Here is a 288,358-nt window from a genome sequence, read left to right as displayed (position 1 = left end):
CAAATTCAACTGAAGATACTATCTCATAACCAAACGTAGCCATTTTACTTTTTGGCATTCCACTAATCCTCCTGATAAAAATCTAAGTTTAAAATGTGAAGAAACATTATTTTAAAGAAAAAGTAATGAAACAGTATGAAATTAATGTCAGTACTAGTGGACATGAGCACTTTAAAATTTGACCTCTGGCATTAATGGTCCCACTGGAACGTGGACTTTCAGTGTATGGTGATGACATCGTACTATGAGAACTTATGACTTTCCACCCAAAGACCTGGTTTGCCCCAAATGAGAATAGAAAACTGGTAATGTCGCGGAGCTCACACCATTGGGAAAAGCACTGAGCCAACGACATATGAGATGTAGAAAATAAATATTCCAGCTTCCTTTTACTTCAAATAGGATAACTCTGTCTTTCAGACTTCCTTTATAGGATTAGGCTTAGCTACACAAAGTAGCTACCTGCCTGATAATGTGTACTTCACTGGATTTCTTCCAATCTTGACTTTTCTACTCTCTTACTTTTACCTCTACTTTGTATTAAAAAAAATTAACATCCCTAATTACTAGGAAAATTCAAATCAGAGCAAACTCACAATGAATTGTTACTCCATACTTAGTAGGGTGATTATAATTAAAAAGATAGCAAATAACCAATGTTGACAAGTATGTAGGGAAACTGTAATCTTCTTATCTTGCATCTGGAAATGCAAAGTGCTCAGATCCATTGGAAAACAGCTGGCAATTCCTTACAAAGTTAAGAGTTACATATAAATCAGAATCCATTTCAAGGAATATGCTCAATAAAATGAAAACATATGTCTGTCTATATATAAACTTCTACATGAATCATAATAGTAGATTACTTATTATAGATGAAAAGTGCAAATACCCCAAATGATCATAAACTGATGAATAGATAAAAACTGTGGCATACAAAGGAATATAGTTCAGCAATAGAGTGAATGACTGACACAGACATTATGGTAAGTGAAAAAAATCCAACCACAAAAGATACATAGATTTTGATTCTGTTACAGTAAGTGTTCAGAATGAGAAAACCCACAGAGATAGAAAACAAATTAATAGTTGCTTAAGGACGAAGAAAGTGGGACAAAGGGTAGAGTTACTGCTAATGAGTATGAGTTTCAGTGGAAGATAATCAAAATATTGAAAATGGATTCTAGTGATTCTTGCCAACTCTGAATATACTATAAGCATTGAATCATATGCATTGGAGGGTAAATTATGTGGTATATGAATAATATCTTAATAAAGTTGATATGTAGTTTAAAGATTGTTTTACAAAAATGAAAAAACACACTTATGCAATGTTACTTAATTACATTAAAAATGAAACAAAAGATAACCATGAAACTTATGATTAAATATCAATAGTCAAATTTTTAGAACTAAAAGACTGAGCCAAGTGTGGTGACATACACTTGTAATTCCAAAGATGCGGGAGGCTGAGACAGAAAGATTCCAAGTTCAAGGTCAGTGTCAGCAACTTAGCAATGTTCTAAGAAACTTACAAGACCCTGTGTGAAGATTACAAAAGTGGGGGGGATGGGGATGTGGCTCAATGATTAAATACTCCTGGGTTCAATACCCTATGACCACACACACACACACCCACAAATTAAAAAGAAAAAAAAAAAAAAACAGAAGAACTAGGAAGACCAATAATCGCAGAAAATCTTATTGAAATCAGAATCAAGTAGAATAATTGTTTTCAGAATTTGGAATGAGGGGAATGGGGAGTTGTTTTTTGTGTTTTTTTTTCAGTTTTATTAAAATGGAATAATGTACAAAAAACTGGACATATTTAATGTATACAATTTGAAGAGTTTGGAGAGATGAGTAAACCTGGGTAAATCATGGTTATAATCAAATTTATATTTGGGAGGAATGTAAAAAAAGTTCTGGAGATTATATGTTAATATTGTGCCACAATTCAGATGTACTTAATCCATAAAACTATAAACTTAAAATTTGCTACAATGGTAAATTACATGTCTTGTATATTATACAGTAAATATATAGGGAAGAAAAAGAAGATGGAGGAAGTGAAGGGAGAGAAGAAGGAGGAGAGAGGGGGAAAGAGAAAGAGAAGAAAGAGGAGAAGAAGGGGAAGACAGAAAAGAAACTGGAGAAGGAGAAGAAGAGGAAGTGAAGGGGAAAGGGAAAGGAAAAGAAGGAGGAGGAGGAAGAAGAGAGTAATTATAAAATGAAAAGAAAATGGATGTCAATGGAAATTCTTAATCACTGGTAACCAAGGTGCAAATCAAATTAGAAAAAATATGAGAATCAGATTGAAGACCTGAGATGCCATGTGGGCACTTTTCTCTTCTATTTCTACTGTCCATCTCAGTTTCTCTCTTTTTGACTCATTGGTTTTTTGAGCACCAGAGTAAATGCTTTCTTGCCTGAACTTCCACTGCCTCACATACTCTCCTAGATTTAAAAAAAAGTAAGCTGTATAATTAGTGAAATCAAAGGGAAATTGTGAACGTGGAATTGGGGAACCATGGTTCAACTTGTTTTGTGGACTTTGATGCTCCAAAGCAAGTGTCCTCTGCCCTTTCTCTTTCAGTCCTTAGTTATTAAGCAAAGGTTAGAAGGAGTCATTCATTCTACCCACAATGCAAATTCTCAACCTGCAGGTCTCCTTTTTACTGACCTGAATTATGGGGTAATACAGTTGAAAGACATTGTCTTTGCTTCCTGTATTTCTAAGTTGTATCCAGAACTAAAAATAAAAAGAATGACTTTAAAATTGTGTAAATAGAAAAAGTAGCATTGAGCTTTCCCTTTCTAGAGTCAGGGAGGCTGAGAAGATGGTCATAAACTTCTGATTAGTTTGTCAAGAAAAACATAAAATAATGCACAATTCTATTTGGTATGTGAAGAATGAGGAGAAAGAGAGCAATCTGGTGAAAAATTTAGTTGTTTTCTTTCTGCGTATTCTCATCTTTCACACATTTCTTATGGTGGAAGAAATCAAAATATTACTACTTCATATAAGTTCCCTTGTACTCAACACTTTTAGAATTAAAATAAGAAAAACTTCTAAAGAAAACCTATCCATTAAATTATTAAATTTTGTCAAAAGCATAATGTATTAAAACTAATGGCATTCCTCCCTAAAATTTAATAATTGGTCAATATGTGAATAATGAGACTGCCTGTGGCTTGTAGAAAAAAATTCATTTAATATTTTTTACCATATTTATCTTTGTGTAGAGATTGAAGGAAATATTACTGAGCCCAGTAATATCTTTAATAAGATCGTAGCCCATGGAGTAAAGTTAAATCCCATCAACATAGTTCTTTCTCAAGAATGGTTGAGATTCTCTTCAATTTCTGATTTCTCATATCAAGCTCCAGGCTAAAAACAGGAATGATTCTCTATAAATGTGTATTAAACTGAATTTAGCAGAGGGGAACAAGGAAAAAAATAAGGAGCTTCAAACTGATTGTACTAGACACTTTGATAGTACTTTACAAAAGTAGTTATCTCACACAAATTATTGACTTGTATAAATATTTTAAATAAAACGACTAAGACTGTAGATGCTGATGCAAGAAGAACCACCATCTCACAGATTTCAGTAATGTGTCGAGCAAAGTTGCATAGTCCTGACTTGACAAACAGCTTCCTCTCAAGTTCAGGAGTTTTGTCCCATGTTTGCCCTTAATAATTTGCCAGCACTCATAAATACTTTAGGTACCATTAGAGGGCAGATAAATAAAATTTGAAGATGATGACATTTAAAATATTTCATGCACTTTGTTAAGGATTATTTGTAAATTTGCATAGTCCTCAATTATAAGAGCATGACTTTGCTTATACTGAATGCAAATTAGTGAATGTAATCAAAGAATAGATGGTAAAGAATGAGTATTCACTGAATCCCCACAACATTTAAACTCTGGATGAATAGAAAGTCAAACAGATATGAAGGTTTAAGTTTAAAATATATATATATATATATATATATATATATATATATATATATATATATATAAAATTTTATCAAAGTTTTATCAGGTTCTTTGTTAATTACAAATATATTCAACTAAAATATATATCATTATTTGTGGAATATTTGCTTCAGTTAAAGTGTCAGGTTTTTTTTCTGCATTAATGTTTTGTACAAAGAGCATTATATGTATATTCTTGTGTCTCTATAGTTAATTTATGCAATCAACAAATATTTATGAGGCAACTAATATATGCTGAGCATTGGTTTAAGGTTAACCCCTGGAGATAAAGCTGTAAACTTCCCTTGACAGCTACATTCTAGTAAACTACTTTTTAATAAGAAAATATTGACCAAAAATGTAAATCAGTACAATAAGCTCGATTATAAATAAAAACTATGAGGACAAATAAAGAGGACACGTTCAATAAAAAGAAAAAAATAACCCAAAGCTATGTGGAAAAGGGTTATTGGTAATTTAGAAAAATGTTGATTTAAAAAATGTCTTTTCTAAGAAGGAGTCAACCATGCAAATATCATCTAGAAAAGCATTCTATTTCAGAGAGAAAACAAAAGGCAAAGACGTGAGTGAAAGCTCTCTTGACCTTATTTGAAATACAGAAAGATCGGAGTTTCTAATCAATATTCCTAGAATTTATTAGAAGAAGGGATGCAAATTGGGGATGAAATCTGCAAAGTGGGCAGCAGTTGATGAGATCAGCCTCTAGGTTAAAAGGAAGAGAGTGGACCTTATAGATATGAACTGCAACCAGAAGCCATTGAAGTAGGGTAACTATACAGCTTACTCAAACCAGGAAATTTTTGAGAGTTAAAGAGTTTCTATCAATAATTATTCTGGAACAATGGGAAAAAGCTTGGACTCTTAGAAGAAACTGGAACATGAATTTCCTGTATTAGATTAATTTATTTATTTATTCATTTATTTTTATGGTACTTGGGATTGAACTAAGCAGTGCTTTACTACTGAGCTAAAGCCCCAGCCTTTAATTTTTTTTTTTTTTTGAAAACAGGATTTACATTGCTGATGCTGGCCTCCAATTTGTAATCCTCCTGTCTCTGTCTCCTGAGTATCTGGGATTACAGGTGTGTGCAACATGTCCAGCTATATCAAAGATTTCTAAGCAGGTATGATTTATGCTTATAAAATATTAAATGAACTTATTTGCAGAAGTTAGACTACAAGAAGACAATACTTTAAGGAGGAAGACCAAGTAAAAGTTGTTACTTGTGACCCATCGACAGATAATTTTGTTGTGCTCAGTTGAGTAGTAGAAAACATTGTGAAATGTGTGCAAGTGCAGGTTTAGAGAGAAAAAGAAATATTGTTGGGCTGCGCATGATGGCACACATCTGTAATCCCAGAAACTTGAAAGGCTGAGGCAGGAGGACCACAATTTTGAGGCCAGTCTCAGCAACTTTGTGAGGTCCTAAGCAACTTAGCAAGACTGTCTCAAAATAAAACAAGAAAAAGAAATTTTGTTTGACTGAATATGTGGTATAAATGAAAGAAAAGAATATAGAATGAGAAGCCGTGGTTGTGGTTCAGTGGTAGAGCACTTGCCTAACATGCGTGAGTCACTGGGTTCGATCCCCGGAACCACATAAAAAATAAACAAATAAAATAAAGGTATTATGTACACCTGCAACTAAAAAAATATATTAAAAATATACAATAAGTCTTAGCACACTTACCTGAGTAAATATGGGGGATAATGACACCATTTACTTATGTTGATGCAAATTAACCCAGTAAAGTAGAATAAGAATAGTCAGCAAAAGAAGAGATAAGAATTATGATAGAAAAAATTCATTTTGAGAATAGTATTGAATCTTAATAAATTAGAAATTGAATCTTAGCTCCTTGTTAGCTACATGGTCAATTGAGTCAAATATCCAAACGAAAGTGTTTAATAGAATTCAACCAGAGAGAAATGTTTAAAAAGAGCCTATATGCAATTTTATTAAACAAATTTAATGTTTATTTTTATAACTAACCGGAAGACCTATGTATCAACAGAAAGCAAACCTGAAACAAATAAATATACAAGTATAAAATAAATTATAAAATAGTTATAAAATAAATATAATATTTATGGATATTTTTGTATTTCAAGATCCAGGAATCACCTCATGACTTTAATTTCCAGTAACACAAAATTAAATAAAATTAAATATATCTTTTACACAGAACTGTGTTAATTTCTTCCTATACTTGGTCATGTATAGTTTCTCATTCTACTCTAAAGAGATTAGTTAAAATTTGAAAATCATATGTTCTTGCACTAAAACGCAATGAGATTGATATATAAGAAAATCAAGCAAATTTTTTGTTCTTTTCCATAGGAAATACATACCATTAATGTGAAAGGACTAATATGTGATATGGTTAGGCAAGAATTCAATGGTTGATGGCAATGATGTAACAGTGGTTAAAGAATGTTAATGCTAATAGTAAGGAATTTTATGCTACTTTCATATATTTTCACTCGAGATATTAGGCTTTTTTTGTAGAAAAAAAAAAACCTAACACATAAACACACTAGATTCCTAAACTCTGGCATTTTATGTAGGAACAAAGTGAATTATAGAGAATGGTTATACCCATAATGAGAAATAAATATAATTAATGTTATATGGCTTATATAAGAAACAACAAAGAATGTACAATAAAAAAACTATCCATCATTTCTTCTTCCTTAAGAAGGTAGGTAATATTTAACTGTTGTGCTACTCCTCTTTTCAGGACTGGTAAAAAATTGAAGGTAAATCCTAGCATGTATATATGTTCATGGTCACCAAGAAATGCTCTTGATCTTCAAAAGCTCAGCCATTGGAACAATCTATGGTCACTTGGTGATGGTGTTCTCTCTGATGATATTCCCTAAGGACGATCTGCATTTTTCTTTGTTTTGCATATGTACAATCTATGTATGTGATTAATCAATAATGCATGACACAAAGATGAACATATTGCTGAATAATGAATAGGTTTGAGTTAAACAGAGAAAATATCAGGTGTCACTTCATATGGTCTCAATGAAGACCAGTAATTTTCTGTTATGAATATTTATATTCTGTTTGGGATCAAAGTTGTTAGGGTAATTACTTTAGAAACTATCATTAGTACATTTACCAAGGAACTGTCACCTTTTGGGACATGAATAATATAATAAAGTGAGTGGTGGGCATAGATTCAGACTCACACAATTATAATGGTGATCTACTATTTATTAAAAATTAGATTGACCAGATGAAATTATAAAGGTAATCAGCTATTTATTAAAAATGGACCAAATGATTACTCTCTCTGAGTCTTAATTTTCTCATCTATAAAATGGAACTAAAAATGTGTAAATTTTAGGCTTGCTATGAAGGTGAACAATAAAAATCACTTGAAATGACTTGTTCAACATATTTTTAGAATTTAATGTTAGTTACATTTCTCAAAAGAAAGCATGGTAATTGCCAAAGTATATTTTAAATGCTCAACATCATTAAATTATTAGGGAAATGCAAATTAAACCACGAATAAATGAGACCTTACCACTTCTACATGAGGCTATGATCAATAAGATTAAAGATAGCCAACAGCTGGCAAGGATGTGAAGATGAGGTAATGCTTGCACATGTTTGGTGCTAACATAACTTTAGTAGAGACATTACAGTAAACAGTATGGAGGTTCCTCAAAAAATTAAAACAGAACAATCATATGACCCAGCAGTCCCATTCCTGATTATTCATCCAAAGAAATGAAATCTGTATGTTAAAGAAACATCTGCATTCCCATGCTCATTGCAACACTGCTCACAATAGCCAAGAAATGGAAACAAACTAAATATTCGTCAAGTAAAGAGACAAAGAAAATGTAGTATATATACACAGTGTAATACTATTAAGCCATAAAAATGAAGTGCTGCCAGTTGAGACAATGCGGAGGGGACTGCAGATCATTATGTTCAGTGAAAAGACCAGACACAAAAAGACAAGTGCCAAATGATCTTTATGCTGGCTTGTGGAATCCAAAAGAATTTGATCTTAAAGAAATTGAGATTAGAAGGGTGGTTACCAGAGCCAGCTTACAGCAGGAAGAAAGGATGGGAAAGTTTGATCAATTAATTCTCAGTTACAATTAGAGAGTACCAAGAATTTCTGGTGTGCTGTTACATAGAAAGGTGACTCTAGATAGCAAGAAGGTACTGAATATTTCACAAAGCTGAAAGAAAGACTTTTAAAAATGTTTACCACAAAGAAATATAAACGAGAAGATGAATGTGCTTAACCTGATTGAACATTATGTAATGTATACATGTATGGAAACTTTGCAGTGTCACATTGATGTGTACAATTTTTATATTTTTTAACTAATGAAAAGTAAATAAGTCTCCAGTTATTTCAAAAACTAAGGAAAACAAATAAAAGTAAATTTAATTTAAATAAAAATTTAAAAAAATATATATGTACTTCAGAATCTTATTGGCCCAGTTCTGGAGAATTTAAAATCAGATATTTCTTTTTTTATTATTTTTAAAAACAAAGCAAGAAAGAGATTAAATAGGTCTTTTAGAGCATCTAAGACCTAAAATAGTCCTATCCCTATAGAGTACCTCTGTATCATATATATCACTATATCAGCTCATGGCCAGACTTTAAAAAATTATCATCCTGATTTTTCTATGCAAAAGTATCAAATGATTTATTTTTTCTTTTATCTGTCCATTTATCCTTGTCACTTTAACAAAATCATCCTTTTATTTTGGCATGAGGTAAACAAGTATTAATCAATAAACTACATAGGAAATTGAAGTCTCCAAGGCATATTTCAGAAATAACAAATACTTTTTACTCATTTGTAACCAACTGCAGTAGGACAATCCAGCAGGTGAAAGGCCATTATCTAAAAGTAGTACAGGAATGATGCTAAGTGTAAATCTTTTATATTTTATCAGAAAATATTTCATATTAATGTTATATAATATTCAATATCAGAAAATGGGCAACTTGAAAAAGTTAACATCTCTAAAGTTTTTCAGGAATAGCACTCAGCTTGCTTAATTCTTGTTGTAATTCTCAAAATCAAAATGAGCCACAACTTCAAAATAACTACAGAAAAGAAATCTTCACTAACTCCAGATTAAGGTAGTGTTTACAAGTATGGTCAATACTTACTAGAAATGCTGTTAAATGTATATGGAAGTCATAGTCTCTTCCCTTAAGCTACAGTCCCACACATTATGAGCTAGGTATCACTGAGGAAGCTACAGAATGACAAAAAATGATAAATCAGTGATCCTAACTATTTTTGACCAATATTGTTGGAAACCAAGAATATTTGAATTTTGATATGGTACACCAAGGATCCAACATAAGTCAATGGTATTCCTGCCAAAAATTCTTAAGAGTAATCAATCAGAAACATCAGACAAATTCGAATAAGGGAGATGCTACAAAATTATTGTCTTGTGATTTTCAAAATGTCCAAGCCAATAAATACAAACGAAGATGGAGAAATTTTACTGGACTAAATGAGATTGAAGGTACATGGATACTAAATGCAATATATAAAACCATGTTGAATTCTGGACCAAGAAAATCTATCTATAAAGGATATTTGGGGGACTACTATTGAAATGTAAATAGGAACTGTCAATGAAATATATAAGATGTAACATGATGTAAGAAGGTGTATTTGTTCTGCAGAATTTAATTACTTTTAAAAATGTTTTTATGAACAAAGAAATAAGTCTCTGACTACTCTGTAAGGGTTCAAAAAAGTCTTATTTTACATAAATATATGTAGTTTTATGTTACATAATTAAGATTAACACTGTACTACAGCTAGGTTTTTATCTAAAAGACTTTTCTATGGCAAAATATATATTATTATTAAAGTCCTTTTAATAGTTCAATGTATTTAATAGACATTAAAGGAAATTTAGGTAACTCTGATTTTTCAATATTAGAAGCAATGTTATTAGATTCTCTTATGTCTATATATTTATAAGCCTGTCCCAGTATTTTTGTAGGAGTAGTTCCCAAAAGTAAAATTGTTAGATCAAAAGATATGAACAATTTAAATAAAAAGTTTCCAACTTGTGATGGTTTAACTTAGAATTTTTCATCTTTCAGATATTGTGAAAGAAAAAGACATTCAGTAGAAGCTTCACCTTGACGTTTAATTTTGATCTTTTCCTGACTAGTCACATGTGGTAAGATATACTCTCAGGATGTCCAGAAGAGGACGCTCACAGCAGGTTTGGTCAACTGAGTCACAAGAGCAAAGGACTTGAATTCCACAGTATACTGTATTGCTAAACTATGAATGCTCTGTGTGTTAGGGGTATTAAATGCATTTTCAATTTACCAAAATTTCACCTTATTATGAGTTCATCAGGATGTAATCCTATTATAAGTTGAGTAACATTGATACTGGTAGATGTCACCAAATAACCCTCTAATATAGTTTTGAATGATTGTGTTCCCTCTCAAATTCTCATAGAAATATAAATCCCCAACACTACAGCTTTCAGAGGATGATTAAGTCATAATGGTGTATACCTCATGACTGGAATTAAGGACTTTATAATAGGACAACAGAAAACAATGTTCATCCCTTTTGCCTTTCAATCCCTTTTACTACGTGAGGACACAAGGTTCCACCCTTTCAGAGGACATAGTAACAGGCAGAGAGCAGACTGAACCAGACATCAAATGCTGGTGCTTTGATTGGAGGTTTTTTCAGTCTCTACAACTTTAAGAAATAAGTTTCTGTTCATTACAAATTATCCAGTGTCAAATACATTGTCATATAGCACCAAATGAATTTAGTCATCCTCTCAAAATCTGAGTCAATTTTCTGTCACATTCAACAGCGCATGAGTAGACCATATTCACAATTTACTCTTCATCATTTAATATTCAACTTTAATTTCATTTTACTCATGCATACCATTGTTGTTTTGATTCAGATTTTGTGAATTACTTACTAATGAGGTTTAACATAGGGTATGTGTTCATCACTTGGACTTTTTTTCTATAAACAGTCTCTATTTGTGTGTGTGTGTGTGTGTGTGTGTGTGTGTGAATAATTTTCCCATTTTTTCCTTTAACCATTTTCTTAATAAGCTATAAAACCTTCCTATGCATTAAGGTTATGACTCCTTTGTTGCATCTAAAAATGTTTTCCTGCCTCATGCTTATCTTTTATGTCTACAGATGGTCTCCATCTTAGAATGGTTTGACTTACAATATTTTGACTTTACACTGGTGCAAAATGATTCACTAAAAAATCTATTTTTTATTTTTAATTTTAATTTTCTCCCAAACTAGCAATGTGCCATAAAATAGTCTCATGATAATGTGCAGAAACCGCAAGCAACAGCTCCTAATCATAAACTGATGGTCCTGTTACCATAGCATCGCCATCACCTAGCAATTAATTTTAGTATAATGCTTCAAACATTCCTCACGTCCAGTGCACTTTCAGCGATGAACATTAACAACAAGTACCCATCATTGTGCTTTTCACTTTCAGTAGAGTATTCAATAAAGTACATGAAGTATTCAGTATTTTGTAAAATGGATTTTGTAGTAGACAATTGTGCCAAACTGTAGGATAATGTAAGTAATTGGAGTACAATTAAGATAAGCTAGGCTTAGTAGGTTAGGTGGATTTAATGCCTTTATAGCTTACAAAGTGTTGAGATGTAAACCCCATTGTAAATTGATGAACATCTGTGTTTATAAATTTTATTAAGAGTTTTAGTTTCAAGTAGTAAAATCCTTGAAGCTTTTCTTTTTGTATTCAGGATTTTACATCTTGCTTCTGAATATTTCTGTATTCAGATAAAATTCTTCTATATTCTCTCTCATTGCTTTTTAAAAGCATTTGGATCTTAATATACTAGTACTTTTAAATGTAATATGAGATGGCCTTTGAAATTAAATTTTGTTACCAAATAAGTGTCCATCCTTATTCCATTTAAAGCTTCCTTTTATTTTCTAAGCTAATTTGAAATGTATTCTTATGTGTTAAATTCTACATAAACATAACCCTATTTCTGTTTTACCCACTCAATATCATCAGCACATTTTGGAACAATACCTTAGCACTACCAGGTATGAAGGTATATGTCAGGATTGCACTCACAAGCACCTTGCAGATGTGGTGTAATGGGTAAGCAGAGTCTAGAACCATTCCTGTATGTAGTACTTTCTGCTCACTGGCATAACAGTCGAAATTTCTGTACCTAAAATTTCTTATCTATAAAATTTTGCATGAATACAAGATTATTATTCTAAAAACTGTTAGTATTATAGGTATATTATTAGGATTGGTATTAGGAAATGAGTTAGAAAATTTAAAATGTGTAGATTAGTATTTATCACAAATAGTCATTAAATGTTGCATATTATTTTTAGACTCATTCTATTTTTTAAATGGTCCTTTTTTGCAGTATTTCCTCTTTAGCAATTTTGCAATAGTTTGCACATTTTTATAAAATGAGCATTTGTTCTCTTTTAGAACAATGGATGCTAGGTTAATTTTATGTATTAGATTAGTTTTGTGTAGATTAGAAATGTTTGGTAATTGAACCCTGTCTTCCTATGAAAGTTTGATTCTATTGTCTCAATTTCTTAAGGTAAAATTTGATATGATCATAACTGCCCATTCTGATACCCAATCAACAGCTCCCAAGACTCTTTGATCAGTTTGAAAATATTTACTGTGGAATAATTTTTGTCTTGTCAGACCATCTCTCCTTATATGTACTTTTTTTTAAGTGGTAGTGACTAATGTACTTTTATATTTTATTGTCTGAGAAGAAGTTGTCATTCATAAGTTGTCCTTCATAAGGAAAACACCCTTAGGTAATATTTCAAAATGTGTTGTTTCGGGAAACAAAAGAAAAATGGCCACTAAATCCCCTTGTATCTGAAGGCTGCATTTAACTAAAGAGGCATGATAAATTAATGTGCACCATTTGAAAGAAAAGCATTTTTGTTTAACTAAATTCAGTAAGATTTGTTTATATGAATATATATTGTAACATGGTTAGATGAAATAATATTACAATTATTTCCATATCACCATTGTAGATCTAATAACCGTATTAGTCTTTTGTACAGAATACACTACTGGATTTTGTGATTCAATAGTGCTATTATTTATTATCTTCTTTATTTAATATGAATAGCCTCTGTGTTTGTATATTTATGTCATCATTTCTATTAATCTGAAAACGCAATTCACTAGTTATTTCCATAAACACAGTCTGCTGAACAAAAGGAATTATAATAACAGGCTATATTTGTTCTATTTTTATATTTTGTTAACCAAGTGACAGCATGAACTTGCATCTAAAATAAAAGTTATTGTACACTGCAGGCCTAAACCTAGGCTGGTTCTGGAGTGTGAGCAAATAGCGCAGGCATGGGATAGCAGTGAATGACTCTCTAGATTCCAATGAATTAGGCAGCTTTCCAGTGTATCTGAGAGAAGCACAGTCCAATGTTATCACTGCAATGTACCCATCTGCAGATTTTAGTAGCTCCAAACAAGCACATTGCAGAGATGGTGGCTGGTTAGTCAGATATTGAATGGTGCTCACTTCTTTGGTTGTATGATAATTGATACCTCAGATGGAACTATTATTTTAGGAGAGATACCAATAGTAAGTGTCCTGATACATCGTGTCATCAAAATATACAATGGCACAGAACAAAAGCGGGGGGGCAACTTTCAAGAAGGAGCTATTATGTTGGGGCATTAAAGGAACTTTGAGATATTTGGGAAAGAAAGACAAATTTAAATTATTTATTGTTTATAGTCTCAAATATGCCTTTTAATTATTGAGAATAAGTATGTGTGTATATGAGTATTGTGTGAGTCATATATATATATGTATGTATATTATCATATATATGTATGTATATTTATACATATATATATATATATATGACTCACACAATACTCATTATACTATGTAAAAATTAAATTTAATTGCTGTTAGTTTAAGAACAAACTATTATTTTGAAACTTAAACCTAGAGTCCTTAGAATTTCCTAAATTCTTTAAATATTTTCTCTGTTCTAGCCTAAAAAAATCTTCAACTTGTTTATATTCTTATGTGATACACAGATTAAAATTAGTCTTAGAAGTGAACAAACTTGCTCAAGATCACAACTAAAAATTTGGGAGCAGAATTCAAAATCTGCCTGCCAAATTTCAAAATCTCTAGTCAAACCATGACATCACACATGTCTTATTGTAAATGCAATCATTTTCTGCACAATCCAACCCTCCTTAATTTGTTTGTTTTGAAATTTTATTCAAATACATGTAGAAAAATCACAATGTAAATCTTCAAAAAATATTACTATCTTGACTGAAAGAAGTAGCCAAGATAGAAAATATTCAATTTCACTATGTTCTGATTCTCACATTTCTCTTCCTTATTCTCCAGAGACAACCACTATTATGGGCTTGGTATGTATTCAGCCAGACAAAATGTTTTTAATTCTGTGCATGTATTATCCCACAGCTTTTAACTTTAGTAAATTTTGTGTTCATCTGCATAAACTGCATCATGCTCTGTAAGTGATCCTAACCTTTCTTTTTACACATTCACTTGTAATTTAGTTGATTCATTTTACAATTGAATAATATAAATTCACATTTTATTTAGTCAGTATTTTGTTTATGAATATTTATGCATCACATTTTCAATGTCTTAAATAAATCTGAATCTTGTACACATGTAAAGTTTCTCTAGGTTTTCTAAGAAATATACTTAAAAATATATTCTGAATGATGCCCAATTAATTTTTTAAAATATAATTCATTTTTCTATAAAATGTCTTTATCTTTCATATCACATAATATTCCATAGCACTGTGTAAATGTCTATTTTTGCATACTACCAAATTATTTTAAAAAGTTAATTGTTTATAAAATCGTATATACATGTAAATCCATATATATGTGTGTATGTATGTGCATATATATATATGTGTGTATATTTTTTTTTTCAAATTTTGAAAAGCCATACATGATCTCACCACCAAGATTAAAAGAAGGAACACTTGGACACTATTTGCCCATCACAAGTTGTGTATTCCTACCAAATCATATCATTACCGTCCTCAAAATCAATTTGGTATTCATAATTCTTTTTTCATATAGATTTTTTGCTATCTAAATATGCATGCCAAGTTTTGAAAACCTCAATAGCAAGCACAAACCTAGAAGTGTAAAAAAAAATGGTCATTTGTAGCATTAAAGGACTGATTTCAGAAAAATATCTACTGATGGTGTCACCATGTTTCTGAGACTGTACAAGAGCCAGCTCTGGGCAAGTCAGTGGATGAAGCCTTGAGAGTTCCATAAGAGATAGGACTCATGTCACTCAGGACAGCCAGCTAGGTTGACGTGAGAAACAAATACTGTGTGCTGTCCCACAGAAACATAGAGCTAGTGGGCATCTTTGATTTTCCTGCCTCTAAGCTCAGCATAGTCCAACTTCAGTTCCCCAAAATTACTCAGAGCATAAAAATCATAGGATTATTTTCATTACCATTACTTTTATCTTAGTGTTCTATTTGTTTACTGTATTAACCAATATGTATGATTATTATCTTTTGTTCTTTTTTTCATCTCCCACCACTATTTTCTAACATGCAGTAAAGGAAAATAATTCTTTTCTTTCCCATTTTATTTTTAATATATGAAGTACTCCTTGATATAAAACATATTAGGGAATTTAACAAGATTTCCTACCTAAACTTTCTAGAACACATCATCTAAGTCTTCAAGGATTTGTAGGAATAAGCCAGTGTTAAATGTTTCGGGGAAGGTCATTTTTGTCAATCAGAGAGGTATGTGAGAAGCCAGAAATTATTTAATACAACTGGAATTAATGTTATTAATACATACACAGAATAAAAGGAAACTGGAGAGATACAATGTTGAAGAGGAAAGCTGAGTAAACCCTTGAATTATTGCCTTTTTGCAGAGTGTTGAGCACTACTGAAGTATTTTATGCAAGGGGAGTTCAAGAATGCATTTAAAAAAAATTAGAAGGGTAAGAGAAAACTAAGCAGAATAAATTTGAATCAGACAAAGCTACAGTTATAACTGTTGATATAGTACCTACTCTCTAGAAAACAAGGATTTTATTTATTTATTTATTTATTTATTTATTTATTTATTCATTCATTCATTCATTCATTCACTTATTGTGGTAGTGAGAGAGAGAACCCAGGGGCACTTAACCACTGAACCACATCCCCCACCCCTTTTAGTTTGAGACAGGGTCTCACTAAGTTGCTTAGAGCCTCACTAAATTGCTAAGCCTGGCTTTGAACTGGCAATCGTCCTGCCTCAGCCTCCTGAGCTTCTGGGATTATAGACGTGTGCCACCATGCTGGGCAAGGATTTAAATTTTATACAGAGTTCATATACAGAAGAAAAAAGGAAAAGATTTCCACAAGCAGAATCAATACTATTTGCTAGCTTATTCAATGTTACAGGTGAGGAGAAAGATAAACAAACATCTTATTCAAATTTCAGTTTTGGGCTGATAAGTGCAAAATGGTGCCATATACTAAAAACAAGAATTAAAGGGAACATCTGGGGATGTGGAAGGGCGAGAAAATAAGCAGTAATGCCATCTTTTATCTTTGGTTTGGGCTTTTGGAAAAACATAAGGCACTAGTTATAGAATTGTTTCTACTTTGTGTCACTTTTTAAAAAATATTTTAAAAATACTTTTAAAAAGTATTTTCTGGACCCCTCAGGTGATGGTTCCTAAATATTTGTTAGATATATATTTCTCTTTCTGATTTGCTCTTAACTTTCCATTGCATAAGTATACAGACACTCAGAGATTTAAAGAGAGGAATGTTAGAGGGGAAAAAAAGAGTCCAGGCCTAAGAGTGTGAACTATAACTAATTTTTATTTAGATATGAGCTATCCAAATTATGCAGACAAGTAATATCATTTAAGCTATTGTTGCAAAAAAGAAAAACATGTTTTTATTATTATAGAAAGAATAGCTTTATTAGAAACCTATTATTTCAAATTAGCTGAATACAAAACTGATAAATCCTTACAACATAGATCTTAATTTGTTAAGAACATCAAAATGATAAAGTTTTATCATTTATTTTTTTATTCAGGCACAATATGGTTTACCATGATACTTTAATGCACACTGAAAAACATTATAAGTATTTAAAGATGTACTTAACAGTAAAGTGGTGGGAGCATGGGAGGAATGGAGGAACTTTAGATAGGTCAAAGGGGATGGAGGCAAAGAGAGGGGTCATAGGGATAGGAAAAATGGTGGAATGAGATGGACATCATTACCCTAAGTATATGTATGAAGACACGAATGGTGTGACTCTACTTTGTGTACAACTAGAGACATGAAAAATTGTACTCTATATGTGTACTATGAATTGAAATGCATTCTGCTGTCATGTATAACAAATTAGAATTTAAAAAAACAACAGTAAAGTGTTTTTAAATGGTTAAATTTGAGGCTACTTACACTCTACAGAAAAGAACTTGATAAATGAATAAATTATTTCCTGTATTCAAAGGGGTACTTTCTAATTTATAAATAATTAAATTCAATAGAAAATGTTAATGTTTTTTCTTTTGAAATTTTCAAATTTGATATCCCAAATTCCAGCAGGTCTTCATTGTGTTCATTAACCAAAAAAACAAAATAATTGTCTGTTTAAGAAATGTGAAGTATAAATGTTCACATAAAACACTGACACTAGAGTTAAAACTTTAAGAGCTTGGATGCCTTATTAATAAAAAGACAAAGTATAAAATTTAAAAATAAATTAATAACATAACTTTTTCTTTCAGTTTCTCAAAATACAGGACAGGACATTAAGTAAAGGCAGCCAGACAAAAAATTAAAGATAAAAACTGGCTGCTGATAAATCCTTATTCATTTTCTGTCATGAAGCCTACTGATCCAAAACTAATCTCACCAGCTAGACTCACTCTGTCTAATCTTTTACTTCTCATCTTTAACATCAGCAAGTTTAGCAATATGAAATTCACATTTTAGTTTAAAGTGAGATATATCATTTCAAGGATTAAAATTTTGTTCAAAATGCCCTTACTGGCCCCTGTTTCATTATGTCAAATGATACCAGAATTTCCTCCCCTCAAATATATTAGCATTAGCATAATCTAGTTATGTTTATCATAAATATGTGCTTGCAAATAAAGAATAAAAGAAAGGAAATATTTAAACCTGAAAATTTTAAAAATTTAAGAAAAACTAAATGGTACAGAATGCCTTAGAGCAATAGCTAGTTCCTGGTCTAGATCAAAAAGAAATTAGATGCAAAGCTGTGGCATCTTGTTCTGGGAGAAATCAAGTTTCCTTCAAAATTAATGAATACACATCAAAGCAACAAACAGGTATAAGGAGCCCTCATTTACTAAATTGAGACAAAATGAGTAGCAGAATAATAATAAAAAAACTGTAAAGTCAGAAAATACTTACAGATCAACATTTCATAGAGGATTTACTTACTGCTAAATTGATAACTGAAGTAAAATAAATGAACATTCATCCCATTAGAAACCATATTTCAAATTAAGTAAATAGCTTCAAGCAGTAGGAAAATGCTCTTCATTATTGAATAATAACAACTAATTTTCAAGGAAATGATGGAGTGAAATACCATTATTTTAAATTGATTTCCTCTAAGTAATACAGCATTAAAATGACTATATGAAATTTAAAGAGCTAAAATGAAAACAATTCCAGATCTAAAGCCAAAACAAAATTTAAAACCCTCTCAAAATATTAAATAAATTGAGTAATAAAAAAATGTAGTGCTGGTAGAACAAGAACAACCAATACACTTAATGCAATGGAAATGCATAGAAAACTACACCATGATATAAACAAATGAATATTTTTCAACTTTTAAACATAATTAAATTTCAAAGAGTAAAGTGGCAATAAATATTAGAGAATCATAATCATACACTTCTAATTTATATTGACAATTCAATTAAAATAACTGTTATAAAAACTATGTGAAATCACAAATATATGGAAACTGTTATAACAGGTATTTAAAAAGAAAGAAAATGGCAAATGTGTAACTGGATACTCAGTAGGAAAAGAGAGAGAAAATGAAGTGGTAGCAATGTTTAAAGATACAATGACCAACAAATTTTCAAAACTTATGCAAAAATTTAACCCATAAGTACAAAAGCTCTAAAAATCTAGCAATATAAATACCAATCAAATCAAAATTAGGGACACCACTGTCAAGCTACTAAAAATTAAAAAGAAAACTCGTATTAACAGGAAAAAAAGAAGATAGACTGTATTTAAAGTAGATTTAACAAAACTGAGATACTTCTTAAAGAAATAAGAGAAGCTTAAAAATGACACTATCACATCATTGAAAGAAAATAATGATCAACTTTGATTATATATCCAGCTGGAATAGCATTGAAAAATAAAAGTAAAATAAAAATGTTTTCTGAAAAAATCAGAAAATATATTCAGAGAAAATGTGGTATATTTGCAAAATGGAACAATAGCCAAAAAGAAGAGTGGGATTATGACATTTGCTGGTAAATGGATGGAACTGGAGAATATCATGCTAAGTAAAATGAGCCAGTACCCCAAAACCAAAGACGGAATGTTCTCTCTGATATGTGGATGCTAACACACAACAAAGGAGCAAAAGGAAAGGAAGAATAGGAGTTCATTGTATTGGACAAAGGGGAATGTAGGGAAGAGAAGGAGGATGGGAATAGAAAAGACAGTAGAATGAGTTGAACATAACTTTCCTTTGCTCATATATGAATACACAACCAATGTAACTCCACATTATGTACAACCACAAGGATAGGATCCTAATTGGAATGGGTCATACTCCATGTATGTATAGTACATCAAAATACACTTTACTGTCATATTTATCTAAAAACAAAAAATGAAAATTTGAAAAACAAACAAACAAACAAAATATATTGCAAGTATTCTACACTAAAATAAATAAGTAAGTGGAATAATTTAAGTTTGAAAAACATGTTTTCAAATGAAAAGAAAGCTGCAGGAAAGCCGGCCAAGCAATGAAGAAGATAAGAATTAGGTAAATATAAATGGGTATTAATTATAAAAGGCACACTAGGAAAATGTAGTATTCTCTGCTCCAGCATATAAGGGGATTAGGACTTACCATTCCATCCAAAGGGTAAGGTCAAAACTGAGCAAACGGAAATACCAACAACTCCTCTTAGATACATCAAGAAATCGGGTCACTGGGCAAATACTGTCCTAAAATTGGAAAGATGAGCTGTTACAGTACTGAGAAAAAAACAAACCTGAATCATAACCCTCAAGGAAAGCAGTGTTGTGATAGAAAAAATATAAGACATAATTTGCAAATTGCTAGAAACAAAGCATGGGATAATCTTTGTCAAAAATTCTAGGGAAATCCAGTTTTGTGAGTTTATACACAAGGAACTTTACCATATTCCCACTCCGAAATTCAAAGAATAATTCCTATATACTTCCTGCAGGAGTCTGATGAGAAAAAAAACATTTTGAAGTATACCAGAGTACTCTGTTCTTTCTAATAAGTTTACTTTAAGAGAAGTAATTTACCAAAGAGAAAAAAAAAAAAAAACAAGAGAAGTGCTGGTGAAGTTAGTTTATGAACATAGACTCACCAAAAAATTGCAACTTACTCATAAGCATGTGCAATGCCTCTTCTCCCTGATGAGTGAACACTACATCATCAAAGCCTATTTGCCATAGTTCTTTAAAGTAGTGCATCATGTTCACCTCACAACAAAAAACTGCAAAACATACTTAAAGGCAAAACAAACTGAATCAGTTTGAAGAGACTGAACAAGCATCAGAACCAAAGTCAGATATAACAGGAATCTTATAATTATCATAATATAAACTTAGAAACCTATGAGTTTTTATGGAAAAATTGACAAGAGGAATAGATGAAAATTTTTACCTGAGAGATAGAAATCATGAAAAAGAATAATAAATAAATTCTAAAGGTCATAAATATTATAATTCATAAAAAAATGTTTGATGAGCCATTACCTGGACATGGCTGAGGAAAAAAAAACTCTCTGAGTTTGGGGAATCAAATATCCAAAACTAAAAAGCAAAGAGAAAATTAAAAAACAGAAAAAAAACCCAGAATGTACAAAAACTGTGATAACTGCAGAAATGTAACATACACCAGAGGAATATTTGAACAGAAGAAAAAAAAAGAATATGGAAGCAATATTTGAAGCAATAATGCCAGATTGTCTCCAAAAATTAATGTCAAAAAATGAATGATAGATACATGCAGGAAGGTTACAGTATAGCCCAAACTATAAATTCCAAAACAACACACAAAGACAGAAGCATACCTTATTCAAATTGAAGAAATTTTTTTAAAAAATCTATAAAAATATATAATATTAATAAATCATATACATGTATATGTATAAATTTGCCATACAGAAAAGAAGTGCTTTATTTATGGAAAAGATACTAATTGTATATTCTCAGAAACAAAAAATCAAGAAAAGAGTGGAGAAAAATAATGTTGAGACAAAAAAATCCACCATCCTAGAATTCAACACTGAGAAATTATCTGTAAAATTAAAAGGGAAATATAAACTTTCTCAGACTTGATTGAGGGACTTTGTTGTCAGTACACTTGCCTTGCAAAAAAGGTTCAAAAAAGTTTCTCAGCCAGGTCTGGTGGAATCTACCTGTAATCTGAGCTGCTGGGGAGGCTGAGGCAGCAGGATTACAAGTTCAGGGTCAGCTTTGGCATTTCAGGAAGAAACTGTCTAAAAATAAAATAAATGGGATAGACATATAGTTCAGTTGGTATAGTTCCCCTGAGTTTAATCCCCAGTACTAAAGGGGAAAAAAAGAACAAAAGAAGAAGAAAAATTTTCAGAGATATGGAAAATTATATAGGTCAGATACTCTGATACAAAAAGTTAAGAGCAACAGAGAAGCAGTGAGTGAAGGTAAAAAATATAAACTTATTTTCTTATTTTTGTTTGGTGTAAAAGAAAGCAGTTTGTTATGGTTTGGATGTGAGGTGTTCCCCAAATGTTTATGTGTGAAACAATGCAAGAACATTCAGAGATTAAATCATTGGGTTGTGAAAGCATTAACCCATTTAGTGAATTAATCCTCTGAAAAGGCTTAACTTAGTGGTAACTGAAGGTGGATAGGGTGTGACTGAAGAGGTGTGTCATTGGGAGCATGCTTTGGGGGTATAGATTTGGTGAACTGAGCTTACTCTCTCTGTGCTTCCTGATCATCATGTGAGACACTTTCCTTCATCACAGTCTTGTACATGATGTTAGACCTCATCTGAAGCCCTGAGATATGGAGCCAGCTGTCTTTTAACTGAGACCTCTGAATCCTTGAGTCACAAATAAACTTTTCCTCCCCTACAAGTGTTCTTGTCAAGACTTTTAGTCACTGTAGTGAAAAAGCTGACTAAAACACAGTTGCTTGAAAAAAACAATAGAAACAATATATTCAGTAGTGTATGCTATATATTTATTTTATAAAAAAATATATATAAATTAAAAAATAACAGCAATGGTACAAAAGGAGAAGAGAAATAAATTGAAATTTTTTTAAAAAAACTATTTATTTGTTTATTCTAATTAGATATATATGACAGCAGAATGCATTTTGATTCACTCTACACAATTGCAGCACAACTTTTCATTTCTCTAGTTATACACGATGTAATGTCACACCATATTTGCAGTCACACATGTACCTAGGGTAATGATGTTCATCTCATTCTACCATCTTTTCTGCCCCCATGCCTCCTCTCTGCCTCCCTCCCCTTTGCCCAATCACAATTCCTCCATTTTTCCAATGCCCTCTTCCCATTATGGATCATCATCCATTTATCAGAGAGAACATTTAGCCTTTGTTTTTGTTTTTTGAGATTGATTTATTTTGCTTAGCATGATGCCGCAGTCTGGCTGGGCAGAAATCACGAGCCACTGAAGCAGGAACAAACTTTATTTCTGAACTCCACCAGCACACTCCACACACACTCCTGGGAACTCCTCCCGAACCCCAAGCAGCTGGTCCAGGAACCAGCAGCTGGAAATATCCTACGGAAATCCCTCCTCCTGCACTTCCCCAACCAATGGGAACTCTCCCGGGAATCCCCAGGAATCCCCAGGAGAACTCCAAAGTAGCGTGAGAACTGCAAAGTAGAGGCCTAGGCGGATAGTAATGCCTTGTCTGTCAATCAATACTATTGGCAAAATGCCAGGGGCCATTCCAACTCAGCTGTGGCTCTCAGCAGCATGATATTCTCCAACTCCATCCATTTACCTGCAAATGCCATAATTTTATTCTCCTTTAAGGTTGAGTAATATTTCATTATGTATATATAGCACAGTTTCTTTATCCATTCATCTACTGAAAGACATCTAGGTTGCTTCCACAGTTTAGCTATTGTGAATTGAGCTGCTATAAATATTGATGTGGTTGCATTAATATAGTATGCTAATTTTAAGTTCTTTGGGCATAGACAGAGGAGTGGAATAGCTGGGTCAAATAGTGGTTCCACTCCAAGTTTTCTAAGAAATATCCATACTGCTTTTCAGAGTGGTTGCACAAATCTGCAGTACCACCAGCAATAAATGATTGTGTCTTTCCCCCCACATCCTTGCCAACACTTACTGTTGTTTGTATTCTTGATAACTGTCATTCTGAATGGCATGATGTGAAATCTTAGAGTAGTTGTGATTTGCATTTTTCTAATTCTAGAGATGTTAAATATTTTTTCATATATGGAATTAGAATATTTTGGTAATATGTAATATTTGCACAATCTGTGAAGTGGTCTAGTGTTATTTAAAAGTGGACTTAAATTCATTATAAATACACATTGCAAACTCTAGGACAATCACTGAGAAAAGGAAAAACTGATGCATAATTGATATGCTGTGTTAGTCACAGTCTTGTCATTATAACAAAATAATCAACTTATAAAGATGGAAGATTTATTTTAGTTTATAATTTTGAAGGTTCCTATCCTTGGCCAATTAGTCCCATTGCTTTGGGCCTATGGCTAGGCAGCAAATCAAGGAAGGAGTATGAAGCAGAGCAAAACTTTTCACTTTGTGGCCAGGAAGCAAAACAAAAACCAAAACAAAAAGAGATAGAAATAGGCCAGATTCCCATAATCCACATCATAGAAAATATCAGCAATGACCTAAACACTTCCCAAAGACCCATCTTTCAAAGACTCTACCATCTCTTAAAATCACCATCTGAAGAATCAAGATTTAAAACATATACCTTTGGGAAAAAACCAAAATGTAACTAAAATAAGATATAATTCATGTTTTATGTCAAAATTGATTCTAGTGTCATATATAACTAAACAAAACAAAAGAACAATGCTGAAATGAATATGGAAGAAAATCTAAATTATAACATCTGATAAGAAAAGAGAGATTACAGAATCATATAAAATATTCAATAAAAACCATAAAGGACAGAAAATGTGAAGAAGACAAAAATATGAACCAAGAAGAAAAATGCAATAATGTTAACAATTATCATGTTAAACTCAATTGTCCAAATACATCAGTTAATATACAGAGATTATCAGAGCAAATTTAAAAACAATTATAAACCATCTACAAGGAAATGAATTAAAATATAAAGTCACATATACATTAAAAGTAAAGTGACTGAGAAAAAGTGATTATGCTATCACTTATCAAAATAATGTGGAATTAACTATATTAATCTCAAGATGAAAAGACTTTAGAGCAGGGAAATTGTCAGACACAAAGTAAAGCATTGCATAATGACAATGGAGGAAATACTCTAGGAAGATGTAACAATCCTCATTGTATATTTATCCAACAATAGAATGTTCATATATAAACAAATATGAACACTGTTATATAGTTTACATTTATCAGAAATGAACAGATCTAGCATGAAAAAAATTAGAGAGCACAATGTTAAACACAACAGCAGCATCAGTTAGCTGCCTATAAATGGCATCCATAGCCTTCTTCATCCAACAAAGCAAATTACCTATTTTTTCAAGCTTATGTGGAATACTTATCAAGATACAACAAAATTAATTAAACCTAAAAATATATGAAGATTAAACAGACTAACAAAAGACACATATCAAAGAAGAACTCTCAAGAGTACTATCATAATATTTTTCACTAAATGAAATGAAAATGTACTTATCTAATTTCATGAGGTATAGCAAAACCTGTATTCACAAGTGCATTTTGTAGCACTGGCTAAATATGTGATAAAGTAGAAAAATGTAAAATCACTAATATAAGATTATACTGGATAAAATTATAAAAAGAAGATCAAATTAAATTCAAACTAAAACAAAAGAAAATAAAACTTGAATAAGAATTAATGAAAAGACGGGGCTGGGGCTGGGGCTGGGGCTGGGGCTCAGTGGCAGAGTGCTTTCCTAGCATGCTTGAGGCACTGAGTTCGATCCTCAGTGCCACACAAATGTAAAATAAAGATATTGTGTCTACTAAAAACTAAAACATAAGTATTAAAAAAAGAATTAATGAAAAGAAAATATAAGATCAATAGAGTAGGGGCTGTGGCTGTGGCTTAGCTGTAGCACACTTGCCTGGCATGTGTGAGGCACTGGGTTCGATTCTCAGCACCACATATAAATAAATAAATAAATAAATAAATAAATAAATAAAAATATCTAGCAAAGATTTCAAAAGATATATATATATATATCTCGATAGAATAAAATCAAGAAAACCAATACCTAGCTTTTTAAAACAACATTAAATTTGCTAGGCCTATAACAAGTGAACTAATAAAAAAGGAGAGAAGACATAAATTGGTAATAACAGAAATGAATAAGTGAACATTAGTACCAATCTCATGGGCATAGAAGGATAGCAAAAGGATATTTTGAACAACTCTATTTCCACCAAAAAGATAACCTTGATGAACTAATACAATTTACTGAAAGATATGATCTGATGAAACTTGAATGAAAAAAAAATACACAATGTGAATGAGCTTATATCTAACAAATAAATGGAATCAACAATTAATAACATCCTCAAACAGAAAGGAACATGCCCAGGTGAATTTACTGGTGATTTTTGCCAAATATTTAAAGAAGAAATTATGCCAATTTTCTACAGCCCCTTCCAGAATACAATATCAGAGGAAGCATTTACTATTTCATTCCCTGTCAGCATTACCCTAATTCCAAAACAAAATAAAGAAATTAAACAATGAAATACCATCATACACTTATAGAATGGCTAAGATTTTTTTTAAAAAGTCATGCTAAAAGAGACTCACTTTACCTTTAAAGACATGCATAGCTGAAAGTAAAAGACTGAAAAAATATCCCATTCAGAATGGTCACCAAGGTAACCATGTGAAGCTATTCTTACTTCAGACACAGTAGTCTTTAAATTAAACACTAGCATGAAACAAAGATCATTATATATTGATAAAAGTATTAATTCATCAAAAGGATCTATCAATTATATATATATATGCTATATGTATGTATATATAGATACACACATACATATGCATACATACATACATACATATTCACCTTACATTGGAAGATGCGACTATGTGAAGAAAATACTAAAATCACTGATGGGAGAAAAAAAACAACTATATGATAATAGTATAGCACACATCAATATCACACTTTCATAAATGAATAGATCATCCCAACACAAATAAGAGGAAAGAGTGAGCTTGAAGAATATTATAGAACAAACAAACTTAACAAAATATGTAGAATATTCCATCAAAGTACCAAAAAACAAACATTATTTTCAAGTATATATGAAACATTCTCCAGGATAGATTATACCTTAGGTCACAAAACAAGTTTTAAAAATTTAAGGAGATCAAAATTATATCAAGTATCTTTTCAAACTACAATACCATGAAACCAGAATCAATAACAGGAGGAAAATTATAAAACTTATAAATATGTGGCAAACAAAGAAAACACTCCTAAATAATCAATGTGTCATAGAAGAAATCAAAATGAACTTTTAAAAATTCCTGAACAATTGAAAATGGAAAGATAACATAACCAAAACTTACAGGATACAGAAAAAAATCAGTTCTACTAGTGAACTATGATAAATATCTACATTATTTTTTACGTTTTTTAATTAATTTTATTTTTTAAATACATGACAGTGGAATACATTACAATTCTTATTACCTATATACAGCACAATTTTTATATATTTATTTGTATATAAAGTATGTTCACACCAATTTATGTCTTCATATATGTAGTTTGAATAATGATGTCCAGCACATTCCACCATCATTGCTAACCCCCTGCCCCATCCCTTCCCCTCCCACCCCTCTGCCCTATCTAGAGTTTATCTTCTATTCCTCCCATGCTCCCCCTCCCTACCCCTCTATGAGTCAGAATCCTTATATCAGAGAAAAAAATCAGCATTTGTTTTATGGATGGATTGGCTAACTTAGCATTATCTTCTCCAACACCATCCATTTACCTGTAAATGCCATGATTTTATTCTCTTTTATTGCTGAGTAATATTCCATTGTGTATATGTGCCACATTTTCTTTATGCATTCATCTACTGAAGGGCATCTAGGTTGGGTCCACAGTTTAGCTATTGTGAATTGTGCTTCTATAAACATTAATGTGGCTGTAGTAGGTTGGTTTTAAGTCCTTTGGGTATAGACTGAGGAGAAGAATAGCTGAGTGAATGGTTGTTCCATTCCAGTTTTCCAAGGAATCTCTATACTGCTTTCCATATTGGCTACACCAATTTGCAGTCCCACCAGCAATGTATGAGTGTGCCTTTCCCCCCACATTCTCGCCAACACATTTTGTTGTTTGTATGTATAATAGATGCCATTGTGACTGGAGTGAGATGATATCTTAGAGTAGTTTTGATTTGTATTTCTCTAATTGCTAGAGATGATGAACATTTTTTTCATATATTTGTTGATTGATTGTATATTCTCTTCTGAGAAGTGTCTGTTCATGTCCTTGGCCCATTTATTGATTGGTTTTTTTTTTTTTTTCATTCTTAGCTTTTTGAGTTCTTTATATACCCTAGAGATTAGTGCTGTATGTGATGTGTGAGGGGTAAAAATTTGCTCCCAAGATGTAGGTTCTCTAAATTCATCTGTAAAAATAAGAGACTCAGAATAGTTAAAGCAATCCTTAGCAAGAAGAGTGAAGCAGGTCACATCAATATACCAGACCTTAAACTATACTTCAGAGCAATTGTAACAAAACCAGCATGGTATTGGCACCAAAACAGACTGGAAGACCAATAGTACAGAACACAGGACACAGAGACTAGCCCACAAAATTACAATTATCTTATATTAGACAAAAGTGCCAAAAACATGAATTGGAGAAAAGATAGCCTCTTCAACATATGGTGCTGGAAAAACTGGAAATCCATATGCAACAAAATGAAATTAAACCCCTATCTCTCATCATGCACAAAACTCAAAGTGGATCAAGGACCTAGGAATTAAACCAGAGACTCTGAGTCTAATAGAAGAAAAAGTAGGCCCTAATCTTCATCATGTGGGATTAGGCTCCATCTTCCTTAATAAGACTCCTATAGTGCAAAAATTAAAAACAAGAATCAATAAATGGGATGGACTCAAACTAAAAAGTTTCTTCTCAGCAAAAGAAAAATATCTAGAATATTTAAGAAGAGAAATCTTAGAAAAACAGTCTGTCTTGCACCTGGTCTAAACAAGTTAATAATGAATAAATGATTGAATCAGTTAACAAAACTCTCACAAACAAATAAAAGTCAAAGGTCAGGTCACTTTACTGGTGTATTCTACCAAATATATAAAAGAGAATTACTGCAATTCTTTCCAAAATGAATGGAGGTCAAAATACTTCTGAAATAATTTTGCAGGGCAACATTATTTTCCTATGAGAACTAGATGAAGAGACTATAGAAAAATCAAATACAGGCAAATATCCCTGATGAACATTGATACAAACACCTTTGACAATACTAGCCAACCAATTTCAATAGTAAATTCAAAAGAATTGTATGTGTGACCATGATAAATTGAGAGCTATCATTGGAGGATAGTTGAAAATATGCTTATCTGTAAATGCATTCCACCATATTAGCAAAATGAAAGATAAAAATCATATAATCTAAATAGATATAGAAAATGAATTTAACAAAACGTAATATATTTCCATGATTCAAAACTCTCAACAAATAAGGCATAGAAGGAATATACTTCAACATACCAAGCTTCACACACACACACACACACACACACACACACGGCCCATAGTTAATATTTTTTTAACAGTGAAAAGTTGAAAGATTTTCTGTATATATATATATATATATATATATATATATATATATATATATATATACACACACACACACACACACACACATACACACAACCTTTACACTACCAAACATTGTAGAACAAAAAATAGTAAAGTTCTATAGAATTAATATATAGTAAAGTTCCATAGAGTTTGTATCCACTAATCATTAACTATATGAAAAAGAAATCAAGAAAATAACCCCATTTACGATAGCATTAAAATATTAAATATCTGTAAAAATGGGGGTAAAAATCTCTGTACTTCAACAACTATGAAATACCAAAGAAATAAAATGAGAAAGACACAAATAAATGCAGAGATATCTCATGTTTATGGACTAGAATAATTAATACAGTTCATATGCCCAAACTCAAAAGTGATCCACACTGCAATGCACTCCTTATCAAAATTGCAATGGTATTTTCACACAAAATTAAAATATTATAAAATCTGTATAAAATCACAAGAGACCCAAAATACCCAAAGCAATCCTGAGCCTAACAAACATGGTTAGAAGCATTACATTACCTGGCTTCAAAATACACTCCCAAGCTGTAGTAATCAAATAGTATTATACTAGCACAGAAACAGACATATTGACCAATGGAACATAATTCAGAGTCCAGAAATAATTACATACATTACAGTCAATTGACCTTCAACAAAAGTGACAGTAATACACAATATAGAAAAGACCAGGTCTTCAAAATAAAAGGTTTTGGAAAACTGAATATTCACTCATAAAAGAATGGAATTGGACTCCTTCTCACACCATATACCTAAATTAACACAAAATGCATAGGAAGTTTAATATAAGACACAAAACCATAAAACTACTAAGATAATATAGGGGGCAAGCTTCCTGTTATGTGTCTGTGCAAAGATTCTGAAAGCCTAGGCACAAAAAGGAAAAAAAGAAATTTAATTGTGTCAAACCAAAAAAATCCTGTATAGCAAATGGAATAAGAGTGAAAACACAGCCTGGAAATGAGAGAAAATATTTGCCAAGCACACATCTGATAATGTGTTCATACTCAAAATATTTTCAGAGCTCATACAACTCAACAGAAAGAAAATTAATAATCCAGGTCAAAAGTGGGCAATGAACCTGAGTAGACTCTTCTCTGAAGAAAAGAGTCAAATGATCAATAAGAATGGGGGAAAAAACTCACCATCATTAATCAAAGGGAAATTCAAGTTAAAACTATAATAAATTGGGCTGGGGTTGTGGCTCAGCAGCAGAGCGCTGGCCCGGCATGTGTGAGGCTCTGGGTTCAATCCTCAGCATCACACAAATATAAATAAATAAAGGTATTGTGTTCAACTACAACTGAAAAATAAATATTATAAAAAACTATAAGAGATCACCTCATGCCTATTAGAATGACCACTATCAGAAAGAAAAGAGTTGGCAAAGAGGTGAAGAAAGGGGAGCACTTGTACATACTGCTGGCAGGAATGAAAATTAGTACAGTCATTATGGAAAAGAGCATAATTCAGAATATTACAAATTGAAAACTACCATATTATATAGCAATCCCATGCCTAGGTATCCAAAAGAAATGAAATCACAGAGTTGTCTGCATTTCTATGTTCATTGGTGAATTATTCAGAATAGCCAAGATATTCATATATCAAGGATAAATGGATTTTAAATATGCTATCCATCTACCTGGATACTACCTACTTACCAATCTATATTCCTATATGCCATTCATTTCTATGGAACCAAAAAGGACTCCAAATACCCAAAATAATCTTGAGCAAAAAGATAACCATCCCTATCAATGGAATATAATCCGTGTTAAAAAAGAAGGAATTTCTGTCATTTGTGACAAAGTGAATGAACCTGAAGGACACTATGCTAAGTGAAATAAGTCATGATCTCACTTATATATAATATCATGAAGATGAATATGATTTTTTGGGGGGTGTACCAGGGATTGAACTCACAGGCACTCGATCACTGAGCAACACTCCCAGCCCTATTGTATGTGTGTGTGTGTGTGTGTGTGTGTGTGTGTGTGTGTGTGTTAAATTTAGAGACAGGGTCTCACTGAGTTGCTTAGTGCATCCCTTTTGTTCAGGCTGACCTTGAACTCACAATCCTCCTACTTCAGCCTCCTGAGCCATTGGGATTTCAGGCATGTGCCAAAGCACTGGGCTCCCAAGGTGAACATATTGATGTAGAGATTAGAAAGGTGGGTTACCAATGGCTGGGAGAGTGGAGGAAATGGGAACATGTTTGTTAGAAGGTAAAAGTATTTAGTCATTCAATATTAATAATTTCTGGAGAACTAATGCATAGTATAATGACAACAGCTAATCATACTCTATTGCGTAATTGAAATTTGCCAAGAGTAGATCTTAAATATTCTTTACATATTCACACAAACTATGGGATGAATAAATAATTAGGTGATTGTGGTATCATTGCAAAATGTACACATACATCAAAACATCACCTTGTACTTCATAAATAAAATTTTATGTCAATTGTCATTAAATAAAGTTGGGGGGGAAATGAGTTAATTCAAGGTGAAAAATGTGATTGTGAATTAGTAATTTTTCAATAAATCTGGTTATAAAGAGAACCAACAGATGTGGGTAGGAATTGGAGGGAGATAAGGTTACACATTAGGTTTAGAATAAAGCACAGACACAGACCTCATTTATATTTTTTTGTGAATAGTTTTTCTAGAGAAGGGAATTAATGATAAAGAAAAATGAAAAAAAAAATCTACAAAGAAGACATTGTCAAACTGAGAAGAACAGGGAACCAAAGATCAAGGGAAGGTTTGCTCTTTAATGGAAGTAAGGAAAGTTTGCTCTATTGTGATAGAAGGAAAGGAGAAAGAAGATAAAGGTCCTGATGCCGGAAGAAGTGTAGTTTGGAGGGAAAGAACCAGAAAGTTACTGCTGGTTGCTTCATATCTCATTGTTAAATTCCTTAGAGTTGAGAAAGGGTTGATGTGTGGCTTTCAGAAATGATAAGAGGTTATGAATTTTATATTTCAGAAAACATTCATTGCCAGGATTGTGAAACAATATTCAAGGCCAAATAGAAAACCAGTTAGTCTGGATTTGTAATTTGTCAAATAATCCTCCAACAGTATCAACAGAAGATGTAAAATTTGGCAAGATTGAATGTTATCAATACTTTCTATCAAGACAGTAGAATGAACCAGACATAACTTTCCTATGCTCGGCCAGTGTAACTCCACATTATGTACTACCACAGAATGGGATAAAAATTGGAATGGGTTTCACTTAAAGTATGTATAATATGTCAAAATACACCCTACTGTCATGTATATCTAAAAACAACAAATTAAAAACATACTTTCTATATGTACCAATTTGCTATGAGAATTTTTAAAAAATCAAATATATCTATAGTTCTTTTATTTTTAGACTTGGCATGCTTTATTGTGTTATGGTTGCTATATGGTTGTTATATGTTAGAACAGTCTAAGGCTAGAGGCAAAGGCATTTAAGAAAATAGTACTACAGTATAAATGAATATAATCATGGCATGAATAAACTGAATATTATTTTTTGCACATATGGATATATATATGCAATATATATGTATACACACATGTTTGTGTGTGTGTGTGTGTGTGTGTGTGTGTCACATTAGACTTAAAATAGAGCACATTGAGTCCAAGAAAAGACCTATTGGAAGTCCTGTATAAATTATGGGTTTGTTTGAGCCAACATAAGGCAGGGAAGCTGCTTTTCTGGGAACTCCTGGGTGAAATTTCCCAGTTTGAGAAAGCCTAGATCATTCTGACACCGTGCCTGACCATGCCTGAGCTCCACAGCCTTAGGATGAAACCCACAGATGTGGGAAACCTATCAAGCACCATAAAAACTATTTACAGCAAGACCCCTGCCACACTAAAACCTTATCTCTGCCACACTGAAAACTTTGATGCACTTCCTCTTAAATAAAAGATTGGGGCCTTTTTCAGTTGTTCAATTCCAGTTCCTATCAGGGCTGGAAGACCCCTCAGGTGTTCCCCTTTTAAATCTAATCTCTGGTTTTATCTTTATTTCTTACTAATTATTTCAGACTTTTTATTTCCCAGGTGGGTTATACCTCCTAGAAGCAATCTGCTCTACTGGTTAGGTTTAGAATAAAGCAAAGATACTACTGGGGAGCTGGTTACCCCAGCAAAGATCAGAGGGCTTTTTTTTATTCCGTGAAGTTTTGGCCGATGACATTTTAGTGAAATCAACACATATTTTTCAGTCTGGATCTCAAGCTTATGGGTTTTCAAAAACTAAACTCAGAGAAAAATCAAGTAAGAATACAATTCCCAGTGAGAAGTCTCATGCAAATAAGCTTAAAAACTTTAATAACTTTATCTTTTATTTTTCAAATAAAGAGAATAAAATTATATTCTTATATTTATCAGAATAGCTGTAGTAACAGGTACTTAATACATTGTAGTTTTATTGTTACATATAGAATCATAGTATTAACTTTTTAATTTCTACTAAGAATAAAACTATCCAGTTGTGCCAACACTAGGTTTTGCATAATCAAGGGAAATTGCACATGCACACAACACACACACACACAGGGAAAGACAGAGTTCTTCAATAGCATGATAACAAGTGCATGATAAAATGTACAAGGACTGGTGGGGCAGTAAATACAGGATATTTTGGCAAAATATTCATATGTGTAGAGCAATGAAAAGATTTTTTAAAGTGTAGATAAAATAGGAAGTTGTTAAAGAATGCTTTAAAGTTTAACTTAAAAAAAGATGGTTTTATAAATCAAATTATGAATTCACACCCCCCAAAATTGATAAGTTGAAGTAGGGTGGGATGCTAGGATGATATTCCTGGTATTCTTTTCAGAAGAAGGCACTGTGAAAATAGGAACTGAGGGAGAACACAGTATGATGACAGCAACAAGTATAAGAATTATGTACTGCAAGCCAAGGAGTACCAAACATTGTCAGTAAAACATCAGGAGCCTAGAAGGGGCAGTCCAGAACTGTGTGACAAAATATTTCTGCCTTTTAAGCCACCTGACTTGTGACACTTTGTTATAGCCGCCTTGGGAAACTAATACTGATGGGGAGCCTAAGGGATGATTAAATGTAACTGGTCACCAAGAAGGGAGCCAATGAAGACAGGAAAGAAAACTACTATTGATGATGTATGATTCTGCAAGAGAAGGCAGGACATGCCAACAGATCATGAACCTACATGAATAGTATTTTTCTTGAATTAAAGTGAGAGCAAGAAAATAAAGGTGAGGCAGTTCCTGTCTATGATCCATTTTCTCTAAAACTCATGAGATGAAATCATGACCTAATTGATCTGGTGATGATCTGGACCCTGATTTAATAGGAGATTTGTGAAAATGAATAAAGTTTGAAATAACCACTGCAGAGCATAAGAGCTGGCTGAGGATCTACAAGATTACCTGTCTGCAGATTCAACTAGAGCACTAATAAATAAATGCATTTGTGGTTTGGGTCAGCATATAAGCAATTTATACCTGTATTCATATTTTCTTTGTCTGTCTTTCTTTCAAAGTATGGTTTAATAATAAATGTTTTAATTATTATTATAATTTGAAACACACACACACACACACACACATATATATATATATATATATATATATATATATATATATATATATATATAGTTACATTGCAATGTTCCCTTATCTGAGAAAATCATTCATTTCAATGTTTCTATAAATGTTGCTGGCATCTTAGATTTGTGTATCATCCAGTAAGAAACGTGATTGCTGAATTAAAGCCTTCAGAATCTAAATAACCAGTTAAATCTGAAATCCCTTCAGATCTATAAATTCACCTAGCCCTTAAGTTTATTTCAATATATCTCATTTATGAAGTAAAATGATTTACAAATGTGGTTGGAGTTATATAACAAATGGGTATCTTGATAATATGGATCAAATAACACTATAGTGGTATAGTTGTTTATTAGCTGTTTAAGAGTTTCTTAACATTGATAAAGTCATCAAAAACACAAATATATAATAATAAGCCAGTATGGAATTTTGAGAAGCCCTTATTTGTTTCTCCAGATACAAGTTTAAGATCGCATTTAGTTTTCATTATTCTGGTTCACACAAACAAATAAATATCTAATCAGCTACATGTCTGGAAAATATAAAGAATGAGTCTATAATCATAAGAAGATAAAACAAAGTTCAGCATAATAGATGATATGAACATTTAAAATGCAAGTGGTAACTAACTGCTAGGAGCAAGCAATATATTCATGAGCAATAAATCATTCCAGACTAAACCTACATTATTTTTGATAATGTAAAACTAGTCTTTTGGTTTTACAAACACACACACACACACACACACACACACTCAGTCGATTAGTTATTACAACGATGAACTGAAGTGGTACTATGTTGACACTAAATGCATAGAGCGCTGCCACACGAATGACAAAACCCTCATTTTGAGTTCTCTTCCAAAGCTAGGCCTTTAACCATGTTAATACCTGCCAATTCCCCCTTCAAATTTGTTTCTCTCCTGAGTAGCTATATTGGATAACATGAGACTCAAAGGCAGAGAGGCTCTTAAACTATTCAAGCACATTTGGCATTCAACTGTAATGGTCATTAGCTATGTGACCTTGAACAAAACATTTATTTTCAATTCCCTACATTTTTCTTACTTATCAAATGGAAAAAATATTGTTCTTTTAGGATTTTCATGAAGATTAATGAGCTAATGCATTAAAAATACTTGGAACAGAGACTGACACACATTAAGAACTAAATAACAATTAAATATAAGAATAAACATGATTATATTTCCTATCTTGACTACTAGTATCATCATCTATTTGACTTCACAAACTAGAAATCTGGACATCAGCTTCAAATCCCATATGTGTCACAAATAATTTCTGTACAAATACCCTGGTATGTCTTTAATGTTTATGCTTTATATATTCAGTCTCCCACCTGGAATGAGTCTCTTAAGTCTCTAATCCCATCTGCCCACATAACTTCCATTTCTTTTATTCTGATATCTAAATCTAATCATTACTTCTTTTGTTAAAGGCTTAAAAATTTCTGAGATAAAGTCCAAATTTCTCAGCATGACACACTGTGCTCAGTATTAAAGGTCACTGTTATCTGAACAGGCTGTTTTTTTTTTTTTATTCCACCTCGCTGTTCTTCACTATTTCACTCATTTCCCCACCTGAAGTGCCTTTCCCTCCTCTTCTTAGGATACCCTTCCCTGCCTATGTTATATCCATAACCCCTCTCATTTTGACCTTCTTTAATAACAGTAAGAGCAACAATATCAATAGCCAACGTGAACATATAACCATGTATCACATAGTTGTAGAAGGAGGCATTATTAACTCATTTGCTCCTGAAAACATCCACAAAAGAAAGAGCATGCAGCATTTGTCTTTCTTTTCTTTTTATGGAGGGGGTGGGATTTAACCCCAGGACACATAACCACTGAGCCACATCCCCAGCCTTGTTTTCTTTACTTTTCTTTAATGTTTTGAGACAGGGTCTCCCTGAACTGCTTAGGACTTTGCCAAATTGATGAGGCTGGCTTTGAACTTGTGATCCACCTGCCTCAGCCTCCTGAGTTGCTTGGATTACAGGCATACACCATGGTGCCCATATGGCATTTGTCTTTCTATGTCTGATGTAATTCATTTAACTCCTGTTTAGTTCATGGTTATCTTTAAAGACTTTTATTGTCATAAACTATACATAGAACTTAATTTTAAAATTCTGTTTGATTCAGTCCACCCTGAGAATAAAATTAGTGTGAAGAAGAATTTCCTTTAGCCTTGAAAAAGGACAGTTGAAAATTTGGATTCAAAATACATTAATCTTTCTGAAATATTTAACACACATACTCACACTGACCCCCAACATACACATGAAATTTCTATTAATGGTGATTGAAAGCTCTTTAGACCAGGATGGCACCTCTAACCATTCTGTACCACCTAATTTGATTCAAAACTTCAAGTTTAAATTAGAATTTGATTCTGTATAATACAAAACTCTCAAAACAAAGGGAGACTTCTATTATTATATCACATTCAATAGCAAACATTAATATAAAAGTGGAGATTTTCAGAAAGTTTTGTAGAAGTTATATATGTGGGAGTCAAATGTAATTTTTTTAGACACCTGCTATTATTCTGATAAATGTCTCTTTGTTATATCATTACTTCCTTCAGAGTAAATGAACTTAAAATACATTATCTAGTTTTGCACTTTACTTATAAGTATATGAAATTCAAATTAAAGGAAAGAAATCATGCTTACTTACTAATCAGCTTATATGACAGCATATAAATGTATTCTGTTTTAAAGCACTATTTATTTGACCCATAATAAAATGCTTGGTAATAGTCTAAATGAAATGGAATTTTAGCTTTTAAAGAGCTTTATGCCAGAATATTATTAAGGCTCTCAGTTAACATTTTTAAGAATGTATAATAGAAAAGTAACACAAGTGTGGGTAAATCAGATATTCCCATAAGATCATATGTGAAGTCATAACTTTTTTAGACTGAATAAATAAATTACATAACTTCTTACAGTGGACTGATAATTATAGAATAATATACTTTTCATTTATTATTAAATAAGCATACAAAAAATGATTATATGATCAAGTTTTTAATGTGCTTATGTGTATAGGTATGGGGTGAATACAAAGAAATGTAGACAGTCATTTCATCCTGAGCAGTAGCATCCATAATGATTTCATATTTTTCTACTACTGAATTTATTTTAGAACTAATTTTATTAAAATAAAACTATTTTCACATAAATTAGTCTCATCACATGTTAGTTTATTCCACAATACCAGAATTACTTTCTATCTAATATGTACCATAAAAATAACTCCCTAAGCAAAGAAGATCAACAAATTATTTAGAGCCAACAATATTGTCCTATTGTAAAATATCTACTTAAAATAAGTTTTAAGCCTACAAGTGTCATCAATTATCTGTTTTTGCTTATAGAGGCCCTGAATGAGGAATATACTATTTAGTGTTATTTTGGTAAATATCATCATAAAAAGCAAAGAAATTAAAATTTGATAAGTATTATATAGAGATAAATATTATTATTGCAGATATAATCCCCCCTCTGAAAAGCATATGAAAATAACTAAAAAAAACTCTCAGAATTATAATAGAGTTTAGTAGATCATTGTATTTAATAGACAGCTGTATTGTATTTTTATACAATAACAATAGCTTTTTTGACTATTGTTAAAATATACAGTAACAATAGTTGTTTTAACTAACCCATAAGAAACAAATAATTGAGACAGAAGTCATTGGCAAATATCCAGAGATTTACTTCAGTATGCCATAACTAAATAGCAAGTATCACCAAAAGTAGAATAATCTCTGAGGCAGAGATAACCCACTGTCCACCAAACATACAACATACAGGCAAATAAACATATGTCAGCCGCCTCTTCTTGAAGACACATTGAGAGCAAGTTCCAGTCTCTTGTATCTAGAGGTGGATACCTGGTTGTCTCAATGAATGGACTATAAAGAATAAATGATGCATTCACCTCTTAAGTTTGACCCATACAAACATGCCATAAAACAGCCTTCTTGATCTCCAGGACTCACTGGGGCTGTTGATAACTGCTGCAGTCCAGCTGCAGCAAAATAACCAGGGGTGATGAGCAACTTGTGTACATTGATACAGCAGGAGTGGGTATTTATACATTCCACACAGCTTACCTTAATTAACATAAACTAGATACAGCAGTCAACCACACTTAATGGCTCGCTGGCATTACTTCACAAACCACTCCCTCTGGCAAAATGCCAGGTGCCATCTTGACTTGTTTACAGACCTTAACAGATAACGCCTCTGGTGACCTTGAAGTCCACATGCTGACAATTAACAAAAATGATTATCAGTCTGCTCTGGATGTCACCACAATTCCCAGCATGGACTATTAGATGGAAAGGCAATATTTGTTTTTTTTTTTTTTTTTTTTTTTTTTTTTTAAGGCACTGGAATTTTGGTGTCTGTCAGCCCTCTTCAATACAAATACAGACTCCACCTTTCCAATCATGAACCTTCTCCTTCAATCTTCAGTCTTTCAAATCAGGATTACATATGATAATATTCAGTGCCTTTCACTTAAAGAGTAAAGGGCTCTCTTCAGAACCTGGAAGGCTTTTCAGTGCTGGATATGGTACCTGACCTCACACATGCTAGGCAAGTGAAGTACCACTGAGCTTCATCCCCTGCCCTGGAGACTGTATTCCCTCCCAGTTTCAAGGCTAATAAGTTGTATTGTATTTCTTCCTTTTATGTGGATATTCCTCATTTAATGAAAGAAGACCAAATACCTGATCTTACATTGACATATTTTACTAATATTTTGCTTTGGGATAATTTCTTTTTTCCTTATTAATATTAATTTTTAATAGCAAATTACTTAATGTTGTTTTTAACCAAATATTATTAAAAATGTATCAAAGTTAAAAATACATATTTATCTCACATTCATTTAAAATTTTGAATTCCAAGAGATTCAGTTTCAGGCAGAGACAAAAGTTTGTCATTCCTAAACTAGAATAATTTCAGTAAATTCATGTGCACAGGTCTATCATGGTCACAAAAACAGGACACAGAGGATACATCCTGAGGTTCTCTCCCTTTCTACTTTTCACTCTCAGTTCTTTAACATATTCCATAATTAGGAACTAAAAAGCTGTGCCAAACTTAAAAACTTCCTATACATTGCACTGAAATAAAGTTTCTTCTCAACTAACAACATCCCTACTTTTTATTTTCAAAGCCAGGTATAGATGCCAGGTCCATCTCTGTTGTTGCCTGCTCTGTGAATATTCCATAATTGCTGAAATGTGTTCTCATGATCACCATTCAAATATTTTTAACATTTGTATATATGGGGTTTTCAAGACCACAGTTTTTGTCAAAGGAAGCTTAATCTCTGTACTTGTCCTTAAATAAAGTTCAGTGAGGTCAAGGACTCTGTCTCATCTCTCTTTACAGTCTCTAAACCTCTTATCACAGTAGAGTACATGTATAGTATATTTGCTCTATTTCACTGAATTAAATTGAGTAATATCCAACTTTAGTCAATATTTCTTCTTTTTACTTGCTTCTGAAACTATGTTTCCATGACAGTCCTAGATGATAGGAAACCTTTCTTTCAAAAATCAGATGTGCATGCTAGTGACAAGGAATATTAGACTCTTGAATGGATTCAATGGAAAGAAAGTTGTTTCATTGTTTTTGAAATCACTAATAAGAATACCTTCAGGGGAAAAAATTGAAAAGATGATTTGGTCACAAAAATCAGAAGTTTTTAGATTTAGCTCTATATTAACTACAAGGATTGATAGAGAACCTAATTGATATTTCACATATTATGTTGCCAGGAATTATATTCCAAGTCTTAAACATTTGACTGAAACTGTGTTTTGAAATAAACTACCTTCTTTGTATCAGACTTAACAGAGTAAAACAACAGTCACTCTCACCCAATTCACTATCAATCCTGGAAGTGGATTCTCTGTGCAGAAGTTCTCTCAGTTTAGTTGATACACTGAGCTATATACAATGATGGATGTTTTAAAATTTTATGATCCATTTTGAATAGAAGGTTATATAGGGTTGTCAGGAATAAAGAGTTATGTATACACCACAGTATTTATCTTATTGTAGAAAGCATAAACTTAGGGAGGAATTTATAACTTTTCTTGCTCTATTTTTTTCTCACTGAATCACTATATTGTACATTTCAAGAGCAATTATATACTGAAAAGGCAAAGCAACATTAAAAAAGCAGTGAAAATCTAAAAAAAAGGTATTCCATGTCCTGGTTTTGTTCACAATTTAAAAAGGGTAAGAGGGATGGGTTGTGGCTCAGCAGTAGAGTGCTCACCTATCACATGCAAGGCCCTGGGTTCAATGCTCAGCACCACATAAAAATAAATAAAATAAAGATGATAGTATGTCCAACTAAGAATAGTTATTTTAAAAAAGTAAAGATAAAAAGGGTAAGAAAATTGGTTTATTTTTTTATTATTATTTAACACTAACTTTCACTTCAACAGGGGACTTTCAAAATTGCTCAAAGATTTTGTTTTTAAAAATTTCAATTTTTGCTTCTAGGGAGACTGAGGTAGAGGAATCCTGAGTTGAAAGCCAGCCTCAGCAAAAGCAAGGCACTAAGCAACTCAGTGAGACCCTGTCTCTAAATAAAATACAAAATTGGGCTGGGAATGTGGCTCAGTGGTTGAGTTCCCCTGAGTTCAATCCTGGTACCCACCCCCCCACACACACACAAAAATTTCAATTGTTATATACACACAAAGGTTCTGATACATGCTACAACATGAATAAAACTTAAAAATGCTATTATATGAAACAACCAGACATAAAGTACATTTTGTGATTCCATTTACACAAAATACCTAAAAGAGGCTAGTACACAAAAATTCATTTTAAATTAAAGGTTACAAAGCTTGGCAAAGAAATGGACAGGGAATTATTGCATAATGGTTCAAGAAGAAATTTTGAAAATCGTGATTTTTTGGTAACATTGATTAATTCAACTGAACTATATGCTCAAAACTGAATAAAATTACAAATATTGGTTTTTTTTAGCACAATAAAGTAACTGAAGAAATTAAAATTAACAAGTAATGACATGCAAAAAAACAAGACAGCACTAATGCTATTGAAATTTGTCTCTGAGTACCCTGGTATTTTTAATTTAGATTAATTTTAAAAAATTTAGTTATACGTGAACACAATATTTTTATTTTGCTTATTTATTTTTTATGTGGTGCTGAGGATCAAACCCATTGTCTCACATCTGCAAGGCAAGTGCTCTGCCACTGAGCCACAATGCCAGTCCTAGATTAAAATTTTTATTCCTGTTAATGAATATAATAATACAATAATAATACTTCAAGTAACTTATAACTAATGTTGACTAGTGATTTTGAAAACATCATTGGGTTCTCAGGAATAAAGAGTTATGTATATACCACAATATTTGTCTTATTGTAGCCTTTTCCTAAATAAATAACTATGGATAATAATCTATACTATAATTCTAAACATTATTTCTCAAAGAACATGGTCAGATTTTTTAATCTGGTAGAAGAAATTAAGGATTCATTTATGGGGGTAAAATATGAAGTCAAGATATTCAAATTCATGAATGAGCTTATTAACTGTTAAAATATATTTACATAAAATTAACAAATACAGGACACTAATATACAAAATAAAATACACAAAAAGAAAAATGATATAATACTAAATAAGGCAATCAATGACATTTATTTTTCTTAAATTAGTTTTAGTGATAAATGTTTAATAAATCTATATCAATATTAAATTCCAAGAGAAATTTTTAAATTATGGAATACAATTGTCATGACCAAAAAGTAATGGAGGTAGTCACGCAGAAATAAAGAGTAATGAACAAGTGTCAGTTCTCTGGTGATTCTTCCTCTGGAACATAATAAAGTTATTATTTTATAAGTAAAGAGTTATAAAATATAGATTATTTATAACTAAACAGTGGAAGTTTAATTCTTCAGTTGTCTGAGATTTCCTCAGGTTCAGAGCCCTTGATCAAGAAGTTTTTTTTTTTTGGCATATGGAATAGGCAAAGTGCTTCTTCATAGAGTTTTAGAGACTTTTGAAGAAAACACAACATGCATGTACAAAGGCTATTCTTTTTCTCTTTTGCAGACCACTTTGCAGCCATATATTTGGATTCCATGATCTTTTAGATAGGCTTAAGCTATCAAGTAAATAATAAATCATTTGTTGTGCCCCTCCATTGGTTTTCTCTCTTCACTTAATGTAATCATAATTTCAATGTTATCTATAATAGATTCTGAGAACAAGAGTTGAACCATTGGTACTGTCAATTGGCCCAGTATCACTGAACCTTTTTTGCAGGGGTGGGTACTAGGAATTGAATCCAGGGACTGAACTACATCCCTAGATTTTTTGTTTGTTTTATACTTTGAGACAGGGTCTCATTAAGTTGTTGAGAGTCTTGCTGACTTGCTGAGGATGGTCATCAACTTGCAATACTACTGCTTCAGCCTCTAAATTGCTGGGATTATAGGTGTGTGCCACCATGCCCGGGAGAGTTACTGGATCTTTACCCACCCTTCCTTCCTTCCTTCCTTCCTTCCTTCCTTCCTTCCTTCCTTCCTTCCTTCCTTCCTTCCTCTCTCCCTTCCTTCCATCCTTCCTTCCTTCCTTCCTCTCCCCCTTCCTTCCTTCCTCCTTCCTTCCTTCCTTCCTTCCTTCCTTCCTTCCTCCCCCTCCCTCCCTTCTTTCCTTTCTTCCTTCCTTATTTTCTTCTTTCTTCATTCCTTTTGTCACTACAACAATCTTTGATTTTCTTTTTCCACTAGAGACAATCTGCAAAATCATTTCAAACTTCTGCCGTTTTTCATAAAGGACAAGTTATTTTACTTCATATAACTGGTTAGGTTTCTGAAACTTTAGAAATGGAGTAAGTGTTTCACTTTGGAGTACAAATTCTGTGTTGATTTCTATTAGTTAAGTGATGTGACTGAACATGTGTCTTGTTTTAACAACTTTTCCATCTATTTCAGCATAAGCCTGACTTCCTGGAGGGAGAATTATTATTTGTGCACATGTTTTTCTACCAATACCCACTAGGTCTTGCAGAATTACGCACTTTTATAACTCCATTTCTTTGATTGAATTTTGTTTTTAAATTTCGGCATTCCTCATTCTTACTTGAGGCAGTTAGCATTCCTTTAAAGAGTTAAGGTAAAAAAAAAAGAGAAGAGTTTGAAGATAAAGTAATACGAAAGTTGAAAAATCATTAATCTTAGAAAGTGAGGGAAATGTTTAAAACTTCACAAAAACAATTTTAAATTTACATAAAAGAATACAAAGGATAGTACAGAAAGTTCCAACAAAACTTACTTCTGGGGTCCCTCACTACTAGCATCTTAGTATGTCACATTTGTCACAATTAATGATCAATATTAATGCATTACTATTAACTAAAGTCCACAGTATATTCAGATATCCTTAATTTTTACTTAATATGTGTTTGCTGTTCCAAGGCAGCATATGGAATAACATTTCACATTTAGTTTAAATTTCTTCTTAGGCCCTTCTAGCTACAACAATTTATTGGACATTTCTTGTTTCCTAGGATAGACTTTTTTGAAAAGTACTGGTCAGGCATTTTGTAAGACTATAGTTTCTCTCTCTCTCTCTCTCTCTCTCTCTCTCTCTCTCTCTCTCTCTCTCTCTCTCTCTCTTCCCTCATGCTTACACTTGAGTTATGAGTTTGGGAGTAAGGTCACAGAGGTGAGATGTCATTTTCATCACTTCACAGCAAAGGAACAAACAATAAGCCTGTTTTATCACTTTGGGTGCTGATCCTGATCACCTGACGGAGGTAGTGATTGTCAGGTGTCTCCTCTCTGAAGTTACTCTTTTATTCCCCATTTTCACACTGTGAAATTTCACACTGTTTCAATATCAGAACCCACATATAAGAAATGGTAAGTTAAGCCCCTCTGATAAAAGGTGGCATACCTATAGCAGTATTTGGAACTCTATGACACGGGAGACTTGTCACTTTTTGCCATTTATTAATTAATCCAATAATTTCTTTATATTAATAGATACTCAAGAATATTTATACTCAATTTTGTTGTTCAAATTATTCTGAATTTGGCCATTGGTAGGTTTTTCAGTTGACTCCTGTATCCTTTGACAGTTCCCATCAGTGTGGTGATGAAGTTTTGTTTTGTTTTGTTTTAATTTTCTCTTTAACTCTTTCTTACTTTCTGGAATTTCATAATGCTATAGGCTCTTCTTGCATATTTCCAGGCCCTACCATAGAAGCAGTCATTTCTGTTTTCTGTCATTGGAGAATGGTAGTATAAACTATGGTCTGAATCTTGGGTCTGCTAATCATTAAGGGAGTGTCATTTCTTTTAATCTCCTAAGTAGCAGCAAAAAAAAAAAAAAAAATGTGCATCCACTAACATGGTGATACATGTCAATAGTAGATACTCATTATTTTCAGAATCCATGTTTGTAAATTTTTCTACCTACTAAAATCAGTAATCACTGCCCTTTTGCAATAGTTTATGCATATGCACAGGATAGCAAAAAAATAAAAATAAAAATAAATGAATCACTACCCCATCACAACTGAGTCTCAACACTTTCTTGCCACATTTCAGCTTTCATGTTGTAAACAAGTGTCCTGCTGTACATGTTCATAGTTTTATGCTTAATATTGTTGATCTCAGTGTTTAAATGATATCACAAGTGTATCACTGAAATGTTTTCCAGTTCTTAAGAGCAAGAAGACTGTGATGTGACTTATAAATAAGTATTTTATAAATAAAATACTTGAGCAAGAGAAGTTTTGAGCAAGGGTTGCATATAGTGCTTTTGACTCGGAGTTTAATGATACAAATTGAACAATATATATTAAATAATTTGCATTAAAGCAGAAACACACATAAAACAGGTTATGTACTAATTACTAGACCAAAATGTTATGAGCAGTGAGTTGGAAGCACCTAATTTTGTATTTCTCCTAGGAGTGTTTATGATGACTTCATAGAATATAGCTACCATGAGTAAAAATAATCAACTCTATAAAGTTTTTATATGTAAACAGCTGTCTATATTAAATTAGAGTTTTAACAGAATGCCTCCAAATCTAAACTATTACCACATAGATCACTCTAGCCTCCTCCCTTTATTTTTATAGAAACCCCCACCACCAAAATGAGAAATCACCATACTCTATTTATTTTAATTTTTAAATTTATGTACACCTGATTAGCTATTTTAAAATTGTTAATTCATATCCTCATGGGAAATTGCTTTATCAACCAGAGTTCAGTGTCTATACATAGTTCCTTTTACTTCTGCCTTGCAGGCTCCACTCACTTCCAAAGTTGCATAGGTCAGCAACTTTCCCTTTCAGTGAGCTTGTTTCATACAATTTTAATACAGTTAGACTTTCTTGTCACAGTCTGCATTCCTTCCTGGGAACCCTGAACTTCTAAATTATTTTAAATTAGCATATATTAATGTTTAAACTTTGTGCTATGAAATTATACACATATTGACAAATGCATAATATTATAAATTTACCATAACAGTATTACAACAGTTATATTATCCTAAAATTCCATATTTCAGTTATTCAGTTCTTCCCCACAAACCTCAGGCAACCATATTTTTAACTTTCTAAAATTTTATATTTTCAGACTACTATATAATTAAAACCATACACCTCAGACTGGCTTCTTATGTATAGCAATATGCATTTAAGTTTCCTCTATGTCTTTTTATGGATTGAAAACCCATATCTTTTTATCACCGAGCAAAATGCTTTCTGTGGGCATACTACTGCTTGTCCATTCATCATTAAAAGACACCTTGGTGGCTTAGTGTTGGCATTTGTGAATAAAGCTGCCATTAAACATTTATGCACACATTTTTGTGTATATATAATTTTATATGAGTTGGGTAAATACCTAACAGTACAACAGCTTGAGTGTAAGGTGAGACTGTGTTCACTTTTAAATTTATCTTTCTGCCTATCCAACAAAGTATGCCATTATGGGATATCTGTCTCAGGTAAATTTTTCTTAATGGGAATTAGGTCTTTACTGGCTTTTATCATCAATGTCCAAGGATAGAAAACTTAGAAAACAATTCATGTTGGAAACATCAAGTAAAATATAACTGATAAAGAGATGTTGACTCTATTTTTTTCCCGCCAAAAGATTTCTACCACCATAAACATACAAAAAAATATGTCTTTACAATGCAACTAGGAAATCATTACAATTAAAAAGTGCTTGGTAGAGGGAAAAGCATATGGAAATAATGGAGAATGAAATCTAACAAATTATGTTCAAAGACAAATATATCACAATGAATCCCAGTTGTATAATTATAATGTGCAAATTAAAATGATGATGATGATGATGATGATGATGATGATGATGATGATGATAATAATAATAATAAAAGAGAAATGAGTAGAGAAAAGCAAGAGCAAGGAATGGAAATGTACTGGAGAATGAAATTGATTAAATTATGTTATATGCATGTACAGATACAGCATATTGAATTTCACTATTATGTATAATTTTCAAACTCTAATAAAAATATTTGTTTAAAAATTTATGAGAGTGTCTTCCCTTGGACACCTGTGTATATTTATAAATCTATAAGCCCACTACATATGTGGGCAAGTATCCCCTTGCTTGAAGTAAAGGAAAGCATATGTTACAAAAAAAATTGCTCTGAAAGCTCTTTGCCAAAGACAGTACAGTTTAGACAAAATTAATGAACTATAATAAGCGATCCATGCATACTCGTCAAGTTTCTTGGCAATTACAGGTTGTTTTTCAGTTCGAACTGCAGACCTAATAGTCTCAAATAATAATTTCTTTTTTGATAAAGGAATTGACATGCAGTGGTGGGAAATTGACATGCAGTGGTGCGGAAAAAAAAAACACATGTGCAGGCCATCTGCACTACATAAAATATGTTTAAATTAATATACCTGGAAAGGTAAAATGATCACAAAGAGAATTATAGAATGGAAAATACAAAAGATTTCTGAAATCTGAAGAAGAAAATGGTAAATGTAGCAGGGAAGTATTAAAAGAGGTAAATGAAGTACAAAAAGGAAAATTGTTAGTTAAAAAGAAATGCTGGGCTTGGGATGTGGCTCAAGCAGTAGCGCACTCACCTGGCATGCGTGGGGCCCGGATATGATCCTCAGCACCACATACAAACAAAGATGTTGTGTCCGCCGAAAACTAGACAATAAATATTAAAAAATTTCTCTCTCTATCTCTCTCTCTCTATCTCTCTCTCTCTCTAACTCTCTCTTAAAAAAAAAAGAAATGCTGGTTCAGAAAAAAAAATCATAGTGAAATTGATAAACATCAAAGTATCTAGAGGAGAAACAAATGAATTCAACTACAATAAGAATGAAAAATCAGTTTGTGAAATAGAAAATACTTTTACAAAATACCAGGTATGGGGCTGGGGTTGTAGCTCAGTGGTAGAGCACTTGCTTAGCATGTATGAGACATTGGGTTTGAATCTCAGCACCACATATAAATAAATAAAGGTCCATTGACAACTAAAAATATATATATTAAAAAATACCAGGTCTGAAATATAGCACTTATGTAAATTCACTGGGAAAATATATGCATTTCTTGTTGAAATTAAGCTAGCTAAGACCTTAATGTAAGTAAAGAACTTAATCTAAAGAATACTGGAATAGCAAATCTTTTTTTAATTTAATATTTTTAGTTGTACATGACTGCAGACTATATTTTGGCATGTTTACAAAAACATGAAGTGTATCTTATTCTAATTTGGATCCCAGTCTTGTGATGTACATGATGTGAAGATTTACTGAGGTGTATTCATGTAGGTACATAGTAAAGTTATGATAGATGTAAGGATTCTGACTGTGGATATGTTCAAGGCAGTATTTCTCTAGTGAGCAAACTCCTGGAGGGCAACAGGCACCCTGTTTTTCATTTTGGAATATTCTGCAGTTTCTCCCTAGAACTAATAAGATGATTAATACACGCTCAATGCCTAGCTGCTGTGGTGATGCTTTCATGAGGAGGCTCTGTGCTAGAGTCTTATCAGCCTCAAGCTTAATCTCAGACACTCAGCTTCTGGGAATAAAGGAACTCTCTTAGACAACACTAATGTGTCACTGTGCCTAAACCTGCCCACATAACAGTAAATTTATACGATGAGCAATATGTACTAATGATGTCAATGATCTAATGTAACCTATGAATATAAATAAAGCTGGCAGCTCAGAAGAGCAGCCCCTTTTTACTTTGCCCCATGCACCTTGCTTGCTTCTGTCTCTGTTTTTCTTTACAGTTAATTAATTCCCTGTTTTTCCTATTCCTGTCCCCTCTCCCTTCCCCTTTGTCTAATCTACTGAACTTCTTTTGTCCTCCCTACCCCATTCTTGTGTATTAGATTCCATATATCAGAAAGAACATTTGACCTTTATTGTTTTGAAATTGGCTTATTTCACTTAGTATAATAGTCTCCAGATCCATCCATTTACCGGGTCATAAAGTTATTCTTTTTTATGGCTGAGTAATGTACTATTGTGTATATATGCTACATTTTCTTTATCCATTTATCCATTGAAGGGCACCTAGGTTGGATCCATAGCTTAGTTATTGTAAACTGAGCTGCTATAAATATTGATGTGGCTGCATCACTATAATATGCTGATTTTAAGACCTTATATACCAAGGAGTAGGATAACTTGGTCAAATGGTGGTTCCATTCCATGTTTGCTAAGGAATCTCCATAATGTTTTTCAGAGTGATTAACACAATTTGAAGTTCCTCCAGCAATGTGTGAGTGTACTAATCTTTCTAATAATGATATAAGAAAATGGCACTAATAATTAGTAATAATAAGGATTTAAAACTAACAAAATTCTAGTCTTTGGAGAATAGTAATTAAGAATATAGGTACACATGTTCTAATACATATGCATATTTTAAAAATTAAATAAATATGTACTATCTAAGGTAAGTTTAAAAAACTGTTTGTATTTCATTTACTATATTCTTATTTCTCTGAGAAGCACTTCCCATAAAGAAAAAAAAGACAAAACCTGAAAAAAAGATGACACAATCCCTATAGTAAATTTTTTAAAAGCACTAAAAAAATTAAATGAAACATCATGCTAAAAAGAATGCATTAAAAAAAGGAAGGACAGTAGAATGAAATAGACATTATTATTGCTGTGTGTATATAAGTGACTGCATGACCAATGTGATTCTGCAACCTTTACACTCAGAATAATGAGAAATTATATCCGATCTGATTCAAATATATGATATGTCAAGGTCATTGTACTGTCATGTGTAACTAATTAAAACAAATTTTTTTTAAAAAATGGTGGCGAAACGATCTTACAAGATTGTATATTTAAACATTCCTCATATTATGTAATATTTTAAACAAAAGACTCAAGCAATTTAAATGCCCACTATAGCTAATATGTCTGATGATATTGTATGACTAATGGAATTCTGTACAGAAATTGAAAGAATAATGCAGACGTGTTTACTAATCTGAACAGATGCAGGAAAAAGTAAGTTGTAGCACATGATACCCAGTGCAATCTCATTTATGAAAAAAAACAAAGGGTATTATTTCATGTTTTCCAAATTATAAAAACTGACTGACTCAGAAGACTGAAATTCAATTATTTGTGTTATACCAAAACCACAAAAGGATGCTTCTTCGCAGAGGAAGAGGTTATGTGGATATATTGGAACATTGTTTCCTGTGCTTAGAATCAGAATGAAATGAGAAGAACCAAAAGTAGCAAATGCTAAATGCTCTCAGCCTATGAGAGTCTGAAGCACTGAAAATCCCTATACCTTCTATTGTGAAGACAAATATTTTTTGCACAGGAACAAAAAAATCACAGCAGAAAATGTCTTGGGGTAGACTGGCAATGAGCTTCTTGGGGTCAGACTGCAAAGGTAGCAGTCACCCAGCCCTCCCCATCTTTTCAGCAAATAGTGTTCCATGTTTGGGAATGATACAACTCTCTGAAGAGCTGACATGGAATCTGAGAACTTTACCCCTCTCCAAACATTCATAAGGACACTTTCACAATAGTCATAAGATGGTAAAGTAGGAGGGTGAATGGGCCCATTCCCTAGAGCACAACATCTTGATGTATATTCAACCCTGCTTGGTTCTCCAGAAGAAGAAAAGAGTTTGGTAGGAAACTGTATGTTTCTTCTTATTGTCTCTTAGATTATAAATTTCCCCAATATTTAGTTTTGTTTTGTCTTCTTTGCCTACGCAAGGTATCATTTTGACCTACCTCTCTATAGGACTGTTCAGCAACCAAATTCAAGCTGATGTTATTTTCAAAACACTTATGGTTCATTTAACCACCATAGCTTTATCGGATATACATAATATTTAAATTAGTCATAAATTCACTCAGCACATTTATTTTCTTAGTAATATCTCAGAGAGACCAAATTCTCATCATTAATACTTTCATTAATCATATATTTCCGAACCCAACTTTTGAAAGTAACAGTTTCAAATTTTATTTATTCTAATTGCATGCAATTTGAAAGGCCACAGTTTTCTAACATTAGCACTAAGTTCTTAAGGTTACATCAAAAGTGGACATTCACATCTCATATAGGATATGGAAAACTCAACAATAAACTACCATTGGAAATCTATAAGACTCACTAGTGTAAGAAAAAAATAGATATATGCACAAATTACAAAGAATTAGTATTTATATGGTAGAAGAATATAATAGAATAATTTATCTAAAGTTTGAAACAAAAGTTTATCATTTATCATTCTCACTCATGTAGAAGCATTAGGTGGAGGCTCCATGAGGTAATGTGGGGAGGCAGAGTCCAGCTACGCTGCTCCTTTCCTGTGTTCCAGGTTAGTGTTTTTGTCTACATAATTGCATTTATGTCACACCATAACTTCTGTTTTGTCATCTGAGCCAACAGTGGAAAATAGAGTGGATGGCATCTTATTCTAGTCAAGCTGCCATAACAAATTACTGTAGACTGGTTGCCTTAGACAGCAAGCACTGCGTCCCTCCACCACCAGTCCTGAAGACGGAAAACCTGTGGTTGGAGTACCAGTTTGGATTCTCATGACCTTTGTTTTACTGTATTCTCATTTAAGAGTGGTGGAGAGGAGAAAGAATGCATGAGAACACTAACATTCTGGTGTCTCTTCCTATAGCAACATTAAACCCATAATAAGGGCTATACTTTCATGACATCATCTAAAACCATTTATATCCCAAGGGCTCTTTCTCCAGATTGCATCACTCTGGGCTCAGGGGTTCAACATACAAAATTTAGGTGCACACAATTCAGTTTATAGTATTCTAACACAGGACTCCAAAATTTATATCCTTCTCACATGCAAAGTATATTCATTCCATCTTCATAGTCCCAAAAGTGTTAATTCATTCTAAAAAATTAACAAATGTCTAAAGTCAAAAATCTTATCCAAATCTCATTGAAATCATATATGGGTGAGAATCTGATTGTGATTCATACTAAGGAAAAATTCTTATTTAATTGTGAATATGTGAATACAAACAAGTAGTACTTCTAAGACACATTGATGGGATAGGAATACAATAGACATTTCCATTTCAAAAGGAAGAAATAAGCAGAAAATAAACACGTGTAGTCCTAAGCAAATCTAAAATTTAGCAAAGGAAATTCTGTGAGGTCTTAAAGTATAAGAATAACCCTCTTTGGTTTGATGCTTTGCTTTTCATTTCTGGTTCTAGTACCTACTGGGTTGTGCTTCCAGGGTTCTACCTGGTGGAAGTTACACTTTAAAGGTTCTTGGAAAGCCTTGGATCCCTGGCTGCAGAGAGTAGTCCTGCCCCATAGGCCTCAGTCAGAATATTGGCCTCTTGAAATGGAAATGGTGATCTCTACATTGCCTTCAGGATCCTTCTTTTTTAATTATTATTTTTCTTTGTATATGACAGTGAAATGCATTACAATTCTTATTACACATAGAAAGCACAATTTTTCATGTCTCTGGTTGTATACAAAATATATTCGTACCAATTTGAATAATAATGTCCATCACATTCCACCATCATTAATTACCCCATGCCCCCTCCCTTCCCCTCCCACCCCTTCTGCCCTATCTAGAGTTCATCTATTCCTCCCATGCTCTCTCTCCCTACTCCACTATGAATAAGCCTCCTTATATCAGAGAAAACATTTGGCATTTGGTTTTTGGGGATTGGCTAACTTCACATAGCATTATCTTTTCTAACCCCATCCATTTACCTGCAAATGCCATGATTTTATTCTCTTTTATTGCTGAGTAATATTCCATAGTGTATATATGCCACATTCATCTACTGAAGGCATCTAGGTTGGTTCCACAGTTTAGCTATTGTGAATTGTGCTGCTATAAGCATTGATGTGGCTGTATCCCTGTATTATGCAGTTTTTATGTCCTTTGGGTATAGACCAAGGAGAGGGGAAAAGCTGGGTCAAATTGTGGTTCCATTACCAATTTTCCAAGAAATCTCCATACTGCTTCTTTCCTTTTTTTTTGGGGGGGGGGGATATTTAAAGGTTTCAAAGGCAAAATAACTACATGGTTCCATTCTTAGAATCTAAGGAGTTCAAAACCCCCCATTCATTTCATTCCATCCCTATCTACTTCATTAAAGTGAATAGTGTTTCTGCTCATATAATCCCATGAGCTCTTTATTGAGTAATAGCCCAGCAACATTTTGATGTTCTTTTCTCAATATGCTTCCTCATTTTTTGCAGTATGAACAGGCTGACATTTTTTTTTCAAGTATTTATGTTCTGGTTTCTTTAAGCTTAACAATTTCTCCTTTAATCATCTCTTCTTTAATACTTTATTGGAAGCAGTCAGGAGAAACTAAGCCGCTCCTTTAATATTTATTTTTTGGAATCTCCTTACCTAAATATCTAATTTTGTTGATCACAAGTTCTCTTTTACAAAACACTAGAATACAGTTTAAACATGTCTTTGCTAATTTATAATAATAAACTATCCTCCCAGTTTCCAATAAAATATTGCTTACTGAGATCTCACCAGAATTACTCATGTGTCTATATTTATAGTAAGCACCTAAAAACTAGTGCAGCATCTCCCTATTACCCATTTCAAAAACTTCTTTTCTACTTGTGGACATTTGTTCCAGGAGCATCCCATTCCCAGAATTGAAATCAGCATTAGTTTGGATTGGCTAGAAAAATACAATCCTGTAAGAAACACATGTTCATAAATGTGCACATACATATACATGTATCTATAAAGATATCATTATAAGGTATGGGTTCATACAATTACGAAGTCTTAGGCTGAGAAGTCCAAAGACCTGTAGTCAGGAACCTGTAGATCTAGGAGAGTTGATGGCGCAGTCCCATATGTACTAAAAGACCTGAGAATCAGGAAAGCCAAATAAGTTCCAGTCCAATGGCAGAAGACTAATGCTCCAGATCAAGCAGCCAAGCAGGAATTGTCTTCTTCTCTCAAGAAAGCCTTCACTTGATTGGAGGGTAAACAGGGTATGGTAGAGCAGAGCTGCTCAATTTATGGTAATCTAAAAGCAGAGAGAAATAGAAGGAGGCCAGGGACAAAAGCAATACACAAATCTTTAGGGGACAGTTTATATCCAAAGCATAGCAATTTCTCTCAGACCTATTCCTAAATATAGTGAACTACTCTGACTCATTGACACTAATGTTGCATTCATTCACCCAAATCCCAATAAGAATGAAAAATTAACTGATGCTTCACTTTTCATTCTTTGTACAGTACTGTTACAAACTTTTTCCATTTTACTCCAACATCCACAAACACTTCTTCTCCACAATCTAGATAAGTGTGATAAACACTGCCTAAACTTTCTTCTGATAGTCTTCACCTGGTAGTATTTATGTTAGAGAATGATCCCTTCTCTTCAGTATTGGCTAGACTGAGTGACTTGCCTCTAACATGAAGAATACAGGATGTCCATTCAGAGATTAGGTTACAAAAACACTGTAATTTTCATCTCATCGCTATGTCTCTTGCTCTCTATTAGATCATTCACTCTGGAGAAAGTAAGCTGTTGTGTGAAGAACAAGATTATGGAAAAATTAATGAGGCAAAAACTAATGTATCCAGTCAACATCAAGCAAGGATCTTACTTAATTTTTTTAAAAATTAATGTCTTATGGATGTACATGATGGTGAGATCCACTCTGATATATTTATATAGGTACATACAAATAATAGGTCAGATTCATTCCACTGTCTTTATCTCTGCCATCCATTTATAACTTATATAAACTTAAGAATGATTTAATATAACTGAACCTTAGTTTTTTCCAGGTCTAAAATGGTGGTTACTTGTGTCCATTATTTAGGTTTCGGTCCAAATGTTATTTCAGGCTGTCCATTTTAATCCTAGTTGATTTAGGACAGAAAATGCCAATTAGATTCTGATGTCAAAATTAGGTTCCCTATTGCATTCCTCCTATTATGATTTAAATATGAGGTGTCTCATGTGTGAGACAATGCAAGAATGTTCAGAGGTAAAATGATTACATTATGAAGTCAAAACTGAATTAGTAGATTAACCCACTGATATGGATTAACCAGGTGGTAACTATAAGAACATAGGGTATGGTGGGAGGAAGTAGATAACTGATATCATGCTTTGAGATTTATATACTGTCTCTGGTGACTGAAGCTCTCTCTGCTTTCTTGTTGCCATGTCCTGAGATGCTTTTCTCTTCTATGCTTTTCCACCATAATGTCTTGCCTCACCTCCAGCCCAGAGCTATGGAGTTGGGCAACTACAGATTGAGCCTCTGGAAGTATGAGACAAAATAATTTTTTCCTTCTCTACATTGTTCTTGTCAGGTCTATTGGTCTCAGTGATGAAAAGCTGACTAAAACATCTCCCATCAAGACAAAGAGGTTGAACAATTTTAATACTCTATCTACAGGAAAAGAGAGAAACAGCATGCATCATGTACAAGCAGGTAGCCTCCACACAGACTGAATCCTTTCTATGCTGAGTTAGGACACTGATTTCAGTTCTCAGAAATACTATTTTTTCTTTTCATGGAGAGGAGTGAATGAAAGGACAGGATAAATGTAAGAGCAGCAACTTTCATTCTCTCCTGGAGAAAGTAGCTGCTCAGCTATAAAGAAAATAGTCAAATGAAGGATAAGTGTGGCTCTCTGGTGCCAATTTCATGCATGTTAGTAAAGACTAAAGAGCTAGGAGTAAAATCTCCTGAGAATACTGGAAATATTAAAGAAGATGAGTTAATGATTTCTTTCTACTGTGTTGTGTTGTTATAGTAGTTTGAATCCAACAAATCTGAAGTGAAGTGGGCCAAGCATTTGTACTAATGAACACCAGGTCTGTTACATCCTAACATGAGAATTCCAACTGTAGAAATTTTCTCAAACCATTTTACAATCCCTCTACCACATCCCAGTCATCAGTTTCATCTAGTTTTAAAGTTCATTGTCCAATTTATCAATTTATGATCTTACATAGACATAATTTAGTGTCCTGATTTACATCCTATCAATATAAGCTACTCAAAAACTCTCTACAGATTTAAGTTAAACTGATTTTTCATTTAATATAAGAAACATAAAACAAATATTCATACTTTAGAAATTCCTTTGGAGGTAATCTAATTTAATTTTATTGTGCATTCCTTAATATATACCTACTTTATTTTTGTAGTGGTAATATGAAAATATTTCTGACTCGGGATACATATTTATTGAAAATTACCTCTTTGTGAATTTACCATTTTACCTTGTCAGAAACATGAACTACATTTCTGGTTATCAATCTGAAGTTATAACTAACATGAGGGTATCATCATCTCCACAATGATCTCCACATCTCTAAACCTCACTCCTCACCTCTACAAATATGATCCTTATGAATGATAACATTTATGTTTTATGCAGCACTTTTGTCATTGTTATAAAAAGTAGGTTTTTCAAGAGAAGAAATATTTATAATTTTAAGCACCAGTTTTGTAGCTTTGAAATGGTCTTTAAACTTAAGTGGTTATTTTGTTGCAAAGAATTGTTAGATTAATTTATTGAATACATATTCACTTCTCATTCATTCTAAAAATATTCCAAGACTTTTTCCTTAAGTATTTATTAGGCATGGAGACATGAAACATATGCCAAACCACTTTTTTCCTCTGGAGTTTTAATAATCTTATATGGGAAGCCACTTAGTTTAATATGAAAAAGGTAGCAATTCATAGTGAAATCCAGCTGTGAACACAGCAATATATGAATACAGGTGGAAAGGTACTAGTTCTACTTTGGGGAATGGGTAATATTTACAGAGATGCCATTTCAATTGCTGCTACTTCACTGTCTCCTTCAGGCTCTGTAGGTATATTTGAACATATGTGTACAGGCATCATTAGTTAGAAAAAGTACAGCGCTGAATGTTTATAAATTAAGTACTACTTTCAAAAATAAAAAGTGTACTATTAGAATATATACCTCCCATTCTCTACAATATCAGACAAGATTTAGAGTTAGATTTTCTTACAGCGTTGTAAGACATGCACAAATCAAGTAAACAGAATGAGTACAAACTAGTACAGTAGATCATTTATGGTCTAATCTTAATATTTATAGCTAAATATGCACAAAATATTTTTAAAAGTAGAAATGTTTTATGACATTTGGTAAGAAACTAGAAAGTGTTTGATTATTAGAAACATATTTCTAAATCAATTTGATTACAAGACATAATTATATTGATAGAATCAGGCAAAGCAATTTGCACTATGTATTGTCTCATTTTTCAAATAATGCACAACACACTAACTATGGGAAATGCCATTTATGAGAGTCATTCACCACCTAAATCCAGTTATCATTCTGGGAAATGCTAGGATTAAACATTTTATTTGCCCTTGGCATTGGTGTGACTACGGGATTTGCAATATAAGAATAGACCTCAGATTGGGAGGGAGGGGACAGGTATACAATATGCAGAGTTAGGACCACTTAAAATCTTCTCCAGAAAAGCAATGAAAGCACAAAGATTGGGAAAATCAAGCTGCACACCTTTTTCAAGCAATCTTAGAAGCATTTACTCAAGCAGGGGACAGAAGTGGCTAAATCTTAGTAAGAGGAGTTCTAGAACATTTCATCTTAATGCTGTTATGATTCTCTTCTCTCTAGCTTTGCAATAGCCTTGAAACCAACAGCTTGTTACCATGACAGCTATGGAAAATATTAGATTAACAGTCACTAGAGAAGGGTACTGGGTACAAGCTCCACCAAAAAAAACCTCATGCCAAGAGAATTTTCATGAGTTGTTCAATCTGGTGGGTCCTCAAAAAGCTGTGATCCGAGACTTTTCTTTATTTCATCTGACTCAGGGCTGGAGGCAAAACAGTGGGGGGAAAAACTCTCCAGGGAATATTTATTGAAAATAATCAGTCATAACTGTTCAACATCATGTATTCCTGAGATGGTAATACAACTTAAGGGAAGCACAAGGCTGAACAAAAACTTAAAAAAGAAAGGCAAAAAGGAATAACTAGGGAATGAGATATTCATATGAGTAACTGAAAGGCTTTGATACAATCTGGAGGATCTAGAAGAATCTAAAACAAAAGTTGATATCCATTACATAATTCTGTAAAGCTTAATACAAATAGATCAAAACAAAATCTACACAATTTATAAATACATATAGAAATAAAAATACAGCCATAAGCAAAGGCTAGTTTTTCCCAACTCTTCTGGTGACCAACACATTGCTGAACACATGGCATTGGTGGCTAGAGCCACTGAAACTCAGAGCTGGAAACACAAATCCTCTCCTCTCTTTCCTCCCTACTTCTTCCTTCAAGACTAAGGGAGAAACAGTATCACACTAAGCAACAAGAGATGGCATGACCACAAGGACAGTACCTCTTTCCCTGAAAATTATTGCTAATTCATGGATAAATAAATTCACATGGTTATTTTCTAGCAGAAGATAATAATACAACCATTAGGAAAGAGAGTGCAATAAAAAAAAGTTCTTAACAAAAGAAAAATTTATCCTTTTGAAAATAACAATCTCATGATTTAAAAAAGACCTTAAATAGTCCAGTACAACATCTACAAAGAGATAAACTATCAATAATAACTGTGAAAAAAGAATGGTAGGTTATGTAACAAACAAACAAAAAAACCAGGATACTATCATTCAAGAAGTCAATTTTTCAAAAGAATCAGGCATATTGAAAGAACTAAATTGCCGCAGTCCGGCTGCAGCAAAATAACCGGGGGGGGGGGTGATGAGCAACTTGTGTACATTGATACAGCAGGAGTGGGAGCCGTTTATTGTAGGACAGGAGGGGTAAATATACATTCCACACAGCTTATCTTAATTAACATAAACTAGATACAGCAGTCAACCAATAAGGAATCTCCACACTTAATGGCTCCCTGGCATTACTTCACAAACCATTCCCTCTGGCGAAATGCCAGGCGCCATCTTGATTTGTTTACAGACCCTAACACTAAATTGAGATCTTCTAAGTAGAAAATATCACTACTAAAACAAACAGAATCATTTTATTGATGGGATAAATAGAAATCCAAATATATTTTCAAAGAAAACTAGTAAGCTAAAAAATTGAGAAAATATTTTCAAATGACATCAAGGATAAAAAGAGATTAAGAAGCTTTAAAAGGTAGATTAAAATCTTTCAACATTTATTGTGTTGGGAGTCGTACTACCACATAAGTTTGATTCACAGCATTTTAGGCTACTGGCTAAGACAGTGCAAAATAAGGCTATTGGCTAAGCCTTTTTACATGAAAAGGTTACAGAGAAGATGCAATAAGAAAAATATATTTATATATTCGGTAGAATCTAGAGACATCAGGTGCAATCTTCTAAGTCCTTCTATGTTTGAGCACAGGATGTGTTTTCTCTCAGTGCACCACAGGGAGATGTGTGAAACATCTCTGCTGAAGGAAACCTTCTAAAGACGTCAAGGACTGTGGTTGTTATGGGCTAATCCCACATAGGGATATCTTACTAAGCAGCCAACTATATTAACTGGTATTTAGGAGCTGAATAAAGAAACCAGGTGCACATTATCAATCCTGGTGTTTTTGTAAAGCAACTTGGGAAGACCAGAATAGCACAGTCCATTTCTTTACATGTGCTAAGAATATCTTCAGTCATTAATAAAACTTACGAGGGTCAAGTTCAAAGAGGTTGTAGGTCAATTACAGAGCCAGCCTACATAGAGGTATGCAAGGATTAAGCAACCACGTATAATATCTTAATTCCTTTCTTATATCTATTCAATGGGCATATTAACAGGAAACATTATTTTTTAAAAAATTATCCGTAATAACTTTCTAGAACCAAAGAAATAACTAGTTTTAGATGGAAAAAAGCTAAAAAATATAAAACATTATAAAATATTAAACATTACACTTTTGCAAGGGAAAACTAGAAATGAATTTCTAAAAGCAAACAATGAGAAAAGAAATTGTTTAAAGATTAGATTAGCATTAGAAATCCGGCAATATTGGAACAAGAAATCATTATAACAATATCCTTAACATTCTGAGAAATATAGCTGTGAACCTAGAATTACCAGTTAAAATAACTTTTTTTCTTTAATTTCACAGATGAATTAAGGTCCTTTTAGAACAGAAGACTAGTTTTATTTAATAAAATCTACCTTATCATTTAGAAAGAAGAACCAGCAGACTTCTTCAGCAAAGACCTTGAAAACAATAGTATAATGAAGTATTGAACAATGAAATGAATAAAATTTTTTGGAATTTGATAGTAATGATTAAAAATTTGTAGTCATTCTTTAAAACTAGACTCCAGTCCAAAACAACACTGGTGGAAATGTGGTAGGTTAAAAACAAAGGGTAGGGCAATATGGGACATCAAACCATTTAAATAAAGTTATGTTTTTGTGTTTTTAAGAAATAGGATATTATGAAAAATCAGCTTTGAAGTTTGATGTAATGATATCAATCAAAATAGTTAATGTCAAATATTGAAGGATAATTTACCAGAAAAAAATTGAGTATGGATGAATCTTTGTCAATCTAATGAAAATAGAACAAAAATTAAGTAACCCAGCAAGGAAAAAGAAAAGGGACAAGCACAGCAAATAACAATAAAATATGATGGGACAATGACAGTGTATTTTATGAGAATAAAATTAAACTTATTGCTAAAAGAAATTTTCATGGTGCTTCATGAAGCATATTTTTATTTATTTACTTATTTTATGGTACCAGGCACTTAACCACTGAGCCACATCCCCACCTCCTTTTTAGTTTTTTAGCCAAAAATGTACAACAAAGCTAGTAAAAATATTCATATTACAAAAAAACATATTTAAGGAAAAAAAGAAAATATTTAGAAAGCCCAATTAATTCCATGTAGCTAAAAGGAAAAAAAAATCATGAAAAAGATGTAAAATGCTTTTTTCTACCTCTAGCTTTGAAATATATAAAGAAAACCTGACAGACCTTTTTGATCAAAAGTATGGGATGATGATGCACTTATTTCTATTTTTTTTAGAATGCAAAAAATGTCAGAAACTGCCAAACTCTTTTGCACAAGAGTAAAATGATCTAAAAATTAAAGCTAGCTCAGAAAATCTCACTTAAAAATAGAAGCAAATACTGTAAACCAAATATTAGCAAATTAGATTCATTATTATTTACTATTTAAAGAATGATGAACAATGGGGAGTATCCCAGAAATAGTTTCATTTATATTATAAAGATCAAGCCACATAATCTCAAAACAGTATATGATATATGATCAAATCTAGCATATATATATATATATATATATATATATATATATATATATATATATATATCATTAATCTAGAGAAACAAAGGAAAATTCCTTTATCTTAATTAAAGACCTCCTTGTAAATTCTACTGCAATTATCTAAAGGAATGAAAATAATCACATTCACATTAATAGTAAGTCAAGTATGAAAATTATTATTGCTACTGAAGACTTAGTAAAAAGCCAAGGCCAAATCAATTAAATAAAGGGGAAAAAAGTCCATGTTAAGATTAAAGGATTAAAATTAAAAAGTAATCATTAATATAATGTGAATTTGTCTAAAGAATTTATGAAAATTAGCTGCTGAACTACCTGTAAACTGTAAGATCAAAATTTTACAATAATTATGAAGTGATAAATAGTTCAGCAATACATAAGCAGTTATCTATTAAGAAATCTATAGAAGAAATCACTTTCACATTTCATAAGAATAAACCCAATCAAATCTACAAACAATGTGCAATTTCTAAATGAAGAAAATTTCAAATTTTAATAAGAAATATATAAAATATTAAAATAAATGGTTCACAGATCATAAAATTAACAGTGAAAATATACCAATATTCCCTCAAGAAATCCATATATTTTTAATGTAATCATAAAAGACTACTTAAGGAAATTAATTCTAATATTTATATAGAATCAAAGTGTGCAAGAATATTTGGCACAATTGGGAAATAACTAAAGGGGGAATTTGTACTTACATATATTAATTTGCATTTTATCTATCTATGTATCTATCTATTTATTTTCCAATAACTTTTAAAAATTTATTTATTTATTTTTATTTATATATGATAGTGGAATGCATTACAATTCCTATTACACATGTAGATGACAATTTTTCATATCTCTGGTTGTGTACACAGTATATTCACACCAATTCATGTCTTCATACCTGTACTTTGGATAATAATGATTATCACACTCCACCATCATTAATAAACTCATCCCTACTCCATTCCCCTCCAAACCCTGTGCCCTATCTAGAGTTCATCAATTCTTCCCATGCTCCCACTCCCTATCCCACAATGAATCAGCCTCCTTATATTAGAAACAGCCTCCTTATATCAAAGAAAACATTTGACATTTGTTTTTTTGGGATTGGCTAACTTCGTTTAGCATTATCTTCTCTAACTCCATCCATTTACCTGCAAATGCCATGATTTTATTCTCTTTTATTGATGAGTATTCCATTGTGTATATATGTCATATTTTTTTTATCCATTCATCTATTGAAGGGCATCTGGATTGGTTCCACATTTTAGCTATTGTGAATTGTGCTGCTATAAACATTGATGTGGCTGTGTCCCTGCAGAATGCTGTTTTTAAGTCCTTTATGTATAGACAAAGGGGAGGGATAGCTGGGTCAAATGGTGGTTCCATTCACAATTTTCCAAGGAAATCCATATTCACTAAAATGAAATTAAACCCCTATCTCTCACCATGCACAAAACTCAACTCAAAATGGATCAAGGACTTAGGAATACAACCAGAGACCCTAAGTCTAATAGAAGAAAAAGTAGGCCCTAATCTCCATCATGTGGTATTAGGCCCCAACTTCCTTAATAGGACTCCTGTGGCACAAGAATTAAAAACAAGAATCAATATATGGAATGAACTCAAACTAAAATGTTTCTTCTCAACAAAAGAAACAATCTGAGATGAATAGTGAGCCTACATCTTGGGAGCAAATCTTTACCCCTCACACATCAGATAGAGCACTAATCAATAGAATATATAAAGAACTCAAAAAGCTAAACACCAAAAATGCAAATCAAAACCACTCTAAGATTTCATCTCACTACAGTCAGAATGGCAGCTATTATGCATACAAATAATGATAAGTATTGGCAATGATGTGAGGAAAAAGGTACACTCATACACTGCTGGTGGGACTGCAAATTGGTGCAGCCAATAAGGAAAGCAGTATGGAGATGGAGATTTCTTGGAAAATTGAGGATGGAACCACCATTTGACCCAGCTATCCCTCTCCTTCATCTATACCCAAAGGACTTAAAAACAGTATACTACAGGGACACAGCCACATCAATGTTTAATTTGTATTTTAAATCTGAAATAATTAAAGCAATATAATCTCTGATGAATATAAATATGAAAAAATAGAGAGTTCTAGGGAGAACAGATGCAAAATCGAAAATTTGGTGTTTCTGAAATGAAGTATTTGAAAGCTAAAAGAATTGGTAAAGACCATTCAATGAAAAAAAAGGCTTTTTACAAAACAATAAAAATAAATAACTTGAACATGTGTCTGTAATTTTTTTTTTCAATATGGACAAACTGTAAAGTTTGTGTGGAGCTGTGGATATAGCTTAGTGGTACAGTGCTTGCTTGGTATGTATGAGGCTGAGGGTTTTATCTCCAACACTGAAAATTCTTTTAAAAAATTATGTGGTAAGGTAAAAGGCCCAGAATATTCAACACAGTATTGAAGGAGAAGAACAAAATAGAAAACTGACACTATCTAACTTTGGTATTTAATATAAAGCTACAGTAATCAGGATTGATATTGATTACCAGAGTAATACAGTGCAGAATTGGTAGAATAGACAGACAAATACAACAGAATCAAAATCTCATAAATACATATACATAAAATAGTTGGGATAGATAGAAAAATGGTCCCAAAACTCCAACCAAATTCACTCACTCACCTGTGGAAACCACAAATCATCTTCCTGTAATCAGTCAGGGCTTTAGCCCTTTAAGCTCTAACCATGGAGTTCCCTTTTCTCCTGTCAGAGTCTTCCTTACAGCCTAGGCACACACAGAATGCCCAGTGCTAACCACTATCTGACCTACTGGCACAGCAATGATGAGTCCCTCTGTCCTCTTTCTATGGGACCAGTGAAAATAGACCTAATATGTACAAGTATAGACCTGGGTGGTGATGGCAATCATCAGATCAGACATTTAGAAATCCTGGACCACATGCATCTTCTACCAAGAATTCATTCATCAGGAGTCTACCCTGGGACCCTCAGAAAATCATTCAGGAACCTTGCCCTGTGTGCTCTAGCAAAAGCCCCAATAATGTCTCATTCTGTGTTTATTTGGAACTCAGCAAAAGAACACTTAATTGATTGGAAAAGCCACTGGGGACTCAGAAGGGACCTTTAGAGAATCTCAAAGAAGAGGATCAGAGAAGAAGTGATTGGTGTGGATCTGCCTCATGACTCAAAGCAGCTGTCCAAACCTTCAGTGTTACCAAGACTGGTACTTTCAGCTCTGGCTGTCCCCAGCTGTATGGCTCTCCCCATACAGGTGATACTTTGTTCCCATAGCCCCTCTCTCTTCTCTATCATCAGTTTTTCTTTCTCTTATTTCTTTTGAGTATTGATTTGCATCTCAACTGTAGTGATCTTCAAGAAAGGCAAATTTAGTCTAGGACAACTCTGGGGTTGAGCACTCTAGTATTGTAGACTGCAGTTCAGGTTGTACCTCCTTGTAGTCTCCGCAATTGTTATTGACAATTCTAAAACTGGTGCATCTCTGTATTGTGTTTTTAATTCTCCCTGCTATTTCTTCTCTCTGTGTCCTTGTCTGTGGGGATTTAAGACTGTCAAATTATGTCATTTAGTGAATCATAATCCCCATCTCTAGACACCACAAATATTGTCCCTATGTGAACCTTGTTTGCACTTCCTTAGAGCCAGCTTTTGGGGACCCCAGGGTTCCTATTAGTTTTAGTCTGCTTTTTGACTGCTGTGACTAAAGGATCTGACCAGCACAACTATAGAGGAGGAAGAATTTATTTGAGGGCTCATAATTCAGACATCTCAATCCAGAGACAGCTAGCTCCATTTCGCAGGGCTCAAGGTGAGACAGGAACAACATGGTAGAGAGTGTGGAGAGGGAAGTGACTTACATGGTGACCAGGAAGCAAAGAGAGACTCCACACACCAGACACAAATATATACCCAAAGCCACATACCAATCCCTACCTCCTCCAACCATATACTACCACTTCAGTTACCACACAGTTAATCACTCTCAAGAGATTAAATCACTGATTTGGTTTAGACTGTTACAACCCAATAATTTCTCCAATGTATCTCCTTGCACTATTTCATACATGAGCTTTGGGGGAACACCTCAAAACCAATCATAACACCTATCTTTCTTCTTTTTACTTGGCTTATAAAATACCTTTCCTTCTCTTTCAATTGTGAGGAAGCACAGTCCTGAATTTGGTAGAACTCATACTTGATACAAGATTGAAATTCTTGAGGTTCTTAAACATTTAAGGACACCAACAACAGCCTGACAGGGAATTTGTTTTCCCATTCTTTCTCCACCTTTACCTGTTTATCTCATTGCCACCATCTTGGTAAAAAATTAAGAGGTGGTGATAGGAACCCACAAGTTGCAAAACAACTCAGACTAAGAGCCCCTAACAAAGACCAGGCAGCCTGATGGCTCACTTCTGAGGATATTGGATACCCTCCTGAAAACTGCTTTGCTATTAGTCTGGCTTGGATTGTAAATTGGTAGCATATGTTAATTTTTTATTGTTCTAGTGTCTTGTCTTTGTATTTACTCAATCATTTGGTCATAACTGTGGCGTCTACTGTTACTATCTGGCACCTTGGCTCAGAGACAAAAGAATTTTTTCTTATCCTATTTAGTCCCTTGATGTTATGGTTTGGATATAGAGTGTTTCCCCCAAAGACTTATGCATTAAAAACGATGTTCAGAGGTGAGACTTTTGGGAAGGAATTGGATCATGAGCTTTCTGGTCTAATCAATGGAATAATCCATTGATGTATTCATAATTTTATGGTATTATTGTAAGGCAGTGAATGCTGTGGGAGGTAGGGCTTAGTTGCAGGAAGCAAATTCTAGATTCATGCCCTGAGTGAGTTTACTTTTTAAAAATTGTTTCTTTTTATTTATACATGACAGTAGAATCCGTTTTATCCATAATTATAAAAGCATGGAATATATTTTGTTGGTCCCTAGTATATCTCCTTTCCTGCCCCTCCCCACATGCCCTCTTCCTTTCTCTATACTCTACTGGTCTTCCTGTAATAGGCCCATTGTTAATTTTAAAATTAATTTCTTGATGAATGGGTTTACTTTGTCCATGGACCCTTCCAGTTTCTCTCTGCTTCCCAGATGACATGAGATAAGCAGCCCTATACCACACTCTAACGCCATATTGCTCTGCCTAATTACAGGCCACAGCAGTGGAGCCAACTGAGCACAGACTGAAACTTCTGAAACCATGAGCCAAAGTTTATCTTTCCTCCTCTACATTGATTTTCTTGGGCATTTTGTCACAGCAATGGGAAACTGACTAATACTTTCATCTTGATGGGAAACTGACTAACACACTTTCTTCTTGCTGTCTGCTTTTTCTTTGCCCCTCCCATTAAGGTTCTTCCTTTCCTGAGGGCAATGATCTGAAGAGACCATACTACCCCATATCAACTGGCTCTGATGATTACTGGAGTACTTTGGTAAGCTTAATTTATACACACACATACCCTTTCTTCCTCTCTTCCTTGAATACTCAAACACTGGTATCCTATCATCCTTGGCAAGGGTCTTCCAAGAACTTTTCCCCCTGCTGTTTTTTCCACACACTCTAGGTAGCCAGTTATCAAATTCTAGGTTTATAACCACCACCACCACCCCTTTTTTTGAAAGGTGTCCCTGAATATTAAAGGATTGTTGAGTAAAGGTATATGGCAGATATTTGGGCTGAAGAGATTATTTTTCAAGTCATTTGTCTGGAAACATTGTTGATCTACCAGGCCACACTTGACCTTCAGGGCTCCCACACTCTTGGAGACATCTAGTCTTCCTCTGATCAATCTGAAAGTACACTCTGGTTGAGTGTAATTGTCTTATGTATTCTTTTGTCTGTTTTTTTTTTTTTTTTTGGTTTTCTGTTTATAATGGAGGTTTAAGGATTGACTTGATCCTGGCAGACATTTCTTGAGCACCACCTATTTATTCAGCCACCAGACAAGCCTCTCACAAAATGGGTGCTAGAGACAGCATTGGACAAACTTACTATGTACATTTCTACCCAAATTCCTAAGAATAGTTGTGACTAGGTTGTATATGGCTGCTTATTTTGGGCAGGAATTTCTCCTGCACCTTTTAATTGAGCTTATAATATCTTATGACTCCCCACTCCCAACCCGGTGAATTCACTTTTGAATCCTGAGTGCCAGGTTGACATTCTTGTTTAAGTGGCATGCCTAAATTAAAACATTTCTTATGAGCCCTATTAAGATAATTCTTGAACTCCAATTGCAAGATTAGCATGTTCTACTACTTATGCTAGCTCTTCTGATGTCTGTTTATATTAGGAGAATTAGTTATTAAAGGTTGATTGGAGCTTTATTATCTCATCCAGTTCTAATTAAAATGCAGACCACTAAGAATTTCCTCCTTAACCATTTGAAATCAAGGAGGATAAAAATGGAGGCTTTTAAAAGTTCAAGCTGCTGGGAGACTTACATGAGACTTGCAAATAAGAATCTTAAAGATTTGTCATATAAACAGATAACCGTAACTTGTGTTTCATTTTCTCATAGATATAATTTGGATTTAAGTGCCTGTATAAATATACATGTATTTATTTCTATCTCATACCTGTCTCATACTCACACATACTAAAATTTTACCAAAAAGTTATATAACCTTGCTTTGTGTGTATATTTTTTTAGAGAGAGAATTTTTTAATATTTATTTTTCAGTTTTCGGTGGATACAACATCTTTATTATTATGTGGTGCTGAGGATCGAACCCAGCGCCCCATGCATGCCAGGGGAGCACATTACCACTTGAGCCACATCCCCAGCCCGTTTAGGTATATTTCTGCATGCTACCATTTGGGTACATGCTATATGATGTGTCTACATGGTAAAATCTTCCAAGGTATCAGATTCAAATTGAAAGAAGATGAGTGTTCATATAAATTAAAACATAAATTTTATTCATATGACAAGTAAATATTTGACAAATGAGTTTATTTAAATTTTTGGTAAGGTAAGATAAAAATGTCTTTGAAGTGATTAACATATGTTTTACCTAGGTTGCTAGCCAAAATCAGGAATATGTTTATCTCTGTAAGATGTTTAAAATTGTTTCAATGTTTCAAATACAGCAATTTTTTTCTAGAAATTATTGTTAAAAATAAGTAAATTAGGTAGATAAAATGGGATAAATGCTTATAAATGCATATGATGGAGGTAAAACATCTGAGACATTTATAGGTTAAAGTACTGAAATGTCAATTGTAGAATTTAAATTCAACTGGTCTTAACTTCTTAAAGGCTATAAAAGACGATTTATAGTTGCATCTATTAAATATGCTTTTATAAATTGCTGATATACACGGAAAAACAGTTGAAGACTGTGTTCTTTTTGGGTCATTACGTTAAAATAAGGTTACTAAGAATTAATATTATAATTTACCTATGTAAGTCAGCAAAGTTGTTTTCAAAGTATTAATCATCTCTTAGTAACATTTACAGATATAGCTTAAAGTACAAAGATTCTGCGTTTTATACAGATAATTTGATGTGCTTTCCACTGTCTTTATTAGGTTTCTCATTATTTAGGAAAACTGAGTCTTAGTATCTATTTGTTTTAAAGTGTACCTTGAATGACCCAATTCATAACTCTGGTTAAATGAATAACTATTATTTTATAGTGAGATATGATGTATGTCATTGATACGAATATTCTATGCATTATATAAAATTTGTGAAAGTCTGATGGTCCTGGTATAATGCTGTAAGTCACAATTGTTATCCAAAAATGCTATATACAATAGAAATAACTAAATTGTTTTGTAAGTGGCTAAATTCTTGAAATTCTAAACATGACTCTTCTAAGTCTTTTTTCTTTCACAGTTTTGAGTCTTTTCTAAAGCACTTTATATTCAGATTTATGAATAAAATTTGAACAGTTACTTTTGAATATGGCTTTCTGATAAAACTAGATATTTTATAGACAAACTTGTTTTTCTCTGATTATCTTTGATAAAAATTGCTATTACAGTAAAAGGATTATGATCTTGGTTAAAAACTATTATACAACCTGGATTTGTTTTACTCTTGTTGGTTTTGCTTTTACTTTCTTTCTTTTTTCCTTTCTTCTCTTCTTTTTTTTTTTCATTATAATTGTTGCCTCTCAAAATTTTCCAGAAGTGCTACTCCTAACAAAGTAATCTGGTTCTGTGTTTTGAGACACCAAATATAACCTTCAGGAAAGATAAGATTAAATTTACCAATGGACTTCAATGCCCCTGTTATCTGGAGAAAAATACAAAAAGCTGGAATTAAAATTAACTACTCCCACTTGGAAACTGGTGGAGTGGCCTCCCACTTGTTCAGCAACGAAGACTTGGAGGGCAAAACCAAAGAAGATGATAATGTTAAGAGAATAGCCAATATTTTTGTCCTCACCTTCCAAGATCAGCCAGAACCCAGGGGATAATGGGATTCCTCTACGAAAGCCCTGAAACTCTGATAAGTCACCCAACCTCCCAATCAGGGGGATTGCAAAGACACCAGATACTAGGATCCAACCAGTGCACATTTGCACAAAGACAAAGGTCATTAGAAAAGGACATGCCCTTATGCTATTAAAGGAAGACATAAGGTCAGAGGGATGTTGACCCATCCCAGAAGCTAACACATATGGTAAAGAAAAAGAAGGAGAAAATTGGCTCAGTACAAGACCCCTGAAGATCTGCTCAATGACAACTACCGTGTGTAGGTCAACCAGTGTGCATACTTTTCAAAAGAAAAGGTACTGGGAGAGGAACTGCCCTGATTATCCCAGTGAGGGCCAAACAAGTAGAATATATTATAGTCCCAAGCCCAGATATAGTCACCTGAGGAACTACAAAAAACAAACAAACAACAACAACAAAAACAGGAATGATCTACCAAACTTAAAAGAATGCCAGTTTGGATCCACTTCTCCCAAATCCAACTTTTATCTACTTCAGATCCATAAATATCATGAGAAATAGCCTCATCATACACCTGTGAGCTGTCTGAGGATTACAAGTACCTATTCAGGTATGTCAGCCTACACACATATAAGTAATATGTAGATCACTTTTAGCTTGGTAATCTTGATTTTTGTCACCTCTTGTTTTTTTTCTTTTTCTTTTTTTGTTATTGTTGTTGTTTGTGCAGAAGCATATTTTCTGTCATTGCTAGGTGTAAAATTTTTCACTTCTGGCTAAACTAACCAAAGGCCGATGGGAAGACAACACTATAATCAATGTAAGTCAAATGATAGCTTTTTATTGTGGTGATCAAATATAGTAGACAAGGAAAAGTGAGAAAAGGAAAACTTTATTTTGACTCAAAATTTCAGAGGTTCAGTCCATGGTTGGCCAACTCCATACCTCTGGGTTTGAAGTAAGGCAAAACATCATGGTACAAAGGCATGGTGGGGAAAAAGTGGCTCAATTCATGATAGCCAAGAGGCAGAAATAGCACTTGAGTGCAAAGATTCAGGGTTAATATAATCCCCAAGGATTCAACCCCAGTGATCTACTTCCTCTAGGCCTTGTTCTCTCCTCTTATAATTATCACCCATAATGCATTCAAATAATTTTTTTAAAATTTTAATTTCTTATATATGACAACAGAATGATTACAATTCACATTACACATATAGAGAACAATTTTTCATATCTCTGGTTGTACACAAAGTAGAGTCACATCCTGTGTTGTCTTCATACATGTGCTTAGGGTAATGATGACCATCACATTCCACCATCTTTCCTCTCCCTATGTGCCCTCCCTTCTACTCCCTCCCTTTTTCCCCTTTGCCCTAGAGTTCATTTAATCCTCCCACCCTACCCACTGCAGCATATTATGGATCAGCAGCCTTAAATCAGGGAAAACAGTCAGCATTTGTTTTTGGGGGGAATGGCTAATTTCACTTAGAATTATATTCTGCAGCTCCATCCATTTACCTCCAAATGCATGATTTTATTTTTTTAATGCTGAAAAATATTCCATTGTTTATATATACCACATTTTCTTTATCCATTCATCTACTGAAGGGAATCTAGGTTGGTTCTACAGTTAAACTATTGTGAATTATGCTGCTATAAACATTGATGTGGTTGTGTCTCTGTATTATTCTGTTTTTAAGTCCTTTGGATACAGACTGAGGAGTGGGATAGCTCCATCGAATGGTGGTTCTATTCCCAGTTTTCCAAGGATTTTCCATACTAATGCATTCAAATTATTAGTCCCTCAAATGGATTATTCTGCTGTTACGTTATAGCGCTTGTAATCTGATTGTTTCATCTCTAAACACTCCTGCATTTTCTCACACATGATCTTTAAGGAGACACCTCATATCTAAACCACAACAAATACTAATTGCTAGATCAGTTTTAAATAACCTAGAAAAAAGGCAGGATTCACACTTTTGTAATATCTGGAACAAATACCTCTGGTGCTCCGGTAATGAGTCCCTGGGAAACACCAAAGAGATTACTTAAAGTCAAATGGTGTCCCAGATTTGAACTGACAAACTCATGTCTATTGTTAAACTCAGCATGGCATCAACATGCATATTATACAATAGGTTTTTGTAGCATAAGAAATATGTGAATTGTGTCAGCAATGTTCACAGGTTAGTAGCTTTTAAAACTGGGTTGTTCCATTTGCTCAAATTCCAAATGAATTTCTACCAGCTACTTTGGACACCATTATCAAATATATACCTTAATGGACTCATATTTGTCAGGAAACCATGGGCACAAGGAGCCAAACTCAGAATTATATAGCTGCATGCATCACCTGGAGACATTTATCTATTAAATATTACCAAAAGCCCATTTCCTAGGACAAGGCCATCCACTTAGCAATTTATACTTCATTGTGGGAATTCATGGACCATTAGTAAGGTCATAGTATCTTCCCCCTGTACCATTGGTAGATAAAGTCCTAAAGACCAGAAACAATTCTACTATTCTTTCCATTTGCAGATACCAGGGCATAATCTGGTTATTCAGGCTCTCTGGAAAGTATACTGGCTGAAAACTCTACCACCTCCCTCCTAAATAAGGTAGTAACATCTGATTGTATTGATAAACTCTAGTTCAATTGTGATTGCAACCAAATATATCTTGCTTCCTCAGAGGTCTCTAAATTTCTCTAACCTTCACTTCCTCACACTGTAACAAGAGAGCCATAGACCTTATCTAAGCAGGCACACAGGCCACAATAAGTATGACTGCATCATGGAGAAGGTTTGTCTACCATAAAGCCACCCTGCACAATCTAACCAATTTAACCACAAAAATTGAAATTGTCATATTAAGTACCCTTGAGGTTTTCATGGGACTTAACTTTTCCCTTAACTCCTTAGCAAATGTGGTCCTTGAAAACTGTCTAGCACTAGGTTATCTCCTAGTAGAACATAATGGTGGATTAATACAATACCTACTGCACTTCAATTAACTACACAGGAAAAGTAGAAATAAACCTCAAGTCTATATGTGACCACAGAGAATAGCTACACACCTTTAGACAAGGCAACCCTATGGCGACTTTCATCTGAGATGTGGTTAAGTCTGCCCTAACCTTCCTAACTCAATTCCTTCTTTTTTCAGATCCACTGTTGTTATAATATTATAGTGAATCTTTGGCCCTCATATTTTTAATCACTTGATGAAGCTTGCAGCTTCCAGGTTACAACAGTTTCATGTCAATATGATGGTTCTTCAAGGATTCTAAACAATATCTTCAAGAGAGGAATCAGGCCTATATAAAGCCTTACAGCATTCAGCAAGAGATTTTATGCCTTAGGGCGCCATAGAATTTACATGTCCAAGATAGAAATGTACCACTTAAAGTTAAGATGAGATTTTTGACCCTTTTTCTTAAGAATTAGGAGAAAAAATTCTAAGGGGGAATAGGGTAGTCTTGAAAAAAGGCTCAAAGAACTCCTCCCAGATCCACCTATTCACCTGCTGAGACCACAAATCACCCCCTACTGCCTGCAACCAACCGGAGGCCAGAGCTTTTATACACCAACCACTAAATTTCTTCTTTCTCTTTTCAGGGAGTTTCTTGCAAACCCTCATACACAACATGCCCGAAACTTATCATGATAAGGCCTACCTGGATTGATGGTAGTGAGCCCATCTGCAATCTTTTAGTTACCAAAGGGAAAACAAGCCCTATATGCATAAAGCACATCACTATGTCAAGTGCCAACCTCAGTGCCAACAACAACAATCTCAAATCAGATGTGTGCAGAAATCCTGGATAATGCACAATTTTCATCAACAGCATTTGCATGAGAACTAAAAGAGCTTCACACATTGGCCCTTCAGAGAGCCAGTCCAGTCACCCTGTCCCTTATGCTGTCTCCCACGATCTTGATAGCAGCCCCAATAAAGCCTTGCTAAGTTGGTATTGTTTGCTTGTTAGTGATTTCTATTTCAAATTGAGCAAAAGAACCAGGGGTGATTGGCAACGTAGTCTACTGATCTTTGACAAAGAGGTAAAATCAACGAAATGGAGCAATGATGGTCTTTTCAACAAATTGTATTGAAAAAATTGCACATTCACAGGTGGAAAAAAAATAATGACTCTGGACACAGACCTATATCCTTCACAAAAGTAACTCAAAATAGATAATAGACCTAAAGTTAAAATGGGAAACTATAAATATTCTAGAAGATACAAAGGAGAAAATCTAAATGATTTGGAGTATCATAATTTTCTTTAATATAATAATGAAGTCATAACCCATGAAAGAAATAATTGGTAGAATAGACTTCATTAAAAGTTAGAACTTCTGTTAAAAACAATATTAAAAGAATGACAAGATACAGACTGTGAGAAAATATTCACAAAGGTTGTATCTTTTAAAATGCTGTTATCCGTAGAATAGACTTCATTAAAAGTTAGAACTTCTGTAAAAACAATATTAAAAGAATGACAAGATACAGACAGTGAGAAAATATTCACAAAGGTTGTATCTTTTAAAATGCTGTTATCCAAAATATATAAAGAACACTTAAGACTCAACAATAAATAAATGAACAATTTAATTAAAAGATGGAAAATATCCCAGACACCTCACCTAAGAAGATAAGAAGATAAGCATATGAAACATGCTAAACATAATATATCATCAGGAAATTCAAATTAAAAGAACAATGAACTATCACTACCAAACTGTTAGAATGATCAAAATCCCAGACACAGATCACAGATCTTGGCATGAACAGAGCTCAGTGAGAACTCTCATTCAATGCTGGTGGGACTATGAAATGGTACAGCCACTTTAGAAGACGGTTTGGCAGTTTCTTACAAAAATAAACATATTCTTACCATATGATCCAGAAATCACATTTTTGATATTTACCCAAGGAATTTGAAAACTTATGTCCTGAAAACAAATTGCACATGGATGTTTATAACAGCTTTATTCATATTGCCAAAACTTGGAAACACCCATGATGTCTTTTAATAGGTGAATAGATAATTAAACTGTCATACTATAGAGATAATAGAATTTAGTGCCAAATTACAAAAACAAAGAGAGAAGTTTTTAAGCCATGAAAAGGCTTGGATGAAACTTAAATGCATGTGTTTAAGTGAAAAAAGCCAGTGTGAAAAGGCTAAAAACTGTATGATTCCAAAGGCTGCATACGGAATGATTCCTGGAAAAGGCAAAAGTATAGAAACAGTAAAAAGATCAGGGATTGCCAGGGTGTAGCAGGGGGAGAGAGATGAATAGATGATGCACAGATGAGTTTTAGAACAGTAAAGCTATTCTGTGTGATACTACAGTGATGGATACATGCCATTATACATTTATCAAAGCCCATAGAATGTACAACTTCAACAGTCAATCCTAATGTAAACTGTAACATGGGGTGATAATGATGTGTCATTGTAGGTTCATCGATGATAACAAATGTACCACTGTGGTGGGAGATGTTGACAGTGGATGGAGAAGATTGTGCATATGTGGGGGAAGGTACCATGTAGGAATGCTACCTTCTGCTCAGTTTTGCTACAAACCTAAAACTGATCTAAAAACTAAGGTCTATTTTAAAAAGAAAATGCATTCATATTTGACTATTATCATATGAAATTATTTTAATTGGATAGTTGGTCTTAAGTATACTCCGAATTTGTAAATTGATTTCAATCTTTTGCAGGATATTAATAGTAATACAAAGGAACAGAGAACAAAAAATTGAAATCCAATAATGAAATCTCTTAGAAGAAGAAGGGACAAAAGATGAGAACACAACATTGATAAATCAACACAGGAGTTTATTATTCAAGAAAATGAAAGCAAGTTTTATGTGCTATCATAAGCACAGTAACTTTTTAATATCTTATGAATGTTGATAAAAAAAAAAAACAACAGATAATATTAAAGAAGGCTCACTCCATGCCCAGCATTCTTGCTAAAGGTTTGGTATGCAATAACTATTTTAATCTTTCTAAAAAAAATTCCATAGGTGGGTGCTGATATTTTATTTCCATTTTATAGATAAGAGAAGGGATGAAGTATGTTAATATATTTTTTGAGATATTAACATCCTTACTTTCTTGATAAAAAAAAAAACATGTACTTGGTGATGATGAAATGAGCTGTTGGATTCATTTGTTAATATTTTAACTAAATTTTTGTACTAAATTGTTACAAAATTCTAGTTAAAATATAAAGCATACATATTTAATCCTTCATGTATATATTTAATATATATATTAAATATATATAAGTCATATATACTTAATCATTCATATATTTATTTTCTGTTTATGTAGACAATCATGGATTAAAAGTATTAAGACTCCAATTATAATGGGTGCCATTCTCCTTTAATATTTATAATTTATGATTTAGTAATGTTAGTGTTATGTCATTTGGTACAAAGATGTTTATAATTGTTTCATCCATAATAGGAACGTGACTTTTACTTTTATTATCATGACATATTTTTCTTCTTGTTTGTCAGCATCTTTTTGACTTTATGCAAACTTATGATTAAGGTTATGAATACAACTTGCTCTTTGTTTTCAATTGCCTGGTATGTTTTCCCATTTTTTTTTTTAAATTTTTCAATCATGCTGAATTCTCTTGCTGTAAAATCAAAACATAGAAAACTATTTTGTTTTGTAATCCAATCTCAATATATTTTGACAGGAAATGGGAAAACCATTTTCATTTATTGGTTTATTAGAAATGTTGATTTGTGGTTCTGACACATTGTTTTATGTTATTTCGTCTTAGAACTTTGCACAATTTCTTCACTCTGTGTTTGATTTTCTTTTTCTCTATGTGCATATTTTAAACATTTATGAAGTTTTTTTTTTAATTTTGTTATTGGTACTTTCAAAAATATTCCTTAATAAATTAACTGCATTTCTCTATTTTTACAGACTCTGTAGTTTAGTTCATTAAAATATGCAATGGTAAAAATTTGTTTCTTATTCTTCCCTATCTTCTCCTTCAATATATCATATAATCTTGATTATAGTCTACCTTTGGACGATTAATTGTTGGAATACTTATTTGTTGCTTTATGTGAATTTCCTTGATTCCCAACATTTAATTGCCTTTATACCCCATCTTCTTTTGTCATTCTCATACCGATTTTTTAGATGTTTTATTTTTATATTGTCCAGATCTGTGAGATTTATATTCCATTTTTATTACTTTTATTCTCAGATTCTCAAAACTTAGATTAATAAATGAGTGCATTCAATTTATTAACACAATTGATCAGTTTTTAATCCATGTCTCTTCCATTTGTCTCTTAGAAAGCTTAATACTTATTTCTTTCATTTCATTTCCAGTGATTTCCTGTTGTTGGGTTCATAGAATAATATTCCCTGAGTTCTTTCATGTAGAAAACTGTTCATATCCATTGTGCTTAAAGGACTATTTAGCAAAAAGAAAAAAAAAACTCTCACTCTGTTTTCTTTGATATCTTGTAGGCTTTGCTCCACTGATAGTGGATGATTCTATTCCACTACTGAATGTTGCAATAAGGAATCTTGAGAACAATATCAACATTTTCCTTTATGTTACTGACAGGTTTGCCTACATGCTCAAAAGTTTCTTTTTTATATCTAAATCCTGTACTAGAATAACCTTGGTCTTGTTGATTCTGTGGGGGTTTTCTCTGGTAATCATTTAATCAGTATTTCCTTTCAAAGGGAAATTTCACATCTCTTATTTTAAGAATGTTTCTTTCTTAATGATATATTTAAGTATTTATTTTTTTTTCCATCATTTGTTTTTTCCTCTCTAGGGTCTCTGTGTATCCACTGGGTTACTTTTGCACATCTTCTCCATCTTTTATATTCTCTCTAAGCCATTTTTTTCTTTATTTCTATTTTGTTTTGCTAGCCTTTCTCATTTCTGCCCTTTCTTTCCCTGATTATCCCCGGTTTATGTTGTAATTCTTCCATTTTCATTTTTAGTTTGTGATGATCCTAATTTTTCTTTCACTTTTCTCCTGAGATTTGCCAACTATGTGTCATTGGTTCCTCTTGTCTCATCATCTCACACTTGTGCCTTGTGGTGTTCATTCACAGAGGCAATTCATTTCTTGTGCCTTTATGAAAATTTATATAAAATTAGCATATCAAGACAAAATTTTCAACTTCCCTATGAAAACACTGTTATAGCATAATTTTTTCAACAACTGGTTGGTTTTTCAGCTCCTCTGGAGGTCTTATCCTATATTATTTTTATATTTATATTGTATCCATTCTTTTTTTTTAATTACTCAAAATTAACTCAGTTCAATTTTTCTCCTCTAGGTTCCTGGAAAAAGGAGAGGGGAAAAAAATAGCCTTTTATGGTTTTCAAAGTTTTCCCCTTTGCTGCTGCTACAGGAATAGGTTGCTTAGAGCAAATATTGCTTCTATGTCTCATTTTTTGTGTATTCCTCCATTACTTTTTACAAACCATATCCAGGTGGGCTTTTGTCATCCGACTTACTTAGTCCAGTTTCCACAGCAGTTGCTGCAAAGAAGGTTTCACAAGTGAGAATGAATAGCACATAGCACAATACCTTCAGGAGTAGTACTTTTCTTAGTTTTGTGAGATTAACCACAACTGAGTCCCCTCTACATTTCCCATGCTTTTTCTTTTGGCAGCTGCAGCCCAATTCTAGTTCCCGAATCGATTTTTGTAACCCAAGAAAATAAATTTTGCACTTCCAAGCAAACTCACTTTTTGAAAGTACATTTTTCTTGGTACATTCTAAGATTAGATCACAGGGCCCACTCTCTTTGCTTTTCATACTTTCTCTTCTGAGACTTAATGTTATAATGCATAATTCAGTGTTACACTAATAGATATGAAAAAGGGGAAAAGAGTACAAAAAGGTAGAGAACACTGTAGTATATGTGACAGAAAAGTTTTCATCCAACCTTAGAATCTAAATAGAAATCCAAATCCTCCAGCAGGAGACCTCAAATGTCATTTCATCTTTTATCATTCTCTTCTTGTCTCCAGTGGGCCAAGCGGTTGGAGAGGTAAAGTGATATTCAGAAATTTATAAATTTGTTTTGCTGTGCTTTAAATATCACCCTTTGTCATTGCTTGGACTTAAAGTAATTTAGTTTGCATTCTTCGCTTTACCATTTCACAACCATAAAATGAGACTACATGTATATTGCTGTTTTGATTTCATAATTAAATATGGGAAGAAAAACATTTAAAATTCTCAAAGGCAAATTACCTCACTAAGAGAGAGATACGGAATATCCTAATCAGGCGTAAGAAAATTAAGGTTTATTAATTCTTGATTCAAAACCCTGCCTAGGCAATTAATGGCATTGGTAAAAATTACTACTCACCTAAATAAAGACTTAGAGTGCTGAATGAACTGTAGGTCTCCACCAATCATCTTCTTTCTGTGGTCTTTGAAATAGCAGTTGGTGAATTTACATGGTGCACCTCTGGACATCTGGAGACAGTAGCATATGCCTTTTAAAGGTGAGGTGCATTAGAGGAGTTTAACCATCTGTTGTTCTCATAATGAGGAGGTACTTGTCTCATTAGGATCATTAGATAGATGTGAAACCAAATATTTTCATTAGCAGATATACTCAACAAGAAAGATTCTAATAAGTTGGGAATACCAGACCATCAAATATTACTTTACCACTGAGTTATAACTTTTTTAAAAAAATTCCATCTTGTAGAGGTATACAGGAAGATCTAGAGGGTTTTCATTAACATTAGGGTATGGCTTAGTACATTAAAAACGTTTTTCCTCACTGCATATACAATTGAGAGTGCACTTAATATGAATACATTTGTTATATAAGACATACTTATGTAAAACAAAATACTCAGATTATTTATTCTAGAGACTAAGATCCTTTAGGCTTTTATAACATTGTCTCTTTAGTAAATGGATGCCTTTTTCGTTTTTTTTTTTTTTAAAGCAACCCCCACACAAGAGAAACCAAACTTAGAAATTCTTTCCTTCTTGGTTCTGACAGGGAATAATAACAAACTTTATGTGTTGAAGAGAGTTTTACTAGACTTCTTTTCCCAGTCATATCTTTTACACACAATAATGTACTTGCTCTCTGTTGACCCCCAACTACCACAGAATATTATGAAACAAAATTATGGTTCATGGAAATCAGTCAATAATACTCTGATTGTTTTTTATATTTACTGACTGTTTGAATTCATTCCCTCAATCATGAAAGCGTATAGGGCACTGAATATAGTATCTATTTGCATTCGAATCTTTGTAGTTTTTGAACATACACGATTGAGTTACAGTCCAAAGGAGTAAACAAAAATCCACAATAGGAAAGCCAGGCCAATCCAAGGAAAATTCTGGGGGCGGAATTGAAGGCTCTGCATTGAAGAGCTGGGGAAATATTTCTATTAAATGAGCTAAATCAATGGGTTTTGTTTGTTTTTGTTGTATATATATTATATATATTCATTCGGTAAAGGGAGGAAGAGAATCAAGACAAGAGGTAATGGACTGTATCTCTGCCCTTCACATTTACAACCTTTCTAGATCGCTAAATACACGGTTCAAGGAAATGAGGTCCAAAGATCCTCCCCACCCCCCACCCCACCCCGGGCTAGCTGGTCAACCCAGGCAACAAACAAATACCGTCACCCCTGCCTGGGCAGCAGCTCCACTGGGCTGGCGAAGGTTGCCTGCATCGAGCTCCCTGCTGGCGCCTTCTGGTCGGACAGCCTGTGCCAAAGAGCGCCCAGGAAAACAAATAGCTATGGGGAACTACACAGATGTCATGGTTGCACATGCACGATCACGATCTGACCGCAAAGGGGAGAGAGAGAGGGTGACAGCCTGAGTTCTTGGTCTGGGAGCCGCTGAAATGGAGCGGGTGGTAGTGGGTGCGCGCACAGGTGCCACAGGCCGGTGGCGCGGAGAGCTATCGCGTTAGCCTGCTGAGCTCAACACCCTCACTAGTGCGTTGAAGCCCTAGCTGCGGACGAGCCTGGGCAACCCCCAGATTGAGCTATAAGAGGAAGAGCCCAAGGAAAGAGCGCAAAGGGGGATGCAGGGTATGTGGGGGCGCGAGAAGAGACCCATCTCCTCATCCTCTGTTTCCCCACCCTGAGCTCATCTGGTGGGAACCTTTGCTGGGCTCTTGTGCGTCTCCTTGTCCCCCCCCAACTCTGAGTGATCATCTCCCCCTTTCCCCTCTCTCAACCCCCTCCCTCTGTCTCTTCCCTCCCTCCCTCCCTACCGCGTGCCTCCTCCCCTCCCCCTCGCCTCCCTCCTCTTCAGCGGCAGTAGCAGTAGCCGCTTTAGCGGAGACGGAGATGGGCAGAGAGCGCGCGAGGCGCAGCAGCTCCAGATCCTCGGCTCTCCCCGCCCTCAGTTCCCTGCGCCCCCGCTGTCTCTGCCTTGGCGTCCCCCGACTCCAGTTCCGCTCCTAGGACAGCGCCGCCACCGCCGCCCGGCCCTGCCTGCAGCCTGCGCCGCGCAACCCTCGCGTGCGCCCGGGATGGCGCTTTCCCCCCAGGACTGGTGAGTAACCAGGAGAGCTCAGGGTGTCAGACGTCAAGGCTTGGGGTAGACAGAACGTCTTTAGATTTGAGAGGCAACCCAAACCACCCCCACCCCCCCTAGCCTCCAGGCAGAGGGTCTCAGAGGGGTCTGCTCCGTGGTCCCTGAGGGGATGTTTGGTTTCAACTCCACCTGCCGGCAACAAGAACCTTTTCTCTTCCAGGGACAGCTGCTTGCAGCTCCTAGTCTCACCTCACCTTCCAGCTTCCACACTAAACGCTAAGGTGGATGGCCCCGACCCTAGCGTCACTCCAAACAGGGTCATCGCTGCTCTCACTGTTACCATGTCTTCTCCTTTCGAATTCCCCCTTCTGCCAGCGCCCAAACGCCCCCATGTGCCACCCCTCACTCTTTCTGGTGCTGAGAAATCCTCTTCAAAGTCCGCCCCGACCCACCTTCTTTCAGTCGGTGCAGAACCTCACTGTCCCGCCGTATTCCTTCTAAGAGTAAACGGTCCTCTCAGTAAATTCTGACCTCATTCCCTCCACGCGTTGCTGTCTCTCCAGCTTTTCTGACAGTGTCCTCAGGAAATTGACACTGACACACTGCGATCCTGGCTTTTGTACAGTTACTGTGTTTCTCAGCACCTGGGCTGTTTAGGGAATGATCAAGCATGATAAAGGAAAGACAAGAATAACAAACCTTTGGGGACTAAACTTTTTGTTATTGTTGTTTTATAGCGCACAACTATTCACATGGCATAGATTCGTTCCACTCATTTACAGCTGGATATAAGGAGCAATCTTATTTTAACTATTCCTCCAGAAGGGGTCTTTTCATACTGGGAACAGAGCACCTGACTGGGTGGTGAATGGCCTTCAGCAACAATACTATTAAAAGCTCAGCAACTCTAGAGGATAAGAAGCTTTTTTCTTGAAGGGGAAGTGGGTGGCATCAAACTTACCCTTTAAAATCTTCTTTGAAATAGCAATAAGCCAAAGCCCCTATTTTTCTTTAGGTTTAGTGGCTAAGAGGGGGATATAGCAGGATTAGAAAACATTGTACCAAGGGGCTCCTGCAGTATCTGTGTGCTTTGTGTGTGTGTTGTGTAGCATCTTATCCAGACAATATTTCCATGGAAGTTTTCTTAGGGAAGTAGCCCTTTCTTATGAGAATATGTTTACTGTTTTAGTATTTCTAGTTGGGAGAAAATAGGCAGTTGTTTAATGAATGAATATGACCAAAGGGATTGAGGGAATGAGTGAGCAAGAAAGGAGATAATTTCAATTCTAAAATTTGTATTCCAGATTCCTCATGCATTTAAATCTTGAAAACAAACTACTTCATAAGCCACCTTTCTCAGTTATGAAATGTATTAATTTCCACATTACATTTTACTCTTTGAACCTTTGGACATAGGTCTTCCCTTCCAAGAATACAGATAAGAGTATTCAGAAATAAACATTAGAAACTTTGAATGGTGCCCTGTTTAAGTTTGTGATATGTGAGTGTAATTTCTTGGCATTACTATACACAATTTCAGTGGAATAAGAATTAAATTGTCATTCTGGCTCTTGTAGTTGGTGGAGAGAGAAGACATATGCTTTTTAACCTTAAAGGAACAAGTCCCTGCCTATACCAGAAATAAGAAGGGAAAGTTGAGCAATTACCTTGAGAATTTGTTTAGTGAGGAATGCCTTAAAATCTCATCTTCTCCAATGTCAGAATTTTATTTTTGTTTTGTTTGAACTCCAACTCTATTGGAGGTTTTATTTCTCTTTTCTTGTATAGTTATAGACAGAGTGCAGTGATGAGTGGGGGTTTTAAGTATGGACAGCTGCATTGGAAGTCAGGAGGGGCTACATACAATGGCTTTATTATCAGTTTTTTAAGTTTGGAAATTTTGGTAGACTTCATTTCATGTTTGAATAAAAGGAACATTCAAAACTATATATTCAACTTGCAAAAATACTGCAAATTCTCATATGCAGCCATGCTATGTGGATAGTAGGTTAAATTAGGAGCTGAAACCAAAGATCATTTAGTTTATTCTCTAAATACATTAACCCTTCAGGTAACAGTGGAGTGATTACTATGCACATTATGTCCAACAGTAATGAGTCCATATTGCAAAAGGAATGTCCCAACAAAACAAAAGGGAAAGCAAGTAGTAATACTGACAGATCTGTTATTACTCTTAATTGTGATAATGATAATTTTAAGGCAGTGTATTCTAACATAATTCTAATTAATGTCAAAATGTTAAAGTAGTCTTAGTATTATATGTGAAATTAACAAACCATAAATTATAGCAGGAATTTCTGTTAAGAGTACTTGTTGAGGGCTTTAGCTCAGTGGCAGAACACTTACCTAGCATGTGTAAGGCACTGGGTTTGATCCTTAGCACCACATAAAAATAAACAAATAAAGGCATTCTGTCCATTTATAATTAAAAAAAAATCTTTGTTGAGTTGGAATTCAAGATCTTTCTTAATTTAATGTCATTCTCACTAATACTGCTATGCAAAACACAAAAGGAGATTAGTATACCAGTACCAATGGCATATCTTTGAGCATCATTAAGCTATATTTTTAATGCTCATAATTATTTGCCCCCTAGCGTAGATCTAAATTAAATGTTTGCTTTGGTAAAAATAAATTAAAAATTGTGCAAATGAAATAATTTACTCCATCAACAAGTTGCTATTAGTTGAATATTCTGTGTGCAGTAATTTTTCTTGGATGTGTGGTGAAGAGAGAGAGAAAAGGCTGAAATACAGAAAGTAGCAGGAAAGCAAACAGGGGAAGAATAAAACTTATGAATACTTGCTTAAATTTTTTAATCAATGAAGGTAACTAAATGTGAGTTCTGTTATTTTGATACTTGAAATAACAGCTGTTTTCAACTTGAATTTTAAGAAATGCCTCATTAATTACAATAAAAATGTGACTTTTTTCTTATGAAGTCATTCATTGATTTTATTCAGTACAATTTACTGAGGATCACAGGTATGGTATTTCCTATAATCTAATTTTCTAATAAAATAAATAAAATTCTGGAAAAATTTAAAACAACTTTGAAAGAATGACAGCACACATGCTCACACCTATTTTTATGGTATAGATAAACAGCTAAGTAATTTAGTGTTTTATGAGGGCAAGCTGATTTAGTCAAAGGATAACTGTATAAAATATTTTCATAGATTAATGTATATTGTTCATATCACTTTATTGATGTTGGTGGCTGTATTATATAATCTTATGGATATTTGCATTTTTATTTAAAAAGTCACAAGAGCCTCTTATTAACAATTTTTTTTTAAAAAATTGAAAGAGTTTTTATTATGAAATATAAATTTTATGAAATCAAAATAGCCCCCAAATTTCAATGGTAAGTATCAAATCATTACATAAAAGTCATATTTCTATCTTCATTCTGCAAAGGAATATTTAGCAAAATGCATTCTCAAAGAACAAGTATGCAAAATGAACATTTCAAAACTAATCCAATGAATTCAACCAAAGTTTTACAACAGTGCTATCAAAGTTATATGCTCATAAATCAATTTTGATAAAACATTTAAAGTCTGTGATTTCATATATGATTGCATGAAATAACTTATTCATTTAGCTACAACTGGAATGCTTGACATTCTTAATAGAAGCATCTCAGAATTTAGATACTGATTATTGAATATTGAGAACATTCCATATTCATCATTTTACTAAAGACTTGCCCAACATTCTTAAATATTTAATAGAAAAAATTAGAATCTAGGTCTCCTGACTTCGTCCTGTATCTGCCTTTCATTAAATAAAAATCATCCCTCCCCTTATTTTATTTTAGGAAAGTAATAAGGGAGAAATCAGTTTTAGTATTAGTGAAAAAGGATAATGAAATAAAATAAAAAGTCTGGCTTTTTCAGGGACCATCTCAATGGTCTTATAATTATGATGTGGAAGCTAACCAGTCTTCTGTTCACTGTTTCTCACCTTCAGGTTGAAGCTTGGAAAAATTGTACTATAAATGGCCTTCCTAAAATTTTTTAATATATTTGCCTAAATTTCATCATAAAATGTTTGCTTGTACAGTACAATTTTTTATAGTAATGGTATGCTATGGATGCTTCCATTTTTACTTTTATTTATACTTGAAAAATGTTCCCCAAAACTGATGTTGGTGTTCATAAGCAAATAGTGGAAATGAATATACAATTTTGTATAATGTCATCTCTATGCTTTATGTCATCACAGAGAAAATTTGTACATCCATGTGTTTTATTTATTTATTTATTTATTTTTATTTTTGTCTCTATAAACTGAAAATAGTTCAGGTAGTCAGCAAAGCTAAATTTCACAAAGTTCCAAGTCCAGAAAAGAAAACTCTGGTATATTAAAATTTTTCTTCACTGATGGTCATTGGGATAGTTAACAGTGAATGATTTAATCCATGAAGAAACATCATAATTACTGGGTAAAACTTTCAAATGTATTCTTGGTGATGGCGGCTTTTCAGTGTCACTAAGTTTAGGAAGAATAACATAGTGATTTTTGTAGATAACTCATTACATCATCTGGACCAACACTGCATTATCTTACTGTGGCTAGATTGATGGGAGTTAGGAGAATCTGTGATCTTTGACTGCTTGGAATTTGGCTCAAAATATGAGGAGGAGGGAACCTATGTTAAGTTTTCCTTGTTGAAAGAATTGGCCTTTTTCATCTCTTAAAATATGAACTTATATGAAAGGAGAACTACATCTCTAAGGCTTCTTCCCCTGTCTGCCTTCCTGCTACTTTCTCCATTTCAGCCTTTCTCTCTCTCTTCACCACACATCCAAGAAAAATTGCTGCACATACAATATTCAACTAATAGCAACTTGTTGATGGAGTAAAGGCTGCAGCTGGATGGACAGATGACAAAGTATATTTCCATCTTCACTTAAAAGATACTGATGGGGAGGGGTGGTTAGCCAATACAAAGCTCCAAGTAGAATTTCCAAGTGAGATATATATTCTTACCAATACCTAATACCCAATACCCAAATATTTCAATAAAGTGTTGAGAGTCATTATTTTAAGTGGAGAATGAATAGGCCAAATTTTTTCGTTGACTGCTAGAAGAATCTTCTCATGGGCTGGGGGATATAGCTCAAGTGGTAACACGCTCGCCTGGCATACGCAGGGCACTGGGTTCGATCCTCAGCACCAAATAAAAATAAAAAAGATGTTGTGTCCACTGAAAAATAAATATTAAAAAGTTTCTCTCTCTCTCTCTCTCTCTCTCTCTCTCTCTCTCTCTCTCTCTCTCTCAAAAAGAATCTTCTCATATATTATCCAGAAACTTTTACAGAGCCCTGATTTTCTCAATCAGCCACTTCATTCGGTAGAACTATGGCCATAATCCAGTCAAAGACATTTCAAGGAATATTTTTTATTGGTCATCAATAGACCAACATATATATAGTTAAAGCTTTAAAATTTTTAAAAGTTAGACCATGGAGGCTCTCATGCTAACCTAGTATTACTCATGCTAACCTAGTGTTACTGATGGCAAATGGAAGGTAATCTTCTTGATGGGGCGGCAACTTGTAATAATTGGGAGAGTTACTATAAATGTATTTTGGTGGCCATGTCATGTTAACATGACTTGGTCTTTATTTATCCTCAGGAGCCAGTAGAATTGAGTGCGGGGGGAGCCTTGGCATAGTGAAAGACAGAATTCCAGGAGTTTAATCTCTGTGATGAATTCAGTTATATAAACTGAATTCTGGACTCTGGGAAAAACAGCTGGATTCAGTTGGTGATAATCCATTGCAAGCTTATAGTGCTCACTAGCCTTTTCACTGGCAATACAGGGCTGTTGTCTAAGATCCTGTATCTCTTACAACACATGTTCCCTTCAAGCCTGTGGTTCTTTTTATCTCCCCCTGGGTTTTAAAGTGGTTTCTGTTGGACCATATGTGAAAAAAGAGGGAAGAAGCCTAGAAAGTGATTTACACATCCTATTAACACTTTTCCCAACTGTGACGATCTCATGCACTTAATTGATGATGAAGCATACGTGTATAACACCTTAATTTCTACTATAAAATCATATCAATGGTATGTTTAATTGGCCCCAAAGACTTCATCCACAAGATGATCATAGCTTGCCTTTTCTACTAAAAACCTTGCTTAATCCCCAGTACCTGAATCTGAAGGTCTTTTTATTTCTATACATCCAGGTTAGAAGGTGACTTGGGCATCTCAATCCAATATATAGTAAAAGTTCAATTAGCTCATCTCCCTGAAATCCTTCCATGTACTTGGATAGGTGCACCTACATTTTGATACAATGAAGGATGAGTATAACTTGATCTCTATTAATGTTTCTCTTTAAATCATTTGAGGTCATGGTAGAGGGAGAGAGAGGAATTAACATTAGGGAAGGAGACAATCTTCATAGGTACTTTCAGTTTCAAGTGATATGACAGTCGTTCATGCTGTAACCAAATTGACTTCAACTACTTTTGAGTCACTCAATACCCTACATCAAAACAAAACTCTTATGTCTGACACGATTTCATCTTCAGGTATTCCTTGACTAAAAAACCACAGATGTTTAGCTGTTCTTGCTAAAGTATAGATTTGCTACCTCTGGCTGATATAGTATTGGTTCACTTGGTGGTGACTTTCATTAAGAAAATGAAATGAATTGTAGTAGATGGGGTAGAGAGAGAAGATGGGAGGGGAGGGGAGGGGGGATAATAGAGAATAGGAAAGGTAGCAGAATACAACAGTCACGAATATGGAATCATGTAAAAATGTGGATGTGTAACCGATGTGATTCTGCAATCTGTAATTGGGATAAAAATGGGAGTTCATAATCCACTTGAATCTAATGTATGAAATATGATGTGTCAAGAGCTTTGTAATGTTTTGAACAACCAATTAAAAAAACCCAAACTATAAAACACACACAAAAAAAGAAAAAAAAGAAATCTGCCTTAATTTGAGGCATTAGCTACTTCATTGTCTAAATAATATCTCTTAAATCCTCATTGGTTTCAGTGTCAGGGAAAAGGAAGGTTTTCTGCAAAGTGCTGCTGGCCTGAAAAATTTTATCCGGATTTCTTCAGTTTCTTTCTCATTTTTTCAGTAAGTCAACTTTATCTGAATTCTAAATTCAACTCAGGGTAATAAGAGCCCAAATGCTAATCAATGCCTTATCCATAATGTCCCACAGAAGTTTTTCTCACAAAAACATCCCCAAGAGGATTAAAGCTTATAGTAGTAAGGTCCCACTCTAAAATGTCTCTTAAAAAATTAATTTTCACTTCCAAATGCATCTAAGTTTGCCATGATAAATGAAGGAAACATTTAGCCATAACATGCATCACCTACCATTTTTCTTCAATAAGCAATTTTTGCCATGACTCCCTTTTCCCCATGTGAACCAGTCCATGTCTTGTGATATTTGTGGTTAATTCCCTTTTCACCCTGGACATACTTGAACATCTCTCTAACCAGTGTCTGAAAGGAGATGGATCCTTCTACTTACATAACACAAACTTGTTTCTACAGTGCTGGAGGTGTGAGCCTGGTATCCAGTCTGGCAAGGACATCCTCCCATTTAGAGGATAATTAGCAACATTAAGGACAGCATTCTGGCATCTGTATTTCAGTTATTTCCAATTAAATGTCATAGAATAAACTCCTTAACTTCTTATCATTAACAGGCAAAAATTGAAAAGCCATTTGTGGACCAGTTTATATTGCTATTTATAGTCATAGAATTTGGCTAACATGTTTCCTACTGATTTCTATAGACTTCCCTCAAATTCCATGATAGGACCTTCAAAGCCCTCATCATTCCTCTTTCAGAGAGTGATATTTCTGCCAGTATTTCATTCTCATCACCAACATTATCAAAATCTTTAAAACTTCTAGGATGTGTCCCTGCTTTCTAGATAACATGAGAATCAGCCATAGATTTATGGACTCTGGTAGAAGACTTTAGACTCTAGGTCAGAGAGGAAGGACAACTGATTGACAACAATAGCAGAAACAAATTATCAACACTTTCATACTGGTTCCCTGAGCTCCAGTTTCCAGAAGACAACATGAAGCAGACTGAAGGATACTTCCTCTTCCCTGTAAGAAAAGCACCCTCACTTAAAGAATACAAATAGTTTGCAATGGGCAATAAGCATGTATTCTTTGTTCCAGAAGGAGATGCTATTTCTACCTTCCAAGTCTCTTTGCTTTACATATATATATATATATATATATATATATATATATATATATATATATATATATATATATTTAAAATACTTCAAAACAAAAGCAGTCAGTGATTCTTTCATAAGATGTACAGAAATGTGAAAAACCTGGTGAGAGATTGTCTCCCAAAAATGACAAAATAATACAGTACATGCTTGGTTAGCAATCTTCTTATCTATGGTATGCTGAATGTTCATCCTTGCCACTTTATAATGAAGGAATGCGTGGAACATATGATAACTGAGACTGATAAATTTCACACTAAGATAGAAACCAAGAAGGGAGCTTTTAGAGCAAATATATTGTTTTTTAAGTGCATTCTTAAAATTTAGCTACTATTGGCTATATAAGTTATGGCATAGAGCAGATTAATTATTGAGAATTTTTTGTCAACACTTAAAAATTTGAGCCTAAATCACAGAATAAAATAAATGTCCATTTTATATAATTATAATAGATTTAAAATTGATAAGCAAGAATATGGTATCCCCTGAGTCCTTAATATTTCTTTAGTACTTTGAAAGGTGCCCCAAGTTTTTCAAATAATCAAAGAGAAAGTGTTCAATGTTATTTTACTTTGCTTAATTTTAGATTGTTTCTTCAAGAATAATCATAGCTGTCATCTTCTCTAATAAGCATTTCCTATACCTAGGCTGAAACACATGGCCTTTCTCTGTATTGGCATGATGCCCAGGCTTATCTGTACCAAATTATCATCTTAAAACATGACATTGGCCTTATATGTTTATATATGTTTTGTACACTGGATTCCTCTGAAACTAAACCTCACTGCTTATTCATCTTAGTGTCTTAGTGCCTAGTTTTCCAACTGATGCATGATGAGTATTCGCTAAATATTTGTATGAATAAACTGAAAATGGCAGTGTTCATTAACATTGAAGTTACCTTCAGATATTTTAGAAAATTATGTCTCATGAGAAATAACTGACTGAAATATGTGCAGAACATTTGAACTGGAATAATCTACTGGAGTTCTAATGACCATTAGCTTGATTATTATAGTCTCTTAAATATCCAAATTTTGATGTTCATTCCTAGGTTAGGAAAATACAGAAAATTTAAGGTTAAAATTTTACGTAGCTTATGTACAATCAGAAATTGAGGGGAGAATCACAAAATTAAATGTAAGATTTGTTTAATCACTAAAAGAAAGGTTAGAAATTAGTGATTTATATTATCTGGAACTGACTTCTATTCTAAGCCTAAGTCTAAATTAGAAATTCCATAGCATCTTACTTTTTCTGATGCACAAGTCCTTCTCTCTTGGTTTCTTTTTCATAGTGCCCCCCGCATTATGTTCAAATGCCTGCTATTCATACCTACCTTTGCAGTTTCTGTTACCACCCACTTCAATCATTATTGTTGTTGTCACTGTTGATGCCAACCCTGAAGTCTGGAGCATTACTGTCCCATTTTTAACCAACGTATGCAATTCTCCTGACTCTCATTGTTTACTCATGTTCCAAAACATAAATCTCTAAGAGCGACTCCCTTTCCTGCTATGCAGGGTGCGTGAAGGATCAGATAGAATGATGGGCTCTCTGGTTTTTGTCCTTTTTTTTGATGTCTAATCATAGGCTGCTTGTAGCCTCATTTCAGTTGAAGGCTATGTTTTTTCTGGTTTCGTTCAAAAGACATTTTGGAAAGCTAAGAATTCTAGATTTTTGGATTTTGATTTTAAAGGAATTTTTTATTATTTTCCCTTTAATAGGTCTTTGGTAACTGTTTTTCCCTACATTATATTCTTACTTTAATAAAAACACTTATAAATAGATACTTCCAAATTTACACAATATGTGTTATTTAGCAGAATAAAAAAGGTGGAGTTAATCAGATAGAAAACACGTATGTTTTCAAGGAAAGCATTGAGGGTCAGGAAATGACTGCTTTATTTGGGGAATGACAATGGCAATATATGAAAACAGCTGTAAAGGCAAATATACTAGACAATAAGAAAAGCTAGAGGGAATAGAAGGTTGAGCAACAGGTTATAGAATCATAAAGCCAAAAATTTACCTATGTTATAATAAGACTCCATTAAAATACTGCACAAAATAGAAAAAATCATAGATCTGTGACCAGGTTCAACTGGACTCAAATTCTCATATAATTATCACTAGTTGAAAGAGTAAAGTTAAATTTATTAGTACCTTTAAGACTGCTATTCCCATTATGTAAAATCTTGATTTTTGCAAATGTTTAATTATAGAATATGCAGAACTTCCTTTCTTAAAATACTGAGTATGACTATAAATTCTCATTCAGGTTTTCACTATGCTTAATCATTTGAAAAGACAGGATCATTTCAGTTTATAATAAATGAAATGAGATAATTAGTGAGTTATAATTAGATAATCCAATTAGATAATTAGGAACTCTTAGGTCACTAACAAAATTTGGACTTTTGGGACTATTATATAGCAATGCAGGAAGTAGCATATAATGAGCAATCAAGATATAATTAGAATCATATTTTTACAACAAAATTAAGTAGACATTCAAAATATAAGTTTCTTACTGTAATTATTATTATCAGTGTAGTATAAAGTTTTTCCACCAGCATTAAACTTATGAACTAAGGGAGATCTTTCATTTAAGATGTACAAAACTAAAAAGAATGTAAACCCAGACCTAACAATATGAAAAAGCCTGATGAACAACAAAAACTTAACTTTTCTTGAACCTGCTGGAAAGCTGAGTTCACTGGGCTTATAAATGTCTGTAATTCTAGGATGAAGTAGGTCCTTCCATGGAGAAATGGGTCATAGAGTTTGTGTCATGTGTGGTTAAAGACAAAAGCAGACTCAGAGATGACCTAGAAGTTGAAATTATCAGATAGATTAGTAAAACTATAATTAAAATTTGTTAAAATGCCTAATAGAAATTCAACAGAAAAATGGAGAATTTCAGCAGAAAAAATGAACCTGTGAGAAAGAGCCAAATGAAGATGCAAGAAAGAAAATGTTACCACAGCTCACAAATTCCTTCAATGTCCTGTTAGTATACTCAACATCTTTGAGAAAGGAATCAGTTAACTTGGAGATATCCATCATCAGATCATCATATCATCAGATATAAAACTTAACACACACACTTACACTCACACCATATATCATCAGATATGAACCTTAACATACACACTTATACACTCACACCACACACACACACACACACATTGTGTACACACATACACAAGAGACAAAGAGTAATGTAAAACCAAATCCCAAAAAAAACCAGAACAGAACATCTAAGAGTTCTGGAACAATATCAAATTTACTATTATAGATGGAATTAAAGTTCTAAAAGAGGAACTTCTCTTTGTTCCTACAAAACAGAAGAAATATTTAAAGAGATGGAGGAAACTTTCTGTACATAAATAGGCAATGGGCTAGAATTTTTTCTGAGAATTTTCAAAACTAATGAACTCCAAGTCATCACAGGTCCAGGGAGTAAAGAGACCTCCAAAAAGATAACTAATGATAACAAAGAAACAACACACACACACACACACACACACACACACACACACTCATACTCATACACCCTGCAATGCAGCATATTAAAACTATAAAATCAAAAATAAGAGAAAGTCTTCAGTGCAGTACTGTGTGTTTTGAAAAATTATCCATGGGATAGAAATAATGTAATAGGCAGAAAATTTGATCCTCATGAATACAAGAACTCCAAGAAAAATTAAGTTAAAAAATTAAATTAAAAAAATGCTATTCTAGGCTTGGGGTTATAATGCAGTGATTGAGTATTTTCCTACCACATGTAATCCCCAGTACTAAAATAAACAAACAGAAATATTTTAAATGTTAATGCCCCAAATAATATTTTTTTTTGTATAAAATAAAATCTTACACATTTAAAGGGCTTGTTACATCAAAGTAAAATGTATGTCAATAACATCTGAAATTTGGGAGAGAACTATTGGAAATTTATTTTAAATTTCTTACACATGACAGAAAGTGACATAGTATTACTTGTGTTTAAACTGTGATAAATCATTTACATGTACTAGAAGTTTTAAATCAACTAAAAATGTGTTAAAAGAGATGTAAGCAATATACCAGTGAGAAAATGGTACCATAAAGAAAAGCCTAGTTCAAAACTAAGTAAAAGAAGAGATGGAAACACAGAAAACAGCTAACAAGATGGTAAATTTAAATCTGGTCACTTCAACAATTACAATAACTATAAGCAGACTAAATAGCTAAATTCAAACCAAAAGTTGCTGGAATGAATAAAAAATACCAAGAGCAGCTGTCTGCTATTTACAGAAAAGAAACAATTTGGAGATACAGATAACCTGAAAGTAAAAGGATAAAAATATCATATTACTATTTTAACTCTACTAAAAATTGATCAGGAATGATTTTGTTAATATAAATTAAGTAAACATTAGAACAAAAAATATTACTAACAACAAAGAGTAATACAGCATGATCACTGTATAAATGATACATATAAGTGGATAAATTTACCAACAAGATGGTACTCCTAAATGTATGTGCAGCTAATAACAGAGTTTCAGAATTTAAAAAAGAAAATTTGATTAAAATGAGAGCAAAGTTACCTGATCAAATTAAAAAGCAAATGCACAATTATGTAAGATTTCAGAATTATTCCTGTAATTAATAAAACAAGTAGAAATGAATACATATAGAGAAGGCCTCAACAATACCATTAATTAGTTTGACATAATTGATAATTATAGAATACCTCACCAAATAATTGCAGAATATGGGAGACAATACTCATAAAATATATACATGATAAAGGATTGCTATGCAGAAGAAAGAACCATCACAGTTACCAAAAAACAGATAACTCAATAAAACAAGCTGCAAATTTTGAAAAATCACTTCTACAATGGAGATATATTTCGCAAGGGCAAAAAAAAAGTATAAAAAATGGTCAACAATAAGTCATTAGGAAAATCAATGCAAATTAAAATCAAAGTGATATATTATTATACACATATCAGAATTGAAAATAAACCCTAAACAAATGAAAACATTTGTTCTTACCAAGTAACAATAAATATGTGAAGCATTTGAATCACTCTTACATGACAATAGAGAATGCAAAATGATACTGCTGTTTTTCATTTTGAAAAACAGATTTGTTGTTTCTTATAAAATTAAAAATGTTAGTACACGGATCCATCAATACCATTTCTAGGTGTTTTCTCAAGTAAAATGAATCTATGTGTCTACAAGGTATCCTATAATGAATGCCTATAGTCATACTTGTCAAGAATGGGAATCAACCTAATGTTAATCACCTGCTAAATAAATAACAAACTGATGTATTTATGCAATGGCATACTACTTAGATATGAAAAGGAATGAACTACTTGCCTGTCACAAATCTCACTCAAAGGGCTACACATTATACAATTAAATTGGTATGACATTTTGAAAAAGAACTTATGGACAGAAAAAGAGATCAGTGGCTTTCAGGGGTGCAGGGTGAGAAGTGAAGATTAACTTCAAAATAGCAAGAAGGAAATTTCAGGGGTGATGGAACTGTGCTGTAACTGCATGCATGATGGCCGTTAACAGATTTTTGTCAAAATTCATAGAGAAAGGCACCAAAATAGTATTGATTTTCTGTTCATAAATCATGCCTCAATAAACATGATATTTTTAATATATACCAGTGAATGAATGAGAAGTCCCATTAGGTAGGTCTACATATATTAGCCACTTTCTAATACCGCCTAGACAAGACATGATTATTTCCCTATTTTTAATTCCTTGTAATTCAAACATTGAGTACATATGCTTAAATACATTAATTTAAATAACATTTTTTTCATCATTCTAGAGTACTGATATGTTATTTCATTAAATATTTATTTATAACAACTTTGAAGAATTACAGCAATGGACTCTTTAGAATGATTAGGAGATAAGAAAACTATAATTTACAGGAATTAAACAGCTTACTGGAACTACTAAATATGACAGCCAGACTACCAATCATATACAGAAGCAACATAGCTTCATGCAGAGTTAAGGTGTCTGCCACCCAAGATTATGACCCATTGCAGCAAATTAGCATAGTAAGACATTGCCTGTGATTGTCTGCCCCATCACCTGCACACTGATTATTTAACAGATGGTGGTATATCTATAGATGGTATCATAGAATATTTATACCCTGATTGACTAATGGGATTTTTTACCTTGCTCTACCCCATCTAGTATTCACCAAAGACTTAATTAAGTGATTATACTTTTTGAAGAATTCACTATTTGTCTAAGGTAATTGATGCAAAATTTAAAAACTTCTATTTGAAGCATTTTTCTTTTTCTTTCTAGTAGTTTATTTCTTATTTTATAAAACCTGTTATTTTACAAAACTTGTGATAGGTAGATTTTTTTTAAAAAAAGAGTACTTTGCCATAATTAGTTTGAGAACAACAGATCCTTCAGGTATTCAAAATAACTAAATAAAATAAGAGAAATGCCACATATATGTAACCAAACTCAGCCTATGGCTTCCTAGTTTTCAATTCTTTTTTAAGATATTCTAAATTTGAGATCTGTGCACCAGAACTGCATTGTTCTCACCTTTTCCAGAATTGACTTCACTGAATTATGCTTTACATTAAATTTCAGTCTACACTGAGCCATCTGGAGCATATTGTTGCATTTGAAATGAGAATATAATGAAAAAAGCCAGTTCAGTACACAACATGGTGTCCTTTTATTATAATCTGTAAGGGAAATGTTCTTCATACTTTGTTTTCCAGACAAGTCATACTTATTTTAACTACTGATCATACTGAATGAACAACTCATTTTTTAACAGCTTCTAGGAAGCTCAAGTTAAATTTCTGACCTTAATAACTATAGAACAACTAGGGCAGGAATGTAATTTATAAATGATATGATATAATTTATAAATATTCTTGCTTATTTGTATATTTCCAGACCTATTTGGTCAGTAATTCTTTCCTCATAATGCACTGAACAACTTTATCAAAGTAATGGGCACTAAAAGGAAAGATAGCGAGCAGTAAGGAAGGGAGAATAAAAGGAAAAAAATGTACATATTGGATATTGCCCCTTAAATGTATGAATAAATCTGGAGCATATTATTTCTCTCAAATCTACTCTTTTGGACACAGGGTTGAAAAGACCCATAGAAAAAATATAATTTTGGAAATTTTAATGTTAAAAATAAATGTAGTAAGGAAAAATTTAATATAATTTTCTATACATAAGAGTAGGCAGTAAAATCTACCCATGTTTTCTGCATCCAGAACTGCCTGTTTTTAACCAGGTTATGAAAACTTGAGGTCATTTCATTATTATAAGTGTCCATTTAGTCCCACAGTGTTTCAGGCACCAGATGTAAGCCAGGGCCTATCTGTAGGCAGGCTGTGTAACCAGAGAGATAACAGCAACCTACCGAGATAATATGCTTTTATTCTTAATGGCAACCTGAGGAGTAGATGAACAGTACATATTATTAAAGCAATTGTAGAAAAACTTCAGGCCAGATTTGCATCCTGTTCAACTCGGCATGACAATTTTTTGATTCCCAGAAAGAAGTTTCAATGCTGCTAGCCAGGAAAAAAAAAAACTATTAAGAACAATTACATGTGGTTTTCAGCTCTCTAAATGAGAGTTGAAATTCTGTATAATTAATTACACCTTATTCAGGAAAAAAGAAGAACCACTCTGCTAGTAGAAGTATGAAAAATATTAGGAGCTCATATGTTAGCAGTAGTTTCATAACCACTGCTCAGCTTTGTTATAAGATTTTGAATATATCATGTTGCATTTCACTGGAGAAAAATTGATTTAGTACCTTTTAGCTTATGTGACCTTATGTCTAAAACTCACTGAGAACTTTTAGGTCATCATTTGTAGGTACTGAACAGTTAGTGAACTTCTACCAAATAGGAGAATTTTCCTGGCTGGTGAAACAGAACCACCTCTAAAATGGGGCATAGCAATCATATAATAAAATTGTCTATAAAGGGACATCTCGTTCCATTGAACTAGCAGCATCCAGAACACATACAAGTGACAATTACATAGCCTGGAAATTGTCTCAATCCCTAAGAACTATCTAAGGTCAATTTCCCTTCATCTGAAAATTATTCTCCTGAAGCACACAAAAACTTTAGTGACATAGAGCAAGCATATGAATAACACATATTAGAACATTTATTTTTATAACCAAACAACTAAACAGAAAACCTATCTAATTTCTTATCTTTGTCTTTTGATATGCCAAAATATAAACTCACATGTACATACTCAAATACACAAAAATATTCATACTTATGTACATACAAATACAAACTGCCAAACATAAAAGAACAGATATGCTCACATGAAAATAAAGAAGTGCACCTATGTAGTTACATGCAAATAAAACTCTGTGAAGGTACATGCAAACACATAAAATACATATAAGCATCTACTTAAATAATCTAAGTTGATAGAAAAAATAATCCCTAAACAGATAAGTATTAATAATACTTAATTATTAATAATATTAATAATGATTGATATTAACCATAATAATATTATTATTAGTTTGACTAATCCCTAGGCAGGCTAGTCTTACTCTGTTGCACTTTTTTGGTATGAAATTCTTATTTCTAAGTTCTTGATCCTGTGGATTCTTTCTGTCTTTTTGTGTATTCCTCTATCATGCCAGCCCTCTGTATAAACTAGGCACAGAAGCGGAGGCCGTCTCTTACAACTTAGAACTAAATCATCATTATAATAGTAGTGAAGTATATCATCAAAATGAATGTTATTAAAAGATAATTGCATATGACATTATGGATAGGCACTATTAATCCCTACTACTAATTTAGTTCCTGTTTTACCTAGTAAATAATATCCAATATAAAATCAAATCTGCTGAGCAAAATGGAAGAAAAAAATAAATAATAAATCAATATCTAAATGAGCTATAAATTACAATTTGTGTAAGGAACGTCCAAGGTCAATTTCCCTTCAGCATCCCTTTTATCATGTTCTTAGTATATTTTCTTGAATTACTGTCTTTGTTCAATAAACATCTATCAATCTAATATGTGAACAGTTCAGTGTCAGATAAATGATCTAGATTAGCAAATGAGTCAACTGGTGTGAATTGATTTGAGATGCAACAGAACAGAATCGTTCTTTATTAGACACATTAATATATGGGTAATTTAGTTCTGTGTTTACAAAACTACCACCTATATCTTTATATCCCAAATCATTCCTCTCTGGACCCCAACTTTGCCCTTGCAATAATCCCAGTGTGCTTGCTTAATAACTGCAAAGAAAGCAAAACTCTTAATTGAATGTAAAAAAAAGAAAATAATTGCCATGATTTCTCTTGCTTTATCGGCTTTTAAACTTACAAGAAAGATCTGTTTTGCAGCCACTGCCTATTACTCACAAAACAGAAGAATGAAATAGATGGATTGGGAACTAGAAGGTACCAGTGGCTTGGCTAAAAGGCGATAAGCAAATGACTTAACTAAGAGGATACAGGCAAATGAGGAACACTTTTCTAAAAGCTATAATCAGAGATGGATGAATGGCCATCAACTCAATTAACTTACATGAGGTCATAGAGTTACAAAAGATAAGAATTATTTATTGGAAAATGGTGTAGCTATCTTGTCTAATAAATTATCCAGAATACCCTAATGCACAATACATTTAAGAAGGGGAAAGAAGAAAAGGAAGAAGAAAGGGAAGGAAGGGGAGAGATCCTATTTACTTACTTTTATTATTGAGTTTCTATTATTGCCATCACAAGAAGTATATAAAGACTTTAAAAACATGAAGTCTTCTCCTGCTTCTTTTCTTGAATCAGTAAATGTCACTTGGTGTTTATGCATGAAGATTCATGCTCTGTTCATCTCCTCTCCACCTCCTTTGCCACTCATAACCTTATTTTCCCTTTTGCCTTATTTGGTTTCCTCTTATTCTTTAATCCATATATATCTCATGCTTCCAATACATTTAGTTTCTTCCATTTTAAGAGATTACTTTGGAAATATAGGAACTCACAGTTTTATAGACTAATGTGACATTTACTCAGGGAAACTTCAAAAGTTTCCTTAATTTTAGCAGAAATTATATGAAAGTTCAGGTCTAACATATGTGAATGAATACTTACAGTTTTAAATTTCTTTTATATGATTTGGTCCAGAACATTTACACTTCAGAATAGAGACTTTATCTATGTACTAAATAGCTAATATAAAAAAAAATATTTTCATCAAGATGTCATTTTTTTATTTTAATTTTATCTTTTTACACAAATGGACCACAAATTTTCATTTATCTGGTTGTACATGGTGTAAAGTTACACCATTTGTGCAATCATACCCATGCATAGGAGTAATAAAGTCCATATCCTTTTAAAATAATATTTTCCTTAATCTGTAAATGTACTGAGCAAGTTTGCATGCTGCAAGAGAAATAAATTATGTAGACTATACGTATTTCTGAAATTTAGTGCAATAATTAGATAAAACCTGGAACAATGTGAATCTGATACATTGACTTTATCCTTGGGTTGTTGGATCATTATTGTGCTACATGATTAAATGTGACATGATTCACATGAATTTCTGTCAATAGAATTTCTTAGTTAAACTAACTTTTGGGATTTTTTTCCTTCCCATTTTGTCAGTGTGGCCATTAATGGTGAAAGCTTCCCCTACTACTGTGTGTGTTTAATCATGCTTGTGTTAACTCAAACACAATATAAAGAAATGCGTCTTCCTTCCAGAACCTTAACTATTCTATCATTATTTCATCCATAAAACCTGAGTCCAAACTTAACCACCCTTTGGTGTGATTTGTCTATAACATGAGAAACTGTGAAGGGTATAAAGAGAAAAGCAAAGCACCTTTAATCCATCCTGAGAAATTATCGATATTCCTTTCTGTATTTTTTATGAAATGTGTTTAAACCCACTAAATGTAGTCAAACAAATCTTGGTGGTTGTACTTCTCAAACTTTGATATCAATGTAAATAACCTGAAGATATTGTTAAAATGCGGATTTTATTAAGTCTGGGGTGGGACACAGATTGCTGGCAAACTGCCACATGGATTCTTGCTCTATGAAATACATTTTGAGTAACAAGGCTCTATAAAACTACAAAAGTAGAAGCCATCTAGTTCAGTAGTTCTTAACTAGGAGCCTGTAAATCTCCAGGCATTTATACAGAGGTTTTAAGATTCCATGAATCCCAAGAAGTAAAATGAAAAATTTTGTGAGCAGTTATTTTGTGGTGAGTAAAGATCATAGTTATCAAATTATATAAATGGCTTATGACCTAATTAAATGGATACTGATTCAAAATATTGCATTTTGAGATGAGTAAACTGAGATCCAGGGTGGCTGAGTTATCAGCTAGGTTCACAATGTTAATTACAAAGCTAGTACTTGTATCTAGATCCCTGGTGTCCAATCTGTGAGTTTGAAAATGTACTACATTGCCTTTCAAGTTTTGATTAGAGAGAAAGAAGTTTGAAAGTACAGTATATGAATGAAATAATGAAGGAACAAATAAACAAGTGAATGTAAATGAGTCCTTTGAAGGAAAAGCTAACGAATATTTAGCCTAGACTGAATCAGAAACTGATGGTGTCAGTGATCTTAAATGTCTTTGATGTGAAAGAAGCTGGGGAAAGACTGCCAACACTGGAAAGAGGAAAGTAGAGACAATGAAGGCAGAATTTAAAGATGATCCTGGGACTGACAGACCATTTGACTAGCATGCCTAAGACTCTGGGTTTAATTCACAACATGGCAAAAAAAAAAAAAAAAAAAATTAGAAAGGGTGAACTCTTCAAATTATCTTTATTTATTTGGATAAAATTGTGCAAACACTCAATCATTAGTAATTAGCATGAAAAAGTATTCAAGATTAAAAAAGAAAAAAAATTATCTTCTCTCCTGAGAAATGTATTCACAAGCAATACCATGTTTTCATTTGTCACTTATGCCTCATTGTGAAAACAAAATGGCAGCAGCACAGGTTCTTACTCCAGTGATGGGTGGGGTGAATAAGACAGCAGCTCATAATACTAATGAAACATAGTCATAAATACTGACCAAAACTTTAAGATAGGCTATGTTGCTAAAAGTATTAAACATTTCCAGGTAAAGTAGTGATTAGAGCCTCCTGGAGATGTCTCAAACAAACACCTAAGATGTCCATACTCACTACAGATATGTCCTGCCTTGAACATATTACAATGGTTCAGAGCATTATCCAGAGGAGAAGGGATCCTAAGCAAGATGCTGAAGTTGTCAGTAGACACCCTCAGGTAAAAGACATGCATAATTTGTAATCATAAGGTGTTTTCTAAAAGGTGTGATTTACATTTAGTTTCCAATTATGGAATCAAATCAAAAGAGAAGTAAAGATTTTCAGAAAGGAGATACATAAAGTTTTAAATATTCATCACAGAGGATTCCTATCATACCTGGGTCAGGTGAATTCACTGAACTCTTGGAATCTAAGGCATAAATAATATGAGAAAACTTAGGACATTTCAGGCTTTTGCTAGCAGAATATCTGGCTAATAAGGCAAACCCCAAATCACTTTTTTATTCTTCTTCTTTGCCTAAAATGTTGGAGACTATATGGAAAATATTAGGTAACTCCTTTTTAAAATATGTCCTATAATAATTAAAAGATATTTAAAAGAATTCAGAAGAGGTTTGGTATCAATTTTCATTCAGGATGGTAGCTGGTAATAAAAGATGTCCAATATGTTTTTCATTCACTTCTAAAATCTATTTAAAATGCAGTTCTGACTAGGTCCTACCAATTCTTCAGCATCCATCAGTGTGTTTTAATGGACCTTAGGATAGTGTTTGAATGCTTGAAATGACTTTGAATACTTTTATCTGTTTCTTGTTTAGATTCCAGATCTCATTCCACTGTTCCTGGATCATACTGTGAGCTTTAGTAATACTGACCTGAAAGACCTTTGCACCATCTGAATGAAAATGTTTCTCTTTGTTGACTCATGCTTTCCATCTACGGGAACACCCTTTTAGACTAGTTAAATAACCAAGAACTCAGATATTACCTTTTCCAAGAAACCTTCCCCAAACCAGCAACCTAAAAAAAAAAATTAATCCTCACATCCACCTTTCATTATCTCTATCTTAGCACTTAATGTATTATTCTAAAATTATATCAATGTGGGTGTCTTTCTCTACATTGTATAGTTTCTATGACAAAAACAAAGTTTTTAATCTTTAAACGTATCCATGTCAGTAAGGGCACATAGTAGGTCCTCTTGAAATGTTTGCTTAGTAAACTGAACACTATATTATACATGCCATTATGGAAAATAAGGCATAAGAGTCTACCAAGTGCCAGTTTTATTGCAGGCATGAGACGTGAGAGGAACTTTGAAGTCCTCAGACTATGTTTATGGAGAGGGCATACTCCCCCTTCAATAACAATCACATCCATGCTTATTCTCTACTACCCATTAGCTGCCCATCAATTCATAAAAATGCCTCTAAGTCACTGTATCACTGAGCCTATCACTCTGTTGTAACTTTATACCATGTGTCTACTCCCTCATTTTCCTTTGTTCCATTTCTTGAACTCCACACGTTTTTCCCCACCTCAGTCATGCACATGTCCCTGCCTGGATTACTGTCCATTTATCCAGGTCTCAACTCAAGCATCTCCTCCTCTTACCAAAGGTTGCCTCAATCACTTTATCAAAATTAGCCAAACCACTTCTCCATTAGTTTCTATTATATGATCCTGTTATTTTTAAAAAACTACTTAACACCATCTGAAAATTCCTCCTGCTCCTCTTGTTTTTCCCTGCTGGAAGGGCAGCTCTTTGAGGATAGAGACCTTATCTGTTTTGCTTTTTACTATGTCTCTGTCATCTAAAACAATCCAAGCACGGAGTAAGTGATGCATAAGTATGTGTACACTTAATGGATATGATAAATGTTTTCTTCATGTAGTGGATGTTTAAAAATAAAATAGTATTTATTAGATATTTATTAGAGCTCTTTGGTTAAAAATATGTGAGAAGACCACACCTGTCAGTCAATTCAAGCCATTTTTTGGGTAAGGGTTACATTCCCCCTCTGGCTTGCTTGCCTTACTGCTTTCTCTCCTTCTTATTGCATGTTAAGTAACAATAACAAACATCATAGTAAGTAGTTACCTGATCTGAAGGTAAATACATTTCTGATCTGTCCTGAATGTTGCATGCTACCTCATTATGCAGGGATTAGACATGATTTGTCCTTCCTGTCCAGTGCCTAACAAGAGTATCCGTGTATAGTTGTTTAAATGATCCATCTGCTTAAGGATCATTGAGAAGAACAAACCACATATTATTTGAGTAATTGAAATATTTGAGATACTGAAACATTCTATTTGAGATACTGAAATATATCAAGAAGGACTATGATAAACTCATTTATTTATCCACCACACAATAATGCAGTCTGTGGTCCAAAAAGGAAACACATAATAGAAGCATATTAGCTACTATTTTACCAGAAAAAATTCACAGAAGTGCAAAATCATGAAATGTTCCTGAAACTACTAGTGTTAAATCTCCTTGGAGAATAAAATTGGAAATAGAGAAGGAAAGTAAGTGGTAAGATGTAAGGGTCAGACCACAAAACATCTGAAGTGATTTTAAGCAACTGAGTTTAAATTTTATTTTGTAGATGATGCTTCCTGTTTTGCAGGATCCTAGGAGACTTATTAGAGAAATCAAACCTGGATACTATAGTATAAATGAAAGAGATGAAGAGGATTAAAATAATAGTGTGAATGAAGGGAGTCTATCTAGAATATGCCTACATTTCAGGTGATGTAATGGAACTTGAGTGATAAAATGTGAGAATTGAAGGACAAGAAATAATCTAGGTTGATCTCTAGAAATTTGGATTGACATTCTTCAAGATACTATAAGGGGAGCAAGTTTATTGAGGTTAATATTCCAGAAGTTTTTTTTTTTTTTTTTATACTTGAATTTTATTTCTTTTATTTGTTTTGTACTGTATAAATGATTTAATGAGAGGGTGGGAGAGGAACAGCAAGAGATCCATCAAAATTCTCAGGTTTGGAACCAGTGTTTCTTTGTCTGTGACTGCCTGCACTTCTTCCCCACAATTAATTACTCAATGTCCTAGCTTCTTTCCTACTTTGCTAGTATGCCTCTCTTGACCTTTTCTCTCTTACTCAAATTACTAAACATAGTATTTAAATATTATCTACATGTCAGTTTCTTCCCCATCTAGTAAACAAGACGAACAAGGGTTCATAAGCACTGTGAAACAGCCTGCAGAATGCCTGACACACAATAAATATTTTATATAATGAAATCTTGTTTAAGTTTTCTAATACCAAGAAAATTACAGTGGAGGATACTGTATTGCTATATTACTCTTAATTCTTCCCTATTGTGCTTGCCAAAGTATATTATTTGTAATCTATATGTAAATTACATAAACCTCATATAAATAATTCAAAATTAATATAATCATTTACTATTCTCTGTATGTAAATAGACATCTAACTATATTAAAGTAAATTATTTTCCATGTGGATTTCCTTCCAAAGTCTTGTTTCTGTATAGCAAAATAATGGCAACTGCAAATACTGGTAGTGTAGCTTGGGAGAAATGTACTAAGCCAATCAATCCTGCCATTTAACTGACCAACCTTGAGATAGTCTTGAGAGGAGCCTCATTTAACTATTTGGACATTACTTTTCTATTCATAAAAGTATATTTTTAAGGGCATTTGTAGTTCCAAAATTCTGATCTATGTTTTTTGGAACTGTATAAGAATATTAAGCAATCTGATGAATATTATCTCCCCATAGCTGAAATTTTTTTAGAAATAATATTGTTAAAAAAACAGTATTTTCTTTGATATTAGCTTTATACAGAAATAAGAACTGATAATTATTTTCTAGATAATTCAGAAAAAGATAAGTTTACAGTAAATATCTAGAAGATTAAAGCAGAATTTATTTACCTACAATAGATATTTACATTGTTATCTGTGCATATTGAAGAAATGACTATACTGCTATATTTCATTTTTTGATACTCTAGTCAAAAATGAAAGTAGTTGGCATTTAGAAGACATATCACTAAAACTTTTGAAAATTTTATTTAGAATGTTACTATTTATTGTCATGATAGACTTGCATTATTTGTCTTTTTATTATTATATTGTTTAAACAACTAGTTTTTTAAAAATTCTAAAATAAAATTCTAATTCTTCTGGCGATATTACAGTCATTTTCACAATGACTGTCTCTAATTTCACACTGAGTCATTCTTTAGGTTTTAATTGCCATGACACATATCAAACAGGATATGGGAACAGTTTAAAAACAAAAATAAAAACTAAATACAAAAGTAACCCTCAGCTCTATTTTGTGTGGGATTATAAAGTGAATATGAGAATTATGAAAAATTGCACTAGTTAAAAAAACATTTTAGTGTTTAACAGAGCCATAAGGAGTCTAGTATGTAATATATGCACACATATATTATTTCATAAATGTGTATAATATATATGTATACATATACACAAAGATACTTTTTAAATTTTTTTTGTTTGTTCTTTTTAATTATACATTACAGTAGAATGTATTTTGGCTTATCATACATACATGGAGAACAACTTCCCACTTTTGTTGTTGTATGTGATGTGGAGTTACAGTGGTCATGTATTCATACATGCACATAGGAAAGTTATGTCCAATTCATATTATTGTCCTTCATATTACCATCCCTCCTTCCCTTCATTCCCCTTTGTTTAATCTAGTGAACTTTGTTTCTTCCCTTACTCCCTTCTCCTCTTTATTGTGCGTTAACCTCTGCATATCACAGAAAACTTTTGGCCTTTGGTTTTTTTGGATTGGCTTATTTCACATAGCATGATAGTCTCTAGTTCCATCTATTTACTGGCAAATGCCATAATTTCATTCTTCTTTATGGATGAGTATTATTCCAATGTGTATCACGTTTTCTTTCTTTATTCATCTGTTGAAGAGCACCTAGGTTGGTTCCATAACTTAGCTATTGTGAATTGAACTGCTATAAACATTGATGTGGCTGCATCAGTATAGTATGCTGATTTGGGGATAACTGAGCCAAATGGTGGTTCCATACAAGATTCCTGAGGAATTTCCATAATACTTTCCAGAGTGATTGCACCAGTTTGCATTTCCCCCAGGAATGTATGAGTGTACCTTTTCCCCATATTCTCACCAACATTTATTGTTATTTGTATTCTTGATAATTGCTATTGTGATTGGAGTGAGATGAAATCTCAGTGTAGTTTTAATTTTCATTTTCCTAATTGCTAGTGATGTTGAACATTTTTTCATATATTTGTTGAACAATTATATTTCTCCTTCTGTGAAGTGTCTGTTCAGTTCTTTAGCCCATTTATTGTTTGGGTTATTTGTTTGGTGTTAAGTTTGTTTAAGCTCTTTATATATCTTGGAGATTAATGCTGTATCTGAGGTATAGGTGGCAAAGATTTTCTCCCATTCTATAGGCTTTCTTTTCACATTCTTGATTGTTTCCTTTGCTGTGAAGAAGCTTTCTAGACACAAGAATAAAACTACTATAATAAATGTTTCGTGGCAAATATGTAGTCAGACAATTTTGTTTGTGTTTCATTTTATGTAATTAATCCTCTATTTCTCTTCAACATTTTCATCAAGAAGTACCTACTTTTCAATGGTGGTGCTTTTCAAGAACTTTGCTGAGACTAGAAACCAACTTATATCCTTAGTAATTTCCAGACTATCTGTGCATGATGCCCAAACTCCCACAGCCTAGCGTTAGATAGTTAAGTATGTTAGAACTGGATGCAAGTTGTGCCCACAGGAACCAGGGCCTCCCACAGCCTCTGGTATGTGGCTGAACAGAAGTCAGGTAAAATATATTTATGCCTATATGGGCACCATCACAACTAGCAATTTTAAACAAGGAGGCCAAAAGCAAACATTAAATGTAACTATGGGAATTCCCAGACAGATGTTAGAAAACAATGCCTGAAAATGATTGTTTTCTATTTTAACTTTTTTTTCTTGCTAAATAGGTGCTAAATTTTTAATAATGTTTCTATAAAATTGTGTACACTTCCATTTTATTTTATTGTTTAAAATTTAAGACCAAAAATTTGAAAGAACTTCTATATGCCCAGTGTCTAGATTCTACAACTAGCCTTATATTATGGTTGCTTTGTGCTTGAAAATCAATGCCTAGATTCTACAACTAGCCTTATATTATGGTTGCTTTGTGCTTGAAAATCTATTCATCCCATTATCTGTCATTCTGTCTCTTTTGTACACAGCAAAAATTGCAGATATAAAAACACTTCACCATTACCCTTTGGCATACACATCATAAACTATCATAATATATTTTGGATTTTTTTCTTTTGATTTATTTAATGTTCATAAGAAAGATGGAAATTATAGAAATGAATCACATATTAGGTATAATGAGGTCTAAAACCTGACTTTTTTGGTGTTTAGATATATTAGCCTATTGGGTTTAAGCCTATTGATGTTTGTGTAAATTAACCCACTGGATTCTCACAATACCTCTATGAGATAGCTGCTATTTTTTTTTTTTTTTTTTTTTTTTGGAGGAGGGGTGTACCTGGAATTGAAGTCAGGAGCACTCAATCACTGAGACTCATCTCCTGCACTAATTTAATCTTATTTAGACCCAGGTTCTCACTGTGTTGCTTAGTACCTCTCTGTTGCTGAGGCTGACTTTGAACTCAGAATCTTCCTCTCTCAGCCTCCCTGGCTGCTGGGATTACAGGTGTGCCTCTCTGCCTGGTGAGATACCTACTATTTTTATGCCCATTTCACAGATAAGGAAATGAAAGCCTAGAGCTGATAATTGTTAAGGTTTCTAAATTTGATCAGTTTATAGGATTATCCTTTAATCTAAGGTTATAATTGTTGTATACTTGTTTCATGGCAAATGCAGATGCTATTGTTGAAAATGTTTAGTTACCCTAGGTAATGGCTGTTTGTTTTTAATTGTTTTATTGCTGTTATTCAGAAAATATCAATATTGTTTCATTTTAATATTTTATGTTCAGAAAATTCTCCAAACTAAGAACCCTTGTTTTAGATGAGAAATGAATTATTTTCAAAAGTACCTAACTTTAGAATTTAAAAATATTGATAAGATTGTAATTATTATTTTTCCAGGAACATAATCCCTATGAATGATTTCTCTTGTTTGAATCTCATATTCTCTTAACTGTCAGAAAAAAATGTTAACACAGTGTATTTTTTAAACCTTGCAAAACTTCAGTCAGTCTCTTATATATCTGTTTTGGTACCTCGCTTTCTTACATTCAAGGGATATTATTTCAGGAAGCTTAATAGAAGCTAAAAATATATATATTTAAATGGCAAAAAAATAGGCATCCTCAAGATAATATTTATTAAAACACTTTTGTTGTCAGTAAATTTGAACAAGGGTTGTCATGTCATGCGGATTCAGATTTCAACCACCTTGAAATAAACCTTGTTGCTTTGACTCTATTTAATTTTATCAACTTTAATAAAATATCAATTTTATTACCTTAAGCCAGAGGTGCACCTTTCAAAAGTAATGTTTCATTTTTTTCAATAATAATAATTATATTTCCATCTGTCTGTGAGTTAGGGAATCTGGTGGAGATGGAAGAACAAAAATACTGTAAGCATTATAACTTACATAATATTTGTACATGTCCTACATTCAAGAAAATAATGCATATGTGTGCAAATGAAAGCCCTGCAGCTTGGTGATTTTCCAATTATCCACAATATGCCTCCAAAATGAAAGAATGATGCCTTGAACAAAGGCAGTATGATCTAAATAATTGTGTTTAAACTTGATTTGATTCTTCTTGGAATTCTTCAAATTTAATCATTTAACTTCTATTGGTTCATAGAGTCAGACCTTCTTTAGGAGGCTTATTTAGGTTTATAATTGCCTAGTCTGGGTGGAAATATTCCAAAAGTCCATGAATATTGAAAAGCTCAATCATGTCTGGTAAATTGAAGTAAAAATCAAACATACAAATGTACAAACAAATTTTGGTTTTCAGCTGTGCTGCTCAATCAAACACGTGACATATTTTCTTATATTGCTTGATATTTGTGTTGACACAGAAGCTCTCAACTAGCAAACAAATATTAATTGAAAATATTGGGCTAGGCAGTGGAATCTTGATCAGTAGTGTGCTCTAGTTCTCTATGTTTCTTAAACATAGCTAAAAATCACAGTTTTTGAAATACAATCTCTGCTTAGTTTTTATGAAATGCATTTTATTTTGAAATACTTCCCACATTTTTTAATTATCATATTCAACGACCCACGTGAATTTTAAGCAGTCTTTTAATATTTAGGTATGAAATACTAATTTTTAATAATCACAATCTTATAAATGAATTTACTCTTTTCTTTTAACATTAATTATTGCTGTGTGCAGTCTTGTATGTTCAAACTATCATATGAATTTTTCAGAATGCTTGCTTAATATGCTAGTTGACTAATCTCATTTGATAAACTAAGTCATAATACACAGTTAACCTAAGTTTGGTGGCAGTGAATCAGATAGAGATGGACCATGTCCTTCAGAAGGGAAGATGTCAGGATTCAGGGGACATTGTTAGGGAAGATGGGTCCTTTAGTAGGCAAGTCATGCTGAAATAAAATGATGGTTGCAAATGTTAGACAAGGTGCTAAGGAACTATCAACAGTCAAACTATAAAAAAAGAGGAATGAATATGGTTATCAAGAGTAGAAATAAAAAGACAAGAGCAAGTTGAAGCATGAGGGTCTGAGAGGATCTCAGAGTGTCAGGCAGAATATAGCTGGACTTTAAGATCCTGTTCCAGCTATCTTTATTGTTGAGTTGTTCTATATACCAACTATATCTAGTTTCTGACATTATCATCTAATGTATTCACTTTGTTGATTCCTAGTTATTATTCTACTACCCTATTTATTTATGCCAATATTTTAAACTAGACACAGTGCTAAGTACCCAATTACCCTAAATGTCATATGGACTGAGAAGTAAGCAGTTACCATTCAAAACAGCAAATGCTATTGGAATTTGGCTGATAAGGCACAAAGAAGAGAAGATTCAGTGGATTCAGGGAAACTTCATGTGGTCATGGTTGGTTGGTGGAAGGTAAAGGGTGCTCAGTCATAGGAAAAGTGGACACTGAAACCTAGCCTGAGACCCACTCACCAAACTCGCAGCCTGATCACTCTGGGAAGCCATCTGCCTGCCAAGCAGCTTAGGCATCTTTTCATAGTTTGTCCATTCCTAGGTGTTCTTTTTGCCTAAAGCAGCTTAAAACATAAGGGTATCTCCAGGAACAGGACTGCAACTTGAAACTCAGAGAAAACACCCCAGGAATAAAATACACCATTGTTGAGTGTCTAATTTTTAGTTTTCTAAATTCTTAAATTTAGAAATTCTGAACTTGCTAAAGAAATGAAAGCAAATTAGTAGATTCAGCTTTTGAGCAGCTTATATTCTTCATATATGTATATGTGGCTTAAAACATTCCATCAGTGTTTTATTTCACATGGAACAGTATTCAGATCCCTTGATAAGCTTTACAAGAGTGTAATTCACATTTTTTCCCTAGAACTCAGAGAGGAAAATATGTTTTATACCATGATTCAGTATGTTTTATATCATGACCCAACACATATTCATCCACACACATCTGAAGCAATCATGTTATGAAAACTATATTCTTAAAATATGCAATGCATTCTGATTTTTTTAATTTTTTTCTGTTCTATTTTTTAAAGTAAATTGCTGCAGCTCACCAAATTGATTTTAAGACCAACAAAATGGTCATAGATTACAGTTTGAAAACATCAATCTATAAATCCAAATAACTGACTCTGTCTTAAACTTTTGAACTTGATGTTTCATCTGCCTGAAATTCTTTGTCTAGAGAGCTCTGCAAGAATGATTCCTCTTCTTTCAAGATTCTCCTTAAATGTAACCATTTCAGCAAGGGCTGCTATTATCATCCAGTCCGAAGAAGACTTCAACTTATCTCTATGGACAATGATCTACAGCATTAATTAGACAACTGAGCCACATCCCTAGCCCTATTTTTTGTATATTATTTAGAGATAGGGTCTCACTGAGTTGCTTATCACCTCACCATTACCGAGGCTGGCTTTGAAATCGTGATTCTCCTGTCTCAGCCTTCCAAGCTGCTGGGATTACAGAAGTGTACCACCAATCCCGGCCACTTATTAACCTTTTATTATATGCTGCTCTGCCATGAATATATGAGCTCCATAAAACAGGAGAACATATATTCTTAACTGCAACATTCACTCAAATCCTGACACTATGGCAAGTAATGAGTAAAGATGTATCCATTACATAAAATACCACTTTTGGTCATCCTATAAAGTGTTATCAGCAGATCATTTTGCCAGTAAGATTATCCTACATCAAAAAAAGTGATTATCTGAACAAGAAATTAGTTATGTATTTTGAATTTAGTCTTCTCAATGTTTTTCTCTCTAGTGACTAGAAAATCCTGAAACATAAAATCCATGAAACAGTGTACTTTCTTCCTTTCCAAACTCACTTGATCTTCACTTTTCATTAAGAAAAGAGGAATGAGACTTTAACATGATCTTAAGCTTCTACACTTTGGGAGACCTCTTAGAATAGGAAATTATGGGGCTGGGTTGTAGCTCAGTGATAGAGTACTTGCCTAGCACATTTGAGGCACAAGGTACTATCCTTAGCACCACATACAAATTAATCAATTAATTTTTAAAAGAATAAAAAATCATAAATACAGTGTTTCCTTCCAGTGCTACTCAATAGAAATTTAAATGTTATAGAGAAAAGGTAGGAACAATAGCCTTAACTAATTACAGTAGAAATATTTCACTTATGCAAAGGTTACAAGAATGTATGAGCCTCTCAGGTCACATTCAGGACTGTCAAAGGGGCCATAAAAATGAAGTCACCAAGTATATTTAAGTTTTATTCACTTCATACTACATCCACCTCTGCTTCTAGGAACACAGTTAACTACATAACTGTGTTTTTTTTTTCCTACAGTAAAATACAATTGGCATAATTTTCATTGCTGAATAGAATCACATCATTTCTTTCTCCTTGAGATTACTAACAATTTACCATAATTTTGCTTCCACCCCTGAATTAATTACATTCATCTTATCTGTGATTCTAGTTTCAGAAAAAAATATATGTTTCTCATTTACATGTTTGTCATTTTCTCCCCACTGCTTCCTCTTCACCAGCTCCCATACTACTATGAATGTAAAACAAGGACTGTGGAAGACAGCACCATAGGTATTGTGTGAGAAAATGTAAGAGAACATAACACAGACAACAGGAATTAAGGACAATTTTCCAAACTCTCTAGGGAATCACTGGATTACTGATAGAATACATTTGTTTTCTGTTGCTTCTGCAACAATTTACCTAAACTTAGTGCCTTAAAACAACACCAAATCTATATCTCAGAGCTCTCTAAGTCAGAAGTCCCACACAGGCCTTCCTGGGCTCAACTTGTATAGGCTATGTTACCTTTGGAAGCTTTGGGAAGAATCCATTGACTTCTCCATTCCATCTTCTAGAGGTTGCCTGCCTTCTTTGGTTCATGGTCCCTCCTTCCATCTTTGATGTCACAAGGTTGTATTTTAGTATACCTTCTTCTCACTCATACATTCCTTCCAGTAGAAGGATCATTACTTTTAGAGACCCACCTCATTAAATTCAGCCAACAAGAAAAATCCCAGACATCACTTGATCTTAATGTTATGCTCAAAATCTCCTTTGCCTTAGAGGGAACATGATCACAGGTTTCAAGGATTCCTGACTAAATGTCTTTGGGAGAGGTTCATAATTCTGCCTTACACAATGAGATAGTGGAAACATCAGTTTTAAGAAGATAAATCTGGCAAAAAAAATGTTACAGTAAAATTGAAATCCGTTAAACAGTTACCAGTGTTATTCAGTGGAAGTATTTCACTACCTAAGATATTTACAAGTTTGAAGTTTTCTGGGTAAGATATTTATAAAAGGTAGACAAAGAAAAGCAAGGGAGTGGAAAGAAAAAGAGGAAAAATCTACTCAAAAAAGGGGTCAATAGTAGTTTCATTCATGAAGATGTAGGCTGCTTCAGAGGAAAATGGATAGTGAGGACATATGGTTATATTGATTTAAAGTACCTGTAATACTTAGTGCTTCCTGTAAGAGAAGATGAGTACATTCTAATGGAACTAAAGCCCAGAGAAGAGAGCTGCACTGGAGGCTTTGATTGACAAATACATATATTCACTTTGTCTCAAATATTTCTGGATATCTCCTAAGTTCCAGTTGTGGAAAATTGGATGGGGGAAATTTATCCAGTGTTTGATTTTTCTTTGTAGGTGTGACAGAAGCAGTAAAGTGAAGTATGAAAGAGTAGAGGCCCTGAAGTCTGATTGCTAGTGTTTGAGTCTTGATTTTGCTACCTCCAACTTGGGTATCCTTTCACAAAGTATTGAATCTTACTGTGCTTGAGTTTCCTTTACTATAAGATGGATATATTAATGAAAGTAGCCTCTTCATGGTTTTGTCATGAGTTAATAAATGTAAATTTAAAGAACCATTCTTTTAAATAGTAATGTTTAAACAAATACTAATTGTAATTATGGAAAGACTAGAGTGCAGTTATGGAAAGGACATCTTGAAGAAAGAGTTTGGTTGATTTGTTTGATTGGGAAGTAATGAATAGGAATTAAAGATGGATGTAAAATATATTAGAAAATTATTTCTGCCTCACAATGGTGTAGCTTCATCTTTGCTGTTTTCTGGAATTTCTAGCTCCCAGTCTACTATTCTGGAGCCTCATTCTAAGAATTATAGAAACTAGTGACATTCATTCTTCTGGGATTCCAATCACCTGTTTACAGAGCACATGTTAATCTCTGACAAAATTCAGTGTTTAAATTAAAGAATAATTTACAATTTTTGTGTCTCATTACAAGAAAGGAATTATATTCTTAGTCTTCATATCATTCCTTTTTTGTTGTTTATTTTAAATTTATTCTAATTTGTTATATATGACAGCAGAATGCATTTCAATTACTATTACACAGATAGAGCACAATTTGTCATATCTCTGGTTGTATACAATATAAAGTCAAACCATTTGTGTCTTCATACATGTACTTAGATTAATGATGTCCATCTCATTCTGCCTTTCCTATCCCCTTTCTTAAAAAGATCCCTTCTTTCTTTTTTCCACACCTCCTATGAAGCCACCCTCTACAAAGTCAGCAATGCAGGTAAACCAATCAGAGACAGATTTGAAAAGGAAGTGGTAGATTTAATGCTTGTCTGTTTGTGACATACTGGAAAAGGTGGGAGATTTACCAGTCTTCCACATTGGTGCTGTTTTCAAGTTCTGTGCTGAGAAACTCGAAGTGAACAATAGTTTTGATTTTGTCTTTTCTCTAACTTTAGTAATGCCTGTTGTTTGGCTTAAACTTTTAATGTCCTCTGCAGAGCTCATGCGTTAGGCAATGCAGGAAAGTGAAATGAGTAGATTATGAGAACTGTAACCTCATCAATGGATTAATCCATTGATGGATTAATAATGGAATGAACTTAATGAATGGTGGTAACTGTAGTCAGGTGCAACATGGTTGAAGGAAATAAGTCATTGGGAGCATTACTTGGACTGCATCTGTCCAGGGCTCCTTCCTCTCAGTCAGTGTTTCCTGGCTGCCATGAACTGAGCAGCTTTCCTCCACCACAAACTTCTGCTATGATGTTCTGCCTCACTTTAGGCCCAAATTGATGGAATTGGCTAAACATGGACTAATACTCTGAAACCATGATCCTCAAATAAACTGTTCTTCTATATGTTATTTTTGTCAAGAATTTTGGTCAGAGTAATAAGAAACTGATGAACACATCTATCTTTTTTTATTATTATGAAATTCTTGAATATCTTCTATTTTTAAATTTCAGAAAAGTATCAGAAACTGGTATTATAATAAGTCTAAGGAGAAAGGTGAAATTCTTGACATATTCAGTTCTGTGTATTGGGAGCATTACTTGGACTACATCTGTCCATGGCTAAAATGCTATATGTGACTTATTACCCATAGTCAATCTACAAGGTAGATATGATCCTTACTTTAAAAATGAGAAATAAAGTAACATGTCTAACTAGAAATGTGTCCACCAGGACTCTATTACCATGGCACATTTGGAAAGCTCTATGGAAACAGGGCTGCTAGAAATGGTGGCAGTGAACATCAGATATATCTCCTATGCTCATGTACTTGTACCATTGTCAACCTGTTCCAAAAAAAATAATCAAAGATAAAGTTGTGAAGAATTTCCAGATGGCAATAGCACAGCATTAAACCAAGTGTGGGGACCTTATTAAAGCAGGACCCTATGTGACTACACAGGTCACATACCATGAATCTATGTCTGAATTTAACACAACCTAAATTTAAGTAAAAGTCAATAATTTTATTAAAACACCATTTTTTCATAGTATATGTTTTCCATCATTCCCTTCACTTAAAAATACAACCCATGTTGAGATATGTGGCTTAGCATTCTGCTTGTGAGCAACTTCTTTCTTTATTATCTAACCCAGTGCTTTTCAAGCTACCTTGAAAGGAAGAGGCTTTTTTTTTTCCCTCTCAATATGTCACTATTTTTTTTAAATAAAACCACACATTTGCACAACTTGCTCATGTCAAATTTCTGTAAAAGTTTATAAATGCCTGTTTTGCTTTTCTGAACTGATATCAAATGGGATATGGGAACTAACAGTTTACATACCATACTTCAAGTAGCACTGATTTAAGGATCATCCCATATTTGCATTTTTATTGTAAGGATATTTTTTTAAATATTAGCTCTCAGTGAGAAATTGTTTAGAAATCTTTTCTCAGAGTGTTTAATTTATTTTTGAGTAATTGAGTAATAGCTGTTTTGCATTTTTATCCTATCACATATTATAAAAGCAATTTTTATATTTTGTGTTTGTCTTGGTGCTAGGAATTGAACCCAGGGTCTCACACATGCTATGCAAATGACTTACTACTGAGCTACTTCCCTAGCCTTCTAAAATATATTTTTTAAAAAATTGATCCTTGCTAATATAGATATTGTTATATGACTGACTGGAAATGCTTTTTAAAATTCTTATTTAAAACGAGGACTGGTAGTTTTCTAAGATCCTTTAGGAAGTACACTTGGATAAGGAAGAGGCTATTACAAAGAACTGAAAGTCTGAGTCTACTGCTGAATTTTCTTTTTCTTTCATTGGTATTTCATCTTTGCAGAGTTGCTTGTTGATAATTTTCTCACTTTTGCCCTTGAGCTTCTACACAACTTTCCAAGTGTTTAGCAATTACTGCTCTTAATTAAGCAAAAATTTCTTTCCCTTAACTCCCAATTGATTAAGACAGGACAGAAAGGAAAAGAAAGCTGGAAAGCCACTCCTATGTGTTCCCTAACATGCCAGATTTTGGCAGAAGGGAAATAGGATCTAGAAGGACACTGTCAGAGGATTTTCCAGTGGGATGATCCCGACTTCACTGTGCAGACACCAGGCATTTAAAGATGTTGGGGAGATGATGACACTATACTTAAAATGTAAAGATTATTTAAAAATTTTAATACTCAGTATACTGCTTGAAATATCCAGAAAGGATCACCAAAAATTACTTACTAATTTTTCTTTGTGAAGGTCACTTGGAGAAAAGGGTAGAGACAAAACAAATTAAAGAGCAAGTGAACATTTAATAAGATCAAAATCTTAAAAATATAAAACACTAAAAATATTCTGTGTCTTCATCTTACTGTTCTTTTCTCTTCATATAATCTCTATCCAGTCAAGCATATTCTAAAGCCCAATCATCAATGAAAATATACCAAGGAGTTAAAGACTTTTAAAAAATTATTTGAAACTAAGTACCAAATCAGATTAACTAGAAAGGCTTTTTCCTGGTCCATGGAAAAATAATTTCTACTCTGGTTCAAAGATGTCAAAATGACTCACAAGTTTACATCCCCATAAAATTAATTTCATACTTCGTCTTCAGGATTATCCTAGATTTTAGAGATTTTACATGTCAAAGAAGCATTAAAGTCATGCATTTATTTTCATACCATTTGGTCATTTTACTAATTTTTATAGTTTAGAAACTTTAAACCTATTTTATACAAAGTACTGTTAGAGTTATGACTACATTAAATGGACAAAGTAAAGCCTTTCTATTTTATAATGAAAACAGGAGGAGAAAATCCTGAATTATTCAAACTAAGGAAAATAAATTTGTTTACAAACACATTTAAATAAATAATAATTGCAGTGCTAAGCAAAATATCACATGTTTCATGTTTACTATCAATTTTTAAAAGCTTTCTCTAAAGCTATTCAATATTTGATTGGATACACACAGTAACATAAATTGTACATGATATTTATTTCCAGTATTAAATTATGGCCCAAGGGAAATTGTGAAGCTGTGTTATTTGTGAACATAATATGATATAAGATATAAAATTAATAAATCATACAAAAGCAGATTTATTTCTCAAGTTTAGTTATATTTAATAGTGCTACATAAAGTCCAGGGTATCATAAAGTGCTGCAATATGTTACTGTGCCGGGTGTGGTAGTCAGAAGACTAACTCTTCCTCTATTTCAGGGTCAATTTCACCAATGTGATTTTTAGGTCTTAAGGCCTTTTTAGCCTAAGGGTCTTCTTACCCTTTGTGGGCAGGAGGAGTGGACAGATTCATCCACTCATTCAATCCATCAGCTCTTCTTTACTGAGCACTTCTGTCTAGGCATTGTGCTCAGTGCCAAAGTTGTAACAAACATGGAAGAGGCAGGTGTGGTCTTGGCCTTCATGTACTATAGTCTAGCAGCTGTTTTCAGGCTACCAGAGACTATAATCCTAGACCAAGTCTTCAGGTTACTGTGTAATGTTAAACGTGCCCTACAGAATTCATGTACTTATTTATTCATTAATGTATTGAGCCTCCAATTTCTGAGTGATTGTTGTGATTCAAGCACTTTACTAGATCTTCAGAATATAAAATAAAACAAATATCCTCTGTCTTTAAAGGATTTACATTCTTAAATAGAATGTTTTTAAATAAAACAAAAAAACAAAGCCCACAAGTATAATCATTATAAGCAATGGATGTATAACACAAGACCATGCAATACAGCAAACTGATTCAGGGGTGGAAAAAAAAAAAAAACAAACTATCATAGCAGAACTTAGAAATTTAAACAGAAACACTGAGAGCACATGGGAGAACCCACTCTCCTACTGCCTGGTTATCATGTGTACAGTCCTACTCTCCTTAGACTGTCTCATTTCAGTGTTCCATTGCCTGAAAGAGGGAAAAGGACAGGGCCTACCTCATGTGGTTTAAAAGTGAACTGAAAATTAGCACAGATAATGTGCTAATAAGCATGTCTGAAATATAGTACATGCTAGGTCAATATTAGTTATCATTTTCATTTTTATCCATCTTGATTTTGTGTTTTATTTTCTTTATTTGTGAGTGTTCTTTAAATTCCTTTTATTCTTTCAAAAATTATGTCATGTTATTATGAAGCTGGGGCCTTCTGTGAAACTGAGGCAATGTGAAAACCTTTCTTCAAACCCTGATTCTTGTGATTAAGTCAGAAAGATTTCACTCAGAGTAACAGGAATGAGTTCATTGAAGGGATAGGAAAAGGAGAGGGGACACTCTCCCTCTCTTGACTTTTGACTGACAGCAGGGTGATATCAGACTTCGGAGTCCCCACTGTCATGACAATTCTAGGTCACCTTGGCCCATGCTGACCAGTTCTAATTGGGTTCTCAAACATACATCCTTACAGAGTTTATGGTTAGGGAAAACTATCCTTATCTCTTCTAGTTTTAGGATCTGGTCACAAGTCTTCTCCTGCAGGGTAACTTGGGTTCCTCTTATCAACATTCTTTTGGCCCTGCATTTCTCCTGTAGAGAACAGGTAGTTTGCTGAAGAATGTGACATATCCTATCCACAGAGGCCAGGGAGAGCTGAGGTAAATGGATTCTCAGAAAAGAAAACATGTGGGGGTCAGTTCCATAGGCCCATTTTATACAACTATTTTCTTAACCTTGTGTTCCTCCCATCCTCATCTGTCTGTCTCCTAACACCTTGATATATTAACAAAATAATTTTGTATTTTCAAAATCATTAAATTATACTTATGTTTACCATTTCATTTGTTTCTTATTATTGCTTATCAATTATAAGCAGTCTTTGTAGTGCATTAATTAACCTATTTTCTTTTTTTTATTGGTTGTTCAAAATATTACAAAGCTCTTGACCTATCATATTTCATACATTAGATTCAAGTTGGTTATGAACTCCCAATTTTACCCCAAATACAGATTGCAGAATCACATCGGTTACACATCCACATTTTTACATAATGCCCTATTAGTAACTGTTGTATTCTGCTACCTTTCCTATCCTCTACTATCCCCCCTCCCTCCCCTCCCATCTTCTCTCTCTACCCCATCCACTGTAATTCCTTTCTCTCCTTGTTTATTTTCCCATTCCCCTCACAACCTCTTATATGTAATTTTGTATAACAATGAGGGTCTTCCTCCATTACCATGCAATTTCCCTTTTCTCTCCCTTTCCATCCCACCTCATATATCTGTTTAATGTTAATCTTTTCTTCCTGCTCTTCCTCCCTGCTCTGTTCTTAGTTGTTCTCATTATATCAAAGAAGACATTTGGTATTTGTTTTTTAGGGATTGGCTAGCTTCACTAAGCATAATCTGCTCTAGTGCCATCCATTTCCCTGCAAATTCTATGATTTTGTCATTTTTTAGTGCTGCGTAATACTCCATGGTGTATAAATGCCACATTTTTTTTTATCCATTCATCTATTGAAGGGCATCTGGGTTGGTTCCACAGTCTAGCAATTGTGACTTGTGCTGCTATGAACATCGATGTAGCAGTATCCCTGTAGTACGCTCTTTTAAGGTCTTCAGGGAATAGTGCAAGAAGGGCAATAGCTGGGTCAAATGGTGGTTCCATTCCCAGCTTTCCCAGGAATCTCCATACTGCTTTCCAGATTGGCCGCACCAGTTTGCAGTCCCACCAGCAATGTACAATAGTACCCTTTTCCCCACATCCTCTCCAGCACTTGTTGTTGTTTGACTTCATAATGGCTGCCAATCTTACTGGAGTGAGATGGTATCTTAGGGTGGTTTTGATTTGCATTTCTCTGACTGCTAGAGATGGTGAGCATTTTTTCATGTACTTGTTGATTGATTGTATGTCCTCCTCTGAGAAGTGTCTGTTCAGGTCTTTGGCCCATTTGTTGATTGGGTTATTTGTTTTCTTATTGTTTAATTTTTTGAGTTCTTTGTATACTCTGGATATTAGGGCTCTATCTGAAGTGTGAGGAGTAAAAATTTGTTCCCATGATGTAGGCTCCCTATTTACCTCTTTTATTGTTTCTCTTGCTGAGAGAAAACTTTTCAGTTTAAGTAAGTCCCATTTGTTGATTTTTGTTATCAACTTTTGTGCTATTAACCTATTTTCATTATTCAATAGAATTTCATTCTCATCTGATGTAAAACATTTAATGTTACAAATTAACTTTGAATATAGATTTGTCATTTAGTTTGATGTCAGTGCATTTACATTAATTATTTTTTTCTTTGGCCCACTAAGGAAAATAATTTAATTCTCTTATTAGTGACTGATATTTGCTTTGTTTTTTGATGCTTTTTTCTCTCTTTTTTGGAGACAAAGCTTATTAAATTAATATATAATTTAAATGTATCTTGGTAAAAATCATATGCTATATGCAATTTCTGCCTTTTTAATTTATGTACACATTTTATGTTGTTGTCTATTTTCATTATACATACTACAAATTTTTTGAAAAAATAACTTCAATTCAATGGCATAACATTGGCTATAAAATGGTTATTATTCTTATTATTATTCACCTCAATATCAAATAACAAAATATATCTGAGATATTAAATCCAAGTCTTACATTTCAGGCCTATTTCTATTTGGTTTAAGTTCTACTTTTTTTTTTTTTTTAACAAAAAAATGTTTTAGATGTGTTGATTATCTGTCAGTGCTTGAAGTTTCAGGCCTATTTTACCTTCATTAAAAATTGTCTTTTCTACATAAAATGACCATTTATGTCCTATTTAATAATTTTCACCTTGAAAGCTGTCTTTCCTGTGACTAAATAAAATAATGATAACTATTGTCAAATACCTGCATATCCTTAATTCCCACTGAATGGGGGTAGGAAAGAATTTTTTAAATTTGATTAGTTTCTATTATAAAGTTATATACATAATATCTATAAATCTTATTTTTAATTTATCATTATCATTAAAATGTCAGGTGGATAATCACCCCTACGAACATGCATATCTGCTTTTAGTTTGAATTTATTACATTTTTATATAACAGATTAAACTGCTTTTGATCAATAATAAGACCTTTTTTCATGAGTATCACTGATTGAATTTTCAGGATAATGTTAATAGGGAAGGAGCAACCTAAATATAGCAAATATATCTAATGTTGAAACATCTAAGTTCCTCTAAGTAATCATTTAATCCATAATATAATAGAATATTTATAAATATATTTACAGTATACATAATTGTTTATTGAATATAGAAATAATGATAAAACAGTGCTTGGATAGAAAAAAAACAGGTGTATCTATCTTTTCCTTTTTTAATTCTTAAAGTGTTAGAAAAGTGGTACAATATTTTAGTTTGAGTGCCACTTCTTTCATTTTATATATAACATTAGGAACTGCTGTAGAGTGGTAAAGCAGACCATTCTATAATGTACAGGGAGAAGAGAAATCTCCAATAAAACATACTCCCCTGAATAATAAAGAAACAGAAAGAAAATGGAAACTGAATTACTTAAGCACTTATAGCACCACTTCTAAGAAATTCAACATTATTAGCAGTAATAATGGACACAATTTACATTTGACAATTTCATTAGCTAATTTCTTAAAATTTCTGAATAGATTCTAACCCTAACCCTTTCCAGTTCCTAAAGCTGGGTTAAAACCTATTGCTTCCAAATGCCATATTTAGTGGATTCTTTATACACTTTTTGGAATAGAAAATTAGTGTAAGCACAGAATTAAGAGAAATATTATGTATAAAATACTGCTATTGGAGAAAGCTGAATAGAGTCATCAAGAGAAGCAATGGCACTCCAGATAAATCAGATATATGAAGCAATTTGTGAAGAACTTGTCATAAAATTTAGCCTCCCTTATATTTCATGCTGTCTGTAGAAAAGCTGTCATTTCAGAACACATCATTGGACTTTGGAAGAGGAAACATTGAGGGGAGAGAGAAAGAAAAAAAAAAACTCATATCTGCAAATACAAAAACTAAACATTGAATAAAGTATGGGAAATATCTAAAGTAGAAATATTGCATTCCCCACATTTCTATATATGGTCTTCAGGTGACCATATATGAGGCAATCAGATAATTTTCTCCTTTTCAAGAAGTAAAACTGACTTAAAAGTAGCATGTTTTGTTCATGTTTATACAAAACAATAATGTACTACTTAATGCACAGGGAGTCTTTTAAAGGCATATTCAAGAAATGTAATGTTTATGCTCTAAAAGAAGAGTCTTGTCTTTTTTTTTAAACAAGTTTTAGTATGCATATTTAAGGCCCAGGACATGATGTTATTGATGTAATGGTTACTAGTGTGGATACAACATGTCCATCATCTCATATAGTTACCAATTTTCCTGATTCTGCCACTTAGTAACTATGGGGTGCTAGACAAGGCAGCCCCATAAGTAATCCATGGTCCTGCCTGTCTTAGTCGATTTTTGTTGCTTTAACAGAACACTATTGACTGGGGGATTTGTAAAGAACAGAAATACTTCTTACAGTTATGGAGGCTACTAAGTCTAAAATCAAGGCATCAGGAGCTTCCTTTTCTGAAGAGCTGCTCTGTATCTCCAAGATGGCACCGATTGCTGCCTCCTCCAGGGGACAGGGAAACTGTGTCTTTGTACAAGCTAGAAAAGCAGCCAAATGCAGGGTGAAGACTTTTTCCTAAGGTTTTAATCCCATTCTTCAGGGAGGAATCCTTCTTGCCTAATCTCCTCTTAATTCTATATTGGTCACTGGAGATACCTGGATTTTGTCTGGGACACATTCAAACAATGGCAGGCCTCTTCTCATTCTAAAACTTTCTGTCTCTTTCTAGAGCACTAAAAAATGACAAAATCATGGAATTTGCAGGGAAATGGATGGCACAAGAGCAGATTATGCTTAGTGAAGCTAGCCAATCCCTAAAAAACAAATACCAAATGTCTTCTTTGATATAATGAGAACAACTAAGAACAAAGCAGGGAGGAAGAGCAGGAAGAAAAGATTAACATTAAACAGATACATGAGGTGGGAGGCAAAGGGAGAGAAAAGGGAAATTGCATGGTAATGGAGGGAGACCCGCATGGTTATACAAAATTACATATAAGAGGTTGTGAGGGGAATGGGAAAATAAACAAGGAGAGAAAGGAATTACAGTAGATGGGGTAGAGAGAGAAGATGGGAGGGGAGAGGAGGGGAGATAGTAGAGGATAGGAAAGGTAGCAGAATACAACAGTTACTAATAGGGCATTATGTAAAAATGTGGATGTGTAACCGATGTGATTCTGCAATCTGTATTTGGGGTAAAATTGGGAGTTCAAAACCCACTTGAATCAAATGTATGAAATATGATATGTCAAGAGCTTTGTAATGTTTTGAACAACCATTAAAAAAAAAGAAGAAAAAAAAAAGAAACTACCTAGGTACCAAAATGAAATTTTTGTGACCTTGAAAAAAAAAATAAATAAATAAAACTTTCTGTCTCTTCTCTGACAGACCCTGTGTATGCACATTCCCACTCTAATCCTCTCCTGTCTCATTTCTGGTGCCACCTTTGCCCCTTCTATTCCCTTGATTTGATCCACTTCCCTTGATTAGTCCAACTTAAAGTCTCTCTAAGTGCCAGTGAGACCTCACTCATGTAACTCTAAGGGGGATTTGGATGGAGAAGGGAAGCTGGAGCCCAAGAAGCAAAAATATTCACCTCTTCCTTCACTAGTAGAATCAAGAACAGGATCAAGAAGTTGAAATGCTGTATCACTGAAACAAAAACCGGTGGCTAAATCTAATGAGAAAGAGAAATCAAACATTTCTTTTAAAAATTTATTTCTAACTGGTTTATTTGCTTCAGGGACTAAAGAATAGTGAGAGTGTGATAGAGAAATACTTGAAAATCTTGGAGTCTTCCAGGGGCCTTTGGAAATTTTGATACCTAAATAGTATAACATAAAAATAAATTTTTGAAGTAACTGTTAAAGCTATTTATATGTACTAGACGATTTTCTCAAGATTTGTCCTTTTTGTCTCCCAGACTCACACTAGAGCTCAATCATCAAGTTTTCATTCACACATGTGGATAAGCCTCAAGCCTGTCTGAACATTTTTAAAATCTGTAAATTAAAGGTATTTAAAAGGAAGTCACATGATTGCATCTGGATGGCACTTGATCTTCTTTGATATGCTTTAACTCTCTTCTTTCTATAATGGGTCAATAGCAGAGGGGCTGTAACCGATCTTCATAGCTGGAAGCACACAGCACTTTGGATTGGATGCAGTTCTATTCTGTTATGCTAGTCCCGTTTGTCACTAGGTAAAAACTTTTTCCCATTCCCCAGAAGGCAGTACCTTCTGTGAATAGTTGCTTTAGACAAGCATTCATTGTTCAGAGGGTTTGATTCCTCGCTGAGCAAAAGCTATGGCTTTATAAAGATGCCAGTTTAATTTTTTTTTTTTTTTTTTAAGCCTGAATGTTTTAAAGCTAGAAAGGAACTCTCGCTGTTGAGGCCGTCATGAAAGAAAACCTCTTTTCACAACCCCTGGAACAAGTAGATGAAGAGAGTAAGAGTAACTGCAAAGACTGGGAACCTGGCTCTTTTCCAAAAAAACAGAAAAAGCCACAGTTAGAAGAAGTAATTGAACACTTTGGAAATCCCTTTGAAGACCTAATGCAGTGGAACATTTTTAAATGAATAAAAGCTAAATGCATAGTAATTCCATGTAAGAAAATATAAATGAATGTTTTAAGTACTAAGTAATGAATTTATAAATGTTTAATGTAGTGAGACCAAGCAGTATCACCCTTTGGTAATGTGTGTTAAGCATTAGCAGTGTTGTTACTTTGAAGAGATAAATTTAAAACCTGGTAAAGTTTTACCTCTAGTTATTTTGTATCTTGTATGCTTTGCCTGGTTTCCAGTGATGATAATATCTATACTGATTACCCTTGTTCAGTAGAATTTTGTGCACCTGAAAACTTAATTTGAACATAGTAAAAATGATAAAACACAATTATGTGAAAGAGAGTAGAGGTTGAACTCTATAATGGATAAAACCCCAAGAGTGTTTATCATGCTGAAGCAGAATGTGTTTTCTGCTAAATGGAATATAAGGTGTTACATGTTTAGTACGTGACATCAGGCACATGCATTCCTTCCCTAAATAACCCAAGAGTGTCTTTGTGCCAGTTTTCTTTAGACTCATTTCTCCATCTTGATCTTTGATGACACCATTTGCAGGAAGCCAGAGAATGATGTTTAAAAAACCACCTGCATGCACACCTGCATGTGCACCCACCCGAAGGCTGATACTGTTTTATTTTGGAGCAAAGATTTTACTTTGGACCATGAACATACTGCATAAAAATGACAGTTACATAGAACACAGCTATCTAAAGAAGAAGGATAGATATAATGGAGCTTGACATAATCCTGAAAAAAAAAAAAAATATATATATATATATATATATATATATATATATATATATATATATATATATAAAACAGAATCTTAGGGTTGGAAGAGATTTTAACAATAACCTAAAGCAACTGTCCATCTCATTACACTGTTAATCATTCTGAGTCTAATTTCTAACTTAATTCCTTGTAAGATGATTAATTTCTAGTGTTTGCTTTGAATTTAGTTTGTGAATTAAATTCCCACCTTGTCCTACAATATCTCCTCTGTACAGAAAAAAAAAAAAATGTTACTTTTTTTTTCAAAGTGTGAATATAAAGCAGTGAGGCTGATTTTCTTTTGTGAGTCATATCCTGCCTCTGAAAACAGTTCCTAAATTGGAATCGCCAAAATATTCCATGCCATACCAGCATGGTTGGAGTAGGCTTATCGAGGTGAGTATTCTGAAAGATAGCCCAGTCAACTCCACTTTAGTTGTCTTATATATTTATAATCATGTATTGAATGTAATTTCAATACTAAAAATAAATAAAATACATTGTATCTATTATTTTCATAAAACAATAACCTAATATCTCTATTACTATTTCTCATTTTGTTAAAACAGCAACTGACAAAATCTTTTTCTTGCTCTTATTCAGTTATCCAATCACAAAGAATGGTGCTGATCTAATTTAAAACATTTCTTAATATAAGACTGCACAGTACAAACTCACTTATAGAGGGCCTTCCTTGAAATAAACTTTTGAATACAATAACTATTGAATCCCAGTATAATTTATAGAATATGAACACCTACTCAAATTCATTTCATGTTCCAAAGATTTCAATAATAACACTTACATATTAATTTAAATTTAAATATACAACATATAATATTTAGAACTATTAAATAAAGAACGATTAATTTGAATTGTTAGATGTTTTAGCATCATTAACATTTTAATAAATTATTTTAAAATAATGATTTAAGTTTTTAAGCAAGCCTTTATCATTTTACTTATGCTAATGTTTACCTGGAACCTGTAGCATACTTAACATCTACAAAGACATTATTAAGCTAGACATTTACTGCATTAAAATGATAAAATTCAATTGGTAAAAAGGTCCATGTAAAACACAAAAGCAGAGAGTTTAAGAAAATAAATAATAGTCATTATGTTTTCTATGCTGTGTTTTTATAAAAATGCTTTAAATGGCCAAGTATGCAGCCTTGTGATTACATTTTAAAATTTATTTTGTATCTAATAAGCATTAAAATTTAAGTAATGTTCTATGGAATTTTGTCATGGGGTTATAGGAATAAGAAAGGATTTATAGGGAATTTTTTCTCTCTTGTAAAATTTGCCCACATGAACATTAATCTATTTTAAAATACTCTCATTGAAGCAAACTTCACAATATAGATCATTCTACTATTTAACCACATTCCTTTTAAGAATGAATTTATTATCTGTTATTCTTTAAGCCTTTCTAGATACTTCTTCAACTCTGTTCTCTTTGGAGATGGATAAATTCTAACCATTGTGGATCATTATTTTGGAAATTATTAATTTTTTCACAGATATTTTTAACATTCCTAGTTTCTCAAGGATTTAGTTTTATAAACACTTCTATTCTCTATATTGCTTTTCCTTTCACATTTGCTTTTACTATAAAAAAATTTCAAACTTCTTTCTAGAACCTTAAAATCATACAAAATTTGATGGAATTTATTATACCATGTATTTTTTCTGATTTTATATTGTTATACTAGTTGCCATTATGAGTCTTGGATCTTTTTCTCTCATAATTATGTAGATGCCTATCTATTCTTTGTGATCCCATTTTTTATTCTAATGGTGTCTAGCTACACCACATTGTTAACATCATTTATACAGTAATCCTCTCTTCTCAGGTGCTGATTGTCTAATCACATTTAATCATCGGCAAACTCAAAAAGCTCTTAGCCTCCTTTGTTTTATTTCCTGCACTCTTGGGGAATACTCCTTCATTGGAGCCTAAAGAGAAAAATTACCAATGCCACTGTTGTGTTACAGAATACTGAAGCAGTGTCCCACATCCAGCAGTCAAAGATATTACTCTACCTTACTGGATCCTTACTTTGGAAGTCAAATTGATCTTAATCACTCTCTTAGAGTGGTTGAATGAACTTAGTAATTGGATTTATAACTACATCACGGTTACAATAGTGTTTGAAGTGTTTTCAGTTAAATTCTCTCTTTTAATACAGGGAAGAAAGGGGTTAAAAGAGCTTCCTTGTGAACCTGTGCTGCCTTTGATAGGAAACACAAATGGGAAGGCCCCTGAAATGATAGGGAAGGAGAACAAGTAGTTTAATGCTCTTGAAAAAGGTAAAAAGCCCAGTCGTCTACTGGACTTCCTGGTAAATGAAACTACGGATATTGAAAGTAAAAGATATTATTTATAGAATGCTCTTAGCAATAATATCTTTGGCTCCTAGAAATTATATATATATATATATATATATATATATATATATATATATATAAAACAAATAAGCATAGAATCTACAAAATTGTGGAACATGAAAAATATGTAAGCTTTCTGACCATCTACCGGTACAAAAATGTATAGACATATAATAACTTAAGTGCCCTACTGCTGTGTGAGACAACCTAACAGCAACGGGGCACTGCAGAGTAAGAAATGGATGAAGCTGCTGGACCTGGGAGTACACAAAGTGAGCACCAGTCAGTTTTACCTTTGGAGGGAGAGTTTTTGGAAGGATTTTGCAGATGCCATCTACATGCTGTGCATAAAGTAAGATGCACCAGAGAACCTCAGCCAGTTTCACTGAGATTAGAACAACAACAACAACAACAACAAAGTGAGTATACATTCAGTTTGACAAACAACTCAACTGCACAGCATACACTTTTATCACATACCTGGATCCATTTACAAGTTGTAATGGCACAAATGCTGCCAATCTGAACTGGTGATAGTGAAAGGGATCCAGAAATACTGATTTTTGGGATAGAACAGTTGCCTCAGTGTTGTTAGCTCAGGGATAACACCACTAGGAAAGTTGCTTGCACAGACTAGCTGTCTGTGGTAGTCACTCTACTTTATGAGTTCTGTTTTTGTCATTGTCCTGATATTTGACCTACGGTCTCATAGATCCATGAAGATCAAGTAGTTCTAAGCTGAGTGCTGAGAGTTAGTCTGTGTGCTAGAGAGCAATGCTGACTGGAGGTCCTAAGGAGCATCATACTGAATCATCTGGAAAGTGATGTAAGACACTGGGGGCACAGAAAGGATAGCAAAGAAAAATTGAGAGTGCTGGTGGCAGCATTAGAACAAGGAGCACTTCGCAATATCTTCTCTTTCCCTATGGCACAAATTAGCATAGAACCTCTATATTTTTTAATATTTATTTTTTAGTTGTAGTTGAACACAATACCTTTACTTTATTGATTTATTTTTAGGTAGTGCTGAGGATCAAACCCAGGGCCTCACACGTGCAAGGTGAGTGCTCTACTGCTGAGCCACAACCCCTACCCAAAGCCTGTACTTTTTAAGAAACTTTTCATTGACTTGCACATACACTGACCCATATTACAAAGATTGTATATGGTACAAAAGTACTCTAAAATATAAAAATGATTGAATCTTGCATCATTTTGATTTATTCCCCTTCTTGTCTTATTTGTGACCAAAGTCTTACCCAAACCATTTTCATTTATATCTTTCACCTCAAAACATACACAGACATACACACCCCCTCTACACGTTCTTCTCATGTTAGTGTGCATTAAGTATTCTAAAACTGAATATATAACTGAAAAGAACCAATAAAGAAAATTACAACAATAAAATTGAATGTCTAGGAAGTTCCACTATTAAGAAAGCTAACTTTCCAGTATGATAGCCAAAGCAATGGAAATATCATTTTGTGTTTATGAAGAAATATGAAGTAGAAAAATATTTTTCTATGTATGTTTCTACATCAGCTACATCAGAATCCCCTAGACTGTAAAAATGCAGAAGCTTTTTAACTTCACACCAGGTTAGAAGAAATCAAGAAATCTGTCTAGAAAATTTCTATGTGACTTCTCAGAACAATGATTAGTAGGGAGAACACCAGTTTAGACATTACAGGAAAAATTACTAGTGTTGCATGGCTGCATTTTTCCCTCCTATCTAAGGATACTTGGATAAGTCACAAAAATATGCTATTCCTTAGATTCTTCATCGATAAAATGAGACAACTAATTTGAATAGTCATGGAGGGGTATGCCAAGCCTAACAATTCATTGTCTAATTCTTTTAAAATGCACTATTCATACATGCAATGCTTTTAAATGCTTTTAGAGGATTTTCTCTTTTATTCTTCCTTCTCTCTTATGCTCTGGAAAACCTCCTATAGCCATAGGAACAACAATACTTGGAAAAAATGTTTAGTGAAAGGAATGCCAATGATTACAAATTCCTGGCAACTTGTTCAGTTCTCTAAGTAACTGGCCATGTGGCTGCTCCATCTAATTCAATAAGATGTGACCAGTATGGTAATGACCAAACTCTTGTTGTAACTCCTCAAACTCCAAGTCTATGAACTTTTTAGTGAATTTATGTGCACTTTAGAGAATTTTCAAATGAAAAAAAAAAAATCTAGCATTTGCTTTGCTACTCAAAACATTTTCCCCTAGAGGATGTGTCTGTTAAGTAATGCCCCTAAAACTTATATGTCTATTATTTTTTAATTTTAATTGCAAACCTTGCCCCTAAAGTTCTTTGTTTGAGAGTTTGTCCTTTTATGCCATAAGTTTAAAAATTTATAGGAAATTCTTATTCAGAAGACTGAACAATAATGAGCTGCAAGATAATAGAAAGGAATAGATTTTTGTTGCAAGAAAATGTCGGCCAACTGTGAGATAAATGTCAAGGCAAAGTCATTGCAAAGTCTGGCCATTTATCTTGAGTAAACATTGAAGTAAAGTAGGATGCATTTATCAAGCAACTGTTCTAGTACAAAAGTTTTATTTTTCTCATTCTAGCTAATCTATGATTTAGATGCTGTCACTTTACCTGCCAGGTGTTTGGGTAGCTGAATGACTTGGGTCACTGCTGCATTATTTCTAGTTACATAACTTTGATTTTTGAGTGATTGTTGTGGATAACTCAAAAAACGCTTTATAGTAAGAAAATTGTCAAGAAGCCTTGGTCTGGATTAGTTTTAGTTTCTTCTTTCTACTTAGAATTTTTAATACTTTCATCTGTTTTTTTAAAAAGTGATTTAGTAAGGTTCACATTAAATGCATATTTAATAGATCCATAAGATAAATATGTAGACTAATTAAATAATTACAGGGAATTCTACACCAAATTATTTTACTATGAGTATAACAATGCTAATGTGTACTAATTGTTCTATATATCTTACTCCTGACAGGTGTGGCCTGTTGAACCACAAGGGTGATATTTTCACTTGATACTTCATTTGAGTGTTTAATCAAAACTTACTGAATAGCTCCCAAATGTGGGGAAATGTATATTGTTAAGACAAAAAAAAAAAAGTAGAGCCCCATAGAGTATAATCACACCATTGAGGAATTCCTAGCTGTATGTTTGTGTACACGCACACACACACACACACACTCACAAATGCATACTTAGGTAAAAACAAGTAGTTCAATATGACCCACAGTATATATTTGGTGGAAGGACAAGTGAAGAATATCTGAAAATGTAGTACAAATTTAAAACATAAAAGACTTTGTGTACTTTGCTAAAGGGAATGAATTTTATCCTCTAGGGTACAAAAAGTCATGGAAAGATTTTAATATAGGAATGATGGAATCATCCCCAACTACAGTGGAGTCATTATAGATCCAAAAAATATTGGAGGTGGAAATTCTTTGCTATGCTTTGTGTAAGTATTGGTGGTTGGTAATCAAAACAAAGGGGTAGGAGAAGTGATGAGAAGGGCACTGACTACTTGAGAGACTAAATAGGCAGTACTTGATGAATTACTTAAGAACACAGGATGGAGGAATAACTCAAGGATATCTTTGATTTTTTTTTTTAAAGCTTGGAAACAGAATTGTAGTTAAATAAAGACTTTGTGGTTAGACTATAAAGCTAGTTTCAACATTTTTAAAAAATTTTATCACAGCATCATTGGACAATTTGATCAAATTTTTTGTCCTTTACTTTTCTTGTAAACAGGTCACACTAGTTGTCATTACCTATAAAGGGCTGTTATAAGGATTAATAAGTTAGTACATGCAATGCTCTTAAAGTGGTGTCTAGATATAATATGTTGAATGAATGTGATTACTATATTACTATTATTATCACACATTAATATTATCACACAACATTATTATTATCATTATCATGATATCATTACATGACATGAAGAATTTCAACAAAGAAGTGATTTTGAAGAAGATATAAGCATTAATTGAACAGTTTAGTCAAACATCCTGATAGAAATAACAAATGGATCATTGGAAATAGAATTCTGGAAAGACATTATACCTTGGAAGTAAATTGGGAATTTGACAATGTACAGGTCATATCTGAGACTACGAAATAGTTCAGATTGCTAAAGGGAATTGGAAAATTGCAAGGGAAAACTATAAAAATTTAAAAAGAAGGAAAGAGAAAAATAGAAAACAATCCTCTTAGAACACCAATATTTAAGCAATGATAGAAGATGGGTCATCATAGTAGCCTGAAGGTCAGGTACATAATGAAAGATCCCAGAAAGATGATTTTTTTAAATGTACTTTAATAGCTTATGCTGTTTGATTAGTTACTCGTCTTCTTTAAAATTTTCTTACTAAATATTGTTTGTCTTGTGAGTTTTAGGAATAGTTCTTAACTTTTCTAAAGATTTTTTTGAGCATTGCATGTACTAACTTATTAATCCTTATACCAACCCTATAAGGTAATGACAACTAGTATGACCTGTATACATATAGTAAAGGTGCTCATCAGACTACAACCAATAATTATTATAAATAATAATAATAATGAAAGGAATCAATTTGATATTTGAGAAAGCATTGGTGAAATAGCAATGGATTTTTATCATGCTCCTATCACATTGATAAGCATGGGGAAAACTTAAAACAAATGTTAGACTTAAAAATCAATTTGTGTTGGTTACTAAATATAGATTTCAGTGGGTCAAGTTATTAATGGAGAAATGAGGAAAGATATTATTTCAGTAAAAATCTAATTTATGCAAGATTTTCTTTCAAAGTGAATTGTATGCTAACTAAATTTGCTTCCTTATCCACAACATGTGAGAGATTATTTAACCACCTTTGTCCATGGGCTCAGACAACAAAACAAAGCAAACAACAACAACAACAACAAAACAAAACAAAAAACACTTATATGTGAATAACCTAAGGATAACCTAAGAAAACTGTAAAATAAAAAGTACAAATTTTTTATTGAAGTGTGAATACAAGAAAATTATAGTTCAAAGATTTCCTGCATTCAGGCAATAACCATTGAAACTATAATGGAAAATAATCATATTTTACATTAATAAATGTAAAATATGATTTCTACAAACCAGCTTAATAAGAAATTAGTGAGACCCACATTATTATTCTTGGCTTAGGAGATTACATAAACAAATTCCTAAATGAGAAGATTGAAAAAATAATATTTACCAAATTTTCTTATATATGTCATTAATTCCATTAAAAATTTCAAAAAATAATCTTTAGAAAACTTAAGAACTATTCCTAAAACTCACAAAACAAACAGTATTTAGTAAGAAAATTTTGAAGAAGATGAGTAACTAATCAAACAACACAAGCTATTAAAGTACATTTAAAAAAAAACAAAATAATTAAAACTCAAATCACTTCTAAAATCTCAATGGGCACAATTCATGAATGAATTATAAGTTATTTGTTAATTTAGAAACTTAATGGCTAATGAGTTATAGAATATTTAACTTTTCTAATAATAATAGATGAAAATAAGCACAATGAGAAATATTATTCTACCTTTTGGATTAGCTAAAATATGAGGGGCATCTATCCTATGATGTGTGACAAAAATGAGTACATGTCTAAAATGTTTATATTCTTTGTCGCACTAATTATTTTTTATGATGCTACTTTAAGCAAATTGAGTTCTGTTTTTTTGTTTGTTTGTTTTGGATTAAACCCAGAGTCGCACAACCTCTGAGCCACATCCCAAGCCTGTTTTATATTTTATTTAGAGACAAGGTCTCACCGAGTTGCTTATGGTCTTGCTAAATTGCTGAGGTTGGCTTTGAACTCGCTGTCCTCCTGCCTCAGCCTCCTGATCTGCTGGGATTACAGGCATGCACCACCACAACATAGAAATATATTTATTTAAATGTGTTTATTTATAATATAAGAATGTTGGGAACAACATAAATGTCCTGCAACATGAAAAAAGCTAATTATGGTAGTTTATTCTGTGTAATACTAGACAGTTATTAAAATTACAATTGCATGGTAAATCCTTTAACAAATCCAGAATAAAAACTTGGATGCAACAATATATGAAGTTTAATTTGAATTAAAATAAATTAATATACATAAAACATTATATAACTTATATAATATATCCTAGATATTATATACATGTGTGTATATGTATGTGTGTTTGTAGAATATATCCTAGATTCTGTTTCAGTCATTTTCCCTTTGAGTTCTGAATCATGCCTGCTTTATTAAGAATGCAGTAATCTAAACAGAAAAATTAAAATGTAGATAACTAGAGGCTTATCAAATGTTAGTCTTCTTGCTTAAATTTAGTATATATATATATATATATATATATATATATATATATATATATATATAATATCACTGCCTTGATAATAATAAACTTAGGCAGTTTCTAAATTAATTGAGCAAAATGATAATAAAATAATGTTGGTTAAGTAGTTAATGAAAATGGAATAAAAATGCTTTGAAATCTGACATTTGGCTTTATGAACTAATAAAAAATAAACAAGAAATTTCAAAGGTAATCAAGGAGTTTCCAAAATTAGAGAAATGGCCTAATTCTGAAAGCAGATGTTTCTCTCTTATTTTAGTGGGGGGGGGGGGGGTCCTGGGGATTGAACTCAGGGGTACTTAACCACTGAGCCACATCCCCAGCCCTATTTTGTATTTTATTTAGAGACAGGTTCTCACTGGGTTGCCTAGCACCTTGCCATTGCTAAAGCTGGCTTTAAACTCTCCATCCTCCTGCCTCAGCCTCTGAGCTGCCGGGATTACATGCATGCCCCTGCACCTGGCTAGATATGTCTCTCTTAATGCTGGGAAATGAACTGCAGGTCAGAACTGCTGTTCTACAGGCGGCATTAGTTTAGCATGCTTAGGTGAGGAGGGAAATGGGTGCATCTCTGGGAGCAAAATAACCTCAGGCAGCATTTGTCCCAGCTGTCTGTTATGAGGTAGTATATTCTGGGTTATTATGGAGAGGGGAGTCCCAAAAACAATGAAAAATTAAGAATTCATAACAATTTTTAAACATTTGCCGCAAAATTATTATTAATCTTCTGTTTCTTTTCTTTATTATAACAAATGATCACAAATATTAATTTTGGGGGTAAAAAATGGTTACATTTATGGCAAATCAATTATTTAGAAAATGGAGTTGAATAGTCATTTTGGTGAAGAGTATCAAGAGCACTGGACTGTAAATCTGAACACCTGGAAATTATATCAATTTAAACATTACTACATAGACAAACTTGAGCAAAATTCACAGTTGTTCCAGACTTCAGTTATCTGAACTATAAACTAAATCATTTCAAATGATAGCAATGTGTTTTCCATCTCCAAATTGCTATGACTGCAATTTGAATAATAGCCACCACATAGTTAAAGTAATAAAAATAGTCAGTTTCTTTTATAGTGCTTATTTAGCTAGGTGTAATGCAAATTACTTTCTGTTTTGTTTAATCCTTGCAGTGACTTTCTTAAATAAGGAACTTTGTTAAATCAGCTTCATTTCTTAATGAGAATAAAAGAGGGGGTTTACAAACATTCATTATTTTGATCAAGATTACATGGATGGAAGTGGTAGAGTAAAGATTCAAACCCATCTGACTACAGATTTCAAGTTCAGAAGCACTGCACGATTCTCCCTGTCTTTCCTATCTTATGCCTAACCAATATATTTTTATAATCAGAGCATATGAGTATCTGGTTGCAAATATGTCAGACAGTTACGTAAGCACTTAAGTGAAAAAAGGGAGCAGAGACTTTTCCTACCCTTAAGAGACTTTAAGTGTAGCTAGAGAGCTATGCGGGAACAATCAGAAAACAGGAAGACAAATGTCATACCTTGTCATGTAGGCACAAGGAACACTTCCTTATGTCTGCCCAGACATGGTAAAAGGTAGCAATCAGGAGTTGTAAGAATGTAAGATTTTTGGGCATAGTAGAGGGAACTGGGACCGAAGACAGAGCAGGCCCAGCGGCCTGCTGAGGGGCAGAGCCGCCCCCCACCCCCCTCGCCTGCCAGGTAGGGGAAGGGTGACCACCGACAGAAAAGGCCCAGTGGCCCAGGGCGGGACAGAGCTTCCAATCACTCCTGCAAGGTAGGCGGGCCTGCGACCCACCGGCAGAAGAGGAGCAGTCGCCTGCTGAGAGGCTGAGCCGCCCCCTCCCCCTGCGCCGGCATAGTAGAGGGAACTGGGACCAAAGACAGAGCAGGCCCAGCAGCCTGCTGAGGGGCAGAGCCGCCCCCCACCCCCCTCGCCTGCCAGGTAGGGGAAGGGTGACCACCGACAGAAAAGGCCCAGTGGCCCAGGGCGGGACAGAGCTTCCAATCACTCCTGCAAGGTAGGCGGGCCTGCGACCCACCGGCAGAAGAGGAGCAGTCGCCTGCTGAGAGGCTGAGCCGCCCCCTCCCCCTGCGCCGGCATAATAGAGGGAACTGGGACCAAAGACAGAGCAGGCCCAGCAGCCTGCTGAGGGGCAGAGCCGCCCCCCACCCCCCTCGCCTGCCAGGTAGGGGAAGGGGGACCACCAACAGAAAAGGCCCAGTGGCCCAGGGCGGGACAGAGCTTCCAATCACTCCTGCAAGGTAGGCGGGCCTGCGACCCACCGGCAGAAGAGGAGCAGTCGCCTGCTGAGAGGCTGAGCCGCCCCCTCCCCCTGTGCCGGCATAGTAGAGGGAACTGGGACCAAAGACAGAGCAGGCCCAGCGGCCTGCTGAGGGGCAGAGCCGCCCCCCACCCCCCTCGCCTGCCAGGTAGGGGAAGGGTGACCACCGACAGAAAAGGCCCAGTGGCCCGCGTCGGGACAGAGCTTCCAATCACTCCTGCAAGGTAGGCGGGCCTGCGACCCACTGGCAGAAGAGGAGCAGTCGCCTGCTGAGAGGCTGAGCCGCCCCCTCCCCCTGCGCCAGCATAGTAGAGGGAACTGGGACCAAAGACAGAGCAGGCCCAGCGGCCTGCTGAGGGGCAGAGCCGCCCCCCACCCCCCTCGCCTGCCAGGTAGGGGAAGGGTGACCACCGACAGAAAAGGCCCAGTGGCCCAGGGCGGGACAGAGCTTCCAATCACTCCTGCAAGGTAGGCGGGCCTGCGACCCACCGACCCACCGGCAGAAGAGGAGCAGTCGCCTGCTGAGAGGCTGAGCCGCCCCCTCCCCCTGCGTCGGCATAGTAGAGGGAACTGGGAACAAAGACAGAGCAGGCCCAGCGGCCTGCTGAGGGGCAGAGCCGCCCCCCACCCCCCTCGCCTGCCAGGTAGGGGAAGGGTGACCACCGACAGAAAAGGCCCAGTGGCCCAGGGCGGGACAGAGCTTCCAATCACTCCTGCAAGGTAGGCGGGCCTGCGACCCACCGGCAGAAGAGGAGCAGTCGCCTGCTGAGAGGCTGAGCCGCCCCCTCCCCCTGCGCCGGCATAGTAGAGGGAACTGGGACCGAAGACAGAGCAGGCCCAGCGGCCTGCTGAGGGGCAGAGCCGCCCCCCACCCCCCTCGCCTGCCAGGTAGGGGAAGGGTGACCACCGACAGAAAAGGCCCAGTGGCCCAGGGCGGGACAGAGCTTCCAATCACTCCTGCAAGGTAGGCGGGCCTGCGACCCACCGGCAGAAGAGGAGCAGTCGCCTGCTGAGAGGTTGAGCCGCCCCCTCCCCCTGCGCCGGCATAGTAGAGGGAACTGGGACCAAAGACAGAGCAGGCCCAGCGGCCTGCTGAGGGGCAGAGCCGCCCCCCACCCCCCTCGCCTGCCAGGTAGGGGAAGGGTGACCACCGACAGAAAAGGCCCAGTGGCCCAGGGCGGGACAGAGCTTCCAATCACTCCTGCAAGGTAGGCGGGCCTGCGACCCACTGGCAGAAGAGGAGCAGCCGCCTGCTGAGAGGCTGAGCCGCCCCCTCCCCCTGCGCCGGCATAGTAGAGGGAACTGGGACCAAACACAGAGCAGGCCCAGCGGCCTGCTGAGGGGCAGAGCCGCCCCCCACCCCCCTCGCCTGCCAGGTAGGGGAAGGGTGACCACCGACAGAAAAGGCCCAGTGGCCCGCGGCGGGACAGAGCTTCCAATCACTCCTGCAAGGTAGGCGGACCTGCGACCCACCGGCAGAAGAGGAGCAGCGGCCTGCTGGGAGGCAGAGCCGCCCCCTCCCCCCCGCGCCTGCAAGGTAGTCGGAACTGAGACCACCATCAGAACAGGTCAGACCTGCAACCGAGAGACAGAACAGGCCCAGTGGCCTGAGGAAGGGTAGAGCCGCCCCCCCCCCCACGCGCCTGCAAAGTAGGCGGACCTGCGACCCACTGGCAGTACAGCCCCAGAGGCCTGCAGAGGGGCAGTGCCGCTGCCTGCGCCTGCAAAGTAGGCAGAACTGCGACCACCGACAGAACAAGCCTAGCGGCCTGCAGAGGGACAGAGCCGCCGCCCGCGCCTGCAAGGACGGCGGACCTGCTACCGACTGGCAGAGCAGGCCCAGCAGCCTGCCGGCGTGGTAGGCACATTGCCCCAATTGGCGGAGGGGCAGAGCCGCCGCCCGTGCCTGCGAGGGAGACTTTGCAACTATACAAGACCAATATAAATATATAGGGGGAAAATTCAATAGCACAACAGTTTCACCAAGAAGAAAGGAACGCGAACAGTATGAAGAGACAAGGAAAGAAAGGACCACAAGCATTGCAGGTCAACTCAACTTTAGAAGAGGTAATAGCTGCAGCTGATGGAATGTCAGATAAAGAATTCAGGATATACATGCTTCAGATGATCTGGAGTCTCAAGGAAGACATCAGACAGCAAAATCAGACAATGAAAGATCACTTCAACAATGAATTACATAAACAAATCCAAGAAGCAAAAGATCAACTATACAGGGAAATAGAGGTTATAAAAAACAAACAAACAGAAATCCTAGAAATGCAGGAAGCAATAAGCCAACTTAAAAACTCAATTGAGAATACTACCAGCAGAGTAGAACACTTAGAAGACAGAACATCAGACAATGAAGATAAAGTATATCAACTTGAAAAGAACATAGACAGCTCAGCAAGACTGTTAAGAAACCATGAGCAGAACATCCAAGAAATATGGGATAACATCAAGAGACCAAATTTAAGAGTCATTGGGATACAGGAAGGAACAGAGTTTCAAACCAAAGGAATGAGCAATCTATTCAATGAAATAATTCGAGAAAACTTCCCAGATTTGAAGAATGAGACAGAACCCCAAATCCTAGAAGCCTACAGGACGCCGAATGTGCAAAATCATAAGAGACCCACACCTAGACACATTATAATGAAGATGCCCAACATACAGAACAAGGAGAGTATTTTAAAAGCTACAAGAGAAAGGAAGCAGATCACATTTAGGGGTAAGCCAATCAGGATAACAGCTGATCTTTCAACACAGACTCTGAAAGCTAGAAGATCCTGGAATAACATATTTCAAACACTGAAAGAAAATGGGTTCCAACCAAGAATTGTGTTTCCAGCGAAATTAAGCTTCAGGATGGAAGATGAAATTAAAACCTTCCACGATAAACAAAAGTTAAAAGAATTTGCAGCTAGAAAACCATCTCTTCAAAACATCCTTGGCAAAACATTACAGGAAGAGGAAATGGAAAATAACAATGAAAACCAACAGTGGGAGGTAGGACACTAAAGGGGGGAAAATAATCAAAGTGGAAAACAAACCATGTTTAGTAACATAAATAAACAAATATGGCTGGAAGAACAACCCATATCTCAATAATAACCCTAAATGTTAATGGCTTAAACTCACCAATTAAGAGACACAGGCTAGTAGAATGGATCACAAAACAAGACCCAACAATATGCTGCCTACAGGAGACGCATTTGATAGGAAAAGACATACATAGGCTGAAGGTGAAAGGTTGGGAAAAATCATATCACTCATATGGACTTCGGAAACAAGCAGGAGTATCCATACTCATATCAAATAAAATAGATTTTAAGCCAAAGTTAATCAAAAGGGATAAAGAGGGACACTACATACTGCTCAAGGGAACCATACACCAACAAGACATAACAATCATAAATATATATGCCCCAAACAATGGTGCAGCTATGTTCATCAAACAAACTCTTCTCAAGTTCAAGAGTCTAATAGACCACCATACAATAATCATGGGAGACTTCAACACACCTCTCTCACCACTGGACAGATCTTCCAAACAAAAGTTGAATAAGGAAACTATAGAACTCAATAACACAATTAATAACCTAGATTTAATTGACATATATAGAATATACCACCCAACATCAAACAGTTACACTTTTTTCTCAGCAGCACATGGATCCTTCTCAAAAATAGATCATATATTATGTCACAGGGAAACTCTTAGACAATACAAAGGAGTAGAGATAATACCATGCATCCTATCTGATCATAATGGAATGGAACTGAAAATCAACGATAAAAGAAGGAAGGAAAAAGAATATATCACTTGGAGAATGAACAATAGGTTACTGAATGATCAATGGGTTATAGAAGACATCAAGGAGGAAATTAAAAAATTCTTAGAGATTAATGAAAACACAGACACAACATATCGGAATCTATGGGACACATTGAAAGCAGTTCTAAGAGGAAAATTCATTGCTTGGAGTTCATTCCTTAAAAAAAGAAAAAACCAACAAATAAATGATCTCATACTTCATCTCAAAATCCTAGAAAAAGAAGAGCAAAACAACAGCAAAAGAAGTAGAAGGCAAGAAATAATTAAAATCAGAGCTGAAATCAATGAAATCGAAACAAAAGAAACAATTGAAAAAATTGACAAAACTAAAAGTTGGTTCTTTGAAAAAATAAACAAAATCGACAGACCCTTAGCCATGCTAGCGAAGAGAAGAAGAGAGAGAACTCAAATCACTAACATACGGGATGAAAGAGGCAATATCACAACAGACACTTCAGAAATACAGAAGATAATCAAAAATTATTTTGAATCCTTATACTCCAATAAATTAGAAGATAGTGAAGGCATAGATAAATTTCTTAAGTCATATGATCTGCCCAGATTGAGTCAGGAAGATATAGACAACCTAAACAGACCAATATCAATTGAGGAAATAGAAGAAACCATCAAAAGACTACCAACTAAGAAAAGCCCAGGACCGGATGGGTATACAGCAGAGTTTTACAAAACCTTTAAAGAGGAACTAATACCAATACTTTTCAAGCTACTTCGGGAAATAGAAAAAGAGGGAGAACTTCCAAATTCATTCTACGAGGCCAACATCACCCTGATACCTAAACCAGACAAAGACACTTCAAAGAAAGAAAACTACAGACCAATATCTCTAATGAACCTAGATGCAAAAATCCTCAATAAAATTCTGGCCACTCGGATACAAAGGCACATCAAAAAAATTGTGCACCATGATCAAGTAGGATTCATCCCTGGGATGCAAGGCTGGTTCAATATAAGGAAATCAATAAATGTTATTCACCACATCAATAGACTTAAAAATAAGAACCATATGATCATCTCGATAGATGCGGAAAAAGCATTCGACAAAGTACAGCATCCCTTTATGTTCAAAACTCTAGAAAAACTAGGGATAACAGGAACATACCTCAATATTGTAAAAGCAATCTATGCTAAGCCTCAGGCTAGCATCATTCTGAATGGAGAAAAATTGAAGGCATTCCCTCTAAAATCTGGAACAAGACAGGGATGCCCTCTCTCACCACTTCTGTTCAACATAGTTCTCGAAACACTGGCCAGAGCAATTAGACAGACGAAAGAAATTAAAGGCATCAAAATAGGAAAAGAAGAACTTAAATTATCACTATTTGCAGATGACATGATTCTATACCTAGCAGACCCAAAAGGGTCTACAAAGAAACTATTAGAGCTAATAAATGAATTCAGCAAAGTGGCAGGATACAAAATCAACACGCATAAATCAAAGGCATTCCTGTATATCAGCGACAAATCCTCTGAAATGGAAATGAGGACAACCACTCCATTCACAATATCTTCAAAAAAAATAAAATACTTGGGAATCAACCTAACAAAAGAGGTGAAAGACTTATACAATGAAAACTACAGAACCCTAAAGAGAGAAATAGAAGAAGATCTTAGAAGATGGAAAAATATACCCTGTTCATGGATAGGCAGAACTAACATCATCAAAATGGCGATATTACCAAAAGTTCTCTATAGGTTTAATGCAATGCCAATCAAAATCCCAACGGCATTTCTTGTAGAAATAGAGAAAGCAATCATGAAATTCATATGGAAAAATAAAAGACCCAGAATAGCAAAAACAATGCTAAGCAGGAAGTGTGAATCAGGCGGTATAGCGATACCAGACTTCAAACTATATTACAGAGCAATAGTAACAAAAACAGCATGGTACTGGTACCAAAACAGGCGGGTGGACCAATGGTACAGAATAGAGGACACAGAAACCAATCCACAAAACTACAACTATCTTATATTTGATAAAGGTTCTAAAAGCATGCATTGGAGGAAGGATAGCATCTTCAACAAATGGTGCTGGGAAAACTGGAAATCCATATGCAACAAAATGAAACTGAATCCCTTTCTCTCGCCATGCACAAAAGTTAATTCAAAATGGATCAAGGAGCTTGATATCAAATCAGAGACGCGCCGTCTGATAGAAGAAAAAGTTGGCTACGATCTACAGTCGGTGGGGTCGGGCTCCAAATTCCTCAATAGGACACCCATAGCACAAAAGTTAATAACTAGAATCAACAAATGGGACTTACTCAAACTAAAAAGTTTTTTCTCAGCAAAAGATACAATAAGAGAGGTAAATAGAGAGCCTACATCCTGGGAACAAATCTTTACTCCTCACACTTCAGATAGAGCCCTAATATCCAGAGTATACAAAGAGCTCAAAAAATTAGACAATAAGAGAACAAACAACCCAATCAACAAATGGGCCAAGGACCTGAACAGACACTTCTCAGAGGAGGACATACAGTCAATCAACAAGTACATGAAAAAATGCTCACCATCTCTAGCAGTCAGAGAAATGCAAATCAAAACCACCCTAAGATACCATCTCACTCCAGTTAGATTGGCAGCCATTATGAAGTCAAACAACAACAAGTGCTGGCGAGGATGTGGGGAAAAGGGTACACTTGTACATTGCTGGTGGGACTGCAAATTGGTGCAGCCAATTTGGAAAGCAGTATGGAGATTTCTTGGAAAGCTGGGAATGGAACCACCATTTGACCCAGCTATTCCCCTTCTCGGTCTATTCCCTAAAGACCTAAAAAGAGCATGCTACAGGGACACTGCTACATCGATGTTCATAGCAGCACAATTCACAATAGCTAGACTGTGGAACCAACCTAGATGCCCTTCAATGGATGAATGGATTAAAAAAATGTGGCATTTATACACAATGGAGTATTACTCTGCATTAAAAAATGACAAAATCATAGAATTTACAGGGAAATGGATGGCATTAGAGCAGATTATGCTAAGTGAAGCTAGCCAATCCCTAAAAAACAAATGTCAAATGTCTTCTTTGATATAAGGAGAGTAGCTAAGAACAGAGTAGGGTCGAAGAGCATGAGAAGAAGATTAACATTAAACAGGGATGAGAGGTGGGAGGGAAAGGGAGAGAGAAGGGAAAATGCATGGAAATGGAAGGAGACCCTCAGAGGTATACAAAAGTACATACAAGAGGAAGTGAGGGGAAGGGGAAAAATAATACAAGGGGGACAAACGAATGTCAGTAAAGGGGGCAGAGAGAGAAGAGGGGAGGGGAGGGGAGGGGAGGGGAGGGGGGATAGTAGAGGATAGGAAAGACAGCAGAATACAACAGACACTAGTATGGCAATATGTAAATCAATGGATGTGTAACTGACGTGATTCTGCAATCTGTATATGGGGTAAAAATGGGAGCTCATAACCCACTTGAATCAAATTGTGAAATATGATATATCAAGAACTATGTAATGTTTTGAACAGCCAACAATAAAAAATTAAAAAAAAAAAAATAAAAAAAAAAAAAAAAAAAAAAAAAAGAATGTAAGATTTTTAACTGCCTTTTTAAGAAGGGATGAAAAAAAAAATGAAGCAGAATAATATGGATGATAAACATACAGGTCAAGTAGTCCATTAGTGCATAGTATTCAATAGGCTATAGGAAGTAAGTTTGAATATAATGAATGAGGTCAAGTTACAGAAATTGGTTAAACATCATCAATTTCTAGTCATTAATTAAAATCTTTGAACAGCATGACAAGCAGAAGTAGAAGCATAGAGGTTGGAAAGGACAATGGGAGGGAGCAGAAATATTAAAGGGGACTGATGAGGAAGAAGAACTAATGAGATGTCCCAGATGGTACTCTCTCAAATTGATTTTCTCCTTATATTACTCTGTCTCCAGTGCTGCTTCTTGTTATCAGTGTAACCTTGAACAGTCCTCATCCTGGCACAACTTCTGTCATCTGTGAAATGAGATGATAGAAGAGACTAATTCATTCATTCCCAGCCTGAGTCCCAAAAGGTAGCAGTGGAATTCTTCATATTGAACTAAAAGCCCATTTAGATTTTCAAAATTACAAATGCCAACATACATGGCAGTTTTTTTTTTTTTTTTTACTGATTTAATGTTCTTCAAAATTCAGCATCTGCCATTAAAAACAGTATAAAAATCTTTACTAGTGAAACCATTGCAAACTATTAGCCCAGATGCTTACAGGAATCCCTTCCAGTTACTAAAACCTATCATTCTAATTATCACTGTGAATAGTTTCAGTAGTTGGTTTTTAACATAAAATATATAGTGCATGGCTCTATCCCTGGGAATGTGTTCTCCCTGGCTGCTGCACATAGGCCCTCTCAGAAAGTGTGACACATAAAATGTGATGATATCTGTTTTCTATGGTTTGGTAAAACACAAAACATAGCATTTACAATCCAAATCATTTTTTTGGAAGAAAGGCATATAGCATGATGAAAATGAGATTGCATTGTGATCATAAATTTCCTGAAGAAGCTTAGTTTATTAATATCTAGTTTGGAGTCAGATTTTTGTTTAATTATAAGACTCTTGGAAGAAGCTAAAATTAGCCTTCTGGCATATTACTTTTCTTCTTTTTAAAAGAAGAAAAAGATCTTCCTACTTCATGGAGATTTCCTAAAGGATATTCAGAAAGAGGCTCTGTTTATTTGAGCATTAGGATTAAAAAATGATGTCACTTAAAAGCAGTGTGGTTACCAACATAACAAAATATTTTTCAGAAGAAAATTATCTTATCAATAAAAATTTAATTATGTAATCTAGTCAAATATTGTAACTACAAAATGTGACCATTATATTAATTAGAAGATTTTAATTTTTAGACAATATCTAAAAATATACACAAAAATATTTTTTGGTCTTGTTAAGAAACTCTGTTACTAGCAGAAATTCTATATCTCATAAATCAGTACACAACAAAAGTTGGTTAAGGGCCCACTTTGAAACTAATGGTGGTGAAAATTTTAAGTAGTGAAGAAATAATCAAGGCTTGTTGTTCTTGGATGCACTAGACATGAAATTATTGACCTGGAATTGATGCTAAGAAAACTCAAAATAGCATAGAAACAAAATATCAACTTTTTATCTTTTCTTATTTAGTATTTGGAAGAAAATGATGAAGGTCCTGTCCTGCAAAAATGAATCCCACTTTTCTGAAAAGTAAATACACTAATTTACTTCTCTGGAGATGCAGATTTGACATATTGAAAAATTCAAGTCATATATAACTTCTATTTTCTTAACTTTTAACCATTCATTCATTTCATTATATTATGAAAGGAGATCTAATTGACTGTGGATGACATAGACCAGGATATTCCTAAAATATAAATGTGTAACTGAATATTATGGAAATTAATGCACATTTTAAACCTTTGAAACATCCAGTCCTATTAATACTAGTGATTCATTAGCTGAGTATTAATATCAATTAGCTGATTCCTTGAATTTCATGTCAACTTAAGTCTGCTGACTGATTGACAAGAGGTCAATAAAAGAGGCCTGTAGGATTCTACAGTGTTTTGTATATACTAAGATAAATAGAGAGTAACATTGCTTATCTCCTCCTACAGGTTTTGCAGTAGGTATTAACAAATATTTATAGCTCCAAATAGCCTGTTGTGACAGCATCCTTTGTTCTTCTATGTCTTGAAACATACCAGAAAAGGACACTTACACAAGCTGCACTATTCACCCTGTGTCACCAGCTTATTATTTACTATAAATAATGAAATCACTGGGCGAGTGGTCTGAAGTGAGCTGTGATTCAGGACAGTCAGTTTCTTGGTGGATAACATTTCCATGGGATTCAAAAATAGCTGGGATTTACAGTTCATTCTATTAGCAGATACAACATAAAGAATGCTTGCACATTTGCATTTCTAACACCAAGAGGCATTTATTAAATTGATGTTAAAGTTCCGGTAAATGTAAGGAGAATATTTTGAGATGTAGTCCAAAGAAGAAAAATTTAATAAGGATTATTAAGATATTTTTACAAAATGTCAAGGACATCAGGTTCACTTGGTAGATCATCCTCCTTGATAATCTGGAAATTACCTGAGAGCTTTCAAGTGGCTGTTGAATTAATTTACACTATTTTGTGAATACAAATTTTAGTCTTTATCTAGGAATACTAATATCTACATACTATTTGAGTTTTCACCTAATGTTGTCTTAGCTCCATTTAAAAAAATGTATTCAGCATAGGACTGGCCAAAAGATTAGGTTTCTTTCATTCAAAAATAGAATTGCAGGGACCAACATATATAATTGGCATGTTCCTTACAAGTATGAAACAAATAGTTTCAATGATGGTCAATGAAATATACTGTTTGATAGCAAGTAATATAAAAACAACTCACACTGATCAGGCAGATCATAACATTGTCTCTTGTTTGCACTTCTATTTTCCCTTGCAATTTCTAATACTAGTTTCCAAATCCATCACATGGATTCACCAGCAGCCAATATTGTTGAACTTTTTTAGCAATTTTGAACACTTGCATTGGATTTATGTGTCATTCAACAAATAGGCCATAACAAGCAAGCTTTGATTATTAGTCACTCAAGTATCTCTTCATTATTTTATGAATTTGTAAAATTTTTATCCAAATCATATGCTTTCATAGTCCAAGCCCATTAAGCAGTACAAAAGTTCTAGTAAATAAAAGCTTCAATTTTCTGCCCAGTCTTTACATCCTCCAGGTTAACACCCCAAAGATATAATACCTGGAAAGATGATACCAGACATTGTTCTGCTATACTTGTGTTATGTTGCTTTAACTTCTTCAATCAATATTTATGCTGATATTTTACTTTCTTTTATGGTAAATGAAATCAGAATCCTTACAATTATCCTTCCCCCACCACCCTACCAACACAACAACTTTTATCCAACCTCCAAAACTAAGACTATTAGAAAGTTTAGAAATCAGTTTTTATTATATGATTATGTAGCTACACATTTATGATCTAAGTTCTCTGCTCTCCTTTGTTACATAACTTTTTGATTGCTCTTTGGAATTAACAGTTTATTTTTTATTAATTTACCATTTTAATTTTTTTCAGTTTAACAAGGTATGATTTTACAAATACAGAATTATCAGATATATATTTTTTCTTCTCAGGTTAGATTTCATCCCAAAGCTCTCAACCATTTTTCTGTCTGGACTGATTATTCTCTGGACTTGGTGAACAGCTGCTATCCTGGAGAGGCCCCATGGCTCATTTGCTGGCTAGATTCCTGTTTCCTGAGTTCTTCTCTTTCTGGGTTTTCTCTCACGCATTTGTGAAGTACATCCTACAATAACATTTGCAAAGGATGCCTAAAAATATGTTTTAAGCCCATATTTTTAGGATGCCAGCTTCATCCTTTTCTTCCTTCACACAACTAATAATTTGATTGGCTGTAGAATCCCTTATTAGCAGTCATTTTTTAAAAAATGTTAGTGTCTCAATATCCAGTATCTCCTGTTGAGAATGCAATAATAATTCTTTTTTTCTTTTTTCCTTCTAAATTATCCCTCCCACACTCACCTTATAGTTATATTTACTTAAAAATATGTCTTTATTTACTCATAAATATAGTCTTCTTATTAATTCATTATCCCTGGATTTCTGAAATTTCAAAATGACTCACACTATTATGAATTCCTTTATGAAGTTGTTACATTATGTCTTCAATGAGCATGTTCATCGTGCCCTTAGTTATCTGCTTCTTGTTTTTTTAAAAAAATAATTTTGAAATTATTTTATCTATGTTTTATTTCTAGAATGCTTATGGAACAAATCGATGGGAACTTCAGAGTTGACTACTGGATTGATTTTATTTTCTAACAAAATTTTCTTTATTTTATTTTTAGTCTACATTCTGAGAGATTCCCTAAACTTTGTTTGACAAACTCTCTACTGAAATTTTAATTCTGGTAATATTGCCAAGAGCTTTGTCTTGTTATTTGGCTGCTTGGATTCATTTTTTTTGTTGTTGTTGTTGTTTTGTTTTGTTCTGTTTTATAGCTACATCTCCTTTTATACTGCCGAGATATTCATTATATTTTCTCTCCCATCAGACTTTTTTTCAGTGTGCTTGCTTTGATCTCTTTTTTTTATCTAAATGTCCCATGATCTTTAGTTACGCATTCATATTTGGAGTTCATGCCAAACAAAGCCAACTGAAACTTTATGGATTGTTAGAAATATTTATATGTTCAGAAATATTAAATGTTAGAAATGTTTCACAACATTAATCATTGAGTTGATCTTTGTGTTGGATGATATCAATATTTAGACTTTTTCTTATCAACCCTACTCTCAGGTTCTGAACAGAAGACTCCTCAATTTCTTTTTTTTTGAGATATATCTCAAAGGCTGAAATTCTAGGATTAGGGAGTCCTACCATGATATTTTCAGACCCTTACAATATACCTATATTTTGCCCTAATCTACACATCCTTCCTTGGTATTCTCATGTTCAGTGCCACTGTGTTTTAATTTCTCTTGAAAATACAATTTTTTCTTCTAATGGAGGTTACATTTTTTAAAGATGGAAATAAGGTTAGAAGACATGACATCCAAATGAATTATTTTAATCAACTTTCCATTTTCAAAAACTTCAAATTCCTTTAATATCCAGCATGCAAATACTGGGATTTTCCAGGGTAGTATGGCTGGCTATACTAACATCTTCTAATTCTCCTTCTGTCTAGGAATTTGTATGGAGGCTAAATCCAGTTACTACTCTTCCATTTGCTTTCTGTTTCTCCCTGATATGCTGAAATCTCTCAGTTGCAGATATTTGTATTTACCATGCTCTCGGAGCCTTTAAATACTGTTTATTCCTTTGTCATTTTGGTAAGATTATTGAAAGAAGGGAAATAAGTACGTGAGATTGATTAACTTCTTTTAATGTAATGTTACTTTACTAATTTTCCAGATACTGGCATTATTGCTTTGCCTTCTAATATATAGAGACAACATGTTTCTGGAGATATTCAGGATAACAAATTCTGTTGCTCTATCTATTTCTGATGTAAAAACATGGCCTCAGCCAGAAAAAAAAATCAAGATAATCTGAACTGTAAATTTTTGTCCATTATCCATGTGAAAAAAGCCCGAAGAACTATACAACAAAATTGTCTATCATCATGACAATGTTGTTTTTGAATATTTTAGAAAAAACTACAAGCTAAATTTAGTGAACTCTGAGAAAATTAGACTCTTTTAGGAAAACAAAAGAACAGATCAAGCTAAAAATAATGGAGAAACAATATTGTCACAAAAAGAAAATCTTTACCTTCTTCAGATACAATAATGAATCTGTTAGCACTATTGCTTTGTACTTGGGGAAGTAAATTCATGCCATTTAATATCAAAATAAACACAAATTCATTTTTTGAATTATTTTCAGTATTACATTTAAATAAGGTTTAATGCATAAAATATTTATTGAAAAAATATTTAACACTTTATTTATACTGATTGTTCTGACCTGTTGTTCCCCAGTTGTCTCATAAATAAACCTTAATTGTGTTTCCAAAGGAAAACAAGAAAGAATGACATAAATTTTAAATAGTTGTATCTAAGAGGATATACACATACAGCTATAAATAATTTCTCTAATACTTACTAGAACCTATAAGTAAGACCTTATATGAAAGCAGTGAGAAGATTTACAAAATGAAATTTTAAGGTGTATCTTTTGATGCTTAGCTAAGTTATAGAAAGAATAAGTATTGAAGTGAAGCAAAAAATAATGAAAATAATTTGCCTATATATTTCATACAGGTATGTATACCCTACCAACTTCAAATATGAATTCAAAATAAAATTTAGCAAATAAAAAATTACATTAATAAAATTATGACTGAACAAAATATGGTATCTAAAAGTTCCAATGACTATAAAAAATGGAAATATCTCATATATTCAATCTTTGGAGAGCCACATTACCTCCTACTTATCCATCAAATTGTGAATCCATCAGGGGATTAGTCCACTGATGAGGTTAGATCTCTCATGGTTTCATCATTTTCCAAAAGTTCCACTTCTGAATATTGCTGCCTTAGGGACAAATATTTCAACATGCAATCCTTTTAGGGGTAGTTCAGACCCAAATTGTAACAGTAGGCATCCTATATACTCAACTCTATTATCTTCCGTCTGATATACTTTCAAAAATATTTTATTTCAGTTCAGATCTTATCTTTTTATTTTGTATGTATTTTATTTTGAAGATAATTTTTAAATTTTTAATTGAGTAAAATATATTCCTATTTTTTTCTGGGATTAGACTTCTTCAAGTTTTTGAACCTTGAAACATAAGAATATATTTCAATAGTTGCCGCAGTCCGGCTGCAGCAAACTAAGCAAGGGGGGGTGGTGACGAGCAACTTGTGTACATTGATACAGCAGGAGTGGAAGCCGTTTATTGTAGGACAGGAGGGGTATATATACATTCCACACAGCTTATCTTAATTAACATAAACTAGATACAGCAGTCAACCAATAAGGAATCTCCACACTTAATGGCTCGCTGGCGTTACTTCACAAACCACTCCCTCTGGCAAAATGCCAGGTGCCATCCTGACTTGTTTACAGACCCTAACAAATAGTCATCTAAAACTTTTGAAGTTTTGCCTTTCAGTTTAAATATTTAATACCTCTTCAAACAAGTTTTGTGAATAACATGTGTGAACATCTCCCCCGACTATTTGGAAGAGTATCAAAATGTCAACACCATTTCCTTATGTAGCTTACCATTTTCCAATGGCCAGCGATGTAGCCAAACAAGTTTCCATACATGTGTTACTGTTCTTAAATTCTTTAAGCTGTTTGTCTGAGTGGAACATCATACTGTCTGAATTATACAAGGACAATTTTAACAATTTGTCTGCAATGTTTTGTATAACAATTTTCTTCACATAATGCTTCTGAGAAGTCTTGGCTATTATTGTTTCTTATCCTCTATACGTATTTTAGAATATGCTTTGATTTTTTTGGTTTTCTATATTGCCATAATTGTTCATATTTATTTTTATTAGTGAGCTATGATTATGCATAAACTGCAGTGTAATCATGGTGGCACAGATCTGTAATCCCAACTAATTGGAAGGTTGAGGCAAGAGGATTGTAAGTTTTAGTCCAGCCTAAAGGCAATGTAGATCCTATCTCAAAATAAAAATCAAAAAGGCTGGGGATGTAACTCTGTCAGATCACTGTGTCAGACCATTGTGATAAGCTATGGGGTCCATCCCCAAGACAACAAAATAGATAAGAAAATGAAAATAAAAACAAAGAAACAAAACATTAACTGTCAAAAAAATCTCTAATGTGCAAAAAAAAAAAAAAAAAGCTACATAAAATCTAGAAAGTATTTTTGGGAAAACTGTATCTTTAATATAGACTTAGTTTTCCCATTCAGGAACAGTTTATACCTTTCCAACTATTTGGCGTTTCTTTAATGTCTTTTTAATAAAGATACATTTTTTTTTCTCAAAAAAGCCTCTAAATATTTTAACATAGTTATTTATTTTTGTTTGTTTATTATTTGTTTCTAGATACTTTATGTTCTTTATTTCATTAACCAGGAGAGTTTTTTGTTTTCTAGTTAACTAGTCTGCCATAATGCTAGAAATGAGAGTTCTTCATGAATTTTATAACTGCAGTATTACAGCCATTTTTTAAGTGGTCTTTCTGCTTCTATTTTTGTCTCCTTACAGTTCATTCTCCTCACTATTATACTCTGAAATTTTTCTATTTTCTATTATTTAATGTGTTTGATTTGTCTTCTGACACTATGACTCATGTTTTTGCGAGTAGAAACTGTCTTTCCTGATCAGCACTGTATTCCTAGTGTCAAGGCAGATATTAAACATATTATTAAATTAGTGAATAAGTAAATCTTATATATCAATAACATTTCAGAAATGCTAAGTCCTGACAAATGTTCCACTTTTCTCACAAATAGATTGTCTTAGGCTATTAATTAATTAGTATAGGCCAAAATCATGAAATTTTAAACTGAAGGATAATATTTGTGATTAGCACTTAATATAAAAGGAACTGATGACCATTTATGCTTTTATCTTCTATTCTCTGAATGTGTTCACCTACAAATCTTTTGAACACAGTGTACAATGATACTCTTGGTCACATGTCAGTTAGTTCTACTTTCCATGCAGTGTCTCAGCCCATCTATTGCATCTCTGTTGAGTGGCCACATGAAATTCCAATTGAACTTCTTCAGTGGCCGGTGGCATAATGTCTCCTCAGATTTCTATTCCATTTTTAAGTAGCTCTAATTGTACTAGAGTTCTTCATCCAGAACTAAATTCTGCTTCTCTTGAGTCAACATTCACTGCTCTTAGCTCTATCTCCTGATAAGAGTGAGAGAGAGAGAGAGAGAGAGAGAGAGAGAGAGAGAGAGAGAGAGAATAAGAAAGAAAAGAAAAAAGACATCTAACCTCTTCAAATATTTTAAATAATCTATTCATTATAATAGATTTTCTTGGGTTTTCACCATGTGTTAAGTGTATCAAAGAGGAATATTAGTAATTCCAGAAAACATTTCTTCTCACATTTCATTATGTGATATTCATAAACCTAAGCCTTAACCTTTCAGAAGGGGCTTGTCAATAGAATAGATATTTTGTGGACACTTTAAATTTCTTAACTCTACCCACAATGATGGAGCTACAAAATTTTTTTAACCAAAAATAAGAAGTGCTTAGCAACCTTAAATTTAAAAAAAGATAGAGAGACTAGTTTTCAATCACACTAAAAATCATACTGTATGGAAGATTATATCTCTCTGATTTAACAGCTAAGATAATTTTGGTTTGATTCTCCAAAGAATTCTGTGAAAATTAAAAAAAAAATCCTAAATTTCCTAGAAAGACCATCTGGCATATTTCATAAGTGTTATATATTTTTAAAAGCTATTGACTTTTATATCTGACTCAAGAGAAGAGCTTTTGCATTAAGAACTGAAACCAAAAATTGCACCAAATTTAAGTTTTTGGTTTTGCGCCTAATCATACTTGCCAATTAGTATGTGTGTGTGTGTGTGTGTGTGTGTGTGTGTGTAGATTTATCAAAACTTGAGCCAAGTTGATTTATTTTAAAGTTTAATAATAACTTTTCAGTATACAAAATTTATTGTATACCTTTTTGTAACTAATCATTGTAGAACCCAGTATTCTGCAAATTAGATACCCATGTGAACAAATATCCCATAGAATTTGAACTCAGGTAATTTGTATAAGAATTACACAACTTACATATCCAATGGACAAGATTTTGACCTGTAAATGATTAAAATTATGGTAAAACATCAGATACTGAAAGTTGCGTTTTTTAGGTGCTCCAGCTCACAAAGTTTTCCAGTATCTACAAAGTTTTGATCCCTGATCCTCATTTGTATCCATAGACATTCACTGTAATGTTTGATACGTGCCCTTGATTATATTTGTATCCTTGTAAAACATGCTGTGTTGTGTATGTGCCTAAATTTAATTAATTTACATAGATGATACTATGATGAATAAAATGTTATCTTGGGGGCTGGGGCTATAGCTCAGTGGCAGATCAGTTGCCTAGGATGCGTGAGGAACTAGATTCGATCCTCAGCACCACATAAAAATAGACAAATAAAATGAAGGCCTTCTATAAATTTTAAAAAATTTTACCTTGCTCAGTTTCTTGTTTTATCAAATAGTATCTATCTGGGTAGTAAAATGTATATATACATTCCTCCCATTGGTTATTTGAGAAGGCTTACTAGACTCTATGAAGCACATTTACCTAAAACCTTTTTTTATAGATACACAATCTCAAAAGAAACATATTGCAAGCAATTATACGAAGTCCCAGAGACATCCAAAGTGTTTAAGGCACCATTATTGGAAGAGTTCAAAGATGTGATAGCTCATTCACACCTATAACAAAACAAAACAAAAAAATTAACCATGTAACTTATAAACAATAAAAATTATTTATTAAAATTCTAGAGACTGGGAAGTCCAAGATCAACGTGCAAGCAGGTTGGATGTCTAGTGAGGCCCCTCCTCCTCATAGATGGCACCTTCTATTTGTGTCCTTACTTGTAGAATAGGCTAGCTAACTTTCTATAGTCTCCTTAGTAAGGGCACTAATCTTGTTCATGAGGGTCCTACTCAACTACCAAAGTTCCTATTTTCTAATAACTTGAAGTATGGAACTTGAACATATGAATTTTGAGGAAACACAAACACTAAAGGAATACCAATAAGCTTCTGGGAAAGCCTAATTATGAATTGTTTTTTTTTTTTTTATTTTGTTTTGTTGTTTAACCAAATAAGCAAGCCAGGTTTGCCAAACCCCAAAGGGACAGTTGCAATCAGGAAAGAAACTGACCCTAGAGTCTTCAATACATCATAAGATCCACTGCTTTTATCTTGGCTAAGAGTTAGAACAGGACACTCAAGTGCCCCCAGAAATATAGAATTTCAGTATAGATATAAATCAACAAATAAACTTTATCTCATGGACAGAGAGAGCGGTAACTGTTTCTAAGTGCTATATAGTAACTCATGTTGCTGTCATTGATTATTATTTAGTTCTTCACCCAGATTTTCTCCAGATCTCAGCTAGTGTAGGTAACATTGTCATATATGTACTCATGAATGTCCACTTTGGGGCTATGTGAGAGTTTTCCTGGGAGATATAGGAGTAGAATTGATTGGTCATCAGTAAGGCAATCATAATTTATCATTCACACTGACCCAGTTTTGAGAAAAGAAGAAGGCATTGTTAATAATTATCCTGTAATAACAGCATGATTCAGAACCTGGGTAAACCAAGGCACATGTTCCTCTGAATTTCAGGTTGCACATATACATTTAATAGTGTAAGACTTTGCTCCAGACAGCATAAAGAGAACTGTCTCCATATTTCTTGCCAATATTTTGTGACTTTAGATTTCAAATTTTGCCATTTGAGATGGGCAATATTCCCTTCATTTACATATACCTCCACTTATTTGTTAGCTATGTAGTCTTCTTTTAGTTTCCAGTTCAAACCTTTAGTTCAGCTTTGGTTTTCAGTTTTATGCAGAGCAATTGCTTTCCCTTATTTTTTTCACCTATTCAGTAACTTTGTCTTCACTAGAAATCCTAAATTCTGAATAGTGAATCAATTAGTTTTTCCACTTAAAATTTTATTTATGTGTACCTTGCCTAAGAAGTATTTCACCATCTTAAGGTCATAAAGACATTCTCCTCTATTTTCTTCCATTAGTATACATAGCTTCCATAATTAGGATATAATCCATCTGGACTTTAATCTTATAACTAATATGAAATAGGAAGCTAATTTTATTATTTTTTCTGTATCAAATGCCAGGTTTTGATTGCAGAATTCGTGTCTTTATAAAAATAATCTCAATGTAAGAACCTGTTATCTGCCAAGATTCTTGCATTTTATCTGTTACTTAATATTTTTCTCTGATTGACCTCTCTTTTTAGTTCTTACACTAAAAGAACAAACTGTATGCACCAAGGGATTAAAAGGTACATGATGACATCAGGACCCTGCTGTCACAGAAAATAGGCTTCCTGCAATTCAAGATCAGGAATGTACAGCCTGCCCATTTTAGGTTAGCACCTGTGCCCTCTGTATAACTGGCAGAGGGACACATGCCATCTGAACACATGGGGCTCAGAAAGAAGACAATTTTGCTTTTCAATACTTCAGAAAATTTTCCCATTGTTACTTGGTTTGCATTGTTTCTTATTAGAAATAGTCATTATTCATAGTTTTTTATTTCTATAGTATATTTTTTCTTTGGCTACTTTAAAATTATTGCTTCATTTTTAAATAAATTCATTATACATTGTGATATAGTTTCCTTAAGGTTTTTTGTTAATGACCTTGTTGATTCTATAAATTTATAATTTTCTTCAAATACAAAAAAATTCCCATCATTTAGTCAAATATTTCCCCCCTTTCCTCAACTACTTTAGAGATTCATAATACATGTGTAGTTTGTTGTTTGAAGTTTTTCTAGGGCTATGTGATGCACTCTTCACTTTTTTTCTTTGTGTCAAATTAATTACTATTGTCATATTTTTAATTTCACTAACCTGTCTTCTGCAGTGTCTTATATGTACTTAATCTTATTTAGTATGTTTTTTGTTTTGGAAATTTTTTATCTCTAGAATTTAATGAGTCTTTTGAAAATATTCTCCCTATTTCAGTATTTCTTCTACTTTCTTGAACAGATGGACTATCTTATTTTCCTTATTTCTTTCATGACTGACTATTTTTTATTAGATATCATATTTTATAAGTTTTACGTTGTTGGATACTGGGTGTTTTTGTGTATCTATAATTATTGAGCTTTTTTTTCCCAGGACACAGTTGAGTTACTTATAATCAGTTTGATCCTTTTCTTTAGAGAAATGATTTTAGATTTTCTTAGTAGGATGAGAACACCTTTTATTCAAGGACTAATTTTGCTCCCAATACTTTTCTGAATATTCTTTTTCTCAATGTTAAATATCAGTATGTTTCTGCTTTGATTGTAGTTCAAATTATGCTAGTCACTTAAGCTTCTTTTGGCTGATTCTTTGCTCCTCCTCACTCACATTTTCTAATAAATACTGATCTGAAGACCCTCCTCTTGTGCCTATATCTTGAGATTTGCTGTGGAATTCTCTGCTTTGGGATGCTGCTCTGGAAAACTCTAGCCTGATAGTCTTTCTCATTTCTCTTATCTCCACTCTTCAGCAGACAATCAGGTTCCACCTGGCTTCCCTTCTCCCTACTGCAGCCTAAAATCTCTGACCTAGCAGGAATCTGGAGACTTCCCAAGGATTGTTTGTTTCTCTTCTATCAGGGGTAACTAGCCTGTTCTGCCTGATTGCAAATGTCCTAAACTGTTGTTTAATATACATTCTTTCTTCTTTTTTGTTGACATTATTTGTATTAGCATTATCTAATTGACCTATTAGAAGGCAAAATTTATCCATATTCTTGCATTCTCGAGTAAGAAGTTGGTTTCATACAATAATTGTATGGATATTTAACAATGTGCTCAAGGGCTCCTCACAGAGCATAAAGGGAAGGGGATCTGAGCTGTCAACACATTGCTCACAGCAATGGTTCCCTTTCTATTCAATAATCTCTTAAAACATTGATCTCTTAGCACAAAAGAGTAAGGAAAATTACAATATTAAGCTCTCAACTTATAAGAAGGTGGTCTCTGAAGTCACACTGCAGGATAGGTCCAATTAAAATAGAAACCTTTGCATGTATGGTGATGGATATTTCTTAATAATAGAATGACTGAGACAATAAATCAAACATAAGCTTGTATATTTTTAGAAAGACAGCTTTAAACCATAAGAACACAGAAACTTGTACAAAACCATGAACACATGAGGAGATTTTTAATACATAAAATTATGGAAAAAAAGACAAAAACAAAAGATAGAGAAACAAAAAATTAAACAGCATACAGTTTACATCTTTTCATAAACAGTTAACATTATTTTCATAAAATTATGAAAACTATAGAATATAGAATAACACAGAATTTTCTTTGGGCTTAAAAATAAAGTTGGTTCAATAAATTTCAAAACTTGACATCTCAAATACACTTTTTTTCAGAACATAAATAAGAAATGTGAAAAGTTAATTATTTCTCAGCTGAAGTCAAAATACATATTTAAAATATTTTATCTGATTAACTATATGATTTTTAGAAATTTATGATACATTTAAAATAATATTCAGAAAAATATATATATATATAGACTTGATGCCTTAGGAAAAATTAGAAAACAGTGTTCAGTGACCTATAAATCAGAGAAAACAAAGGATAAACCTAAGGCGTATGGTAAAATAAATTTTAAAGTAGTGAAATAAAACAAATTAGTGATATAATAATCAAGGAGACAAAAGCTGATCTTAAAAGTGAAATAGAGCAAGAAGAAAAAAGTGAACAATAGTAAGAATAAAAAATCATATAGTTACATTTTTTAAATCACAGATACACAGTAATTGGAAAACTTTTGGAAAGTTTGGATAAGGCATATAGCTTCACCAACTGGCTTTATATTACCCTTAACATTATGCAATAAGAGATACAAAACATTATCTATGTAATCTTGTCATTTTTTTTTAGTTTGAATTCAACTACCAAAAATTCAAATATGAATTTGGTATTTTTCACACAAAAAAAATTTAGCATATCCTCCTTAAAGAAGTAAAGATGGTAATATTCAGAAAGTCAGTGGAATCATCGTAGATTATAAGAAACTAAACCTATAGCAAAGCATGAATCTTGATTGTATCCTTGATTAACAAACAAAACAATTTCAAATACATTTTCTATATAATTGAAAGAAATCTATATAAGCTCCATAATATATGATATACAATTATTGTTGTCTTAGTCTTAAGGGTATGTTGGGGGATGCCCTTTTTTTTTTAGACTATTAATCCTGAAATATGTCATGGTGAAGTTCATGAATATACTTTCAGATACAGAGAGAAAAAGAAAACATAAATATGATAGAATGTAAAAAACTGGTGAATTTAGGTGAAGAGAATGTATATGGTTTCTGTAATAATACTTCCATCTCTCTCAATTGAAAATTTTTTTAGACAAAAAGTTGATTGAGACCAGCGTCACTAAAACCAGATGATTTTACAATAAAGTTTTACAAATTCTCGAGTAAGAAGTTGGTTTCACAGATAAAATTCTCATACTGATTTTATAATGTAAGCATGACCTTGAAATTAGATGAAGACAGTTTGAGAAAATCTAATTTCAATATGTTACTATAAACATGAATATGAAAATTATATTTTATGAAATGTGCCAAAGTATAACAAGAGTGCAAAAAACATTAATATATTATGGCCAAGTAGAGTTTATCCTAAAAAGGTAATACCATTTTAACAAAAAAAAAAATTGTTTAACACAATTATCAAACTAACAGAGAAGAACCTTGTAATCATTTCCAAAATACTCTTATCATCCTAAACAAAAATGAGTTAACTAGATCTGCATGCATCTTCATGAACTTATCTCTGAAATACAATTTTAAGCACACCAATCAAATTCAGAATGATACTTATCATTTGCTATCACATGTGTGAAATTTTAAAATGATATATTGCTGGATATATATTCATAGTAAAAATATAAAAACATGAATGATGTAAGTATATCCCTATTTCCAGTATGCAAATGACTCCAAAAATTATGAGATGAATATCAGAACTTCTGCTATAGAATTTAAGGCTCCATGTGAAGTGATTTCTGATGATGTGTCCAAAATTTTCTAATACTATATTTCCAGCTCTCTGTGCTCAATCCTTTCCTCAATCCATTCATGCATTTAATTGTGTCATGGTATAACTCACCATGGAGCCTATTTGCATGTAATACCCTCCTTCTGGAATGTTCTATCCTTACTTTTTCTCCTAAATAAGTGATACTTATCTATCAGCTTTTACCCCATTCCTCACTTATTTAGGAAATGCGTTGTCAGATTGCCTCATTTTACTGATAACATTGTATACTTACCATTTCTACCTCCCACGGAACTGTATTAGTTGATATTTCTCATTTATTTATGAGACCATGCGGTTAATATTTATTCACCTATTAGGTTTGTATTCTCCAGGCATAAAATCAGAAACCTCATCTATTTTGCTGATCAGTATGTTGCCAGTATGCATCACAGTTTTTCACACATTAAAGGTGCTTACTAAATATTTATTAAATTGGTGAATTAATTGGTAAAGTCACTTTCTTTTATAGGATTATTTTATTTTTGTCATGATCCTTTTGAAGTCAGTTTTCTTTCTGTTGATTATCCTAAGCCTTCATTTATCTTCAAAGATATTGACTGAATAAGAATCTACAAAAAATGAGTTTTGGAAATCATTATTTTAGCAACTGTTTAATGCAGAGTGAATAAAAACATAATGGTTGTTCTTTTCAGGACTTCAACTATTCAATTTAACAACTATTTATTGAGTATTGTGTGTATAATATACTGGGACATGATTGTATGAAGTAAAGTGCTTTCAGAGAGCTTTCCAACTCGAGGCAGGAGCCTTGCCAACATAGCTACAATGCCGGGCAAAAGGTAAAAACTATTTTAACTTCTGTGACTTGAGCCTCTACAAAGACTATGTAAGAATCAGAAAATTGATACACATGGTCCTTATCTGTGTCTTAGTCCTTCAGAGGCAAGCATGTGTTACCACCCAAGTTTTTACATGTCAATGAGCAAGGGACAGAGGAGTTAATAAGTTCACAAGATTACATGATTGCAGAGCCAAAATTAAAATACACTTCTGTATGACTCTTAAGCTTTAAGTTGGTGCACTGCAAGCCAAATACCTGAAAGTTGTGGCGAAGCTATTGAGTCAGAAAAGTCTCTTTTTACTATAAGCTATTGTTTCCTCAGATGGGATGGGTCACTTTTTGAAAAATCTAAGTTCAAATAAATTTTGTAAGTGCTGCTGTAAGATACTCAAAAAGCTCTGAGAAAGTTTTTAGTAAAGAAGCAGTATTTTCAATGCTTAACACAGCACTTCCCAAGCAACACTGGAACCAAGAATATTTTTTAATTTTATAAAAGTTCTGGAAAATTCTTCCAGGCAAGAGGGAGTTATAAAACTTCTGTTTCTTGTTTCTCCTTCTAATGAGGACCCACTTCAGTTTCCCATCCCATCCTTCTGGTCAGGAATACCCATGTCCTTTTGTGATTTATGCTGAGTTCTTATTTATATTCTATTTTAAATGTCACATCATCTGTGATGCATTCTATTGATGCTTCAACCACAAACATACACAGATACTGCAACAAACACACACATGTACATACAAAATCAGTCCTAATTAGTTATAATATAGTAAATAATATTGATGACCCTTTATCTTTGATGAACATTTACTGTGTTTATACCTTTCTAAACACAATGAAATCCTCATTTACTGCTCACATTTTCCCTTCAGATAATATATTATTTCTTTGATCCTCCTCACAGAATTCCTTGGAAGACATATCTTCACTGCCTGATTAAGTCCTATCCTTAGCCTCTCCCGTAAACACGCCCTAAGCAGGTTGCCTCACCATTCACCAGTTGTTCTTGTCTAGTGTACCGACAACTGCTAAATTGATTAATCCAGGCAACGATTTAGTCCACATTTTACTTGAATTATCAGCAGTATTTGGTGAATAGATCTCTCTTTAGAAATTCAAACCATTTTCTGGCTTTCTTTATACATCGCTGAAAACTCACTTTGGACCTACTTTTGTTGTTCATCCATCACTACAGCTTCTAAATGTTGGCCTTCCCTGGGCTTTTGTGGTCTATTAATGATTCCATCAAGTTTCATATTGAACATGTGGCTAAGAACACACTATTGCAGCAGGCTATCTGGCTTTGAATACCCAGCTCAACTACTTTGTTAGAGGTGTAAACTTAGGCAAGTGATCTATCTCTACCCATCTATCCCTAACTTAGTTACCTAATCTGTGAAAATGTAATAGTACCTATGCAATAAAACTATGGAAATATTAACTGAGTTAATATTTGTAAAAGGGCAAAGCAGAATATCTGGCACTCTATGTTTGTTGATTTATTATGGAGACCTTAATAATTCATAACATCTATCTATCATGGACTTCTGCCATAAACTTGGAAACCACATATCCAAATACTCATTCAGTATCTCTACTTGGAAGTCTAATGTACATCTCAAATTTATTATGTATAAAATAGAAGGTCTTTATCATAATCCTTAAGCCAGGTAAACTCAGTGAACAACAAGTACATCCAGCAGCAAAGACTAAGATAATTGGAGGTATCTATGACTCCTGTTTCTCTCAGACCAAACTCCATCCATCAACTCTAAATTCTTCTGCCCTCGAGTTATCCAAAATCCTGTGACATCTTACCTCAATTATTCAGCTCCTTCATCTCAATGGTATTAGCTTCCTTGCTTCACTGTGGATTACAGTTAAAATTACACAGAGTGGTTGTTTTAAAATATAAATGAGATTATTTCTCTTCTTTACTCATAAATTGTGACTTCCTACCTCACCAATTAAAAGCTGAGGTCCTTACAATGGTTCATAGAATACATAATCTAGCCAGGCATGGTGGCATGTATCTGCAGTCCTGGCTACTCCAGAGACTAAGGCAGGAGGATTTCTTGAATTCAGGAATTTCAGAACAATCTAGGCAATATGGTGGACTCTGTCTTAAAGAAGCAAGAAAATAAACAATTTCCTCTGTCTTCCCCCCACTGCCTAGATGTCTATTCTCTTGCTAACTTTCACTGCCATTTCACTCTCACTGCTTTTACCTCCTCCTATATCCTTTATCAATCCACGCTTGCTCTTCTCTCACTGCCTGGGGACTCACCATGCCCTCTGCTAGGTCAGTCTTTCCTCAGGCAATCACATTTATGTTTCACATTCCTGTAAATATTTTCTTAATGTTCATCTTCCTACTAAGTCCTACTAAGACCATTTATAAGGCCTTCTTTGACTACTATGTCAAAATTGCAACTCTGTTCTGTCCCCAGCCCTCATTCTCTGCAGATTTCTTCCTCTATGTATAATCAAGACAGTTTGATACACCATAGATTTTATTCATTTGTTTCTATGTTTTTCAGCTCCCCGCTCTAGAATATAAGCAAAATGAGGGGATAAATTTCATTTGTTTGCTGAAGATTCCCACACCTAACAGAGTATATAGCACATTATAAAGCACCTAATGAATCTTTATAGAATAAATGACTTCTTTTCTTTGATGAATTACGAATATAAGACTCATAAATATAAATAACTTTCCTAGACCACTTGTCCAAGCAATCCAATATCAAACCAAAGAATTGGAAGACCAAGGTCAGCATCTAGAGCACCTACGCTTAAGCAATTTGTAATTTATGGAGAATAATAGTCATGTGCATACTCTCCTTCTTCACTAGAAGCTAACTTTCTTGGGAAAGCAACAGTTTTAGTCATCTTTATAACCTTAACACAGTGTTGGACTCACAGATCACTGGTTTGCTGAAGCCAGCTTTCTATTGGAGAAGATGAAGCTATTTCCCCTGAATGTAAATTTCTTGTAGTTCAAGACTCTATTCATGCTCTAGCCAATACTATCACCCATGATCCACAGTGACCTTTCATTTGACTAAAACTCTAAATTCTTTTTGTTTAAAAGACAATCTGGAGTCTTTCATTTATTTACTTCCATTACAGACTTTTAAATCTAACTTTGTATTTTTGCTATTAAATTCCATTGTCAGTTTTAACTCACTGATTTAGTCTTGATTGTCTTAGTAAATTATATTATGTAAGAGATAAAGCTCCTAGTTAAATTCATCCTTAAATTTGTTAAATATGTCTTGCATGTGATTAAATAGTTTATTTTTAAAATGACATAAGAAGGATATAAAATTTCATTAATTTCATTAATAGAAATCAGAGACCTTCTTTGACAGTAAGCCATTAACTAGCATTGTTTGATAGGAAATATGCAACCAACAACTTAACTATCCAACCAGATATATTCATCTTATGATTCTTAAAAATACCTTAGGAATTATTTCAAATTCCTTTTTGAAATATGGTTGATTCAGAGGAGGCACCACATTTTCTGTGTTAGCTTCTCCTTAAAATTCAATTGTATACATCTCTTTTGTGCTTCCATGGAATTTTGTGCAAGTCCCTATCTTAGTCCTTACCACAAGATACCTTGATTTCCATTTTCCTCCGTTTCCTCAAGGACAATAAAATCCTTGGAGATGAGTCTGTGCATCCTTTACTTGTGCATTACCAGAAATCTGTTCCCTAATATGTATTCAATAAATATTTGTCAAATCAATGAGTAAATAACACAGAGATTCACAATTTTTTCCCTTAAAATATGGAGTTCTGCATGAAGTTTGCAGTTTTCTCTAGACTTATTCTAGGAAATAATTTAAAAAAAAATGAGTCACAATAATTTTTGGGAATAGACGAGCCCATATATCTCTGTGCCTCACTTAAAACACTATTTTAGTTTCATGTATAAATGAAATGTGTGACTTGGTTTCATAACAGAAAGATAATTTCATCCATTTAAAACTATAAAAATGTGCAAGCTGTTGTGGCTATTTCTCTTTTCATCCTTTTTCTATTTTACCTTTAGTATTTCTTTTTAAAATGTTGGAAACAGTATTTCATTAACACAATTCAAAGAAAACAGTTACCAATGTTTCCATTCCTAGACCAGGAGTACCTTCTAAAGAATCATATGAAAATGACCAAGTGCAAAGAAATCACAATGTTCCTGAATATTGATGAATGCAAATATAAAATTTACATTGAATTTCTGTTCTTTCCTGGTGCTTGTGAATTTCTCGGCATATTTGGAGTCTAAAATGTCATCTTATTTCTGCCTTTCAGTGGCCAGATATAGATCCATTTCTTTCATAACTAAATTCCTATAAAATATTCACCAGTAAATACCCAATTTTCCTACACACAAGTTGAGTAATTAGTTTCTACTACTGACTGAAAAACTCAATGGAAGGAGAACAAAACAACCTCGTACATTATGTGCAATCTTTATTAATTGAACTCTAAGCTAGCCCTTGAGATTTTTGTGTAGTCTGCAACAGAAAGGTCAATGGAATACCAATATATCCTCTTGTATTTTTTAGTTCATTTTCAGTTGCTGAAGTTTAGTGATAATTGATTCAATTTCTTTGTAATCCAATACCAAAGCAGAGAAAGTTACTTTCTTCTTACTTATCCATTTGTATTTACATTTCCAAGGAAAATTAGGAGGACATTTGTGATAGAAATGAGCACATAAGAGTTTGAGAATATTTTTCAATTTTTAACATTTATTATCATAAAATGTCTGCAGAGAATATATTATTTTAAATTAGAAACAGTAATAAATATTTATATTAAAATATTATGTTTAAGGTGCTATTCTAGGATCCAAGGATACAACATAATAGTAGTGAATGTGCTCAAAAAATTCATAATCCATTGGGGAAATATTAGAATATATTCCTGTAACTGTAAAACAGAGCATTCAAAGATGACATTTTATAAAGTGGAAAGTTTTTGCACTGTACATTGGAGAGTTAGAATTTTCCAAGTTTTAATGAAAACACTAAGCAAAAGTAAAACATATGGACAAAAGCCCTGAAAATATCTAAAGATAAAATTCTGAAATGGAGTATAGACCTATGTGACTGAGGTATAGAGATATGGTCAGGAGTGATGATAGATAAGTCCAGAAGTAAAGTTGAAGTTTAAAATTTGAAGACCATTCTTTCCTTTCTGATTTAAGCTTTTTAGACTAGCCTACAGGTAGAGACAATATTGAACGATTTGAATTTTGGTGGGTTTTTTTTTTTTTTTTTTGGAACTGGTGTGACCAGAACTACACCTCTATATTTGAAGTTCAGGAAGTTATCATTGGTATAATGCAGAGTTATAAACATTGCAATTACCCTAGCAAAAAGATTCAGATTGGGCAGTCAGTGTGGATTTAAAGGAGGGGAATATTTATTACAAATTAGAATTAGGACTCCATGATTGGAGAAAGGTGGAAGTCAAAGGGGAAAAGATGTCACTGGGGTTTCTACTCATTGTTATTGTTTATAATTGTAACTAAATGTGAATTAACTTTTGAAGTCTACTCATTTAATTACGATTTCAGATTTTTAAACTAAGTGTTCTTAATTTTGAAAAACTGAGCATGTAAATATCTGAGTAATGTTTTCCAGTTCATGTAAATATATACATAAGTGCATACACATTTGTATCTTGTTTTACTAAAGATCTTCAAGAATATTTTTAGGGAAAAAAATAAGAGCACAAATGTGCATATTTCATTACACATTCAATTCTTGCATTAAGAATATTACAAGTTCTGTTACCGGGGAGAAGAGAAAGTCTTTGTCCTTCCACATTCTCCTTGTCTGCCTGGTCAATGTCACTAGGAATTCATGTATCATTTTGGCCTATAATAAATAGAAAGTGTGAATAATGAACAGTTATTTGAGTTTGCTTGATATCATGTATAGGTATGTTTGTGTATGCATCTGCATAATAAAAGTATAAAATCTCAAAAGGCAATTGGTGGGCATTTATATAAAACAATACAATTTTCCTAATTTTTGATTCCAACTGTATGCAGATAAAATTTTTCTAGTGTCACATATTCACATTGTCACAAAATTAGTCTTTCAGGGATCAATTTATTCCTTGAAAATGGGGTGTGCTGATAAAACTTGGATATTCAAAAAATGGCATATTTCATATCCATATTCATTGGAAAGACATAATAAAAACTACATATCAGAAAACGAAGCCCTAAATTCACCTAAGTTAAACATGAATTATTAGGTCACAGCCATTTATAAAACATAATCAACAGATATGAAGTTTTATTTCTTATTTAGTTGTCTTTTTTGGTTTGTTTATTTTTAATCCTAGAATCTATTATTGCTATAGGAATTTTTTGATCAATTAGATTTTTATGGTTAAGGGCTTATCTTCAAAAGGTATTATAAATTCTTTCTCTTAATCTGCTCTAGATGGACCATGAGTCTACTTATGTGATGCAGTTTGCTACAACATAATTATCCTTAACTTAGAGCATTTTTAAGTTTATAATTTGAGTTATATTTGCATATTACTCAGTTAATTTGAAATCCAGGTCAATTCATCTTAATCTCCAGATGTAGTTCGGTTTGATACTCATGAAAAATAACATGTAAAATTTGTGTTTTCCCTCAAAATGACAAATTCAAAGGAAAACATCTTCCCTGTTATACCAAAGAGATCATTTTAAGCTAACATTTTCCCCATGCATCCAACTACAGTAGAATGTGTGATTTAACTATGCTAGCCAAAAGGCATTATTGCATATTAAGATGAGAAAGCACTTTGAGGAATTGACCAAAGGTTGAAATGACAAAAACGGTGAGCAAGGCCAAGACAGAATAGACAGGACCACTTTTGAAAAGTGATGATCAAGAAGGTTAATGGTGTTCTGTCCTGCTACATCAGCTAAGTCAGTAAACAAAGACTCTCCTACACATTTGAATGGAGGTTCAGGAGGCAGCCAGAACTTTTCAGAGATATTTTCAGGCAACAGCATTGTTTAAAATGATTTGAAGTTTAGTCATGACAAACTTGTAGTTATATAAGTCATGACAAAATTCTCTCTCTCTCTCTCTCTCTCTCTATATATATATATATATATATATATATATACATATACATATATGTGTGTGCATAGATATAAAAAAGTATTTTATACACTTCCTTTCTTCTTCTTTTTCATTTTTCATCTTCTGAGAGAACAGAATTTTCTTGCTTCTTCCTTTTTATACAATAATTCAACACTACAGCATCCCATTATTTTTCCAACTACCTCCCTTAACCAAATCAACCAAATCCAAATTAAATCTATGAAGGCTACATTAATTTCCTAGGACTTCCATAAGAAATTATCACAAACAAAGCATATTATAAAATAAATTTATTCTTTCTAGAGTCCAGGAATCTAAACTTAAGTTGTTAGCAGGGTCAGACTCCTGCTTAAGGCTGCAGGAAGAATTCTCCCTTGCCTTTCCAACTCCGGGGTGTTACCAGCAATCTTGACATTCCTGGATAAGTGACATACTAATTTCATTCTCTTATCTGTCATTATGTTGCCTTTTTTGTGTCTTTGTTTTTACAAAAACATCAGTGATTGTATTGAGGGCCAATCCAGTGTGACTTCAGCTTTATTGAGGTAATCTTAATAAATAAAAATTGTATATATTTAGGTGTGCAACATGACATTTTGATATATGGATACATTGTGAAATGAGACTCTAATCAAGGTAATTACCATATTTATCTTAGCTGAATTACACCTGAAAACCCTATTTCTGAAGACCTCATCTTCAAATAAAATTCCATTCACAAGTACTGGGGATTAAGAATTACACATATCTTTTGTAGAGGACATAATTCAGTCCACAGTAGGTGATTAATCGCAGGTAGATATTTAAAAGGAAAACTACTTCCTATATGGGTTCATTTACATGAAAGTCCTAAAGAAGGACTTTGTAACACAAGTGTATTAAAAAAATAATACATTGTACAGATCAAAGCATTCCTTGTATGTACTTTCTGTCCAAGGTTCTCCACGACCCAACTTCAGCAAACCCAATCAAAGGATTTACCACTCTACTCTCTCACCAGAGTGGACAGGTATAAATGAAAAGAGATACACAGAAAAATTATTTATTTTTTAATATTTTATCCCTATATTTTATTTTATTCTCTTTAATTGACCAATAATAAACATGCATATTTGTGGGATGCAAACAGATGTATTAATGTATATATGCAATATATATGTATACACTGTAGAAAGATTCAATCTGGTTAATATATCCAACACCTCACCAACTTTTCATTGTTTGCAGTGAGAATATTAAAAATCCATTCATTTAGCAATTGTGACATATACAACATACTATTACTAATTGTGATCACCCTGCACTTAAGTAGATCACTAAAATGTGTTTCTCCTATCTGGGACTTGTACCCATTAATTAACATCTTTTTTTTCCATCCGTTCCTCTGGCCTTTGCTAATAACCTTTCTACTCTGTTTCTGTGGAACTAACTTTAAAAAAATTCCATGTGTATGTGATCTCACATAGTATTTTCTTTCCATGTATGGTTTATTTTATTTTGTACAATATCCTGCAGTTCTATCCATTTTGTTATAAGACATATACTTTCCTTTTTTTAAGCTACATAGCCATTATTTACCTTATAAATATTTATTACATTTATTTGAGCTACATAGTATTCCATTATATGTATAAACATCTTTTATCCAGTCATTCATTCATGGACACCCAAGATACTTCCACATCTTAGCTGTTGTGAGCAGTACTACAATGAACATGGGAATGCAGGTGTCTCTTGACATACCAATTTCATTCTTTTGGAATACAAGCAGTGGGATTGTTGAATCTGATACGGAAAGTATATATCGTATTTTATTTTCCTCTCCCTTAGTAGTGTTTTGACTTTTATAATAAATATTGAAATATTTATGAACCAAATTACACAATAATGGCTTTATATTTCATCTTTTTTTTCCATATTAACATGTATTTAGGTTTGCATATTCCCCATACATAGTACATATATGAAGGACATGCATAAAACAATAAGAAGGACATGGATGCAAAAATTTTGGCAGCAGAAAATTGCATGAATGTAAATTATTTTGTTGGATACATTTTTAAATTCTCCCCAAATATTTTTTAAAATTTGAATTAAAGTAAGTCTTTGTGAGGTTTAGATCAGTTAAACTGGGTTCTTTGTGCTTGTTTACTAGTTAATACCCATTCACAGTCATGAAATGTTCACCTGTGGAAGAGCTGAGGCTAGGCTATTGAAATTCAAGTTTTAGAATGATTCAAAGGAAGATAAATATATTTAAAAACAATTTTTCCTTGTAAGCCATAGGTCAGTTTTGTGGTAAAACTGCCCTAAGCATTCTAAACAATTTATAAAGTATTTCAAATTTTGAATAACTTGACGTATTTATAAATCATATACTACCAATACACATCTCAAATCATTGTACTTAACATAGAAAATGCAGCTAAAATTGGAATGAACTTTTTTCTTTCCCCAAACATTCATTATTTGTTTGAGAAGCAGAATTTTAAAAATTATTGTTTAAAAATTTTTTCATCAGTGTAAACACTTTAGAAAAGAAAAAAATATGTTATTCCAAATCAAATTGATGAACTTGTTGCTATAAAATATCCAGTGAACAGTTTTTTTAAGATTATTATTTTTTGTTAATTTCAAACACACACACAGTTTGATTAATTAATTATTTAATTAGTTAGCTATTTAATTTTGTGCTGTAGATTGAACCCACCTAAGATTCTACCACTGAGCTATACCCCAGGTTCCTGAATTTAAAGGTTTTGTTATTGATTTTCCAAGATATTTTCATCTAAATGAAATACTATAGTTTAAATTTTATATCTAAAACTTATATGGAAACATCTACTTTACATGCAATTAATTTATATGTCATAATAAGTAATTAAATAATGAAATAAATTTATATAGTCCTTTTTATTCAGCTCTTCTGAATACTCTGAAACTGACCTATTACTTTTCATGGTATGCTCCCCAAAATTTGCAACAAGTTTCCTTCAGAAGTAGAAGGATTGTTGGATATAACAATCCTGGTCCTACCTCATACTTTTATCTGCATCTATAGAAATATATTTCAGTGAATCTGCTTTTAATAAACCACTCAAATGATTCTTGTGCCTATTTAAGTTTGAGAAACAAGTGTTAAATTTGAAAAGCCGCCGTGTCCTAATCTTTTCAGCATCAGTATCTCTGGGCTTTGCTATACACTGGGAGGATCTTTGCATAGCATACAGTGAGGTTTCCAATATTGCCTCCAGGTCCAGGTGTAGAAACTGAAGAAGCCCTGGATGTCTCTACAATTTTAAGAAAATAAGTAGTTCTGTCTTTGCCCAGAAACTGTGCATTAAAAAAATGGCTAATAAAATATACGTATAAATATGAACAAATTAATTTCAAACACCTGCCATAACAATTACCTATATCCCAAGCATAAGTACATTTTAGTACATTTCACAGTGGCTGGAAGTTCTATTAATTCCTTATCTTCTACAACAACTCAGCAAGTAGGAGAGTCTGCATCCTCCTACTCTGCGTCATTCAGAGGTACCTTTTTTTAGGAGTCAAATTCTGTTCTGCCCAGTTTAAAAAGACTTACAGTAAGTTTACTTTCATTCTAAGGATCAGGACAGATCATCCAAACCAGCTAAGGAAGAGGAAATGGAGGAAGAGGAAATCCCAAGCAATGCAAGATTCCTAGTAATGAAAATAAGCAGAAATCATAAAAGTGAGCACAAATCATAGACTTCTTCCATTGCCACTCTCCTTTTCTCAGGTACAACAGAGATATGGACCAAGAAGGTTGACCTTTAAACCATCTAGCCCCAAATTTGTCCTAAAATTAAATGTTTAAACACATTCATTATTATTTTTTTTCTCTTCTTCCCTTTCCTCATCTGTTTCTTTACCGTTAGGTCAAAATTTCTTATTCCCATTTCTGCTTAATATAAATGGAAAGTCAGTATTTTTATACTGTAAAGGAGGAAAATATTTTCCATGTACTTCATACTGAAAAGATAGGGCATCACATGCTGGCTACATGAGGCGAACCTGTAGGGACCAGAGTGGGCTCTGGAATCAGCCTATCTTGGTTCCAATCCAGAAACACCACTTACAACCTGGAAAACCTCCGACAAGTTGCTTTACCTCTCTGTGCTTCATATCTTTCATCTCTAAATGGGAATAGCATTGCCTCATAGGCTTGTTAATGGGATGAAATGAGAAAAAATATGTATAAAACCCTTAAATCTGAGCCTATATGTAGTGAACTTTCATTTATCCTCAGTGCTGTTACTGTGTTATTGAGGCTTAAGCTGTCAGCATGATTAAGGAACCCTCCTGGTGGCCAGGCTTCTGCTTACCTTCTTTGCCTCCCACGTGTCCTCCTTTCACTTCCTATCACTCTGCTCTACTAAAGCCAGATTACTTTTTAGTCCCAAACTCTATTATCCCTGTCCTGCTTATCTTCGTGCTTGCCACACTGCCTAGTCATCCTTCAGCATTGTACAACCTATTTTCTATTAAGCTCCTGCCAAGTAAAATGGAATGCTGCTACGTTAATGTCCCCTGCCAGACATTTGTTCAAAGTTCTTCATTTCTCTTTCCCTGCTTTCTCCTCTAGACTGTGAACCTTCCAAGGGCAGGAAGAATGTGTTAGAAACCCTGAGGGCCATAATACCTGGCAGCTCTCTGTTATGTAGAAGGCATTTAGAAAAAGTATGTTGAATTAAAGAGTGCTTAAAAACTCAGTCTAGTAATTCTGAAGTCATAAAATTCTATTTAAAGTACAGTCACAGGAATTGGCTTCATGACCTCTTCTGGCAGCAAATCCCATTTATTACCACAAATGGCATAAAGTCATTGTGGATATTTGTTCAAAATTCAAAGTCATTTAATCACATCTGATAAATTGAATTAAGGTCTTGGTCCTGAGAATGGAATTCAGTTCTGAATATATCTGTGATGTTTCTAGCAACACCAATGACCTCTAATGTTTCGTTTCTATATATAAACATTGTTCCATTTAGTTATTTTACCAGTTTTTAAATTTATATATCATATAGTGTTATTACCAATCGTTACACTATCTTTTGTTTTGTTTTGGTACTGAGATTGAACCCAAGAGTGCTTAACCTCTGAGCAACATCCCCACTCCTTATTTTATTTTTATTTTTTTATTGTGAGTTAGGGCCTCAGTAAGTGGCTGAGGCTGGCTTTGAACTTTCAATCCTTCTGCTTCAGCCTCCTGAGTCACTGGGATTACAGGCATGTGCCATCTTGCCCAGCTAATTAGACTATAATCAAAAAGTTCAATAGTATTTTTTAAAACAATTTGTAAAACTAATGTTTTTATATTCTCCCACTTTGGTGGATTTTACACAAATCTACTGAAGTAGCTAGTACAGCGGTGCATACCTGTAATCCCAGCTCTTCAAGAGCATCACAAATTCAAATCTAGCCTGGACATCTGTGTCAAAATAAAAGATAAAAATTTAAAAAAAAGGAAAATATTTAGGGATGTAGCTCAGTGGTAGAGTGTCCCTGAGTTCAATTCCCAGTACCAAAAATTTAATCAATTGGTCAATCATCAATCTACTCAAGTATCCTGAATAAGTATCTAATTTCTAATACTAAAATTAACCCTTCTCTATAGGAAAAAAAATGTACATAATTAAGAGGTCTCTGAATACATTTTCATTTATGAGAAGACAAAATTAATTAACCACATTTATATTTATTCAAACATATCACAAATATCCAAACACTTCTTTCCATGGCCTCTGTGGCAAAACATATCAACCATGTTTCTCATTTCAACTACTGCAATAACCTTTGGACTGGCTACTGCTTCCACAATTTCCTCTCCACTAAACAGAACATTTGAAGTGATTCTTTAAATTTTTAATGAGATCATGTTAGTTTCCCAGTCAAAGCTCTCCTACCTCCATTGAACCATGAAATAAAGCCCGAACTTAGGATGGCCTTTGAGGCCCAATGTATCTGTTCAGTTAGCTCCACCTCCTGCCCTGCACCCTGGATCTCCACGACTGCAGGTACAGTGGAAATTTAAGAAATTTTTATAATTCAAGAAAATTTTAAAGCATTTTCTTCCATTTAAACCAATCATGTATGTTGGCTAAAAAAGTATCAACATGAAAATGAAAAACGTTAAAAAAAATCATCTACTTATTTGGCCTTTCTGTTGCTAAGTATCCATATATTTATAAAAATCTAGATTATTTAGTAACATGGGTCCACTTTTTGTGCTATATAGTACAAATGATAAACGTAATAGGTGAAGTACATGAAATATATTTAGCTATCAAGGCATACTCAATTCCTTAGAGTTTCAATTACAAAATTCATTCTTTTTAATTACATTTTCCTTTATTGATTTATGTAATTTAATAATGTTTTCCTAAAAATTTAAAGAAACCATGAATTGATATAAATAAAGGAACCAATAATACATACAAAAAATTCTAGGTTGTAAGATGTGTGATTTATTTTAGTTTCCCTTTTGGTTCTTTAGCTTCATATACAGTACACCCAATGTGTTTAGCTAACAAACTTGTTTCTCTCTTTTCAACAGGTTTAGAATGTAATAACTCAAGAATTCGATAACACAGTGGAATAGTTTAACAACTGTTTATGTGCTTCCCATGATATGTTCTCTGTATTGTAAGTAAATATTTACTTTCTCAATCCAGCTTGTTTGTGGGATAAATATGTTCAATCAGAAATTATAGGCAATGTATATTGTTTAAAACTCACCCAAGATATAGAACAAATTTATAAGATTATCTACTATGAAAGGATGTTCTGTAGCTTAGATTTAATACTGTATCAAAATTAAAACTTAAAATTATTGTCTATCATGATAGAATATATACTGATGTTTAATTATACTTTTAAAATGCTATACTTAATACTCTTAAGAAATAATAAACATTTGAAATGTATGTCTACCCCTATTTGAACACTGCACATTGTACATATGTATCAGAACATCACATGATGGCCAATAAATATTTACTATTTTTATGTGTCAATTAAAAATAAAAAGGTTTTGAAAGCAATGCAGGAATAAAGAACTACTAAACAGTAAGTTTCAACTCTTAGAAATGGCAAAGAAAGGAAACAGCCCAATTCATTCCCTCAGAAGAAAGTAAGCCATGAATTAAAGCCCTTTGCTTTAAAAAATCTATAATTTTTAACATGTTTAGGGCACCAGGACATGCTATATCTTAACTACTAATGTTATCAGACCTAAAATTTACATCTCAAGCCTTACTCTCCACTCTCCCAATTCTTTTCTTGCTGTAGCTCTTGTCTAAGGATATAAAATCTGGCACCCATGATGAGGAATGCAGTGAACCTTGATCCTTCTTCATGGAAGGGAGGAAAATGTTGGGTGCCTGATTTTATTTTGAGAGTTTGAGGTGGTGATAGGTAGGGTATTGACATCCTATTTCAGAATACAGACAAATTTTGATATAAAATATAATTTAATGCATAATGTAAGACTCTAAAGAAGTACTCCTGTCTATTAAAATATAATGTGTATAAAATATAATATTTTTAATCAAGATAGAATAATTTTAACACTTGATCAATGTAAAAACACTAATGAGACAATTTATATTTTTCCCAGTAATATTTGAAATTCAGTGTATTCTTAAAGCACATCTCAATTCAGATATTAATATTGTATTGGAAATACTTGACTTACATTAAAATATTATGAAATTTACAATTGAAGAATTAGCTTAACAAATTCAAGTTTTCCCACATATATTTTATTTTTTTAATAACTAAGTCAAATATCAGTTTTAAATTTACTTAAAATTAAGGCATTTCTGCAGTCAAACTATCCACATTTCAAGGACTCAACAGTTACATATGTGCACTTGATTGCAACATCGAGCAACTGTACTCAAGAGAACTGTTGACAAAATGCTACAGTTCTACTACCTAATAAATTTTTTACTAACTTCTGGACACAGTAAAGAGCATATAACTTTAAAATTTCAATGAAAAAAATTATCCAAAAACTCTGACTTAAAGTAAGGTTTTATATAATCACATATTTATGAAACATATATGGATAAGAAAAATATACAAATATACAATAATTTCCAAATAACAACACATGTTAAAATTTGTTGGATTTCTTAATTTCAGTTACATTTTCTGCTATAACTGAAGGAATTAGCTAATCATAGCCTCTTTGTTTCAATAAGTGAATCAAAATTTAGATATAAAATAAACAAAACTTTAATTGTGAAATACACTCATGAAAGAATGAAAATATAAGCTGCAGACATGTAAATCAAATTCTGATAAAGATTTGTAGCCAGAATATATAAATAACTCTTATACTTAATAATATGTGATCAAATTGAAAAATATCTGTGCTTCACCAAAGGATATTTATGAATGGTTTATGGGTACATGAGAAAATGTTCAACATCATTAATCATTAGGGAAATGCTCATTAAAACCACAGTGAAATATTACTCATAATCTATTAAAATGTATAAAATTTCTAAAATTTGACAATGAAAAATATTGATAGTATAGAGGACTACAGAGAAGTGTCAGTCATTGATGATGAGAAGTCAAAAAGCTACAAAGCCACTTTGAAAAACTATGTACCAGTCCCCTATAAAATTAAACACAGATGTTTCTTGACTTGCAAAGAGGTTGCATTCCAATAAACCAATTATAAGTTGAACATATTGAACATATTGAAATATATCAAAAATGTATATAATACACCCAACCTACTGACCATAATAAAATTCCAGCATCATGAGAGATTAACATATCACTAGATCAGAAAAAGATCAAAGTTCAAAATTTGAGGTGAATGCTGTACTGAATATGTATTGCTTTTGCTCAGTTGTAAATTTGAAGGGTTGTAAATTGAACAATCTTAAGTAGAGGATCATTTATATACATTTATTATATGATCCAATGACCCCAATTCCAGGTAAATTAAAAACTTATTTTTACTGAAAATCTATATGTGAATACTTGTAGCAACTTTATATTTAACTGTCAAAATATGAAAATAAAAAATCGGCTGTTTTGAACCAGTGAGTTGATGAACAAACTGTAGTATTTTTACACAAAGGAACACTACTTATCAAAAGGATATATTGGTTCATTCATAGCATGCATAAATCCTAAGTGAATTTTGGTAAGTGAAAGAAGACAGACCCAAATGACTAAGTGTTGTGCGATTCCATGTATTGCAAATTTTAGAAAAGGCAAAACATAAGAGATGGGAAACAGAACAGTGGTGACCTGGTTTAGACATATAAAAGAATTGACTACAAAGTGACTGCAATAGAAACGTTTGGGGGCAATGGAACTGTTCTATATGTTACTGTAGTGCTGAGGAGATTACTGTAGATATCAAAGCACACAGAACTGTACAACTATATAGTATGCGAATAAAAAATAAGAAAACAAACAGGATGGGGTATCCCAAAATGGAATTAATTAATCTAAACAAATTACAAATGTAAGTTATAATTTCACTGAAGGTTATTGGAAAAAAGGTAGTTATCAATTCTGTAACTACTTTGCAAGTATTCTGGCATGAAACAAATAAGTAAATTGTTAACAGCCAGAATAACCTGAACAAAAAATTAGAAACAAGATGGCTAAAAAAAAAGCAAGATGGCTAAATTTAATAGATTAGGGATTAATATCAATATAAACTCATTTTTATTTAATATACATTCAGACATAGAAATACAGAGAGTGTATTTCTATGTGCACACCCACATAACATTAGCTCTCTCTGCCAAAAGGTTCTAAAAGTAGTGACTCTGCTGTAGCAAAAAAACCCTTTCATATTCAGATTCAGCTTTGAAATACCATTCTCCAACATAAAAAGAACCAACTTCTTATGGGGGAAAATGGCTGATTCTAGGTCCTGAGCAGGAAAAATGCAAGGTAAGCCTCACCCGCACAAAACAAAGCAAAACTAACACATTGGGACATGTCAGAAGGACATGAGAGTCAACCAGAAAGAATTCTCAATGACCAAAGTTGAAACACTTTAACAAAATAATGATCTTATTATATTATAAGCTAAAGCATAAAGCAAAAATCCAATAATCCACACTGATATAGGTAATTGGTTGAACAAGCAAATAAATTGAGAGACAGATCTTACTTATATAAAAATTCCAAATAATACATGTAGATACCTCAGTTACCCCACCCCCCAAGATATGAACCTTAATTCTGTTCCCTTTGAGTACGGGCTAAATTAATGACTATTTATAAAGAGTAGAGATTATGGACTTGGGGAAGGTAAGTTTTTCTAGAGAAACCTGGTAAACACCACCCTCAAAAACTGATGAAGATTACCATCTCCAGTGACAAATCATGTTGATACCAAATACTCTGGTGTGATGGGATTAGGACACCAGACTTATGTGATATGCTTCCACAAAATCCATAGTCCCACTCTAATCATGAGAAAATCATTACACAAAAACAAAATGAGGGACATTCTACAAAATGCCCCACCTATGCTCTTCAAAAGTTGCAATGAAAGTGATAGGAAAGACTGCGAACCACAGTTGAAAGGAAGGAGACATTACAACAATGCTATTTGGTACCTTATGTTTCACTTTGAAAGGAAATATGGGAATTATTCGGGAAAACTGAATAGATCCTATAATTTGGTTAATATTATTGCATGAATGTTATTTTGACAAATGTGCCTAGTTAAGAATGAGGGAAGGAAATATGGGAAATCTCTGTGTATCTTTGCAACTTTTCTGTCAATCTCAAGTTTTTACAAAATAGAGAAATTAATTTATATGAACTACAAGCTTTTACTAGCAAGGATTAATGTCTACCATGTTTAAGGGACTTTAAATGTCAATAACAAAAGTAAAATAATTCAATTAAAAAAGGTCAAACAGGGGCTGGAGCTCTGGCTCAGTGATAGTGCACTTGCCTGGCATGTGTGAGGCACTGGGTTCAATTCTCAGCAATACATATAAATAAAGAAAATACAGGTCTATCAACAACTAAAAAAAAATTTAAGAAAATGGTCAAAGGACATAAACAGCTAGCCCTCAAAAGAAGAATATCAGCTAGGTGCAGTTATACTCACCTGTAATTCCAGCTACTCAGAGGCTGAGGTATGAGGATTACTTGAACCTAGAATGGAAACCAGCCTAAGCAACATAGAAAGATTCCCATGTCAACAAATAAAGGAGGAAGAGGTGGAAGAATTCAAATGATAAATAAAAAAGGCATAAATATATAAAAAATGTTTTTTATTTGAAATAAGTTTCAACTCTCCCTGTTCTAGGATAATGAAAGCTCTTATTTGCATTGACTTTGTGCTGAACACTCAGGATAGACGAAATCAAACAGAACTTTCAAATTTTAGTTCTGTGTATAGTTTATATTAATTTAAGACATTATATAAAAACAACTAAAAGCAACTACATAGATATCAAGTGAACTAAATCACAGAAAGGCAAATCCTGCATATTCTCTTACATGTGGATATTTTTTAAAAAAGTGGAACTGAATGTAGAGTTGTGATTAGTTGAGTTTGTGAAGGGTGGAGAGGAGGACAATGGAAGGAAGTTGTACATTGCAAAGCAAAACACAGATAGAAATCATAAATCTAGTGTTCTGCAGCACAGTGGAATGATTTTAGATCATAATAACATATCATGCATTTTAAGAAGAGTACCAAACAAAGAGTAATGGTAAGGGGATGGAAATGTTAATTGTCCTGATTTTATAAACTTATATTGTATGCATGTACTGAAATATCACACTATACTCAATAAATATATATAATTATTAAATATTAATGATGTTTTTTAATATTTAAGGAGATGTATATGTAAACAACCCTGATTTGATTATCACAACTATATATAAGTATCAAATTATGACCCATAAATCTATATATTTAAAATATTAAAACATTTTACCACTGAGAAAACTTCTATTAGGAAGATTTTTCCCATAATGTAATATAATCTTTTCTACTTTTCTGTAAGCACATTTTGCCCTTTGCTTTAGTCCTTAAGAAACTCTACTGTTTATTGCCATAAATATTTCTTCAGGACTTAAAATTTCTTAATTATAAAGCATTTCACATATGTTTGCATTTTTAATACCTCATAATATTTAAATTATCCAAAATTATGGTTTAATTTTAATCTCTTTATAGCACATTTGGTACCATAATCTTTGGCAATATTGCGTTGCTTGTCATTTAGGCAAGCAACTTTAAAATCATTATGATTTGCTTCGCTTTTATTACAAAATAGATATATGCTTAAATATCAGATAAACTGATTAGATGGTCAAAATACCCATAATATCTTTGTATAATTGGGATAAGAACTTATCTATCTTATCTAGTACAAAATAATACTTATTTAAAAAAATATTATCCATATTTGAATTCAATTTTTTTCACTAGAAATGTATTTTTCCTGTTGAACTTCCAAGTTCCACTTGTGCTACTGAAGTAAAAATCATTCTTGCTAATTTACTTGCAATATAGTAGATGCAAGGATACTTTCGCTTTAGGGAAGTATAATACTGTATATGAGAACCAAAAAAAGCTAAAAAGAAATCACAAAATACATAAAATGAGAAGTGATTTTTTTTTATCATAGGTCTCACAAAAGCATTTATCATATTTTTTTCCTTAAATTACAATCATCCCTGGTACAATTTTGTTAGATTTTGACTTATTATTTCAGAAGAAATAGGTTCATTTTATAAAGCAAAGCATACCTGTTTTAGAATTGTGATCCTTTCCTTTAATACCTACATCACTATCCATCTGCTACAATTCATTTAAGTAAGAGTGATCGCATAATCCACACAGTTTTAAAATGAAAAAAAAATTACAACATACTCTCTCTTATCAATAAATCAAGCTTTCTCCCTATTGCTTTTTAATCAGAATGTCACCTTCTGGGGAGATTGTTTTGTTAGGTAACTTGAAAGTACTTTATTAGGCTATTTGAAAAAAAATTCTTGAATGTGAAAGGATTATAAACAATGAAAGAAGACACACCAACAGAAAATCATGTTTTATACTTCCTAATAACACTTATAAAAAGTACAGGAAGCTTATACAAAATCAGTCTGGTCCATCCTCTATTTAAATGTAATTTGATAGCTGCTAAAATACATAAATACACTTTGAAAAGTATATCCCCAAACTTACTTCCCTACCATATTTGAATGTTTAGAGCATTTACTATTTTCTTTTTTCTAATCTAAACCCCTGCTACAATAGTAAAATCCTGTTTCATTTTGTTTCTTTGTTTTGGTTTCATTTACGAGCTTATTCAGAAAAGTTTATTTTTATAAGATGTTTTTCTTTTGTGCAAAAACTTCCTACTATACTGCTTGGGGAATAACTGGTGCTTACACATATTTGTGGTACTGAATTTCTAAACAGAATACCACAGAGCACATTTTTTTCAGTTAAGGACACTAGAATTAAGAGAGGAGATAATTTAGAAAAAAAAAATGCAGGTATCCTGGAAGGAGCCACACATAGCAGGGGCTCCAGGGCCTGGTGCTTGTGATGAGCGTCCTTTATATAGCAGAACATGATTCTTGGTGCATAAGTAGATCAAAATACAGATGGATAGATGGAGGAGAATTAATAGATGGAAAAATAGGAAAACTTGTTCTTGCTAACACCCCCAAATATTTTTCATACCATGGATAATATTTATCCAGACATGGAAAACTTATTTAAAGGAATTGAGGAACAAAGTTCATAACACAGAATTACTTAGAACTAAGATAATTTGGGAGACAGTTGAATTTATAATATTTTACCTCTGTGTCCAGGAGAACTTAAATGCTTTATTTTGCTTATTCTCCCTTAAATGATGTTCATTTACTTTGATCTTGATAGAGAAATTAATACCACAGAAGACTTCCTACAATAAGGACTCATATGTACTTAATCTTCTTATAATTTTTAATGGTGTACTCTTATTTTGAATAAGCAGATATAAGAAGCTCAATGTCTGTACTTTAAATTACATGCTCCAGGGAAAGAATTAGCTGAAAAAATGTCTAGAAAACCTCAGTTGATAGTTCTCAAATTGGTCTTAAATTTTTATTTTTAGAGAATGTGATTGCTCTGTAGCTACACTACAGAGAGCAAAGAAAACACTTCACAGTAAACCAGTCCTCTTAGGAAAAACACTGTGGAGTGAATATTTATATTGGTAAGTACTTAGAATAAATGGAGACAGATAAAAATACCCTCAAATTTTATTTAAAACCATGCATATTATCTCAGTGGATTTTCTGGTCATCCTGATAAATCATTCTATATATTTTTGAATTTTAATTTCAATTATTTCTACTATCTTTATTTTAATTTATTTTTTATTCTGAACTCATTATTAAAAATTAATCTTCCCTTTCACATTTCATGACCTATCACTTATTTTTGATTCATATTGTTTTATACTCTAAACCCAGTAGAATGCTATTTTAAAATTTATGACTTTAAGCTGATATCATGAAACCCCTCCCAGAATGGTTATTCTCCAGAAATTTTCATAGTCATTTGCCCATGTTACCTTTTATTTCTAATCTATGTTGTATATATAAATATATGTGATTTAAGTGTGTGTTTTGATTTTGTACTCACTGCCACATAAACATGTTCACCTATTTATTATATTTTAGGTGTCTTTATGATGACTTTTTGCTTAGTTTTTCTTATGGTGAGTATTTGAGTATCTCTAAGTGTCCACATATAGAAATAGAATGTCAGTTTAGATATTTATCAAATATATTTGTGCTTTTGGGGGATCATTTCATTTTCCAGAGGAATTAGGACTCAGGAGCTCACTTAGGGATTAGGAGTTAAGTTTCTAGATATTCAACCTACTAGGTTTATAGCTAAGGAACTGGTCATAAACTTTCTAAACTTTTCTTTCATCAAATAAAAAATAAAGATAAAACTAAAGCATATATAAGAGGCAAAGAATATAACTATATTCTTTCCAAGATTGTGAACAAATTGTTAACTTCCAGAGTATTTAGCTCCCTAAATTTCTTAAGCAAAAAGGAGCAAAGTTGAGTTTGTTGCTTATCTAGGGAATGTTGAAATATACTGTTCAGCCACAGATTATCAAAGAGATGACTGCTAGTATTTTACAAGGGTTGGAGGAAGAGTAGGATTCAATGATTGGTGGACTTTGAGAAAAATAAGTCTATTGATGCTATCTGCAGAGTCATGGTTTCTCAAATGACAATATCAGTGATTAATTAACTTTCAGATGTGTGTTCTTTGGATCAAGTCTTTTTCTGACCAACTGACTTTTGAAAGTTAGGGGTTTTACCAATAGGTTGACTTGCAAATATTTCTTCACTGTGGTACATTGCCATTAATTCTTCAAATTTATGTAAAAGCCATTCTGCTGGTTTCTAGAAATGTCATTGTTTGAGAAAACAGTTTTAAAACTACGTCTAGAGACGACTTGCCGTCACAGCTACTGAAAAATCAGTTGTTTCCTAGGAGTGTAGGAACATTTTATTCTTTAGCTATTTTTGAAATAACCATATGATAAAAAATTTCTTAGACAAAATAAAAAAGAATGTCAAGAAAGAATCTTTGTAAGGAAGACTAGGAAATAACTAGAAGTTGGTTATTAATGCAGTCTTCTTCTGATAAGAAATAGTGTATCAGTATCAAACACTAAAATAAACATGAAGAGTTAGAACCCATGGAAAAGAGATGTAAAACTTTAAAAGTACATTTTAATATACTTTTAAGAATACTAAGTACATTCTAAAGTTAGCTGTTAAGGAAAACTTATTTCTTCTTCACTATTAAACATTTTTTTAAAAATGTATATTTTGGTTTTGTTAATACATCCTTAATTTTTTTTAATTTGTTCTAATTAGTTGTACATGACAATAGAATGCATTTTGACACATTGTACACAAATGGAGCACAAATACTCCTTCCTCTGGCTGTACATGGTGTGGAGTCACACCAGTATTGTAATCATACATGTATGTAGGGTAGTAATGTTCATCTCATTCCACTGTCCTTCCCATTCCCACACCCTCTGCACAATCCAAAATTCCTTCATTCTTCCCCACCCACCCCCATTATGGATTAGCATCTGCTTATCAGAGAAAACATTCGGGCTTTGGTTTGGGGAGTTTGGCTTATTTCACTTAGCATGATATTCTCCAGCTCCATCCATTTTCTTGCAAATGCCATAATTTCATTCTTCTTTAAATCTGAGTAATATTCTGTTTGTCTATATGTATCACATCTTCTTTATCCATTAATCTGTTGAAGGGCATGCAGGTTGGTTCCATAGTTCAGTTATTGTGAATTGAGTTGCTGTTAACATTGATGTGGCTGCATCACTTACACAAAAAAAAAGAAAACAAAACAAATAAACAAACAAAAATAGGACACTAGAAGCAGTCTCTAAGCACATTAGGATCTTAATAGGACCTAACAAATGTAGCCAGGGGAATGTCAGGATAGGAATAAATGGCAGGATGATATTACAAAGAAATCTCCATATGCCTTGATCAATGGGAAGATTAGAATATAAGTAAGAGAATTCCAAAATTGATCCCAATAATTTAGCAGCATTTAAAAAATTGTCCTCACAGCATACTTTATGATCCAGCAAGTTATAAATCAGGATATGTAATCGTATCTGATTTTTTGTTAGAAGTAGCAAAAAAAAAAAAAAGAATAAGTGTCAGAAAGGACTGATGCTAAAATTAATGCCATTTTCCTCTGGGGACTGAGAATGGAAAGATGTAGACGTAGAGTATTCTTAAAATATTTTGTAAAGCTTTATTTTTGATTAATTTGTAAAGCTTTATTTTTGACTTTTTAAAAATGATAATATAAGAACATACTAAATTTGAAAATTTCATACCATTACAAGCAAACAGTACCACTGACAGAAACAGTGAGGTCTGAAAAGATTGTTTGACTCTAGAAAAGATGATGATTAGATGTAGATTAATGTGTAATTGGTATAAAGTGGGAATGAGACAAGACTATGCATTGTGGTAGCTGTGGGCAACAGCATAGGGAGGGCCTGGGCAGGCTTTCTTCATTGTGGTTCTTGTAGATTTCAGATGACAGCCATAGTGCATATGGAATGAACTTGCCATTAGAACTGCAGATTCAAAGCAAGACTCCCAAGCCTATGTCCTGGGAAGTAGCACCACAGATATTTTCTAAGATGTGTGGTCCCAGGATTAGAGGGAATGTCTCTGACATAGCCTGAAATGGTATCTTATGTCATCTCCCTGATTTATCAATAGTAAATTCTGGGTCTTTCAACCTAATATGAGAGTTGGTAGGCAGTGCCACATCCTATTTTTCATAATACTCTTTATGAACTATCACCACCTTGTTTTTTACTTTTAAACTGAGTTATTTTTATCTATCTTCATATCTATATTTATATCCATATTCATATCATCTATGATTAATGGCTATAGATAGATATCTCTGCTTGCCTGTTCAGTATTTATTCAAATTTACCCTTGAACAATACTGTTTTGGGACATTAGAGTGCAATCATATTGTAAAAAATGGATCCATGCTGGCTTTATGATGGCATGTTATAGAGCCAGTATTTTATTACAAATTACTGATTGTTTCTCCGCATGGATTTACACTGATATGTCTAAGAAAATGCTTGCAGAAGAGCCTATTCTAGCTTGTTGACCCTAGAAATATGTTACCCAGAATACTTTCTTTTTTTTTTTACCTCAATAGCTTAAAAAATTCTACAGAGAAAGAAACACTTAGGTATTTTACTAAATGAATTTTATCTCTAAAACCCAATAATAAAAATTTTAATACATGTAAAAAATGCATTTTTTGGATTATTTTTTGGATTATTATTTTATTAAACATTTAGTTCATAAGTCTGATTTTCTCTAAATTTATACTCATCTAGAGTATTCATTAATCTTTGGTTTTTGTTTGTTTTTCTTCTGTTTTTTCATCATCTGTCTTTCTCTGATATAAATTGTGCTCTTGATTGTATTTTATTCTAGCATGGCTTACAATCTCCTCCGAGAAGGTTGTTTCTACTAGTTCCAAAATACTTTTCAGGCTCTCATACTCCTGATTTTTCTCCTTCTCCATAGTCAAAAATTTTGAATTATTTATTTATTTATTTATTTATTTATGTATTTATTGGAGTGTCATTCAGTTTCTGAAATATTTACTTCTCACTTACTTATGTCCCTTTGTTCTTCTAACATGCCTGCCCCCTAAATACAAACAAAAGAATTTTTTTTTCTGCATAAATTTTACAAAAATAATCTATTGCTTTTCTTTTTTTCTTTCTCCTTTCTTTCTTTCTTTCTTTCTTTCTTTCTTTCTTCTTCTCCTTTTTTCTAATTTGCCTATAAGACAGTCCAAATTAACTCATTACAGGTGATGCTGGCATCTTCTATTCTGTCACTCTTCAGCCCATTCTCACCATGAAAAAGGGCTTATTACAATTTGACTTCTTGAAAAAATCTTGAATTCTGAGATCAAAGTAATAAATAGCTCTTATTTCTTCAATCTGTTGGCAGATGTAGACTTCCATGAGTAATTTAAGCAGAATTTACCTTTTTTTTTAATCTATAAAATGAGACATCTAGTACAGAGAGTGGCTATAATGATATATTGAAACTATGTACAGAAACTTATAGCATATTCTTTTTCTCCAGGAGAAACCACATAAATAATAAATCTTGCTTGCTTGTGTTTCTTAATTTATCCAAAAACATCATAGAATTAAAATTCCTATGAGACCTGATGTCAAAAGCACAATGCCTTTGTCTAGCATCTTAATCAGTGAGTCACTTTATTTAAGTTTGTTCACTTAGGAATAATGATTCCTTTTGACTTAATGTTCTTATCAGAACAACAAATTGAAATGTGATAATGATCACAAAAGTACTAAATATGTATTATAGTAACAAGTATGGTCACAGTCGAATTTGCTTTTCTTTCACTGAAAACGATTTCCTTTCACTAAAAATATTCCCTGGCCATTACCTGAACCATGTACCATCACTGCTCAGCTCCTTTTCAAAGCCCTCTATTAAATCTCCTGAAAGCATTCTAGAACAGGATCCAGCTTTCATTCACTTCAGGTTATAGCTGCTTTGTTTCCAGTATCATTATTTCATACTTCTGTTTGGTAATTTCACTTTCAGGTTTTTTATTTTAAAAATAGCAACATGCCTATAGTATTTTAAGCTTTTGAGTGGAATGAGGGTTGACCTCCTGCTTTCCCTCCCACCCTGTGATACTCCCCACCCTAGTGCTCATGCCCCTGGATCATCTACCCTGGAGGCACAGATTAAAACTGTTCCACAGCCTTTGGATGCTACTCTTCACTTCCCTAAAATTCTGAGATTTTAAAAGCACTCACTCAACCGAGCAGAAAAACATCTATAACACCTTTATGCTATTCTGCAGAGCCAGGATGTATTTTAAATTATCACTTACATGCAATGAATTGATAAGCTTCAGTGCATTTCAAAGCAAAGGGCTCTCTGCTTCTGCTTCCAACTAGGAAACTTAATTTGGTCCACTTATACATAGGTTTGTAAATTCAAGCCAGGCTTTAATTCATGTCATTTTCCATTATAAACATACTTAATTCACCTGAATAAATTCCATGGAGGTAGAGGCAATGTCATCTCTGCATTTTTAAACTTTCATATAGGAATTTCAGCATGGCCAGGCAATGACTGAGAAATATGAAGTGATGATTAAAACGGAAATGAACAATCACCTGTAATAACATTAAATGATTAAGCAGAGAATTTAAATCTAAGGGTCAAGCCTGATTAACCTAAGTAATAAGTCATAATAAACTGCTTCTATGAAGAGTTTCAGATGATTATTTGGCTGGAAGGGTAAAAATATACCTCTCTAGAAACTTCCTTTTTCTTTAATAATAGAGGAATTCTTAAACAAAATTAAAAAAAATTAAAGAATTTTTAACTACACAATTATACAAAAACCCTTAGGATAACAACAGACACTATAAACAAAGTTAAGTTTTTACATTTAAAAACCTGGAAATGATATTTTCAAAAAATAAACATAAAGCATGTCTAAAAATTAATTACAAAAAGTGAATGGCACAAGAAAAAAGGAAAATAAAGCATGATTAGTCATCTCTTAGGGGAAATAAAAATGACCGATAAATAAAGGAAATAATGCCCAAAGTTACTACTTTATGAGAAAAATGCTGCTTTGTAGTTTAATTAGATACTTTGTTTCATTAATAATTTATGGGGGGGGGTGCTGGGATTAAACTCAGGGCCTCATACTAGACACTGAACTACATTCTTAACCCTTATTAGTAAAATTCTATGTAGTTCATAATATCTAGTGTCATCATGAGTTGGTGGAAATTTTATTTGGGATAGAAACAATATGAGCCCTTTTGGATATCATCATGTTGATACTTAAGAAATTTAAAGGACATAGGTGATTTTACCCAGTAACTCTACTTGCAGTAGTTTATTAATCACAAACATCTGTATTCATCACCAAGAAGCCTGAACAAAGTTATTTATTGCAAATTTATAATGACAAGCAGAATTTAAAAAGTACTCCTAATGTCAATCAATAGAGCAAGAGTCAAATATTTAATGGCATAGTCTTACCAATCAATACTAAGCAATTAGTAAAAATAATTTAGTGAACATATAAAGACAGTAAATAACAAAGTCAAATCATTTGGTAAGTCTCAGAATAAAATAAATGGAGAAATCCTAATTGTCTTTAAAAGTGTGTGTGTGTGTGTGTGTGTGTGTGTATCTTGACAGATACAGATACAGTATTATTTTGAAAATTCTAAAAGGTCATATAATAAGTAAGATGGAAGCCCATAATTGAAATGGAAAGTTATTCATGGTTTTGAGCCCATAATGTTATCTGATACAATATTTTAAAAGTTCATCCTAGCTGTGGGTGAAAGCAGGGGAGGGAAGAAGCAGGAATTTGACAGGAGCCTATTTAAAAAATATAGACAAGAGATGACAGTTGTGGCAGACTGTTCCTAGAATGACTCTTGAGCAGCATGTGATCTCCTACCCTTGACTATGGAGCTAGTGACTTGCTTCTAATCAATAAAATCTGGGGAAGATGAGATGTCACCACTGTAGTTAAATTTGATGTCATAGGTAATGAGAGGTCATTACTGTAACTCCCTTGTCATGGATTTAAGACTTCATCTTACTGGCAGAGCCACTGGAGAGATTACTTCTCACAAGCCTTGAAGAAGAAAGCTGTGCCATGAAATGGCCATGTTGGAGGAATTCTTAGAGCAAGAATCAGCAGGAGGCTTCATATTGATAAGAGCAGCCTCCAGCAAAAAAACTGAACATTCTGAGGTCATGTAGAAGACAATCTTTCCTTGGGCCACCTCAGGTGAGATTGGCTCTGCCAGAAAAAAACACCTACATTGGAGCCTGAAGAAATGAAATTCTGAAGCAGACAACCTGGTAAAGTTAAGACCAGAATTCTGAACTACAAAACTCTAAGACATTGAGTATATGTTCCTAAGAAGAAGAAGAAGGAGAAAGAAGGAAGGAAATGAAGAGTGAGATTTTACTAACACTTTAGTTACCATATGTCTCCTTAGCATTGACTAGCCAGCTCCAGAGAATGTAGTGGAAGGAAAGAAGTCCATCTAAGAGACGAAATTGGCAAAAAGGTCAAATGACTTTTCACTTCGTTTTAAGACACCACAGATTCTAATGATTTATGGTTACTGGGACAACCTTTGTGATAATCTATAACTGTACTACAAAAAAAAAAGTTAGATATAAATTGTATTGCTGCACAGAAATTCTCATCAATGGGAGATTTTAAGCACCCGTGAGTGTTAAATGTATGTGTTTGCCAAGGCCCCTTAGGAGAATATAAATGGATATCAATAATGACTCATAGCTACCCAAATTAAATGAAAGGAAATTGTTTCCTAATAAATAAATTAAGAGTATGGAAGAACAGTGAAACCTGGTGTGACGGCTAATGTCTCATTAATTACACCATTAATGGCATTGTCTCCCCATCATTCACCTTGAATGTCTCAAGAGCACAATGACTAGATCTTCATAACCTGCTTGAAAACTTGATACCTATCCTTTTGTGAAAATACGTCTCAAAAGGGCAGAGCCATAGATCTGTTGGTTCTTAGACATCAAAGAAATGCTGTAGATTCATCGTGATTAATGACCTTGTGTTAAAGTTTCATACTTTTTTGGGTGGGGGGAGGGGAGTGTAACTGGGGATTGAACTCAAGGGCACTGGACCCCTGAGCCACATCCCAAGCAATATTTTGTATTTTAGTTAGAGACAGGGTCTCACTGAGTTGCTCAGTACTTCGATGTTGCTAAGGCTGGCTTTGAACTCTTGATCTTTCTGCCTCAGCCTCTTGAGCTGCTGGGACTACAGGCATGTGTACAGATATAAATATCCAACCTGACTTTATGTATCATTTTAAATACAAAAGTAATTATTTTTCCTCTAAGAGTAACACTCTGTTCTTTTTTCCTTTTACACCATTGTAATTGAACTTCATGTACATGTTTTTAAACTTAGTATGGGAATAGAAAATGTGTTCATAATCTTCCTACATATCCTGAATATTTCTTTTATGTAGTGTGTCAGAGGAAGCTCTTGGAATTCTTTCTTCTTGTTGAGACAATGCTTGATACTCTACTGTCATTTCTGAACTCATGTTTCAGAAATTCTTCAAAACTTAGCTTTCTTCCCTTAATTTTTTTTTAAGGAATCAGTACAGCATAGTGATTATACCTGCTGTAAAATTGGGTTAATAATATTATCAACCATTGTGTGAGTGGCACATATTAGCACAAGGCCCAGTCCCTAATGAAGAGCCCTTAATGAATAAGGGCTGATATAATTTTTTTTCCTGAGTTTGTATTTCCCTTTTATTCTCAAATACCATCTCTACTTCACATCTTTTCCTATTTGAATTTTATATCAACCACTTTTATGAAAAAAAAATTGAAAAACAAATGAACAGAACATGTCATGAATTACTATTTCCAAAATTTCATCTGTCTAGCATTGCTTTACTGACACTAGAAAGGTTTTCTATTACTTTGCAGATATTATAGGAAACAAAGAAGTCATCTTTCTCCTTCACCCTATTACACAGAAAATTCCTTGTGTGGTCCCAACCAAGTAACCCTTTTCTGTACTATATGGACAACAATTAAAGAAGGGGAGGTGATCTAAACATACTAAATTGATTAAAACATATCAGTAAACTACAAGAGGTTTTTTTTATTTTTATTTTTTTACTATTACCACAGTTCTATGAAGAGAGTATAATAATACCCTTCATTTCTCACATAAGTATCAGAGAATTAGAGATTTGCCCAAATCTTCATCTGAAAAGGTAGTGGAGGTGAATGGAGCCATCTATCGATTTCATTTCCCTGCAGCCTCCCTACAAAATCCCAATGTTTCCCATAGTACATGGTATTTTCACATCCTAACATTTATATCATTTGATTTTAGGACAGATATGAAGGACCTTTTATGTTATATGTTAAATATTTTATAGATGCCCATATTTCATTTATTATAGGAATTCTTTCCATCTTTTTGAAAAAAAAATAATATTCAACATCATTTTGGGAAAACTGAACAAAAAAACAAAAGATGCAAAGACTTATACTTCTGCCTTTCCTTTCCTGACAAGCTTTTATGAGCTGAAAATTAGCAAAACATCAGTTCTTCTGCCTGCAAAAGGAACCCTTCCGTCTCTGTTGCAGCTGCCCTTTACAGTTTAGTGGTAAGTGTGCATTCCATGACAGAACAGTAATTTGGATAATACTGAAGAGTGAATCAGGCCATGGAAATGTGGTAATATGGTAATGTGGATGAATATCTTCAATACTTTTCTTCACAATAGAGCTGAAATTTGTCCTTTCACTGGTTGTAAAGGAGAGGCAGTTTAGGGACTTATCAACACTGGGCTAGATACATTTTGCAAGCCATTTACCACTCAACTTTATTTTGTTTTGATGTCTGGATGATTTGGACACGCTAATTTTTATATGAAAAAATATTTTATAATGTGTCTTGAGACACTTTAATCAAATTTATGCTAAAATATAAAAAGCACAGATCAATTCCCATAAGCTTCATTAAATTTTTTATGAAACATAATTGCCCTGAGCAAAAATTCCAGACTTCTAAAATTCTAGGCAAATTAAAAAAAAACATGTTATTCTGTCTGGATTTATTAAGATTCTTGTATATTTAGGGAAGATATGCATGTGTATGTGCGTGTTTACTAGGTAATGACATGAAATATATTTCTTTCTGTAGGTCATAGTCAAATATTTTAAATGACATTACCAAAAAAGAAAAAAAAAATAGTACTAAAGATAGAACTGCTAAGAAATTCTTCCATATATAAAGAGAATCCTTTGCACTTCTGTGGTGATTTATTTATATAACTGAGAGCCCATAGGTGTGGGGCAGAAAAATGCAGTCAAATGTGGAAAAGGGAAACAGCCCCCAAATTATATCAAACATGATGGGTTGTTGCTATTGTTGCTACTCAATATAATACAAAAAAAAATTAAACATCAGTTAATAAGTGCTGGGTTCAGACCCTAGCTCTATAAATTGCTGGTTGAGGACCCTGGGCAAAGTTAATTACCACACAATGCTGTACATCCTCACCTACAAAACAAAAGACAAAACTAACCTATCTTTCTGGGAGTTAACACCATTAAGGTGTATAATTCACCCATTGGACGTCATTCCTCACAATAATAATTTTTCAGTAACTGTTAGCAATTATCTCAACATCCCTACTGATGGGATTACAAACTAGTCATTAACCCACACAACCTACATTTTTTTTTGTTGTTGTTGTTGTTCCATTGTGTCTGGCTTTCTGGCTTTTTATATTTGTCCGGTTTATAGCTTGAAGAAGTTATTTTCAAAACCAGTAGTCTCTCAAGTAAAATAAATAAATAAATAAATAAATTTTGCTTTTTTTTATTATCAAAGAGATATTATTTATTTGAAAGGTCCTATGGTTTTTTGGCTATTGTATAGACATAGTTTTACTTTGCTTAATATTTTGCTATAGAATATTGAGTTGAAGCGAGTGTCACTTTAAAACATGATTTCAAACAAATGTGTGTAAGTATTTTTTTTTTCTCATACTTCTGTACAGATTCCCCAAAAACAGGACTTTGACAAGATTATCAGATATACAAGGTTGGAAGTGAATTGAAAAGGGAAAAATAAAGAAGAAAGATATGAACAGTTAGGCAATTCATTTTTAAATACAGAATATTTATAATTATAAAATTAATACATGCTTATTATGAAAATGTAGATAACACCAAATGATAAGAATAACAAAGTCAGTATTTTGGGGTATAGGTTTTAAAGGTTTATTCTTTTCATATATAAAACTAATATCTTTTTTTTAAAAAAGGAAATGACATCTTACAGCTTTGTTAATTTCCTTGGTCCTGTTAACATGTCTTGAATGTTGTCTATGTTGACATGTGTAAGTTAATGTTTTAACAGTTCTATCATATTCCATGCTTTGTTTGGACTATAATTTTTAGTCAATTAATAATTTGAAAATTTACCTAATATCTAATACTTAGGGATTGCAAACAATGCTTCTGTATGCAAAACTTGCTGCCTCTTTCTCCAAATATTTTATTAGAATATATATCTCCTTTTCTAGTTCCCCAAAGTAGTTACAAATTCTTAGATGCAACTGATTTAACAGTTATGGTGTTAAGATTATTTTATATACATCATTTTCTTGTTATTATTATAATAATTCCATGAAATTGGTACCAGCATTAACTCCCTTTAAGCATATAGAATAATTAAAGGTTAATAATATTGAATGATTTGTCAAAATGTACTGAAAGCTGAAATTATAACCAGGATCAATTGATTCCAAAAGCCATGCATATTACCTGTTTCCTAAGGTATACACATCTTAATTTTTTATTAGTATTTACTAATTTGTTTCCAGAACATTTAAATTAATTTATAGGACCAATCGCAATTAATTTTTCCCTGATCCTCAGTGCATTGCCTATTATGTAAACTTGTCAATTAACTGCTTGACATATTCAAATTTCATAATATTTTCAAGAAGTACAACTCACTCTTTTGCTGAGACCCTCTGCTGCAAAGTTAAGGACTAATACATTGCATGAAAAGAAATCAGAATAAGTTATTGGCAAAACATTTTTATCAAATCACTTTATTGAACATTGCGTAATATGAATGGCAGATAAAGTAGAAAAGACAATATCATTTAAGTATTCTGGCTGATATTTTTCCCTACAACACCACAAAAGTGCTATATATTATGACCAGGCATAAGCATATGGAGGGATGGAGTGTGTGTGTGTGTGTGTGTGTGTGTGTATGGATTGATTCACTGAAATTTTATGCATAGAGATATTTCTTTAGTTTACGCTTATTATTTTTTTGAAAAATATAGTAGCCTCAAACAATGTTCTGTTGGCATTAGAAATGAGTGCACATTAGTTGTTGTACCCGAGGATGGGTATTAATAGGGGAAAGTCATAGGTTGCAAATGAATGCCAATGCCTAGAGTGTGTGCTATTGAGACTAGTTGCCAGCCAATCTAATTAATTTGTACCATGATTCAATATCAAAAGATATAATGACCATGGGCATATAAAAAGATTATAGAACTCAGTGTTATGTGTAAGAAAGTACACAGCAAAAAACTGCTTTTCTACAGCATGCTGGTGGTTGAAAGCAAAAGTATAGGTGAAGAGAAAAATGAGAAATTGATGTCTAATAGGTATAAAATTTCAATTAGACAGGATGAATGAGTTCTATATTTCTGCTGTATGACATTATGCCTATAGTTAACAATACTGCATTGCATACTTAAAGCCTTAAGAGGGTAGGTCTTAAAACTTAAATCCCCCTACCACAATTTTGAAAGGAAAATAAAGAAAAAGCAATTTTGATTTGAGGAAGCAGAAAATAAACATGTCTTCCTAAGGCCAATAAAGTCATCTATATGATTTCAAGTGAGCCTTAAATAGCATATCTCAGTTCCATATTCTGGGTCTAGCCTAATTTGAACCAGCTACTCATTGCTAGAAAAATGACTTGTCTGAAATGAAGATAATGGATCCTTTAACAAAACTGAAAGAAAAAAATGATCACTTATAGATTGACTTTTTCTGATAGTTGATGATTTTATCTCCTACTTGCCCACAAAATATACTGATTACAGACTTATTTAAAAATAGCACCCATATGCTGCATTAGATCACGAGACAATGTTTTGTCTGAGTGAAATATCACCCAGGAGAAAGTTAGGAAGTCACTTACCTTGACTTCCTAAGAGTTGAGTGGGTTAAATCACTTTACCCTTTAGCATTGATCATGGTATGTTGGCTTAGTATTTGATGAAAACCAGAAGATTGATTCAGTGAGAAATATCTCAGTAATCAAAACTATCTATCAGAGCCTATGAATGTTTGCTGCAAATCTTAATAGATATAATTGAAACCTTAGATTTAATTTTACTAAGAAATGAAACCCATTTAACATGTTTATCCTGAGTCAATTAAAAACATCATCTTCCCTGAAATTATAAAATAATTTTGTTATGTTTACTATACTTTAATCGTGATAAACATTTTTATGTATCTAAAATTGGTAGTCCCTTTAAATAGGGAGTATTCATTAAGTGATCTGCAGATGCTAAAATATTGATGTCATGTTAGGAATATATTTCCACAGCACATGTATGTTATCCTGATGTTTTCTGTGATAAACAACAAATTTTATTCCAAAGAACTGCAGAGAATCACTTAAATGTGGCAATGTTCTTTGTGTGAAAGAGGAGAGGCATTGGATGATTTAAAATAATAGAAGAAAAGAAATATTTCTAATGTTACTCTCAAACCAAAAGTCATTCTCAAACACATTTCACAAATAATCAATTTAATATTACTTTTAATATCACATGAATATAAACTTTTAATATTACTTATAAAACAGACTTGATCTTTATAGCACACAGATTACATCCTAAAAAAATAGAATAGGACATAGGAAAATGAAAACTTTAAGACAGAGTATATAAATCTTTGACATTTACTTTTTCTTGTGACCTATATGCATGAAGTTAAAATTTAGATACATGGTCATCTGACATCAATCAGCAAATATTTTTAAGAACTTATTAATTCAGTGCATGTTATGAGGTTCTGTAAGTCAAGGAAACCATGAGACAGAACTTTTTTTTCCTGAAAGACTTAAAGCCTTTATTTTCCTCTCATGTAAAAACCCACCTTTTCACAGATGCTTTTATTTGAGAGGGTACGATGACTTTTGGGCATTCCATGTTAGTTAACAAAACTATGGCGGAACCTATTCTTAGTCAGTTGTATTCATTAACAAAATGGATACAGAATCCTTTTCATTTGTCAACATCCAAGCAATATCTTTTCATTCAAAATACAAAAGAATTTTAACATGCTTCTTCAATAAAAGGGAACAGGGGTCTTTGGAGAAATGGTTGATTCTAAGGAAGCATGGTGGATCTCTTTTGTCAAAAAGCAAGGTAATAGCAAAAAAGAAGAAGGAGGAGGAGGAGCCTGTTACAAAAGGGAGGAGTAAAAAACTTTCCATTGACCAATTTTAAGTAACATAAAATAGAGTAATAATTTGATCAAAAAACACTGTACAATTATTTTATAATCTAATGTATAAAATGAATTCATAAGTGCATACTTCTATGAACAGATGATCAAATGAATAAATAGAATAGAAAGGGAAAATGTTCCACACAGAAGAATCTGGAATAATTTATGTACATACTCCTCTCTCAAGGGAAAGGAGCACAACTTGCAATTCTTCAAATGTGAGCTACACATAATGATCTCCTCCCAAACAGCACCATGTAAGCATGCAGAAAAAGAGGAAATTTACAGTGGAGAAACCTAATAAACACTTCTGCCAGAGGATAAAGTTCACACCATCTTCTGCCAGAGGATAAAGGCCTGTTGAGAGCATGCCCTTGGTACGGTGTGATGCAAATGGCACCTTACATAACTATTTGGTCTTTCTCCTCCTGACCTCAGCCTGACCAGAAAAACAGAAATCCAGTGATCCACATTGAGGAATATTGTACAAATTATCTGACTAGTAATCTTCAATAATCTCTAGATCACTGAAAACAAAATGGCTAAGAAACTACCAGAAAAGAGAAGCCCAAGGAGATATGACTAAATGTAACATCCTGGATAGGCTCATGGACCAGGAAAAAGACATTAAGTAAAAGCTAAGAAAATGCGAATAAGGTACATAGCTTAGTGAATAATAATGTATTAATATTAGTTTATTACCTTGGATAAATGGACCATAATAATGTAAGTTGTTACAAATAGGGGAAACTGAGTTTGGAATACACAAAAACTTTGTGAGTTCTCTTTCCAACTTTTTGTAAATCTTAATCTATACTTGTAAATATAACATACTATTCTGAAAATAATAATTTATTTTAAAATGATATACATGGGAATAACTGAGGCTGCAATCCTATGGAGTCATCCATTGATGAAAATAAGGAAAACTTTTTTGCTTCAACTGCTAATCTGTTGAAGTGTTGGGCTATTCTGAGTTTATTCCTTTGATGACTATTCTACATATTTGCTTACATTCTTATTACCTCTTTCAATATCAGTTATTAAAAGGCACAGAAGTAAATGGTGAATAGGCATGTCCATTCTAGATTTTAAAAATATAGGGAAGCAATGGTTTTCCAATACAGATTTTGATTTTGCTCTATCTTTGGGCAAAATGACTTTGTAGTCTAAAAGGTAAAGGTCTTTATAAAAATGATCCAGAATAATCTTAGTGAAGGTGGAGGGCAAGTTTTGTTTGATTTTTATCCTTTACTCTTTCTTTATGAATTTCTATTTTTTTCCCTTTGTTGCATCACAAAAATAGATCTGAATGCTGACAAAGAAAAATCAGGACTTTTCCAAAGAAAGATATGTAATGGGATATTCTTGAGTAACTAAGTAAAAACACCTATGTGTTCTTTTTTTTAACACTTTATAAAGAAAGTGAAATTTAAAATGATACTTCTTTAGGTAAAGGAAGAGGAGAAGGAAGAGGAGGAAGAGGAGGAGGAGGAGAGAAACGGCCATAGAAAGCAAAAACTGTTAGTACAGGGGGTTAGCAGCAAAGTTGAGACCACAAATAAGTCTGAAATTATATAGTTATATGACCTGTCAGTAATTCAGAGGCTGTGAAGGTAGCAGCTAAGAGTGAGCTGACTTCACTAGAATGACATTCTTTTACTCCTTTCTGTTAGATCATTTGTCACTATAACCAACAGACATTTTTAACTACAAATGAATTTGCGTAATCAGGAAAACCCATCCTTTCTGCATTCAAATTATATCTTTGTAACTAGAAATTCTCTATTAGGAAAAAAAAAAAAAAAAAAACCTTGGTTTGCAGCTTTAGGTAAAATTTCAAACAGTACTAGTAGGGCAGAGGTCACACTTTTGAAAAAAAAAAAAACTCCATCAACTATTTATTTATTGCTCTCAATGCATATAATGCAAACCTCAAATTCATATCCATGATTTTTTAAAAAAGTTGATCAGTGTCTATTCATGAGCATCACATGAGAGTTTTTTCTGCCTTAATTGGCTACTTTTGCTGCTAAGTTTATTTATATCCTTCCATTACAATGTTCAAATGTCTAAAGCATGTCATGCATCACGTACCTAAAATCTTGACAGAAGTGGAGTTATACTTGAATGGTGAAAGAAATTTGTTTACTGTCCTATATTGATCTTAGAATTATAATAAGACATCATTTTATATGTAATAAAAATAAGTTTTTATAGAATGTGCAATCTTATTTAAGTTTAGAAATATATAGGTTTATTTTCATTTTTGATTCACATTCATGAGATTTCTAAAAATTATTTCAAAGGCATAATATTTGTGACAGTTTACACATAACACAGTATGGAAATTGTCCTTTATTATTCAGTTTCTTCTAAACAGCATATTTATGATTACTTTTATAGTATTCCTCTTAATGATAAAAATTGAATCCAAATGTTATTTTATCATTTTCCCAAATATTAGAATGGTACTAGTCCTAACAAATTTTTATCAATACTTGTATTGAGAAAGTAAAAGCATTTCTTGATCACATAAATTTTAGAAATGGTACCTATCAGTGTCTCCTCTAAGCTTTATTTCTTTAACATATGAAAGGCTCTGGTAGTCCTATAGAAAGAATGTCTGCCAAAAATATTTTGAGAGCAGTAGGAGAAAGTCTGAAGAAGCAAACAGCATCCAAGGTATAAAGGATCTGCTATGCCTTGTTGAAAAAATTGAAACTTATCCAAACTTCTTATAGAATGACCACAGTGGCAGCAATACAAAGGGTAGATTAAAGACATATCTAGGGAAATTTACCCATAATTAGAACAAAATAAAAACCTGAGCAAATGTGGTTGTAATTAAGTAGACCGTGTATTAGAAAGGAATGTCAGGATTCGAACATTGGCTGGATATCAGGGAATTAGAATTCAACAACGAATTAAATTTATGGTTTAGGTAATAAGTGGATGTTAGGACAACTCACTAAGATCAGACACATAAAAGCAAGGGTCAGAAACAGGATAAAATACAGAAGCTGTTTTCATGTAGTACAATCAAGGATGATAAAGTATCAATGTACATTTAGATGAGAAGATAATTAAGGCTTACCAGGCTGTAGAAGACCGAGTAAGTTGGGACAGTGCATTTTTATCAACACTATGCCATTTGTTCATATGATTTTCTCTGTAAGTGATCAGGAGTCTGAGGATAAGAAATGAGGAAAGTGTTGGACTGATCCAGGTCAAGTTGTAAGGAGCTGAGGGTTCCAGTGAAGCATTTACCTAAGTAAGAGAATAGAACAGGTAGAAAAAGGATGATAAAGGAATTAGAAGTTTTATAGCTCAAGTAAATTCAATACCATACTCCATCTAAGTAAGTTGTGTAAAAGGTTATGGTATAAAAAGCTGTAGCATATTTAAGTATAAAATTCAGAAATAGAGCCACAGTTTATAGTGTGTGGTCATGAGGATGATCATTGAGGGACAGTTATTAGAGTTGGTATGGTAAAGCAACAGAGTGACCATGATATCAGAATGTTATATGAACTTTATGATTGTCCTTTAATTAGGTCACGATTAATTTAAAGAGAAAAGCTGAGAGTCAGATGCCAAAGAATCAGGGATTATTGAGAATAAACAGGAGGCAAGAAGAGAAAAGAAATAAGAGTATCAGAGATATGGATGCTTTTACCCAATGGTGGAACATAAGTCATAAAAGATATAATAAAAAAAAGACTCTGAGACAGGGGGTGATAGAGAATGAGGAGCTTCAGGAAAGAACCAGGAAATTAAGAAAGCAGAGCATTGCAGGAGCAGAGAAGCAGGGATTTGCTCTCAGAAGTGAAGACAGAACAACAGTTCAGTGTGAGGGTGAAGGGAAGGAGATGGTAGATTAGAAGCTTGCATTTTGTGTAGTGGGCTGGGATGATGGAGAGGAAGCATGGAGAGTAAGCTCACTCCAAGTTTTCAAAGAGAACTCAAGGCTTGTGTAACAAGCTGATAACCCAGGAACTGAAGGACATAGGAGAATTTAAGAGTGACAGTGTAGTCCTTGTTAGGATCATTGACCCACTGATGTACCACTGCTTCTCTAGATTCTGGGTGTCATCTTAGATTTTGCTGGCTATGACCTAGCTATTTTTCTTGACTTTAACTTACAACTTCACTCTTCCTGTCTGATGAATATACCTCTCCCTTGTCAAATCTTATTCCTCCTCCACTTCACATATCAGCTCTCTATAAGAATTAATTTGTCCAAATACACCTAAACAATATATGTATATTTGTGAAAGGGTATTTTAATGTTAATGCGAGGCGTGAGACCAACAGTGTACACACTTGGAAATTTTACTCATAAACTTGCCTAAGAAACTATAAAATTCTTTTAAAAACTAGTAAATTTTGAGATGGAACAGGACGTAGGAAAATGGAAAAGATGCTGAATTCAATTAAAATGCTCCAGTCTATTTTAAAATTTTTTATTTGTTCTTTTTAGTTATGCATGACAGTAGAATGTACTTTGACATATTACACATACATGGAGTATAACTTCCCAATCTTGTGGTTGAACATGATGTGGAGTTACACTGGTCGTGTATTCATATATGCACATAGGAAAGTTATATCCAATTCATTCTACCCCATCTTCCCCTCACTCTCCTTTGTCTAATTCAAAGTACTTCTATTCTTCCCTACCCACCCCCATTATGTGTTAGCATCTGCATATCAGAGAGAACAATAAGCCTTTGGTTTGGGGGGATTGGCATATTTCACTTAGCTTGATAGTCTCCAGTTCCATTCATTTACCAGTAAATATCACAATTTCATTTTTCTTTATGGCTGAAAATATTTTCTAGTCTTAAGGCAATTTTCTAGGTTCTAAATTCATCTAGGGAGTTTTCTCATATATTAGCAAATGATAATAAGACAAGATTTAATATGTATAGAAATAGGCAAATTACTTCCTTCTGTCTATAAATAGAAAAAATAAATAAAGCAAAATCTGGTTATCAGGAAGGGCAATGGCCAGAAGAGGGTTAGCCTATGTTAGTGTCCAATCTATAGTATTATTTTGAGGGGAAAAAATTTGCTTGCATCTTCCCAAAAGTGAATAAGAGACTAAGGGGTGATTATCTGAAAGGGAAGAAAATCACCGGAATCAAGATACACTGGCATTAAGAGCTATTTAAAGATCCCTCATGAGGGAATATAGCACACTTGAGTGATGCTTTTCCCAGACCAGAGGCTATTGGTCACTTCCTTCTATTTGGGGTATGTCCCATCAATATTTGTGGTAAATAGTTTTCTGTGTGTCCAGGCCTATTATAGGGGTCACTATTGCAGGTTGTTAAAAATTCTTTTAATAAAGTGGACGTGGAAGGAGATGCCTGTAATTCCAGCCATTAGGAAGCCTGATGCAGGAGGATTGTTAGTTCAGAGCCAGCCTCAGCAACTTAGTGTGGCCCTAAGCAATGCAGAGAAAGCTTGTCTCTTCATAAAATGTTAAAAAGGGCTCAGGATGTGGCTCAGTGGTTAAGCACCCCTGGGTTCAATCCTTGGTATAAAGAGAGAAAGAAATTATAAGAAGAAATAGCTAGTAAAAGGATTATGATATATTATTTTGTTTAAAATTCTGAAAAATCTCGTTAAAATACATATATTATGTGTACAGAATACTGTTTACATATCAGTTCTCTAACAGTGTAAATTTTGCCAGTAGAGTTTCTCATATTTTTTCCTCCAAAAAGAGCATAGCTATAGAGAAGAATATACAGAATTATAAAATCTTTATCATAATGATAAAATCAAAGTAATATAATTTCTAAAAGTATTCTCACATAGATTATATTATGGTATCTTCATCAATGCATGATTTCTGAGAAGGCAGGTAGTTTGTATACATTTCGGAAAGAAAGAAAAGTTGAATCTTAGTAAAGTTTAGAGTTGTTATGATCTGAATGTTTATGAACTGTCAAATTCATATGTTAAAAACCTAATCACTGACATGATGGTGTTAGCTTGTGCCTTTAGGATTGATGAGGTCAAGAGGGCTTGTTGTCATGTTCTTTTGTGAGGATGTATCCTCACAAAAAAACAGCAGAGACAGAGAAAATGATCCTCACTAGATGCCCAACTTGTCAGTACCTTGATTTGGGGCCTCTCAACTTCCTTAAAATAAAATCTTGTTGTTTATTTATAAGCCACAGTTTATGATATCTTGTTATACAGCTTAAATTGACTATGACAAGGATCCTTCCCTCAATGGTATAATTTGTCAATGTCACAGCTAGAAATGAAGCCAAGACCATTTCAGCTTCAAATAATGTGGTTTTATCTACCTCATATCCTCCTAACCTAATTCTCTATATTCTCTGTACTTGCATGACCTTGAACAGGTTACTTTATCTTTCTGGTATTGAGTTCCCTACTTAGAAAATGTGGGTGCTAATGTCTTTTACCTTGTATGTTTTGTTGGGAGGAAGAAATAATATAATGAATATAACTTCTCTTCACAGTGCTGAAGAGTAAAGAAGCCTTCACACATTCTACCTGTTATTTCTCTTACACAATGCAAGGACAAATCCAGAAATGTTGAGGATTCCTTGATAGCCCATAATTCTATAAGCATCCATTGAGTGTACGTGATGTGTCAGGTACTACATTCCATACTAGAAAAACAAAAACAGAACGATACTGATTGCCTTGAGTGTTTTATGGACCAAAGAACGAAAATATCCATTCCAACAAATACTTCCTCAATGTACTTCAATAACTAAGATAGAAACAGTGGAGAGAGGATAGTGCAGGCATCAGGCACAGAATGCTCAGGAAAAGTCTGGAGAATTAGGAAATGTTTCCTAGAATGTGCATTCCAGACAGAGAAGATGAAAAAGGAACTACCTCAAGATGATTTGAAAGCTGCAGGTCTTTTGGTATATAGCTAGAGGGTTAGGATGGTATGGACCTCATAAGATAGGTGGTGATAGACAAGAAGTTTATTATTCTTGCCTGTCTCCCTTCCTTTCTTCCTTCCTTCCCTACACTCCTCTCTCTTTCCCCTTTCTTCTCTCTCTTTTCCTTCTGTTGCTCTCTCTTTCTTCCTTTATTTCTTCTTGCTTTTGATTTTCTCCTGGTCTCAATTGCCAACCCTTAGGCATATCATATTCTCAGTATGTCTGTACTAAGCACAGGGCCATTAGTAGCTATTGCAGCGTCAGTATTTGTTCAACAAAGTTATTTTTAACTATAAGGATGACATGAATTTGGTGGGTGAATTGAAATTTTAGATAGGGTGGCCTAGTCATGCCTGTTGGTATATAATGAGAAGGCACTGCCCTGTTAGAAACTAGGAAGGGGTCATATGACAGAGAAAAGAGAAAGGACATCATTTCAATAATTTAAGCAAATTTACTTTCTTCACTCCACCCTACCCATCTGCTTTGTTTTTGACATTTGGAGAAAGATAACCTCAGGCTGTGCACCTGATGCAGAAAGCCCCAACTCAGCAAGTAGAGAGGTGGGTCTTTCCTGATAAAGTGAACTATATCATTTAATTTGTGGGCTCTTACTCTCTAAACTGGGTATTCTATTTACACCCTGTCTTCAGGATTCTCACCTGGATATATTTTCTGAACACAGGGCCTTGGGCTCTGCATGCACATGCAGACACACACACACACAGCAGTGTGGACCTGTCTATGACATCATCTGTGACTTTTGGTTTTTCTTTTAATTTCTAAATCCTCTTTCTTCCTAGTGTTATTTTTCCCCCACTTAGTTAAACAAACGATGTTATTTGCTTGCAGCTTCCAGTGTTGCCTATAAAGAACACCAGTTATTCATTTAGGAAAATTGCTTGATCAATGCTATGCAGGGCTATTATATCTTTTTTCTGCTGATAGGAGAAAAGAGTGATATGCCAGATTGAAACAACTGGAAAAACAGATTGCTGAATTAAAAGTGAAGATATAATTAGATGCACCCTCCAACAATTGGTTAGAATTGGAAGCATTTAAGTCTGTACATAATCAAATATTGCCTGGAAATGCTACAGCATCCTTATTTTATGCTAAATAGATTTTTATGGAAGGGTAATAAAGGAGGAAATCTGCTTGCTAATTTGATTAAAAACATGATGAATCTATGTTATTTCAGCTATTATGACTGCAAATGGGAGGAGGCTAATTAGAAAAGTAGAAATTAATTTTATATTTTAAGATCTATTATCAAACATGGCATATTTTTAAAGTGGAATTATTCACAACAATTTAAGTGTGTTTAATAATTAGCCTCAAAAAAAAGAATAGACATATTTCTAGCTTCTCTTTAAAATAAAAATATTCTAAAGAAATTTCATGATATCATCAGCATTTATGGAATAGGGACAGTAGTCTACTAATGACGTAAGCCCACTTCATAGAAAATAAAACAGAATGAAAGAATTGTACTGGCCTAAAGCCATCCCAAATCAGATGTGCAGAGTGCCCAAACTGATTATATCTATAGCCATTTTCTGCTTATATTATTTAATGTCTTTATCATATCATTGCTATTTTCAGACACATTCTCTTAGCCCTTTTCATTCATCTATTAGACTGACATTTGATGAGCACCTCCTCTGTGACAAGTGGCATTTCATGCAGTGGGACATAGCAGAGAATGGAGAAGACAAAATTCTCTACCATCAAGAATCTTGAATTCTATTAGAAAATAGACAAGGTTAAAAGATAAGTAAGTATACTATATAGTATGTTGAATAATAATGAATTCTAGGTAAGAAAAAAAAATAGGAAGTGTAAGTGGGTCTTAATTTTAGAGAGAATGTCTAAGAAGATCTCACTGGGGAGACTTGTGAGTGAAGATTTGAGTGAAGGATCTGATCTTGTGGAGTTAAAAAGAAGAAGGCTCTTAAGATATGCAAAGGCCTTGAGGCAGTCGTGTGTCTGGCTTCTTTGGGCAACAGTGAGAAAGCTTGTGTTGATATTATAAACCAGAGAGGTATCAGAGTAGGGATAGGAGACATGTTGTAGGTCACAAGGGTACAAGTAACATGGGAAGCACTGATCAAAATAAGATGGGACGTAGTTGCTGATTTTGAGCAGAAGAGAAATGATTTGCCCGATTTCATTAAATATGAGCTTCTAAATGGTAGGGGATGCTCTGAACCATACAGCTTTTGTATAATTTCCTAAGTGACCCAATATAGTACCTTTTATATAGGATTTAGAAATATTTTAAATGAATCATAGTTCTAATGATAACTCCAATTTCCTTTTGTATTTATATTTATCACTATATTTTAGTATATAATTAACACTGTAAAGTATTTATTAGAGATTCTACTTATCTTTTACTCAACAAATTTAAAAGTTGGCTATAATTTAAATACAGATATAACCAATTTGCACACTGCAAAAGAAAACAAAGAATTATATCATTACAGAGAAGTTGAAATGCTTATTTTTCCTGAGAATTAACTAATTTGGCAGTAGTTTTAAAAACTTATTTTCATGCATGGTGCATGTGATAAATATTATTTGCTTTTCTTCCTTTAAAATTACACTTAAAGAGGAGTTAATTCTAGGATGCCACTTTGCCACAGAAATAAGTTAAATGTGTATCTCTAATTTCTATTTTATGAACCTTCTCATTCTTTTCTGTGTTACCATAAAACAGCATTTATACTTGGTAAAAGTTTTGTTTGTCTGGTAAAATGAATTTTAAATTTATTTGAAAGGATTCATCCAGGAGCCATCTAAATATGCTCATGGGTCTACTTCAGCTATGGTTTTATTACTACTAATTGACAAGTCCAATTGTACAACACTAAATTTGGAACTGGAAATTTTCTATTTTTGAATAGCTGTAATTTGATCAAGCTTGCTTTAGCTCCCTTATTATTTCATAATGAAATATAAAATATCTTATAAGCAAATGCCTCTCTTCCAGAAATTAAATAGAGCAAAGAATTCACAGGACAAAGAGTAACAATCGGTGCAAACACAATTACCTCCTCACATGCAAGATAAAGCAACTCTCCCCTTTTTATAACTCCAATATTAGAGCAGCACAAGCTTTTCTGCCAACTTGCACAAGGACATATTATTTTCATGCTATCCTAAAGCAAAAGCCAAAAATAAGAAACTGTGGAATATAAAAATGCAAAGGCTTTTGGTGTTTTCCTGAGACTAATGAAGCTTTAAGCAGGAAGTCATAACTATTGACCTTAAATGTAAAGACAGACACATGCCTTCTCAGATATCAAGAAGCAGTATGAACATTTTTCACTAGTAGCACAGGAGTGAAGATTTCTTGACTCTCTGTCCTTCCTGTGCTAATTGAAATGATGAAAACTCCAGGGGGTTAGTCAGCAATCATCTCATACAAAGTGCTGAAGTATCACTTGGTGATGGCTAGCCAGAATGGATGCAGCCTTGCATAACTAATCTGCAGGAGTTCTTTGAAGATATCATAGCCATGCTAGATAAAAGATGTTCAGAGACAAAGATACAGTTAATATTTTAGAAAAAAAAAGTACATTTGATATGATTCCACAGCAGGGATGAAGGTTAAAAAAAAGAAAGAAAAATACTGAATATGGAATAAAGTATACTAAAGGGAAAATTAGTTTTAGAGACAACTATGAAAAGAAGCCCTTAAAAGAAACATTTATGTTGGAAAAAAAAAGAGCTGGTCATTTTATGGGCAACTAAATGAAGGCTAGTCCTTCATTATGAACTCTTCTTAGTGCACCAAATATCTCACAAAACAGATGATAAGTAGAATCTTTTCTGTGTATTTCAGTATACAAATCATTGTTAGGAATGTAAAATTTTAGATTCCAATTATAATAAATGACTAAATGACCCTTATCAATTAATCACCCAAGATCTCAGATACCTTCTAGACAATGGAAAATTATGGCTAAATAGATCACCAAAGTTCCTTATGTTTCCAAAATTATTTGATTTTAAGAGCTCCACTGAGCTTTAGAGAATTTGGAGGACAGAAGCCAGTCAACAACTGTCATCAAAACCAAACAGTGAAAATATAAATAAATAATCATCAAACAAGCTCCTCTGTTAAGGTGGATAATTAAAACGAATGAATATTCTGTAGAGCATCAAAACAGACTCAGATTGCTGACTTCTTCAAATTTTACAGTTTTGCTTCAGTAAAAATTACATAGTAAAATGAGTTGAGCTGTGGAAATATGCTGTGCAGGCTGTTTATGCCTGGGTTTCTGATCCTTACATTGACCTTATGGAAACAGTTAAATATCCCAAAACCTGGAGTGACTTTTGAGAAGCACAAATTGTAATGATTTTGTATTGCCCTACATATATAATTGCTACAGGTATATATTTTGTAATAGGGTTGAAAAAACTTAAAGAAAGAAAAATGTGAATAATTACTTCTAGAGTAGTATAAAGAAATGACAATTTAAACAAATGTATTGTCTATTCTATGTCTACACATGCACTCAGATTCCAACAACTGTTCTTTAGTTGCTCTTGATGTGATTGTGATTTAAAGCATGGACTATTTGATTTTGAGCTACTTGAAAAAATAGACCACTTTCATTATATAATTCCCAGGCATGATTTTAGAGTCAGTATCCTGTGCTTTTTTGTTAAATTTAATTTTTCTATCACCAGAGTGCATTTATTTAAATGCAAAATAATTACTAATTTAGATGACATGTACTTGAGTTTGCGAAGGGAACCCCCCCCAAAAAAATGTATCCATTGGAAACTATGATAGAACATTTGGTGATAAAATGAAAATATTGACTTAAAATTCATTCCATTATGTGTTTTAATCCAAAATGGGTAAATATTTGTAATACTTAAAACAAACATTTTCTTTTGTATCACACATATAGAAAATATTCTCATTTTACTGTCACAGAAATGTGACTGCTTTAAAGCAAGTATATGTTACTAATAACAAACAAAATTCAGTTGTTTATAATTACCAGTAAGAATAAACCTTACAGCAGGAGTCAAAACACTTCCAAATATATATATATATATATATATATATATATATATATATATATATATATATATATATCCATGATTTCCATAAAGTATTTCTTCACCTAAATTTTTAATAATTATATTTCTAAGCAAAAGGTGAACTTCGCCCATCTGGGCCTTGGTACTCTTTGAATAAAAAAGGCATATCCAAGAACAACAATACCAAAAGATTAAGTGGTGTAGATTCGTGACTATTAGATACAGCACTGTTAAATTTCAGGAGAAGTGATTTCAGATAGAGCAATCAGGGATCAAGGAAGTCCTTGTAAAGAAAGTGGAGTTTTTGATCGACCTGTATTTTAAAATGTAAAAATTAAGAGGAGGAAAGGATGGCTCCATCATTACAGGTAGACTGAGCAATGTGCAGAGAAAATTAGGGATCAAGGGAGGTGTGAGGCACATACTGAGAAGAGAAGTTCGTTTCACTGGCACCTCTAGTGTGTCAAAGAGAGCAGTGGGCCATGAGGCACTACACACAGCTTTGGACGCCAGACATGGACTTGAATCATCAGGCCTGAACAAGGCATTGAAGTTTTAAGAGGGAAATGACAGAACAAGAGCTGTGCTTTAGGAGACTTATTCTGGCAGCCATGTGTAGGATGGATTGAAGGAGGTGATGCTGGCTCAACAGCTCCTTTAAGTGGAAAAACTTTACAGCAGTAGCAACTAACATATGCCACAGAAAATCAGCCTGCAATCCACCTGCAGCACACATTATGAAGATGCCTGTCACTTTCCAAAATACCCCATATCTATGAGCAGTTAACCCTTGACACAAATGAGTTGTATGGAGCTGGCCCAGGTATACATAATTCCCTAAGTTTGCAGGTTGGAGCAAAATAATACCCTAATACTTCTACTTTATTCCTCTCTTTAAATTCTGAAATTTTATTGAAAACAGTTACTTAATTCTTTTTAAGTTTGAGCTGTACTATTGATATTAGCTTTTTAATTATCTTTATCAATGTAACAACAGAATGCAAAAGTTTAATTCCATAATTTAGATTTGCAGACAGCAAATTGAATGCTAATTGATATTTTGGATATATAATTTCTGAAGCTAGTAGACTCGATAACAGCAAGAAAATGTCTCAGCATAAAGTAATTTTGAAGGCTAAAATAAATGTTAACTTTAGATTATAAAGGAAAGTGAGGAGAACCCTGCTTGAGGCTTAAATGCTTTGATTAAACTTGATAGTGTTATTATCCTTAGGGTAACTTCTACTTGAAGATGAGTCTTATTTCATGAGCTAGGCCATTGTAATTAAATATAATAGATTTTTTTCCCCAAAATACCTTACAATGTCTAAAGGAGGTAATCTCACTTTAGTAGAAGGTAAAGAAAATCTGTCAAGAGGGAATGGAAAAAATAATATTTGCCTTTCTTGTCTCTGCTGCCTAAGGTGAAGTGAAATTGTTTGTCTGTCATCAGATCAAGTACAGACATTCTTTAAGGAGATCAGCCTTTCTTAAAGATTTTATCAGACAGAGACATCAGTCTTGTCTTCTTACTTGCTTCAGGACATTGTAAATTGCCTTAGAGTACATTCATATGCTAGTTCACTTGGGAAGCCTCATTCCCCAGTTAGGCACAACAAAACTTCCCTAAATTCACAAAAGACACAAAACTATAAGCAGAGGTTATCATATACAGATTCACTGTCCTCATCTCTTATGAGCTTTGAGGTCCAACTAAGATATTTTAGACCTAAGGAATACTTTATTCTTTCTCTTTCTCTAGGAAGCAAACTTCCAATATAAAAGTAGTTACATAATAAAAAAAAATAACTGTGAGCTTCAGAACTATTTTAAATCACCAGAGCCTGCTTCTTCTCTTAAAACAATCTCCGTTCCCATCTTTGCATTGGGAGAGATCAGCATTACATTTTGAGAAATCACAGGGAAGGAGACTGTTTTTTAGTCTGGTATTGCCCAGGATTCTGTCCTTGGTGACTTATGCTTCCTCTGCCAAGTTTTTTCCTCTTAACCAATTACATTCTGGTGACTCACATCTGTAAATTCAGCCCACACCTATTCCTCAAGATTCGGATTTAAATAATGACCTAGATTTATACATGCTTGCTTCTCTCACAGGTATTTGTCACCCACCTTGGCTTTTAAATACTCTGTTCCCTCTCACTGCACCTGTGTATTGAATTTTAGGTGTGTGTGTATCTCCCCTCCCTCTGATCCATCAGCCCTAGGAGGCTGTCTGTTTTGTTCACTTTTGGAGGCCTAGCTCCTGGTACATAGTAAATATTGAATAAGTACTCCTTGAATAAATGAATCAGTTGAGTGGGGTTTGAATAATTCTGGACAATTATACTTTCATAGATGTCCTTCTTAAGCAATCTGTTCTCTCGCCATTGGCATTTAAGATGAAGGGACTTCATTAGGACTTACCTAAGTGCCTATCTACTTAGGGTCACAGTACACTGATTCACTATAAACAGTCATTTTAGGTGATGATTTGCTGTATGACTTTGCATGATTGAATATTCTGCCAGGTATAAGTAATTTAATATTACTGACCATTCAGTTGATAGAGATGTAAATGAAGAATTATTGCCTTTCAGAAGAAAGTTGCTACAGTACATATGCATTCAAAGCAATACCTGAAAAGCTTAATATAAAATGTGTTTTCATTCCCATATGCATGGTTCATTGAAATCTAAGCTTTGCCTCACAGAGGATAGGCAAAATACATTTGGGCACCTTCTGGGGAAACTGTAGAAATCTAGATAGGAATAGCACTGAATAGACACAGAATAGAGAAGCCATTAATTCTTATCAGTAAAGGGAATGAAATACCTTGAAACAAACTTATCTTCTTTTTCATATCTGATAAGTGTATTCTAAATGGGGTACTTACAAAAATATCTAACTGTCATAGGTAGTCAGAAAGGATCTAAATTTTGTAATGAAAACGTTTTGAAGAGCATCAAACCAGACCCTGTGGGATTTGACTGCTTTCTCTCATTCATGAGAGGATGCTGCTCCATTTATCTCTGACCTTTTATTCTTGAAATTACTAAAAGGATGTTAGACATCAAGTGATGCCTTGCATCAATCCATATTTGGGGGATCTTGGGAAAACTGATGTAATATCATTTTTCCCCAAAGTGTGAGATATTCCCTGTGAGTAGACAGAGAAAAAGTTATGAATACATTCCAAATATCTTCTTAAGTATGAAACTGGGAAATATCCTGAAAAGTCAGACTAAATTTAACTTAGAAGATTCAGTCATGTGATTTCTGCTAGAAACTTCTCTGCATCATGATAATAATGACCACTGTATTTCAGATTCTTCACTCAGACAAGACAAAAAAAAAAAAAAAAAAAAACTTGTTTAATTAGAATGAGAATTGCTACCTACATACTGAAGTATCTCATTTATTTATGTTTTAAATTTAAATCTCGTTTCTCCATGTTATGGTTTAGATATGAGGTGTCCCAAAAAGCTCATGTGTGAAACAATTCAACAATTCTTAGAGGCAAAATGATTAAGTTATTAGAACCTTAACCTAATTGGTGCGTTAATCGGCTGATATTGATTAACTGGGTGGTAACCTTAGGGAGGGTGTGGCTGGAGGAAGTAAATCATTAGGAAATAAGTCATTAGAGATGTGTCTTTTAGTTTATACTTTGTCCCTAGTGAGTGGTTCCCCTGGTGTCTCTGTTTCCTGATTGCTATGTCCTAGCTGCTATTCTCTACCACACCCTTCCTCCAAGATGTTCTGCCATACCTCAGGCCCAAAACTGTGGAGTTGGTTGACTATGAACTGAACCTCTTAAACTGTGAGCCAAAATAAGATTTTTCCTCTACATTAATTTTGTCTGGTTTTTTGGTCACAGTGGAAAAAAGCTAACTAAAACACTTCGGTTTCTTTATAGTTTTCAATTATGAATACTAGAATCATCACTGTCATTTAAAAAATAGAATATCTTTATTTCTGTATACCATTTTGCATTTAAATTCCCTGTCCCTTTCAGAAACATTTCTTGCCAGCAGCCAATCTCAATCTGGAGAGGAAATGATTCAATTCATAATTCTCATGGAGGGGGAGCTGCTATATTTATCTTTTAACTTTTGTTATGGTTTTATCAGACTGTATATTACTGCCATATTGACTCATTTTGGCACTAGCTTTCCATGTGAATGAAGACAGAAAGTAAAGAGATAATTTCAATCCAATGGTTAATCTTGTTTGACACAACATTTGCTTTCATATGATGATAATGGTACTTTACATTACTCTCTAAATCAGACCTCATAGTGTTTTACAGTAACACTTCAATGGTAATCATCATGCTTCTTAAAGTTGGCTATTAGTAAAGATGAAAGAAATACCAAGGTAGTGATATCATTTTCCCACATGGTGATCTTGTTAATGCTACCTACCTCCTGAAGTCTGTCGTTTATTTATTTTTTAAATCTCCTTTCTCCATGTTATGGTTTAGATATGAGGTGCCCCCCAAAGCTTATGTGTAAAACAATTCAAGATTGTTCAAAGGCACAATAATTAAGTTATTAGAGCCCTAACCTAATTGGTGGAGTAAAATTTTAATTTTAATTTAAATTTCAGTTAACCTAATTTCAGTTGTTCCCATCAGTTGTCTATGAAGACAAATTTTTCTGGTCAACTTTAAATTTTAATAATTGTACTTTTTCTTGAATTTCAACAGTAATTTAAAAATTGACTAATAGTACATTATTAGTACTTTTAAAATATAAAGTGTATAAGTAAACATAGTTCAGATTGTAAATTACAGGATGCACATCTTAAATCCAAAGAAAAATAAATGTATTCGTTTATATAATTTAAGATTCCAGAGTTTGGTAGGTTCTGGGAACAGTCTGGTCAAGTCTTACTCAATTTCATTACAATTCCATCAACTCTTATTTTAGTCCATGAAGTTTAATTGCCTCTCTTAAATTTCTAACGGTTGCAAGTGGCTATAGAATTTGGGGGCATCACATTCACTTGCCATATTGTTAGAAGAAAGAGAGAGAGAGAATTTAGATTAAGTAAAACAAGAAGTCTTCTTTTCTTAATAATCAAAAATTCTGGATTTCATCCTTCCTGAACTAAATGATTCTGCATGTGCACTTCTGAAGTAATCAATGTGCAGATTTGAAGACAGGAGTAGGCACTGGTTTAGTCCTCAGACTAATGCTCTCATGAACTGGGGTCAGGACTTCAAGTGCTGCTAAGCCATAGGGAGGGACAGAGTGCACAATGAGGATGAGGAAGCAATGACAGTGCCAGTAATTACCCAAATTTCAACAGACTCTTTCTTGGAGCACAAAAGAGTCTCTCTATTCTAGGGAAAAATGACCCACAATCAGTGGAGCAAAGCATCCCTCAATTATATAACAGTCAAGGTTCACTTCCCAGTGGCACCTGTCTTTTATAAAAAGTACACTTAGCAACCAACAAAGATTTTAAACTCTGAGTCTTTAAAATCTAGAAAGTGACTAATTTGTGTTGAGAGGGAAAAGACTCAATATCACAGGATTTACTCTGAAAAGCCTTTCTTATCTTTTGGAAAGTGTTATGGACTGAATTGTATCTCCCTCTACCTCCATTCATATGCTTAAAATCTGTCCTTCAATTTGTAACCCTGTTTGGAGAGGAGGTCTTCAATCAGATGATTTGGTTAAAATGTGGCCTTTAGTATGTGGCCCTTAACATTACCACGTGTTCTTGTAAGAAAAGGAAGAGGCATCAGGGATGAAAATGCAAAAAAAGAATGGCCATGTGAAGAAGTAGCAAGAGGGCATCCCATCTGCAAGCCCAAGAGAGGTCCCAGAGGAAAGCAGTGGTGGTCTCCACCTTGATCTCTGATTTTCAGCCTCCAGAACTGTGAGAAAATTAATTTCTGTGGTTTACCTACCTCTTTCTGATATTTTGATATGGTAGTCCCAGCAAACTCTTTGCTTTTTGATATCATTAAATTTCTGATCATTAAAGCCACTCACTCATTTCAGTTTCATTGCTTAACATGCCTCTTTGCTAAGTTCATTCTAACTATTTCTGGTCTAGGACTTTCCCCTGTAGTTGCTTACATTTTTTTGTATGGCTATTTCCTTTTGGAGGTTACAAAACAAGCTGTCTCTTCCAGCCCTTTAACTTATGATTTTTTAAAATTGTAGTGAGAGGTACTGATTTCATGGAAGGAAATAATTATTTTGCTAGTGTTCAGGTGATACTTCTCACACTAGATGAGATTGATGTATTTTTCAATATCAATAGATTATATCATGCTTCTAGAAAGTCTTAATTTTTTTTTACACTATGCTAGGACTGATAATTTTCCTTCCAAACTGCAGACATTTTGAGGTTCAGATCTATGAGTCTGTGAACTCATCACAGTAGTTTCTTTCTAATTTTTTTTGTTTGTTTATTAACTCACCTTTTCCTTCTGGGGCCTTGATGACATGACTATTCTTTTCATTTTATTCCATCATAAACCCAGTTTGCATAAAATATAAATTAAATGTCTCCTTTTAAATGTGTGCTGAGTTTTGGGTCATGAATGTGTAAATTATGACTGCCTGTATCTAAAGAACTGAAGTATGTTACCATTAAATAAAATAATTGGCAGGAAACGTTAGTTTGAAATGTTCCTTTTTCCCTCTGTCCCCATTAAAGTCAGTTTTGTTCTTTGTCAGAGAAAAAAGAAAGAAAGAAAAGGCAAAGCTTTAGACTAGAATTTTGTCCCCAAAGGAACTGAGTCAGCTTTGCATAGTCCCAGAGAAAACCATTATGAGATCATGGCTGGCTAAAAAGGTTGAACAGGATTTGGATTTCTATTCAACTTTCTTTGACTCTATATAACATGATCAATACCTTTATCTCCATTTTCTCTTTGTGTGTGTGTGTGTGTGTGTGTGTGTGTGTGTGTGTGAAATGGCTATAACAATTCTTCCATCTCAATTACCTGAGAAGTCTATTACCAAAATCATTGACAATATCACAAAGGAGAACCCTGGGCCCCTTAGAATATGTCAAATAAAAAATTAAATAAGGTAAAAATGTAAAGATGGTTGTATATTCTCATAATCTTTCTAACTATTCTGATGAACTTCTTTTGTTTTTCCTCTGGAAGGAAATGCCTAATGATACTTCCTGGTGAAAGTACATTGGTGAACATCATCACATTGGTGAACAATACTCCAAAATGTGTATATTTGTTGTGAAGTTCCGATGCAGAACTCTTTCTAGAAAAAATAATGACATTTAAAAATTAACCCAGATTTTAATAACACTTTAAATTGATGGGGAAAAAATTACAGGAGAGTTTAAACATTTAAACCTCAAAAATACCAGTGAGAACCATAAGCTAATTAAATTAGCAATTTCCGAATCTTACGTAATCTATCTTTATATAAATGTTTTCCAAAGCAGGAAATGCATCCAGTTCTTGGTGAGAATTACTCAGCCCTGCAATCTTAATTTGAATCAATAATATATTAAAATAGAGCAAGACTGCCTTGCTTTTTTTTTTTCTTTATTGAAAATTTGAAAATCACTTTTCTGTGAATCTAGTACTGTCTTTCCTTTAGAGAAAGGCTCATTAGAGATTTTTGCATCATGGTATGATGGAAATGAATGAAACTTGTTTATAGCAAATATGCTTTCCATAGTTATTATTTTTTTCTCCAAATCTTTAAGATTTCATTTGTTTCAATTATAAAGTCCAGTCATTATCACCAACAGAACACACACTATTAGAAAACATATTTAGATCTGACCTCCACAATGATTACTTTTAAACAGTACTTCTGCAATCTGATGTTGTAAAGAAAATATAATTAGTGGTACTGTAATTTTCACAATACACTTTACCTGAACTCAATATTTCATATGAACGTGTTGTTTTTCTAAATAAATGAAGTCATTAACTAATGGACACACTCTTACTGATTCTACTTCTGGAATATATTTTCAGAACATGTTTACCATTTAATGGTCTTTAATCATTGTATCACAATGAACAGGCTACAGAGAAAGATTATCTTCACTGTGTAGGTATTTGATCCTGAAACAGTAAAAACTGTACAATGTAAATTAAACTGTTATACACACATATACATATATAATATTTTAAAAGACAAGAACTTAATTAGGCTGAGCATCAGATAAAATCAGAGAAGGATAAAAATAAAATCAGAATGCTTCTTACTAACATAGAGATGAAAGGCCTTTTAGATTTTTTTGCCCATAAAGACTCTCTGATTGATCTCTTAAAAATACTGCTGTGTCCTGTGTTTCCAGCTTCAAAGACGTCTCAAAGCTTAAAATGGTGTGGAAACCACTAATTTAATATTTGGCTCAGTGAATTAAAATTGGAAATTCTGACATATGTGTCAGTGGTGGTATTGGGGTCTAATGAAGAGTTGGGGGAGAAGGGGTGAAGAAGCTGCCCAGTCCTTTCAGCAACTAGTTATTTGTGCTGATAAAAGATATCACAGCTATCATGTCTGGGTTTGCAGAATGAATAGTTTCAATTTCCATCACTGACCGTGTTTGTAGTTGGATAACAAAGACATCATGTGATTTATGTGATAGTTATTAGGTTCAATCCAATAAAATAACTAGTCAATGTAGTTGGAATACTATATATGAAAGCTTTATAAAAACTAAAAAGTTATAAACTTCCAAAGCATTATTTATTATACAGACAGTGGTTAAAAAATTGTTGAAGTTTATGATTAACTGTCCAAAATATGTGTATATATATATATATATATATATATATATATATATATATATATACATATGCAAGCAGCCAGGAGCAATAGCACACGACTAATTCCAGCAGCTCCAGAGGCTGAGGCAGAAGGATCTGGGAGATTGGATCTGGGGTTCAAAGCCAGCCTCATCAATTTAGCAAATCCCTAAGCAACTCAGTGAGATCCCATCTCTAAATAAAAACACAGAAAAAGGCTTAGGATGTGCTCAGTAGTTAAGTACCCTTGGGTTCAATCCCCAGTACTCCCCCCCAAAAAATATATGTAAAGGACAGCTAGTAGTAGATACTGGTGATTTTAAAATTTCATCATCATGGGAAGATAGCTCTTCATTCTCTTTGTAAATGGGATTTGGTGATAGCAAGGAAGCTGAAAAATATTGATCTATCTATAAATACATTTTGATTAAAATTTCAGTCCTTTGTTCGTAAAAAATTACCACACTTGGGTTTTTCTCTACATTTCTTACTATTAACATAGTAGAAATACCAATAACAATAATCAAAATAATGAGAAGGTATTAATGATAGAGAAAGAGATAAAAATGAGTGACTAAGTGACAGAGAAAAATAATGAAAGACTGACAATTTGGTTTCTAAATCATAAGTATGAAAAAGCAAATTATAATCACCCCCATTTAATTCTACACAGTAAACTCACAGGGAAATCTTATTCAATAAAGAAAAAAATGGATTTGTTTAATTTTGTAACACTAAATAAGAACAATGATTAGCATAAGACCAAGATGAAGGAACTGGCTTTATAGTCAGAGATTTTCTGTGATCTGAATATTTATGTCCTCCTAAAATTTACAATGTCAAAACCTATTCCTGGATAGTATTAAGAGGAGGGCAGGGCGGGGGCGGGGCTGGGGTCAGGGCTCAGTGGTAGTATGCTTGCCTAGCATGTGTGACACACTGGATTTGATTCTCAGCACCACATACAAATAAATAAAATAAAGGCCCATTAACAACTAAAACAAATATTTAAAAAAAAGAAGAGGGGGTCTTTGGAAGGTTAACAGAGAGATAGAAGAGAAGTCAAAATGAGATTAGTGCCTTTATAAAAGAGGTCAAAGGAAGTTCATTGGCCTTTCTCCTATGGGCCCGACACAGCCAAAAGGCACCCTCCATGAAGAATAAGACTTCACCAGAATTTGTTAATGCTTAGTTCAGTCTTCAACTTCCCAGCCTCCAGAACTGTGAGAAATCAATATTTGTTGTTAATAAGCCACTCAGTCTACAATATTTCATTATAGCAGCCTGAATGAACTATGACAGAAATATAGGCACAGATAGATATAGATACATACAGGTTAGATTTGTCCCCTTTGTGGGGCGGGGGGAGAGTATTTTTCATGTTAGAGACACCTTCCTGAATGAGCACATGAATATTCATAGAGCACACAAATATTTACAGGTAGGTCTAGAATAAAGTCTTGTACCTTAGTTGCACTGTGAATTCACATTTTCTATTCAATAAAATTGCGTTGTATGAATTTTTGAAAACCAATCCCTATTATTCTGGTGTTAGTAATGAATGCCAGATTATCTCATAGAAAGTGTACTTACTCCACCATACTTTTTATATGGGATGCAAAGGTGGGTCATTAACCATTCCAAGAATTCACACCAGTGGATTTGAGCTTTCTTATTCAAACACTGCTCTATAAAGTCTGTTCTTAAACACTTCAAATAAGTTGTTAATTTTGGATATTGTATTTTCGGTTTTTGAATGTTCATTTGGTTCATTTCCATATATACCAATTGTTGAAAATCTGCATCTTTTCATTCAGTTTTTCCATTGCTTTCCATTATAAAGAAAGTGACAATTCTCTTGACATCCCAAGGAATCACAAGATTCTCTAGGCAATTTCTGATACTTGACTGCAAACGGAATCCTAGGTACCGCAACTTTTGAAGATCGTACATTTAATGTTCTAAATGTCCGTATGTTTTCTGCATAATGAGTTACATTTATCATAAATCTCTTTTGTGTTAATACTGTATGTTCTCAGTAGCATCCACATCCACAGGCTGAGTAATGAAATTTTACAGCAAGTTAATGAAATATCAAAAAGTATTGGTACTACTTCCTTGGGGCGTGTTGGTCAGTGGATACAGAAAAAGAGTTAAATTCTATGCATACTCCACATCACCAAACTGAATAAGAAAATTCTACTTACAGAATCTTTTATTGGGGGCACTGATAACTGCCAATATCACTTAGGAAATGATGTCATTAATTTTCAAAGCATTTGACTGTATCCAATACACCTCAGGTAAAATATGCCAAAAACTGAGAGTGATGAAATGCTTTCTTTGATGGCACAAAGAGTAGTTTCATGTTAACTAGTTCTCAGTCTGCTTAAACATACAATCGATTAATGAATCTTTGATAAGGTAGCCTGCTTTAAGATGTTTTTCCACATTGAATTCTTTGGCCCTATGTTACTATTTGTAGATATTATATTTGGAAATGACTTTTATCCAAGAAACCTTAATACAATTATGTTGAATAGGATTTGCTGATAGTTTCTTAGCAGAAACCACCTTATAATCACCTCCATTTACTTCTTTGTACGTACAGTAATCTATCGGAAGTCTCAATATAAAATACAAAATTTATCAAGAACTACCAGAATAGTCTCGTAGTTTCATCAACATTCTATATTAAAATCTTTGGAAAAAACTGTGACAATATGCCAAAGAACAGAGTACCTTTTAATCTCTTTCTTGGGGAAGAAAATTTAGAACTTATGGTACTGCTAAAGAGTGGCTTGGATACTGCTGTGTGTCCAGGAACCAAAGAAGGGCAGACACATGGGTACACCCTTTCTGCAACTGCATTATAATGGAACATCCAGTTTGGGTTCAGCATGACCCTTCCTGGGGGCAGTGATGATGACCTCTGAGGCATTTCAATAGAATTCAGTTTTATTATTTCACCAAATATTTTCAGGACCCTTTAGATGTGGCAGAACTTTGAGTCCAAGATTCTGCAAATACCATAAGGATGCTTACTGGGGACATCAGGACAGTTTGGTCTACTTCAAAACCTCTTTTTTAATGACTCAATTCACTTATCATTCTTCCCACAAAAGGACTTGGTGTTTCATCAGAATCAGTCACTCTTTACGAGGAAATTTTCCATTAATTGATGTCATGTTGTATTATTTGCTCCATCAAGTTCAACATTTTTTTTTAATTATTCGAATAATCTCTTATAAACTAATGGCTATGTTTTCACTCTTCAACTCCCCGAGTCTCTTCTCTGACTTTAGCATCATTCTGAATATATGAAATTATCAAGAAGATACACTCCCTATGTTATCTGAGGCATTACCACACATAAAACTTTTTGGTTTGAGCATGAAGAATATACAGTCATTCCCTAGGCATTCATGGGATATCAGGTTCAGGATCACCTCAGAGTCTGCAGTTTGCAACTCTTTCTAACTATAATCCAGTGCTTTAATACTGGAGACTTGTTGGAGTAGTATTAAGGTATGCATGGCAGAAACATATGTTTTTTTTAAAATATTATGATTAAGTCTCATCTCTTAATAGGCTAAGTCCCTGGGCTGTGACCTTTACAGTTCTCTTCTATCCCTTTATTTCTTCTTAGGCCATGTAGAAAGGATAGTTGCCACAGTCCGGCTGCAGCAAACTAAACTGGGGGGTGACGAGCAACTTGTGTACATTGATACAGCAGGAGTGGGAGCCGTTTATTGTAGGACAGGAGTGGTATATATACATTCCACACAGCTTATCTTATTAACATAAACTCGATACAGTAGTCAACCAATAAGGAATCACCACACTTAATGGCTTGCTGGTGTTACTTCACAAACCACTCCCTCTGGCATTTTGCCAGGCGCCATCCAGACTTGTTTACAGACTCTAACATTTGCCAGGTGCCATCCTGACTTGTTTACAGACTCTAACAGATAGATACTGTTAGAGTTGGGGACTTCCTTTCTCTGAGGCTAGATAAAGCTCTGGTAAAAAAAAAAAAATCTTTTCCACTTGCAGTCTTTTGCTGTAGAGATTGCTAAAGGCATATTTCACAATGGCTTTTTTCTCCTTTCCCTCAGAGAACTGGGAAGTGATCTTCACTCTTCACTGTGAGAATGTTGCAGGGTTTTTAAAGGTAAAACCAAAAGTCTCAGAATACTGCAACTTTCACAGGTTTCTCACCCCTGCTAGTCTACACCCATACACCTAGCTTCACCAATTCATGAAAGTTAACATTTAAATATTCCTACCACCAGCTTCTCTTGCAGATACAGAGATCTTGCATGCAATTCTTTGGATTTAGCTGTCTTTGTATATGTTGGGTGATTGTCTATCCTATGATCTCAATTCTCCAATAGAACAAGAAAATCATTAAGGGCTAGGAATTCACTTCAGTGGTAGGGTATTTGCCTAACATGCAGTGAGAACCTGCATTGGATACTCAGAACCATAACAAAGTTACTGATTTCAAGTTGTTTAGATTTTCCCTTGTTTCAAAAGGATAAGAACAACTTCTGAGATCTTTAACCAGAATTCGCACATGTGGCTATTTCAATTTAAATGTAAATTAAGTAAAATTCAAATCACTGTTGCCATATTTCAAATGCTCAGTAGTCAGATATGGACAGTTGCTACTGTGATAATACCCATACAGAACTGTTAAACCAAAGATTTTGAGACTGAATTCTCTGAAATAAAGGGAATTATTGAGCCATTACAGATACTAACCAGGGAAGAACTAGGTCCTGGGAGAAGATGCACAACCATTAGCAGGAAGATTCCTTAGCAGTTGGAAATCTGTCCATTGAACCCAAGAACTAGGAACATTTTAATAGTGAAAATGTGAGGAAGGAAGTTCAAATTGTTTACATTGAACCTACATTGCCTATAATTAAGAGGTATAGGATAATGCAAAACCCAGAAAGTGGTAGGATAGGAAAAGAGTCCATAAGGAGAAGTACTATGCACTTCTAGATTGGATGTTAATAATCTGGAACGCTCATTTGTAAACAGGTGCAGTGGCATCTGATAGTCAGTCCATGGGGTTTTGAGTCAAGATCTCAAAATATTTTCATGAATGAAGAACAGTCTTTACTTGGTTTCAGCCTATAGTTGTGGACTGATTAACTTATTTCACCTGTCCTCCCCTCCATCATCTGTCTTTTGTAATTAGATTTAGGACATCTTAGAATTTTTCTTTTGTTAAAATATCTCAATCATCCCAGAAAGCTTTGTTAGTCAGAGTTGGGCTAGAGAAATCCTCTACAGAAGTCTCATGAGGCAAATAGAATAAAGGATAAAATGGGTCAGTATAAGAGTAATATAGGAAGGGTTGTATGTTTTTCTTTCAGTTTCACCTTAAATAATTATTAGATAATAGGGAAAAATTAAGAATAGAGGTTAACTAAAGAGTTGACCAACAATAATCTGTGGTAAACAAGATAAGAAGTGATCTCTATTTAATTCTAGCAATGAAACTAAGGTCAAAAATCTGAATCAAGATTCAGGCATACATTGACACCAAGGATATCCACCTTGATCCAGACACATCAATAATTCCAGAATGTATTAAGCAAAACTTGTCCTTCCTGCAAGTGACTGTCACATGGAATAAAAAACTGTCTTTATATTGTTTTGCATATTTTACCTGTTAGAACTTTTAATTAGCTACTGAAATTTTAACTTTTGGTTGTGGTTTTGAATTTGTAAAAAAAAAAAAAATCCTCAAGGGCATTTGATGATTCAGGCCATGAATGATTTAGAAATTAATTTCAAAAGCATACAATCCAAGATAAAAAGTAAAGAGAGAGAGAGAGAGAGAGAGAGAGAGAGAGAGAGAGAGAATGTGCACATAATTCTCTTGCTTCTGAAACACTGAACAAAAAGAAAATGAGATTGTCTATACTTTCAATTTTAAAGAATGTCACATAAGTGACAGGTTTAATGGCTCAAACCTTCAAATTAATTGCACTACCAAGACAGTTAAATATGATAATGTAACATTAGACTGGGAAGAATAGTAATGTTGGCATATTCTATACATTGTCAATTGTTCAGAAATTATCTTACTAGCATAATGCTGCTGTATAAAATATCTTCTTATGTCTTTCCCTGAATAATCTTACATTTGACTTTTTGAAAATCTTCCATGGCTATTCTGAGTTCCTTGTGGGAGTCACAGGCATTCACTTTTTATAAACTGAAGGTTAAATTTAAAGGTTTATTACTTTATTTATCTTTCATTTTACTTCATTAATAAATAAAAATGATTAACTATGGAATGCCATTGGCTACAAAACCTTTATCCTTTATTTTACTTTTTTAAATGTGATATCTGTGCCAGGAACAGGTGCCTGATGAATGTATATAACCTGATGAATGCGTGTATGGAAAGTGCAAACCTACACATGGGCCTTGTGACCTTGGCTCCATGCTTCCATTGCTGACTCCCTGAAAATGCAAAATCACCATTTTGAGTTTAAGGGAAACAATATAACAAAGAATTTAAAGTCTGTTTCTCCAGCTAGAACTTGTTGAATGTGGTCCTTAGTCCCCAGTAAGCAACCAGGTATCCTCAGATTTTGAAAACTGAAGATAAAAATCAAAGATCTTGAAAGTTATTAAACCAAATGCTTAAATCAACCTGATGGCAACTATGTGTAGGTGTCAATGTAGCCAATGAGAAGGAATGCACAGAAGTGAAATAAAATCATAAGACTATAAGCATCACAAGAAGGAAGGAAGTATGCAAAGTATAAATGTAGCTAATGTTTAATTGGCAATAATAACAATGTCCCAGGCACAGTAATTACTCATTAATCATTCAAAAAATATTCACATGTGCATACAATGGGCCAGGCACTGTTCTAGACACTTAGGATACTACAATGTGCAAATCAGAAAAGTTCCCTGTCTTTTTGGAGTTTTTATTCTAATAGAAGCTACATACAATAAATGAGAAGATAATAAATAAATAAGTAAATTACCAAATCAAAAATAGTAAGGGACATAAAAAGACCAGAGTAAGGAATTTAGAGAATGCCATGTAGAGAAGACTGTTTGCAATTTGAAATAAATGGAGCTCATTTAAGCAAATACTAGGAGGTGAGAGAATGCTGGCCAGGTAGGTAGGGGAGAAGACTCTGGATGGAAAGAACAGTGGGGGTACAGGCTGGAGGAAATGAGTGCTGCATTACTCAAGTTGCTTCCTAGAAACCACTGTGGTTCTAAAGGAGTGAACAGGGGACATGGAAGAGAGAGAGTGGAAAAGGAGAGCCAACAGGATTGTATAATGAACTGGGTGTTTGTGTGAGATAAACAGTGGAATACCCAATGCATTCCAAGATTATAGTTTGAGCAACTGAAAGATGAGATTGCCATCAAGTAAGATGGAAAGACAATAGTTGGAACAGATTTAGTAAAGGATCCAGATATCACATTTTTTCCATCTGAAAGAAAATTTAAAAATGATTACATTCATTAAATCTTATTTTATTTATCACAAAGGAAATTTGAGATAGCAACAGGACATCTAAGTGCAAAGACCAAGTACATATCTTTGTGTATGAGTAGGTTTTTGGAGTCATCTAGCCTGGGGGAGATATATATATATTTGGTAATTTTGCACATATTTATGGAACACAAGAGGTGATAAGAAACAAATACTAGGCTCTGGGGCACTTGAAGATTGAGTATGTAAGTAGGATAGGATGGAAGTAGCCAAGAAAGGATCAGAGGAGGAGTGACCAGTAAAGGAAGAAAACTAAGAGAATGTGGTGTACTGACACAAGAACCAAAAATTTGTACATCACATAATAGAGAAATATATAGTTTGTGTGCTGCATTTTACTTTTACATAAAGTAAGAGTAAGAAAAATGAGGATGGAGAATGGATCACTGAGGTTAGCAAATGGGAGAAGAGTTTTGTGAAATACCAAGGGAAAATGGAGAAATGCCTTATTAGTACTGTATTGATAAGGATAGAAGAAAAAACAAAGAGTGAGAAAGTGAACATAGACAGCTAATTCAGACAATTTTGCTGCAAGGTGAAATACATAAGTGAATCAGTAATTAGCTGGCTGGGCATTAAAGAGAGATATATTGATGACTCATCTTAAGATGGAAGTCTTTGCATTATAATGGGAATTATCATATAGAAAGTGAAAAAAAAATAGTTATAATGTATGTGGGCTCATTCTTCTTGGTTGGGCAAGAGGTAGTAGGATTTGCTGTACAAATTAAGGAATTGTCTTTCATACAACTAAAGTTTAGTTATGGTAACATACAACATGGCAGACTACACTCATGTGGACTCTGCTGGGTATGAACAGAAGGCAGTGGAAGCCTATTACTTTATTTTCTTGACGTATGTCATCAGCAGCCCACGTGCCCAGCAGCTGGGGAAATGAATGGATACCAAATCTTAAAGGAGGGATCTGGGTGGTACACCATAATGTCCACTGTCAATACCCACCAGGAATGAGTAACTAATCTCCTGATGAGCAGTTTGATATTGCCAATGGAAATTCTGATGAGTATGAAGCAAATACGCTGATTTCAATTTTAACATAAACTTAAGCTGGATTTATTGTTTCAGTTGTACTTTTAAATTCATCCCCAGTTAAAATAAAGTACAATAAAATTGTGCCATTATCATAGAGGACAGTGTTACATGAGGATTGTGCAAATAAACTACACAGGATAGTTATGGGCACATAGTAAGTATTCATATCAACTGTAATTATAAGTTAAAGGAACTAAATAATGGGTCCTAGAATGTCCTCGTTTCTTTTTTATTATTGCTAGATGTTAGGAGTAATTGATTTTCTTTGGTATTTTGTTCTTTTGGGTTTATTTTCTATTTTAAATTAGAAGTGGGATTTATCTTTCAGCAAGGAGTTTTATTTTTGAAGATGTACACATTTATTTTAAATTTGGATTGTCCATTTCACTTTAGACTTTTTATTTGAAGAACTATTCTAAATTGCATAGGCATTATAAAGAATACTTTTTTCTTCATGCTCAAATCTCTTTTTAAATGTTGTGTGTATCCTAATTTTTCTCCTTTACTCTTTAAAATTGTATGAGACTTTTATACAATTTGGGGAATTCAAATCATCATTTTTTATTGTGTTGAGAAAGGAAAGTTAATTTCATATGGTAGTGTTGAGTGAGAAATTACTTTCTGTCAACCAAATAAATTTGGAACAAACTTGAATGAGTATTTTTTTTATCAGCCTGTGAAAAGGCTATTTATTTCCACATGTAATTATAAAAAAAGTAATTCTGACTTAATGAAATAAAACCAACCCTGAAAACAAATAGGACTCACTTGCCATTCAAACTAAATTAGAAACTGAAAAATGCTTACATTCTGACAAGTTTCGAAATGGCTAATGAATTACAAATATTGCAGAGAAGGAAACATATGTGCATAGATAGAATAACAAGAAGTTCAAACATGCTTTGAATTTGAAGCTTCTCTTATTCATAAGTCAGTCACAAAAATTATGAAGGAAAATTGAGTTTCTATCTAAATCTTTTAGGAACTGGGTATGTTGGTAACTTTCTAGAGAATTGGGTATAAGTAGATTATAATGTGCACAGTAGATAAAATTGATATTGTGATCTTTGAGAGTAAAATATTTTACTTGGTAAACATGAACTCAAGATTTACTCTGGCAGAAGTTTAAAATAAGTCATAAATAAGATTTAACATTAAGAGCAGAGATTTGTACCTACCATAAACTGGGAGGAGGGGAACCTACCCATTACTATGTTAAGATCATTTACTGTATTATGCTCATTTTTTCTTTCTAAAGAATAGCTAATGAACCAGTTAAAACTATTAAACTGAAGCAAAATGAATCTGGCACTCCCTCTCTCTTTCTCTCTCTCTCTCTCTTTCCCTCCCTTGGCTCCTGCCCTCCTCTTACATAAATGCATACATATACATGCATACATGCATTCTGCTGAATAGGGTAAAAAACAAAATAATGCTACTGTAATTCAGAATCATTACCCTACAGGTTGAAGATAATGGTTTTCCTACAATATCTGTTAAAAATTAATAAAATTCAATAAAATATGCAATAATGACAAAAGAGCACTATCAGAGAATTAGAAGGAAATATATTTTTCTAGCTTTCTATTCACATAAGACATTTAATGGGAGAATGGGGCATTTGGGGTTGAGCATTGAGTCAAGTAAAAACATGAAGAAAATTCTAGTGATCTAAAAAGAGTCTCACTTTCTCAGTTACTCACAGCATTCATTTAGCAAATAAATGAAAAACTGACTGTTTGAGGAACATTGTGGTTCATTCCTATAGGTACTTTCCTCCTTTCACCCCACCAAATCCCACCATTTTAGCTTCAGCCTTTCAAAACGCAAAGACTGAGACAAAGACTTGATTACCGATAATTTTGGAGGACATGGAATACTAAGAAATAGTAGTACAGAACAGGACAAGTGAAAAAAGGAAAGCAATTAAAACTGACTCCAGGATTAGGTTAACTACCAACAGGGAGACTGGCCTTGTGAAATGTACTTGGTCTTGTGAAATGCTGTAGAGCTTTGTGCCTGGGGATGAAACACAAGAGCATTTACCTGTCACCCAGTGGGGACAGGACTAAGGGCATCAGATAGTAACAGCTCAGCACTTCTGGATTGCTTATGTGTAAGTATTTTACAGGATCCCAAGAATGCCCCACACTCAACCTGTCTGAGAAGCCCTGAGGCAGAGAGCAGCAGGTATGTATTCCAGGGGATGGCACTGCTAGCTAACATCTGCAATAGCTGGTGGAGGGCTGTATAAAGCAGCCCTCTTCACCTTACTGAAGCAGGGATTAGTGTTAGAGGTGTGGCTCAGTGTCGCCAATAGGGTCACAACAGTTATCTGAGACACTCATCTTCTTTTTCATGCAGTCTAGACTCAAGCTCCCACTTGAGCACATTTCTACCCCTCCACACCAAGATTTAATCTTAGATATATGAACCTTATTTTTCTGGTGCCAAATAAAAACAAAATAGAGATACTTTTTAGCATTTTAAATATTTAAAAATTCTAAACAGCAACTTTAAAGAGGGTCCATGAAGCAAACTTTTGAATCTTTCTATCTTATTTAAGGGTTCCCACCAACATAAGTTATTCCCACTCTTGGTTTTCTCCATTCATCTCAACCCTTGTTAGGCCAGGGCCCTAAAGCACCATCCTGATCCTGTCTAAAACACCTAGCAGAATACAAATTTTTCAAATACTTGACATTATTTTCCCTTGGCTACTACTTTACAATTCTTACTTTAGAAATTATTTCCTCTCTTCAAAATATTAGTGTCTTTATATGGGCTGCCCAGTAAAATCACCACAAATTGGCTAAACAACAATAATTTACTTCATGCAGTTTTAGAGAATGGAAGCTCCAAGTACTATGGTTGGGTTTGGTGAGAGACACCCCCTCAATTAAATCTTCATATGACAGAAAGACAGTTCTCTGGGATCCCTTTGCAAGGTCACTCTATTTTTTAAAAAAAAAGACAAAGTCCTTTTTTGTTTATTTGTTTTTGTTTTTTACATACTAAATACCTTCTAATTGTAATCTTTATTTTTTTTATTTATTTTTGTTCTGGGGATGAATCCAAAGCCTAATGAATGTTAAGTTAGTGGTCTACTACTGATTTATATCTCTAGACCTTTTTGTAAGGTCAATAATACATTAATGAGGGCTTAACCCTCATGGCCTAATCAAGTTGTAAAGGTCCCACCTCCTATTACCATAACACTGGGTGTTAGGCTTTCAAAATACATATTTTGGAGGACCACAAACATTGAGTCCCTCATAATCAATGCAAACTAACATGAATGGAAGATTTACTTTAGCATTTTCCTTGTGGATTTTTCATATCCAACTTATTCCTGCTGAAATGCTTGCCAGTGACATTTTGGGTCTAAATTCAGTTTGAGGTGATTGGTTTTGTTTTGTTTTGTTTTGTTTTGTTTTTGGAAAGCAATACTACATCACTGACACATGATTAGCTTATTAGCTACTTAACCCTTATAATCCTTTGCCCTCTTTCTTGAAAATTAGAGCTTTAGTAGTGATATATAAGATCACTAAGATCACTGCCAAAACAAAAGACATGGAGAAATGACACCTGTTGTTGAAAAGACTGAGTTTTTTGGAAGTTTAAGGCTGAGAACTGACAACTAGCAGCTAACCCGTGGGTTCTTCATCAAAACTAAGGACCAAGATTCTATACAATAAATTGGGCAACATTCTTAGTTTTTATGCACTTTTCTCACTATTAGTTACATACTTTTCTCACTATTTTTCAAGGTGCTTCACTTATTACCCCCAGAGCTATGCTGCTTCTTTTCTTTGTATAAAACCCTTTAAAAATATCTAATAAGTCATAATTCCAGGGTTACATGGAACATACTGAGCTCAAGATTCCTACCAGGTGCAATGGCACATGCCTATTATCCCAGTGACTCAGAAGGCTGAGCAGGAGGATCACAAGTTCAAGGCCAAAATTTAGCAAGGCCCTAAGCAACTTAGTTTCCCAATACTACTGAATATTTTTTAAAAATTAAAAGTGAAAATATTTTAATTCACGGAGGTCAATAGAATTATTTCATGGATTTGGGGAAGAGCTTGTGGAAGATGGGAGCTTTGAATTTGGTTTGGTGGAAAGGGGCAGGGAATATATGCTTTGTGAGAAGTAACAGAGATACAGACATACATTAGTTTGTCCCATCACAATGACATCTTCCCATTTCCTTCAGTTCTGCTGCTTTTCCTCCAAAGTTTTAAGGATTTGACTCCCATCTATCATTTCATTCTCAAGTTAAATATACCTGTATCACTGTCAGGTTTCTCTTCTCACGACTGAAAGGCTCAGGGGTCACTCCAGTTGAATGGGCTAACTGGGCTGCACAAAATAACCACACAAGAGACACAAATACCTTTTTCTTTGGTATTTGGGATCACTGTGACGGCTCCTCTGACCTTAAGGGTCCTCAGGAAGAGAGAGAGAGCATGTGCTGACCCCTTTTATTGAGGAGAATCTATTCAAATGAGGCAAGGGGTCTGGTTTCAGGGGGCTGAGTCTATCTTCATGATGTCCACAGTCAGCAGGTTGATTGACTGACACCTGGGTAGGCCACACCCAAGGGCACAGTAAGAGAAGGGGACACACAGAAGGCACTTCCAAGGAACATTCTACCCTAAACAGGGCAAGGGCTTATATTACAAAGGAACAGGTGAGGGTAGCTTTACCCATGGGGCTGTAGCAAGACACACCCATGCACCAGACACTGACCCTGGAACCCAAGAAGGGTGGGGAAAGCTCTGCCACATTTCTGTGACTGAGCACCTCAGCACCCAGCCGGGGAGTGTGACTCAGTCACGTGTGAGGCTGGTCTCCTACATATCACCTTATTTATGTTAGCACCAGTCACTTTCTAGCACTATACTGTATTTTATTTTCTTCAAAGAATTTGCCTGAACTGGTGTTATCTAGTATATTCACTTGCCTTTATTATATTGTCTGTCATTCCTCACCATAGGTTAGCTACATGAGAAATGAGAGTTTGTCCACCTGCTATATCAACAGAAACTTATTCAGTGTTCTATGAAGTTGTTAACCAATCAACTGTGATTGTGTAGTTGGTAACTAATCAATTATATTTGTTGAATAAATGGATACAATCATGTCCTTGGTGGAACCAAGACTCAGGCATGTTCTTCTCTCAGTCTTTGTGTTCACTAGAAGTTTCCTTAATTCATATTCTTGCTGCATTTAAAGCCTATTCAATGGAAATAAAAGAAAAAAATGTTGAATACTTCAAGAGATAAATTATTCTTGCATCTATCTTATAAAAGTGTGAATTTGGCCAGATGGAACACCTGGTCTTTTATGTATACCTTATGATAATTTAACATGCATTCTGGACAATTAAAAGAAAAATTCTACATATTTTCTTTTGTTTCCTCTAATACTATTTTGTGAGATCTACAATCTTCTTTTAGCTTTGGAAAAGAGTTTCTTTAAAGCCCATAAGTGACTATTATAGCCATATTGTCATTAAAATTTTCTTTTAAGAAATTGTTTGCATAACAAAATGCTTCATTTATTTGTACTGACTGTTGTTTAGTTTTTCAAACAAATGGGACGTTTTATTCTGTGAATAAAGATTAGGAAAAATACAAGAAAAATCATTGGGACTTCCAAAATGAAGAATTAATTCCACTGGTTGAGATAGGAAATTTGAAATTCTGTGACCCCAGTAATCCCCTCACTCATTTTATAAAAGTTACAGACCACTCTACCCCATCTTAAAAATCTATAAGCAACACAGTGGAGATTAAAGTAAAAGAGATGTGATTAATTAAGTGCAAACTCTTCATCACTTCCATAAAATAATTTAAAATTAACTTGCCCAAAACAGCAGCTTTGAATTTAAAGGGCAGCATACTATTATAAAGAGATGTTAAAGAAACTTTGATTACTGATAAAGAAAAGTTATCTGATGTTTGTTAATAACTGTTATTAACAAGCATATAAAAAGGTTGATCAGATGGTTTCCATCAACAAGGGGATATATTTTTTTTAAAAAAGTACACAAATTATCAGAAGAAAGATATAAACTATAACTAAACTTCTTCACTGAAAAAGGCCATAAAAATGAAATAGTTATCTTTTATTAGTTAAATATAGCACTACTTGGAGGCAAAGGGTGAAAGAAATAGTATCTATCAGGGTTTTTTCCCTGGGAGAAATAGACACATATCTTAAAACAAAAGTAGGTAATCAGTACTACAATAACAAAAAAATGCACATTAAGATCTTACTTTTCCTTTTTCATCATTATACTTTTATTTGGTACCAAGAAAAAAAAATCAAAAGTGAACATGAACAGTGCGTCCAGGTTAGAGAGGTTGAGGGAAATGGAAATAAATTAGGAAAGGTAAGAAAAATTCACATTTCAACAGTGATCTGTGAATAGTAGGAAACCCAATGACATTTTTTTTATACATACCTGTTCTGATGCCCTAAACAAATCACCTAAAAATAATCCAACAAAAATTCCTTGAAAATTAATGAACACTGTTTTAGTCAGCTTTTTGTTGCTGTGACCAAATGACCTGACAAGAACAATTAGAGAAGAAAATGTTTATTTGGTTCTCACAGTTCCAGAGGTCTCAGTCCACAGATGTTAGACCCAAGGTGGGGAAGAACATTATGAAGAAATGATGTGGTAGAGGGAAACACCTCAGACTTGGCAATAAAGACAAAGAATTTCACTCACCATTGTCAAAATATAAACCCCTAAGGCATGCCCTCAGTGACCTACCTCCTCTAGTCATGCCTTACTCCCCTACAGTTACCATCCAGTTAATTTATATCAGTAGATTAATCCACTGATAAGCTTAAGGCTGTCATAACCCAATCATTTCATCTCTGAACATCCTTGCATTGTCTTGCACATGAGCTTTTGGGGTTCAACTTTTATCTAAACCATAATCCAAACCACTTTGTATATTTGCATTGTTTCCTGGTCATATTCTAAAGCATTAACCCTTGCAAAAGGGCAGTTGACGCCCAGGTGTTTCAGGGTCTTAGACTAAATTTTGTCTTGGACAAATTGTGTTGCTCTACCAATCATGACTTTGCCTTAACATTAAGGAATCAACCAGACCAATGACTTCTTTTCTGAAGCTGAACTGAGACAATGTCTTCAATTCTTTCAGGGACTATTTAAAATTAAAAGACTATTCCTCTGGCTCTCAATTCCTGGACATTATAGTGTAGAAGATAAATCCTGGAGCTCATCAAAGAGAAAGAAACAGTGCCTCTCCAAGGCCATAACCCCATCAACCTGGTTCTCCTTCCCAGATAGCACATCCAGCTCTGTATTTATTTTACTTTATTGAGTAAAGGTAAGAAATTATATTTTCATTTCATCCCTGTCCTACACCCACTTTTCTCTCAACTAAATACATCCCTAATACTATATTGTCCGCTAAGCAAAGTTCAAGAAATATGGTCTCTTTAAAAGAAACCGAGAAAAATCAATGATCTGGAGGCTAAATATATAAATCCGGTCATCAAATATTATAACTACTTCATGACTTTAGCTGTGATGTTTACTAGCATACAGTTATCATAGAGCACCTAGTTTAATGTATATCTAACTGTCATGTGAATATAAAATGTAAATTTTATTGTTTATAACTACTCTGGCCTTCTTTCTAAGCTATCAACTATCAAGAAAAATAAATAAGAAATGAGCATTATGTTTTAAAATAAATCCTGTCCAATGTTTTACACCATGGATTACAATCTTTTTCTATAAAGGGCAAGGTAGTGAACATTTAAGGTTTGCAGGCCATATAGACCACTATTCATGGGATTAAGAGAGACCCAGTAAGCTGGGACAGCATTATTTTGGGGTACCTCAGTGAGTCAGTGAAGGTGTTTCTATAGGGATTGTCATTTGAATAAGTGAACTGAACAAGGATGATCCACGTTCATCCAGTGTGGTGTACACGGTTCAATCTACTGAGATTAAAAAAAAAAAAAGGCAGAGAAAAGGAAAACACGTTATTTCTCTCTTCTGGATCTGAACCATCTATCTTCTCCTCCTATTGCGCATCAGAACTCTAGGTCATCTGTCCTTCAGACTGGGACTTACACTAGTGGTCCACCAGGTTTTCCTGTCTTCAGCCTTGAACTTTGACTTATCTCATTGGCTCCTTTTGTTCTTAGCTGTGGACTCGAACTGAGCCATGATTCTAGCTTCCCTGGCTCTCCAGTTTGCAGAAAGTATGTCTTAGCCTTTACAATCACATGAACCAATTCCATTAATAAACCCCTTCTCATGGAGTGGGGGGAGAGATTGAGATCTCCTACTGGATCTGTTTTTCTGGAGAAACTTGATTAATAAACAGTTTCTCTTGCAAATATTCAACTCTATCATTTTGTAGCAAAAACAGCAGCCATAGACTATATATAAATGTATTTTTTTCCAGTAAAATATTATTAAAAATCAGACACTGACTGAATTTGGCATATAGCTTGCTAACTACTGATTGAATAAGTCCTTTTTTCCTAATTTTAGATTGTTATTTCTTTCACATAGTCTGTTTCCACCTGCTTTTCTCCCTTAAATAAAAGAGAATGAGAGGTGGCATCTTCCTGCCTACTATCTGCCTACCTCAGAAGCAATCTCCTTGTCCACCTGCTTCTGGCTTGTCCTTGTGGTTTAAGTTCTAAGGTAAGGATAATTTGAGATTTGGGACATCCCCAAAAGGACACTGAGTTGAGCTGCCTGGCTACACTGGATCCCCCTCAGTTCCTTTGTCATTCTGCCCTTCCAGGGGTCTGATTGTGGTTCCCTCCTGTCTCAGGCCAGTGGGCAGCTGTGCAGTCCCACAAACCACTTCACCTCATTATGGCAACCACCTCTGACAAGCTTTCCTCTTCATGTGCATCCCACCCACACTATATGTAAACCAAGAGCAATTTGAGGAAATATCCCCCAAGATCTCAGGTGTTTGAATATACTAACCAAGTTTATTTTGACTGTTTCTGTAGTTTGGAAGAGACTTGCCTACTTCTGTATGTTTTTAATACTAACCTAAATCATCTATCACTCTCCATTTAGGCCAAAGCCCAGAGAGCTTCTCTCAATCTTAAACTTAGTTGTGTTATAAAGAGAATAAAGGCATCTGAAAAATCTCTCAAAATAATAACTAAGCTTGCATCTTGCACTATATTTCAGATGCTGAAAATTATACTCTCCTTTCTCCTTTTATTTATTTTCTAATGAATCCTAATTAACAGACCTCACCTCTGAGGTAGATGAAGTAGACAGGTCTGATAGGATAAAGACTGTGAATTGAAAAAAATCCAAGAAGGGAAATTTATAAATAAATTTCAAAATATCACTCCTGTTTTATAAATGTACCTGTGTTTCCTGTGCAAAAACCTCTCTAGGTAACCATCATTATTCTAAGCCTTTATTTACTCATAGTTGTAAGGGAATTCCATTTTTGAAAACACTAGAAAAATTGTCAGACTTAAGAACAAATTTCAGTATCCACCTACTTTGCCATTCTGTTTAACCAGACCATCCTGGGTTCGGGAGCCAGGACACAATGGTAGGAAGAAGGATGTACAAGAATATGTACCAAGATAGCCAAAACAAACTTCTGATCCAGCAAGGTTTTACATTTGTAAATTTGCATTTGTTTGAGTGTTAGTCCTAATCCACTTGACTCAGTGAATTTGGACTTTTTTTTTCATTTTGAATTTTAAATATCACAATTGTATTTTCTTATTTCATGAGGAGAGAAGGCAGTGAATTTATTAAAGAAAGAGTCTTGGAACAGATTCTACAATACAGCATTAGAATTCCTGTTGTGTCACTACATATATGATATTGGTAATAATTTGAACTTTAACATCTATTTCAAAATACCTTTAAGCTATAGTATAAGGATGTAAGAGTGGGTGATCACAAAGATATCTTCCAGTGAAAAATTGTTTCTTATTTTCTATTGTTATTAACCCAAATTCTTATGAATGTCTTTATCTATAGTTAATATAAGAATTGAAATGTTTTCATTGTCAATTAATTGAGAAGGATTAATTAAGGAAAAGTTAGCAATAGTCTTTTAATAATTTCATAATTTTAGTGTTATTTATGAAACTAAACTCTTCACTTGATTAACTATATAAATTGAAGTTATATAAACTGCAATATGTAAGAGTCTTATGCTTATTGATATATAATACTAGTTAATATAATAAATACAATAGAAAATAGTCAACCTCCCCTCTCGTTGCTATATATACTTAATTTGACTATTGAATTGTGTCTATATTTGCTTTACATAACCATCTACTACTGGTAATTCATGTAATTTCATGGTGAAAAAAATTATACTCTTTTGCTTTAAGTATCTCAAGCACATTTGTATTTTACAGAATTATCATCTAACAACAATAAAAAAAGAAAACCTTTGCAACAGTTGTAGTTTTGAGAAAAACCTACTCTTTTAATGCATGAAAGTTGTTGTATTTAGAAATTTCTAGATATTTGCAGCTTAGGTGTTGTTACCACATATTGCATATGACCATATAAGATGTATCCTTCTCCATTTCAAAGAAAGAAAGATAAAAGGCCGCAAGGTTAGAATATTTTCTTGAACTTTCATTTATTTGTATCTAAGACATTGCCTCATTTGATAGATATTTGTACCTCCTGTGTAGCAGAAATTCTGATATGTACAAGGAATAGAAAACACAGTACTTGGTCTATGCTTCCTTGAGCTTATGTTCTGATCAAGAAGGAGTAAAATTATGTTCTCATTGTAATTCAAGTGACATATCAGAGACATGAATAGCAGTTTGGGGAGCATAGAAGAGGAACCTATTATCAAGGTAAAATATTTTAAAGATATCTGTTACTCAAAAAGACTTATATGTTTACTACTTCTGTTTGTTGTTGTTTATGAGTTAAGGGAGTTCCTTTTATTCAGTTTAGTGTCGATTCATAGCATTATGTCACAGACACTCAAACCTGAAAGCATATTTAATGAGCACTGGTTATAGGCAATGCAAGGCTTTAGGTAAGTTAGTTTGCTGGCTGAAAGAAATAAATGGAATTTCAGTGCATAAGAACTGAATGATGAATAAATGACAATGAGTGAAAAATTACTTACTCTCAAAGAGAACACCTGAAAAATATGTTTTCAGAAATTGAAGGTCAAAGAGGGGCAAACTACATCAGAGAAAATTAGTTTCTTAATCTCATGGAGCCAGATTTGCCTATTGAGCATAGAGCTTATGACAAAATAATTGTCCAGTAATTACTCTAAAAAATGGAACAAAATCAAATTAAAATGAAGCAAATTGCCTTTTGCATTGCAGCCAATGACAAGTAGTGACACATTCATGCTGCAAAATACCACTTTCTTTTTGTGAGAAGTGAACTACTGCTGGATGATTAAGTGACTAAGCAGTCCCATGTAAAATTTCTTGCAACTCTCTCTTTCAGAAGAAGTATGTTTTTTTTTAATTGCTACTGCTACATGTGGTGATCTCATATTCAATAAGAAAAGCTATATATTTAAGACATACACATGCATGTGTGACAACCATCAGAGTTCATATTTACTAAGGGCTTGCTCTGTTCCAGGGACTGTCCCAGGTAGTTTATATGTATCAATTAATTTTACATGTACAAATATAAGAGGTAGGTATTCTTGTTTGTAGAGGAACAGCTGGGATGTAGAAAGGTTGAAGAGATTGCCCAAAAGTTTTAAAGACAACCAGTTAGATCCAGGATTTGAAACCAGTCTTGCTGTGTCCAGAGTGAGTATCGCAGTGACAGAAGTTTACATCACTGTGCCCCACCAGGTCCAGACACCAGTGGTCTTCCAGTTTACATTTTTAAAATGTATTTATTTTTCATATTTTATTGGTATATTGTAGTTGTACATAGTGGTAGAATTTGTTGTCACACATTTATACATACACAAAAAATATAACAATATAATTGGGACAATATATTTCCCAGTTTTTCCCCTTTTCCTTCTTTTCCTTCCCCCTGGTTTCTTTACTGATCTCCCTTCCATTTCTTGTTCTTTTCCTGTTTACATTTTAAAAATATACAATCTAAGACTGATTTCACATAACTAAAAGTAAAGAATCTTTTATTTGAGCTATAGATGAAGACATAGGGGATAGGTTCAGTCATCTGTTTAATCTGCTACATATATAATCCTACTATTATAGCTTGAAAGACAAAGGGATGCCATTGAAGATCTGCGGATGTCTCAGACATCACAAGAAGACATTCATGATTTGCTTCTGCTTTCCAGACTCAGAAAAACAATTTTATTTCAGCACCTGGAGATAATCAGTCATATTTACATACACAAGTAGGTAAATGAGCCTTGAGTTCATAATCCCCATGCTACAAAAACTTCTTAGTATTTCTACCTGATACATAAAATAAATATTAACAACAACATTAGTATTTATTTTGTACTTACAATTTGCTAGGACCATTAGAATGCCTATAATATTTCTAACACATCATATAGGCATCACTGCACTAATACAAAAACTTAGGAGTGCCCAAGAGCAGAAAAACATAGTCAATTCTGAGCATATATGCAAAAATACTTGGGTGAATATAAGCACTAAGTTGAACAGAAAATTAGGGTTATGCCCATAATATAAGGAAAAAAAATCTGTTGAAATAATATTGTATCAAAGACCCAAAGTGAAAAATTATAGGATACTCTAAATAGATTTAAAAAGACATTTAATTTAATAAATCAAAAAATATAGTTGTTACTTGATTTAAAAGTGGAAGAAAAATCAGTAGTCTTAACATAAGAACACTATCTATTTTATATAAGGGCCAAATATTACACAGTACTTTCAAGAATATATAAATCATCCTTTTATTTAACTTTATTCCAGAAGTTCTAAGCCAAAAGAATTTTTTTTACCTGTTGAAAGTTATAAATAAAATTGTTATTTGCAAAGCCTATGCTTATATAACTTGGAGACAAAAGAAATAAGCACAAAATTCTTAAAATTAATGAATTCTATAATTCAGTTCAATAAAATATAAAAAATCCATAAATTTGCTCTATTTCATAAATACTCAGGATATTAAAGGAAGTAAAACAGTCAGTATGTAGCAGCCAAAAGACAATGAAGGATGAAATGATTTAGAAAAAAATAAGTATTTCCTATGTAGATAACCACCACCCTTTACTCAGATATATGAATGACTTTAATTGACTTACATATGTGTTCACTAAGAACTACTTTCAGCGTGTCATTTTATACAAATCACTGAAATATATATAATGATATATTTCTTCAAAATACAAATATATTTCAAGCCATTTTGTAAGAGTATTTCTAAAGTTATCTGGAAGAATAAATAAGTTATATATTATTAAATAATTATGAAAATGGAAAATATACTATAACACTACAATCAACAGAGAAATGAATTGAATAGAATGCACATACTTGAAAAAATTTAGACACATACATGAAAGTGAGAAATAAAGCCTTAGAAAAAAACACATGAAGGAAAGTTATGTTGTCAATACCATTGGGAAGAATTGACTATGTAATTGAAAAATATATTGAGCTTTTCCTTATTGTATATTAAGTATGAAAATATTTCCCCAGAATTAAAAGTCTAATATAAAATAATCATAAACAAAAGTTAGAATAATATATCAGTTTGACTGATTTTTATTTGAGATGCTTTAAGAGGAAAAATACAAAGAGAATCAAAGGGGAAATAAGACATATTTGACTATATAAGATATAATAACATTTGTACACAAAAATATGAAAGAAAAATCAAAAAACAATTTGCACAAAACTTTGAAACAAAAGTAAATTGAAGAAGTATTGTCATTTATAAATATAACGGATAAAATGTTCCTTTGACTTAGCACATTTAACAGTAAAATTGATTTGGAAAATAGATAAATGAGCAATTCCATTAAAAATAAATATGAATAGCTAAGAATAAGCATATTTCATTAGAAATCAAAGTGAATTAAACCAAAATTTAACAAATCATATACTTTTTATCAAATGCAAAAAGAAGAGGCACATACATTTTAAAAGACAATATTAGGTTTTAATAAAGGAGATCTTTTCTACTTTAAAAGGATAAAAGAGTTTTTATCTCTTTCAGTAAAGACATATTTTCTTAAAATTACTCATGATGTTTCATGTAGTTTTATTTCTTCTGTAAATCAATCATAAGAGGAAATTTTTTAATGTAGCCATATATTTTTGTACAAATTGAATATGTGGCAATATTTATATTAAGGAACTGAAAATAATCCATATAACAAACAATATATGAATGTTTAAGTTAGTTGCAGTATATTTATCCAGCTAAAGATTTTTCAGTCATTAAAAATCAAGCTTTTTTTTAAATGACTTTGAGAAAATGCTCAAACACAAATTGCAAAAACTCAGAAGAAAAAAATATCTATATATATTGGTTCTCACTATTGTTTTGAAACATTTCACACACAACAGGACATTGAAAATAGTTGATAGTTAAAATAACAAAATAGATCTACACAATAAAGACTAGAAAAACACAAAAAAATATTGTGATTATTTATATGAGTTGCAATATAGACTGCTGGCACTTAATTATATTTGTGTATTCTCAGAAATGTATATAATAAATATTGAGTTAATATAAAAAATCAGATTATCGAATAGTTTAAGGCTGCGTTTAGTGAAGAGGCAGACAGAGATCTGAAATATTGTACTAGTGAACACAGAGTCTCAGATCTAGATAGTAGAAGCCCCCTGGGTCACTCACATAGTGGGGAGTATGCAAGTTATCCAACAGCTCTGTATTTTACTAAGATGTTGGATTGCTTATGGGACATTCTCTAAAGAATCATGCCTCTTAATTTTACTAAAGTTTAGGTTAGTTTACAACAACTTCTTCCTTAACATTATTTCCTAGAAAAGAATTCTTCCAGCAAATTTTATTGTCTGTTGGCTTCAATCAAAGTCAAGTTTATCAGGTTTACAACATTACACCAGGTCACAAACTTTCCTCTCCCTTACTCTCCAGGAACTTTTGCTTGGTAAACAGGAGGAATCTTAGAATAGCTGTTTTAACTCCTTCTTCCCCCAAATTACTTATTCAGTTTTTTTTTTTTCCCCAAAGAGAGAATGAAAGGGGAGAAATAAAATACTCATAGTGCTTGCTACAAATTGGAAAGAAACCTGGCCAACACCAGATAAGAGTCAGCAGTTCACTGCAATAATCAGAAATAAGCGATGTAGGCTAAGTAGGATGGAGAAGGGGAGCAAGATTTAATACATATGACCACATTTCAATTGAATAAATGTAGTAATTGACTAGATATATGGTTAAAGGAGTTGAAGAAATGATGATTTACAATTGATATCCTGGGTGGGCAAGTGGCTGTTTATGGAGACAGAGAAAACAGGAGCAGTGTTTGGGAGGGTGATGTTCTTTAACAGAACATAAGAAGACTATGACTTTATTTAAATTGTGAAACAAACCAGTAAAAATACAGAAATTAAACATATAGGGGAAATGAAGGCTAATTGATGGAATGAAATCATTTTATTCATTTAGATTCCAGAACTTAATGAGGGAGACCAGCCTTAGATACAGAGACAGTAGTCTTTTCCACTGTGGTGCAAAGAAAGAAGAGTGCTTTCTTTTGACGGATTCTTTGTGTGCCTTCCATTTTCTCTATAGTGTTCACAAAATATGGCACTTCTTCTGGATATTTAACTACTTGGCAAACTGAGTATTCAAATAATCATTGATTAGGAATGAAATCAGAGCAAGAGAATTAGATGACCCTTGAGAAAGAAGCCAATGGAGCCAAGAGAATGTCCTAATATCACACCCCTGCCATCACCACCAAGGATTGAGGCATTTGTAGCTCAAAGACTACCATTTCTCACCATGAAATTTTTGTTGTTGTTTGTTTCTTTAAAGAGCTCCCCTTTTTCACCTTTCTCCTAATGATATCATCATCTTTTTAATAATGTTGATTAGTTCATTTTCACATTTTTCACTTGCAGGTTGATTGAACTTAGATTTTTCTTAAGATCTCTTTAGCGACGTTTGTCCTATTGTCTCTTATGCTTTTGACTTATTCATAGCTCATTCTTCCTATTTCAGTTGTACTGGCTTGTCCTTTTATTGTAAATTTAACTTGAGTTTAAGGAACTCATTAACTACAGTGATATATTTTTATTTAATCCCAGTAAAGCTGCTGCTAATTAGTTTCACAGGAGTTCAAAAGATGATCAGCCTGCAAAATTTGGTCTGATCTGGGAACTGTTGCCATGGCAATGCCCCATCCAATACAGTGTTTACCTTTACAGGTAGATGTTCTCTCTTTTACTCCCGCAGTGTTCTTCTTACAATCTTGGTATCATCCTTTGATACACAAGATGGTGTTTATTTTATAACTGCATATTATTCATGGTTCTCCAGAGAAACAGAACCAAACAGAAAGAGATTTGTGATATGTATATAATACATACAGAAAAAAAAAATTTATATATAGGAAGATATTCATTTTAAGGTATGTACATAGAAAGATTTATTAGGAGACATTGGCTCACATGATTATAGAAGCTAACAAGTTGGAAGATTTTCCATCTGCAAACTAGAGAACCAGGAATGCTGATTGTAGAGTTTGAAGGCCTACAAGTAGAGAACCTATGGTGAACATTTCATTCCAGATTGGAAAGCCTGAGAACCAGTAGCATAGAGAGCAGAAGATCCACTTCCTGTCTCAATCAGTTGGGCAGAGAGCAAAGAAAGCCCTCCTCCACATTATTGCTTTATTTAGGCCTTCAACATACTTGATGGTGCCCACCACGCTGGAGAGGGCCATCTGCTTTACTCAACCCACCAATTAAAATACTAATCTATGTCAGAAGCACCCTCACAGACACATCCAGAAATAACAGTTTAAACATCTATCAGGTACCCCATGGCCCAAACAAGTTGACATATGAGATTAACTTAAAAGGGCAAGAATTTCATGTTAGGAAAAAGGGTGTAGGAAAGAGTGAAGGAGAATAAGCCAGTTGGTTTCCTGGGGATTACTATCTTACTACCCCCAACTACAACTTTTATTGTTACCAGATAGAGGACAAGAAATTAAATAAAATCTTCTAAGAGAGCAGCTGTGAATGTCTCAACAAATTCAAAACTGCTTTGTTGGTGGAAAAGTTTGATTCAGACATCCAGTTTTCCAATAGCAACATAAACCTGAAAACAGAGGGTGAGAGCTTATGGAAGAGTTAGATTTAGAAGTCTAGGCCCAAATATTCAGTGGGCATGAGGAGTGACACGGGGTCAAGTGAATTCTCAAATTCATGGTAGCTCAGTGATGGAGGGCTAATAGGGTCAGTAGGTACTTGTGGTTGTCAAACAGGTTTGGGATTTATATGAAACTCACGATCTTTCACTGAAACAACTGGAATGTACTTTGAAGAACAGAAAGTCTCTGTGACAATACCAATGAAGGATCAAACTATTACAATATGTTCACTAAAATCTTATGACTTATATAGTAGTCTAGTGAAATACAAGAAATTCAGATTGTCAAAATTTATAAAGAAGGAATCCTTTACTCTGTTTTATGCAATGATTGAAGTCACTACGTGTAAATCCTCTAAGGATACTCACTTAGTGGTATTCTAACAGCAGCCCATTTTAAATTTTGAACCTAACTCTTGCTGTTCCATCATTGCAATTCATTTTAAAACTGATATGGTTTGCTTTTCCTTTCGCTTTTGTCTCTCCCTCTCCCTAACATTGGGGGAGCAAGATAAACCTTCTTCCTGTCCTAGGCTGAGTTATTCGTCCTTGTGCACACACACACCACAGAAATATAGTAATGCAGACTTTGGGATGGCACCAGAAGACTATCTCTAGAGTCTACAAGTAAATCATGACCTGTGAAGAGGCACACTTGGATTGTGGCCTTTGAGACTCCTTTTTAAAAGCCCTTTGTTCCCCCTGATGGTCATAATCACAGACTCTGGTGCAGAAGTCCCCTGTGTTTCTCCTTTACTAACAAAGCAATAAAACTTTTTTTTTTCCTTTTTTCTCAAAACTGTGTCTTCATTATTAAATTGACATCAGAGAAAAGGACCCAAATTTTGGTAACAAATTGGCATACAATGTGAGGCCCAAGAGCAACCCCCACTCCAGCCATCTTTAGGCAAGTCTGGTATTCTGAGTAGTCCCTTCCATGCTGAGGATTCAAGGTGACTGGTGAGTTTGTTGAGAGCTAACTGCTGAAGAATTTGGAGACAAGGTGAAATTGCCTCTGGCCAAACCAAAGGAGCTGAGAGAAGTGGGGAACTGAAGAACAGCTGTCTCCAAAGTCTCCTTTTGCTTCTGGGAACTCCTGCCTTCTCGTCTTATATAGCAGGTGTTGCTCCTCTAACTGGTCTAATTTGAAATAAAAGGAAACTAAACACAGTAAATTTCTGACACCTTGACAATCTGGTAAGCTTCCATAGTATACATACCGAGACCCTTGATTCTACACATCCGGTTCCCCTTCCTGGCAACATATGTGACACCATTAGTATAGGAGTCACCATTAACTAGGAGTAGAAAAATTAGGTTATTTTTTTCCCCCTATTTGGTCTGTTTATTTTTTTTATTATTAGTTGTTCAAAATATTACAAAGCTCTTGACATATCATATTTCATACATTTGATTCAAGTGGGTTATGAACTCCCATTTTTACCCCGTATACAGATTGCAGAATCACATTGGTTACACATCCACATTTTTACATACTGCCATACTAGCGTCTGTTGTATTCTGCTGCCTTTCCTATTCTCTACTATCCCCCTCCCCTTTCTTCCCCTCCCATCTTCTCTCTCTACCCCATCTACTGTAAGTCATTTCTCTCCCTTGTTTTTTTCCCCTTCCCCTCACTTCCTCTTGTATGTAATTTTCTATAACAATGAGGGTCTCCAGAGAGAAGGGAAATTGCATGGAAATGGTCTGTTTATTTTAAAGATTCTCATCTGTTGGCCCTGGTTTCCAGGATCCCCTTTGGTTATCTGTCTCTGTTTTTGTTTCTATCTGTTACTGGCCCTTTAAGACATGTATCTTGTTTCATTGATTCTATTGGTAATCTCTTGGGAAAGAGCTTGGCTATAAGTCTTTCTAAAAAAACAAGATGGTGCTTTATCATAACACAATCTGGCCTTTAAATAATTTTCTGAATTGTTATACAATCTTGCAATTGGAGGTAAAGTAAGTGGAAAAAAAAAACTCCATATGTATATTTATTCATTTACATGAAAAGGGGTCTGAAAGCTAGAAACTAAGTTGATAGTACAAAAGGGCATTGTCTGATGTGTGCTCAGATAGCAGGACACCAAAAGAAAGGTTTAAACACACACACACACACACACACACACACACACACACATTTAAATCCTTTCAATCCAGTGCTAGGAATTCCAGCACTGCTTCTCAGCTCAGCCCTAGGCAGATAATTCCTTTCATTTCCCCCTAGGCTGGGGGTGGGGGCAGAAATCCCAGGAAAACTAGATCTGGCCTCTGCCCTATCTTCCATCCCTTTTTGCCCTGGGAGGTTAGAGGCTGCTGGCAAAAAAGGATGTGGAAATGGGTACTGACACTGTTGGAGTAGGTTCTGAGGCCAGGAATGGCCTCCTCCACTTTAAAATCTGACAAGACACCCCATTTGGCCAAGGGACAACAATCACTAGGGCACAAGAATTCTTGCTATAACAGTATCCCACCAAACTAAATTCACAGGGAAATTAGCGGGATAAATAATACATGCAGAGAAAACAAACTATGTCTCAGAAGTCGACGATGAAAGTAGAGAAAAAAACTATAACTTCTTGAGCTTTGGCAAAAGTAGCAGCTATAAAAATAGAGCTGAACAACTTCAGGGTGCTAAGGTCTGGCTACAAATACTAAAGGCCCTGAACTGCTCTGACTGTACTGCAAATACACCAAAAACAGCAGGAGCATGTAGAGATAAAGAGCCACCTGTTTGGCCTCAGCACTGGGAACTAGGTCCCTCAGGCCCTGATTGTAAACCTGAGGCCAAAGCAGCCTGCCTCTACTTGCTCCCTGACCTTGTGTACCCTGAACCAATTGCGGAGCTCTTTTGCATGCCAGCCAATATATCTGGGTGGATCCCTGCCTATTGCCCAGAGAGCTGAAATATGGTCTCCTGGAGTTCCCCTTTTTTTCTGCTGGTTTCTATAGAGAGTGGTTCCTAAAAATTTCTGTATGTTTGATGTGACCTTCTATGAACATAGAGCTGCGGACATTAAAAAAAAAAAAAAAAAAAAAAAAAAAAAAGCCCTCAGTGGACAGGGGAGAAAAAACTGATATAATCCCCTCATGGCTAGTTGATATTGCCCTTAAGGTATGTTATGCTTGGAAGGAAGAGAAACTAAAGGCAACTCAGATCCCCGCAAAGGTATCCTCAAGTAAGCCTAAAGAAAGGAATATAAATTACCTCCATCCATGAAATATTAATATACATACAGTTAAAAAATGTCCCATAAGAATTTCAGATTACAATTGATAGTGGGAAAGTGACTTAAATTTGACAATACCGTGATAATGGTAAGTGTGGCAAGGCAGTCTCAGCTCTAGCACCTTAAATAGAACCTGAGGAAAAAAGACTAAGACACAGTTTTGTATATGCCAAATTGAAAATTGTTGTATACATTAAATACTCAGATAACCTTCTCACCCCAAAAGCAACAACTTCCATTTAAAAGTGCGATAGGCCATGGTTCCAGCTTTCACTTGCCACTCAGGAAAATGAAACTAAGTCTGTTCTGCAAAAGGGCCACAAAGAAGTTAATAATGCTGTTTGGGCCAAAGGAACCCTAGAATGGATGATGAGTGTAACCCCAATCAAGACTTTGTTTAAGGAAGAGGTAATGCACCCCAGGAAGAAACAATCAATACTCCTTTGAGAAAGAGACATCAATGGGACTCATTCTTTTCTGGAAAAAAAAATTAAAACATGGATTGAATCAGCTTTGCGAAATATCCTACCATATGCCTATTCTGCCCATAAGAAACCTTACAATGATAAGAACCAATATGTATAAGACTTAAGAGCTATAAACAATACTGTTTAGGATATTCAGCCCTAGTACCAAACATATATCCTATTGACTATTTGCTTTTGAATGGCATTACTCTGATACCAAAGTAACTACTGAGTATTTCTGGACTAACCCACCTCAGAGACTTAAAACCTCTCCTACTCTGTTTAATGAAGTCTAACAAAAGACCTGTGAGAGATGCAACTGGATCAAGGAATCCTTTTACAACATGTGGATGATCTGCTTATAGCCAGCCCCAACTATGAACACTGCCTTTCAAACACTACTGCTTCACTAAACCATGGTACCTCACATAGATATATGGTGTCCACTAAAAAGGCTCCGTTTTGTAAAAAAGTTGACATCTTGGATTCCAGAATAGCCAATGGAACTGATGTTGAATGTCACATCAAAAGCAGCCTATTTTGAGCCTTAAAAAAGCCAGAAACAAACAAACAACAATTAAAAAAAAAAAAAAAAAACTGTTCTATATGTTCCTGGAATGTCAACACTCTGTCATACTTGGGTCCCTAATTTTGGAATAACAGCTAAATTGTTGTATAAGGCTTTAAATGGGGGGGCACTACCTTGACTTGTACCTCAGAATGCCAGGTTTCCTTTGAGAAATTAAAATAAAACTTCATGACAGTCCCTGCCCTAGTCCTGTCTAACTTGTAAAAGAAGTTCAGACTACGTGTACATGGAAAACAAGATACAAAGCTTAGGCAGAGGGTCACAAATTCAAAGCCAGCCTCAAAAATTTAGTGAGGCCCTAAACAAATTAGCAAGACCCTATCTCAAAATTTACAAAACTTAAAAGGGATGAGGATGTTTTTCAGAGGTTTGGCACCCCTATATTCGTACCCCCAGTCTCCCCCCCTGCCAGAAAAAAATAAAAAATAAAAAACAAGATACAGCTCTTAAAGTTCTCTTATAAACTGGAAGAAGACATACTGTGACCAATAGTCTATTTGTCACAACATCTTCACCATATGGTAAATGATAATTACTAGCTGACTGCAAGGAAGACAGGGAGATAATACCTTAGCCTAAATTATACCAATACACACACTTTTATACTGAGGAGAACAACAAATAGGCCAAAAAATGGGGTTTTAACTCCATGATAGAATTGCCAAGGACAAACAAAATTCCTATGGACTTATACTGCTTCCTAAAAGACAGGTCTGGCCTTTGGTTAAGCATTTACCTGAGAGTATGCACTGTGGGAGGGATACCTTGACGATCTTCATTCAGCAAGCCCTATTTGTGAAAGTCACACCTCCAACAGACTATTCAGCAAGTGACTCAAAACTGTGTCTGGTAAACCTCAAATAATCCAAAGACTGTAAAAAGACAGCCTGTGTGAAAATAGAGCCTTTTGATGACCAAAAAGTAAATTTTACTCAAATGCCCTATGCCATGGGAAACTTCGGATATTAGCTTGACCTGGTAGGCTTCTTTTCTAGATGATTCAAGGTTTATCCTACCAGAACAGAAAAGGCTTTAAAAATATTTAGAGTCCTCTTACAAGTGGACTTCTGATCCCAAGATACAGGGTCCTCTCCTTGATACAAAGTGACAATGGACTATCTTTCATGGCAGAAGTGAACAAACAATAGATAGAACAAGGAAGTTACACACATCCTGAAAAGCCCAATCTACAAGGGAAAAAAAAAAGAAAAACATTAATCACACCTTTAAAAAAGATGATGACTTCCAGGAGTGATGGTGCACACCTCTAATCCCAGCAGCTCAGGAGTCTGAGGTAGGAGGATGGCAAGTTCAAAGTCGACCTAAGCAATTTAGGGAGGCCCTGAGCAACTTAGTGAGACCCTGTCTCAAATTATTTTTTTTAAAAGGGCTGGGAATGTTGCTTACTGGTCAAGCACCCATAAATTCAATCCCCCAGTACCAAAAACGAAAAAAGATGGTGACTAAATTATGCCAAAGAACCCACCTACAATCAGATGAAGTATTGACAATTGCTCTCCTCCCAGAACCAAGCATAAATTCATCCCATAAAGAAATAGCATTTTTCAGAACCTTTCCTGGTACCCTGGTAAAGAGAGGAACATGTGGCTTAAAAATATTAGAACAGTATGAACAACAATTGGATATTACTTGTTATACATAAGTGTCCTTCTTCCAGTTCCCTATCAAGGTTGGAGTCACTTCTGGCAAAGGTCCAAAAAAAAAAAAAAATGACAACAGGTAAAACCTTCCATTCTAAGATACCCTTCATCATCTATTTTCAGCCGGAAACAGCTTTGAGATGTCATCATCCATTTTTCCATAAAAATGGAAAGAAGAAATTGACAATGGGGAAATGTAATAAGGCCACTTCATGCTTTGATTATAACCCTTGTTGCTCTGAAGCTTACTTCAAAACTGACATGGTTTGCTTTTCCTTTGTCTTCTCCCTCTCTCCCTCTCTAATCTTGGGGGGAAAAAAGTTTCCATCCCAGGCCAAGTTATCTGTGCTGAGCACACATATCACAAGAGTCAAGTAATTCACACTTAAGGATGGGACCAGAAGACCTAAGCAATGGCTATTTCTAAACTCTACAAGTGAATTATGACTCCTGACAAGGCACACCTGTAATGAAGCCTTTGAATCACCTCTTTAAAAGCCCTCTGTTCCCCCTGTAAGTGAAAATCACAGACTCTGGGACAGAAGTCCCCTGTGTTTCTCCTTTGCTAACAAAGTAATAAAACTTATTTTTCATTTTTCCCAAAGTCATGTCCTCATTATTGGAATGACATCAGGGACAAGGACACAGCTTTTGGTAATAGTGTCATGCACAGAATACTGAGATATAACAGATTTTTTTTTTACCTTAACACTTTTTCTATATGCATATTGTTTTTCGGCAACCTGGCACTTTGAGATCAGTTAATCTTCAAAGCTGACTCAACAAAACAGCACATAAAAAATTCATCTTAAAGAGAATGCAGCTACAGGGAATACAACCATCACAGAGGCCTCTATCAGCAATTGCATGTGTCATTAATCCGTGGCGTTTGTTAAATTGCTTTATAAACACCCAATAATAGAACAAAGTTCTAATATCCTGCTCTAATTCACCTGCCTACACTGTCTTGCAGGCAGAAAGATAATTATGCAAATTTTCTAGTACTCTGGGCTCACTGTTTCTGGTCACTGGTTTCCAGAATAAGAGCAGAGGCAAGTGTTGGTAAATCATCTTTTCTTGAGAATAATGGTTCCAGAGTAATATATGTCATAAAATAAACTTTGATTCATATAATTTATGTAAGTCATTGCAACTGTAAGCTGCAATCTCAATTCTCAAGTATTTTTAAACAGCACATTCAGGAATCAAGCCACCAGTGTCCTAATCTTTATTGACCACACTAACTGTATGACCTTAGGCAAATAGATGCATATTGGTTTCCTCCTTTGCCAAAATGGATGTAAATGCAGTGTATATTCCATCTGCTTGTCAATGTGATTTAAAGGAATTCACATTTGTAAAATGCTTAGAACACAGAGAGTGATTTATACTTATTTGTTAAGTGAACAAAAGGAAATATATTTTCCTGAAGATTAAATGATAAAATTTATATAAAAGTTTAGGCTGATGCCATGGACATTGCAAATGCTCAATAATTATTAGCTCTTTGGTATCTTGCAAAACATGTTGAGAGAAAGAATATGCCAGGTATGATTTAGGCACTATGGACTGAAATCTGAGTTAAAAAAAAAAACAGGTCTCTGCCTTATGAGCCTAGTTATGGTTGAACAGGGGTGACAACATTAATCAAATACTCATACAAATAGAGTTCAACTTGCTACTGTGACAAATGTGCAAATATGACACATGAAACTATGATACATGCTTGGGAGCTTCGATTTGGTGTATTGGGAGAAAGTCATCAGGAATCTTTCCATAAGCAACTGCCAGCAGAGTTGAGAGCTGCAGTACAAAAGTAGTAAATCAGTAGAAAGAAGAGGGAAGCCTTTGCAGGAAGAAGGAAGAGTGTGGTGATTGGGTTTGAGAGGGCCTAGCATGGCTATGCAGGGAAGGCAAAAGGAAGGAGGCAATGCAGGGGACGCAAAAGAAGGAAGACAGACTGGAGACAGAGGCATGGAGCCTATGGCCAGGGCTGTTTCTTCCACATAAGGCCATTATAAAATTTATCTTAAAAGCCTTTGGGATTCATTGAAGGGCCTTAAACAAAAGGGTAACATGTGATCTAGGGTTTGAAATATCACAGTCCTACAGGGTTTTTGAATTTTAGCCTTACTTTAGTGTGAATTAGTTCTGCTCATAAACTCTTGAAAATAGATTACTATGCCTTACCCCAGAGTTTTTACTTCCATACATCTGGGTGAGGGTGGAAGAATTTGCATTTCTAACTGGATCCCAAGTGAAAATATAGGGGTAGAAAAAAGGATTCCTTTCTGGACCATCATAAAGGGTCCCTGACAACACCCTTATAATTTAGCAAGAGAAGAAAAAACAAATTTATTTGACATAGTTTTACATGACATAGGAAACTTTAGAATGAATACTCAAATATCTAAAAGAAATTATCCATTTTTATACCTATGTTAAATGAAATATGGATATCTATATAGAAATCTGATTGGACAAAAAGGGTATGATCCTATGCTAATAGACTGAATGTGAGCCCTGCAAGGCCTGTCTGTTCAGATTCTTCTTAGCCTCTGTGTGCAGTGTTCCCTTCTCTCTGGCATGGGGCAGGACACCTGAAATGCAGAACTTGTGATCTACAATAAGACAATGTAGCTTCGAGAACTTCTTTATGGCCAGATCCAAGACAGAAAGAGGGAGAGATTGGAATAATATTTTTAAGCTTTATGGCTTGCTTTGAAGAAAAGAAGTTCTTGATCTTATTTCACCTTGAGGAAGAGAAATTTTATGGCTTGCCTTAGGGACAGGAAGGGGAAGAAAGGTGATCAAGGAAGAAGAAGAAAAGAGGTGAGAAAAAAAAAACCTTTGTTTCTGAGGTTTTCACTTTGGGGTATCATTTTGTTGTTGTTGTTGTTGTTGTTAAGGAGAATAGCTATGTTAATTGCTCTAACTTGTCATTTGGAGAAACTGAATTTTCACCTTTAAAATAAAGGAATAATAATATAACATGAGGTGTGTGTGTGTGTGTGTGTGTGTGTGTGTGTGTGTGTGTTTGATTTTCATTGGCTGCTATGGGCTACAACCTGACAATAATCACAGCAAATGCTGGTGCTGATGCCAAGTTATGAAAAACTGCTGGCCTCAAGGGACACCAAAAAAACATGTTCCAGGAAAATGGCATAAAGGCACCCCCTGGCCCTGTCTGTACATTCTCTGTGGTGGGAAGGAGCATGAACTACATTATATTTGATCTCAGTGTCAGCTCTGGATTGCTCTGGCTACAGATGAAGCTGGAAAACAGAGCTTCCACAGCGAATAAACACAGCGATTAAGAACTAGAGACTGAGTAGAAAGGGGAGAGATCAGATGAAAAATCAAACTAAAAGAAGTTAATCCCTGAATTGAAAAAAAAATAAATAAAGGATAGTGAATGTAGAAAGTTCCCCAAATAAAGGAGTTAGTACTGCAGGGAAAATAATAGTTGGTAGTCCTCTCACCAATAAAAGCAAATATCTGGGACACAAATAAAAGCAAGACAACAACAACAACAAAAAGGCCATTCATTAGATTGTGTAAACAAAAACTACGATAGAAATAAGTAAGAGAATGGGTGGTAGTGCTAGAGAGCATTTGGATCAATATTCAGGAAAAACATTAGTGACCCATACTGGTATTACTCGATGGCAACTTCCCCAGAGTGTGAGGACGAAAAGCAAAGGTTTACCCCTAGAAATACCAGAGATTGCATTTAAGGATCTTTGAGAAAGGTTCCAAAACACAAATTTGATAGCATTCCAGAGATCAACCAGTGTCTTCTTGCCAAAAAGTAAATGGCATCTCTCCCAAGGAAGGAGCCATTTGGCTCAGAATCTAATGGGCAGGATTGTGGGAACTAAGAGCCGGAACGCCCACAAGAAGATTCAATAGAATTTGAAGTTTCAAAGGAATCTTGGAAAATGCAGTGATGAAAGTATAAAGTTGTATAGTAAAACGCAGAGTATAATTTAGCATATAATAGTGAAAGCATAAAGCTTTTGTTTTCAGTCCTGTACATGTTCTTAGCATAAAAATTGTAAGGAGGAGTAAAAGTAAAATAAAGCAATAAAAAAAAGAGAGAAAAAATAACCCAGGTAATTTAAGTTGTGAATATTCAGTGTGGTGTTCAAAATTTTGTATAACCCCAAACAAATATGATACTAATACATAATCATTATATGGTTATCAAGTTATTTTCTGAGCCTGCCTGAACAGATTACTAAAAGTTCTAGGTTAGAAAACACTACCAAACTCTCAGTGGAGTCAGTATGGCAGTTTATATAAAGTGAAGTGATTTGTTTGAAGTTTTGAGAATTTATATACTGTGTAGTGTTTATATTTTTTTAAAAAAAATCTGGAAGACTATGGATATATTTTGAAGGATTTCAGTTATGTAATTTGGATCCTGAATAAAATAAAAAAAAAATGAGGAGGGAAGAATATCAGTTGGGTTTTCTGCTTATTTGGGAGGGAGCTTCTTTTTGCTTGGGTTTGTTTCAAGCAATAAGATCAATTACAGCTAGGGTAAACAAAATGAAGTTATTAGAAGGTTTTGGAACTAAAAGAACACCTAGAGAACTTAGTCCAGAAAGGTGAGATCCAGAGCAGCACCATGAACTCACATTGCAGAATTTACATATTATCTTCTGAGGAACACTGCTGTGATGAATCAGCTCCAAGATTTTTCACACTTGATACTCCTCTTCAAGTTTAATGTCCACAAGGAAGTTTGAATGGCCTGACTTTACTGCTCAACATTGGTCAGGGAAGGGAAAGCTCCAAAGATTATACCCAAGAGAGGTGAGGTAATATTTCAATAGAAAACTGAAGAGGTTGCTGAAGAAGGGGGAGTGATTCCAGGCAGCAAAAACAAATCCTTGTGCTACACAATGCTTTAATGCAATACGTTTATAGAGTAACTTTTTTAAAAAGGCTGTTGTCATAAAATATTAGAAAACTCTGTTCATATTCATTAGGAACTCTTCCTATATATTTTATCCAGTCATTTATAGTGACTTATATTTTGAACTTAGGGGAGAGTTTTATGAGTGTATGGATAAAAATGATGATAGTTTTTTTTTTCTTTTTTTTAAAGAGAGAGAGAGAGAGAATTTTTTAATATTTATTTTTCAGTTATCGGTGGACACAACATCTTTTTTTGTATGTGGTGCTGAGGATCGAACCTCGGCCGCACGCATGCCAGGCAAGCGTGCTACCACTTGAGCCACATCCCCAGCCCCCAAAATGATGATAGCTTGCATAGAAAGCTGAAGACAACTATTATCATAAGAGGATCACCTAAGAACTCTGTTGTTGGTTCTTTAACGGGGAATAACAGCACAACAGCAAACACACAGTGCTTACTGTTGTTCAGACACTATCCGAAGCACTTCACAGGTTTTTATTTTTTAAAAAAATGTTAAAGTGTGGTATTATGTGGCCACTCTTATTTTTGGGGGGAGGGGTATTGGGGATTGAACTCAGGGGTACACAACCACTGAACCACATCCCCAGCCTTATTTTGAATTTTATTTAGAGAGAGGTCTCACTGAGTTGCTTAGCATCCCACTGTTGCTGAAGCTGGCATTGAACTCCACAATCCCCCTGACTCAGCCTCCCGAGCCACTGGGATTACAGCTGTGTGCCACTACACCTGTCTGGCCATCCATTTTTTAAACTGTTTTTGACTTTAGTCCACCTATTAATTTATTAATGATTTATTTATAGTACTTGGAGTTAGTATGAGTAGATCCTACCAATTTCTTTCACATGTTTTTACTATGGATACAGCATCTTACCAGAAATGGTGTGATCATGCACCCACGCAAAGAAATAGAGAGTAAATACACTACCATTGATTTTCAAATACATTAACCTGAGAGTTTCTAAAGATGTAAGGGGAAATATTTCACAATTCCACATCACTGCTAGAATGAGAGGGGAGGTGGGTTGAAACATAAATAGTAGCACCAACAGGGATAATGTCTCAAAGTAGCAAGTTACAGCCCTAATAGGTTGGTTCTATATTGGTTTTAGGCAAGTATTCAATTCTTTTATATAGTATACTTCTGTTTCTTTCCATTTAAATAGAATTAAATTCCTCTGTGGGAAAAAAAAGAAAAGAAACACACACATAACCACTTAAAAAAGAATTACTACTCCTCAAAGATGTCTACTATTCTCCTTAGTTTCACATTTCTCTCCCAAATACCTTGGTATGGGTAATGGTTTGAGAATCACAATTCTAACCTTTTTTTTTTTTTAGTTCAAGTGTTCTAATATTCTAGAGCATCTTTAAAGAATGGAAATAGTTCCTTAATGGAAAACTGAATCATTTCCACACCAAGCCTTATCAGGCAACATTTTTTTTTACCAAATATTCTCTTATTTTTTAATGTTAAAGCCTTTATATTCTCTCATATACCCAAAACTGTTAAAAATACTTGAAAAAGTTTTAATTATCATGTTTACTGCTACAATTTGCTTTATGTTATAAGTTTGTTGCTGCCTCTACTGAGTGCTATAGGAATACTACTAAGGATGTTTTAAAAATAGAGTGGTTTGATTAACAATTGGAGATCTGCTGAGTATCTAACTAGATTTTAGTTATGAGGAACAGATGGAAAGATTCCTGTCAAGAGAATGTCATTTTGGCTTTAGGAGACACACTTTGCTGACAATTTCTGTATAAATAGAGGTTACTGAGTAATTGTCCTCTTGCTGAGTAATTGACCCCAACAGCAGTGAAAAATTGAGGGAGGAGGTTGTAAAGAGTAAACCAGTAATACAAAAGACCCAGGAATTATAAAAAACTGGAAAAAAAAGAAGAAAGCATATTAGAAAATTGTTTTCTGCTTGCTGACCAATTCTCCCTCATTTAACTAAAAAGATTTTTAAAAAGTTATGGAACTAACACATAAACACATAAAAGATAAATGTCAACTTTGAGACATGACAATGAGATAAACTAGGATATTTTGTTCATTTGCTGGTAGGAATACCTATATCTCAATTTCAAAGGCAGTTATTCCATAGAGGAATATATTTTAAATTCCCAGAGAAGATAAGTAAGTAAACATTTATTCATTCAGATTTGGTTCATTTTTTGATATATATAGTTACCTATCTGTATTTTGCACATAGTTGAGACAGTAACTTACCCATTCATCCTTATAACATATACAGCATATATTAAGCACCTACTGTATTTTAATGGTAAAAATACAGCAGTGAAGGAAGCAAAGTCTCTCATGGAGCTGAAATTCTATTATTACTGAGATAATTACATTCTCTGGCTGAAGTCTGTGAAATTAGGGATCATAAAAAATAGTCATCAAAGGCTGTGGCTGTGGCTCAGCAGTAGTACTCTTGCCTGGCAGCTGTGAGGCACTGGGTTTGATTCTCAGCACCACATGTAAATAAATTTTAAAAAATAAATGAATAAAGGTCTATGAACAACTGAAATTTAAAAAAAAGAAAAGACATGCAGATACAACATTAAAAAAAAAAATAGTCATCAAGTGCCCAGACTCAGGAGTCAAATGACAGGAAATTGAAAGTGTGCTCTACCACTTACTAGCTGTGTAATCTTGGGCAGTTTACTTAAAACTTTTGGGCTTCAGTTTCTTTATTATAAAATGGGAATATAATATAAATTAATAGATATACACTGGGGGTATGAGGTGGAAGGGTGGGTGAGGAAGAGAGAGAGAGAGATAAATATAAGTTCTCAAAGTCCAACAGAAGTGTCATGTATCAATCTGGCTAAGAAAAATTGGCCTAAATTGAGCTCATGAAATAATAGTCCTTAATTATAGAGCAAAGGGTAGAGACCAGGGAAATCAAGACAACGAAACTCAAGGTGCCAAATATGAATGGATTATTAATGTTTGTATTATTTGTTTAAAGAAAATTGTACAAGGCAAGAGAAAGCATAATCTAATGGTTAACCTAGTCATTTATAACTCTGGCACCCAATTCCCTCATCTGTAAAGAATTGATTAACAAAAAAAAAAAAAAAAAAACTTCTTCATAGTAGCTGTATGAGGATGAAAAAATGATGTGTGCAAAATGTTTGGCACAAGGCCCGGTTGAGAGTAAGCATTTGTTAGATGGTCGTTATTGCTGTTTGTAGTCTGATTGCATTGAATTGAAACATCATTTATTTAGATAGTTTTTTAAGGATCAAATTTTAAAATAATTTAGCATAGTGTTTGGCAAATCTGTTTTAATTTTATCATACATACAGTTTAAATGGAATGCTATTACTTTGATGGTTGTCATTGCATTTCAATTTGATAAGGGTTTAAGGAAACTTCCAATCAGAGCATTTCTAGAAAACATTAGACTTCAGTCTCATAGCATAAAAACACTGCAATGGGAAGTAAATTCATGTATATTAAATGTTAATATTGAGAGAATAAAAAGATCCTTCCACTAGTTTTACAAGTTTCTGTAAAAATGAGAAATTGTTCAACTACTTAAATTTATGAAGAAGGATCAAATATAACTACCATAAATCTCCTGTTGAACTGCATCTTGATACACTTTCAATACTTTTTATTGATAAATTTCTTGTATTTGTGTGTCTGTATTTGCAAGTGAAATTGACTATCCATGTATATATGTATGTATTTGCAGTGCTTACAATAGAACCAAAGGACACTCTTCCACTGAGCTACATTCATAGCCTATATATATGTGTGTATATATACTTTTTTTTTGAGACAGTCTCTCAGGCTGACCTCCAAATTACAATACTTCTGCCTTAGTCTACTGAGTTGCTGGGATTATAAACAGGTGCCATACGTGTAGCTTAAAATTGACTTTTGAAAAAGACCTTCTCTATCTTTTTTTTTTTTTTTTTTTTTTGGAGGGGGGTTACCAGGGATTGAACTCTTGACCACTTGAGCCACATCCCAAGCCCAATTCTGTATTTTATTTAGATACAGGGTCTCACTAAATTGCTTAGCACCTCACTTTTGTTTGAAATCATGATCCTCCTACCTCAGCCTCCTAAATCTCTGGGATTACAGGTGTGTGCCACCACAACTGGCCTTCTGTATCTTATTTTGATTACATGATTATAATTGACTTCATGAGTTAAGCTTCTTATTTTACTTTTCTATCTTCTAAAAAAAATTTGTTTTTAAAAGTTGGGTAATATTCCCAAGTCATTGAATTGATGTCATCCTGCAGAATTTTCTGCTGTAATTTTTGTTTTAGTTGTCATTCATAAATCCCACATCTTTAGGTATCATTTCTTTAATGGAAATTTTTGGTTTTCTCTTGTAGCAATGCTGGTATTTTTCCACTGATGAAAAATTACAACTGTTTATTTAATCAGGTCTTTCAAACTTATTAACATAAAATTATTCAAGATAGTCTTTTCTTATTTTAGTTTGTTAAATTAGTGATTTGGCCTTTTAATATTTAAATTGAATGTCCTTTTTCTGTCTTTATTATCTGTTCCTGAAGTTTGTATTGGTATTTTCAAAGTTTGTGACATCACTAATTACCTCAAATCTTTATCCTCAACTTCAATGGTTTCTATCTTTATCTCAATGTTTCCTTCTTATTTCTTTAGCTTTTACCATTGTTCTTTTGTCTAGCTCTTTGGGTTAACCAATTAATTAATTTCCCCAAAACTGTATAAACTTATAAATTTTCTTACAGATACTGTTTTAACAATATATCATGAAGTTCAACATGCAGTAATTGCAATGCCACTTTGATCTAAATAATATTTCTTTGATAAGTCTTTCCTGATTTTCTCTGTATTTAAAGGGTTAAGTACTAATTCCTGAACATATTTAAAACATACTTTTTTTTTTCTTTTCTCTTACTGACTGCAGGACTGAAGCTAACTTTGACAGTAAGCTAGTCTTTCCATTCCAATATTTCAGTTCTAGCTGTACTCTAGAATGCAATGTCCAGAATCTTTGGACTCACAAAACCAAGTTTTACTACTTGGAGAATATCAAAAGCTTTAAGAAAAGTGGCATGGCAAAATATATATATGATTTTCAAAATGTCTATGCTAGTTGTGATCAATATTTTGAGGTACTTTTAATGAATTTGAAATTGACAGACTATATTATTTTGTTAAGGAGAATAATATGATTTTCAGAGGGTCAATAAGAAATCCGTTAAAATCTATATTTTGCAAATATATTACATATCATATGTATGTGTCCATATTCATAAAGAGGAATAATATAAAAGGAGGAAAACCTTGAAGACATTTTTTAGAAGGACTCTACCTAATTCTCTAATCTCTATCTGCTAAAATTCACAAGATCAAATTATTCTCCATGAGGTCTGGGTTTGTGGCTCAGTGGTACAGTGCTCACCTAGCACGTGTGAGGCCCTGGGTTTGATCCTCAGCACCACATAAAAATAAATAAAATAAAGGTATTGTGCCCAGCTAAAACTAAAAAAAAATAATTAAAATAATTATTCTTCATATTTTCATCCTTTGAGAATCCATTTATTTTTTTTTCTTATGTAAGTAATACCATTTTATTGGGAAAAATGGGGGGATTATTTTGTTTTGTTTTGTTTTCCTGTATTTTTTAGAAGTATATGTGTTATCGGGATTCACTGTTAAACATTCATACCTCTACTTGATAAAACCATATAATTTGTTAATATCATTTCCCAGTATTTTCCATTTCCTTACCTTCCTTACCTCTCCTGGTCCCTTTCCTTTACTGATCTCCCTTTAATTTTCATAGATTCCCCCATACCTTGTTTTTTATTTTTCTGCATAGCTTCTATATATGAAAGAAAACACACAACCCTTGACAGAAATTTTTGAGTTTGGCTACTTCACTTAACATAATATTCTCAAGTTCCTTCCATTTTCCTGAAAATTGCATAGTTTCATTCTTCTTTACAGCTGAATAAAAGACTCAATTGTGTATATATACCACATTTTCTCTCTCCATTTTTCTATTGATGGGTACCTAGTCTGGTTCTATCGTTTGATTATTCTGAATTGGGCTGTTATAAAAATGGGCATGCATTTACTGCTATAATATGCTGACTTTCTTTCTTTGTAATAAATATCAAGTTGTGACTTCTGGCATAGCTACATCATACAGTAGTTCCATTCTTAGATTTTTGAGGAATCGTCATAAAGATTTTTATAGTAATTGTACTAATTTACAGTTGTATCAAGAATGTAAAATTGTTTCTTTTCTCCACATCCTTTCCAGCTTTTATTATTGTCTGCACTCTTGATGGTTGTCATTCTCAACTGGAGTGAGATGAAATCTTAGTGTAGTTTTGATTTGTATTTTCTTAATTGCCAAAGTTATTGAACATATATTTGTTGGCCATTTTGATTTTTTTCTTTTGAGGAGTGCTTGTTTCATTCATTTGCCCATTAATTAATTGGGTTATTTAGGATTTAGTGGCAGGTTTTTTTTTAATTCTTTATGTATTGTAGATATTAATTCTATCAGAAGATTTTTTCCCCATTCTCTCTTCACAATCTCAATTATTCCCTTTGCTGTTCAGAATGTTTTTAATTTGATGCCATATTATTCATTAATTCTTAATATTATTTCCTGAGCTTTGGGAGTCTTTACGGTGGAGTATTGACCTAAATTTTCTTCCAGGAGCTATAAACTTTATGGTCTATTTTCTAGGTAGTTAATCCATTTTGATTTGATTTTTTGTAGGGTAAGATATAGGTATCTAGGCTTATTCATCTACATATGAATAACCAGTTTCCCCAGCATCATTTGTTAAAAGGGCTGTCTTTTTGCCAGCATATATTTTTAGCACATTTTTCAAGGATCAAATGACTGTATCTGAGTGGTTCTGCCTCTGTGTTTTGCTTTTTCTTTTTTCTACATAGTTTTCTTCTATTCTGTTCCATTGGACTGCATGCCAATACCATGCAAATTTGATTACTATAGCTCCATAGAAAAAGTGAAGCCAGGTATTACAATGGTCCCCTCATTGCTTTTTTGGCTGAGGATCATTTTTTATGCCCCTTCAAGTAAATTGTAGAACTTTTTTTTCCCTAGTTCTGTGAAGAATGTCATTGGTAGTTTCATGGGAACTGCATTGCTTTTGGTAATGTGAACATTTTAATAATATTAAGTATGCCTATTCCATGAACATAAAGTTCCTTCTATCTTCTTATGTCTAATTCAGTGTCTTTCTTTGGTGTTTTATAGCTTTCATTGTAGAGGTCTTTCTCCTCCTTGGTTAGATTTATTCCTAGATTTTTTTTACAGGCTTGTGTAAATTGCATTGTTTTCCTGATTTCATTCTCAGCAGCTTCATTATGATTATATAAGTAAGCTATTGATTTGTAACCTGCTACTTTGCTGAATTTGTTTATTAGCTCTAGCAAAATTCTGGTGGAGCTTTTTTGTATCTTCTAAGCATAGGATCAGATAATCTGCAAATAGTAATGATTCTAGCTCTTCCTTCCCTATTTTTGTCCCTTTTATTTCTTTTCTTGCCTAATTGCTCTGGCTAGAATTGCTAGTTATATATTGAATCAAATCTCATTCCAGAGTTTTAAATGTGTGTTTTAAGGTTTTCCTCATTCACTATTATGTTAGTTTTGGGTTTGTCATATATAGCCTTTATTATTTAGGTAAATTCTTGTATCCCTACTTTATTTAGTTTTTTTTTTTTTTAATCATGAGTGAGTGCTGAATTTTGTCAAAAGGTTTCTCTGTATCTATTGAGATGAGTGATTTTTGCCCTTAATCCTATTTATGTGATGAATTACATTTGTTGATTTTCTTATCCAGCCTTATTACCCTGGAATAAAAATCTGCTTGGTTATATTGTATAATTTTTGTATAATTTTCTTAATATATTGTTGTTTATAACTTTCTAATATTTTATTGAGGATTTCTGCTTCTGAGTACATCAGGGATATTGATCTGTACTTTTCTTGATGTGTCCTATAAAGTTTTGTAGTATAGTTCCTTCGTTGTTCTTTGTTGATGCTCAGTGTAGTTTGACAGTGTGTGTTGTGTCAAAGATTCAGATCCAACTTTCCCTGTAGATCTCACAAAAGTGGAGTACTTCTTGTTGATCTGGCAATTGTGTTGTTTACAGCAGAGTATGTTTGGTACCATTTTTATGATTGCTTTTTCTCACATAAGAAACCTGTATATTTTAAAGAGTCATATGAGAACTCTAGATTAAGGCCCCTTGTAGATGTCTTTTTCTACATTCTGGTTTGTTGTTGGAGTGGATGCCCATGAGTAGGACTTGAGGGTCCCCTAACTATTTTCTACTTGGGGCCTGAACATTGGTTAGGGGTTACTGCCCCTTTAATATCATTAGTGTTAGAGTCTGTAAAGAAGTCAAAAATAACACCTGGCATTTTGCCAGGGGAATGTTAGAGTTCTTAAACAAGTCTGGATGGTGCCTGGCAAAATGCCAGAGGGAGTGGTTTGAGAAGTAACAAAAACGAGCCATTAAGTGTGGAGATTCCTGATTGGTTGACTGCTGTATCTAGTTTATGCTAATTAGATAAACTGTGTGGAATGTATAAATACTGCTCCTGTCATACAATAAACGGCTCCTACTCCTGCTGTATCAACGTACACAAGTTATTCGTCACCCCCCGGTTATTTTGCAGCCAGCCGGCCTTCTACAATTAGTGTCACTAAAGTTTGAACATGACTAGTTTGTTTATGAACAAGGTGACTGTTCCTTTCTGGGTTTTGGAGTAACTCAGCATCAGAATCTGTACCCTGTGATTTGCAGTGTCTCAGTCAATTCCCAGCAGTTCACATTAAAAGGGAAAGCAAACAATAGCAAGAAGAGTAGTGAACAACATACAGCATTAAAGTAAACACCTGGTGCCTACTACAACATCTACAAGACTAATTATCTCAAAAACAAAAATGGTGGGGTCAAAAATTACAAACAGCAACAACAATAAATAGTCATGAACTGGATAAAAGTAAATAACAGGTGTCAACTTTATCATCCACTGTAATAATAATTACAATAACATCAATGGTGGGGCAGCAGTTATGTTTGATTAAATAGTTTTAAAAGATCGCAATAAATACAGTTTGTTAAAAGAAAATGTGACTAGAAGAAAAAAGAAATTTAGAATATTCAAAATGTGAACAGAAAGAAAGCAGAAGAGATGTAGTCAGTGATAGCTATATAGAGGGAGAAAAAAGAAAACAAAATAGAGAAAGAACAAACAAGAGAATCTGGCTGTTGGAGGAAAAAAGGAGAAGAAAGGGAAACCAGTAAAAAAACAAACAAAAAAACCTAACCTTCAAAAGACAAAACAAAGAAAAACAATACATGTTTAAAACATGATGAATAAGAAAAAAGGAAACAAGTATATTCATGTATGTATAGCTGTGAACCAACAGCACAGAAAGAATACAAAGAAGAGGAAGGAGTAAATGGAGGAGGAGGAGGAAAAGAAATTCTTAATCAGAAATGAAAGAATTGTCTTTTCTGAGGTGGTCCAAGCTGTCAACAAGGATGGATGCTCACTGCCTATACAAGACTGTACTTTCTGTTTCTTCTTGGGCTGTGTATTCTAGAGAGAGCAAAAGGTAGGGGTTGTTAAATCCTTCTTTTTGTGTTGCCCAAGGAGCTGCCAGTTGGAATGATCTGCAACCGCAGTAAGGTAGGAGGAAATGGGTAATAATGTCAATTGAAATTTTGTCCCGACAGAACAGATCTGTGTGCTTCCAGAATTGGACTGCTATAGAGTTCTAAATGGGAAGGTCTAGTATCTGGGCTTAGCTCTAATCAGGCCTTAGGAGTTTCATTGGGTGGTGTCTACTCTGAAGAGATTAGATTACCACATCCCTAGAGCCAGGTAAATACCCATTTCTAGGGCATTTCAATACCTGGTTCTCAGGGGCCTCTCAGGAAGTTACTAGTAGAGCAGGAGAGACAACCCTGCAGGGGTCTCACATACTCCACCTGCTACCTGTGTGGCCCTTTCCAGGCTCAATCCTAAGTGTAATCACACTCACCTGTTGACTTCCTGACCCTCATCAACTGATTGTGTGAGCCACCAGACTCAAAGGGAAAGCAAGTTGCACTCCCTTCTGTATCTCTGATTTGAATTCCTGGGGTACAATTTTCTCTGTGTCTGTTTTAATCCACTATATACACCCTAGGTCACCCAATGGGCACTTGTTGGGACAGTATGACAATATTTGCTATGATGCCATGGGCTCCTGCATCAGCAAAAGCCACAATGTGGCCTATTCAAAATGGCTCCCAGCCTCCACTTCATTGGCCAGTTGAGAAACACAGAGCATTTTTCAGATGTTCAAGACTAGCTCATTGTGCAACATTTGCTTCAGCTAAGTTCAGTTTGCTTTTCTGTTCTATAGTTGTTTTTCTGTCAAATTTGTGCATTGTGTTTCTCTCTCCCATCTGCACTGAACCAGTGCTGCTGTCACTGCCACCACCAGCTTTACACTTTCTTGCCCTTTGTTCAATGCATCTGAATTTCTGGGTGTCTAAGAGTTTCTGAATTCCCTTTCATCTACCTGACTGTGGGAGTACTCTTCATGCATAAATCCGAAGCCACGGATCAACTAGAAATGCAGCCCTCCTCTAATCCACTATCTTGAATCTCCCACACAAAGAAAACCTTTTAAATACCTTGATACTACATAAAAGAAATTGCTGTTCTAAAGCCAGTAGAGCATTTAGTTATTACAACCTGGTAGATTCAGGATTCTCTAAAGGATTATTAACACATATAATATTGTAAGAAAACTATATAAATAAAAACAAAAGAAGCTTTTCTAAGATAATAATAATGAAGGTATTACAATGTTAAAAAATAAGATGTCAAGTCAAGAGTTGCCAGGTAAAATCACATTACTGTTCTAATACATTTGTAAACAGCAAAGATAAACTTGCATAGGCAAAAATAGTCACCATCATCATCATCATCATATTTTTTTCTTTTTAAAAGTTCAGGTTTCTATTGAATTTCATCTGAACTAAAAAGTTATAGTCTAAATATGCTAGCAAATAGGTGACTATATCAAATTACAAATGTTCACAAATATGATGGAGTATCAACATATTAAAAATTTTTGTCACGGCTTTAGTGAAGACAGACTATATTGTTCCAGTTTTCTACAAGGAAGTAAAAATAGAACTGGTATGGATGACACTAGAGAAAAATGTAACTTGGTTTGAAAATATCCAGATAAATTTAGAACAAATTCTGACTCATTATTTGTAGAGAAGAGTTTCTGGAAAACTTTTGATTAAAATCAGTTTCTTTGCTTAAGTGAAAGCTTTTTTTTTTCTGAATGGTTTGATAACACTGAAAAGGAAAAGCAGTTGATTTTGTGATTGTTTATTTTATAATGTACCATCTCTTTCTCTTTTTTCTCTCTTTTATCCTTACACTAACCCTTCCTTTCTCTATTCCCCAGAAAAAATTATGACATCAACATCCAAAGGAATTCTCCGCCCATTTTTAATTGTCTGCATTATCTTGGGCTGCTTCATGGCATGTCTGCTTATTTACATCAAGCCCACCAACAGCTGGATTTTCAGCCCAATGGAGTCAGCCAGCTCAGTGCTAAAAATGAAAAATTTCTTCTCCACCAAAACTGATTATTTTAATGAAACTACTATTTTGGTGTGGGTGTGGCCTTTTGGGCAAACCTTTGACCTTACATCCTGCCAAGCAATGTTCAATATCCAAGGATGTCATCTCACAACAGACCGTTCACTGTACAACAAATCACACGCAGTCCTGATACATCACCGAGACATCAGCTGGGATCTGACTAATTTACCTCAGCAGGCCAGACCGCCCTTCCAGAAATGGATTTGGATGAATTTGGAATCACCAACTCATACTCCCCAGAAGAGTGGTATTGAGCATCTGTTCAACCTGACTCTAACCTACCGCCGTGACTCAGATATCCAAGTGCCTTATGGCTTCTTGACGGTGAGCACAAACCCCTTCGTGTTTGAAGTGCCAAGCAAAGAGAAGTTGGTGTGTTGGGTTGTAAGTAACTGGAACCCTGAACATGCCAGGGTCAAGTATTACAATGAGCTAAGCAAAAGTATTGAAATCCACACCTATGGGCAAGCATTTGGAGAATATGTGAATGATAAAAATTTGATTCCTACCATCTCTACATGTAAATTTTATCTCTCTTTTGAAAACTCAATCCACAAAGATTACATCACAGAAAAGCTCTACAATGCTTTTTTGGCTGGCTCTGTACCTGTTGTTCTGGGACCATCTAGGGAAAACTATGAGAATTATATTCCAGCAGATTCGTTCATTCATGTGGAAGATTATAACTCTCCCAGTGAGCTAGCCAAGTATCTAAAGGAAGTCGACAAAAACAATAAGTTATACCTTAGTTACTTTAACTGGAGGAAAGATTTCACTGTAAATCTTCCACGGTTTTGGGAATCACATGCATGCTTGGCTTGTGATCATGTAAAAAGGCATCAAGAATACAAGTCCGTTGGCAATTTAGAGAAATGGTTTTGGAATTAAAGTTTTTCCATCATCTGCACATTTAGTAAAATACTTTGATGAGATATCATCCAAATTTTGAGGATACGAAGAAAAACAACACTGTTTTCATGTCACAACTTATTTTTATCACTTTCTCTTGGGTAACATGTATATTTTGATGAAGATTTTTAAGAGCCTCAGCATTAGCTATCATTCCATTTGGTTTTAAATTATCCTGTATATACCTAATTATGTGCACTGAAAAAATAATTTATTCTTCACTATCATTTATAAACATTATTTTTCATATTTTTGTAGTAATCTATAATATGTTTATGATTTGATTGGTTTTTTTTACACTGATCATCTCTTTAATCATTTTGGGAAATTAAGATGCAATCTTAAAATATGAAAGATTTTGCTAAATATTATAATCTCTAGTTCCAAGTTGGAAAAATGTTAACAAAGAAAGAATGTACTAAAATCAAAAATTATGACCTCTAAGACTTCAGAGTCAAACAAAGTGTGTATCTATCTATCTGATCAGTGTTTATCTGTTTGGGGCATTTGCAAAGAAAATTATTTATGTATTGAATATGAAAGATAGAAGCAGAACTATTCTATTCAGGGAGCTGTTAGATCTCTGTTTTATTTTCATTAAGTTGACATGCAAATGCAACCACCTATTCTCATGATCTTAATTTTAAGTCTTCAAGAATTATTAAATATCCAATTGGTTATGATTTTCAGTGCCCAGAAAATAATCCTAATAACACTTAATAGGATCTAGGATAGTGCTCTTCCCAATCCTAATAACACTCACTTTTAAAACATAGCAAATTATTTCCTCAAATAAGAATGAAACAGATATCTATAGGTACATCATATACATAAATGGTACTATTTATGTTTAATTTTTAATTACTTATCAATTTAAAATATTTTTTCTGAAGCCCAAATATTTAAAATAGTTTTATTTTACTATATGGACAAATAAATAGACATAACTTTTGAAAGATCTCTCCCGTCACTTAAGAGAATCTAAATAAACTATCATCAATGTATGAAGTTTAAGTGGATAAATATAATAAAATGAGGATCTACCGGAAACATTGTTATCAACACAGTAGGATCTAGATACATATTTGTTAAATGAAGAGATAATGGCATTGAAAGTCATGGGGAAATATTTGTTTGTTTCAGTGAAGTGACAGTTCTAGCCTAGTGGTACTAATTTATGGAGATGATGTCTTATATACTATTTCAGTAAATATTCATACTTAGCACATATGACTAGGGTCTTCAGGGCTTTATAGAACCAACATAAACCTATCATGACACTAAACTTTTGGAGAAAATTATCGCTGAACTTTCATCTGCCTACAGCATTTCTCCCCTATAGTGTTAGAGAAAGGAAGAGCTAGATAGAAGCAGAAATAGTGGGTAAGAAAAGCCAGATGTTAAAGATTCTTCAAGGAAAGCATTCTGCAAAGGAATATCCGGTGTTTTTATTCCATTTTATCCAAAGATCATCAAAGGGATTACATAGTTCTGATGGTATCCACTTTGGTATATTTGTGACTTATTTTAATCATCTTTTTGCATGTTGGTATTAGCATTCAACCCCACAATTTTATACACCACATAGAAAATAGAGATAAACTTCAATTCAGTAAGAAGGAAGTATGCCCAGTAATCAAGACTGCCTTATGGAGAGAATGAACTCTCCCTAGCACTGGAAGGATTTGAGCAAAGGAAGTTGCTTGCATTGAACAGAGGATGGTTTCTTCCCCAGGTTCATTTCTTTAGTCACAGTGAATAGGCACTTGGTATCAGGCAGTCTCACAGCCAGCACAGAAAGATGAAAAGGGTGCTCTCATTGTCTTAAAAGGAACTCACAATTAAGCAGAGAGATAAAGGAAAGCTTCCTTTCAATTCCAGCCTGAGTCTGTTTATACACATACTACTCTCAACAGAGTTTATGTGGATCACTATTGATTTAATGAAAAATAAAATAAAATAAGACACGTTAGCAAAGTTTCCTAGTTGTTTAGTAACTTGACATGTTTCTCAGATGAAAACTTTGTCTACGCATTTGGTTCTCTTTATATTACCTTTTTTTCCCCATGTAATATTTATTCTCTTTATTAAAAATATAGCATGTTTGTATGTATGACTTATTAGTCAATACATCCATTTATATTTATTTTATTGATAAATAGTCAGATTCATATATTTACATTTATTTGTCATTTCTATCTATAGAGAGGAAGGATCTAAAGAAAATGCATTGCTAACACATTTAGAAAGCCCAAGACTTCTCTGAAAGCTGAAAAGCTTTCAAGGTCACTTCAACCTGCCATTGCTGAAGTGGATGTTGATTATTTCAAATACCTGAAACACATGAGTTAAGTTTCCTCTATTGCTGACTCCAAATTTGAGCTCTTTCTTGTGTTGTGACTATGATTATATGCTGATAATGTGAACTAAGCCAAGGCAATAAGTGTTTAACTGGTGCATCTTCTTACTGAAACCCCTTACCAAGTCCCAGAATAATAAGTTTTCTTGATATGAAGTGCCAAAATTAATGAACCTTTCACTTCTGGATCCATTGATCTATAAGATTTAGGGAAGGATCAAATTATAGCAATATTTATAAACCTATCTCTTCTATTTGTGAACTAATGTGATCCAGAGATATTATTTGTTCAAGATAGGCATGCACACACACACACACACACACACACACACACAACTAGTGAGAGTAGTTAAGATTAAAATGTAATGGCCTCTCTCTCTTAATCCCATAATTGTTCTCTTTGCATTCCCAAGTTACCATAAAAGTATGTCTCAGTGCCTATAAATGTGAATGTCTATTGGCATTGCTTAGTGTCTACATGATGGTACATTCTGTGAAAGAACTTCAACCTTTGAAGGTATGCAATAAATAAAGGGTAAAACTTGCTAACATTTCTCTCTGGTTTAAATATTTTAGGAGTTGAAGTTTAGTAGATTAAAATGGGCTCTCATTTAAGTGAAATGCAACCATCAAAAGGTACCTGATTCTCAACCACTGCTTTATTAAATCCTATAGATTACAATTCTTCATAAGGATATTTCATGTAAAATATGTATTGATTTTGCCTGTGGCTGGATATAAAAACAAATAATTATGCCCAGTGATATATTATTATATTATGGATATAAGAACAGAACAGACCATTTAAAATGTTTGATTTCAAAATATCACAAAGTTATAACATCAATGGTCTGAATGTTTAATTATTAATTAAAGATCTTATTATTAAAAATATATAAAATTTATTTATTATAGGTTTTACTAATAAGAATATATGCTGAATTCTTTATATCTAACAGTACTACACTCTGTAAAAGAAAAACTATGGTAGTCACATATTTTATAACAGCCATAAATTTGACAATATGAAGTAGAAACTGAGAAAAATTATTTTAGTGGTAAACCAATATCAGCTTAAAATTGTTATGTTTACTATAAATGTCCTGATAATCCTATAATGTGCATAAATGATAGTTCAAAATATTTCATATTATCGAGGTATAATGTCATAGAATACTTAGGAATTATTTGCTGAACCTTTAAATTCTTCCCTCCAATTGGAAATTAAATAGGAAAATAATAGGAAACTTGTTTTGGCTTATTTTAAAGCTAAATTCCTTGATTCTTAGTGGCCTCGAAAGTGATTTTGCATTAATTAATGTTTCCCAAACAAGTTTTAGGTCTTTCCATTATGACCTCATACTTGATCATATCCTTGAGTTCCTTTTAACTCCGATCTCATTTAGGAGAACTTCTTGACAACTTATAATTAAGCTGTTTAATAAAACATTACAGAATCTAAAAGATTAGCACAATGCAGAGGAGGATCTCAACAAATACTTATTGAATGAATAATAAATGTCATTCATGGTCATAAAAATTTTAAAATTTAGTAATAGTTACCAGCTTATTGGTACTGATTGGAGATTCTGTTCTGTATTTATTTTATTGTGCCTACATGATGATGAAAGTCATGATAATTTCTTTCTTTCTTACCACATTCTAAGACTCCAAAAGAAGTAACATTGCAAGAAATATTACATAGGATTTGGAACTTGTAACATTCTACTCAAATATTAATAACATACCAACTGTTTCTAATGGAAAATAAAATGAGTATTTAAGGAGAATATAAAGTACAAGCACTGTGAAGGGCAGATATTTATTACTGAACCACACAGGGAGAGAAATACAGTTTATTTCCTCCCTAACTCCCTGACTGCATTCTGTTGTATTACAAACATCAATCAATTAAGATGATTTTGTTTCTCCAGATTTCTCACATCCAAAGATTTTGTAGCATTTTATGAGTGGGTAAACTCCACTACTATCCAAATTGTACTCCTTCTCGGTTATTCATATTAAATGCATCTATATTCATAAGAACTTTATAAAAACATTTAACAGAACTTAAATGAAAGATAGTCTGCTAAATCATAAATATGAATAATGCTACTCTGGGTTATTAGTTCAACAAATTGCAATTTTGAGGAAGCCACTTAACCTCTCTGGACCTTTTTGTTTGTGTATTTCTGTCCAGAATTACTACTCTCTAATCTAAGATCTAAATTGATTCATGCATGAATTTGAAAATGAAATTTTGATGACCACCTCAAAATAATTTTTGGACATAAACATTCCTAAGAGATTTATTTATTGTTTCTCTGTATAAACAGTTAAAGCATGAAACTGATTATTTAAACTAATGGGTGGAAAAAACCAACAATCTTGGTTCTTTACTGGAGTGTGGAATATAGCAAGTGTTCAGTTAATTAAACGTCCTTCTTTATCTTTTTCCTCCCTATAATTTCCTACCCATGTCTTTTGTAACTTGCTATTCACTGAAAATTTAATTATTTAAAGAAAATCAAACATATACTGGGAATTATTTTAAAATATGCATTTGATGGCACTATTCAAATTCTTATTTTAATAATCTGAAACATTTATTGATACACAAAATTCATCCTAGGTATAATTTAAGTAAGCTAGGTTTAGTTTTGCTAACACACAATTAATATATGTTCATGTTTTAATTTTCTTTGAAAATATTTTGATTTAAAAAGAACCTTTCTCCAGTGTTTATTGCCTTCTGTCAGTATTACTCAAAGCATGGTTCCTAGGTCACCTAACCTAGGGTCACCAGAGGTGATTACTAGCAATACAGATTTACTGATTCTTGGGCCCTACAGGTCCACATAATTGGATTCTCTTCAAATAAGTAGGAGGGAAACAAGAAAAACAAAAACCCACATTATTAAAAAGTACATTTCCTAAGTTATCCTGTGCCTTCTATATAGTTGCCGAAACATCTTACCTATCATAAACCAGTCGTCCTCAAACACATATGTGTTAAGAACTTCCTGGATCAGCTGCACAAGAATCATTTCAAAGATTATTTATAATACACACTTTCTGATACTCTGGATTGGAGATGGGACATGGTATGTGTATGTTAAAAATATCTCCAGTTCTGATGAGCTGGCACTTTTAAGGACTACATTCTGCCTATTAAATGAAAATTATTTTATACTTAAATGATGAGATGTTGCCTTTACTTAGTTCACCTGAATTCTTTTTAAATACATTAGAGAAGTATTTCTCCATTTCAAGATCCAGAACATTCTTTATGTGTAATATTTTATGCACAAGCATGGAACTCATTAACTAATTCTGTGATCTGGGGCAGGTTATTTACAGTCTCCAGACATTCTTTCAAGTTGCGAGTGGCTGATAATAATAGCTCTTAAATCTGGATGCACAACAAAATCATCTGGAGAGTCTTTAAAATTGCTAGAGCTCAAGGACTATCTCTAGAGATCAGATCCAATTAGTTTGAGGAAGGACCCAGCAGGAAGAGTTGTAAGGAATGAATCCACAGGTAATACTGATGGTAAGGTCACCTCTGGGAGCCCCCACTCTACTCATGGGAAGTCCTTAGCCTGGAGCAATTGTTAAGAAAGGAAAGGAAACAAAAGTGTGAGTATATATATATATATATTCATTCCACTCTTTTTAGGTTTCTAACAGCATGTTTTTAATTTGCAAAATACAAGACTGGACTAGACAATAACTATGATTCTTTGAAGGCACTAAACTTCATGATTCTGTGATCTGCTTATCCATTGCTTATATTTAAGAGACTGCTTTCCTGGGTTCCAAAGTCCTCAATTGATAGGTAGAAAGAGAAATTGCAATTAGGGTATGACAACAAGTTAAAGCATAAAGATTTTTGATGAGCACAGATTTAGAATTGTATCAGTGTTTTGCCATTCCCTAGCTATGTGCAAGCTACTTAAATTCTCTTAGCCTCATATTTTGCATCTGTAAAGTGGAAGCAGAATACTCTTGATATGTTCTTTGTAGAACAGATGAAATTATTTTCAAATGATTAGTTAATAAGTGTTCAATTATTATTATTATTATTATTATTATTATTATTATTACTATTACTGATGCTTGGGATAGAACTCAGCACCTTGTTCATACTAGGCAAACATTCTACCACTGAGCTAAACCACTAGCTATATTATCTTTTATTTTTATAAAAGATAATGTGAGAAGCCCAGAACTTTATCTTCAATTTCAGATCTAAACCCTGAAGATGTTAAGCGGGCAGCTGGTAAGAATTACTGAAAATTGAGCTAAAGGAATATCTTCAGAAAAGAAAAAGAGTGTGGAAGCATATATTCACGTCTTCTGTAATTAATAGAAGAGTGTGAGACTGGCAGCAGAGGTGACTAGGCATTATTTGCATTATAAAACACATACACCATTTCTTAAAATAATTGAACTGAAGCAGGCCTGACTTTTCCCTTCACTGTTATTAGCAACCAGTAAATTAATAGTCAATTTAGCTTATTATCTGTTGGTATAGCTCAAGTCACAGAATTGAATAGCAAGAAAATTCTTGGCAATCATTTCTGGTAAAGAAATAGGCCTAATCTGATCTAACTTTCCTATGTACCTATATGAATATACCACAGTGAATCTCACCATCAAGTACATCCATAAAACACTAATTAAAAAAAACTATAAGTAAATAGCAGAAAAATCTGTAAAGAGGAAGCATTGGAGACTGAATTAGAACAAATTACATCCCATGCTTTTATAATTGTGTCAAAATGAATCCTATTGTCATGTATAACTAAAAATAAACAATAAAATATTTTTAAAAGAAATAGGCCTTAGATATATGCAACAATTTGACTTCATTTCAGCTGTCCACAAACAGACAGAACAAATAATGATTTTTAGAAAAGGGAATTGAGTCTCCATCCACTTTTCCTAAAGCTAATAAAAACAAAATAGCCACTGGGTTCAGGGCATACCTGCAATCCCAGCGTCTGGAGAGACTGAGGCAGGAGGATCATTAGTTCAAGGCCAGCCTCAGCAATTTAGCTAGGCCCTAAGCAACTTAGCAAGACCCTGTCTTGAGATTAAATATTAAAAAGGGCTGGGGATTTGGCTCAGTGTTTAAACAACCCTGGGTTCAATTCCCAGTACAAAATAAAAAAGAAAAGAGCCAAAAGGTTTTAAACTCTAAAGGCATAAATTCCATAAACAGGATTGTATTAGCTTAGTGAGGCAGAAATAAAATAGTTCTTAGCCAGATTGTGATTAAGACTACTCTAATGGATAACTTCATAATAAACAGAATTTCAACGTAAAAAATCTCAACCTTACATGTGGACAATTTTTAAGTTTAACTAGGCTAAAACAAAAAGGTTAACTTAAGAACAATTTTCATTAATAAGTGAAAAAAGAATAATATTAAAAATAACATTTTAATTAATTCTTAATTGTGTTTCTTTAAAGAACAACAGAAATGTTTATTATTTCAGTACAACATTGGAAAAGTTCAAAAATTGATTTTTTAAAAATTTTCGGCAACCAATAATTTTGACTTAATAGTGAATGTGAAGAATATTAAATTAGAGCTTTCTGGAATTTCATTGTGAAAAGACAAATGTGAGTAAATTTTATCTGAAAAAATGTTAAGAGTGATATCTACAGTGTGAAATTATAGAGGTATATTAATTGGTTAACTTTTCTATTCATGGCTCTATTTCATTTTGATTAATGAGGGTGAAAGAGATAGAAAAGCAGACTTAGCAGAAATGGTACCCAAAGACTCAATTAACAACTCAGGACTACTCATTATATAAGAAATATGTGCCAGACTTACAACAGGACATCCCCGATCTTAGACTGGCCTCATTAGCCACCTCAGTCTCCCAGTTGAGATAATACTAAAGATGCCATCATTGTCCACCTCGAAATTGCCAAAGGAGAGCTTCTCTGTGGTGGAATGCAGGACTTCAGGGACTTATAAAGAAACTACAACTCACCCAGAGTTTCTTCTTCAAGAGCCCTGAGCAAATCAAGAATATCTGATTGTCGGTATAAACTGGAAGCAGTCTACATTTTAGAAAACAAATTATTTAGAAAAAATATGCATTATTTTAAAATAATTAAAGAATAAAAATTATTATACTTTAGACCAGGAGTTTACTTAGAAAGAAAGAAAACATATTTCAGGTTATAGATAATCTACAGTCAAATCAATGAGTGCTGTGGAAGACAGGATAGACTAAATGCCATTTTTAAAAAGATAATAAAACACTAGTGGAAATATTGATGAATTTTTATCCTTAAATAAAAATTTAAGTCTTTAGAGCTTTTATCATGATGATAGCCCCCAAAACAGATATATTCATTCATATGCCTTCTTTCTCTCTCTCCTTTTAAGTGTTATTTGGTAGGAGTTAGCAATAATGGAGTAATTGTGATGATATAAAAAAACAAGATTTCTAAAGAGTCCCTAGGAATTAAATCATATATGATATAATGGTAAAAAGTAATATTTGCTTGCAGAAATGCAACTGATCAAAATTGTTGAATAAAATTATTAATCATTTTCACTGTAATAATGTGATTTATTCTTAATCTGAAACAACATGTGAATATAGTAAAGGTTTTAAAATAGAAAAAGTTGAGTCAACAAGTCTATATCTAGAATTAGGTTCACAAAGCTTCAGAAAGAAGAAAAGTGTCAACAAAAAAACAACAAAAAGTGTAGTAAACTAAGGATCTGAGACAAGTTCTAATTTCCATAATCTATTGTGTAATTTCTGAGCAACATATATTTCAGCAGTACACTGAGGGTGATGGATTGTCCAATAGAATCACCTGAGAACTCTTCATAAAGTTTGATTTGTTAATTGGAAATTCCAGTTTGGTTATATGGGCTGCTACATATTCTTCTAGACTTTTCCTTCCCTCTGCTCCCTTCTGTGTGGCCATGTCACTGTTCTGCAGGAGATGAGAAAGGGTAGACTGAATTTCACAGATAATTACTCACAGATCTCTGATTAAAGTGTTGCTGAGGAAGAATGCTGTAGTGAAGCTTTGCAAATGAAGAATTGGGACTTTGCAGGCTTCTTCTTGAGTCCATGCCCTCAAGATCACATGTACAGATGAACATATGCTGATATCCTTTATCAGTAGTTCAAGTGTAACTTTGAATTAAAGGACTTACACTCAAGTAATGAAGGTCAAAAATGACTACGATGGAACAAAATGTGCCAATTCTATCCAATATGTGAATTGTAAGGGTCAGTAATCCATAAACAATTTGGATTGTAATCGTATGTTTCATTAATGTAACGTAATTTTGCACTATTGTATTGTCATATATATATATATATATATATATAAAAACTCTTTAAAAATACCCTGAAACCTAATGCCAAATGTACAGTTTATAGGTTCATGTTATTTCTGATAAGAATTTAATTGCATTATGCTAATAGTTGTTCAATGCCATTAACTTTCTGTGGGTGTATCATTGTGATGCAGATGTGATACAGTTGTTGTAAGCACATTAATTAGTCATCTGAATTTTTATAGATAAAATCATACATTGATCAGATATCACTTTTGTACTTATTTTTTTGTAGAGTATTTTTTCACACTTGAAAAAAAACATGTTTATTTTATATCAAACATCAGCTTTTCTTTAAAATCTTATTTTAGTAGCCAATGCATGTTTTAAATAAGATGTTAAATATTATATGACAATATTAAGATTGTGTTTATATTAGGCAAAAAAAATACGCATGCAATTGGTGAATCATGCATCTTTCGGGGGGAGGGTTTACACTGCCAACTCACACACAGGCTTCATTTCAATCTGTGTGCATGATTCACATCCTTACAAGTCCTTTTGAAACATTCTGTAAAATGAAGATGTTATTCTTAGTGCTAATGAGCCAATAGATAATGCTCCTTTGACTTTTTTTTTCTTAACTTTGCAGCATATTGTACAAGTTTTCCCAAAAAGTTTCTTCCTGGACTTGTTAGCAATAAAATACAACAAATAAAAGCATTTATTGGTAAATGATACAATTTATAATACAGAAAAATATTATAAAGCATGAAGATGTGAAAAAAAAAAACTTATCTTTACCATGTGAAAAAAAAACTTATCTTTACCAGTTTCATTCTATGAACAAAATATTCTGGCAGCTTTGTCTATAATCAAGAATGGTGTATTTTTTGAAATTTATTTATTTTACACTGCCAAAATCAGTACTACTGCCAAGAGGGAAAAATGCTTGAGGTCTGGTTTGCACAATTCTAGAGGGTGATAACATAAAGCATCATGCAATACAGAGAGCCAATCAGTATAATTGGCAGGGGATAAAAATGGTGGACTTAGCTTTTTTTTTCTTAATGACTTAAGAAATTTCTAAAATGTATAAATAATATGAATTCTGGCTAAGATACATGACTTTACATGCTGATAATTGATAAGAATCTTTCAAAATGACAAAGATCATTCTATTAAGAGAAGGGTGTTTTAGTTGTGTGTGTGTGTGTGTGTGTGTGTGTTAATTTGGCTGTTTATTTTTAGAAAATATACTTGTGTTTTGAAAGGTCTTAATTTCAAACAGGAAATATGTGTAGGCCAACCGCTCATTCCCCAGATGAAATTAGTCATTGATCATATATATCAAGGCTAAAACATAGCTTTTGGTAATTTAAAATACCAAGATAAGCATTTATACTGTTGGAAGGTAATTTCATTGCTAGGTTATTAAAACAGTGGGAATTCTATTTATGCAGTTATTTATTTATTTATTTATTTACAGAAGATTGGTTCCTTTGAGTTCAATTTTAAAAGCTTCAGTGAAGTTAATATAATGGTAAGAAAAGTTGATTGTAGCTACTATTCCAAGTGAAAAGGATATCACTGAATCTTGCTGTATCCTTGGAGTAAAGCATTAATTCAAAAGATGAGCAGTCAGTCCTAGCAATGCAAAGGCCAACTACATGATCCAAGCTGTTGTGAGTGACATTCAGCAACATTGATCTGGGCTCTTAGTTTGATACACATCATTTCCTTCATTGACTCATCCTGTAAATAACATAACACTTTATGGCAGCTAAGCACTTGTTTTAATAAGCCATGAAAGGCAAGATGCCATAGGAAATCTGTATATTCCACTACTTGGAGAACTGGTACTTTCCACAATTAAACTGGAGGTGCCATTTGAAAGTCCTTTCCCTTACAAATGCCATCCCAGTATATATTCTGGCTCATGATGTCTTTCTGGGCTTATAAATATATGGTGTGACTGCTGTAATTTTATGAAATTTTGGTTAGCACTAAATAATGACTACTGCAATCTGTGCTGATTCCAAGGCAGAAATAATTGTTTAAGAATTTGAGCCTGTTGTGTGTAAAAAAAAAAAAAAAAAAATCTTTTTCATCGGTCGTATTTCCTATATTCATTGTAAGTACCTCACTGATTTAGCACTGGAATTATTCCTTGGATGTGTAAATAATGTTTTATTCAGGCCTAATGAATTCCTGTAATGTGAATATTTAAAATAAAAGACTTCAATTTAAATGTACAATAGTTAGTTCTGGTTATTTATAATGCTTAAATTCAAAATCATCCACTTGAGAAGATTCATTTTCACACACATGCAAATCTGGTTCCCTGGATATATTGAATTAAAAATTTAATAGTAAATAAATACATTTTTTCACATTATGCATTCATTATAGATGCTAAGTCAAAAATAAAAAATAAAAAAAGAACAGTCAAAGGTACACAAGTCAACTGTTATATGCTAATTTGCTTCCATATTCTTACATTATTTTAATGGATTCTGGGCTACAGTTAGTCCCATTAGTAAGTGGGCTTATGGAATAGAAGAATCCCTTCATTTTGCTTTGATCCTGGTTTTGAAGTTGTCTCATCTTGCTTTCACTATTCTCTGATATTCTGCACATTATCCTGATTCCTCTTATTCAGGGCTGCAAATCAACAGGAAGAGAAGATCCTAAATGTATACACTCATGATGGACTTCTCTCTTCAGCCATCTATCTATCTCTTCCAACTGCCAACTACCTCAGACCCATGAATCTGCAAATTTCATCACCCAATTCCCCCCTCATCTTTCATTCAATTAGAAGCACTATTATGAATTATGTTGCCTAAGAATGAAACCTTAGAGAATATTCTTGAATCTTCCTCTTCCTTTTCCTCACATCAAATTGACCATAAGTATCTTTTAATCATGTCTCATTTCTTCTAGTCCACTTTTATTGTCCCAATAAGTTAGCAGAGCCCTTAACACTTTTTACTTGAAAAAAGAAAAAAAGCAATAACTTCTTAAAGTTTCAAATACCTATACTCAACACTGCCACCAGTAAAACAGAGTAAAGGTGAAAGGTAAAGAGAATTTAAATACAGTGTTGATTCAAAAAGCCACATATGTATCAGAATCTTCCATTGGTTTCTCATAGCTTTTAGATAAATGCCTCATTTGGCAGTAGAGTATGACTGTCCTTTAATATTTGCCTTCTACCAAGTTTGCTTGGCTCTTCTTTGTTCCTTCCTTGTGTTTTCTCATTGCATTTGCTCCTTTGTGATGTCTTTCACATCATTCACAGCCCAGGCAACCTTCCTGCCTACTTAAGTCCTAACATCCTTAACATTACACTCAAGGGTCACATCCAGTATGATATAAAATATACTCCAGATATAAAATGTATTTTGGAAGTATTCAAAAGCCTAGGAAGCAGGTAAGGTGATTAGCATTTTCATAGAAGAAGTGATTTGTGCAATAGTCCTTAAAGGAAGAATTTAGTTAAATTTTCAATGAAGATATAAACAAAGATGCACCGAGTAAACTTGGTTGATTTTGGTGATCTTGATGAAAGATAAAGCATTAGGGTGTTTAAAAAGAAAAGGGTCAGAATATGGGGAGGTTGATGTTCAAACTGATATGTGCAGAATAATTTGGTTGATTTGAATTGAATTAGTTTGTGTTTTAGTCAGCTTTTTCACTGCTGTGACTGAAAGACCCGGGAGGAACAATTTTAGAGGAGGAAAAGTTTATTGCGGGCTCACAGTTTCAGAGATCTCAGTCCATAGATGGCCAAGTTCATTCCTCAGGATCCAACATGAGGCAGAACCTCAAGGCGGAAGATCATGGCAAAGGAAAGCAGCTCAGAACACGGTAATAAGGAAGCAGAAAGAGTTCTGCTCACCAGGAGCAAAATATGTACCTAAAAGGCACACCTAGGTGACACACCTCCTCCAGCCACACCCTACCTGCCTATAGTTACCACCCAGTAAAACCCTATCAGAGGATTAACCCACAGTTTAGGTTAAGGCTATCATAACTGAATCATTTTACTGTTAAACTTTCTTGCATTGTTTCACACATGAGTTTTGGGGGAACACCACATATCTAACCTGTAACAGTTTGATTTGATTTACATTACAGTATGATGTAAAGTCATTGAAAATTCATGAGCAAAAATGCAATGGGTACAAAGTCTCAAAACACAACCTTTTAATACTCTAAATCATTAAAAATATAAATCATTAAAAAATGATAGAAGGTTCAGAGAAGAAATGATAGGGTTGTAAGAGTCTTAACCCAATCAGTGATTTAATCCCCTGATAGTGATTAACTGAGTGGTAACTGAAGTGGCAGGGTATGACTGAAGGAGGTAGGAATTGGGATGTGGCTATGCGGTATGTATTCTGTATCTTAAGAGTGATCTCTCTCTCTCTCTCTCTCTCTCTCTCTCTCTCTCTCTCTCTCTCTCTCTCCTTCTTTTTCACCACGTGAGCTGCTTCCCTGTGCCACACTCTTCTGCCATGATTTTCTGCCTTCCCTGCTGCTCCAAGGAATGGAGCTGACCTTCTATGAACTAAGACCTCTGAAACTATGAGCCCTTAAATGAACTTTTCCTCCTAAGATTGAACTGGTTGGTCCCTTAGTTACAGCAGTGAAAAAGCTGACTAAAACACTAGCATCATAATGTCTTATCCACCCTCATGGCCAGTTCCAATGTGTGTTAATTAATAGTATATTCCTTTTGCTGAAGAGAAGCAGTATGATGTTTGGCTCAGTGTCTACGGGCCAGGTTGGACAGCTGGCATACACTCCCAGTTTCAACTTTGCAGCCTAAGGAAATTTTTTTTTTTCTTCTTATAATTTCTTTGTATAGGAAGCAAGAATAATATCAATATCTTTGTTATAGTATTGTTATAAAAACTAAGTGAGTTGGACTGGTGACAGGACAAGACAGCTCAGTGGAAGAGCACTTGTGTAGCATTTGTGAAGCCTTAACTTTCATCAGTAGAACTGGAAGAAGAAAAAATTAGGTGAATCACTACACATAAAAAATTTACAATAGTACCAGACACAGTACTCAATATCTAAGCTAGTATTTAAAACGCCATGCGAACATTTCCCCAGTGCATCTTTTCTTCAGTTCCAAAACTAATTAGTTCTCTAATAACTGCTTTGTTCTTGGGCAGGCAGCTAAGGAGGTTTTCATCACCTAGCCCATGAACACAGTGGGACATAGCCCACTATGAAAGAATACTAAAGTTTTGATTACTTACATTATGGTCAGGTACTCAGAAAAAAAAATGCACATAGAACAGACCCTGCTTTGGGATTACCATATCTAAAGTAATAGTGGTAACTCAGGATTCATCTTATTGCCAAGAGTCTGACAATGTTCTCTGTAAATAGACTTGGCTTAGTAAAAACTGAAATCTCATTTCCAGATAAGAGATAGAGGTTTGCCCTCCTTGTATGTATATCCTTTTTACATTGCAAAAAGGACGTTAAAAAATGGAATACCTTTAACAATTGGTATATTGCCAAAACTTACCAGGAAAATAAGTCCAAGTTCCAGACACCAGGAGGACATAAATCCCCACAACACAAAATCTGGTAAAATAGAACAAATAAATTATTGTTCAAGGTTCAGTGTCCCTCTTGAATTGCCAAATTATATCATAATGTAAAACATTAAGCCCCCAAATTAAAGGAATATCTAAAACTCAGAATGCTAGTTACTCAAACTATAAGTAATTCAAGTTGAAAACTGTTTTATATCCATTAATTTAAAAACAAAAGAAAACATTTCTATGACCATTTGGCCACCTATTTAATTGGTCAACATATGTTATTTATTTTACTAAATGGCCATGTTTGCAAATGATCATACAGACTGAACACTGCATCAAATGGTGTCCTTTAAATCTATGTTCCAAATTAATCTAGTGCCAAACACTCATTCTTTGTGTTATTCATTAAATTAAAAAGCAGGTCAGTGGTTAAAAACATTTTAAAAATGTTTTGCAAATATTCCTTTTTCAGAAATTCACAATGTGCTTTCATATGTTAAAGTCCTCAAGATATCCTTCAATAAAAGGGTTCATCTATATATAACTAAACATGTCTTCAATATATTTTATCACAGAAATTCTATTTTTCTGTAATGGCAATTTACAGAAAAGTAGTATTCTAAGTAACACTCTTTTTAAAAATTTTTATTCTAATTTGTTATGTATGACAGCAGAATGCATTACAATTCATATTACACATATAAAGCACAATTTTTCTTATCTCTGGTTGTACACAAAGTAGAGCCATTAAAACTTCTGCTCTAAAGCTACGTGTTTTTGTTCTAATGTCACCCAGGTTTGATATCATAAGATATTTGAGTCTGACTGTCCCTTCTTAGTAATTGCATATTCTAGAGAATTGTGAGGCATCCTAGTCTGGTCTAGACCCAAAAAGTCAGAGTGACTTCAAATTCATATTCTATGCCTCTTCTGGAAATCAACAGTCCTCTCAGGAGGAAACATCTGCAAGCTATCTAGTCGGGGCATCCTATCTACTTCAGGATGTCTAGTCTAAACACTAAATTAAGAGGAAGCCAAAATGATAGTAATAATTACCTTAGTTGTTTGCCAAAACACCTGAACCCATTCAAATTCCTCATTAGACTACAAAATAGAACTCTTTCTCTAGTACATTACATGAGATGATCAAGAAAATTAAAAGTCCATTTTATGTCAGGAATATGTGAATGTTGAAAAATACACTCATCCTGAGTTCAGCAAAAAATAACAGTGTACAACAACAATGAATCTATTGAACTATTTCTTTGATCTTGTTTCTTTCTCCTTCCCCTTAATAATCTCCTGCCTCAAATGTCCTTCAGATATGGTCTTGTTCACTGTAGTGAAAGAAGGAAAAAATGGAAGAATTTGAGAATTAGAATTGTTGCCACCAAGAAGCAGAGTAGCAGCTAGAAAAGTAGACTGAAGTTTTAGAGAGCTACAAGAAACTTTATTCTAGAAAGTGAAGAATTATGATATTCTACAGGGTAGGCAACAGACAAAGAAATAATTTTCCAGGGAAAGAGAAGTGGTAAGACTAAAGCAGAAAAAAAATAAAGCAAAAGCATCTAGATATTTGCAATGGTGTATCAAACAGGAATGCAGAACATGACATAGAAAACAGAAGAAGATGTTAGGAAGACTAGAATGAAGGAGGGTCAGGTGGCTTCTATCCCATTTATCCAAGAAAAGCTCATCAAGACCAGACATGGATTCTATAAAGAACAAGACCTACAAGATGTCAGGGACTCTGGGAGAGACTGAACAAAGAAAAAAACTCAGAAGCTCAATAATTAGAATGGAGTTCAAAGGTGAGATCATCTCAAAGTCTATGGCTTAATAGACTTGGCTTAATAGAGTTCCTTAATAGACTTGGCTTCTATTTTGACAAGTCTCTAAGCTTGTAGAAGATACTCTAGAAATTCCTAGATAGTAAAAGAAGGCCAGAAACTCTGAATTTTCTAACATCCCTTAGCTTGGCAATCTGGCCAAGTATAGTAATTTACATTTCCTGGTTGTAAAGATGCCTCCAAGACAGAAATTTATTCCAGTAAAGCTATATACAAATGTTGGAGTGTTTTTGAAAACTGCATTGTCATCATCTCACTTTAGATGAAAACTTTCCTGGAGAAATAAAATGTTCTTAACTGCTTTCTAGAGGAGAGGAATTTGCTCTGCTAGAAGTATATTTTCACAGAAGTGGCCATATAATAGATATATAGAAAAGTATTTATCCAAAGCAAAATAATATGCAATATTCACCAAAGTATCTTTATTCAAAATTTAACAATTGAACAGGGATTTTCATCCTCTGTACTAAACAAGCTTTAGAATATATATTTTGGAAATAATTTTCACTTCCAACCAAAGAAGACCAATGAAATAAGAAGATAAGTGCTTTCCACACACCCAAATCAGGAAAACAGACAACTTTAATTATCATTTTAACATAAAATCACTCCAAATTATGTCTGTTCTGTGTTTATGTGTATATGTGTATAAATCAGTTTAGAAACTGGAATAATACAGTATAGTTCCAATTTCTCAATCCAGCCCTTGTGAATTGCATTTCCATATTTAAGTTATGAGAATTTCTACAGTTTGTAAGGTGGCCATTCAAGTCTATCTTCTAAAATGGCCAATCAGCAGACAAACTATATCTTCAATCAGATCAGGATGTCTAGTCTAAGCACTAAATTCAGAATCATGGTTTAAATTTCTAATGAATGAAGCCAAACTAATGATTTTCAATAAGTTTGAAATATGAAGTTCTCCAATTTTGTCATTCTATGTCAATAGTTATTTAATAAACCAATCAGATTAAAATATTTATTCCATCTGAAAAGTAAGAGCAGTCAGAGCAGAAACTGACTTTATGTTACAATATATATTTCAGCCACATTATGCAAAGAACACTGTACAGTTTTTTGTAACTAATCAGCTATGGATTTCTAAATACTAGATAATTTCATAAATTATACTCTATAGTCACTTAATTTGATGGTAAAGTTATTTCTAGTTTGGCCTCAATTTATGTAATTTTCTTAACTCAAAATTCACCTAAAAGTTCTAATATTTAATTTATTTCGATCAGCAAAAATTTTCTAATCAAAATCTTATAAGCCTTATCATTAACTTGTTTATTAATTAAATTTTAAAATAAAATAAAAATGCACCATTTTATTAAAAGAGATTAAGCACATTAATAATCTCTGTAACATTAGTTTTGTTATTAAATCTATTAGCTTTCCAAACCCAGAGGTGCATGCCTGTAATCCCCAGCAGCTCAGGAGACTGAGACAAGACAAATGCAAGTTCAGAGCCAGCCAGCCATAGCAAACTAGAAGTCCCTAAGCAATTTAACAAGATCCTCTATCAAAAAAAAAAAATTCAAATAAAAAAGGGACAGGGGGTGTGACTCAGTGTTTATGTGCCCCTGGATTCAATTCCTGGTGAAAAAAAATCTGTTTTCTGATTTCCAGCTTTTAAATATAAAGCATAAGTATGTCATGCTTCTAAGGATCTAACTAAGATACATGCATGTGTGTGTGTGTACGCACTTGCGTGCACGTTCCAGCTAAACTCAAGGACAATTTATCACTACACTATATCCTCAGTACTTTTTGATTTTGAGAAAGTCTTGCTAGATTCTGACCTTGAATTTGTGACCCTCCTCCATCAGCCTCCTGACTAACTGAGATTACAGGCCTGTGCCACCATGTTCAGCAGACATATTTTCCATTTTAAAAGATGCATGTTTCCAAGGCTCTAAGTAAGAGATAAGAGGTTTTTTTGTTTGTTTTGTTTGTTTTGAGACACAGTCTCACTAAGCTAATTCTCACTAAGCTAATTTAAAACTCCTAGGTTCCTACCTCAGCCTTCACAGAAGAAGGGACTACAGATACATGCTACTACATCTGGATCAAGGAAAAAGTTTTTTTTTTTTTTTTTTTTAAGCTAATAACCATTTGTCCAATTGAGTTAAAATAAATCCCAAGGCAATACATTTATTAATGTCTACTTTTTAAATTTGAAAACTTGAGGATTTACCAAAATATTTGGTTCAATGAAATTTATGATTGGAGTATTTCTGGAAAAAATAATAAATAATAAGATAAAATGAACATGAGTTAAAATAAGCTGAAAAGATAATTTGTCATGGCTTAGAGAACTCAAGTTGCTGGAACTCTTGGGAAACCTACAGGAAACTCTGCAGTGTCAGGGTACAGATATGAAGTAAGCAACTGTCAGTATCTGCACATGTTTCCTAATATTTGAGCCTATGTTTTTGTGTATTCCTCTGTACGGGTCCATAACTGTGGTTTTAAGGGGGGGAATATTTTTCTCAACTTCATGCTTCATTCTTTCCTCTGGATATGTAGAGTTATTGTGTTTCTCAATGTTCGTAGAGGGAGATGACAGCGCCTTCATTCAGGGTGAACAACTTGGGTCCAGTCACATACAAGCACTATGTATTTTTTACTTAGGGTGAGTACTCAAAGGTAAGAAGTATTGATCGGGACAGACT

The 288,358-nt window shown here is 33.7% G+C and overlaps 1 protein-coding gene across 5 annotated transcripts; it reads left to right on the top strand.

The window, feature by feature from the left end:
* The first annotated feature begins 81,503 nt into the window (after positions 1-81,503).
* On the top strand, positions 81,504-272,850 carry Fut9 (fucosyltransferase 9). 5 transcript variants are annotated; one of them, XM_071613196.1, is made up of 5 exons: positions 81,504-81,600; positions 81,827-82,069; positions 176,154-176,242; positions 234,917-235,105; positions 267,466-272,850. In XM_071613196.1, exon 5 carries the CDS (start codon positions 267,474-267,476, stop codon positions 268,551-268,553), a length of 1,080 nt encoding a protein of 359 aa, XP_071469297.1. In that variant the 5' UTR covers positions 81,504-81,600; positions 81,827-82,069; positions 176,154-176,242; positions 234,917-235,105; positions 267,466-267,473; the 3' UTR covers positions 268,554-272,850. The 5 variants fall into 5 exon arrangements, with proteins under 5 accessions (XP_071469297.1, XP_027784184.2, XP_071469299.1 ...); XM_027928383.2 differs by lacking the exon at positions 234,917-235,105; XM_071613198.1 differs by lacking the exons at positions 81,504-81,600; positions 81,827-82,069; positions 176,154-176,242 and adding an exon at positions 229,792-229,842.
* The last annotated feature ends 15,508 nt before the right edge of the window (positions 272,851-288,358 follow it).

The sequence above is a fragment of the Marmota flaviventris genome, chromosome 6 (assembly GCF_047511675.1).
Source record: "Marmota flaviventris isolate mMarFla1 chromosome 6, mMarFla1.hap1, whole genome shotgun sequence".
Taxonomy (NCBI): Eukaryota; Metazoa; Chordata; class Mammalia; order Rodentia; family Sciuridae; genus Marmota; species Marmota flaviventris.
This window is presented reverse-complemented; position numbering and strand designations above follow the sequence as displayed.

Coding starts and splice junctions, on each gene's coding strand:
- Fut9 (XM_027928383.2), top strand. CDS start 267,474: ATGACATCAACATCCAAAGGAATTCTCCGCCCATTTTTAATTGTCTGC.